Consider the following 279049-nt stretch of genomic DNA (forward strand, 5'->3'; position numbering starts at 1 on the left):
GGAAATCCCAGCCCTCCGACCAGCACCCCAGGCCTCCACGATTCCGTCAGGATGGTCCCTCCTCAGTCTCAGGAACAACCCACCCGTCGTGTGCCCCGCACCAGCCCTCCAGGGAGGGGCCCACAGGCGCCCTGCCTCGCCTCTGCAAGCCTTTGTCCCTCCAGGCCCACTGTTCATCCCCACCCTCACCTCTGGGCTCTGAGCACAGAGGAAGAAAGATGCTCCGAGGGAGGAAGCCTGTGTCGAATTATAACCCGACAGTCACATGCAGACACCCCGGAGAGAGGCCAATCGTTTCTAAAGGTTAAATATGACGGCGCTTAAAAAATAATTCTGCTGTTTAAATTTAGGGAGCTGAAAAAAGCTCATTCCAAGAAGATTCTCTGGCTCCAGGAGGGTAACGCTTTGCACCTCCTGCCTGGGGTGCCGGCATCAGGGAACTGGTTTCCCGCGAGCCGCACGGCCTCCCCTTTAACTGTCATGTTAGATGCCCCCGGTGGCCGGGCCAGGGCAGCCCCTGATCATGCACCCCCGCCAAGAACACTGGCCCCCTCTCTACCTCGTGGAGCTTCTCCTCTTCCTTGGGTGGGCAGCCCTTTCTCCTCCAGGGAGGGGTCCGCCCTGATTTGGGGGACTCCCCAGGGTGTATCTTACAAGCGATGGATCTCCATCTTCAGCGCATGACTGGAGAGGAGGGGGCCTCACACACACGTCCATATGAGCACCACCCGTGAAGCCACGGATGACCTGCAGCCATCTCACGGCCCGGCCAGCCTGGGCTGCCCTCAAAGTTACGTGAAGGGAATCGCACAGTATTTCTCGTCTGTGAGTGAGGTTTATCCTCGTGGCGCAAGTCCCCTGCTTTCGATTGCTGTGTGGTGTTCCTCACGCGACACACCACAACTCATCCTTTCCACTACTGCAAACATTTAGGTTGTTTCCAAATTTTGCTCTTATGAGCAATCTTGAGGCTATTTTTCTAGCTTCTTTAGATGGAAGATTAGATCATTGATTTCAACCTTGTTCCTTTTCTAACATTGCATTTAGAGCCGTAGGTTTCCATCTGAGCGCGTTAACTATATTTCCCAAACTCGATACATGTTATTTTCATTATTGTTTAATTCAAAATGGTCTCTCATGCTGTTTGAACTTCTTCTTTGTCCCACGTGTGTTTCTGAGTGTACAGCTCCATTTCCCAGCGTTTGGTGATTTTTCAATTCTTTCCCTGTTGGATTCTGTGCTAATTCCACTGTGGTCAGACACATGCTCAGGATGATTCCAGACTTTTGAAATGTGTGGGGACTTGCTTATGCTACAGTGTGTTCTCTGGTAAATATGCACGTGCATGTGAAAAGCGTGGGTTCTGTTGTGCGCAGTGCTCAAATGATGCCAGTTAGGTCAGCCCAGCTAATCCTGGTGTTCAAAGCTTCTACCTTCTCACCGATCTTCTTTATGTTCATTCTGTCATGTCCCCAGCCCCACTTCCCCTTCCAACCCTGTATCCCGTCACACCTGCACCCTCATTCATCAGCCTCAGTACCCACCCATGGGCTCACTGCTCCCTTGCTCTCATCACACTCAATTGCAGCTGTCTGTGTGTTTGTCAAATCCACAGAGGAGTAGGGAATCCTTAAAAAAGGTTAGACGGATGGATGGATGGATGGATGGATGATTGGATGGATGGATGAATGGATGGATGCATGGTTGGATGGATGGATGGACGGATGGATGGATGGATGGATGGATGGATGGATGGATGAGTGGATGGATGGTTGGGTGGATGGATGGATGGGTGGATGAGTGGATGGATGGATGGATGGACAGGTGAGTGGATGGATGAGTGGATGGATGGATGGATGGATGGATGGATGGATGGATGGATGGATGGATGGTTGGGTGGGTGGGTGGATGGATGGATGGATGGATGGACGGACGGATGGACGGATGGATGGTTGGATGGTTGGAAGGATGGATGGATGGATGGACAGTGAGCAGATGGATGAGTGGATGGATGGTTGGGTGGATGGATGGATGGATGGATGGTTGGATGGATGGATGGATGGACAGGTTGATGGATGAGTGGATGGGTGAGTGGGTGGAGGGATGGATAGGTGGATGGGTGGGTGGATGGACGGGTGGGTGGATGGATGTGTAGGTAGATGAATGGCAGGGATGGACAGGAGAGGGGAGGAAAGAAGAAACAGGTGGCTGGAGAGTGGACAAGGCACCAGATGGCCAGGAAGGTGCTTTCACCTTTCAAAAAAAGAGGAAGGTTTTCTCCAAGGAACAGCATTTTAGCACTAACAATTTATTTCCTCCTGGAACTCATTATAGCTTTGTGAATGTGGACAACACACAGGGAGGGCATTTATTGATCCACTGCACAAGGAAATTGTCCTTTAAAAATTCAAATATTGGATGAAATATAATGAAGCAAAATCACGTGTCAAACCCCCTAATGAGAAATAGTAGCTCATAAGCAATGATGAATTACAGGAGGTACAAGAGAATACTCTCTATACAGTCATCTTAGATTAGTGACTGAATCTGACTCTTGAGACAGATACTCTCCTAGGAGTCGTTGGAGCTCGTGAGGCAGCCCTGTGCGCCCATGGATGCTGTAACGATACATCCATGAGCGCTCATTTCACAGAGGCAACTGAGAGAGGGCTGATGCAATGCTCGGCTCAAGACCAATGCAGGAGCAAACAGTGTTTCGTCAGTACGTTCTTCTTAAACAAGGTTAAGTGTCATAAATATACAAATTAGTTTAACAAAAACAAATACGTTTGGGAATTCCTCAGCTACTGCGTGAAAATTATCCTGGATTTATGCAAAGAAATTACAGGTTTAGTGTTTTTACTCAAACTGGTCATTACTGAATGACTGAATATGTAAGCAGAAGGTGGCAAGTGAGCAGTTAGTACTTCATTGCCATTCGTGTAGCCACTGGAGCTGCTCAGTGTGTTTGAGAGACACCCACACAGACACATGGACACAGGGACACACGGACGCGTGTCCCGCCAGTGGGATGCAGCCCACACAGCATTGCACAGAGGTCAGAGCACTGCAGCTGGTCCTGGCAGCAGGGGGACACGCCACCTCTTCTTGTTTCAGTTGCTCGGGATTGTGGTGAACATGCCTCTCCAGACGATGAAGAGCTGAGAGGCGAGCCCTGCCCATGCAGGGCCATCTGCCTGCCTACACCTCCTGCCGGGGAATTGCCAGAGCTGTGTCCCCGTGGGTACATGTCACTAGGTCACTAGTGTGTGGAGCTTCCGGCCTCAGATCTCCCTGCTCCCGCCCTGTCCTGTTCTTCTCTGCCTTCAGGCTGGCCTAGACCCCGTGCTTTGGGAATGACCATTGGGTGGAGACCACTGAGTGCAGGTGGGAGAGCCCGGAGGGGCACACCTGGGACTCATGCCAGCCAGGCTTGCAGACTCTGGACCCTCTGGCCCTTAAACAAAGGCACGGTGGCCCTCTGCTCAGCCCCCCGACAGACTGCTGAGAGCATGGATTTGAGCTCCTTTGGGGTGGGAGAGGTGTCCAGCACTTTAGCCCATTGACTGGAAGCTGGAGGAGGTTCCAGAATGTTCTGTGCTGATGGGTGGGGCACCTGAACCTGGCCCAGCGTTCAGTCCAAGCTTCCGTGGTCACAGCCAACTGCAGGCTTGGGGCCCCCAGGCCCGACCCCCCCCCCCCCCACAGAAGTGGTCCAGAATGCTGCCCGGCCTGATTCCTACGCTCAGCCTCCTGCCTCCTGGCATTTTCTCCAGCTGTCCCCTGCCCAGCAAGACCCTCCTGCCTTGCCCACCATCCAACCCTCCCTGCTCTGGAGATGTCCCGAGCTCCCCCACCACCTGGGTTCATCTGTCCCACTGCCTCAGCTGGCCTGGGAGCTCCTGGCTGTGGGACGACCACAGTGCCTCGGTGGGCCATGTGCCTGCGATGCACTGCTGCCTGAGGCCCTGATAGCCTGTAATGGCCAGGCCACTGCATCCCCTCCAAGCCCCCAGCTGTCTGGCACAGCAGTGACGCCCTAGGCACAAGGAGGCAGTGCAGTGGGAGGTGGGAGGTCAGAAGGTGGCTACGACCCCAGCCTGCGACACATGGGCCCAGGAGTACGGTCTCCTCGGCATCACGTCAGACATTGAACTAGCGAGGAGACAGCGGGTCTGACCTCATTTGATGATTCTGTCAGGCGCTCCTGAGGGGTGGTCCCTCTGACAGGCACAGGCAGCCTGAGGGCCCGAAAGACCAAGAGGAGGCGGTGTGGGGGTGACCAGTCACTCCGGGTGGGGCCAACGGCCTGGTCAGAGATCAACGGATCCCGGGAGATAGGAGGCGAGGACAGTGGTTCTTGGACCTGAGCACTCGCCGTACACACCACCCAGCTCGGGGAGAGGTGTCTGTCACCAGATTTCAGAGGAAGGAGAGGAGCCCCGGGAGTGGCCAGTCCCTGCAAGGCGGGGCCCTGCCTGACCCCTGAGGCCTCACAGCCCCGACAGGGGCGTCACTGCTCCTGGGAGGACTCGGGTCTTTGTCACACAAAGCAGCCGCGTGACGGGTGCTGTCTGGCTGAGTTTGGCCTCCTCATCGAAAGGGATTGCCACCTGGGCCCCATGATGACAGGATTCGCTGAGGATTCTGCAGAAGCCCACGGGTAGGGAGCGCAGCTAGAAGACAGAGTGGGGTGGACTCAGATGGCGCCAGTCCTCACTCTGGCCTGGGCCTCCATCCCAGTGTGTGGCCTTGGGCCTCAGTGTCCCCCTGGGGACGGGGACAGTGGTGGGACAGGCCTCTTGCTGCTTGGAGTCTGCTGCTCCCTCCACATAGAGGGTGTGCAGCCTTTTCCAGGGTCACAGACAGGCCTGAGCCCCAAGAGAGTGGAAGGACTTAGCCTCAGCCTCCAGCCGTCGACCCAGCACTTGGCCCCAGAGCCACAGGGGCACCTGGTAGTCTTCAGGTCTGATCTGCACACAAGTGAGGACAGAAGGAAATGCAAGGGGACCCGAGAAGGTCGGCCTGGTGCGCGATGTGGGCCAGGAAGGGCGGCCAGGTGATGGAGGCTGGGGTCAGGGAGGGGGTGTGGCCAGGGTCACCAGCCTGGTCACAGCAGGAAGCCGAGTGAGGAGCAGGGGATCGGGACGTCCCGATGGGGAGCCCCCACGGCCCCAGGATGGGCTGTAAGTTCCTGGCACACATCAATAGTGGGTCTTGCAGCTGCCTGGGTGCACTGGAGGTGTGAAGACCTGGGTGTCTGGTCATGGGAAGGCCCAGCCCTCCCTCAGAATGCCGGAAGGGATGGTCAGCCCTGCAGTCAGTCCTCAAAGCTCCCCAGATCTCCTGCTCCTAACTGGCCGGCCTAAGCTGGACTCCAGGAGGCTCCGGCACAGCGGCCTCTTTGGGATCCTTACAGAGGATTCTGGGAGCAGGTGGTCGATGGCACTGGAGGGCGGGGACACTCCAGGCTGCCTCGCAGCTGACCCTGGAGGAGGACGGTTCACTTTCCCAAATTCCAAACAGCTTAACCAGCCTCCCAGGAGGCTGTTTTGGAAAACCACACGTGATTAACATCTTACTTTGACCATAAGGACGTTTCTTAATTTTAATGAAAGACACCACCCCCCCTCCGCGTGGGCACTGAGCAAACACTGAGGCAACAGTTGGACCATGACAGTGGGGAAGAGGCTGGAAGGTAGCTGCTCAGAGTCCCTCTGGCTCCCCCAGGGGCCAGGACTCCAGAACAGGCCAGCCAGCTCCTGAAGAAGGACAGACACCACTGACCTGGCCGAGATTCTGAGGGCCCAGGAGGCCCGCTCCCTAGTGCTCCTCTCCCGCCCTCTCCCCGTGTGGTCCCCTGGGGACACCTCAGGTGGCACCACTGTGAGATGCACCCCGGCCTAGGGAGCTTTCCCTTTGCTGAGTCTTTGGGTGCATGTGGCATTTTCATGGGGTCATTTACCCTGAAATTGATCACAGGAAACCCCAGACGAGGTGGAGGGACCTTCTCCAGACGACGCTGTGGATTGACAGTGATGTCCAAGTGCACGTTTTCCTGAATGTCGGGGTTCAGCCGGAGAAGCAGGGCCAGTAGGAGATGGATATTAAGAGGCTTATTGTAAGGAGTTGGCTCAGGTGGTGGTGGGGGCCGAGGACAGGTGGAGGAATCTCCGCTCCCCCAGCCAGTGTAGGCGCTGGGGTGGGGGCCCCTGCGGCGGGAGGCGGGTCCAGAACGCCCAAGTAAGTGAGAGCTGGGGCTCAAGGCCTCTCTGGAGGGTGTGCTCCTGACCCCAGAACAGGCAAGTTTCCCTTCTTGGTTGAGGGGCTCTGCTCGAAGTCCCAAAGGCATTGGCTCCCTCCCTCTGCTCCAGCCAAGGCCTCCTGGGAATTCGGCTCAGACACGAGCAGACGCTGGGGTGTGAGGAGGGCCCCCCAGCCCCAGAGGGAAGAGTAGCCCAACTTCCACCCCAGTATGAGGCTGTCAGCTTTCACTGTCTGCCGGGAACAGCCCAGTGGGGATTTTATTCCCGGTCACCTGAGGGTGGACACTGAGGCCTGACTTGTTAGGCCACAAAGGTCAGAGGTCGGGGCATGCTCCCCACAGGCCGCCACCTGCCCCTGCCCCAGGAAATGCAGGCGGCTTCAGGGAGAGAGCCACTGTCTGGGGTCTGGGACCACCCTGGGCCCCACTGTCCTGACTGTGGTGACCTCCTGGCGCTCCAGGCCACCCTTGACAGGCAGTGCCCAGGGAGGTCAGACACTCAGAGAAGCTTCCTCTTGGCATGTGGGAGCCGAATTCTGGCCCACGGGCTCCATCCGTGCAGCCCCGTCCACGCAGGCCGTGAGCCTGGGGCCGTTTCCCTGAGTTCTCAGAGGCTCCGGTTTCTGGATCCCGGGTGCTTTCTTCTTTTAGTTAACGCTCACTCATTATAGCCTTCCTGTCACTTTTCTGAAACCAAGTTGGGGCTCCGTCGGGAGAGAGAAAAGATTTTCTCGCTGTTGGAGCCGTCTCTCAGCGGCTACTATGACTGGTTTTTATTTACTTTTTTGTGTGTGTGTGTGAGGAAGATCAGCCCTGTGCTAACATCTGCCAATCCTCCTCTTTTCTTGCTGAGGAAGACTGGCCCTGGGCTAACATCTGTGCCCATCTTCCTCCACTTTATATGGGACGCTGCCACAGCATGGCTGGCCAAGCGGTACATCGGTGTGCGCCTGGGATCCAAACCGGCGAAGCCCAGGCTGGCGAAGCCCGGACCGCCACAGCGGAACACGCGCACTTAACCGCTTGCGCCACCGGGCTGGCCCCCATGATTGGTTTTTAATTATTGCGAAACCCTTCGGAGCCTTCTCATGGGCTTCAGACCAAAACCAACGAGCAGGTTTATCCATGTCTGAGCAGTGCCGCCCAAAGGGTCAGCGCGGTCCTGGGCAGGGAGATCTATGAGAAGGTTCTGACCATGTCCTTCACTGGCCTGACCCCAGCAGCGTCACCGTTCTTGTGCAGGGAAGGGGTCACCACCTTGGGCCTGGGACCCACTCCAGCTCCTGCAGGCTGCCCTCGAGGTCGGTCCTGGCCCCTCGGACCCACAGCCAGGAAGCGGGGTGGTGAGGCCAGCTGGTGGGCTGTCCTGGGAGATCTGAGGCGGGGATTCCGGGGTGTTCATGCTGACCCCGTGTCTAGCCCACCACCCGCCACATGCGCCCCGACCGAGATTTGCTGAATCATGAACGAAGGAAGAGAAAGCGTCTGACGTTTTTCTTGGAACAGTGAGAAATATCCTTGATGATTTCAATTGCATTTGCCAAAGAACATTTAAATCACCCCAGAGCAGTGTGAGAAAATCTGCCCCTGTCCGTTTAGGATCAAGCATTGGAAGGACGAGCAGCAGCAGTGGGTGCAGTCTCAGAGCAGAGGCAGAAAACCCATGTTCTAGACTCTTCCTACCCAACCCCGCTGTGCAGCCTGGGGCAGACCCTGGAACGTCCCTGTGCCTGGTCTCCTGGTGCCGGGCAGAGCCCCACACAGGAGCCCAGTGAACACAGAGGCAAGAGGGCTCTGCCCTGGATCCACTAGGGCACACTTTCTAGAAAGGTCCACAGCCCACATTCCGGCTTCACAGGATACACGGTCTCCATCTCGACTCTGCGTTGTGCTGCTGTCGCAGGAAGGGGCTGGCTCTGCTCCAGTAAGACCTTCTGTGCAGACAGGTGACGTGGCCGCTCGAGCTCCCACTGAAGCAGTATCAGCAGAGGGTTTTTGGGTTTTTGCTGCCAGCTGGAGAACATCGGGACTGGGGTCGGCCAATGTCGGGGCCCCCAGGAGGCCTGTGCAGCGGCCAAGGGTGGGTGGAAGTCTGGCCAGCGGAGGGAAGAAGGCGGGCGCTGAGGGGCGGCATGGAGCCCGTGTTATTCCTGGGAGGGGCAGGGGCTGCAGAATCTCAGAGGCCCCCACTTGGCCCAAGACCCAGTGGGGCTGAAGCCAGGCCTGTTTGCCACCCAGTCCCGCACCACTCTCACCCCAGGCCCGTCCAACCTCCCCGTGGCCTCTCCCTCCGGCTGGTCTCTGGCCTCACTCCCTCTCCAGCCAGCTCACTCTGACTGTCACTCCTCTGCCTGAGACGGTGGGCAGCTTCCCAGTGACCGTGAGGAAATTGCCCTCCCACTGGCCTTTGAGTGTCTGACAAGCTGGCCTGAGCCTCTCGGTGGGGTCATCGCTCATGGCCCCAACCAGACCAGGCCCCTCTGCAAACATACCTGCTCCCTGCCCTGTCCCTGCACAGTATCTCCTCACTCAGTGCAACAGCTCAAAGGCTGCCTCCACCAGGAAGCCCTGCCTGCTTGCTGCCCCGCATCAGAGTGGACGGCCCTTTGCCCCAGGCTCGCTCCCGTCCCACCATGCCTTAAACCATATTCATTTCTACCCGGTCTCATTTCCCCAGGGGATGGTACGCTCCTCACAAGTAGGACCTTCCCTACCAGCCCCTCATTCTTCCTGCTAGGGCTGCACGTGGAAGGTGCTGGATGAGCCTCCCGTCCTGTCATGAGGACGGTGCTGGCCTTAGAGAATATCGGTTCCTCCATTCACTCTGTGCTCCCGGGATCCAAGTAGAGGCCCCCCTTACCCAGTTTCTCGGGGAGACCCAGCCCTCTCCACAAAAGGAGGGACCGCCCGCTGGGGTGACTACATTGCCATGGAAACCACTTACGGTGAAATCCAGGTGTTTGTTTGGGTGACATCCATCACCGCTCAGTGACAAATCGCACAGGAGCCCGTGTTGCCAAGAGTGCGTTACTGGAAGGTCAGCTGGACGGCAGGGGGCCAGGTGGGCACGCACAGTGGGGGTGTCCAGGGACAGACAGACGGACCGCACTCCCCAGGGCCAATCAGCCAAGAGCAGCAACTTCAGCTCTCCCAGCAAATTTTTCTCCCAGCAAATTTTTCCGAACCAGAACACCCAGGACTCTGAGGTTAGCTGGACACCAGCTAAGCAGCCAAGGGGGCGGGAAGGGAATCAGTGCAGAGTCGGGGCTTCCTCGACCCTTCTTCCTACTGCCAGCATCCCCCCCACCCCCGCACCAGCCTCCTCCACCGCCCCGGGGGGGCCTCCTCCACCTGGCCCAGCAGTTGGTCCTTGTTTTCTCTCCCTCTCTCTGTCTCTGTCTCTCTCTCTGGATTGTGACAGGCCCTGCCTTTCCCTGTGAGTCTCCTGGCTGGGTCCGGTCTGGGCATCACAGTGGGAGTCACGGCCAGGAGTGAAAAGAGGGTGGAGGCCCAGGTCCTGACTCCCAAGGCACCCTGCATTTAGAGGTCAGAGAGGAGAGGGGTCGGCAACTGACAGGGGGCAGGACGGCCAGCGAAGCGAAAGAACCTGAGAGAGCCGACCCCAGGGCGGGGGACCAGGAGTGGGGGTCGGTGGTCACATGATTTGTGTGAGAACAAAAACCAGCTCCAAACCAGGCTTCTGCTGGGTTTTCCCCAGGGAGCACCGAGGCTCTGAGGAGGCCTCGTGGGAGGACAGGCGTGACCCAGAGGCAACAGTCGAGGATGGGTGGGAGTGGGCCAAGGAGAGAGCCCACCAGGCCATCGTCTTCAGAAGCGATGTGCTCCCTCAGGCAGGCTTCCTCCCGAATTTCCAAGCCTGGGTTAGTTCCTGCCACAGAGACACCTGGGGCAGCCGCCTCCCGAGAGGGTCAGGTCTCAGAGGGACGTCCAGGTGAGGTGGGTCAGGTCTCAGAAGGACCAAGCTTTGGGACCTGCAAAAGAGGCCCTTCTGGGGGCAGTCCAGGGGCGAATTCTTGGTGAGGAAGGGGGGAAGGGCTCCAGAGCGCTGCCCAAGGAGGACAGTGTGGCCTAGTGACGGAGGGCACACGAGGGCCTCCTCACTGGAGGAAGCTGGTCTCAGTGAGTCGGTTCAGGGAGAGGGGTGAAGGTGAGCTGGGCCATCATCCAGGGGATGGAGAATGCCTGGGGAGCCACAGCTGCGCCTCAGGCAGCAGGCTGAGGCCTGTGAACACCAGGCCGGGGAGCCGGCAATCCACGATGTGGACGTGCAGAGGAGGTCGAGGCGGGGGGCTCCAGGGAGGGACAGCGGGTCCGCCAGTTTGCTGTCATCACAGGAGCCTTGTTGTTGGCTTCGATGCAAAGGGTCAGATTTACGTGTGTTTATTATACCTCGAGGATTTAAGAACCATGAGTATCTCATTTACAGAATTCGTACATCAAGCTTTTCAATTTCATTTCCAATTTAGTATCATCTACCCAAAGTGTTTCTCCTCTAACACAGTCTTTAAAGTTCAGTGAGAATGTTCCGGGAACATCCAGCCTGGGCAGCACCCCCTCCAGAGCACACACGTGGGGTCGCAGGACTGGGGCTGGCTGACCGCTCAGGTGGCAGCCCAGCGCCGAGCAGACGGAGATGCAGCTGTTCAGAGAACAAGGCGTCTTTACTTTCCCCGACTTCCCTAGGCAACAAGTAACCGGGGGCTGCCGACTCACTTGGGGAAATTGGTTCTGGGAACAGTGTTATTTTTACCTCTGTCTCGTATCCATCTCACACCCTCCCCACCTCCGGGACCCAAGACACGCACATCACATGTTGGGGAGCAGCTGTGCACGTCTGTGAGAGCGGCCCGTAGCTGAGTCTGTGGGGCTGCCGGGAATCCAGCCATCGCCCAGGGGCAGGCCTTGAGCGTGGACCACCGTCAGGTCCTCTCCAGGCTGGTGAGGACCTTGGGCAGCAGGGACCCAGAGTGCGCTTATGGGACCAGGGCTGAGGCTGCAGAGCGGGGGCCAGTGCCCAGTGGCCAGTCCGGCTGTGGACTGCGGGGCCAGGACACATGCAGCCGGAGGCTTCGCCCAGCATTGGGGATGTTTCTGCTCATCCAAGCAGGTGGCAAATGCCCCGGTGACTTCAGCGAGAAGTGGGGTTGGAGCGTAGGTCTCACTGGGGTCCCAGTGACAGAGCAGGTGTCCAGACAGACGTCGGGGTGTTTATAAACACACGTGCACACGCATGCACACTCTACATGACATTTTCAGCCTCACACCGTGGCAGGAAGAGTGGCACAAGGAAGCGACATCGGCCCCCAGAACTGTCAACACAGCCACTCTGGTCTCCATAACCCTCCCTCTCCTGCACACAGACGATTCGGAAGCAAATCCCAGACGTTTTATCACCCTGGCTATAAGTGCATGGTATGCATGACCGAAAGGTAACCGCTATTTTGTAAATATAGCCATAACACCACCACAAAACTTTGTAAAATTAGCAAGAAAATTCCTTTATTTAATCAAATGTTTGGCCTAGGTCCACATTTTCCAGATTGTCTTATAATTTTTACAGTTTATTTTTAAAATCAGGATCAAAAAATTCCCCTGTGTAGTGACAGCTTGTGTGTCACTAAACCCTTGCACATTTTTGCTGGAGAAACCAGTCGCTTGTCTATTCCTACGTCTGGACTTTGTGGGTGGCGCCCAGGTGCTGATTCCAGGGTCTGTGGCCCCTGTGTGTCCTGTAGGCTGGCAGCCATGTCTCAAGGTGTCTGACTGTCCAGGCGTTTGGGGCATGACTGCTCACAGGCAAGATGCGTCCTCCCGGGAGGCCGTGGGCCTCTCTTCTCACAATGGCCCTGCCTACACCAACCAGCTCTCCAGGGCTTGCAAAAACCGAATTCCGTCGTTTCTCTTTCCTCTTAGCCAGAACACTCCTATAAAGGGAAACTTCCTCACATCACGTGTTTGATGACCCTCCAGTACACTTTCAGGGGAAAGGTAGGATGGACACCTGATTCTTTCCTTTATTGCCTCATTTTCAAATAACAACTTTCTTCCCCAGAATCCTCCCAAAGTGACCAGTGCGTCTTGTCCTGAATGCATGACGCCGAGTCAGAGAGAACCACTCTACTGATGCTGGGCCTCCTCACACTGGCTCCCCAGTCCTTCTGCAACGGCTAGTGGGCTCCACCTCCGACGGTGCCTGCCCCAGACCTGGCATCACCATGTCCCCAGGAGACCAGGCCCCTGTAGTGGGAAATGGTATCTAGAGACCACAGAGAGGGCACTCGGGGTGTTCGCTGGAACTGGGCTGATCATTGTGACTTGGCTTTTTTTACTGGGCAAGTTAGGAGACACCAAGACCATCGAGGCCTAGGGATTCCCCGGGTAGGCGGGGAGAGACTTGAGGACCGGGGAGGTGGATGAGCATGCTGGCGAGTGTGGCCGGCCCACGGAGAGCGTGGCAGTATGTGGGTGTGTAGAGGCGCTGCCCGGGCTCCTCCTGATGGTGCAGAGAGGTTGAAGAAGACGAGGCAGGTGCTGGCAGAGTGAATGTGTGGGAGCAGGACCCCCGGGGAGATCTGGCCAGACAATGCCCTGGAAGGGTGAGGCCAGGGCCCCAGGAGCAGGGCCTGAGCTGGTCCAGCCTTGTGTCCTTGGGCCAGCTCTGTGTGGGTGGGCACACCATGACAGCGGCTGGGGGCCCCACGGTGGGCACCCAGCGGGCACCCCACCAGGCTGCCGAGAGCCTGGGCTGTGGGGATGCTGTCAGTCCACACCAAATCCTCCTACGTAAAAGCCATTTCAGAACGTTTTCCCTGCAATAGACATTTGTAATGAACCGTCTGAAAACAGCCCCTGAGGAGAGGCCACAGGGGACTGCATTTTCTAGGGATCCATCATGGTTCAGAGTGAAAATGTGAGTCAATCTGTGGATGACAACTCATCCCCCAGGAGCTGGCCCATGTCCAGAGCAGGAGCCCCTTAGGTCTCGCCCCCCCAAGAGAGGGGACATGCCTTCAGAGAGGGAACGAGCTCAGCCGGAGGGGCGTGGCAGAGGCACTTGCTCTTCTCGGGGCTACAGGGACAAGACCTGCTGGCCCACTGCTGCCCTCTGTTCCCAAGATCTTACCGACAGTGTCAGATCCTGCTCTGCCAAGACTCCAGCCGGAGGGGTTTTCACCCATCTGTGCTCTCCAGATGGAAGCCAGTGCTTTGGGCGTAAACTTGCCTGGCTCTCTGAGAATGTTCGGCCCACTGGCACAACGAAGAAAACCAAGTCAGACCCCCCAGTCCACGGCCTCGGGGCCACGCCTCCATGAGCACAGGAACCTAAGGTGCTTTCCAGAGGAGCACGGCTGCAGGCCCCGAGGGATAGTGCAGCGTGCCATCACAGGACAGACCCATAGGCCTCATGAGCTGAGCGGGGGAGCCCAGGTGAGGCTCAGAAGAGGTGGTCCTTGCTCACAGCCCTCCCACTGCTTGCCGCCCATACAGGGCACAGCCGAGGTCCTGTAGGATCATGTCAGGAGCGCTTGGTCAGGAAATACCCCCAGCCAACCTGAGCCGAGCATCTTCCAAGCACAAAGCACCTTCCTCACAGTGACAACCTGGGAGGTGCCAGATAGGATCTGGTCCAGGAGAAGCACAGGCTCCGGTGGTCCCACACGGTCTGTGGGGCTGCCAGGTGAAGAGGTGGGCCCATCAGTCCTCCTCACATGCCACATACCCCAACCCCGGGTCCTGGGCCCTTCAGGGCGTGGGGAGCTGCCTCTGAGTTCACATGGGCATCAGAACCTGCTGACTCTTCCAGGAACAGAAAGGGCGGGTTCACATTTGAGGGAGAATTTTGAAAATCAACTTGAAATCCCGACTTGACAGATCTGGCTGTGCCCAAATTGCATTTGGAGAAAATTGCTTCATCAGGAATCTTTATTAAACCAAGGATTAAGAAGGCGTGTTTTATCAGTGGTTTAGAAGTGGCTAAGGATTAAAACATCATGACGGATGGATTCAAAGTAGGAAACAGAATCTCTGCAATGCTGTGCCCCTCACATTCCAGCAGGGACACTGGGGTCCCCGGGGTTCATGGGCCAAGGCAGGATTCCTTGTGAGGTGTTGTGCACAGAAAGACAGTCAAGTCTGGCCTTGGTGCCTGTGCAGCCCATTCTCCAAGCCTGTACCTGACGATCATTTCCCGTATCGCCAACTCAGGGGCGAGGCAAGGTGTGGTCAGGCTACCAGGGACACCATTCCTGACTGCTGGGTGGCCCTGGGCACGTCCCTCCCTCACTGCCACTTGTCCCTGAGCCAAGCCCTCCTCCCTTGCACTCCATCTCTGCAGTTGGCACCTCACAACCTCAAGGAGGAACGAGGCAGAGAGGATCCCTGAGCCCAGCCTGGGGTGGGGGCGGGGAGGGGAGGACAGCGGGGACGGGGTCGGAGCGCGGAGTCCCACAGAGGGAAGGGTGAGAGGGTGTCTGGGGAGAAGGGACGCCAGCTCTGAGGCAGGTGCTGGAAGGGGAGGGTGTGCCAGGGGCTCTTCTTCCTGCCCCCACCCATGACGGGCGCTGGGTGACAAGCTGGGCCAGGATGATGGTGGTGCTGGTGACACTGGCCGAGGCGCTGGCTGCCTGGGAAGAGCAGGGTCCTCCTGCCACGGATGTGGCCCCAGGGGCTCAGCTATGGGGGCTCGGCTCTGAGGGGCTCCCTGCGCCCTGCACGCCCGCACATGCCCTGAGAAGCACAGGGAGGGCTGCACGTTCCTTGTGCCTCCCCTGACCCCTCCATCCCCCAGATGCCTGCATTTTCCTCAAAGCTTGTGCTTCGCCTGCTGCTCTAGCTGAAAAAAAATTGTGGAACTTATGGACATACTGGTCAAGTATTTGGAGTTTGTGAACTGTCTTTTGAAATTGATGAGGATCTTAGCTTTTATAGACTTCTAAAGTAGATAAACGTGCCCAAGTGGGAGAAAAGGATTTGAAGTTCCATGTGAAGCCAACTCGTTGACGGAACTGCTCCGTGTGCAGAGTCGTCAGAGCTGAGGGGAACCTGGTTCTGGACGACAGGCTGACATGCACACACGAGTGCCCTGGCTCTGGGGGTTCCTTCTGTCACTTGTTCTTGGGAACAGCCTGGTTGACAACGTGGTTCCCAAGGGGACTCTGCATTTCCAGCGAGGCCCCTGCCCTCCTGGGACGGCGCCAGGGCCCGCCTGCTGTCCTCATGGCACATGCCCCTCAGACACCATGTTTGGGTGCTGGCTCATCACAAGAGGGACTCCGAGGTACAAGGCTCGTCATCACCGCGTCCCCGGCCCCAAGACACACGCCTTCAGACACGCGTGCAATCCAGGAACATCCCCCGACGCGTTTGATATGATCGTGCTGGGTAAGGGGGGTGTTGAAAATGTTCACTGATGTGCACGTGTTGTGATTCTTTCTCAGAATTCAGGGGTTTTTCTACTTTTGTTTCTGCTTGTAATCACGTTTGCTTTTTCTTCATTTCTTGGGTTTTCGTTTGTAATTAATTTTAGTCATTTTTCCTACCCTGCTTCATAACGTAGGCGAACAACAGAACGAACCAAATAACTGCAACTGAGGAATTAATTGACAAAAGACTAAATGTCACAATTATAAAATGTCATACTGTTTTTTATTGTTTAAAGTGATTTTATTGGGGTTTTTCTTTACCAAAAAAAAAAATACGTACTTAAAGTAATAGTGAAAATATGAATGCAAAAGAGTAAGGTGACCAACACTCACCATCCTACCTGCTGGATCCAACATCATCGCCCCTGGTTCCTCGGATCGTCTCAACGCACGTGCACACGCACACACACTCGCACTATCACACTATCGCACACTCACACTCTCACGAACACTCGCACTATCACACTATCGTGCACACGCACTATCGTGCACACACTCTTACACACTATCACACGCACTATCACACTATCGCACACACACACTGTCGTGCACACTCTTACACACTATCGCACACACACACACAATACCACACACACTATTACTATCACACACTATCACAGTATTACACTATTGCTCACTGTCACACACTATTTCACACTATTACATACTACTGCACACACTCACTCACACTCGTATCCATACATGGGGGCTTGCACAAACGGTCTGCTGGCTGCTCACCATGAAGTGTTGACCAGTCACCAGTTGACAGGTGTTTAGATTGTTCCAAACCTCTGCTAGTCCAACAGCTCAAAGCAAGACTAACTGACTGAAAAAGGATTAGAAATTTAAAAATAAAGATTATTTTTAGGCTTAAGGGTATTTTGTTTTGTTTTTATTTTTGGTTTATTTTGGTGAGGAAGATTAGCCCTGGGCTAACATCCGTGCCCATCTTCCTCTATTTTTTATATGTGGGGCGCCGGCACAACATGGCTTAATGAGCAGTGCATAGGTCTGCGCCCAGGATCCGAACCCAAGGACTCTGGGACGCCGAAGCGGAGCACACAAACTTAACCACTGCGCCACCAGGCTGACCCTTAAGGATATTTTGAAAGGAGAGAAAGAAACGTTTGAAGGCCTTAAGAACCGGAAGTCTGCCCTGTGGTGTGCTAAAATTGCTAATACTAGGAAAGCCAGTGACTCAGGAATATTAATTTTCAAACAAATCACTACTTTAACAAAATTGCCAGATGGAGCGACTTGCTTTCGACCACATTTAATTTGGTGAAATTGCTTTGACCCAAATGCCAGAAGCTTTGGCAGGAGGAACCAGGCAGGAAGCAGCCGGGCCGGCGGTGGCAAGGAGAACAGAGCCGGTGAGGAGGGTCTGGAGCTGGCCCTACCCAACAGGCCAGCCAGGCGGAGGCTGGTCAGATGCTGGAGCCAGAGGGCTCAAGCTGGGTCGAGGGCACGTCTGGCAAGTGGGCTGGGGCAGCAGAGACGGGCCCGGGCGCATTCTGGGCAGCACCAGCGACAGCACCCCAGCAGCTGGGTCTCCCCGGCCGGTCCCCAGGGAGGGGCTGTACCCCGAGCTGTCCAGAGCCTCCCAGGTCAGACGGCCCCGTGGACTGGCTCTGGGCCTGACCCTCACGATGCTGGGTGGGGGAAGGCATTACGTGAACATCAGGGGCAGTGAGGGGCATGAATGAGCGGGGCTGAGGAAGGGGTGCTGGCAGGGTGGGCGTGCGAGTGGCCCATCCTGTGGGATGGGAGCAGGCTTCTTGGGTCGCCTGCCTCCTCCTCCTTGTGTCTCCTCTGAGCAGGACACCCAGGGCCACAGTGTGGGCCGGGCCCAGTTCTCCCTGTGTCCACCGTCCAAGAATGTGGCTGTGGGGGTGGTGTCCAGCCCTGACAGAGCAGGGACGGACAGAGAAAGGCTCTCACGAAAGGAGAGTCCCCAGAGCCACTGCACTCCTGGGGGGCCCCAAAAGTGGACTCAGCCCCACAGAGAGGACCAGGCCCTCCAAGACATGAGCTCCAGTCCCAGGGGGCCCAATGTTCTCATGAAAGGCTAACATTTGGTTAATCATTCAGGTCTGGAAACTGGACCAGTCCCTCAAGTATAAACCATCTGACCACCGGGTGTTCTTGTTTCCGTCCCGATCCCGTGTTTGAGATCTCGGACCATCTCAGTGCCAATGGGGCAGGAAGCAGTGATTCGACGTAGAAAGTTCAAGCAGAAAACCCCGGTTATAAAAGCTCCATGTGCGCAGATGTCCGAGGACCCATGTTAACTTCCAAGTCCAGAAGAGATTATCTGCATGAAGCTGAAGACCTTCACGTGCTCCTCCTCCTTCCACAAACCCAGCGTCAGGGTGGTGTGCTCCACCCTCCGTGCCGTGGGGCTCCCCGGGAGACGGGCGTGTGTGCTGTCCTCCCTGCGTCCGGCCCGTTACCCTCTGCCCCTGGAAAGGTTTCCACAGCAGCGTCTACGAGCGGCTTCCTCACCCCGTGCCAGTCTGCTGAACCCCAACCCCGTGCAGAGGGGTCAGGCCCCCACAGGGCTGCCGTACGTGTCCAGTGCCCTCAGAGGTGACCGTGGGCAGAAGCTTGTTTAAGCTCGGGGTCAAGGGTCCCAGACAGCATCCGGAGGGCAGACGGCATGTTTGTGCCTAGAGACAGGCAACCGCAAGTGCTGTGTTACAGTCCACGCGGGAAGCTCACACGTGTCCTTCTCTGGCGGCCAGAGGGATGGAGCTGTGTGTTTCCACCGCGCGATGCCCGCGGTGGGCTGCAGGCAGTGCCATTGGGATGCACTACAGAGCACTGACCCTCGGAGCCCGGCTGCAGACCGTGCTCTGCTGTGGCCGTGCACAGCTTTTGCTCCCAAGCCCCACGCCCCTCACGAGTTGCAGACAGAGGTCAGCAGAGTCCCATTGATGGGCTAACCTTCTTCTAGGGGAGAACGGGGGAGGGGGCTGAGAGGGGGCTGGCTGGCTCAGGAGTCCGAGCAAAGTCCCGGCATGTCAAACATCACCTGCCCTCCTCGCTCTGCCCCCACATCCACCATGGCTCCTCATCGCCTACAGAAACAGCAAGAGTTCCTCATGCGCCCAGCCCTCCTACCTGGTCCCAAATAGCATCCTGCTCCTCTTCCTCTCCACGTGGCCCCCTTCCAGGCAAACCAGCGCCCTGGTGCCCCCAACAAGGCCAGAGCCTTTCCCGCACCCACTCTGCCTGAGCCCGTCCTCAGCCCCAGGTCAGAGCCCACCTGGAGCCCTGCGCCGGGCGGAGCCCCGTCCCAGGTACATGCGGCCCCAGACACTCCCCTGAAGGAGGGAAGAGCCCAGGCTTTGGGCTCCAGGAGGGTCTGAGGACTAAGAAGGAGAAAATAAAATGTGATTTGAAGAGAGGAAGGGAATGAAAAATTGAATAACAACTTGGAAATTGTCAGAAAGGAGAAAAGAGAAGCGGGTGGTCTGCTCTCAACGCTTGAGAGCTTTCTTCCCCGCGTGTCCCCCACTCTTCCTCTCCCGAAGGGTCTTCTCAGAGTGGCCCTTCTGATGGGCCCTGAAGATGCAGCAGAGCGAGGGGTGAGAGCCCCAGAAGGGAGGTGGGTCTGGGCCGGCACCGGGCACTCAGAGACAAAGGACAGAGTCCCCGTCGCGGCCTCCTGGGACTCCACTCACCGTGTGGTCACCGCCTCACCCCACGCCCAGCCTGACCCCATGGACAAGAGAGTTGTGTGCCCCTGACCCACGAGCCTGGACGTGCCGGGGAAGGCTGGCACAAACACACGTGGGTGCAGACCCCACACAACACCTTTTCAGAGGTGAAAACCTCTGAGACCCTGGTTCTGCGGGGGGACGCAAACGCCCTTAAGCTGCCTGTTTATTACAAATGGTCAATGAGAAGCTGCACAAAACACCTCAGCGCCCTCCCCTCGGCTTTGGACAGTGGCCTGGGTTCTCCCTGGCGCTCTGACGAGAGCTTTATGGAGGGAAGGGGCATCCTCGAGAATGTTTTAAGTTTGTTGATTTTATTATTTGGTTCTCAAACTAAGCTTCACCTCAGGGCAGAATGGATTTGTTGGCGTAAATCTTCGGTAGAAATCATCTGCACAAATTCAAACTGACGCTGTCGAGGGGAGACGGCTGGTTGTCATAGCAACGGAGAGCGGGTTTTAATTCCACTCCGTGAGCCAGGATGCAGAGTGCACACGAGGCTCGCAGCCCGCAGCCCCAGGGCCAGGCGGCCCACATGCCCGGAAGCACCACCTCTGTCTCCAGCATCTCGGGCTTCTCCTGAGTTCAGGTTATCAGAATTCTCACACGATAGCTGGAAAGCGAACAATGCCACAGGTCTCAAAAATGTTCAGAAAAGAGGCAAGCCCGGCCTGAGACGACAGCGGCTGACCTGAGGCCTCTCTCACCCCAGCGATGCTGTATCTTTAGCAAGCACTCTGTGCACGTCAGGGAGAGGGCCGCCCGCTCACCTCAGAGAGAGGGAAGCCGGCGCCTGCGATTCCCTGAGCTGACCCCCAGACCCTGGGTCTCTGCTCTGATTCCGTCCACGTGAGGCCGTCCTGAGGCAGCCCCCACGTCGGCATCGGGCTGTGTCCCGTCCTCCCACCAACGGCCTGCAGGTTCCTGAAGCCAGAGGTGCAGAGAGGAACTCGGTTTCCCTCGAGTGTGCCCTGGGCATGGGGACCCGGGACTCTGGCCCTCCAGCCACCTGCTCTTTCCGGGCATCATTGTGGGCTCAGCCCCCATGGCTGCCCCTCCCTGACGAGGCAGGGACCAGAGCTGCAAGCCTCACGCTGAGCCTGGCAGGACACCCCAGCCACCCCAGCAGAAAGCAGGCAGCCACCACCTCTGTGTCAGCAGTGACTTTCCCACGGAGGCTCTTGTAGGAGGTCAGAGTTGCTCACCCATCGCCTGTATTGTGAAGACCTTTGGCGGGAAGTCCTGGACTCAGAGTGTGCCAGAACACTGAATTTTCCGGAAGGGAAACAGAGACTCAGTGCAGTGAGGGGCTGAGGCCTGCAGTCCACCTGAGACGCTGTTTCACCAGATAAAGTGAGTCTCTCTTTTTTTTTTTTTTTTTTTGTGAGATCAGCCCTGTGCTAACATCTGCCAATCCTCCTCATTTTTTTTTTTTGCTGAGGAAGACAGGCCCTGGGCTAACATCCGTGCCCATCCTCCTCCACTTTATATGGGACGCCACCACAGCATGGCTTGCCAAGCAGTGCGGCGGTTCGTGGCCGGGATACGAACTGGCGAACCCTGGGCCGCCGCAGCGGAGTACGCGCACTTAACCGCTTGCACCACTGGGCCAGGCCCTAAAGTGAGTCTTTTATCTTTAAACTGCAGACACGCCACACACGTTTCAGGAGTGAGGTTCTCGGTGCCGTCGGAGGCCTGCGTCTGACGAATGTTTCCTTTGGAAAACGAGTCTTTGGTGCATCAGGAAGTTAGGAAGGGCGAGGAGTGTCCTAACACTCTAGTCGACTCCAGATTCCAGGAAGAAGAGGCTTTGATGATGAACCCAGAGAAGAGGCACAGGGGCCGTGCCCGCTATTTCCACAGCAGGGCCCAGCAGACAGCAGCCCAAGGGTTTCCAGCCAAGGTCGCCCTGAGGCCCCAGGAGCAACATGAGGGCGCATCTCCATCACAGAGCACCGAGCCCCTGCCTTCTGGGACACAGCCACATCCAGTGGGGTCCCCGAGTCCTCTGAGCTGAGGCCGTTGTCTTGTCAGGGGAGAGAAGACCTGAGGCTCCTGCAGTGGCCAGTAGCTCTGAGTGCACAGGGCTGGCCCACGGAGCTGTGGACCTACTGTCCCTGGCCTGCCAGACAGGACCAGGGCTCCACAGAGCGGCAGCAAAGGGCACGGTGGGCCCCCGCCCAGCTCTGCAGCTCTAACCAGGCTGCCAGCAAAGTGTCTGACCGCTCCGTGCCTCGATTTCCCCATCTCAGAGGTCTGCTGCTTCATGTTGAGTGCAGAGTGCCACCTGCCGTTTGGGGCTGTGTGTCCCATCCCCACCGCAAGCCCAAGACCCGAGTCTGGAGCAGACTCCCCTCCTCAGACAGCTCTGAGGCCTGGGCACTGGGAGGCGAGCCGGAGGAAGGGCTGGTGGGGCAGCTGTGAGTGAGCAGGGCCACCCCATCCAGTACTCCAACCCCTCACAATGCCAGAGACCTGCAGATGTGGCTCCCGAGATGGCCCCCAACGTGCGGCAGCACAGCCTAGGTCTTCCAGAGGGACACCCACCTTCACCTAGGTTGACGCTGGGACTCAGGCTTCCGGCCCCACTGGGCCCAGAACACAAGGTGCAGGGTCAAGACCCTAGCAGCCAGGCAGGCCTGTCTACCTGGAGTGCCCCCCAGAGGGCCCCGAAAGCACCAAGGGACCCTCCGTGCACCCCACCTGGACCCCAGAACCCACAAAGCACTCAGAGACCCTTCATGCATCCCACCTGGACCCCCAGGACCCCCTAAGCACCCAGGGACCCTCCGTGCACCCCACCTGGACCCCAGAACCCCCAAAGCACCCACGGACCCTCTGTGCACCCCACCTGGACCCCAGAACCCCTGACGCACCCAGGGACCCTCTGTGCACCCACTTGGACCCCAGGCAAGTCTGGGGCTTGGTTAGCCTTTCCCTTAGGAGCTTTGGGCCCCCCTGGGACACACAGAGTGGGGCTGAGGCCTGACTAGGAGAGGCTTCTCCAGGCCAGCCCCCACCGCACCGCCCTCTGCCTCCCTACAGCGTCTTCTGTAAGTTCTCTCAGAAGCCGCCTCTGCGGGATTCAGGAGGCCCCGGTTCTGGTCCTGGTCCCCGCTGCTCTGAGGCCAGGGCAGATCACTGACTCTCGGGGGGAAGGCACAGGGACAGCGCACGAGGCTGTGCACAGAGCAAAGGAGACAGCCGGCGACAGCGGAGAGGCTGGGAGGCCGCCTCTTCCGTCTGGCTGCCCTGGGCCCCAAGATGGGCTGTTCACACCTGTCTGTCTGTCGTCTCTGGGCTAGGAGGCCCCTGAAGGCAGTGGTGGGCTGAGCTGTGTTCACCTTGAGCTCAGAACCGGGACAGTCAGAGCTGCAGGTGGGAGGGAGGTCAGGGCACAAGCCCTGTGGGACCACCCCAGCCTGGGGTAGTCTGGGCAGAATCCCTCCCCTCAGGGCAGGTCTTCCCACCTCCCTCCCTGCCCCACTTGTCCAGGACCCCCAGCCTGGGCCCCCAGGGAGCTCCGTGGCTGCCCTGCAGCCCCTAGGGGAGCAGCTCTAGGAAGCCAGGCTGTGCTGGGCCTGGGAGCTGGAGGGTCTCGACCCAGCTCTGACACTCACTACCTGGGCAACTAGAAAATCATTCACCCCTCGGGGTCGCATGCCCCTTGTCTGAAGTTCAGGGCTCATCACAGCGTCCCACAGACAAGATGGGAATGCAAGAGGGATGGGGACAGGAGAGATGAGAAAACGCTGCTCAGAGGCAAGGTGCCGTGGGGCTGAGGAAGCTGGAGCTGAAGACCCTCCATCTAATTCTCTTCTTATCAATGGCCCACCCCCAACAGGACAGGCTCCGGCCCTTCAAAATCTGGGGACGGCAGGGACCTGGGAACTGCTGAGCAGGCACCAGTGTCACAACCTTGGAGACTGGAGGGAAGAGCAGGTAGGTGCCCCCAGGCTCACGCGTGCTAAATGTAGCCCCCAGGCCCCCAGCCGTACCGACCTGGAGAACTGAGCTGGAAGCCAGGGCAGGGGTCCACCCCATTGCAGGCAGGACACGTGTCCCCAGGTCCCACTCCTCCCTCCACCGCTGGCCTTCCTTCTCAGCACCCAGCTCTGTCACCCAAGCTGGGGGCCGGGACCCTGGATCGGGGCAGGCGGCTGACGGGCTCTTTCTGCATGGCCATGGCCCGTCTACACCGGCAGGATCACCCTGCTGACTCATGCTGAGGTGGACTCACTGTGGGTTCACCTGGGTATGGGAATATTCGGATTTGAGAATATTTTAATATGAAGACCATGAAAATTCCTCCAAAATCAATTTCCTTGTTCCTATTTCTGTTCTTGGCGCTCTCAATGGACAGGGATCTCAAACAAGATCCTCCAGTCCTCCTCCTGCCTCCTTTCAGGGAGACGTTTTAATGTGAATTGTCCGATTCTGTTGGAAGCGAAGGCAAAACCCGACCGGTTGTCTCTTTAAATCGACTCTGCAGTGTGACGGGCGACCGGCCGGCTGGCTGGGAAGAACCATTCCCTCCCTGCCGCAGGGAGCGGGCCACAGTGCCTGCCGCCATCAGCGCCTCCCCCATCCCCATGGTTACGGCTCCTGCTTCCCGGCCGGTCCCTCGCCCCGGCTGTCGCCCGCGGAAGCCGGCACAGAGGCGGCTGGCGTTCCTCTCGGAGTTCTGGAAGCCGCCTGCTGAGATCGCATTGAGTGTCTGCTCACCCGGCTCTGACTCATCCTCTGGGTGCAGAGCCCCGTCTCCGTCGCCGGGCTGCAGTCTTGCAATCTGTTGATAACTCCTCTTGCAAGCTCGAGTGTGTTGCCTCTCGGAATGGAAAGCTGCTCCCCGGCACGGAGAACTCGCCTCGTCGCGCTGGCAGCGGGAAGCACAGGACCGTTGCCCCTCTAGATCTTTTCACCAAAATAGGTGAGAAGTTGGGCTGTGATTCTCCAGGGTCTGTGTGGCAGTTGGGCCCCCGGGCGGGGAAGCAGCAGGACGTGGTGGGGAGGCGAGGTCAGAGCACGCTGGCCGCAGTGTCCACTGGCCCGGCCTTTTCTTGGGCATCGGCCCCAACCCCATGAGGCAATTCCTGCTGTTCCAAATGCAGATTATGAATAACTTTGAGTTAAGCTGATGGCATGGAGCTACAGCCGAGACCAGCATCCATGCAGGGGAAATGCCAGCCCGAGGTCCAGCCACATCCAGGCAGCAGAGGTTCTGCCTGCCAGGGTCTTGCCGTTTATGGGGAGATTAATTCAAGGTCTATTTGCTTCTCTTGACTTAGACTGACAGACATGTTATATGGCTTTGTGCAGCCTGAAACAGCTGACTTTAGTTTCTTGTGCTGGGGTGGCGAGCACAGGTTGATGTTAAATATGGTGAAGGAAGTGCCTCCCAGAGCAGCTTCTGGCTGCTGGCACAGTCCGTCCGATGCCCCTGAGGCTCAAGAGCCCCTGGTCTCCCCAGAACCTCTGCCTGCCCCGGAGGGACGGAGCCTGAGCCAGACACCGCAACAGGCTGGTGGGATGGAGAGGAGCCGAGATGGGGGCAAACTCGGGGCCGCCCTCTGTGGGGGCATGAGCATGGAGGGCGGCCAGCAGGACCCTCCACCCTGCCCTGACCGTGCCCTGTCTTCGCAGGTGGGTGCAGCCTCTCGACCCTCCCCCGCCCCATCACGGTCACCCTGAGGCACCTTGCCCAGGGCTCAACCTCGTGGCCACCGTGTGGGATCTTGACCTCCTGGACGGCCATGGAGGCTGGTGGGGAGCAGGGCGCGACATAATTGGCCCGGCCGGCGACCCCGTCTCCATCCCGCGCTCACACTTCGGTAACTTCGAGGTGCTCATGGTGAGTCCACTCACGCAGCGGCAGCGGGGCTGGGCTGCCACCCATGGTCCTCGGGCAGGACAAGCGAGCCGTCACGTGGGCAGTTAGCAGGCAGCGGGTCGTGTGCTAGTCCTCGCCGGGTACTTGTGTGGGGCAGGGGGTGGCCCTGATCTCAGGGCTGTCTGGGTGCTCTTCTTCGGGCTTGTTCAGCGTGGGTCATACTAATTAGTTGCAGGCATGCTGCAATGTTGAATCATTTAATCAATGGAGGAGGCGTCTGTCTTGCATCTCCTCCCAGGGGCTCAGGTCCATGACCTCTGAAAACCTTCTCTGGCCTGGGCTGGGGTCCCTCCCTCCCCGGTCCCAGCCCGTCACACGGCCTCCCGCTGCAGCCCTGCCAGCCCCCTGCCCATCAGAAAGTTGGCCAAACAGCAGAGGGACGTGGGTGGGTTTCCACAGCACAGACAGTAGACACGGGGGGGATGTTTCTCTCACCAGAAAAGGGGGTATGGCTGCTGTGAGCAGCCAGCAGGGCCACCACGGGGGCTCGTCCTGAAGGCTCGTGCATGCTTCATTGTGGTTGCCGCCAGCTGGATTCCGGGAAGGGTGATGGCCGAGGAAAGAATGCCCTGTGTGTGAGAGGGACAGCCACGGGCAGCGGAGGGCCCAGCGCGTGCCGAGAATGCCGATGACCGCAGAACAGTGCGTCCTAAAGGCAGAGCCACTTGTCTGCTTCGTGGGGAGTGGTCTAAGTCACTTGCTCGTTTTCTTCTTGTTCCATTCAAAACATCCAAACAAGAGAGGTGCTTTTTGCCAAAATTCAGCATCCTCTCGCCGTGCTCCATGCCCCGGGGCTGAGAGGACATTGGCAGCTTGCCTGTCAGACATTGGAGAGGTTATGTGTTCTCAGCACAGACCGCTCCACAGGGAGAACGGCTACCTGGCCGGGGCCACAGCCCCTGAACCAGGTCACCTGTTGCCCCACAGGTGCCACGCCCGACAAGCCGTGGCCTCCAGCACCATCCGGGGCTTTCCACCCTCAAATTTACATCCCCGTTTACAACATGGAAATCTGTCACTGGCAGACAAGGGGAGCTGAGAGAGGCTCTGGGAGGCAGGGGGGCCGGCGCCGCCCATTGGGGCCCCCGCGAGGGATCCAGCTGCCTGGGGTCAGCGGGTCTTTGCCCTCACCTCTGACCCCTTGGCCCTTCTGTGCAAAATTGTGCAGGGCTTCCCCGAGCGAGATGCACCTTCTCTGCCCAGTTGCCAGCCGCCCGGGAAGTTTCCACTACCGGGTCTGCTGGCCAGTCCAAGAGTGAAAGCCAGGCTGTTACATTTGCCCAGAGTTCGGAATTTCAGCTGTTCGTTGGAGTTTTATTCTTAACAAATAACATTTCCACTGGAGAGAGTTTCTGACAGGAGTAGAGAACATCCAGCCTGACATGTGGGTCGCAATTCTGGTGCGAGCACTTCTCTGCGTGTGTCTCTGGGTCTGTGGTGTAGACGGCTGGGGAGGTTCACCCCCTTGGCTCCCAGGGGTATGAGGAGGGAAGCCTGGAGGCCAAGGCGAGTAGGGGTGGCCCCCCCAGCCCATCCCCCACTGCTGCCCTCTGGCCCCCTGACGGCAGCTGCCCAGGCAGGTGGCCGCTCCCTGACCCCCATGGTTGGCCAGCAGCCTCCTGGGTCTTGCTCGTCAGGGCGTCAAGGTCTCCTGGAGGTGTCCCTACGACGCACACAGGCTTACACCTCACCGAGTTCCAAGCGTCCGCCGGCAGCTGGCTGGTGGCCCTGACGCCGCCCCCTGTCTGCCTTCAGCTGACGGGACCCGAATACCCAGCTGCTCCTCCCCCGGAGGCCCACGTCCTGCAGCCCCGAATGTGAATGTCTCCGGTATTTAAAGCCCAGGCCACTAGCTCATCACATTGATCCTCATCTCAGCCGCTGATGAACAAAAGCGGCCCTGAACCGGCTTGTTTCTGTGACGCTGCAGGTACCAAAACGCGCGCTGTTTCGTGTCCTGTGATCTCAGCGATCCGCAGAGAATGACTGCTGGTCAAAGGAGCAAAGTGACACTTTGAAATTAGAGAGAAAAATTGTCCAGGCCTCTGGGCTCCCTCTGTCTCTCCTCCTCTCCAAGTGTGGAGTCTGGTGGTCCGATTGGGGAGCCGGAGTTTTCCCCGTGACAGGGTCTGTCACTGCACGGGTTCCGCTTTCCCGGCCGCACCTTCCGTGGGGCCGGGGGTTGACTGGAATGACAGCACCCATGTGGCCTCCTCACACCACTTACCTCCCATCATGCAGTGCTGGTTGAGCTGAGAGGCTGTGCCCACTGCTCATGGACATTTCGGCGTGAGTGGCACAAAGACCCACCGTGGCCACTTCCCTTCCGTGTGGCCCAGGAGGTGCCGGCAGCAGGGCTGGGTTCTTACGGAGAACCCGGGAGAGTCCCCGCTCGCTCTGAGTTCGGGGCTGAACTTTGCATCATCAGTGGGTCCTTTGCCACGTCCTGCAGGGGCCCGAAGCCAGGACAGGGCAAGGGGCCCGGCCTGCCCAGCTGTGCTTGGAGCGGAAGATCCCAAGGACACAGCGTGCCCGGGATGCCCCTTCTCCACACAGAAGCACCCTACGTTCAAAAATGCTGCAAAAGGGCCAGCCCAGTGGTGCAGCAGTTAAGTGCGCGCCATCCGCTGCGGCAGCCCGGGGTTCGCTGGTTCAGATCCCGGGCACGCACCGACACACCACTTGTCAGGCCGTGCTGTGGCGGCGTCCCATGTAAAGTGGAGGAAGATGGGCACGCACGTTAGCCCAGGGCCAGTCTTCCTCAGCAAAAAGAGGAGGATTGGCAACAGATGTTAGCGCAGAGTTGATCTTCCTCACAAAAAAAAAAAAAAATGCCACAAAGGAATTAAAACCCCCAAAGAGACCAGGGTAGGTGCATGTGGAGACCTGGAAGCTGGTGCCGCGTGTGAGCAAGACAGTGTCGGGCAGCCACTGCGCCGGGCAAGGCGTCAGGGAGGCCACGAGGGAGGGATCTGCTGGTCGTCCATGAGGCCCCCGAGCCAGTCAGGACCCAGAGGAAACGCCGTGGGGACGCGCCCAACTCTGCTCCCTCTCCAAACCTACCCGCCAGGCCACACAGAGCCCCAGGGTGGCACCTGCGCCTCCAGCTGGGGCGGAAGATAGCCCGCGAGGCCCACAGACACTTCAGAACTTCCGCGAGCTCTGTCAGTTTGTTGCTTTTCATTCAGTCCAGCATTTAAATTTCTAAACTTATAAAGCCTACCTTCACCCCACAAGTGGACAGTTTGCTGCCCACCTGACGCTTCCCTGTGGCATCAACAGTCCTAAGCAAGTAACCCCATCGAGAAGGAAAGCCCCTAAGATATTTCTCAATGGATTTTTTCCCCAAAGCTCTTCTCAGTTCGACCAGCTCACCCGCCCCAAAGAAAACCATGGAAACTGTGTAAGTGCGTTGTCTGGTTAGGTAACCTGTGCTCCGAACGCAGGAATTATGTATCTTTGCCTCCGCTGTCCCCCGGGAACACTTTCCTGAGAGGCTGCAGGTCAATATGATGCAGTTGTTGTTAAAGGCAGACAAGGGACATCAGGCTGCGACGACTTCTGTCCTGGTCGGTACAGAACCGGGAGGAAGGACCCGTCCCGAGTAACCCAGCCACCGCGGGCCCGGTGTGTGGACGCCTCACTGCACAGGAGGGATGCCCACAGACACCTGCTCGCCCTACCCGGGAAGACGCCACTTTCCACGTCTCGCCGTTGGCGAAAAGGTGACATATTGCTCGGACAGGTGACACATGACTCGACTGACCTCTGTCCTCCCTTCCTCTTGTCTTCTTAGCATCCTGACTTATTTGATTTGCAGAACATACCAAAAAGGAACGTCCAGCTGAAATAATAGTAAAATGTCACAGGAAGTCATGCCCAAGGAAATGGCCAGCACACCGGGGCTGCGGCACACATGGACGGTGGGCGCCTGGCTCTGGCCCCACAGAGAACACAGCAGCCACGGGAAGATGGAGGCCCGGGCTCCAGGAGGAGGAGAGACATCTTCACGTGGCTCTAGAGCAATCCCCCCGGTGTCGCGCAGGCACAGAAGTGAGCTAGAGTCGTGGTTCCAGCCCCACAGCTGGGCAGGACCACGGCTCGCCTGGAGGCTGGGGCTGCCTACATCCCCCCTCCTTGCTCCAAGTTCTCTGGACTGTCCTCTAGCCCTTCCGCTGTGGAGTCTGTGCTCTGTCCACTGTCTCTGGTCCAAAGGGCACTGCTGGTTCCGTGGCCTCTGGGGACTTTCCTGGAGTTGTCGGTCCATCTCTGACCACACATGGGACAATCATAAGGACTTTGGCCACAAACCACTTGCAAAGTGGAGTCTTCCAAGAGGAACTTGCACATGTGCCAACTTTAAAGTATAAACTATGTCTCCATGTTGCATCACCCACTTTGGATTTTAAATGTCACCTATAAAAATGTAGATGGATCCCGGGCGCGCACTGACACACCACTTGGCAGGCCATGCTGTGGCGGCGTCCCATATAAAGTGGAAGAGGATGGGCACGGATGTTAGCCCAGGGCCAGTCTTCCTCAGCAAAAAAAAAATAAAGAGGAAGATTGGCAGATGTTAGCACAGGGCTGATCTTCCTCACAAAAAAAAAAAATGTAGAAAGGCACCATGGACAGCTCTAATTTGGAGAAAGAAAGAAAACTGGAGGCCAAGTGGAGTTGAATCTCTGTTTTTTATAAAAATACATTGTGGATGCCGCTGCTCCAGGGTCAGAGGTCCCCCGTGTGAAGCCTCAAAAGTGGGCCCCTGAAGGCAGAGTGACCTCCTGGCCGTGTGGACGCTGGCCTGGGCGTCTTCCTCATGAAGTGCCTCTGCATCTTGACCTGATGCTCTGAGATGTTTACCTCCTGCAGGAAAAGCATTCTGACTTCTTATTTGGCTTAAAATAAAGGGGCTTTGTGTATGTGAATAAAAACCGGCAGATAAGATGTGTTTGAACACAAGCTCTCTGACAAGGGTCCTGGGTGCCAGATAGGATTGCTTTTCCCACCCTGGAGGTGGATGTTCAGGGACACGGCACAGGCACAGGGCATCAGGTGTCACTGGGGGGGACACGTCTTTAGGACACCCACAGTTTCTTGGCTCCCCTCCCCGCCCTCCATCCCTGCCCTCCCCCCCAAGCCAGGAGTCAGAGGTCTCAAGGTCACCCTAGGCATTCACACCAGTGACGACGCCCCCGAGAAAGGCCGAGAAGGGACTTGTGAGTCCACAGAGAGGATGGACCCATGCCTGGGTCCTTCAGCACAAGGGAGTCATCGAGGACACTGGTCCAGATAGAATCAGCAAGAAAACTGGACACAGGATGGACCTTGCGTGGCAGCTCTCTCGTATGTGGACACAAAACCAGCAGTAGAGGTCAAGGTGGGCTTTGTGTGAAGAGTGGTCAGGGTTTTTCAGACCCTGGGTTGACGCCACTGGAGGGAAAACCATTGACTCCCGTGCCAAGAATCACACGACAGGCCGGGGATGTCGCTGGTGCCCAGGCAGGCCTGAATGCCCGCGACCTCCCGGGGCGTCCTCCAGCTGCCGGCAGCAGACAGCTCTTGGAAGAAACGGTGAGTGAAAAGATAATTTAACATCAGGATTCACCCACGAAAAGTGGCCTTTCCTCGACCTTCGCAGTGGTTTGCATCTGGCCGGAAGCTGGTGCCTGCTGAACCGTGACTAATGTAGGATAACCCCGGAGCTCTCTCGGGCCACAAGGGTCCCCTCCGGCCATCACTCAGTGGCAAATTCTCCCGAGGTTAGGGTGCCAAGGAAGGACGTGTGAGTGCCTCCGGCAGGCCAGGACTTCCCGGGGGAAATTAAAATGGTCTGCTGCAATCTCCCTGCTCTGCCCTCTCTTTCTTATGGAGCATCTATTCTTCACCAGCAGGTAGCTCTGTCCCTTGTCACAGGAGCCTGTCCTCACACGGGTGAAGGGTCCTTGTTGCTGGATGGAGAGCCCAGAGGCTGCTGCCCCCGGCTGCACAGCCCAGCGGCGTCTGCACCTTAGGGAGAGGACTCCGTCGGGCGTGGATGTAAGACGGAGGGACCTTCCTTCGGAAGCCAGAGCCAGGCTTGTGGGGATGTGGACTGCTGACCCTCCCTCAGGGCCTAGTGTGGGCTGAGCGGGCAGGACTCCAGTCTCCCATGGGAGCACGGCAGCCCAGCATCCCTGTCACCCTGAGGCTGGCCCGTCTTGGCCGTCTTTCCCCTGAGCTGATGATTTCGTGGGAATTTGGGCTGCGTGCACAGCGTGAGTCCTGCCGAAGCCCTGTCTTCCGGATGGGTGTCATCAGTGTTCCGGGCACATCCGCACCTGCCCTCAGACTTCCCAGTCCGTGGACGGTCAGGACTGAAGCGTGGGGGCCACCGTGTTGTCCCGCCTGCGGTCTGCCGAGTGACATGTGCCCCTCCCTCAGTCACATCTGATCATCTGCTTACTCTGCGCCAGGGGTGCCATTTCTGGCTTCAGTTGTCAGCCAGGTCCCTTGGCGGTCAGACAGTAAGGAGTCCCCTTGGCATCCAGGTCACTCAGCAGCTTTTCCTTGGTGACCGGATTCCATCAGCTAGTGCCATGACAGCAGAGAGACCTCCTCCTAAAAGTCCCTGGGCCAGGGTAAAGTGCAGAGACCGTGGCTAGACACGGGGTGGTCCTCAGCCCTCCCTGGAGCCCCCTCTGTGCACGTCTGACACTCCGCAGCCGGCCAGGCCCTTGTCTTAGCTGGACTGACGAGAAATCATGCGCCAGGACGGGAAGCAGCCGAGCTCACCGACACGTTGGCCTCCTGCTTCCCCGCCAGGGACAGGCCGAGTGCCCTTCAAGAACCGTTTTCTCTCCATTTCCCACATGACTCTGCCCGGGGACCTTCCTGGAGGAGTGGCAGGCTGCCTCCTGCTGCTCCGGCTGCCCAGGGAGGCACTGCGTGAATCCGTAGCCGCTCTCGGCCTGGAGCAGGTGCGTCAGTGGTGGGCACCACCGCCCTCCAGGGTAATGGAGTCAGCACAGCTGCAGACCCCCCAGCCCCAACCACCAGCCCTCTGTTCAAGCTGGGGCGGCCCAGGGTGGTCTCACAGGGGACACCCGGGCAGCCCTCTGCCTGCACGGCCTTGACCAGCAGGCACCAGCTCCCAGCCCACCCTCCTGGAGCAGAGCGAGTCCCTGGGGGCCGTGGGAGCAGAGCACGTGGTTCAGAATGTGGGCTGGGGGCGAGTGAGGACTCCGCCCTCTGGCCTGGGACGTGGGAAGCAGAGCTCCTCTTAATGGCATGTACCCATCTGCCAGGGCCCCATAACTAAGCAGCACAGACTGGGCGACTTAACCTACAGAAATCTTTCTCACGGTCCTGGAAGCTGGAAGTCCAAGATCAAGGCATCAGAAGGTCCATTTCTCCCCAGCGAGGCCTCTCTCCTTGGCGTGTGGACGGCCACCCTCTGGCTATGTCCTCACATGGCCTTTCCTCTGTGTGTGTGCCCTGGTGTCTCTCCTGCTATCGGATCAGGGCCCACCCTATGACCCCATCTAACCTGAGTCATCTCCCTGAAAGCCCATCTCCATACAGTCGCACTGGGTTTGGGCTTCAACCTGGGAACTGTGGGGACGCAGTTCAGTCCATAGCAGGGTTCTCGTGTGACTCAGCGAGTTACAGCACATGAAGCACCCAGAACAGGGCTTGGTGCAGGTAAGAGGGTCAGAAGTAAGGGGTCAGAGGTGGGTGTGGCTCAGCTCCTGACCCCCAGTTTCCCAGCCTCATGTGTTTTGAGCCCCAGGAGCCCTTGCGGCAGAGGCATCCCCGGGTCCTCCTCAGCATCTGTGAATCACCAGCTCCAGGTTTCTCACCCGGTGGGTCCGCCCGGCCTTGGTCCTCAATGTGCACTTTGTGCCGCATCTTCTATCCTCGTCTTGGGAAGGCAGCTCCCAGGGCAGGTAAATCTCAGGGCTGCATTTGGGGTGTCTTTTCCTCTGTGTCCAGGTACCCAACACGGTGGGAGCTCGCCTGATTCATCTTTTCCAGCCGGGGCGTTCTGCCCTCAGTTTTACACCCTTGTGGGAAAAATGCGTTCTCCTTTGAACTCTGACCTTCAACCCTTTACTTGGGCTGTGATACACAGTGGAACTAGTGATTGCCAGCGGTTCTCGGGCCTGCACCATCAGTTCATAACAACTTCTACTCCTTCTCCGTCGACTTGAGTCAACTCTACAGGACTTGCTGAAACTTGATACAAAATTCTCCTGGGAGATATTTAAAAGCAGAATTTCAGTGGGTGTGAGGCTCAGACGGGGGACTGGGGGCAATCTAGTGTGTGCTGGTGCCTCTCTGTGTCTCCATCCAGACCCTCAGGGGCAGATGTGGTGCCATCAGACAGGCACCTTCCACAGGAGTGGGGCACCCGCTCTACTGCACCAGCAACGCCAGGCTGGAAGGAGGCTAGAGGCAGACGGCTGGCACAGCAGAAAAGCTGCCCTTTGGGAGATGGAGCAGGACCTCATACAGATGCCTGCGGCTGAGTAGATGCGCTGGAGGGGATGCCAACCCCACATGGGTCGCCCACAAGGCCGTGGCTCCACCTGCAGAGAGCAATCACCTAAGCAGGTCTCCCCCTGCCCCAGGTAGACTGTTTCTGCCGAGACCCAGCAAATCTCCACTCGATGCAGAAAATGCCTCAAGGACCCTGCAGGGGAGAGGCTGGGCCGAGGGAGAATGCAGGTGGCTCTGCTGCGCACAGTCTCTCCGCCACGTTGCTCACGCAGGTCTGCACTGTGTCTTTCCAGGATCTGAAGACTGTCCTCTCCCTGCCCCAGGACCCGGGGGAGCTCCTGCACCCCGTGGTGTACGCCTGCACCGCCGTCATGCTGCTCTGCCTCCTGGCCTCCGTCATCACCTACGTCGTGCATCAGAGGTGAGGCCCACTGTGCCGGACGCTTCCCGCCTAAAGGAGCTCTGCCCCTCTCCCTGAGCCAGGCGTCCCTGGAAGGCCCTGCACAGGTCACTGGCCAGCTTGAGCCTGCTCAGCACCCAGGTGGCCCTGGCGGCCGAGGGTGGCTGAGTGCCCAGGACAGCCCTGCCCTCCCATTCCGGGCCCCCATCTCGGTCCTCACAGCAGCCTCCGTGTTCTAATGAAATCAAGGAAATAGGGTCTTCCTCCAACGGCACAGGGTCGTTCAGGCCCCGAGAGCCCACGTTCTTGGAAAGTTAGAGTAGCCAGCAGAATCCTCAAGCCCCTTCAAACTGAGCCTTTTATCTGGAAGGGGGAGTCTAGGCAGTTTTCTACTGATCTGGTTTCCTGCCACCTCTGCCTGGGGGTAGGGAGACGACCTGAGTGTGTCCGTATCACCTGAAGATGCAGTGAGACACTTGAGGACGGTCCCGCCACGGTCAGGGTCTAGCACGTAACCAAAGTCACAGGCAAAGCCTAGGCCATGGCCACAACCACGGTCAGGGGAAGAGGCCTGGGCGCATCCAAGGCCACAGAGAAGCTGTGGCCATAGCCACAGCTACAGGCATGGGCTACGCAATCTCAGTCATGGCCGTAGCCCGGGTGGGGCTGGTCATGGAGAGGGTCCAGCCACAGGCAGAGTCCTAGTCCAGGTATAAGTGTACTATGGGGCTCATGCTTGTAGTCAGTCAGTCGTGGCCTCTTCTTGAGGCATCAGACATCTGCTCAGAGGGAGGGACTCCGTCCTGGGAACCAGGAGGCCTGACTGGGAGTTTCCTCCCCACCCTCCATCTCCATGACCGGACAAGTCATCAAGTCTTAGGGCCAATGTCCTCATCTGTCCAGTAACCAGGTTCTTCAAGATTTCTCAAAAACCCTTCCAGTGGTAGCATTCCAGGGTGATTTAACACTGAATCATCCAACAGCAACACGCTAGGGGTGGACCCAGCACAGTCTGTCCATCTTTCTCTCGGTCTGGTCCTTCAGGCGTGTTATTCCAGCCCTGTCTCATTCACACTGTTGAGGTCTTCAGCCCAGTTCCACGTGGATGGACGTGAACTCTGGATGAGGGGCCTCACTTCCACGCTTTGCCCTGAGATGCTGATTCCTGACGTAAAATCTCCGTTTCCCGCAGCACCATCCGGATCAGCCGGAAAGGCCGGCACACACTCCTAAATTTCTGCTTCCACGCGGCTCTGACCTTCACGGTGTTCGCCGGAGGCATCAACCGCACCAAGTACCCGACTCTGTGCCAGGCGGTGAGTGCTGTCTGCGTCTTCATTCTGCTACAAAATTTAAAGTGTTTACCAGCTCTCCCACCAGAGGGGAAACTTGTGACAGTTGTCTAGTTTATGAAATAATGTTCGAGTCTTGTTCAGATGTGTCTCGGGAGGGGAATGGTTGAGCATCCAGTACGTCTGTATTACAGTTTCTCCCCATGTGAGTCTGATTATTTGGCTCAGCATTCGATCGCGTAAAATAATTTATTTTTCAATTAGACCAGCTTGCTCCGATGCCTATGGTGACATGTTAACTAGACACTCACTGTCCCGGGAATAGGGATGCGACCTGCCTCTCCCGCAGAGACTGGTGGGGCAGGAGCCTGGGGACAGGACCACCTGCTCCCCCGTCCAGGTAAGAGTCCACAGATGCTGGAGACCTCACTGTGGGAGGTTTTGTGCCCCTCTCAGGGAAGAGGGAAACTTTGAAGCATTGGAGCCTTGAGAGCAAGTCACAGGAGGGTCTTCTTCCCACCCCATGGCCCCATCTGAACTTTCTTTTAAAAGGGGGAAGATATAAACTACCGTTCAGTTCCCGATAGAGCTCAGGAGAGGCCCTTCCTCACCCTGTGGGCTGTGGCGCGGGCCCAGAGAGGGGCTGAGCAGCCCTGGCAGCCACACACCGAGGCCCCTCCCTGCTCTCCTCCCTCCAGCCCCTTGCCCAGCCACCTGCTCATGGTCCTGGCTCAGCCCAGGTGAATAGTCGCCTCCAGGTGGACAGTCCCCCCCAGAACCCCAGCAGGGGCCAGGCGAGGACTGCCCCATAGACCCAGAGCGTCTTACCAAGGACTTACCCCTTCAATGTCTCATTCTCTGCTGCACGGCTGCCTGCGCCCCGCGGAGGGCGCGCTCTCGGCTGGCCCCCCAGGAGGTCGTATCGCTCCCCTCACAGCCTAGGTTGCTGTGAATTCCACACGTGTTTATTGATGTGGGGGCTGCTGCTGACCACCCAGGACCTGCATGTTCCAGCACTGACCTGGATGGCCGTGTCCCCACGAGATGACCTGTCCACTGCACAGATGGCAGCGGGGATGGGTGGGCAAGAGGCTGTTGCTGCGGGGGTGCTGTGGACAAGAATCATCCTGCGAGCTCCCCACATCAGCTGCCCGCCCACAGGGAGGCGCCACGCCCGTGAGACGGCGCCGAGCTCCAGAACCCTGGCGCCCTGGGCTGGGCCTTCCCCCGGCTGCTCTCCCGGGGGAGATCTCACTTCCCTGCGAGTCCACGCCGGGGCCAACCATCCCCTCGGGGAGCCGGTTCTGCCACCTGTTCCTGGGTTTAGCAGTCAAGTTGCCAGCACAGACCTGAAAACCTGGCCAAGGGGCAGACATGCTTCTGCACGCCTTTCACAGGCGTGGAACAACTGCGGCGAGTGCTCGGGAAATCCCATTTATATTCCACCAGCGAATGCCTGCCGAGGAGCAGAGCCGCCCACAAGTGGTAAAATGGATGGTTATCTTCACGTCCGCACTTGGCCCCATGGGCGCTCCACGAGCCGAGAGCCGCTGGAGTCTGGGCAGTGCAGCCAGCCCCTCAGGCTCCCTCAGCACCTCTGGGAGTCGCAGCCCCTAGCCCCTCCCGAAAACCCAGGACATGTCCCCGAGTCGTCAACCCAGGCAGAGGCTCCTGGAGGCCAGGCGTCCCCGTGGCGTCCAAGGCCTGGCTGGTTCAGCCGAAGTGGACACCCAAGGGTCATGGTAGGTGGGGGGCCTGGAAGGGTCCGGAGGGACAAGATCTGTGTAGATGATGTTACTATGAGAAGTGTTCGATTCTCTCGTGGTGACAACCCCCAGGACCTCCCCCAGAGGAAGCCAGCCTCTGAGCTCTGGAGCACACGCTGCCCTGAGCTCTCGGCTACGTTTCCAGAAGGTAGCAGCAGCATCGTTCTTTCATTCACTCGCAAAAATGCCTCAGGAGCTCTGCAGCTGCTGTGGGTGCAGCCGAGAGCAAACCCCCAACGGTTCCCCTGTAGTGTGGAGCCTGCATTCCAGCGTGGAGGGGCAGACAGCAGAGACTGGAAGTCGCCATCCGGTCCAGTATTAGAAATGAGCCCAGAGAGAGAAGAATGAAGCTGGGGTGCAGGAGGGGAAGTGGTGTGCGGTGGAGACCTCAGCGAGCCTCAAGGTGACCTTCTCCCTGTGCCTGCCCCCACGTTCCTTTACCTCTGGCTGGCCGTGCTCCGGGCACTCTCCGAGGGTGGGCCAGGCTCACTCAGCAGCTTGGCTCCCTCCCCCCTCACTGGGGCAGAGAGGGACCCCAGGAAGCGCAGGTTGTAAACCAGACTATTGGAAGGCGTGATGGTTAACTAGAAGTGTCGACTGGACTGGGCCAAGGGTGCCCAGACATTTGGTCAAACGTGATTCTGGGCATGTCTGTGAGGGTGTTTCCAGAAGAGGTGAACATCTGAACCAGTGGACAGAGTCAAGCAGATGGCCCTCCCCAGTGTGGGTGGGCCTCATCCAATCCGTTGAGGGCCCACCTTGAGCAAAAGGCGGAGTAAGAAAGAATTCTCTCTGCCCGACTGTCTGCGGACTGGGACATCGGTCTCCCGCCTTTGGACTCAGACTCAGACTGGGATCTACTCCGTCGCCTCTCCTGGGTCTCTGGCTTGCCAGCTGCAGAATCGGGACTGCTCAGCCTCCGTAACCGCATGAGCCAATTCCTATAGTCAGTGTGGTTTTCCTCCGGTCGGCAGCCAGGCCTGCCCCCCCCCAGACAAGTGACACCTCGCCACCAGCTTGTGCCTGAACACAGGACTCCTCTGGCCAACCTTCCCCGACCAAGACTGGCTCCGTGTCACAGTGAAATGACGTACGAGAAGTGGTCCAAAGCTCGGATGGCAGAGAGAACAGACGGTTGTTATGGCAACTGAAAGATGACCGTGAGCCTCCTGAAAGTGAAAGTGCTCAGTGACATCACGAACACAGACAGACGGCCACCGTTGTTCCCACATAATAGATGTGCGTCAGCGCTGCCTCTGGGTCCGGAAACGTGGGTGGGGTGGCCTGCTGGCTGCCTCCTTCCGAGGATGGCGGTAGGGCGCTGTCTGGAAGCCAGGATGGCAACCCTGCGACCTCTCCATGTGTCCAGCCTAAGCCGGTGGGAGGCAGAGTTCTGCTGTTCACACCTTCTCGTAATCCACGAAGGTGCACAGCCGGCGGGGGCTCCTCCTTCGCTCTCACTCTCTCCCCTCCAGGCCCGGGGTGCTCCCTCCCCTCCTCGCCATGTCAGCCCCCAGGGCTGGGGGTCGGGATCCTTCTGAGACACATCTCTGACCCTTCCTGTTTACACATGAGGACAGCCACGCTGCTGTCCCCTGAAAAGAAGGTCAGACCGTCCTTCACTTGAAGGCCCGGCGGACGAGGACCCTTTTCTCCTCCTGCTTCAGGGGCAGCGTTCTTGCCCCCTGGTTCCCAGCGCCTCCCCCTCTTGGTCAGGCTGGGGCGAGGCCTGGATGGAGCTCGAGGCTGCCTTGAGAGGCGCAAGCCAGGCCAAGAAAAAGGCTGGACTCGCCCATGTGCAGGGAGCCCATCCGAAACTGGAAACGGAGCTCCGGGATTTTCCCAGCCACCCCGAAAAGTTCCATCAATTATCACAGGGTTTCTCATAAGTAACAACTGGACTCCGGATTCGATCAGTCATCACAACGGTGCAGTGTTAGCTTTATTCAGAGAGTCTCTGTATTCCTTAAACATTTATGTCCTTTCCAATTATCGCCATATTTTACTTGTCATTGCGAAATGTCAGGTTATTACTTCAAAGGTAACCTCAATTTATAGAATCAGATGGAGAGGAAGGAGTGTGGAATGCGTAATTAGCTAACGCGGTAAGTGCCGGGGTCGGGACACACTCTGCAGCTGTTTCCATAGCAATGAGCAACTCCGACTCACAGGGGGCGGCTTCAGCGCCTGATCCCGGAGGAGTGTTATCTCACATGTGATGTCACAAATACCGCGGCTGGGGAGACCCATGCTGGGGGAACCACACCTGCCCTTCCCTTGGCGGGCTGCTGTGAGGGGCTGGGCCCAGGGGAGTCTCCCTGAGCTCTGGGGGTCCCGCGCCCCTGCCACGCCAACCACAGGGACGTGTGCACAGATGGTGTGCACGCTGCTCAAGGCAGTGTGTAGCAGGACCCCACGTGGACCGAGCCCAGAGGTGTTGTGAGCACAGGCGCATGGGCTGGCCGCCCCGCCCCCCGCAGGAGAGCACAGGGAACCAGGTCTGGATCTTTGTGCCCACGCGTATCCCTTGAGTTCAGAGGCTGTGAGGCGTGGGGTCTGCCCTGAGCTGACAGCCCCGGCGCCCACCCTCGGTCTCACTTCCTGCCACTATTGAGCCATCTTCTGAGGATGCAGAGGGTGCCAAGGGCTTGGACCCAGGCTTCCGGGAATGCACAGCCTCGGGGGTCAGCATGCCAGCAGAGGGGGCGGCTGGGCTAACTAGCCTCTCCCTCCCCAGGTGGGCATCGTCCTGCACTACTCCACGCTCTCCACCATGCTGTGGATTGGAGTGACCGCCAGGAACATCTACAAGCAGGTGACCAAGAAGGCCCCGCAGTGCCCAAGAGCAGACCAGCCGCCGTACCGCAGGCAGCCCCTGCTCAGGTACCCAAGCCGCACGTGCCTGGCCCCTCTGCCACTGGGCTCCAAGAGCCCTGGCCCTGGACCTCCTTCCGGGGCACAGAAGGCCGGAGGGAGTGCAGGGTGCTGGGAGTAGGCGGGGAGGGCACGGCGTGGGGGGTGGAGCTGGTTGGTCTGGGGAGGCCTGCTGGGCATGTCTGCCCTGCTGTGAGTTGCTGCTGGGAGAGCCCCGCACCCAGCAAGGGTTGCCGTGCATGGAGACGGCTCTGTGGGCCTGAGCCGGGGCTGCAGTCTTGGCTTCGATTCAGTCACCGTCTCGGTGAGTGAGATGCCTGCTCCTCAGCTGGGGGAAACCAAGGCAGCTCAGCCGCTGATTTCAGGGTGACGGCACGGCCTGGGCCTTTCGTCTGGGGTGGCAGGCGGGTTTGGAAAGGGCCCCCTGCTCCAGCCAGTCATCCTGCTGCTTCCCGTGCAGGGAGGGTTCCCGGGGGACGTGCCTGGGGACGGGTAGGAACCCCAGACAGCCCTCCAGGGTAAGCGCAGGCGTGCGGTCCCCTCACTCCCTCCCTCCTGGAGTCCAGAGCCAGGGAACTCCTAGGGCATCAGCTTGTCTGGGCTCACTTCCCGTCAAGGAGCGATCACACGCCCTCTAGACAGGAACACGTCTGCCCCAGCACTGGGCAGCCGTCCTTGGCAGTCAGAGTTCTGCTGGCTCTGCTCTTCACTTTTCTGAACCAGGACCGAGTCTAGGCACTGCAGTCGCCAGAGCCAGGCTCAGATCGGCCTTCACGGCCTTGAGCCTGGGTACCAACCTGCCCGAAGCCCATCCGACCTACCCCCATCCTCTGGGAGGTCATCTGAGCCTCCACAAACGCAAGCCTTGAGCTGCTTGCGAAGTTTCCCCAGAGCAACGCCCCCATGATGGCACGCACCTCAGCCAGAGGCTGCCCTGGACAGTAGATAGGGGTTCCTTGGGGTTTCTGAAGACTGTTGCTGGGGATCCCTGTGACGGCCCCGCCCAGGTGGTCCCTGTGAGGGGCACTTGCTGCCACTGTGAGGTTGTGGCCGTATGAGGGGGCTGTGGACACCTAGCCCCTCCAACCGAGTTCTGCCTGGCTCCGAATTTGAAGGGCCATCACTGTGCCTAAAAATCGCCAGATGTGCTCATTTTGAGGCAGGTAAAACACTGCCCTATGTTGTTTAGGTAAATAAGGTGACCTCCACCAGACGCTCTCCAACTTTGTTTGATTTTGGATCAAGCAGACGCGTTGCCACGTAGCAACCAGGGCCGAGGCGCTTCTGCCGCCGACACAGACCAGGGCGGCAGATTTCATTATCTCCTTCCTTCTGCCAAGGAGGCCCCAGGTCCCCGGGGTTTAAAAATCACTCTCAAAATGCATTTCCGGGTCTGTAATTGATTGAAGAGTTGCCTGGTTTTTTGAAGAATGAGATGGAGGCCACAGAGCATTCTGGCGCTTTCGTCTCTGACGGCTTCAAAATGTGCATAACCGAGCCAGGCGCCCAGGTGCTGCTGGGCTCGGTGGGCCTGGGGCTGGATGGGCCGTGGGCTCTGTGACTGTGGGCTGGGTGGGCCGTGGGCTCTGTGACTGTGGGCTGGGTGGGCCGTGGGCTCTGTGGCCGTGGGCTCAGTGGCCATGGGCTGGGCTAGCAGTGTCCCACTCGCAGGTGGCTCTGGGAAACCTGCTGCTCCTCTCGCGCTGCCTGGAGACCACTGTCCCTTCTCCCTCCCTCTCTGCCTTCTTCCTTTGGTACAAAAGGCCGTGACATTGGGGTGACTCCACGTAGTGCTGAGACCACAGAGTCCCTCAGTTACCACGTTGCCCGGCTCACGTGCACACCCCTCCTTGCAGGTGCAGACTCGGGTGGGTGGGGGCGTCAGCATCAGGCCTGCTCCCCTCCGCTGCCCTCTCTGGCCCAGACTGGTCTGGGCCTTCCCCAGGGAGAACAGAGGCTGATCTCAAAGGACCTCAAAGGCTGGGGCAAGGGGGTCAGGGGCCAGAGCCCTTCCTCCCAGACCCCCGGGGCTCACAGTCTGTCCTCCACACTCCGGGCCCAGCGGCCTCCGCCCTCCGCCTCCAGCTCAACCCAGAGGCTTCCTTATCAGAGAGGCTCTTCCCGCCAGCGCCACTAGCAGCATCCTTTTATCTGCACCCTTGACCCCATTCCCAAGACTGGAAAGCAGCCTGTACAGCATCAGCAGGTATTTAGTTCCCGAGTCTTCCTGGGACGGAAGAGCCCCAAAAGGCTCGCGCTGTCAGGGCCGGGCAGTGGGTGGAGCGGAAGCACTCTGAGCAGGGCACCATGCCACGTCTCACTGGACCCTCGGCGAGGCCAGGGTGGCCCGGGCAGCGGCCAGAGCTCAGGACGTTGTCGGCGCAGGAAGGAGTTCCTGCGTCCTCCTGGCCCAGCTCTGCCATTTTCCGATGAGAAATAAAAAGAAAACAGTCGTGGGTGAGAAGCTTCTGCTTCTGAGTTCTGTGAACTCAGAGTGTCCACATTTTGAGAAATCAGCGGCCAGTGCATAATTTCTTACGTTGACCCTGGCTGCCAGTTGGTCACAGAGATGACACTCACTGCCTTCACAGCCACTGAGGGGTCTGCTCATGGAGGATCAGCCTGTGGGACTCCGAGAGCCATCGGTTTCCCTGAAGGCCCACACCGGTGTCTGCCCACTCCCTCAAGACCTGCCATCTGCTCAGCTTCAAGGAAAACAAGTCCATTTCAGAGACTCCAAGGAAACTCGGCCAGACAAAATTTTACAGGACTTTGGCATGGATGAACGGTTTAGGCATGACGCTCCTTTCTGCATGAGCGTTGGGGGTGATGTGGCCAGGCCAGCTTTGGGTGACTCCTCTCTCGGCAGAGGGGGCTGCCACCGCTGAGACCCCTCACTCCAGGCATCAGGCGCGATGCTTTCCAGTTAGGGACAGTTCCAGGAGCAGAGAGGACAGACGGATCTTCTTTTTCAAGATTGTTTTGGCCGTTCAGGGTCCCTGCAATTCCGCATGAGTGTCAGGATTGGTTTTCCCATTCCTACAAAGACAGCCATTAGAATTTTGACCGGGGTTGCATTGAATCTGTAGAGCATTTTAAGAAGTATTAACATTTTTTTTTATTTCTAGTTGTTTAATTCTGTTTATATAGTTCTTTATCGTTGACAACATGAATCGACGTGGGGGAACAAGTATAATCCTATATAATAATATAAATATAAAAAATCCTGTAAAACTTATAATCCTCACAGCCTCCTAGGAGAGCTGTCATCCCCGTGAGAGGACATGCTGAGGTCCACAAGGTGGGACAACTCGATGGAGATACAAGTACTAGACAACCAGGGTCATCAACCCCAGATCAAAGGGGACTCCAAGTCCAGCCTCTAAGAAGTATTACATTTTAACATTAACAGTGTCCAATCCATAAACACAGGGTGTCTTTCCATTTATATAGGTCTTCTTTGATTCCTTTCAGCAACGTTTTACAGTTTTTGGTGCACAAGTCTTGTGCCTCCTTGGTTAAAATTTTCCTAAGTATTTTATTTTTTTGATGCTATTGTACATGAGATTGTTTTCTTAATTTCTTTTTCAAATTATTCATTGCTTTTGTATAAAAATACAACTGATTTTGGGGTGTCGATCTTGTGTCCTGCAATTTTGCTGAATTCGTTTATTGTCTCTGGTAGCTTCGTTGGGGATTCTTTAGGATCATACATGTACAATCATGTCATCTGTACATAGGGAGTTTTACTTCTTCCTTTCCAGTTTGGATGGCTTTTATTTCTTTTTCTTGCCTAATTGCTCTGGCCAGGACTTCCACTACAATATTCATCTTCTCTCTTTTTTCTTAGTCTGTCTAGCTAAAGGTTGCCCAGTTGTCTCGACCTTTTCAAAGAACCGATTTTCAGTATCATCAGTTTTCTCTACTGTTTTTCTAACATCTATTTTGTCTGTCTCCACTCTAGTCTGTGGGTTCCTTCCTCCCAATAGCTTTGAGTTTGCTCTTTTTTCTACTACTTTATGGTGTAAAATTGGGTTATTGATTTGAGATCTTCCTGTTTTTATTGTCGACGTTCACAGCTATAAAGCACTGAGCACTATAAGCTGTATAAGCTCTGAGCACTGCTTGCCACAGCCCATGAGTTTTGGTACGTTGTGGGGTTTTTCTCATTCATCTCAACATATTCTCTAATTGTCCTTGTGATTTTTTCTTTGACCCATTGATTATTTAAGAGTGTGTTATTTAATTTCCACAGATCATTAGATTTTTTCAGGAGGAGAAAATCCTCTCTAGAATGTGATGAAGCTTTCGTGACAAGCTGAGTAAAGGAATTTCCAGCTCCATCAAAGCGGGCTGCGTGGTTTTCGTGGAGAAATCTTCCTTACAGCAATGAGAGACATGTATCATCTCCTTCCTTCCCTGTGTCTAGAAAGCTCTGTGGCTCTGTGGACAGGGCTCAGGTGCAGCGGAGGGTCCAGGGAGGGAGCGGGTTACTCTGGACGTCCTGCTGTGTGGCCCGCCAGAGCCAGGTTAGCGCTGTCTGCTTTCTCTGTGTGTGAGGAATCTCCACTGGGGCAATGGCCCCGTGGGGCCGCCACCTTTGGGGAGCGCCATGGGTTAGGCCCCAGACCAGGCCCAGCCATCACTGGGCAGAGCCACCAGCCTTTCTTGTGTGTCCACGAGCATGGCTGTGAGCTGGGTGTGCAATGGGTCCTTGTCCCTTCAGTGCAGCCTCAGGGCCTCCTGCTGGGGTGTCGCTGCCTGGAACAAAGGAGTGAGCTTTAGACAAAGGAAGTGCCACTCCTCGGCCTTGGAGGTGGGACAAGACAGACTCAGAGCCTCGGCCTGGGTTCTAGAGGGTCTCAGCAGGACTGGATGATGAGCACATGTCCAAGAGCCACCCCACCCCCCACCTCAGAGGAGACACTGCCCCAACCCCAGACCCCCACCACCAGGGTCTCTCTGATTTGAGGACACTGCACCTTCAACCTGTCACAGTGGCCTCTCTCACATCAAGATACCATGAAGGCCTCTGTTGCCAGGACCCAGCCCATTCCCACCAAGGCCATTCCAGTCTCCACAAGCTCTTGATTCCAGACTCTCGTGTCCATGGCTGCTGATGCCACTCCTTGGAGGTCCTGACACAACTAAGCAATGTGTGCACGATGGACCCAACACCACACCTAACACCCCTCAGTGTGTCCACAATGGTCTCTACACGACACCCAACACCCCTCAGTGTGTCCACGGTGGACCCAACACCACACCCAACACTCCCCAGTGTGTCCACAACGGACCCAACACCACACCCAACACCCCCCAGTATGTCCACAATGGACCCAACACCCCCCAGTGTGACCACAACAGACCCAACGCCACACACAACACCCCCCAGTGTGTCCACGATGGACGCAACACCACACACAACACCCCCCAGCGTGTCCACAATGGACCCAACATCACACACCCAACACCCCCCAGTGATGGACCCAATACCACCCCCACATACACCGGCTTCACAGCACAAGATCCCATCACCTTTATCAGGAAGCTGGCCATTGCTCCAAATTGTTCCTGTCCCCTCTCCCCACACATCAGGTCAGACCCCCGGTCCATGATTGTACCCCAATCTCTCTCCAGCCTGTCCCCCTTTCCTCACCCCACTACCTCCGCAGGCCACCACATTCCCTGCTCAGACAGCTCCTCAGTCCTCACAGGCGTCCGGGTCCGTGCTCAGCATCCTGCAGGCCAGCTGCCACTCCACCTCCAGAATGTCCTGTTACCGTGGAAGCCTGACTGTGCTCCACCCCTGAAAACAGGCAGGGCGACCCACTGCCGGGGGTGGGTCTGGCCCCCAGCCCCTCTGTCCCTCCCTCCTCCCTGGCATTCTCCTGCCGGGACCCCTGCCCGTCAACCTCTGAGTGACTTGCCTCTCTCCAGCATGAATCCCTGAGTCCCAGCCTGCTCTGAAGTACGGTCCACCAGCCTCTCAGGCACCAGCAGCGCCCCTCCCGTGACCCCACAAAGTGGTGTTGGCAACTATCCCAGTATCTCTCACTGAGGCTTTTTGCTGTGTCCTCCCCCCAGACTGAGGGAAAGGGCTGCATCTTCCTTTTTGGTATTCTCAGACCTTGGCGTAGAGCTCCTACCCGTTAAGTGTTGAAACTATGAATGGATAAATGAGAGCGATTCAGTAAATATTTTTTAATTTGCCTCGAATGAATAACCTCAGTGCCTAATCTGAGCTGGAGTTTGTTGGAAGAAAGCAATCTGATTAAATACTCCATTTTACTCACAGCACTGAGTCTGGAAGAATCTGGGCACAGGCTTCCAGAGTGCTCCCTCTGAGAGGGGGCGGGGGGAGGGGTCTTAGGAATGTAGATGTTGGGTGAGGTGCGGTGAAGTTGGGAGGAATCGAGAACGAGGTTTCGAAAAAAGAAGTTGATTGTATTGGTGGGGGGGGGGTCACCACATGCCCCGCAGGACACACGGGACCCAACCAGGGGGTTCTCGACCCAACAGGTGGGGGGCAGATGTCTCCATAGGGACACGGGCTGAGGGCGAGCGTCACTGGCACCAGGGAATTTCACTGAGTGTTTTCGGAGCAAACCACGCAGCAGGCACACGTGGACCTCGAGTCCAGGGGTTGGGTCCCCACCGGGGGTTTCACCTGCTTGGGGTGTGGTTCACAGTCAGGGCCGTGAGAAGGGTGTTGAAGCACCGAACATGAACTCCACCCGGGAGGACCCGGTCCTTCCTCCAGTAGCAACACCACACAGGGCTTCTGCACAGGGAAGCTGGCTTAGGACTCAGCCAGGGTTTTCACTGGGGACTGTCCGCACAGGCACTTCCTGCTTGTCTGACCACCACAGCCACTGACTCTCCAGACCCCAGAGGAAAACAGGCGTTCCCGAATCCTGCTGTTGGCACAAGCATCCAGGCAGGGGGGCTCACAGAACAACCGTGTCAGCAGCGTAGGGAACGCACCAAGACCCAGGTTCCCGGTCGCCAGCCCTGCAAACTGCCCTTCCAGGGAGCAGACCAGCCGGGCATTTCCCAGGATGAGCCTGCCGGCTCTCTGCTCACTCCTGGCTGAGCAAGTGAGAGAAGAGAGAGGAAAGCCTGAGAGCAAGTCGGTTAGGAAACGCTGCGAAAACAAGGCTGGTACCACGCACTCTGAGCCGACCCCTCCACAAACAGGAGCCACAGCTCCGCACCGCGTCTGGAACCGCTACCGCTACCGGGCTAGGACTCCTGCCCACACTTCTCAGCACCTCTGCTCTCCCCTGGATTCTCTACCCTCTCCTCAGGCCTCCTCTCCCCCATGTCCCGGGCTTGCCTGCCCATCTTGTTGCCGTGGAAGACACTGCCGTGTGATTCAGTGCTCGCGGTCCCCACGCACGACGCGTGGGTTCAAGCGCAGCCGCTCTCTGGGCGTTGTTTCAGCACTGCTCAGTCAGCGCTTGGGAACATGGCCAGAACAGCAGCACGCACGCACGGCAGCGGCTTCAAGCAGGCCGGGCCAGGCTGCGCACCGGGGGGCCTCCCCCACTAACCCTGCAGTCAGCCCCCTTCAGCGAGGATCTCTGAGTAGACAGATCTTTCCACCTCTCCCATTCCCTCCATTCAAGTCTTAGTCTGTTTAGGCGGCTAGAACAAAATACCACACAACAGGCGGCTTAAACAACAGACATTTATTTCTGGCAATTCTGGAGGCTAGACGTCTAAGACAAAGGTGCCTGCAGATTCATGTCTGGTGAGGACTTGCTTCCTGGTTCCCAGAGGAGCGTCTTCTTGCTGTGGCAGAAAGGGCAACGGAGCTCTCGGGGGTTCCTTTCATAAGGGCGCTGATCCCATTCACGAGGGCTCCACCTCCCAAAGGCCCCACCTCCTAACACCATCCACTTGGGGGTTTGGATTTCAACATGTGAATTTCAAGGGGGACGCAAACATTCAGTCCACAGCAGTCTGCCAAAGGGAAACTGCTTGAGAATCGCAGACCTTCTTGCTATGATTTTATAGATGCTCAGGGGCTAATTCCCAACTTAGCTACATGTAATTACATCCTAATTTTGCAGTCCGTTCTGCCCTTTCTGCTGAAGTGCATCTAAGTAGTGTCCTATTATTTAAGGTCAGATGGAGGGTTTTCTATTTGAAAACTGCAGTGGCACTGGCACTGAGGTGCTTACGTTCCGGATGACGCTAGCCCAGCAGTGGTGAAGGGCACTTCGCCGTCCATTCACCCTACGTGTGGTCAGTGCCAACTCTGGACGGCCTTGTTCAGTAGAAGGATGATTCCCTGGGGCTCTCTCTGCCAGGAACCCCTTCTCGGGCAGCAGTGCAAATCCTGAAGCCACCGCACAGCCCCTTCGGCATGAACACAGCAGCCCACAGGACACTCGTGTGGTACCCGGGTGCACAGCTGCCCGGCACAGGAGCAGAGGGCGCCAGGGCCGTCGGTGGACCAAGTAGCACGCACCAAGGCTGACGCCCACGTCCTCCAGCGGCCCTTCGAGGCCACACCTGGGAGCACACGTCCTGCTTCACAGACCGAGCTCCAGAACACAGGAGCTCTTTTTAGGCAAAAGTGATCACGAAGCCCCGCGTGCTGGCACCTGTCACTGAGTGAATCACGGCAAACGCTCCTGCGGTCTTTTAATGCATCCTGGTGGTCATAGAGTGTCCCAGTTACATCTGAAATGCTGGGGCCCACTTCTGGGCAGGGGACTTCTTGGAGCCGTCTGCACATCGTGGTCAGTGCTCAGAACAGAAGTCGCCCTCACTCTCCACGTGACCCCTGAGGTCTTTGTCAACCTGCTTTCCTCCAGCATCAGATCCCTGGTGGTAATCACCTTCCTCCATCCACCTTGGTCAGTGCCAGCTGGACAGGGCAGACCACAAAATTCGGATGAGCATGCTGTGCATTTCAGAGGCACACGGGTGACTTGACAAGCAGTGCACTCAGGCAAATGGATGTAAATAGCTCTTTTATCTTAGCTGAAATTTTCAACCTGATTTCTTGGAATTCAGAGGTCCTATCAACACAAAGAACACTAATCAGACCAGGAGGTGGACGTCTCTCAGAGGGGAGACTGTGTCTGCATGGCGGTGCCCGGGGCAGGTTCCTGCGCTCGCCCAGCCTCCCCATCTGCATGTAGAGCGTCCATGGTGCTTATGCTGACCTGAGCTGTGTCGGCCTCATGTCCCCACCTGGACTGGCCGGCGTCCTGTGACCAACGGGCCCAGCACACCGCAGACACTCTACTCTGTGAGTTGGGGCGGCTGGTGGGGCAGCACAGGGCCCGAGTCCTGGGGTCATCCTTCAAGAGAGGAGGTGCCTCTCAGATATGGGGTGGCTTAGTCGAGGGGTTCCGAAAGGCCCCAGTGGTCAGACGTCAGAAGCATGCCTGGGCCTCTTCTTATCGCCTGAGAGAAGCCGTGCCGTCCTCTGGGCAGTGGATCTTGTTCCCCCTGCAACTGTCCATGAGCCCCTCCCACCCCCTCACCTCCCCTGGCCTGGGTGAACGTCACCTCGGGCAGGGAGGCCACAGCAGGGTCTGCCTGGGTGGTCAGCACCAGGCAGCGGGGACAGACTCCAGAGCAGAGAGAAATGGCCGAGGGCTCTGAGTCTGCGGAAGCCAGACCCTGAATCTGGACTCAGCCTGGACTCCTCGGCCCCTTGTGGATGCTCCAAGAAGGGCGGCCATAGCTGGCCAGGCCCTGCCCGCGGGAGAGCCAAGACGGAAGAGCTGGGCCGGTGAAAGGACGTGGGGTGGCGGGCAGCTTCCTCCATGAAGACATCACAAGTCCAGCGAGGAAACGTCATTAAGAGCCATTGAGGAAAATTAAGGAGGGAGTGTGCAGGGACGGTGTCCCCGGAGCGAGACCATGGAGGTAGAACAGCTTCCGAGTCCAGCATGGAGGCTCGTCAAGGGGTCTACAGACTGGAGTGAGTGAACAGCGGTGTTGGCAGAGGGCTGAGAGCCATTTATGGCGCCCGTCACCCTCCCAACCACCTCGCAGGCCCCTCCAGGCCCCCCAGCCCCTGTCAGACAGGCTGTAGGCCATCCCCTCTCCATCCTCAGGAGAAGCCAGCCCACTCGCCCTCCCAGCCTCCGGGTCATCAGCCTCCGCAGCCGCTCCAGCCTCCCTGACCCTGCCCACACTCTCCAAGGGCACCGCTTCCCACCCAGCAGCTGCCCCCGCCTCGGAGCAACATCCCCACCCACCCTCTCCCTCAGAGGACATGGGGAGGGCCTGGCAGCAGTGACTCCGCTGAGAACCCCTCCTACTCGCTTGTTCACATCAATGTATTTCGCCCCCGGAGACCACGGCTCCACAAGGGCATGGACAGGCTGGTGTCCACATAGCCGATGGCAGTTCCTAGGCCAACCTGCAGAGCGAGGCAGACAGAACAGACTGGGAGGGCGAGGTCCCCAAGGTCGAGACCCTCCTCACAGCCTGACACGCCTCCTTCTCCCAGGTCCTTGCCTGGGGGGCAGGTTCACCTGCTGGTTCCTTCTGACCTCTAAAGCCGGCTGGCAGAGGGGGAGCTGGCCGGCTCTGCTTGCTCTCCATCCCTTCTCACGGCCCTTCGGATGCTCAGTCAAGCGCTGCTCACTGTCGACCTGGAAAGCTGCATCTGAGGCACAGTTAATGCATGAGAAACGGGGTGGTCGCCCGAAGGCGGTGGGAGGCAGACGCTTGGATTTCAAAGTCAGGTTTTCCAGCGGCTCTGGAGGGATTGCTAATCACTAGCTGTAAACACATAAAGAGAGAATTCTTAAACGCCCCATTTAAAATATTAAAGCTGATTTAGAGAAGATCTGCGGTTTGCAAGTTAGAAAACCCCAGCGGGCTGGAGTTCACATCTGCTGGATCATCATGGACACCAGATCGCAGCTCCGTGGGACCACGCTGCCTGGAGACCAGACGCTGAGAGCTGCTGTCTGGTGGAGCGGGATGCAGGCTGGCCCTTCAGTCTGTGGCTAAACCGCCTGCGTCTCCACTGCCATCTCCTCCTGGGGTCTTGTCGCTCATTCTGATGGACACGGCTGGGCGCAGTGAGGCCTCACTCTGCCCGCCGTCCACGGCTTCCCGTCCTCCAAGAAGCAGATGCCAAGGCGCGATGACACGTAGACAGACCCCGTCCGTCACCCTCCATCACCCCCTCGTCCCCTCCGCCCTCTGCTCCCTCTGTCCTGGGCTGGTGGGCCCGCGGCCGGCCGCTAACAACAGCTGTGTTGGGGGGACAGGGAGACCCCCCTCCCTGGGCTGCACAGGAATAAATCGACAGTGGTCTCAGCAGGTGTTGGTCTGCACCCCAAGCTGCACAACGCTGACCTTGGCCAGCCTTGACAGGCTTCCGGGTGATTCTCAGGTCTCTCCACCTCTGGGAACCAAGGCCACATGAGCTTCTTCCTGCCTCAGTTCCCCAGACTCCTGGGCTCACCTTTTCAATAAAGGGCAAGACCCTGCACCCACCGGCTGAGGGGAGTCTCCAAGCAGGCCCCGCTCTCACCCAGGACTGGCTTTCTCCAGGGTGATTGTGCTGCGTCTACGCTCCGACCTGTGTTACAGTTTAACACGGTGCTCTGTGCAGGACACTTTGTGGGTGTGCACAGGTGCATGTGTGTTCATGTGTGTGGGTGTGTGCACATGTGTGTGTGTTTGCGTGCATGTATGCATGAGGGATGAGAGGCGGGGAGCAGAAGCAGAGGGAGCACTGCTGCATGTCAGGCCCCCTCCCTGAGCTGAGCCCTGTGGGAGCAGGGCTGGTCTCAGAGGATCTGCTCCCCAGTGTGAAGGGTGGATGGGGGTATGGAGGGGTCCTCGGCCAGGGCTGTCCTCTACGATGGCGCCCTGACACCTCGTCAGTCTGTGACCGAGGAGCAGCCTGCGTGCTGGGAGGGTTAAGAAGGTGCGCCGTGTGGAAGCGGAAGCCGAGGTCTCCCACACATCAGGAGCCACGGCCAGGACAAGCCCCTCGACCTGGACCCTGCACCCACTGTCCAGGGTTTCTCTGCGTCCCAGGAGTTGGTTTATTCTGACCGGACCATGGGTTCTGATTGGCAGCCAGGCGAGTGTGCAAGGCAGGGGCCCTGAGTCTGGAGGCCTCCCCAGGCCTGGCACCAAGGCTGGAGGACGGACGGGCAGGAGTCGGGCAGGGGTCAGAGGTACCAGAGCCCCCAGCTCTGCGTGCACCACATGCTCCAGGAGAGGTCTGGTCCTTTCTCTTTCTTCCTTTTTTTTTTTTTAATTTAACCCTTTTTTTTGACAAACAGAACATTCACACAAAAAAATATCTAAAATGTCAATGCAGGCTTATGAAACTGTTGTCATGTGCCCCTTGGGTGAAGAAGTAGAAACCTCCCCTGCCAGAAACTTCTAGGGTCAAGCCTACACCCAGCACCCACCCGCATCCCGACTCCTAGGACTTTTATTGCCTTTTTTTATGGTTTTACCACCCAGGTGTGCATTCCTAAACACCGGTTTTGTTGGTACTGATTTTGAGCTATCTGTACGTGAAATGGTTTGTTTTATATTTTTAAAATCTGGTTTCTTTCACTGCACATTGCTTTTTTAAGGCTCATCCACATATGCAGCCATCTTGCCATACAAGATGGACCCTGGACCGCGGTGGGTTATCCCTGCTCCTGTGCGCGGGCGCGGTGCCGTGCATCTCCGGCTGTGCAGCCCTGGCCTTGCCACCAGAGCTCGCAGGGCCTGCAGGGCGGCACCACAGGAGCCGGGCTGTGTGCGCTGGTCTCCGTAGGGTCTTACTCGCCTCCGCCCGGCCATACGTCCTGGAGCTCTGTTCTCCTCTGTCTTGCCCGCCTCATCTTCCCATGAGGAGTGGACCTCAGCCGGGTTTATTCCCCCTCCCCCCTAGTTTATTATGCATTTCCGGTGAGTGCAGGGCACCACTGCTCCTTATGGGCGTTTGGGTTTTCTTTTCTGTGAGGTACCCTTTCAAGTCTCTTCTGCTCTTCTTTGAGGTGATCTGTCTTTTCTTGCTGGTCTGTAAGAGTTCCGTGTACATCCCCACATCACTTGTGTGGCTTCACGTGTTACAAACAGCTTTTCCTTCTCCCTCCAGCTGGAAGTTATCCTCTGAAACAGAGGTTTGTGGTAGGAATGTTGCGGTCAGAGCTTGTCATGTCTTATTTCACAAATCCACCCTCTCTTCAAAATGTCTTTCTCGGGGGCAGGGCCGGTGGCATAGCAGTTAACTTCCTGTGTTCTGCCTCAATGGCCCAGTTTGCCGGTTCAGATCCTGGGTGTGGACCTATGCACTGCTCAAGCCATGCCGCAGCAGCATCCCACATAGAAGAGCTACAACTCTACAACTATGATACACAACTATGTACTGGGGCTTTGGGGAGAAAAAAGAGGAAGCTTGGCAACAGATGTTAGCACAGAGCCAATCTTCCCCCCCCAAAAAAAACCTTTCTCATCCAGCTGTGTAATTCCACTTCCGAATCCCCCGGGACAGTGAATTTTTGAGAGTAGTGTACAGTTGGGTATATACCACGTTAGTTTTCTATACTGCTGTAACTAATTACCACAAACGTAGTGGCTTAAAACAACCCAAATTTATTATCTGACCGTTCTGGAGGTCAGAAGTCGAAAGGGGATCCCCTGGACAAAACCCAGGTGTGGGCAGGGCTGGTTCCTCCCGGAGGCCCCCAGGAGGATCGGTTCCAGTTTCCAGAGGCGCCCGAGTTCCTGGGCTCGTGGCCCCTCCCTCCATCTCCACAGCCAGCAGCGTTGCCCATGCTTGTCTCTCTGCCCCCTGGCTCCCCCTTATGAGAAGGCTTGTGACAACACCAGGCCACCTGGAGAATCCAGGACCACCTCCCCATCTCAGGGTCCATCACTGAGTCACGTGTGCACAGTTCCTTTTGCCGTGGAGAGCAGCAGACTCACAGGTTCCAGGATCATGACGTGCACATCTTGGGAGCCATCATTGTCCTACAACAGGGACCGAGTTCATGTTCTCGTGTGCGAATATCATCGATCACCGCCCCACCTCCCGATCAGACTACCCTCTGCTCTGCACGGCCCTTCTCCCTAGATCAGGATCCGTGAGCTCAGGGCCGTCCTGGCTCCCTGTCCTGTCCCCTCAGCGAGCTGTCTCTCTCGCACCCTGCAGCTCTTGTGGTTCTCCTCAGGGATCCCCGAGGCCAGCCGGGCAGGTCCCCCACCTCCCCCACCTTCAGAAATGCCTGCACATCCTCGCCCTGTGCGTGGCCGTGGACATCTGAGTGACTGGTTTGCAGCGGCCCTGGGCAGCAGCGGGGATTTCATTGAGATCCAGATTAACCAGTTCTTTCTAGAAACTTTCTCAAAAAGGAAGAGAATTATCTAAGTGGGAATTCAATGTCATGTAGATGTCACGAGAGCAACTGTAGCGTGGAAGAGGGTGCCGAGGGGAGGACAACCGGGAAGGCCCCCACGGCTGGGGAGCAGACCTCATTGGAGAGGGTATGCACAAAGCCCCCCCAGGAGCCGGGGCCGCTGGTGACGGTCCAAGAGAGTCCCCAGACCCTGGGCGAGCTGGGGCTGGTGCCGAGGGGTCCACGTCAGGGCTGGGGAAGGCGGTCACTGCCTGGGTGGGGCTCCCCAGACCATGTACGTCCACACAGTTGATGGCCAAGCCACAGCAGCAAGAATGGGCTCCCAGAGCGGGCGGAGCCTGCAGCGGCCTCTGGCGCCCTCTGCTGACCAAGCCTGCACAGCACTCGGGAAGCCGCGTTCGGCCGCCCTCCCGGCAGCCAGGGGTGACTGGGAGCTGGAACAGTTCAGGGAAAGGCAGGATTCACTCCCTGCAGAGGAAGAGGCATCGAGGGGGCCTGGCCAGAGGCAGTGGAGGGGCTGTGACCACCCTACCCTGTGGGACATGCGGCCCAGGAAGGCTCAGAAGACACGGTCTGGCTCAGGCTGCAGCCTCTACACCCCCCCAGGGGGAGGTGGACGGGGTGGGCCAGGGCTGCCCGGGGAAAGGGAGGTGAGGGGCGAGCCAGCCCAGCGGCTCCAGGGCCCCAACCACCTCACTGTTCCACTCGCTGGAGGACCCATCCATCCCCTAGAGATGGTCTGCAGCCACCAGGAAGGGAAGAGGAGTTGATGGCTCTGAATCAGCCCCAGGTGACACCCACAGTGGGGTCTCCAGGGCAAGTTGTCCTCAAGTGGCCATCGCTTAGCGATGTCACCCCGTTCTCCATCTACCCCAGGATGCCAGAGGGACCAGCACTGCAGGGGCTCCTACAGGCTCGCCTAGGCCACAGTGGGGGTGGGGGATTGTGCAGGCTTGAGCAGAGGGAGCCCCACGACACTCCCGGGCCGCCTACTGACATGCCTCATCCTTCATTAGAGAGACCTCGTGATAGAATCTTTCTCTCTGTGGCGGCTAGAGGCGCAGCTCGGGGGAAAGTGCCTTCCTGCAGGTTCAGAGGGGCTTCCCGAGCCCCGTCAACCCTGGGAGCAGAGCTGCCGCAGTGAAGCACCAGCGACGCCGTCACGTGTCACAGCTGGACGTGGATGGCCAGCCCAGGCAGCCCCCTTTGCTGGCATCACAGGGGTGTTTGCGGCATCCAGTAGGACAGCACCTCTCTCGAGGAGTGGTCGTGTCCACACTAGCCCCCTAGTCGCCCCCTCGGAGGCCGGCCATCACTCACTACCCATCACCACGTATGACCATCAGCATGCTCGGTGGCCGGTCACCCATGGCACATGCACATGGTGGTTCCTGGTCTTTTCATTCCCTGGATCCTGTATCAGTGGGTCGGGCACCAGAATGCCCTCGGATAGAGCTGTTGCCTGGGGCCCCTTGGATAGGAAAGTCAGTCTGTGCCCAGAGCAGGGCCAACGCCCATCTAGAGGAGTCACTGTCCTCCTGGGGAGGAGTCAAATGTCAGAATTTGCTCCAAGCAGCTGAGAAGCCAGGCTGCCAGGCAGTGCACAAAGGCTCGGGGGCCCGACAAGGAGCTGGGGCAGCCCCACTGAGTTTCTCACCCTGAGGTTATCAGGCAGGCTGGCCTAAAACACAAGCACTGCCTGCCAGAAGGGGTGTGACCTGGGCTCTGGCTGAGGGCCATTCCTAGAGGGGAACTCAGCTGACAGCCGCCTGCGCCTGGTGGGATGAGCACTTCCGCCTGACGGGAGACTAGGCGGCTGACCACAGCATCCACTAGGGTCCCATATGGTCCCCCATAGGAGCACGCAGTCCCCAGAGCCCTGCCCACTAGAGTCCCACTTCTGTCCAGGGGCTTCATATTGTTCTAGTTATTTCTGCTGCATGTTCCCAATGCCTTCCCCACCCGTGTGCTGGCACCTGCCCTTGGTCATCTCTGCACGGGCACAGCAGCCAGTGAACAGGAGGGGATGGGAGGGGGGAGAGGAGGGCAGAAGAGAGAAGGTGGGGGGAGGGGAGGGAGGAGTGAAGGGGTGGAGAGGAGGAGGGGGAGGGGGAAGGGGAGGAGGGAGGGAGGGGAGAAGGAGGGGACGGAAGGTGGGAGGAGGGAAGGGAGGTGTGAAGGAGTGGAGCGAGGGGGAGGGGAGGGGGAGGAGGGGGGGAAAAAGAGGGGAGGGTAAGAGGAGCGGAGAAAAGGCCGGGCTCTGGCAGCACCTACTAAGTCGGTCCCCAGGTTGGTGCTGCTTGGCCAGGATACCCGGCCGCGCCCCTCCTCTGGCCCAAGGAGAGTTAGAAAGACGGTGCTCTCCTTGGGGGGCCCTGGGTGGGCTTCAAGAGGCAGTGAGCGGGCCGTCTGCTCCCTCAGGTTCTACCTCATCAGCGGAGGGGTTCCCTTCATCATCTGTGGGGTCACGGCCGCCACAAACATCGGGAACTACGGGATGGAGGATGAGGACTCCGCATAGTGAGTACTGGCTGCCAAGGGGGTGAAGGGTGGCATTGGGGCCGAGGCTCCTGCCCAGGAGTGCCTCCTGACGCCCAGGCCACTTGCAGCAGCGGCTGTCCGATGGGGCCACCTCCGCCCCTCACGGCCACTCATAGACGACAGACTGAAACAGCCCCCGGGCACCGGCAATGACCGTCCCCAGGTGTCCGTGTGGTGACAACACAATAAGGCATGGTCGCCCCAAAGCTGACCTCCCCCAGCAGACTCAGTTTCCTGCCCGCCTCTTTCCCTGGGCACGTGGGCTGGTTCTCCTGAGACAGGAAGAGCCTGAGGGACAAATGACTATTGGGCAGCATGGCCAAGGCCAGGTCAGAGGACGGACCCCTGCCTGGCCCCCCAGCCCCCAGCATCCTCATTGGCTCCTTCTCCCCCTCAGTCGCCCCCAAAAGGCCGGCCCCATGGGACACCCCAGCCCTGGTCTCTCCGGGCACTAGGTGCCCAGCCTGGTCCTGCTGAGGAGGAAGAAGAGGCAGCGCCAGAGAGGGGCGGACAGATGGGCAGACAGCAGCGGCCTGGCTCTCGCCTGTGCCCCACCCCCACCCCAAACTTCCACCCAGGCTCTCATGACCCTAGCGCTGTGGGTGTGCAGCGGGTTCTGTCCCGCATCCCGCTGGGCCCATGTCTGTTTCCTTACCACACAGTTCACTCACCTGCAGCAGGGAACATCCTCGTCCCAATGAGCTCAGGAAGACAGTGACCCCTAGAGCAGCCCCTCGCTGACCGCTCTCCTCCCACAGCTGCTGGATGGCCTGGGAGCCCAGCCTGGGCGCGTTCTACGGGCCGGCAGCCTTCATTGCCCTGGTCACCTGTGTATACTTCCTCAGCACCTACGTCCAGCTGCGGCGCCACCCGGAGCGTAGGTACGAACTCAGGGAGCGGATGGAGGAGCAGCAGCGGCTGGCGGGGCCCGAGGACAGGCACAGCCCCAGGGCCCGGCGGGGAACCCCGCCCGCCTGTGCCGCCCTGGCCCCCTCACTGCTGCAGAACGAGCACTCGTTCAAGGCCCAGCTGCGGGCCGCCGCCTTCACGCTGTTCCTGTTCACGGCCACGTGGACCTTTGGGGCACTGGCCGTGTCTCAGGGCCACTTCCTGGACATGGTCTTCAGCTGCCTGTACGGCGCCTTCTGCGTGACGCTGGGGCTCTTCGTGCTCATCCATCACTGCGCCAAGCGGGACGACGTGTGGCACTGCTGGTGGTCCTGCTGCCCCTCCTGCCAGGACGCCCACGCTGCCAAGCTCGGCCCCCACCCCGCACTCGACGCCAACGGGGATGCACTGGGGCACGCAGCCTGCCTGCAAGACTCGCCGTGTCCTGGCAAGCCTCGAGGCTTCAGCCACCTGCCCACCGGCCACTGCAAGATGACCAACCTTCAGGCCGCCCAGAGCCACGTCAGCTGCCTGTCACCAGCCACACCCTGCTGTGCCAAGACGCACTGTGAGCAGCTGATGGAGGACGCAGCCCACATCCACGTGCATGAGGAGGGCGCCTGCGGGCCTGACCCGCACCTGCACAGGTGCCTCCAGGGCAGAACTAAGCCTCACTACTTCAGCCAGCACCGGGCAGCCGTGACCGAGCAGGAGTATGCCTACCACATCCCATCCAGCCTGGATGGCAGCCCCCACAGCTCGCACACAGACAGCCCCCCCAGCTCCCTAGAGGGCCCGGCAGGGGCGCGCACACTGGCCTGCTGCACCCAGGGCGACCCCTTCCCCTTGGTCAGCCAGCCTGAGGGTGGTGACGCCAGCCCCACGCTCTTCGGTGGCCCCCCACAGCCAGGCAGAGAGGCGGCCCGCGGCCCAGCCCACTTTGAGATGCTCCAGAGGACACAGTCCCTGCCCTTTGGCGGCCCTGGCCAGAACGGGCTGCTCAAGGGTAACATGCGCGAGGCCATGCCCTATAGCGCCGACGGCACAGGCAACATCCGGACGGGGCCCTGGAAGAACGAGACGACCGTGTAGCCAGGCCTCATGTCACCACGCCCATGCCCATGCCCATGCGGCCACTCGCCACCGTGCCCTGGATGAGTCAGAACAGAGTGGGGCCCTCTGCCATGTGAGGTCGGCAGGGTGTCACCGAGTGACCAAGCCTCTCAGAACGGGCTGGAACCCCCACTGACCCTTCATTGTGAAGGACCAAGCAGGAAGACACTGGGCCATGTCTGCCTCCACTAATCTGGAGGTCAGACGAGCCATCCACGTCCATAGTCCCATAGCACCCAGTTCTGAGTCAGCCCAGAAATGGAGCAGAGATTCTATCAGAGGAACCACCTCATCGCCTGCGTGGCCTGTGGGAGGCCCTGCCTGCCTGGCTGTGATGGGCGCCCCTGGTATTTCCTGGTTTAGTTCAATGTGTGTGTTTTCTTAAGTTTTGTTCCAAGGCGCCTGAAGCCTATGGTCAGTCCAGAGCACTCTGGACCTGAGCAATCACTGCAGCCCCTCCACTGTTCCCAAGTCTGAGTCACAGGGACCCGTGTCAGCACCTCTGCCCGGCGCCACCACCACCTTCAGCCCCAGCCTGGATGCAGCCCTGGCCCCCAACAGCCTGAGAGCATCACAGACGCTGGGTCACACAGCTGCACTCTGGGAGCTCGTGGGCAAAGGGAGCAGCCCGTGGCCGTTGGCCTTTGGAGGCCGACTGGGGTCTCCGAGGGGCCCTGTGCCTTTGGAAATGTCCAAATGTCCTTTAACGGAGATGCGACTTCCGCAGCCAGCAGCTATCAGGATTGGATCCTGCCCCAACACGGGCATTTGGGAACTATCAAGTTCCCTGCTCCAAAGAGAGATGGAGCTGGCATTTCCATGAGCATCTGGGTGCAAAGCCCCGACTCAGAGGACAGATGTTGATTCCAGTGTTGATTCTGTGAAAGCAAGTGGCCCATCCCACGGGGGCGTCTGTGAGTCCCCACAGAGGCAGAAGCCTGGATATGCAGAGGGACGTACGTGTGAGACCGTGCACGGCCATTCCTCCCTCCCTCCCTCCTCCCGGGTCTGTGGCACATGTGCAGATACATACACATGCACACACATGCACACACATGCACATGTGTGTGTGCACGCACCACACGTGTGTGCATGCCACCTATGTGCACAGGTACATCACGTGTACACACCCCACACACGCACAGTACACCATACACATGTGCATGCATGAACACACATGCAGTGCACACAGCAATACACCACACGCACACACATACAGTGCACACAGCACACACGTGTATGCGCGCACATATGCGTGCACAGCACATCGTGCACATGCGGGGTCCAGCTGCCCAACCACTAGGATTTCACTGCACTGCACAGCCAGCACCACCACGACTCGCCGATGTGCTCTGCCATCTAGGCAGGACCTGTGCCAGGGGCAGACCCTTCCTAACGCACACCTGGGAGGAGCAGGGAGCGTGTCCGGCCCTGGTGTCCCGGGGCCGACGCTCAGTATCTGAGCACACAGAGCCTCACTTCCCGGGATTCTTGTAAAGCTGACAGTGACGTTGTAACTTACCGGAGTGTCCCGTACCTGCCACCACCCCGTGTGTCCTCACAGGGCAACCGGATGACTGCCGGGAGGTTCCTGCCGCCGTCACTGTCCAGCCTGTTCGCCTGCTTCTGTAGCCAATGTGAACCCGAGACCCGACGCTGTGCTGTAGATGCTGTAGATGCAGAACCGCCAGACGAAATACAGTATTTTGCATTGGTCACCCTTTGTGAGGCTGGTTAATAGCATCCGTGTGCGTCTCTCACCCTTGAGGGGGGATGAGCCCACCTTAGGGCATAGCCCCCGCTGCTGTGCCCGGGGCCTGGGGCGGAGCCAGGGAGACCAGCAAGGTCGCTCTTCCCTGGACCCTCCAGGGGCGCCCACCACCCTCCCTGCCCTCGGCACCCTGTGGCAGAACAGAGAGTGCACCTCATCGTTCAAACCAAACAAATTCAACATTAAATATTAAACCCAGTGTGTTTCAATATTGATTCAGCCTCCCGAGTCCCCTTGGGACAGTGTTGTGACATATTCCATGTGTACGTAATGTTTTCGGAAGACAGAGCCACAGCATGATTACAGTGTAGGAGCAGCCACACAGAATAAGCTTCCAGAAGGATGTGGCACGGGAGGTCTGCCCGGGCAGGGGCGGTGGCCGGAGAGGTGCAGTGAGGGAGGAGGCCACTCCGGTGACAGCTCCTCCCCGTCCTCCATATGCCCTCCCTGCTGACCTCAGTCCCGCCTGCCTGGGCTGCTGCATGAAGCACAGGACCCGGGCTGGCGGGCGTCGGCTCTACAGTGTCCCGCTCTTGTGGGCCCCCACCAGCCCTGGCTCCGGGGCTTTCCCTCACCTGGGGATGTCCCAAGGAGCCACCTGGTGCTGTCCTCCCAGCCCTCCCCAGGACGGGTGCACTGACGGTAACATTGTTTTAAATTCACTCTGTTATTAATCACGCATAAATATTAATACTTCCACTGTTACTAGCAGCAGATTACTTCTCCACACTCACAGCTCTGGCAACACCCCCATGTGGCCCCGTGTAGGGGGCAGCCCTGCAGGTCAGGCCCACGTGGCCCAGGGCTCCCGGAGCACAAGTCCCGCATACGAGCAGGTGTCTGTGGTCCTCGAAGGCACATCTCACTCACTTAGACCCGGGAGGAAGAAACGTGTTTGTATTACAGCAAGCTTGCGGCCGTGGAACAGAAAATAGAGTGAAGTGAAAACCTCCCCGGGGGTGGACTGCACCCCTGACTGGCCAGAGAGGTTTCACTTCCTGTGGCCGGGGAGGGAAGGCCTGGAAGTTTGTGCCCTGGGAAAGGGAGAGCAGGTGGGCTGCACAGGAGGGTCCCAGGGCTGTGGAGGAAGGACAAGGGAAGAAGTAGGGATGGGGGCGGCAGTGGATTCAAGAAATGAGAAGATTCAGGAGGGAGGTCCCAGGTGGTGGGGATCAACTAGACGTGGAGCCAGGGTCTCCGGTGGGTGACCAGGAGGACGGGGTCCTGTCAGGCAGGGCGGGTCAGGCACAGGCCACAGAGGCGCTCACCTAGAGAAGCCTGTGCGCAGAACAGCCCAGGACCCTTGGGCGCACAGCACAGGGACCAGGTAACCAGCAGCCGCACGATGGTGCACAGGGCTCCCCACCACAGACCCACAACCCCAGGGAGGAGGGGCGGCGAGGCAGGCTGGCTGACACACACACACTCAAGTGCACACATGTACAAACACCTGCATAGGGACACTCCTGTGTAAGCACACGTGTCCACACACACACAAGCTCACAGAGGCACATGAGGGACATCCTCTGTGGCTGAGCCCAGCACATGCACACACATGCAAACACACACACAGGCACACGTGCATGCACACATGTATGCACATGCACACAGGCGCGCACACACTGGAGGCTTCCTTCCAGTCCGTCTTCTCCCAGAAGCGGGTCCTGCTGAGGCCCTGACCTCCCCTCCTCAGAGTCAGGCCCCAAGCCGCCCACACCTGCATTTGTCCTTGGCAGAAATTGTTCAAGAGCAGCACGAAGTGAGAACCGGAAAGCAAGCTGCGTGGGTTTCGGTCCTTCAACCTGCGCAGGCACGCTGGCGGCCCCACCTGGGAAACAGCCCAGATGCTCCAGAGCCCGGAGGATGGGGGGCTGGTGGGCCTGGGGGCTCTGCTCAACACCGGACCCGCTGTGTGAATCAGCCTGAACTAAACAGGAAGGTCTACCTGGCTGCCAGGGAAACACCATTTACAGTTATGAGACCAGCTGTGAGGACACTGTTGTGGATTGAATTGTGTCCCCCAGAAAGATGTGTTGAAGTCCTAACTCCAGGTACCTGTGAACGTGACCTTATTTGGAAATTGTACTACATTTTTGCAGATGTAATACAACATGACTGACGTCTTTATGGAAAGAGGGGAATTTGGACCCAGACACAGAGATGCAGAGACGACCAGGTAACAGTGGAGGCAGAGACTGGAGTGATGTGTCTATAAATCAATGAACGCCAAGGATTGCTGGCAGCCACCAGAAGCTAGGAGAAGGCATGGGACGATTCTCCCCCAGCGCTTCCAGAAGGAAACAATCCTGCCTCACAGTCCTGCTGACAACTTGATTTCAGACTCCTAGCCTCCAGAACTGTCAGAGAATCCATTTCTGTTGTTTTAAACCATCTAGTTTGTGATGGTTTCTCACTGAAGCCCTAGGAAATGCACACAGACACCATTTTACAGATAAGATGTCCAACATCAGCCAGCTTCTGTCACCATCTGATGACATCTTCTCTCATATCGACTCACTCTGGCCTCCGTGCTCTTTCCATGCCAGGACACACCTCCTCTGGCCTTTGCACTGGCTGTGCCTCTGCCAGTGCTCTTCCCCAAGTGTCTGCACGGTCACTCCTTCACTTCCCCCCAGAAACTGGCCAGAGTGACCTCTGGGAGCCCCTCCCTGACTGTCACGTGCACACCCTCACCCCTGGCATCCCTATCCCCTAATGTGCCTTATTTTTCTCCAATCTCTGTCAATTTCTCTATCAATATTTTTCTATCAATCTCTAATACACCTCATAATTTACTTTTTGTAGTTATGTCTGGAATTTACTTTAAAGTATTTAGCATAAACAGTGCCAAAGGAGCAAACTAAAATCCTCTCTGGGAGAAGACAAAGTTTCCATAGGCCTCAAGTTATTTCCAAGAATATTTTTGCAAACGTGGTAGTTGGCACATACTTTTAAATTGCCAGGCACCCGAAGAAAAATTACCACATGAATAAAAACCAGTGGAAGCAAAAGACAAAACAAAAAGACACACGGGGGCTGTAACTAGTGGAGTGATCAGACACACGCGTTAAAACACCCATGCTTAACTTGTTTACAATGCTCGAGGACATAAAAGGTAAGATTGAGAATTTCGACAGAGAATCAGAAACCATTAAGAAATTTAATATAAATAAATTCTAGATCATGAAAAAAAACTGAAAGAATGGACTCAATGAAGGGATTTAATGGTAGATTAGACACAACTAAAGAGGAAATTCATGAACTGGAAGACAGACCTTATGAAAATATCCAGAATAAAGCATAAAAAGAAAAAGCAGACAAGAGGGTAAAAGAGATGGAAGATAGTTTGAGCAGATCTGTCATACAGGTAATCAGAGGCCCAGAATGAAGAGAGAGAGGAGACTGAAGCAATATCTGAAGAAATAATGGCTGAGAACTTTCCAAAACTGACTTTAAAACCACAAGCCATGGATTCCAGAAGTTCTATAAACTTCCAAACTGATACAGAAGAAGATGAAATAATAAGAGAATAATTAATCAATACAAAATAAAACAGAAGAGAGAAATAGCACAAAGCAAGTGGAAAAATAGAAAGCACTAAACAAATGGTAGATTTAATGCAAATTTTTCAGTAACTGAACTAAATGTAAATGGTCTAAATACTCCAATTAAAACACAAAGATTAGGGCCGGCCCTGTGGCTTAGCGGTTAAGTGCGCGCCCTCCGATGCTGGCGGCCCGGGTTCAGATGCGGGCGCGCACCAAAAAAAAAACACAAAGATTGTTACACTGGATTTTATCTATATCTATATAATACCATTTACAAGAAATGCATATTAAATACATGGTTATAGGAAGATTAAAAATAAAACAGTGAAAAAGGCTTATGATTAAAACACTAAAAAAATAGGTGTGACCATATTAATATCAAATAATGTGGATTTTATGATGAATGGATGAAGAAATGTGGTATATATGTACAATGGAATATTACTCAGCCATAAAAAAGAAGGGAATCTTGCCATTTGCGACAACATGGATGGACCTCAAGGGCATTATGCTAAGTGAGATAAGTCAGACAGAGAAAGACAAGTACTGTATGATCTCGCTTTTACGTGGAATCTGAAAACAAAACAGAACTCGTACGTACAGCAAAGAGATTCGTGGTTGCCAGGAGTTGGCAGGGGTAGGGGGTGGCGGTGAGTGAAATGGATGAAGGGAGTCAGGCACAAACTTCCAGTTATAAGTAAATAAGTCCTGGGGACATAACATACAGCTAGTGACTGTAGTTAATAATACGGTATTGCATACTTGAAGGTTGCTAAGAAAGTAAATCTTAAAAGTTCTCATCACAAGAAAAAAAATTTTGTAACTATGTATGGTGATAAATGTTAACTAGACTTACTGTGGTGATCATTTCACAATACATACAAATATTGAATCACTATATTGTACACCTGAAATTAATATAATGTTCTATGTCAATTATATCTCAATTTTTAAAAAAAGAATTAAGATTCTCCAGGGCAGCGGGAAGAGGGACACGGGTTATTACTGCTTGCATACCTATGACCATTCACAGGAGAGACTTGGTTAAGCATCATGGCAAAGTGAGCTTCCCCCATTGAACTCTCCCCCTCTAAGATACAACAAAAAGGACATTCATATTCCAACAGAAGCTATTCACACAACACAGGACGTCTGAGGCACCCAGGCAGCCGTACGCCCAAGGAATGAGGCGCTGGAATCTCCAGAGCAGCGGCCCCCAGGCGCCCGGTCCGACCAGCAGTGGGGAGAGCCTGCACCCCTGCACCAGAGGCAGCGGCAGCTTAGTCCCCACCACGCCACAGCCCCAGCTGCTCCAGCTGGACCAAGCCATGGCCCCAGCTTCCCCAGCTCCACTGTTCCACGGCCGCAGCTGTTTCAGCGGGAACATGCCCCGCCCCAGCTCCTTCGGCTTGACCACTGCCCCTCCCCCCCAGCTCTAGCAGCTCCGGCTTGGCCTGTGCTCAGGCTCCAGCTGACTTGGTGTCAGCAACTTCAGCCCACCACACTCCAGTTCCAGCTTCTTTGGCCCAGCACACTCCAGTTCCTCCTTCTTTGGCCCAACACACTACAGTTCCAGCTTCTTTGGCCCAGGGCACTCCAGTTCCAGCGTCTTCAGCCCAGCGGCACTCCCACTCCTCCTTCTTCGGCCCAGCGCACTCCAGTTCCAGCTTCTTTGGCCCAGAGGTGCTCCAGCTCTTCCTTCTTCAGCCCAGTGCACTCCAGCTCCAGCTTCTTTGGCCCAGTGGCACTACAGCTGCAGCTGCTTCAACCCACCCACACCCGAGCCCCAGCTGCTTCAGCCTAGCTGTGCTCCAGCTCCAGCTGTTTCCATGCTTCCCCCCCAGCTGCCTCCACTCAGCCACATCACAGATCAGCCAGGGGCCAACAAGAGTGCCCAAGGATTGAGGTGGGCCAGAATACACAGCCCTTGACCCCCACCCAGCAGCAGCAAGAGGAAACTGCGACCATATATTTTCACTATGAGGAAAGGTAAGCCAACACCAACAGGCACCATGCAAAAATATATTAACTCTCCAGACCAAAAGGAAAATGACAAGCACCCAGAAGTCAACCCGGAAAACACAGAAATGTATAACCTTAACGATAGAGAATTCAAAATAGCCATCATAAAAAAGCTTAATGAAATACAAGAAAACACAGACAGACAATTCAATGAAATCAGGAGTTTCTTCACAAAAGAGATGGAAACTATTAAAAAAAATCAGAAATCTTAGAGATGAAAAACACAATAGAGGAGATAAAGACAAATCTGGAAGCCTTAAGCACCAGAACTGACAATATGGAGGAAAGAATTAGTAATATTGAGGACAGCAATGCAGAAGTGCTCCAGATGGAGGAGGAAAGAGAACTAAGACTAAAAAGAAATGAAGAAACTCTCCAAGAAATATCCAACTCAATTAGGAAATCCAACATAAGGATTATAGGTATTCCAGAGGGAGAAGAGAGGGAAAAAGGAGCAGAGGACTTGTTCAAAGAAATAATATCTGAGAACTTCCCAAACCTGGGGAAGGAGCTGGAAATACCAGTGAATGAAATCAATAGATCTCCTAAATATATCAACACGAAAAGACCCTCTCCAAGGCATATAGTAGTAAAGCTGGCTAAAGTCAATGACAAAGAAAAATATTAAGGGCAGCTAGACAAAAAAAAAATAACATACAAAGGATTTCCTATCAGGTTCTCAGCCGATTTCTCGACAGAAACTTTACAGGCTAGGAGACAGTGGAACAATATATTCAAAATTCTAAAGGACAAAAACTTTCAGCCAAGAATATTCTATCCATCAAAAATATCCTTCAGATATGATGGAGAAATAATAACTATCCCAAATAAACAAAAGCTAAGGGAGTTCATTGCCACAAGACCCCCACTACAAGAAGTGCTCAAGAAGGCCTTTATCCCTGAGGGAAAAAAGAGAAAGAGAATTCAAAGTTGTGAATGAGGAGGAAAATAGGTCGACAAAACCAGAAAAATTGCAGTCCTCTATCAAAATAGATTAGCAAACACTTAATTATAAAACCAAAGATCAAGGGAAGGTAAGCACAAAGCATAAATATAACCTCATCATGTTAAACACGAACTCACAACACAAGAAGGAATAAGATGTGACAACAGTAACATAGAAGGGGAAGAGGAAGGGGATCGAATCGACTTAGTCTAAGGGAATAAGAGGCCATCAAAAAATGGACTATCACATCCACAAGATTTTTTATACAAACTTCATGGTAACCACTAACCAAATAATCAGAACAGAATCACACATGATAAAGAAAGAGAAAACTAAGAGAACCCCCATACAGAACTACCAAACTAAATTGGTAATCTGAAACACATGGGAGGAGAAACAAAAGAAATGCAAAAGAACCGGAAAAAGAGTGATAAAATAACAACAACAAGCCCCCATATATCAATTATTACCCTAAATGTAAATGGACTAAAGTCTCCAATCAAAAGACACAGAGTGGTGGGATGGATTAAAAAACAAGACCCAACAATATGCTGCCTCCAGGAAACACATCTCAGCTCTCAAGACAAACACAGGCTCAGAGTGCAAGGATGGAAGACAATACTCCAAGCTAGTGGCAAAAAGAAAGCAGGTGTTGCCATACTTATATCAGACAAAGTTGACTTCAAGATAAAACAAGTAATGAGAGACAAAGAGGGGCATTATGTAATGGTAAAAGGGACACTCCACCAAGAAGACATATCACTTTTAAATATATATGCACCCAATACAGGAGCACCAAGGTACCTAAAGCAACTATTAACAAACCTAAAAGGAGATATTAACAACAACACAATAATAGTAGGGGATCTTAATACCCCACTTTCATCAATGGACAGATCATCCAGACAGAAAATAAATCATGAAATAATGGACCTAAATGAAAAACTAGATGAGATGGACTTAATAGGCATATACAGAGCACTCCATCAAAACACAGCAGATTACACATTCTTCTCAGCCACCAATGATCCACCAATGGATCATTGATGAAATTAAAGGAGAAATCAAAGCATATCTGGAGACAAGTGAAAATGAAAATACACCATACCAACTCATATGGGATGCAGCAAAAGCGGTCCTGAGAGGGAAACTCATAGCAATACAAGCCCACCTTAACAAACAAGAAAAGGCCCAAATAAACAACTTCAAACTATGCCTAACAGAATTAGAAAAAGAGGAACAAACAAAGCCTAAAGTCAGCAGAAGGAGGAAAATAATAAAAATCAGAGCAGAAATAAATGAAATTGAAATTTAAAAAAAAAACAGTAGAAAGGATCAATGAAACAAGAGCTGGTTCTTTGAGAAGATAAACAAAATTGACAAACCCTTAGCCAGACTCACCAAGAAAAAAAGAGAGAAGGCTCAAATAAATAAATTAGAAATGAAAAAGGAGAAATTACAACAGATACCACAGAAATACAAAAGATTATAAGAGAATACTATGAAAAACTATATGCCAACAAATTGGACAATCTAGAAGAAATGGATGAATTCCTAGACTCATACAACCTCCCAAAACTGAATCAAGAAGAAATAGAGAACCTGAATAGACCAATCACAAGTAAAGAGATTGAAACAGTAATCAAAAACCTCCCAAAAAATAAAAGTCCAGGACCATATGGCTTCTCTGGAGAATTTTACCAAACATTCAAAGAAGACTTAATACCTATCCTTCTCAAACTATTCCAAAAGACAGGAAGATGCAACACTTCCCAACACATTCTACGAGGCCAACATCACCCTGATACCAAAGCGAGGCAAAGACAATACTAAGAAGGAAAACTACAGACCAATATCCCTGATGAACATAGATGTAAAAATCCTCAACAAAATATTGGCAAACCAAATACAGCAATACATTAAAAAGATCATAGGCCATGATCAAGTGGGATTTATACCAGGGACACAGGGATGGTTCAACATCTGCAAATCAATCAATGTGATACACCACATTAACAAAACAAGGAATAAAACCCATATGATCATCTCAATAGATGCAGAGAAGGCTTTTGACAAGATCTAACATCCATTTATGATAAAAACTCTCAACAAAATGGGTACAGAAGGAAAGTACCTTAACACAATAAAGGCCATATATGACAAACCCACAGCCAACATCATACTCAATGGGGAAAAACTGAAAGCCATCCTTCTGAAAACAGGGACAAGACAAGGGTGCCCACTCTCGCCACTCTTATTCAACACAGTACTGGAGGTTCTGGCCAGAACAATTAGGCAAGGAAAAGGAATCCAAATAGGCAACGAAGAAGTAAAACTCTCGCTGTTTGCAGATGACATGATCTTATATATAGAAAACCCTAAAGAATCCATTGGAAAACTATTAGAAATAATCAACAACTACAGCCAAGTGGCAGGATACAAAATCAACTTACAGAAATCAGTTGCATTTCTATATACCAACAACGAACTGACAGAAAGAGAACTCAAGAAGACAATCCCATTTACAATTGCAACAAAAAGACTAAAATATCTAGGAGTAAATTTAACCAAGGAAGCGAAAGACCTATACAATGAAAACTATAAGACATTACTGAGTGAAATCAATGATGACATAAAGAAATGGAAAAAGATTCCATGCACTTGGATTGGAAGAATAAACATAGTTAAAATGTCCATACTACCTAAAGCAATCTACAGATTCAATGCAATCCCAATCAGAATCCTAAGGACATTCTTCACAGAAATAGAACAAAGAATACTAACATTCACATGGGGCAACAAAAGACCCAGTATAGCTAAAGCAATCCTGAAAAAGAAGTACAAGGCTGGAGACATCACAATCGCTGACTTCAAAACATACTACAAAGCGATAGGAATTAAAACAGCATGGTACTGGTACAAAAACAGACACACAGATCAATGGAACAGAATTGAAAGTCTAGAAATAAAACCTCATTTCTATGGGCAGCTAATCTTTGACAAAGGAGCTAAGGACATACAGTGGAGAAAGGAAAGTCTCTTCAATAAATGGTGCTGGGAAAACTGGACAGCCACATGCAAAAGAATGAAAGTAGACCACCTTCTTTCACCATACACAAAAATTAACTCAAAATGGATCAAAGACCTGAAGGTGAGACCTGAAACTATAAAACTCCTGGAGGAAAATATAGGTAGTACACTATTCGCCATCAGCCATAAAGGGATCTTCTTGTATTCCATGTCTACTCAGACAAAGGAAACAAAAGAAAAAATAAACAGGTGGGACTTCATCAGATTAAAAATCCTCTACAAGGCAAATGAAACCAGGATCAAAATGAATAGGGAACCCACAAGCTGGGAAAAAATATTTGCAAACCGTATATCTGACAAGGGATTAATCTCCATAATACATAAAGAACTCACACAACTGAATAACAAAAAAACAAACAGCCCAATCAAAAAATGGGCAGAGGAAATGAACAGACACTTCTCCAAGAGGAAATGAACAGACACTTCTCCAAACAAGATATACAGATGGCCAATAGGCACATGAAAAGATGCTCAACATCACTAGTCATCAGGGAAATGCAAATCAAAACCACACTAAGATATCACCTTACACCCATTAGAATGGCTATAATCACCAAGACAAAAAGCAACAAATGCTGGAAAGGCTGTGGAGAAATGGGAACCCTAATCCACTGCTGGTAGGAATGCAAACTGGTGCAGCCTCTGTGGAAAACAGTATGGAGATTCCTCAAAAAATTAAAAATAGAAATACCTTATGACCCAGCTATCCCACTACTGGGTATCTACCCAACGAACCTGAAATCAACAATCCAAAGAGGCTTACGCACCTCTATGTTCATCACAGCATTATTCACTATAGCCAAGACATGGAAGCAACCCAAGTGTCCCTCGACTGATGATTGGATAAAGAAGATGTGGTATATATATACCATGGAATACTCCTCAGCCATAAAGAAAGACAAAATCGTCCCATTTGCAACAACATGGATGGACCTGGAGGGTATTATGTTAAGTGAAATAAGCCAGAAAGAGAAAGACAAACAGGGCATGATTTCACTCATATGTGGAAGATAAACCAACACACTCACAGATAGAACTGTTTGGTGGTTACCAGGGGCTAGGGGGTTGGGGGGTGGGCATAAGGGGTGGAGGGATGCACTTATATGGTGACTGATACACAATAATGTTCAATAAAAATTTCACAATAAAAAAAAATCTGAAAATTTTTAAAAAATAAATTAAAAAAAAGGAATTGAATCTATAATTTAAAACTTTCCTACTAAAAACCAAAAAAACCTCAGGTCCAGATGGGCAAATGGCTTCACCAGAGAACTCTACCAAACATTCAAAGAAGAAATCATATGAATTTTACAAGAATTCTTCCAGAGAACAGAAAAAGAAGAAACACATCCCAATTGTTTCAGGAAGTGAGTATAACCTTGATACAAGGATATCATGAGAAAGACAAATTACCAGCCAATGAAAATAAATGCAAAAATCCTTACACAAAATATCGGCCTGGCAAATCGAGTGATATTTGCAAAAGATAATGTATCACAGTCAAGTGGATTTACTCTGAGAACACAAAATTAGTTTAACTTTAAAAATTCATCAATACAGTCTAACACATTAACAGAATAAAGAAGATCATATAGTCATCTTAGAGGCAGAAAAACACATTTGATAAAACTCAACATCTGCTTGTGATTTTAAAAGAACACTTGGCAAATTAGCAATAGAAGAGAATTTCATTAATCTACAAAAACCTATAGCAAAGTGACACTGGTGAAGTAGTGAAAGCGCGCCATCTCGCACTGGGAACTCAACGAAGAGGACTGTTGTTACCACTTCTGTTCGACACTGCCCTGGAGGTCCTGTCGGGGGCAGTGGAGAAAGAATCGTGATAGGTAACGTAGAAGTCCAGCTGCCTATTCTCAGGTAGTGTGACTGCTGACCAGGGAGACCCAGAACAATCTACAGATTAGATTGCTAAGTAGGCTTAGCAAAGTTGCTGGATACAAGTGTCATATACAAAAACCTATTTTATTCCTACAGGCCAGCACTAAACAGAAAACAACATTTTTACAAAGATACAATTTACAATAGCACTACGAAATATCAAATATTCGTGATAAATATAAGATACCTAAGACCTCCTCAAAGAAAACTGTAAAATATTATTAAAATATATATCTATCTCTGAAAGAGAACCTGAATATAGAGAAAGATATACACGTTCATGGATTAGAAGACTCGTCGTCATAAAGATTTGTGGATGTGTAGATTCGATGCAATGCCAATCAAATCCCGGCAAGACTTTTAAGGCCCACGGCAAGCTGAGTCTAAAATGCGTATGGAAATACAACGGGCCAAGAAGAGCAAAGGCGTTCTTGAAGAAGAAGGAGGGAGGGGGTGAGCTTCGAACACGGCGCCTTCTGCAGTTGACAGGCCGGTGCAAGACAGACAAGACCAATGGAAAAGGCACAGACTCACACGCGGGCACACCTCACCTGACAGAAACCAAAACGGCAAACAGACTCACACGTGGGCACACCTCACCTGACAGAAATCAAAATGGCAAAGCCAAGGGGAAAGACTGACTATCTTCCAACAAGTGGAGCCTGGTCAACTGGACATCTACATGGGGGAAGATACGACATTTAACATATGCCTATCATCCGACCCAGCAATTCCCCGTGTAAATATAGACCAGCACACGTGCAATGAGAAACTTAAACAAAATATGTCCCAGGTAACCTTGTTCATAACACCTTCATCTAGAAACAACCCAACCGTCCGTCCACAGTGGGAAGGGAGAGTAAACTGTGGTGAACTCATGTTACTCACTACAGTTCAGTAACAATAATGCACAAATTCCAACCACCCAGAACGATGTGGTTGAATCTTGCAAACTATGAGTGAGAAAAGCCAGACACAAAAGAGAATATACACAGTATGATTCCATTTATACAAATTGCCGAAAAAGGAAAAAATGAGCAAAACTAAGCTATGTATTGACCACCTATGCTCAGTGGTAAACCTATATAAAAAAAGGAAAAAGCACAGAAATACTTCTGTAAATGCAGGACAGTGACAGCCTTGGGACATGGGAGGGGTCGATGCCTGGAAGGCAGCTCCAGGAGGGACTGGGGTGCCCCCTGCCATTCACTCAGTGATAAATCTGAGGGTGCTCCCTGTCCCCTGCCCCTCTCCCTACAGATGTGATGACTGACAATTTACTGCACGTGTTCCAGCAGCCCTTCTCTGGTGACCCCGCATCTGCCCCCCAGGGGCTGTGACACCCTTTGCTGGGGCCGGGTCCCCCACGTGTTGACAGTTTGTCTGAGTCCCCCCAGAAGGCAGGCTCACTGCAGTCACCTGGTGCTGAACAGGCATCCACGCCCTAGCTCCTTGGTGGACCCTCAGCCTTCACGTCCAGCCCTGAGCTCCAGGGCCAAGAGCTCACCTGGATGATCACAGGGGCAGCAAAGACCACCAGAGGGGGGCGAGCTCCACCGTCAGGGTTAGAGAGACTGGTGCTCATGGTGATGGCATCAGAATCAGAGTGTTGGGGGGTCAGGCTTGCCCTCAGGGGCAAGAGGGACCATGGCCCCCTACTCACCTCTAAAAGGTACCCTGCCCAGCCTCCATCCGAGAACCCTGGTCTTTCTGAAGTTCCCCAAGTGTGAGGAGTGGCATTTGGGGTCTTTGAGTATTCCCAATCAGGCATGCTACAGGGTAGGGCAGCTGGACCAGGGACCCTTGTCCGTGGTGACCTCACCCCTTCCCCCCAAGCACGTAAAAAAGCACTGCATGGGGAGTGGGTGCCCAAGGATGGCAAGGTGAACGCAGGCGAGGAGCTCAGGCCCACTGCGCAGATCGTGTGGGCAACGTGTGCCAGGGTGTAAACCCCTCGTACTCCCTCTGCGTCTCACCCTCCTGGGAACCGCGAGTTCGCTCATGCCCCCAGCCTGTGACTCGGTTGTACATTTGTGTGACCGCAACAAGAAGGAGATGGCAGATTAATGGGCAGCTTTGAGTGAAAGGATGTACACTGGTCAGAACCGTGGGAAAGCGGAAGCCACGCCAGTTGCTCCAGCAGAGAGGACGTGCTCGCGGATTGAGTACTCAGACACGGAAGCTGGTCAGAGGGCTGGACGGAGGGCCGATCGGAGGAGGAGGGCTCCTCCAGCAGAAGCAGTCAGTGGTCTACCATCCTGTGTGTTTGTTCCCATCTGTAAGAGAAACGGTGTCATTTTCTTTGCCAAAAGACTTCGGTACTGTAAAATGAGCCTTATGGTCACTGGAAACAAAAAAAAAGTTTAAATTTTTTAATTTATTAAATATTTGATTTATTAAAACTTACATGCCCATTTGCTGCAAAGTGTAATGGTGGACCTATAGAAACTTTCAAGCACAGAAATATATCACCGTAGGATAAAATTCTGGCCAAAATTAGATGACCATAATGAGTTTAAGAAAAAAACATTAACACAAATATTCCTGACCGTTAACGAAGAACGTGTTCGTGTGGTTTTTTGCTCAATGATTGATGGTGGATATCAAAACCACTTTGGTTTTTAGCTCCTTGGATACGTTTACGAGTGACTAACAGCTTTATTTGAAAATGTCAATATTTGCACACACCAGAAATTACACTCCTTGCAATTATTTACATTTTTTTATTTTTAAAAAAATTTAGATATCAACTTCAAAATGGGCAAGTGGTTTGACAGCTTCTCAAAAATTTTTTAGGGAAAACAAGAGCTACAGCTTTCAAGATTCCTGCTCCATTCGCCTCAGCTGCATGCTGGTCACGCTGACCACCGACTTCGTGCCCTAAGACAGGAGCGAGCCCCCACCTGGCGGCGAAAGGGGGCTCAGAAGAACAAGACAAAGTCCTGACAGTGTCTGAATGTGTCAAGGGTCCAGAGACCAGCACGGAGCAGGCTGTGCAGGAGAAAGCATCCGTCAGGGGGCTCCTGTCCTGGGCACTGACCAGGAAGGAGGTCAGTGGGAGAGATGAGGGCTGAGGCGGGAGATCAGCTCAGCGGAGGCAGAAGGGAGGGTGTTGCAGGAAAAAGGGGATGGGGCTGAGCATAAGCAGACTGGTCAGGAAAGACCAGTGAGAAGACCAGGGCACCAAGTCACGGCCCTGGACTGTGCAGCTGACCATACAGCCAGGATGCCTCTGCAGGATTCAGACAGCACCTGAGCGTCCTCAGGAAGAAGGCGTGCTGGCTGGGCACGTGCTAGACACGCAGGGGTGGTGGGGAGAGGCAAGTGTGGAGGCCAGATGGGGCAGGCCATTCGGTAGTCTGTTCAGGAGGGCTCCCAGCCCTGTTTGGAACCGAGCTTGGAATTAACATCAGTTCTGCTTGGACGTCCTTGTACCCATCTGTGCTGTCTCACGAGCTCTGGGAAGATTTGGAGCGCCTGGTCTAGACTTGCTCTGAGCTCAAGAATCATGCCCTCATCCAACAATGTTAATTGAGTATCCACTATGTTCGAGGCACCAGGATACAGGGCCATACCATGTCCTTCCATGGAGCAAAGCTTGCCATAAATGCAAGCAAGTGTGCAAACTCTCAGTAAGACTAACAAAACTTCCAGCAGAAGAAGGTGCACTTGGCTCCAGTGAACAAGGAAGACCAATGACTACAAACCTGTAAAGGAAAGCAGGCAGGTAAGAGAAGGAATGGCAGCGTGACCCTGTCCCAGGCCACTCCCCTGGCGCACCCCCTGGTCCCTGTTCACCGAGTAGCGCTCTGCCTGACCCAGGAGACGGGAGGTGCCCAGTGAGTGCTTTCAGGCTGCAACAGCCAAAGCTGACTCAGCCGACATCAGCATCCTGTTTCCTCTACATTTCACCCAAACTGGATGCACCTTTTCCTGAAGTAGACGATGCGTCATTGGGCCCAGGTGCACTTGCGAAGTGACTGCTCCCTCAGGTACGGGGTTATCTTTGCCCCTTCCACTCAGTGTGTAAGTCCTCACCCCTGAACCCTGGGCCAGCTGCGCGGTGACCCGAGAACCAGGTGGCAAAGCTCACATCCTCTTCCATGGGGCCCCCTAGCCTTCCTTTAGTGCCCACATCAGCCAAGGCCCCCCACGGGTTTCACTAGCCTTTTGTCACAGTCTTAGACAAAGGGAAGTGGCAGCCCCCCAACCCTGCAGCAGAGGGACCCTGCAGCCAGGGCATTCAGCTCTGTGGACCCAGCGTCCCAAGACGGGGTGCAGCTGGAGCCCTGGGGTCCTGGAGCAGGGCCTGCCTGCTGCCGTCTCCTGCTTCTGAGACCCAGTGTGGTGCCCACAGAGAGAGCTCAGGGACAGCCTGTCCAAGCCACACATCTGTGGGTGCCTTTTCTCCAGCCACTGCTGCCTCCACCCCACTCACGACAGGGGGAGGCTGCACCCGACTTCCACATCAGTCATCTTGGGTGGGCCCAAGGAGCAGCATTTTGCACAAGGTGAGGCTGCCCAGCACCCACCCTGGCTGCCACCCTAAGGCCTCACTGCCCACCTGTCTCTCTGGTGTCACATCCTCGGGTGTCACAGTCTAGGGCAAGGGCCACAGTGACCCAACCCAAGGACAGAACGTTGGGAACTGGTGTCGCTGCCCACTGCACCCTTGGACTTTGCAGGGCCTGCCACCAGCTCTGCCTCATTCACAGGAGGAGCACTTATGGAGCCCCTGCTGTGTGCCTGGCCAGGCTAGGCTGTGGGGCTAGGGCTGGCCACGTGGGGGAGCCGACAGCCTGGCCAGCAGCGCCTGCTCTCCTGTGGGTGCTCTGACCCACAGCTCCGCTCTCTGAGGGGGCCACCCATGCCCACACAGGGCAGTGAGATGACCATTCACTCTCCTGTGGAAAAGGCGGGGTTGTGCTGTCCCGCCCTTTGCTGGGCTTCGGAGAGGGCATCCCAGCTCTTTGCTATGCTGGGGTAGGGGTGTCCTGCTCTTTGCCCAACCACAGCCCCCAGATTGGCACAAGGTTCACCCCACCACCAGCAAGTGGACTCTGATGGGCAGTAAGGGGTTAATCGTGAGCCAGCAGGACTGCCAAATGGGGGGGGGGGAGGGGTTGTCTGGTCTTTGGTTTCTGTTTTACACCCAGGATGCTGGTTGGCAAGGTGGGGATGAAGCTGTAATCCTTGGTCCCCACAAGGCATCGATGGGATCCTAACTCAAGAGTGGGGGCAGGCCAGACCCCAACAACTCAGCCAGATCCCCTCTCCGGTCTCCTGCCCTCCCCCCATTCCCCCACCTCCCGCCCGCCCCCCCTGCCCCGGCTGGGGCGCCTCTGCAGCCGCCACCCCCAGCGGGGACTGCGGCAGCCCCGCCCCTGGGCCGGTGAGGTGGAAGCAGGGGGGACCCGGTGCTCTCCTTGGGGTGGGCCGCGGCCCTCCACCCTCCGGGTGACCAGGTGGGCGCAAACCCCGGCAGCACCCTGAGGCGCCACTCAGGACACTGGCCACACAAATGGCCCCGCCCCAAACGGCGCCAGCCCCGCACAGGCCGCCCCCACCCCCATCCCGTGCATCCTCCCCAGAAAGCGGCTAACGTCTGGAGGGACAAAGTCCCCGAGAACGCCGGCACAGCCCCTAGCTGCCCCCAAGCGCCAGCAAAAGTGAGCTCTGCCTTTCGAGTGCCAGGCCCCCCAGTCCCGCCCCAGGTTCCCCCCAAACCCTATCCCCCACTGGGGCGACACTGCGGCAGGCGCGCGGGCGGGGCGCACGGGGGCGGGGCGGCGGGGGCCGCGGGGGGCGGGCGGGGCGCGTTGCCATGGCGATCGGGCGCGCGTAGCCAGACCGGCCCGGGCGCAGGGGCGGCGCGCGGAGTCCGACGCGACCCCGGGCGCAGGGCGCGGCCGGCGGCGGGAGGGGGAGGCGCGCGGGGAGGGGCGCGAGCGGCGCAGAACGCGGGCGGCGGTGCGTCCCGGCGCCGCGCTCGGCGGCCCCGGCGGTGGCCCAGTCGCAGGATGCAGGCCATGGAGCCGGCCGCGGCGGATCTTTACGAGGAGGACGGCAAGGACCTAGACTTCTATGACTTCGAGCCGCTCCCAACTCTGCCCGAGGACGAGGTGAGCCCTCGCCCCACGGCGGGACCCCCCACCTTCGGCCACCTTCCCAGCCGCGGAGAGTCCCCCCAGGCGCCCTGCCCCTGGGCCAGGTCCTGGCAGCAGGGCGACCCCGCAGCATTTCTCATTCCCCCACCCCATCTTTAACATTTTCGCCTGGAGGGGACGGGACCCCTGGAATGCGGCATGGGACAGCAGCGGGTGGGCTGTCCCTGCAGAAGTTGGTGCCATGCGGGGGGGGGGGGGGGGGTCCTGATTATCCATGTGAGGTGGGGGCTGTGGAGGAGGGCACGCGGGCGCTGTTTTCCTCCCTGCCAGCAGCCCTAGGAGGTTTGCAGGAGGCTCTGGGCGGCAGAGCCCAGTCAAGCCGGACCCATCAAGAGATGGTCAAGAGGTCCCCGTGACTGAGGGGTGCCTCCTGCTCACAGAGGACAACCGTGGCCCTCAGTAAGGAGCCGGAGTCCTGAGGTAGCCCCTTCCTGGAGGTGCAGAGGGATGGGCAGTGTCTGTCATGTGGGGCTTCTGGCCACTAACGGGGCCGAGTGCCCACGGAGCCAGTTTGCTGGACTCAGGCAGAGAAGCCAGTGCTCACTTGGCCAGGGTGTGTCCCTACAGCTCTGGCTTCCCCACAGCCCCCCACAGGCTTGGGGTCAAATCAGTGAATTCCATGGCCTGTGAACAAGCCAGGCCCCTCCACAGGAGAGGTGGCCCCCAGAGAATGCAGCTGCTCCCAGGAAGATCCTCCCAAGCCTCCAGCAGGCACATGCCCCAACCCCCGGGCTTCTGTGCTCACTGGTGAGGAAAGCTGGCATCACGTGGCCCACTAGCCGAATGCCCTGGAGGCCTCCCCGCAACCTGAGAGGTGCTGGTGAAGACCCTCCACATGCCCATCTGGGCAAGGCTGGCTGAGAGTCAGGCCTGGCCAGCGCCTTCCTGAAGTAGAAAAGGGGGGTTCAGAATGACCAAAGCCTTCTGCCCGCCCCCCAGCCCACTTTCCCAGGGGAACTGGCTCTGAGGACGGAGAAGCTCATGTCCTCCAGGGGGGAGAGTCGTCTCAGGAAGCTGGCCAGGAGGGGGCCGCTGAGGCAGCGCCTGTGGGGGCTGGTACGCCCCCCCCCCCCCCCCGTGGTGGCCTGGATTTGGCTGGGGAGAAGGCTGCAGGGAGGAGAGGCGAGGAATAAATAAACCTTTGGACATCCTCATGGCTTTGATGGAAAAAAAAAAAAGGGTGCTCCCAGCCCACAGCCTTCAAAACCTCTCCCAGAGGACACATTTCAATGAGTCTGTTAGAAGACTCACCTCCGAAATCACCATCCAAAGCAGGCACAGAACGTGGTCCTCACACAGAGCTTTCTGTGTCCTCCCGCCCACGCTCCGAGGGCCTCCTCTGTGCCTGGCGCACTGAGTCAGTGACTGGTGCCAAATAAACAGAACGAGCAGAGCCAGGGTTTGGGCCCAAAGCCTCAATCCTGAGCCCATGGTCTGTCCTCCACCGTGCCCTGGTGCCTTCTCCTGGTAGAAGTGTCCCTGGCACCCTTCTGGGTTGGAGCCCCCCCAGCTGTGCACAGTGCGTGGGGTCCGGGGGTCTCCGTCGTCCTGTGGCTGAGGTGAAGCTGGGCACCACTGCTGTGGTAGTGTCCATTAGGAAAGTTCGGGGGGCCTTTCAAGTTTCTCGCGTCCTCTCTGGAGAGAGAGGCCTTGCCTTTGGATAAGACAGGAGGTCTGTCCCCAGGGCTCGAGCCCTGGAGTGGGCTGATGCCCTGTACCTGAGGACACGCCTGGCACAGACTTTGTGCCTGCTGCACACATTCGGCTTGGTTGGTGTTGGAGACTTCATCTCCTTCAGGGACGCATGGCTCTGTGCCTGCCATGGCATTGTATAGCAGGGTGCGCCCGAAAAGCCATCCTGCGTAAGGCAAGGGGGGAGTGAGGCTATGGCCTCATCCCGGGTGGGCCTCACTGAAGGAGCCGCCAGAGAGAACCAGGATGGCCAGGACGCGGGGCAGCTCCCAGAGAGGGACGGTAGGCACCAGACCTGGCATTGTGCACACTACATGAGACAGAGGATTCACTAATATACAGCTAATTCTGACAACTCACTGCACAGGGAGGTCGAGAAAGAGAAGCCTACAGGCCCCCCAGGAGTCCCTGAATGTCCCTCCTCAGTTGTGACCCCAGAGAAAATCCAGATGGCTGGTGAACAGATGCCGAGATGTTTGGCTTCATTATAATCAGGGAATGCAAAATACACCCACCATGAATACCTTTCCACAAGCGCCAGGTTGGCCAGAACCAGAAAGCTGGACGGTGGCCCGAGCTGGCAGGGACAGGCGCGGCGATGGCCCTCCTGCGCTGCTGGTGGGAGTGCAAAGTGGAACAGCCACTTCGGAAAACAGCTTGGCATTCCCTGGTGAAGCGGAAGGTGCCCGTACTCTGTGACCCAGCAGTTTCACTCTGGGCACGAGCCCGGGAGACACGTGGCTGGTGGGCGACGACGGGTGTGTGAGCTCTCTTGGCAGAAACTACTGGGGCGTGTGGGGAGTGGGCCAGCACTGCCCAGCAGGGTCCTGGAGGTTGCAGCCCGGCCTGGTCCCTGGCCACCTGCAGGCAGCACCGCTGCATCGGTACAAGCAAAGGGCAGGGATGCGCGATCAGGCAGAGCAGCCGAGAGCAGGACGGTGGGTGCAGAAGAGGCAGATGCCAGGCCGTGGGGAGGCAGGTGGTGTCACCGGCCTTCAGGGGCCTTCAGGGGGTGAGGACAAGGGCAGGCTTGGAGATGAAGACGGCGCAGTGGTTTGGGCACCAGGCAGAGTGTCTCACAGTCCGCAGACTCCCCGGAGGAGTAAGGAGCGTTCTTATCCCTCCCGACTTCAACGAGCACCTCCCCAGCATCTGTGGGCCGGGCGCTGGGCTCGGCTCAGGGATTTGAAGGCACCTGGGGCCCTGTGGCTGCCAAGAGGAGCCCGCGGCTGGGGGTTACCCTGTGAAGAAGCACATATTCCCACTGTGCCCCACAGGGGTCCACACGGCATCTGTACCAAACAGCTCAGAGCAGCAGGCAGCTGGAGAACCAAAAAGAGCTTCATGGTGGGGTCACGGTTATGAGTGGGGGACACTTTAGGCAAGCAGGAAGACCCTTGACAGGGCAGTGTGCAGAGCCTCCCAAACCTGGGGTCTGGCCGCGTGAAGGGACCAGTCAGCGGGCCTGGGGATTGTCCACAAATGTTCTCAGCGGTGGTTTGAGTTTCGTGCTGGCAGGTCTTGTTAGCATGTTCCAAGGTTGAAGAAACTCGTTGGTTATGAGAGCGTGTTCAACATGCAGCATGGCCCGTGGCCCTCTTGTAAACCTGCCTCACGGTCTATCTCTGAGTGGGGCGGCTTCTTCAAGGCCCAGGAGGTCCTGAATGGGCACACTACTATAACCAGACAACGGCCCACAGCGGGGAAGCTGGCCCTGCCCGCTGGGACCCCAGGCGTGATCGACGACGGGCTGCTCTGGGGAACAGCCCGCCCCTGGGGGTCCTGTCAAGTTTGTGTCCACACAGTTGCAGGGTAGGGACCACTCTTTCCTGCCCTGCAAGGAGGTACTGTAGGTGGTCTCCGCCCTCAGGCCCACCCTGGCCCACCAGGCAGTGTCTTGCTGGGGAATGGAGGGGGGCTGGGTGTGAGGCCCCGTGGGCTCAGCTGGATTGTAAAGAACCTTCTGGGCCTGCCCAGAGGGCTGGGTCTGTACCCAGGAGATAGAGCCGCCGAAGGCTGGCCGGCAATGACGAGGTCAGACTGTCGGCAGTGGCAGGAGGTGGCTGCGGTGTAGGAAGTCGTGATGCCCGGGCCTGTCCCTGGGCCTGGTGGGCGCTGGGCTTGTGGGTGCCCTGGAGGTGGGCTGGCAGACAGGCGTCCGCGGGAGCCTTGGCCGGCTCGGCTATTCGTAGCACGTCACTTCCTCTGAAATGTCTGCCGCAGCCGGTGAAGCTCTTGGCGACCCTGCCCTGGACGCCCTGCAGCCCTCTGAGCATGTTCCCCTTAGGTGTGGAACTGGGCCTGCCTGGCCGTGAGGCTCAGAGCCCACGGGGCTCCCAAGCTGCCCCTTCCAGAGGGGAGTGCAGACGTGCAGGACGCCCACGTGGCTCCCATCTCTCAGGGTGGCCGTGGGGGGCATCCGCTGAAATTCTGGCAGGGCCTGTGGACTCAGGGTGCTGACACATGCTGTCCAGTCGCTCTCCTGCTTGTCCCTGGCCCGTTAGCCTAGGCCCGTCCAACATTCCTGCCTGCCCTACTTGGGCCGTGGCGTCAGGCAAGAGAGAGTCATTCCTCCCACCTGGGCCAGAGCAAGGTGGACCAGAGGGCCAGGCAGCAGGTCCCAGAGGACCGTGGTGCCCAGGGTTCAGGATCCCTCAGATGCACGAGATCTCCCCTTGACATGTCAGGGGAGCCAGCAGTGTCCCTCGGTCCTGTCCTGGAACAATGCGCCAGTTGAATCCCACCTTCCCGTTGCAACAGGGGGGTTTTAGAGGGGCTGCAACCATCCTGCCCATGAGTGGAGGGCTCAGCCACAGGGAAGCAGTGACTCAGGACCCGTGGAAGTCACCCTATAAAGTCATGCAGAGAATCCCCCCATTTAGATGCTCCCACCACGAATAGGCCCCGGGGCCACACGTCTCCAGCTTCCCTAAGGGGTGGAAGGGGCTTCCCCGCTCACCGGGGCATCTTCCCGTTGGGCAAGAGGGTGGGGAGGGGCCTGGACCTAAGCAGGAGTCGTGCTGTGGCCCGTGAGATGCCCCCGGGCCCACCTGACCTGGGCTCCCTTCTCTTGGCAGCACAGCCAGTCAGCAGCTGCGCGAGCAGGCAGGCCTGCCGGCCTGTGTGGGCCGCAACCAGTAGGATGTCAGCAAGGCCCCTGTGGTGGACTGGCTCAGACTCACAGCGTGGGCTGGCTTTACTCTCTTAAATAGCACAGAGCCACGGGGTCTTCAGGATTGTTCATCAGTGTGTGCCTCCGCGTGTGTTTACGTGTGTGTGTGTACATGTGTTTCTGTTCGTGCTGTATTATGTGTGTGGATGCACGTGCCCTGTGCATCTGTGTGCGTGCACATGAGCCTGCAGGTGTACCCGTGTGTGTGCCTGTGTGCATGCACGTGTGTGTTTGCACGCATGCGTGTGCTCACAGTGCCCAGGCGCCTCTTTAACTGGGCCCCTCTGGCATTGCAGGAGTGTCTGGCTCCCTGAGTCCTGAGGGGCCCCGGGCGGCATGGAGAGGCCCCAGGTTGAGCCAAATCAGAAAGACCTTTTATCAGTGAACCTCAGGCACCTGGGGAACATGGCAGAGAGATCTCTGGGTTCACCACCCTCCTCCACCGCCCACTCTAATTGGGCGCTCTGCTTTTACTCTGGTGTCTCCTTTTGAAACCCTGTCCACCTCCCTCGCAGGGGCGCACACGGTTCTGGCATCCAGCTAGGGTCTCTCTGCTCTCAGACTGCTTCACACGGGGGTCTGTGACCCCTTCTTCTTGAACCAGCTTCAGTGAGTTCCCCTCATCCATCTACCCCCATAGAATGAGCTGGAGGGACCTGGGGAGTGGCGTCATCGAGCCCCTCCCTGGGCTCAGAGGAGGAGGCAGATGGTGGGATGTGCCGTCACAGGGGCACGGAGCAGACCCAGCCCCGGTCCCCCTCCGTCACCCCCACTGCCGAATCCCTGAGACTCAGCAAGCCCACGAGGGAGCTGCCCCCTGGGTCTCAACCTTTCCTTCCTGGTTTAAACTCTTTATCCTTGTGCCTGTGCCTATGGGACCCCCCACAGTGCAGGTGGGGAAACTCGAGGACAGGAGGCAGGAGACATTCTTTAGGACCTGACACCTTGGTTGTACTTGAACCTCAGCTCAGCAGTCCTGTGTGCTGGGCAGCGCGGAGCAGCTGAGGCTGGAGGCAGAGGCTGGATGGAAAGGAGGGGCTCGGCCTCACTTCTGCACCACCACCACTCAGCCCTGCCCTCCCCCGGCTTGGCCCTATTCTCACCCCGACCCCCGACGCGGCCCTATTTCCTGCCCCCCCACTCGGCCCTGCTCTCCCCCAACTCAGCCCTGCTCTCTCCCCAAATTGGCCCTACTTTCCCCCAGCTTGGCCCTGCCCAACGGGGCCCTACCTGATGTCCAGGTGTCTCTGTAGCCATCATGTCATGTGGGTCTTTGTATGTCACGTGATCACGTCGTTGGAACACAACACATCAGCTCTGTTAACGGCTTCCCATGCACAGCTGTACATTTGTAGGCGTCACCTCCATCTCCACAGGTTTCTGCGTCTTGCTCATCTGCCCACAATGTAAAAGAGTGCAAGCCCTCTGCATGCCTGCTGAGCTGTGTGGTAAGCCTGTGGGGTCAGAGGTGTCTCAGCGAGTGGGTGACCGGCTGGGCAGGGGGCTGCACAGAGGCTGCACCTTCCAGAGCCCAGGTCCCGGCTCCAGGAGTGACACCTGCTCCCAGCAGCATGCTGGTCATTTCACTAGAGGCGCTGTGGCTTCTGACATCCAGGGAACAGTGGGACGACTTTCTGTTCTTGTTTTTAAAGACCTTGCCTAAAACCCCACTCCTGACGTAAAATGAAGCAGTGCCACACGTCATCTGCTCCCCTAGACTTCATCTCGACGTCGGGGTGCCGGGCCTTTCCCAGGGAGGAGGGCCTGTTGGTGATGTGGGCCTGTCCCCAGACCTGGCTCAGCGGAGGCCTGTCTTGGCAGGAGAACGTGTCCCTGGCCGACATCCTCTCGCTGCGGGACAGCGGCCTCAGCGAGCAGGAGGCCTGGGCCGTGTGCCTGGAGTGCAGCCTGTCCATGAGGAGCGTCGCCCACTCGGCCATCTTCCAGACCCTCTGCATCACGCCTGACACCCTGGCTTTCAACACCAGCGGGAACGTGTGCTTCATGGAGCAGCTCAGTGGTGAGGCCCGCGGGCGGGGCACATGGGGACACACGGGGGTCCCTCCCCTGGCTCGGCCGGGCGATAGCAATGGAGCCCAGGTTTCCATGGTAACCTGAGGGGATCTCCAGCCCGAGATACCACTGGGGGAGAGTGAGGTGGGGGCAGCTCTCATGGGGTGTGGACGTGCCCCAGCGCCGGCCCACACGCCCCCCTTCGGAGGAGCAGGGAGGGGCCCGCCGGCCCTGACAGCAGCGAGGACAGGGTCAGGGCTTCCTGGCCCTGCGGTGAGGGGACGCAGGGGCCTCGGAGCGGGGAACCAGCCCGGCCAGTGCCCGCCCCTGCTCCAGGGAGAGTGTGAGCGGAGGGGCCTGGTCTTTCCTAACAGGGGCCTTCAGCCCTCCTCCTCCAGGAAGCCAGACCAAATCCTTTTCTTCTTCCTCCTTGGAGCCCATTTCCCACACTTACAGGGAAGGAGGTGGTTTCCCTTTTTAACCGGTGTTTCCTCTAACACTTAAAACTGTCCTTGGGGACGCCAGGACAGAGGGGAGGAATGGGCACCTGCTGAGCCACCGGACGGGGTCCCCTCCTCCGCCTGGCCCTCCCGTGGCTCCTCACTGGTGGGTTTTCCCTTCACCATGAGCTCCGCAGGTGTGATAGAGCATCTTCTCTCTTGCTTCCCCAGATGACCCTGAGGGCGCCTTTGTCCCCCCGGAGTTCGACGTGACTGGGAACACCTTCGAGGTACGTGGCAGCTGGTGGGCCACCGCCAGCCTCTCTCTGACCTTTCCTGAGCGGCGAGCGTGATTAACATGGGAAAGGCACTGTGGCTGGGGTCTGCATGCGCTGGAGCAGAGGGCAGAGCTGCGGCTGCCCCGCACGTGGACTGTCCCAGCGGGCTTTGAGGTTCGCGCACCTGTGTCAGACACGGGGTCCCCGCGGGCACGAGGCTCCAGTGACAGCGTGATGTGTGGAGGCCTGTTTGCTGTAGTTGTGGAGTAGGCTGTCTAGAGTGTGAATTGACTATATTTAACTCGTTAAAAGTGCTGGCTGGCAGGGAATCGTCATTTCTCTGAGGGATGAGCAGCACTCCGACAGGACACGTGGCCTCTGGATGATCATTTACAAGCATGAGCAGCGGCCACACTGAGGCCACACTTGGGCTGAGGTCACTGAGGCCTCCCAGAGACCCCTGCTCAGCAGAGCGGACCCCTGGGCGCCCTCTAAGTCCACAGCCGACCCCAGGGCTCCCTGTGCATGAGACGTGCCAGAGCAATGGGCAGCACGGCTCCTCCAGCTTGGCCAGGGGACTAAAGAAGGAGATGGGGGACCTCTGCACATGCCCCCCTATCCATAGGTCCCCATCTGTCCATCCATCAGGCCCCGTCTGTCCATCGAGCCCCACCTGTCTATCCCACTGGGCCCTGTGTGTCTGTCGGGTACCGTGCTGGGCTCTGGCCGACAGTGGAGTCTGGTCATGTTCCTGTGTTCATGGCACCCACAGTCCCCTAAGATGGTTGGGTAAGAATAAGTCAGTCATTAACAAATAAATGAGTAATTACAAACTCAAAAATCTTCCCAATAAAAGCCCGTTAGCTTAGTGACATTAGATTAAATTTTTACCCTAAAATAAGTTTTAGGATTGGCTCCTCCTAAGCTTAATGTGACTTTAAGTAAGCTAGTCCTGAGGCCCTTGCCCGGCTCCGTGGATGGGCAGGACTGCAGGGCCGTCAGACCCTGGTGGATCCCACTGTCGGGTTTGCGGATTTTTTGGAAACTCAAGCCTCCAGAGTCAGAATCCTCATAGTCTTTGTTCTCGTCACTGGTCCACGCACAGACTTCTTCATTTTTTATTGCGTTTTTAGTAATGGGACCTAGCACCAACGTGAACGCTGAGGCCCTGAAACAACGTCTGTCCTTCTCAGGCTCCCTCCCCGTCCCGAGCCCTGCCCCCTGTCCACGGTGGCAGCGCCCAGCAGGACCCCTGTGTTCCTAAAGGCAATGTTGTTTCCTTTGTGCTGTTTGCAACTTTCTAAAGAGCTCACGCTGCGTGTAATCTTTGGGAACTTCCTTTCATGTTTTTGCCGAGACTCCTCTGCACAGCACCGGGCGTCACTGTCATCATGTGGGAGATGCCACCTGTCACCCGCCCGCCTTCGGGAGGGCCCTGAGTGGCCCAGGTTTCCAGTGGGGTTCGTGCCGCTCTGCATGTTCCTGGTGTGTCTGGGCTAGAGCTGCTCCCAGGTGTGCACCAGGGGTGGAATTGCTGCACGTGGGGCAGGGACCCTCCAACTGGTTTCTAAAGTGGTTGCCCCCGAGTGCACCCCGTGCCAGAGACCCTGCTTCCCCCCTGCCCTGTAGATTGCCCGGGGTGGGGGAGGAGCACCGCGCTCACTCCAGCCTCATGGCCTCGTGTGTTTACAGGGGATGGGATAGGAAGTCCCTCTCCAGTGAAAGCCCATTTTCTGGTCAGTTGATACGCTTTTCTTCATAAATTGTCAGGATTGCAAATGTCGTCTCCAGTCTGGAATGTGTGTTCTCACCCTCTTTAAGGCAGCGGTTCCCAAACTTTTTGGTTCTTGGGACCCCTTTATACTCCTAAGAATTATTGAATACCCAAAGAGCGTTTGTTTATGTGGGTTATATCTGTCAGTGTTTACTGTGTTACAGGTTAAAACTGTGATGTGTGTCAACTATTTGCCTATTAATTTGTTCAGAAATAACAATAATACCTCCGTTGCATGTTAACATGTATAATATATTTTTATGAAAAATATTTTTTCCCGCAAAATAGAGAAAAGGGTGGCATTGTTTTGCATGGTAAATCTGTGTGTCGCCAGGCTTGGGGCAAACCTGGGTCTTCACGGCCGCGTCTGCCTTCAGTCTGTTGCAGGACCACACGTCGTGCAGCCTCTGGACGCCTCCACCGTACGAGAGTGGATGAGACAAACAGCAGCTCAGTGTTACTATGAAAGTCGATTTACCCTCTCAAACCACACTTTGAGAAGAGCTGCTTGAAGGCGTCCTCTGAGGAAAAAAAGCTTCTCAATTCTGACATACAGTCCTGCATCGCCTCACGACGGGGATACGTTCTGAGAAATGCATCTTTAGGGGTTTCGTGGTTCTGTGAACGTCCTAGAGTGCGCTTACGCAGACTTAGATGGTACAGCCTCCTGCACATCTAGGCTGCGTGGTGCTGACCCTATGGGGCCACCGTCGTCTGTGATGTCCGTTGTTGACCGAAACGTCATTATACAGCGTATGACTGTAGTCAGATTTATTGATGTTTTCTTTCATTGTTAGTTTTTGTGCCTTAAGAAACCTTCCCAACCTCTAACAGAGATATTCCCCAGATCTAACAGATATTCATTATTTTCTACCAAGAGTTTTAAAGGTTTGTTCTTCACATTTAATCTGACTAAAGTTGATTTTTTTTTTTTTTGTAGTGTGAGGTAAGGATCCAATTTCATCTTTTTCCATATAGATTACTGTTTCTCCCAGCTCTGTTTATTGGCTGGCCTGGGTACAGGCCAACTGTGCCTTATACCACAATTCTAGACAAAAGTGGGTCTGCTTCTTGGGTCTCTGTTCTTGCCTGTGGGTCAGTCTGTCCATCCCTGCGCTACATCTGCGTTTATGAATTACCCCAGCTTCACAGTGAGCCCCGCGTCTCACAGGGAAAGTGCCCACTCCCTGTGCTCTTTCAGAAACGTCCTGACTGTTCTTAGCTCTTTCTTCTTCCGTGTGAGGTTTAGAATTAGTGTATCAAGTTCCATGAAAAGCTCTGTCAGTATTTTGGCTGGAACGGCATTGAATCTATAGATCAATCTGGGGAGAATTCCTGTCTTTATAATATATGGTCTTCTCCATAAACACTTAATAGCTCTTCATTTATTTGCATTTTATTTAGTATCTCAGCAACACTTTTAAATTTTTACTGTAGGAGTCTTGGATATCCTTTATTAGTTTATTCTCAGAGAGAGAGAGATTCTGATTCTATTCTAAATTGATGGCCATCTTTGTCATTACGTTTTTCTGCTTGCCTGTTGCTGGTCGACAGAAACGCAGTTCACTTTAATATCTTAATCTCATGTCCCGCCATCTTGCTGAATTCTTTTATTATTTTTATTAACTTAGTTTCTTTTAGTTTTTCTGTTCAAATCACCAGCAAAAGACGGCAGTGTTGTTCCTGCCTGTCCAAAGACTGCGTCAGTTCCCTTCCTCCTCTGGCTGTGTGGCAGCACAGAGCGGCAAGGAGACGCCCTGCAGAAAGACGCTGTGTGCGGGTGGCGCCCACCTCAGGAGACGTCGATTCCCGCCCCCGTTCTGAAAGAACTGCCTTCACCTCTCCGCGTCCTGGGCGACGTGTGCGTTGGCTGTGTGAGTTTCCCTCCTGCCAGACGGGTCAGGTTCTCTCGTGAGTGTATGTTGAGCTTTGTGAAGTATTTCTGCATCCTTTGAAACGATCATTAAGATTTCAGTATTTCCGTATTTGTTTTCAAATATGAAATCATCCTTTCCTACTTAGAAAAGACCTAAACTGGCGAGGGTCTGGTCTTTTTTGTACCGTGTTGCGTTCGATCTACCAACACCTGCCTTGGATTTTTGTGGTTCTTCCCGAGGGGACGGGTGGTTTCCATTCTGCCGATGTCAGGTGGTGTTGGCATTGGGGCTGTTCTAAATGAGCGCCCCCTCTCCCTCTGTCCTGTGAGAGTTCACGTAAGAACGGGGTGATCCATTCCTTGGAAGTTAGGTCAACTTACTCATGAAGCCATCTGTTCCCTTTGAGGAAAGATCTTCAATTGCTGCTCTATTTTTAATAGTTATAGCACTCGTCTGTTTTGTATTTGTTATTGAATCATTTTTGGTAAACTGTATATTTCTGAAGTGTATCCATTTTTACCTGTGTTTTTAAATTGTTGACATCGAGTTGCAAATGACACCCCTTCCCAGCCGCTGCGTTATCTGCAGAGACGTCCTCTTCCCGCTCCCTAGACAGTTCACTCTCCCTTTCCTTTCTCTTGTCAGTCTTTCGGGGCTCCTCACTTTGTTAGTTTGTTCAGAGCCCACTTTGTACCACGTGGTCTTTCCTGTGGTGTCTTTTTCTTTTTTGTTGATTCTGCTGTTATTTTCACTCTCTTTTTCTCTACTTGTTTTGAGTTTAGTAACTGTTCCTTTTCTAACTAAAGTTAGACACTCAGCTCATGAGTCTCCAGCCTTCCTTCCTTTCCAATATTAGCGCTAATACCTAAGGCTATGAATTTCCCTCAAAACGTGAGTTTCGCTGCATTCTGCGAGCTTTGCCGTGTAGCAATTGCAGTATCACTCACTTCTAGGTATTTTTTTGTTTCCATTGGCATTTCTTCTTTCACCCATGAGTTATTTAGCAATGTGAGTGGGTTGGGTTTTTTCTTACTTTTTATTGAGATGTACATACAGAAAAATGCATATATCACAAGCATACAGCTTGATGAGTTTTCACAAACTGAACATTGCTGTAACCAGCGTCCAGATCAAGAAGCAGAGCATGACAGCACCCCATAGCCCTGCCTGGCCCCCAGGAGAACCGCCATCTAGACTCGAGCGATGCTGATCTCTCTTGGTGGTTCCTTCTGCCCAGCATCACGTGTGTGAGATTCAGCACATGGCACGTGGTCAGCACAGAGCTTCCACTCTCAACAATCATTTGTCCATTTATAAACACACTAGGACTTTTTGTTTGTCTTTTTCTTCTTTTTTTTTTTTTGTGAGGAGGATCAGCCCTGAGCTAACATCTGCCAATCCTCCTCTTTTTACTGAGGAAGACTGGCCCTGGGCTAACATCCGTGCCCACCTTCCTCCACTTTATATGGGACGCCGCCACAGCATGGCTTGCCAAGCAGTGCATCAGTGAGCGCCCGGGATCCGAACCGGCGAACCCCGGGCCGCCGCAGCGGAGTGCGCACTTAACCGCTTGTTTCACCGGGCCGGCCCCTGTCTTTTTCTTCTTAACTTCCAACTGAACCAAGTTGTGGTCAAAGAACGTCCCTGTGCACCTACTGTTTGGAGTTGTTGAGGTGTGTTTTGAGAAGACGCGTGTTCTGCGGTCGGGACGTGCAGTTTCTCTGTGTGACCCAAGTACATGCGGTGGGTTGTTCCAACATCTGTAGCTTTTTATTGTTTGGCCAGCGGAGCTCCCTGGCGCCCAGGCTCCAGTGGAGAGAGGCTTTCCTGGAGGGACTGTAGGGTGCAGGGACAGGCAGGGCGGGCAGGCCCTTGATGGGGAGGGGGCATGTTCCGACCGTCCTTGGTGGGAATGGGTGGCTCTCAAGTGTTGAACGTTTCATGTCGCTGAATCTTCCTGTGATGAGGCGTCTTCTGTTCTCTGAGTTGCTTTAATTCCCGATGGGTAATGGTTGATTCTCCTTGTTCCACCCACACAGCAAGTCAGTCCTTCTACCTTACACCTGTGAAGGGCCCGCTGGTGTGGTGTGCATGGACGCCTTGGTCCCCTTGTCCGCACAGGCCCACACGTCCCTCCTTCGGGCCCATGAGTCCCGGGTCTCTGCTCTGCTCCCCGGTTAGCCTCGTTCTGGTGCCCATTCCTGGGGGCTGCCAGCACCCCCGAATGGTTCAAGCACTGCGTTGCGGGAGCCCAGGGGTAGCTGCACACGCCTCATGGGCCTGTCACACCGCTCAGGCACCCCTCAAGCCTGTAACCAGGGCGACAACACCCAGCTCACGGGGCCCACCGTGGCAGACGCACCTCTTAGTGTCACTCCCGTCGTTGAGCTCCCACAGGGTCAGCTGCTGCTGGTGACACCAAGACGCCTCCAGCCCGGCCCCCGGGTCTCTGGGCTCCTGAAGGACGCAGCAGGTGGGGCCATGGCTGCTGCTCACGTCCAGGCTGGACCCTCCCCCTCTGCCTGCCTGTGGTCCTCTTGACCAGTGGTTACCACAGTTCACGCTGCCACACACCAGCCCGTCCTGTGAGCTCCCCGCTGCCCTGGTCCTTTGTCCCTCTGAAAACGTCAGCCTAGCAGTTTCTGCCTTTCCCTGTGCCCCTGGTCTTTTTTTTTCAAGATTCACCCTGAGCTAACATCTGTTACCAATCTTCTTCTCTCTTTTTGTTTTTCCCTCCCGAAAGCCCCAGTACATAGTTGTGTATCTAGTTGTAAGTTCTTCTAGTTCTTCTATGTGAACTGCTGCCACAGCATGGCAGCTGACAGACGGGTGATGTGGTTCCATGCCCAGGAACCAAACCCAGGCTGCCGAAGCAGTGAGAGTGCCAAACTTTAACCGCTAGGCCATCAGGGCTGGCTTGTCATGGGCCTTGTCTTATCTCCGCATCCTCCCCACAGAGGCAACAACAGGAAGCCCTCCACATCCTCACGCTGAATTCTGCATGTTCCAGGCACCACAGTGCTGCCCCCTCCTGGGTCCAGTCCTTCCACTTGGCCCCACCCCACCCCCCGTCCTGCTGCTGAATCCCCCAACACTCTATGGCTGGTCCTCCTGTGACTATCCCCTGCGCACCTCACTCTTTGCTCAGGAAACCTCAGTGGCAGCCTAGTTTCCAAAAGCTTAAAATATGACCTGTGACCAGCATTCAAGGCCTGCCCCGGGCCAGGCCCTGGCTCCCACAGGGCTCTTCTCTGGACCTTGTCACCCTGAACAGGTGTGGGCTCCAGTGGGGCATGGCCAGGACAACCTCAGCACCTATCACCTGTCATTACTGAGTGCTTGTCGCCTATCACAAACATGGGTGCACTCAGTAAGTGTCAGGGCTCACAGTGAACAGAGCACATGGCATCCTGCTCGTGGGGGTCATGGTCTACACAGGGACGAACTTGATGTGGACAGTGGGCTGGGCCTGTGAGTCAAGAGTGGGCCTTGCAAGGAAATAACGGGGGTCTTCGTCTAGATTGAAAGGCCCTGGAGGACGCTTTGAGAAAGTGATGTTTAAGTTGGGACCTGAAGGATGAGTAGGGTTCATAGGATCAAGACTAGGGGAGCTTCCGAGATGGATGGAATGAAATGTGCAGAGGCCTTGAGTGGCAAAGATGCGATATTGGCCAGTGGACAGTGGACAGTGTCATCCCACAACTAACAAGAGGTTTATTTGCTGAGTTATTTTCAAACTAAAAGAGTTGGACGGATGGATGGAAATCAACAGAGACAGATAGATAGAGATACATACAAAAGAAGAGAGAAAGAAGGAAGGGAGGGAGGGAGAGAGGAGGGGGGAAGAAAAATAAATGTGGGTGGATGGATAGAGAGAGGGATGAACAGATGTGTAGACGGATGGGTGGATGGATAGGTGGGTGGGTGGATGGATGGATGGATGGATGGATGGATGGATGGATGGATGTGTGGATGTGTGGATGGATGTGTGGGTAAATAGATGGATGGATGACTGCATAGATGAATGGATGGATAGTCGTGTGGATGGATGGATGACTGCATAGATGGATGGATGGATGGATGGATGGATGTGTGGGTAGATAGATGGATGGATTGATGAGTGGATGCATGGATGGATGGCAGCATGGATGGAGGGAGAGATAGATGGATGGTTGCATGGATAGATGGATGTGAGGGTGGGTAGATAGATGGATAGACAGGTACCGGCGTGCCTGGAGGGAAATAAGAGGGGATAGAGGGCAGAAGTGGATATCCTGGCCTTGCCAGCTGTAGTACAGGGCCAGGTTTTATTCTCAGGGCTGTGATTTGCTGGGGTCCTCACTGTGGGACTCACAGCTCAGAGCCCTGGCTGGGGCCTGGACCTCTCAGGCTCTGCAGGTGGAGGCTTGGGGGGGTCTGCCTTTCCTTCCACACCAAGCATCAGCACTCAGCAGGGCCTCCAAAATAAGGCATCTGCCCTGAGTCTCTGCAGCAGATTGACTTAAGTTTGGCCCCTTCAAGAAGCACTGGATGCTGCCTACGTGGGGACTCAGGTATAACAGGCGTGGTCAGTGTGAGACAGGGCAACACGCTGCCCTCCGCGTGGGGACCAGGGCTTCTGTGAGAGGTGGGGCAGCGTCATAAGAGCCCAGCCTCGGACGTGGGGACAGTGAACGGATTCAGGAGCCGTCAGGGCAGCTCAGCCATGTTCCTGAGGGGCCTGAACGGGCAGCAGGATGCCAGCACTGAGCAGTGTGTGAGTGCGGGGCCAGGATCGCATTGTCTGTAGATGAAAAGTTTGTGGGCCTGAAATCTAAGAGCCTTCACCAGAAAATGATAGAATAAAAGACTTCGGAGGCCAACCGAAAACAAGATACATCCCAAAAAATAAATAGCTTTTCTTTGTGTCAATAATTACCAGTTAGAGATGAAAAGGAAAATTCTCCATTTATGAAGCAACAACTATAGAAAGCCCATGCATAAATATAGCAGAAAAGATTGGAAACTTAATGTGAACCACTTTCTAAAGATGAGGAAAGCAACACACAAGAAAACAAGGAGACAGCCCCTGTCTCTACACCTGATTTTTTTCCAAGCTTATTGAGATATAATTGACATATAATATTATGTAAGTGTAAGGAGTACAAAGTGTTGATTTGACACACTTATATATTGTGAAATGATTACCATGGTAGGGTTAGTTAACACCTCCATCTCATAATTACCATTTCTTTTTTGTTGTGATAACATTTGAGATCTACTGTCTTAGCAGCTTTGAAGTATACAATGTGGTCTTGTTAACTGTAGTCAGCATGCTGTATGTTAGATGCCAAGAACGTATTCATCTCATAACTGGAAGTTTGTCTCCTTTGACCAATATCTCCCCATTTCCTCCCCCTGCCCCCAGCCCTTGGTAACCACCACTCTACTCTCTGTTTCTATGAGTTCGACTTTTTTAGATTCCACATATAAGCAAGATCATGCAGTATCTGTCTTTCTCTGTCTGACTTGTTTCACCTGGTGTAATGCCCTCAAGGTCCATTTATGTTATCGTAAGAGGCAGGATTCCCTTCTTTCTCATGGCTGCATAATATCCCATTGTATCTCTATACCACATCTTCTTTATCCATTCATTGGAGGACGGACACTTAGGTTGTTTTCCTATCTTGGCTACTGTGAATAATGCTGCAATGAACATGAGGGTGCAGATATCTCTTTGAGATTCTGATTTCACTTCCTTTGGATATATTCTCAGAAGTGGGATTGCTGGATCATATAATAGTTCTATTTTTAATTTTTTGAGGAATCTCCATTCTGTTTTCCATAGTGGCTGCACCAATTTACATTCCCACCAACAAGTGCAAAAGGGTTCACTTTTCTCCACATCCTCGACAACACTTATCTCTTATCTTTTTGATAATAGTGATTCTGACAGGTGTGAGGTGATATCTCACTGTGGTTTTGATTTGCATTTCCCTGATGATTAGTGATGTCAAACATCTTTTCTTGTGCCTGTTGGTCATCTGTATGTCTTCTTTGGAAAAATGTCTATTCAGTTCCTCTGCCTGTGTTTTTAGTTGGATCGTTTGGTTTTTTGGTATTGAGTTGTGTGAATTCCTTATACATTTTGAATATTAACCCCTTATGAGGTATGTGATTTGCAAATATTTTCCCCCATTCGATAGCTTGCCTTTTCATTGTGTTGGTGGTTTCCTGTGCTCTGCAGAAGCTGTTAGCTTGATACAGTCCCGCTTGTTTATCTTTGCTCTTGTTGCTTGCACTTTTTGCAATTTTTTGTCACATCTGAAAAATCATTGTCAAGACCAGGATCAAGGAGATTTTTCTCTATGTTTTCTTCTAGTGGTTTTACACTTTGGGGTCTTACATGTAAGTCTTTAATCTATTTTGAGTTGATTTTTGTGTATGGTGTAAGATAGGGTCCAGTTTCATTCTTTTGCCTATGGCTGCCCAGTTTCCCAACACCATTTAGTGAAGAGAATATCCTTTCCCCATTGTATGTTCTTGGCACCTGTCAAATATTAATTGACCATATATGCATGGGTTTAGTTTGGGCTCTTAATTCTGTTACATTCATCTCTGTGTCTATTTTTGCACCAGTGCCAACTGTTTTGATTGCTATAGCTTTCTAGTGTAGTTTGAAATCAGGGAGTGTGGTGTCTCCAACTTGGTTCTTCTTGCTCAGGATTGCTTTGGCTGTTTGGGATCTTTTGTGGTTTGATACTAATTTTAGTATTGTTTTGAATTTTGATAGATTATTATGTTCAATTATAGATGGCTTTGGGGAGTGTGAACATTTTAACAATATTAATTCTTCTGATCCGTGAGCACGAGATATCTTTCCACTTATTTCCGTCTTCTTCAGTTTCTCTCATCAAAGTCTTATAGTTTTCAGTGTAGAGATCTTTCATCTCTTTGGTTGAATTTATTCCTAGTTATTTTATTGTTTTGGATGCTGTTGTGAATGAGATTGTTTTCTTTGATTCTTTTTCAGATATTTCATTGTTAGTGTATAGAAATGCAAATGGGAGCCAGCCCAGTGGTGTAGTGGTTAAGTTTGTGCACTCCACTTTGGTGGCCCGGGATTCGCAGGTTCAGATCCCGGGCATGGACCTATGCACTGCTCATCAAGCCACACTGTGGCAGTCCCATATATAAAAAAAAACTAGAGGAACACTGGCACAGATGTTAGCTCAGGGCCAAATCTTCCTCAGCAAAAGGAGGAAGATTAGCCACAGATGTTAGCTCAGGGCTAGTCTCCCTCACAAAAAAAAAAAAGAAATGCAAATGATTTCTGTATGCTGATTTTGTATCCTGGAGTTTTACTGGATTCATTGATTAGTTCTAACAGGTTTTTTGGTGAAGTCTAGGATTTTCTATAGCCAGTCCTGGTGGACCCGTGGTTAAGATCCGGCAGTCTTGCCGCCACAGCCCAGGTTTGTTTCCTGGTCAGGGAACCACACCACCCATCTGTCAGATGTCACAGTGTGGTGGCTGCATGTTGCTGTGATGCTGAAAGCTATGACACTGGTATTTCAAATACCAGCAACGTCACCCATGGTGGACGGGTTTCAGTGGAGCTTCCAGAATAAGACAGACTAAGAAGAAGAACCTGGCCACCCACTTCCAAAAAAATTGGCCATGAAACCCTGTGAATAGCAGCGGAGTGTTGTCTGATACAGCACCAGAGGGTGAGAGGATGGCGCAAAAAGACCGGGCAGGGTTCTGCTCTGCTGTCCACACAGTCACTAGGAGTCGGAAACCACTCAATGACACTCACAACAGGATTTTTCTATATATAAGATCATGTTGTCTGCAAATAGTGACAGTTTTACTTCTTCTTTTCTAATTTGCATAGCTTTTATTTCTTTTTCTTGCCTGATTGCCATAGCTAGGACTTCTGGTACCATGTTGAATAGGAGTGGTGAGAGTGGGTGCCCTCGTCTTGTTCCTGGTCTTAGAGGAAAAGCCCTCAACCTTTCACCACTGAGTATGATGTTAGCTGTGGGCTTCTCATATATGGCCTTTATTATGTGGAGATATGTTCCTAGTATGCTCAATTTGTTGAGAGTTTTTATCATGAAAGGATGTTGTAATTTGTCAAATGCTTTTTCTGCTTCTATTGAGATGTTCACATCATTTTTTTCTTTCAATTAATGTGATGTGTAACATTGATTGATTTGCGTATGTTGAACCATCCTTGCATCCTAGAGATAAATCCCACTTGACCATGGTGTATGATCCTTTTAATGTGCTGTTGAATTCCGTTTGCTGGTATTTTGTCGAGAATTTTTGCATCTATATCCATCGGGGATATGGGACTGTAGTTTTCTTTTTTTGTAGTGTCCTCATCTGGCTTTGGTATCGGGTAGTGTTGGCCTCATAAAATAAATTTGGAAGGGCTCCCTCCTCATCAATTTTTGAAAGAGTTTGAGAAGGACTGGCATTAATTCCTCTTTAAACATTTGGTGGAATTCAGTGAAACCATCTGGTGCTGGACGTATCTTTGTTGAGAGGTTTTTGATACTGATTCAATCTCCTTAGTAATTATTGATCTGTTCAGATTTTCTGTTTCTTCAGGGTTCAGTCTTGGTAGGTTGTCTGTTTCTAGGAATTTATCCATTTCTTCTGGATTATCCATTTTCTTGGCATATAATTGTCACAGTGGTCTCTTAACGATCCTTTGTATTTCTGCAGTATCAGTTGTAATGTCTCCTCTTTCATTTATAATTTCGTTTATTTGAGTCCTCTCTTTTTTTCCTAGTTAGTCTAGCTAAAGGGTCCACAGCCAGGGCAGAGGTCTGCCTGCCTATTATCTGACCACAGGTGGGCGAGACTCCTGCCAGGTCCCTTGGCGTGTGGTGCTGGATCCCAAAGGTACTTTTGTCCGTGCATAGATCCAAATTGTTGTTGAGGGAGACACCATATAGGGACGTCTTATGTGGCCATCTTGCTGATGTCTTAAGTATTTTATTTTGTAAGACATTGGTCCTTCCCAAATTCTGCAATGTCAATGGAGTTACAATAAAATCCCAATGATTTTTGGTTTGCTTTTTGAATGGGAATAGGGGAACTTACATTTGTTTTTCAAAACCTGACAAATGTCAAAATAAAGAAACTTCTTGAAAAAAAAAATGAAGGGCAGCTTGTCATCCAGATATGAAAATACCCTCTGAAGCTGTTATGACTAAAATAGCACAGTCTGCCCAGAGGGAGAGACGTGCAGAGCAGCTAAGAGGAGGAGAGGCCAGACAGCGCCCAGCCCTTGGGGAGCCAAGCGCAGTGGGGCAGCGGTCCTGGCCGGCAGAGGGGAATCTCCTCTAACGGCGCCAGGAGGCTGCTCTCCAGCAGGAGGGAAACAATCCCAGTCCCAACAGCGTTTCAGCACGCAGACAGATTCTACATGGATTAGAGCTAGATGTTTAAAAACTATAAAAATATTGGAGGAAATGGAAAAAAAGCTGTTTTTATCATCTTAGGGTAGGAATGGGCCTTCTAAAAAGCCACTAAAGAAAAAAATTATCCCATTTCACAAATTAAATGTAATTTTTGATGTCAAAGACACATGAACAGAGTTAAAAGGTAAGGACAGGTGGAAAGAACATATGGGTGACACACCAACCAGGGGTCGGCCCCCTAATGTGCCAAGAGTGCACCCAAAACAGGCACCAGCTCAGTGGAGAAATGAGCCAAGTCCGTGAGTGGGCGTAGAGAGGAAAATCAGAACGGCAAATAGGAACAGATGCTCGGTCTCATTCATAATTATAGCAATGCAAATTAACCTGAGACGCTACTTTCCCCTAAGAGACTGGCAAAGCCGCAGAGACCTCGGGGTTGGGGGCAGGTGCAAATCCTCCAGTTTGTCAGCAGCTATCCAAATGTAAATGGTTGTAACCCGGGACCTGGGTCCTGTTTGTGGGGATGGAGCCTCTGGAAGGTAACATGGATGCATAAAGACCCCACTGAAGCGTGGGTTAACCGGCAGAACATAGAAAACACTCTGAGTGGTGAGGGCCAGCACAGAGGGAGGGCATGGACCCCCACGTGCCCAGCTCCTCAGACAGAGACCCTGGCAGAGAGATGAATCCAGAGAGGGGGATCTCAGCCAGTGAAAACCAGATAGTCCTGCAGAGCCAGAGAGAGCTGGTCATCCTAGACCTCACAACAGACTGGGAAGGCCGGGTCTGAGGGTCATGGGATCAGGGGAGGTGGGACGTCACTGGCAGATCATGAGGCCACCCAGGAAGAGAGCCAGGACCGTCCAGGATCCCACCACTCAGTCATGCTGGGTCTGGCTGAGGATGGGGTGTTCACCTGGACCAGAGTGTGCACCAAAGACCAAGGTGTCCTGGGGAAGGGAGTGCCGGGGAAGGAAGACGGGGAGAGCCTGGCCTTCAGTCAGGGCCCAGGCCTCCACTGCGAGCTGTGTGACCTGACTCTCCGGAGCCATACGGCCCAGGGCCCTCGCTGGCTCCTCCTAGCCTGGCTGTGAGGCCCTGGGCCGGTTCCTGAACCTCTCTGGGCTCAGCTTCCTGTCAATGAAGGGGGGATGATAAAGCCCCACATGCACTGTCGTGGGATGAGGTGGGGAGGCGCCATGAGGGCAGGTGACGCCACCTGGCCCCGGGGAGTGACAGCAGCCACTGTCCGCCCCTCCGGGACCTGTGGCCGAGGCCTGCCCTGTGCCCCTGTCCCAGCGTGTGCAACCTGAAGAGCCCACACGCTCATGAACGCAGATAGGAAAACTCTAACTTCCAAACTAAAAGAAAATCGGTCTTTCCTCCTACTCAAATTCAGTTTTTGAAGAATACACCTGAAAAAGAAAAGGCTCTGCCCTTCAGAGTCACGGCAGCCGTCAGGACAGGAGTCTGTGCCCCGGGAGGCTGGGTGGGGCTGGGGCTCTGGGAGAGGCGCTGGTTGGTGCAGCCAGGCCAGCACGGACCCCAGACCAGGGAGCGCAGGGCGGTGTGCTTTAGCCTGGAGCGTCTCTGCGGTGGGGAGGCGCTGCCTTGGCCGTGCTTGCAGATGTGGTCCCTGAAAACGCATGTTCAGAGGAGCGGCAGCCATGTGGGGACAGGGGCTGCTGGTCGGAGACCACTCGGCGTGCTCCACAGCACTAACAGGCTCTCTGGTGCCGCAGGCTCACATCTACTCTCTGGGGGCCACACTGAAGGTGGCCCTCGAGTATGTGACAGAGCCAGAGCCGGAGCCCAGGCTGAGTCACGACCTGGAGGCGCTGCTGGGCCAGATGCAGGCGGAGGACCCCAGGGACCGGCCCGACCTCGAGGTACGCTCGCCGGCCATCTCCTTGCTTCACCCCAGAGGCTGAGACTGGAGACCCTCTATGCACCCCGATGCCCTTGTGCACACACACATAACACCCAGCATGTACACGGGGCTCTCCTGTTGCCCCCCCCAATCACGCGGGCTCCTAGCCTGGGATTTGGTGGCATTGCATTTTGTTTAAATAAGAACTTGATTTTTTTTATTAGACATGTTTGTTATGAAGAAGTTTGACTTATAATTCTTATGGGCTAAACAGAATGTCCTGGTTTTCTGTATCCAAGAGGCATTGCTTTCTTAGACCTGAAAATAGACATGGCAGGCGGGTGGGCTCTCAGAGGCCAGGGCTTCCTCCTCGGTGAGCGCCCCGTCTGAGCCACTCCCCTGCGTCTGCAGAGCATCATAGCACTGTGCAAAGAGAAGATGCAGTTCACGTCCTCCTGCCGCCTGTGCCGCAGCCTCTCGGCCATCGGGAGGAGGGTGCTCTCCATCGAGTCCTTTGGAGCGTTTCAAGGTAAGCACACTCGCACATGTATGTGCTTGCACACGCACAGACTCACAGGCATATACAGACACATATGTGCACCCTCACATGCACACATGTGTGCACATTTATACACATGCACACGCGAATGTGCACAAACAGTAACACAGACCATGTACACAGATTTCACACCAGTGGACTCACACACCATGTAAAACCCACACTCGCACACGTGTTCAAACAAATCACATGGGCCCCCACAAGAACTCACATATCACACTCGCTCGGTCACACACATAAACATACATGTATGTGCAAACTCATCCATACCTATTTATACTACACACACACAGGCATGCACATGCATGTACAAACGTAGCACACACCCACACTCTCATGCACACCGTGTACACCCTCTCCCACACATGCAAATATGTAGAAACATGAGCACAAATTGGCACTACACGCGTACACACACTCACATGTTCAGTCATACTGTACGTGTTTTGCAGACACCCACTCGATTAGAGGTGAGAGTCAAGGTCACGTTGAGAAATGACTGATGCAGCTGGTCATCTCCATCTTAGTCTGTGAGCATGTCAGAACAGACAGGGGAATGTTTCTCGGTTCATTTCCGTTTGCTGACACCACACGGTGTCTGTAGGCCTCTTTCCTTCTCCAACATACAAGCGGTTGCAGGAGCATCTGGGATTTCCATGACTCACGTGGGGCTCTGGCGGAGTCTCAGGTCGCATTTTGAACCAATGCCAAAGTCTGCTCTGTGCTGTGCCTGCAGCATGAGCCTGGAGGGGCCTCAGGGAGGCGCGGAGCCTCTAGGTGGCAGCAGGGCCCTCCCGCCGAGCGGGCATTTCCGACCTGACCGCGTCAGAGTTTGTGTCGCTACGGCACCAGGTGACGCCGCGTGGTGGTAACCACAGCGGAGGGTGTTGCACAACGGAGGGTGTTGGCACAGCGCAGAGCAGAGCTGCCGCGGGAGGGGCGAAGGCCACAAATGGGCTGTGCTCGGCTGGAGCGGTTCCCACGGAGACGTGTGTGTGGAAGGTTGTGCATGGGGACCGGGTGGGGCTGTAGCAAGATTTAATTTCTTCCTCTGGGGAATGTCCTTGTGTAATTATAATAGAACAACGATGAGCTTTTGGATGAGATAATTAGACAGGCCAAGGGCTCCCTTGGGGAACCGCTGTAGGAAGCTGTGTCTGGTGGGGGGAGGGAGGCCCAGGAGCCTTCTGAGGCTCGTTAATTAACTGGATTCCAAGTGACTAAGGATGAGGACGTTTCTGGGTACTGAGGGAAGGGGTGGGGGCCTGGAAGCGCAGGAGAGGAGCCCCATCCTGGAGGCCCTGTGCTCAGGGTCTTTGGTGATGGTGGGGTCCCGGGTTCCTACAGGAGCTGGTCAGAGGTGGCCGTGGGTGGGGGCAGGTTGCAGGGGTGCCCATCCTGGGCTCGGGTCCCTGGCCGCCGCCTCCACAGCAGCTGCATCTTGCTTTTGCCCAGATGTTGACGAGAGCACCTGGAGAGGGAGACTTGCTCCAAGAAGTGTGGGGCCCAAGCGGCAGCCCGGAGACCGAAGCGCTGACCCGCAGGCCCTGCCCGCCCCAGAGGGCCTGCCCCAGACCCCCGCCCGCACCGGCCCAGAGCACCCCGGGACTCCTCCCTCAAAGCCTCTCCTGTCAGCCCCTGTGAAAAACGGAGACAGCCACGGCCGGGAGGGGCTGGCCAGCCTCATCCTGGACGCCCAGTGCCCCCTGGGTAACCTGGACAGAGGCTTCCTGGAGAGTCGCCGCCTGAGGAAAGTGCAGACGTTCCCCAGGCTCCTGCCCGAGGGCCCCGAGGCCAGCTCCCTCTGCCTGTCGCTGACCAGCGTGAAAAACCAGCTGCCCATACCCGAATTCCTCCCTCCAGACCCCAGGAAGGCCTTTCCGGAGGCGAGAAATGGCCTTTCCAGCTTCAAGGCACAGCCCAAGTCCAGGCTGTGGCTGGAGCAGGAGCCTGAGCTCCAGTGGGAAGGGGCTCAAGGCGCAGGCCACGACGGGGACAGGGGGGCTGGGGCGCCCAGCCCTGCGGAGGAAAGCCCCCCACCCCATCCCGAGGACCCTCGAGAGGCAGGCCAAGACCCCGGGATTCCAGAGGCTGTTGAGGGGATTCTGGATGGGGCCGGGGAGCCCGGAAGTACAGCCACGGAGCAGGTGGGTGGCTTCGTGTTGGTGTTCCACGTGGCTGGGGAAGGGTTCTGCACGCACACCCCCTCGGCAGGCCAGAGCCTTGTTGAATGCTGGTCACTTACGCCAAGTGAAGGAGGGTCTCGGCCTTCACTCCTGCTTAATAATTCACAGGTTTTAGGAGAGTGGCCCTGGTTTTGAAGGAAGCTGTGAATTCAGCTTGGGGGGCTCACTGTCGCCCCAGGAGTGGCCCCCAGGCCAGATTCCCTCCCTGCGGCCTCCCTGGAGATGGACGGCTTCACCCCAGGTGGTGGTCGGTCGTCCTGAGAGCAGCCACCGCCCCCACCCTCCCCGTCGCCCATCACCCACCTGGCTTGCAGGGCCCCGCCTGCCTCACACGTTCATTGACCAAGGCACACCCCTGCTCTGGGGTTCATTTTCTGTCCAAACAACACACACAGAGAGCAGCTTCCCGGGAGGAGGCCCCAGCAGCCCCAGCTCTAGCGGGGTTAGCTCTGGGGCTCTGCTTCCCTGGTCCTGCCACTCAGGGCCTACAGCGGTCTCCTCTTCTGACTTTTAAGTCAGAAACTAAAACTATGGGTGGAGGCTGTTCACCTGTCAGGCTTGGTCTGCGAAAGACGCCAGGAAGCATTGGAGCCCGAGCAGCCCACTGAGTCCTCGAATGCTGGGATTTTGTGCAGCTGCCAGGATGAGGTCTCCCCAGGTCAGGACAGGGTCTCCCCCAGGTCAGGACGGGGTCTTCCCGGGTCAGATGGGGCCTGCCTCAGGTCAGGACGGGGAGTCCCCAAGGTCAGGATGGGGTCTCCCCAGGTCAGCATGGGGTCTGGCTCATGTCAGGACAGGGTGTCCCCAGGTCGGGATGGGCTCTACCTCAGGTCAGGGCCGGGTCTCTCAGACCTGGTGCAGTCCCCTTATCAGCACAAGGGACAGAGGAGTCTGTTAGAGCCAGTGTTCTGGGAGGTTTGGGGTGTTTTTGGCATGACCACAGGGGCTCTGAGGACAGCTCTGTGTCTCCGTGGGCTCCCAGGGGCTAAGCCACCTGCCAAGCACCTTGTTCCCAGCACACTGTTGAAACAAGGACAGAGGGGTGGACTCTGTGGTTTATATTTTTATTCGTATCCTGATAAGCACCTGAGGGTAACTTATGTGAAAAATGTTTACTTTAAAACAAAAAAGTCTGTCCCGGAGACCCCGGCTCGCTGGCACATGGTAGATGAGCACGTGTCATCTCACACCATCTCCACCGGCCACGCCGGCTCGCGTAAGGCAGGAAGACTTCATGCACCTGAGCCCTGGACCAGGCTCACCTTCCCATGACAGCCCCAAGGCAGCCCACCTTCTGGATGGGTAAACTGAGGCATGGAGCTCTTGTCCAGCCTGTCAGGTGATGGGTGGCCACTGAGGGGCCAGAGCTGACTGGAAGCCCAGCTGTTGTCCTAACCACCAGGCTTCCCTCTCTCAAAGGCCTCATGGGATCAGGGCCCATCCAGACCTTGGCCCCACACAGGGAGAGCCGGGGACCTGGGTCTCTGCTGCAGAGCCCATCCTGGGGTCAGAGCTGGCCACTCTGACCCCACATGGAGCAGGAGGCGTAGGGAGGGGGCACCGTGGCCCGGCACATGTGCCACCTGCCCTGCACAGAAGGGTGAGGCAGCAAGCTGGGAAGAGTTGCAGGACCGAGGCAGCCACACCATGGGCATGGAAGGGGTTGAGAGTGAAGACATAGCCTCTGGAACCTTCCTCTAAAGCATGCACTTCTGCCTGTCGAAGGAGCTGGCTGGCTGTGGTCCTCGCTCTTCCCATGGCCTCAAGTGGAGAACTACCTTCTGTCTGAATGCATTCCTCTGACCCCGGGACTTTTACATGTGTTGGGGGAGTAAAATACACGTAACATAAAATTTACCATCTTACTCGCTTTTCAGTGTACAGTTCAGTGGCATTAATAATGTATATTCACATTATGGTGCAGCCGTCACCACCATCCAGAGCTTTCTCATCTTCCCAAACTGAAACCCTGTCCCCAGGGTTAAACACTAACTCCCCATCCTCCTCCCCAGCCCCTGGCACTCACCGTTCTACTTTCTGTCTCTGTGAATTTGACGGCTCTACAGACCTTATATAAGTGGAATCACACAGTATTTGTCCTTTTGTGACTGGTTTATTTCACCTAGCATAATGTCCTCAGGGTTCATCTATGTTATGGCATGTGTTAGAATTTTTTTCCTTTTTAAGGCTGAATAATATTCCATTGTATGGATGGACCACATTTCATTTATCCATTCATCCCCTCTGTGGACACTTGGGTTGCTTCCATGTCTTAGCTGTTGTGAACAATGCTGCTGTGAACGTGGGTGCACATATCTCTTCGAAACTCTGCTTTCAATTCTTTGGGGTATATACCCAGAAGTAGAATTGCCAGATCGTAGGGTAATTCTATGTTTATCTTTTTGAGGAGCCTCCAGACTGTTTCCAGGCAGCTGCACCATTTTACATTCCCACCCACAGCGCACGAGGTTTTGACTTCTCCACATCCTCACCCACACATGCTTGGATGTGGGGACTTTTCCCAGCCCGTTTTGTCGGGAGTGGGCTGTGTCACAGCCCACCGTATTGAGAGCAGCTCTCGCCCTGTCTGTCACCTTCCGCTGTAAACCCTCCCCAGGGTGTCTGGGCGGAGCGACTCCCGGCCCTTTTCACTGAGGGGGACTTCTCCCCGCAGGACGTCTCCCTGCAGGACCTCTTGTCCAAGCTGGGCCGGCCCTTCAGGGAGTACGAGCTGTGGGCTCTGTCACACGCCTGCCTCAGCACGCTGCGAACGCACACCCGGCACCCAGGTGACGCTGCGTCCTGCGGTTCCTTGTTCAGCCCGCCCCAGCGTGTCCCCAGGCCGGGACCGAGGGGCAGCTTGCGGCCTGCATCAGCTGGTGTGGGCCGTGCGATGGCCTGGGGCCGGGCGGCACTGTCCGCGCTGTGAGCCGGGGCACCCTGGGGGGTGTCTGCTCCAGTCTTAGGACCAAAGGGGGTCAGGGGGCAGCAGAGGACACATGCTTAAACTGTGGCCTTAAAGTAGGTGACCCTGCTACAAGGAGAAGCCAGAGCCGGGGGGTGGCCCACACCCTCTCGGGGGCGACATTGTCCCCAGGGAGGTGAAAGGCAGCTGGGCGGGGTGGATCTTAGACGGAACACTGCTTTGTAGCCCCCAAAGCTCCAGCCTCCCGGCAGTGTGGCAGGCCGCAGCCCCTCTGTGGTGCTAGTCCTTCACTGCCATATGGCTGCCCTCCAGTCCCATGATCCGCAGACCTTTGGGGTACAGTCTGAGGGGGCCCCCAGCCTCCTCCGGGACCCCTCTGGGGGCAGCGCTCGGCGGGTGGGCCGGGCCCCTCCGTGCCCTCTCTTCCTTCAGCTCCTTGCATTCCAGCCCAGTATGTCCCATGCAGCCGCGAGGCAGCTCTGGGGGTGGGAGGGGCGCCTCGGAGGATCCTCCTGGTGCCCTGTCCACTCTGGGCGCTCTGCCCAGGGCCTCTGGGAAGGGGAGGAGGCTCCAGCCCCTGTGCTGAGTCCAGGGAGGCCCCTGGTGTCCTGGCATCCCCTGGGTGACCCGGGGGGTGTGGGGATGGGTGGGAGGAAGGGCTGCCCCACCCCGACCGCAGCTCTGCAGGCCCCCGGGAGAACAGGTCCCCGCAGTGAGTCCGGCCACCCTGATCCTCACCTCTGTTGCAGCCTGCCTGTGTCTGGACTCCGTGCTGGTGGCCGAGGACGGGGCTGTGCTCTTCGGGCCACCCCCAGCCAACGGTGGGTACACGGGTTCACCCTCGGGGCTGTGCTCTGGCATCGATTGCTGGGGCTGAGAGGAGAGCTCACCTGGGGTTTGGGGGTTTCTCTCTTAGGCGCTTACAACGCGTTCTTTCTGGCTCCCGAGGTTGCAGAGCAAAACCTGGTGACTGAAAAGGTACCTGGGCCCCCCCTTCCCGTGGGCTCCTGCCTGCGCCCTGCCGTCGGTGGTGCCCCTTCTTCACAGAGAGCCTGAGGGGGGCGGCATGGGCCCCGGATCAGGACTCGGGCGCCAGGGTGGCCCCCGAGTGCAGCACCCACGTCCAGAGCCCCGGCTCTGCCTGGTCTGGCCAGCCTCCGCCTGGCAGTGCCTCCCCCGGAGGGTGACAGGGATGTGGCTCTGGTGGTGACACCCTGAGATGGGAGTTCTGTGTGTACAGCGCTGGGCAGTGCGTGCTGGCTTGAGAGTGCCCACAGCTAAACTTTCAGCAAGGAATTTATTAAATTGTTCAAACCTACAATTAAATACGTTAAATTATATTCAAGACCAAGGTAGAACTTCCACTTCTGGGCAGGTGGAGGAGCTGTAACTTCCTACTCCCCCCACTGAGTTCACTGAGAAACCCACACCCCATTCCTAAAACAAGCATGAGAAGACTGAAAGGTGGAAAGCAGAAGGCAGCTGGCCGGGGGCCTCTGCCTGAGGAGCTCGTGGTAGTGAGGGCCCTGCGTTTTCTTTCTGCCTCATACATGGAGACTTGGTGCTGAAGAAGCCACAACTGAGAAACACCATCAGGCACAGACCAAAAAGCCCCAACAGAAGCCTGCACTCTTGAGCCAAAGGACCAGGGCAAAGGAAGAGGCAGGCCCACCCAGGCCCACGAAGGCCGAGTGGGAAGCTTGGACACCCATCCCACCCATCCATAATGAGGTGCCCCTCCCAGCAGGAGTGGTGTCAGAGGATGCCTTGCAGAGAGTTGGGACTTTCACCATCGCCCAGCAGTAACGTGGCCACCCACCCTGTGTGAGTGGAGGCAAGCGAGGAGCAGTAAGGACTCCTTCCCCTCCCAGTCAGAGAGGCGTCAGGGGAGGCCTAGTGGGGAGCTGGACTCCCACCCCTGTCCAGCAGCGACGGGAGCCCTTCCTCACCTGGATTTCTGCCCCACCTGTCAGTAACAAGATGGTGCCCCCTCTTCCTGCCAGAGTGGTGTCTGAGAAAGCTAGCTAAAACAGAAGTTTAAGTAAGATCCAGAGTCATAACCTGAAAATGTCAGGTTTCTATCAAAAATCACTTCCCCTACCAAGAACCAGGAAGATCTCAAACTGAATGAAAAAAGACCATCAGTAGATGCCCGTGTTGACACTGTGGGACACAGCTGTGCAGGACCAACAGGGAAATTCACAGCACTAAATGCGTGTGTTAGAGAAGAGGTCAAGTCAACTCAGTGATCTAACCTCCCACCTCAAGAACCTAGAAAAAGAAGAGAAAAATATACCCAAAGCAGAGGGAAGGAAACAATAAAGGTGAGAGCAGAAGTCAATGAGATGAAAACAGAGAAACAATAGAGAAAACTAATGAAATGAAGAGCTGGTTCTTGGAAAAGACCAGTAAAATCAACAAGCTTCCAGCAAAACTGACAAGGCAAAAAAAGAAGACACAAATTGCCAATATTAGGAATGACACAGGGGATATCCCTAGGGACCCCGCAGACATCAAAGAATAATAATGGAATACCATAGACAACTCCACACACATAAACTCAAAAACTTAAATGAAATGGACCGATTCTCCGAAAAACGTATACCATCACAACTCATCCAACGTGAAATAGACCTTTGAACAGCCCCATAACTATGAAGGAAATTGAATATATAATTTTAAAACTCTCAAAAAGTGAGCCTCTAGGCCCAGATGGTTTCACTAGAGAGTTCTACACAATGCTTAAAGAAAAATCGGCACCAATTCTATGCAGTCTTTTCCAGAAAACAGAAGATGAGAGAACACTTCCCAACCTATGTTATAAAGCTAAGATTCTCCTCATACAAAGACAGTACAATATACAAATATACGTATATATGCCAATATCTCTCATGAATATAAAGGCAAAAATCCTTAACAAAATAAATAACAATAGAATTCAGCAATATGTAAAAACAATGATACACCTTAACAAAGTGGGGGTTATTCCAGGGATACAAGGCTGGTTCAATATTTGAAAATCAATCAGTGTAGTTCAATATATTAACCAGCTAAAGAAGAAAAATCCCATGTCACATTCATTGGTGCAGAAAAATCATTTGACAAAATTCAACACCCATTCATGATTAAAAAAAAAAAAACTCAGAATAATAGGAATAGAAGAAACTTCCTCAACTTAATAAAGAGCATCTACAAAAAAACCAAAAACCTACAGCTAACATACTTAGTGGTAAAAGACTACATCCTTCCCCCTAAGATTGGAAACAAGGCAAGGATGTCCATTCTCACCACTCCCATTCAACGTTATACTGGAAGTGCTGGCTAAAGCAATAAGACAAGAAAAGGAAATAAAATGTATACAGATTGAGAAGGAAGAAATAAAACTTTGTTCACAGGTGACATGATTGTGTAGAAAATCCCACAGAATCAACAAAAAAAATCTGGAACTAATAAGCAGTTATAGCAAGATTGCAGGATAGAAGGTTAATATACAAAAGTGAATTGCTTTCCTGTTTCCTAGCAATGAACAATTGGAATTTGAAATTAAAAACACAATACCATTTACATTAGCACCAAAAAAAAATTACTTATGTATAAATCTAACAAAATATGTATAAGATCTGTATGAGGAAAACTACAAAACTCTGATGAAAGAAACCAAAAACGATCCAAGTAAATGGGGAAATAGTGCATGTTCGTCGATAGGAAGACTCAATATTGTCAACATCTCAGTTCTTCCAACTTGACCTACAGATTCACTGCAAGCCTATTCAAAATTTCAGCAAGTTATTTTGTGGATACCAACAAATGATCCTAGCATTTATACAGAGAGGCAAAAGACACAGAATGTCAACACAATATTGGAGGAGGAGAACAAAGTTGGAGGACTGACACCACCCGACATCAAGACTTACCATAAAGCTACAATAATCAAGACAATGTGGTATTGGTGAAAGGACAGACAAATTGGTCAGTGGAACAGAAGAGGGATCCCAGAAATAAACTCCTGTCAATATAGTCAGCCAGTCTCTGACAGAAGAGCAAAGGCAATTCAATGGAGAAAGGACAGTCTTTTCAACAAATGGTGCCAGAACAACTGAACAAACACATGCACACACACACAAAAAACAGAATCTTGACACAGACCTTGCACCTTTCACAAAAATTAACTCAAAATGGATCATAGACCCAAATGTAAAATGCAAAGCTATAAAACTCCTAGAAGACAACTTAGGAGAAAAACTAGGCAGTGGGTTTTTAGACCTGACCAAAAGCACGATCCATGAAAGAAAAACTGATGTTAAACTTCATTAGGATAAAAACTTCTGCTCTGCAAAAGATATGTTAAGAGAGTGAAAAGACAAGCCACAGACTCGGAGAAAATGTTTGCCAAACACGTATCTGATAAAGGACTGTTATCCACGTATACAAAGAACTCTTAAACATCAACAATAAGAAAGGAAACAACCCAATTAAAAAGTGGGCAAAAGACCAGAACAGACACCCCGCCAAAGAAGACGTCTTACGTTGAATAAGAATAAGAAAAATGCTCACCTCCATATGTCATCACGAAAAGCAAATTAAAACAATGGAAAACCACTACACACCTATTAGAATGGCCAAAATCTGGAAAACTGACAACACCAAATGCTGGCAAGGATGTGGGGCAACAGGCACTCTCAGGCATTGCTGTGGGAATGCAAAACAGTGCAGCCGCTTCAGAAGACAATCTGGCAGTTTCTTAAAATACTCAACATGCAGCTACCACACAGCCCAGAAGTTGCTCTCCAAGATGTTTGTCCTAGAGAAAAGTTCACACAGAATCCTGTACACGAACGTTTGTAGCAGCTTTATTCGTGATAGCCCCAAACTGGAAACAACCCAGGTGTCTTTCAGAGGGTGAGAGTTCAACAGGCCGTGGCACCTCCACACCATGGACTGCTGGTCCGCAGTCAAGGGAAGGGAATGTTGAAGCTGGTGGATCTGCAGGTGACTGTACTGGGAGGAAAAAGCCAATCCGGAAAGGTTAGCTATGGTGTGATTCCATCTACGTGAAATGACAAAATTATGGAAATGGAAGCCAGAGGAGCGGTCGCCAGGGATCAAGGAGGGCGGGAATAGACGTGGTCAGGGCCACAGGGGGTATCCTGACGATGCTCTGTGTCTCTGTTGTGTCACCGGCCACGTCCTGGCTGTGACGTGGTGCTATGGTTTTGCAAGACGTTACCATTGTGGGAAGCTGGTGAGGGCGCACAGGATCTCTGTACAGTGCTTCTTACGACTGTGTGTGAATCTACAATTGTCTCAAATAAAAAGTTAAACTTCTTAAAAGATTAAATACTCAAAACTAACAATTTCCTAGAGGTTTGACTGGAGTGTCCTGTTGGCCATGCTCCTGGCTGGGGGGGCGCTGCCTCAAGGGGGCCTCCGTCCTTCCTCTTCTCCGTCCACTGGCGCCACCTGGGCAGCTTGAAGTTGGCCGTGCGGAGTGTTTACACCGCGGCAGCCAGCAGGCGCTAACACCAGCGGTGGTGTGTTGTTCTGTCGATTGTCTGGACTTAGCGGAGCAAGGTGGGAAGTGTTACTACAACTGAACTTATGGGTGTGTCCTGTCTGTGGCTGCTGCATTTCGGGAGTCAAAAACGCTCAAAGGAATATTCTTCCGGTTCTCAACACTGTTCCGATGCAGCAAAGACGCCACCCAGACGAGTGCAGCACCAGCCTGTGTCTTTCTTGTTTCATGTTCATCTTATTGAGATAAACGAAAATACCGACCAACGTTCATGTCGGAACCGCTCACTCGTCATAGGCTGATTGCGGACGCAGCCGTTGGGTAAAAATCCAGGAAAACTCTCAGTGAGAGTCAGTCGCCTGGATGGGACTTAGAAAAAAGAGCTTTCATTATTTTAAACTGTGTGCTGCACATCCTATATCTCAGTCAATTCTAGAATATGCAGAGGCGTGCAGGTTTGTTCGGAGAGCCCGTTCTTAACCGTTTAGCAGCACACCACTGATTCTGGGGCTCCTGGCCTCAGACTCCCCAGGTCGCCACCTTCACCTTCGTGAGGAGAGTGACAGGCGGGAAACCCGGCTGAGACCTAAGTCGTGGCTGTTCACACTCGAGTGTTTCAGCCCTGTGGGTACCTGTTAAACATGCAGATTCCAAGGCTGTGCCCCTGGGTGCCGACGCAGGGTCTGGGGTGGGGCTCCAGGCTCTGAGGAGGTGCCTGGCGCCTGGCGGGAGTCCCGACAGGAGTGTGTCTGTGGGGACGGTGCCCCGGTGACCCTTTTGGGGAGCCCTGGGGCGGGGGCAGGCCTGCTGAGCAGGGCTGGCCCTCTCTCTCCTCCTCCACCCAGGCCTCAGTGTACTGTGTGGCCGCGGTCCTGTGGACAGCAGCCAAGTTCAGCGTCCCCCGAGACCACAAGCTGGCCCTGCCACGCAGGCTCAAGACCCTCCTCCTGGACATGGCCAGACGCAGCGCCCAGGAGCGGCCGTCCGCAGCCGAGGCCATCAAGGTAACAGAGCTGCAAGGGGACCAGCTCACCGTCCAGGGCCTGGGAGGTGGCCCACAGGGGAGGAGGGCTGGACACGGGGTCTGGATTCCCGGGAAGGCCAGTGCCGCTGGATGGGGAAGGGCAGCGGGGGTCTCAGCTGCTCACCACCCCGGCATTCCCTCCAGACCCCCTGTTGTCTCCAAGGTGTCCACAGGCCAGAGAGTAGGTAGGGGATGTCCTGGGGCCGAGGGCTGACCCCTGCCCTTAGGCCCTGCCAGAGGGGAGCAGAGCGTCCCCTAACACCTCCTCTGAGGGTCCTGTCAGCCTCCCCCTCCCCGGCTGGTCTCTCCAGGCTGGGCGGGGGCCCAGCGGGGCGGGTCCTGACCATCCTCCAAGAGTGGCCAGTGCCACGTCTGCCAGCTACCGCTGGATGAGTGCAGGGGGGCCCACCATTGCATTTTGGTGGTTAGGGGGCCGCAGAGCCTTCTGGAAGGAGAAGCTGTGTGTAGATAGGTGGAGGAGACAGCTCTGGGGCTAGGGGACCTGGGTGCCAGGCCTTCTCTGTGACCTCAGGCAGCCTGCATAACTTCTCTGGGCCTCTCTGGCCTGTTCTCTCCAGTGAGGACGAGATCCAGTGTCAAAGGTAAATACGGCCAGACATCAGTTGAAGTGGTGAGAGCGGATTTTAAGCAGTCAATGCTGCAGGAGGGGCAGAGCGAGCCTGCCCTCATTTGCACAGAGGCCACTGCCATTTAGAGGGAGAAGGAGGGGGCCAGGTGAGCGGGGGCTCAGGTGGCTCCGTGCAGGTGGCCATCCGCAAGGCCGGGTCGGGGGAGAGGCCGTGCCCATCTCTGTTCAGTTTTCATTTCCAGCTGGGGAGGGACGGCTGGTGGACGCGCAGACACTGAGTCTCATCACAGGCGGCCCAAGGCTGGGGCGCCTTCAGGGTCCTCCCGGCGAGAAGCCCCTGGCCCTCCTCGCTGCCACCACGTGCTCTGACAGGCTCCTCGTCCAGCTTGGCGGTTCCCTGGCACCGCCGGAGCAAAGTGGGGCGGTGCCTGAGCCACCGATCCCCAGGTGTGGCCGTGTGCTTGCTTTCAGACGTGCGGCACCCACCTCCTCCAGCGAGGCATGGACAGCAGGAAGATCTTGGCTCACCTGAGGGCATCGACTTGCCAGGTGAGACAGTGGTGTCCGGAGCCCGGTGCAGACCCCTATTCTGCCCGGGGCCCCAGGGAGATGGAGTCCAGTGTCCAGCTGTGTAGAGAGCTGAGAGAGAAGGTGTAGGTAGCTCGGTCGCTCTGGCTCTCTGTTGACCACCTGGCGTGTGTGGGTGCTGTTCACCCAGCGCTGGGGCAGGGCACACCCTGGGGTTCCTGCACAGTGACCCTCAGGTAGCTGGCATCGTCTACAAACGAGCCTGTCGGCACCCTAGGCGCCCTGACCGGGGCAGGGCCACATCAGGGGTGGGTGATGTGGGGGTGGGGTCACTCTGACAGCAGACAGGCACACCTCCCCCCTGCCACCTTTTGGGAGTCTGGGTTCTGGGTAACCCAGGGTCTCGGACCGGACGGCGCATAATCTTCCCATGTCCTAGAAACCTACCAAAACCTTGTTGAACTGGGAAGCAAAATGCCCAGAAAGCTCTTGTTCCAAAGAGAAACAAGCCCAGCTCTGCGAGCCAGCACGCTGCGAGCTCCTCGGGGCTGAGAGGGCGGGGATCACGTGCTGCAGGGTCCGCCCAGCATGTCGGGGCCGCTGTTGTCACCTCGACTCGGGGTGTCTGTGTGCCTCTGCCCAGGTTCACCAGGAGGAAGAGACCATCAGTCTCCAGAACGCTTTCTCGGTGGTTGAACTGAACGCCAGCACGGCACCCACTCCCGGGCCCGGCACAGGTGGGCCCCCCAGGCCCGGCCTCTCCTGCCCCCGGGCCCCTGCACCCCCGCCATGCTGCCCCTGCGGCCATCCCACCAGAGCTGCCTCTGGGAGTCCAGCCCTGAGTGGACACCCGGACGTCACCAGGACCCCCAACCTGCTCTTCCCTCTCTGCCTCTGTCTCTTCTAAACTCCTGGTCCCTTGGGCCTCGGCTCCAAGTTCTCTCTCCTGTCTCCCCAGGCTCCAGAGCAGGCGGCCTCCACACCCCCATGCCCCTTCCGCGTCCACATTGTACCAACCCCCAGTCCTGGTCCCACCCCGTCTCCCTCCACAGAGCCCACAGGGTCCCGTCCCCGTGGCACCCGCCCCATCCTGCAGCATGAAGAAGATCCCTCCTCTGCAGGCTGTGGGAGCCCCCTATCTGTGGCCCAGCTCTTCTGGCCTTTTCTGTCACTCCAGTGCTCCCCCGGCACCTGTGTCCCCCCTCCCAGCTCCCAGCCGCCCTGGGCTCAGGCCTCTCCCTCGGGCCTCTGTCCCTGAGGTCCCAGTGTCTCCTGGGCCCTTAGAGACGTGGGAGAGGGGACGCGGCACCAACAGTCAAAGCTGGGAGGAGCTGTGGCTTTTATGGGGAGGCGCACCAGGGCATCTGCATAGCCAGCCCCCTCCACCCTCTCACCTCGATTTTGTCCCCAGGCTTCATGCGCGTTGGCGACACCAGGCTTGTCGCCATGCAGGGGCCCATGCCCTGTCAACCCTCCTGCTGCAAAGGGGCCACGTTGCTGCCAGAGGCGTTCACCTCCATGGCCACCCACTTTAAGCCCATTGTCCTGGCACCAGACGCAGGTGTGGCCAGGTGAGCACCCCCCGCCCCCCAAGGAGCTGCAGGGTCCGGAGGCTCTCCTGAGTGCTCTCCCCTTCTCTCCCCACAGGGACGCACTTGCCCTCTCCTCAGGGCTGGCCGAGGAGCCCGAGGAGAGGAGAGGCCAGCTGGATGGGGAGGGCGATGGGAAGCAGGCTCCTGAGGCCCACGGAGTGGCCACCAGCCTGAAGGCGACTGACCAGCCAGCACCCGGTCCCAGACCACAAGGAGCACCACCAGAACCCCTCAGAGACTCAGCCCAGGGGTGCCCCTGCCCCCCACCCCCTTCCCCCGCCAGCCCGCAGGAGGGGCCTTTGTTGACAAGCCCTGAACCTTCTGCCGCCGTCCCACCCCTGAAGGCACAGGTGCCACCCCCGGACCAAGGGCTGGACGAACTAGTCCCTCCTGGAGCCTGTTCTGGAGGCCTTGGGCCCTGCCCCCCAGGGCCCACCACCCAGCATGGCCCGTGTCAGCCAGCCAAGCCGCCCAGGATCAAGGCCACTGAGGGCCCCGGCCAGGAGCCCGAGGGCCCCCCACCAGCCCCACGGGGCCCCTGCCTTGCCACGGCGAGTCCAGACAACCCCAGGGGCACCCCTGTCAGGGAGCAGGATGACCAGGCCCCACACGGTCACCCCGAGCAGCCCCAGCCAGCTGACTGCAAGCTCTGTGCATCTAATGTGGATGCCTCACCCCTCCCAAAGGGGACGGGCTGCCTGTCGCTGCAAGAGGCCACACGTCTCATCCAGGAGGAGTTCGCCTTTGACGGCTACCTGGACAATGGGCTGGAGGCTCTGATCATGGGTACCTGGGGGAACACAGAGGGCCCCAGAGAAGCCCCAGGACCAGGGAGAGGCCATGGGGGGATGCAGTGCACTGGGGGAAGCTCAGTGTGAAGGCGCCTTGGGGCCACCACCAGGAGGGATCCCCACTCATCTGTCTCTGCACAGAGAGCACGGAGGGCAGAGCTGAGCCCCCCAGGGGCCAGCTGGCAGCAAAGCCTCAGGATGGAAGAGGGTCTCAGAGCCCAGCTCCCCCCACCCGGTTCCCCTCCCCACCCCCCAGCTCCTGAGATCAGCCTGGCCCATTTGTAGCCCACATCGTAACCTGCCCTGTCATCCTGCAAACGTAGGGGAGTATATTTACGCCTTGAAAGATCTCACCTATGCCACGTTCTGCGGGGCCATTTCCGAGAAGTTTTGTGACCTCTACTGGGGGGAGAAGTTGCTGCAGAATCTTTTCAAAGTGGTGAATGGGAGGACGTCGCCCCCCGAGAAGTGAGTACCCCCCGCAGCCTAGGCTCCCCCACTCCGGATCACTGTGGCCGGGCCCCAGGACGGCCCTGCATTCCTGCCCGCTCCAGGCCCCCGATGTGCTCCCGCCACGTTCTCCTGGCCAACAGCTCAGCCTTCTCCTGCTGCACCCTGGCCTCCAGCTCATCGCCCTCCCCAGAGAGGTCACCCACTGGGGGCCCCTCTCGTTGGGCTAGAGGCCCACCCTGCCTCCAAAGCTTTACCTTTGGGCACTGGGCTCCTTTTGGCAGGAAGAGAGGGTTCATGGAGTCATGGGAGCAGCAGGCACATCTGCCTGCTCAAAGCCCAGCTCCAGGAGGCAGAGTGACCAGGAGCCTGGGGGTGTGGGGGATGTCCCCTCAGGGAACAGCGTACTGCCCTGCTGTCCAGGCCAGAGTCAGGTGACAGCTCTCTCCCAGTGTTAGAAGGTGGGGTGACTACAGCTTCCTTCTCCCTGTCCCCACCAGCCCCCGCAGCCCCCATCCCTTCACTGTCCATGCCCTGCTGCTCCCCGATGCCTCCTGGGGGCTGCAGAGGGTGATGTCGGGGGCGGCCAGGCCAGGCCCGTGCCTAGAGGGGCCCCGACACCCTCGTAACACTGAGAAGACTCTCTGGGGACCCCAAGACATCAATGCCCAGAGAGCCCTCTGCCTGGACAAAGGGGGGCTCCGCGGCAGCCAGGCTATCCCCAGGAAGTGGGAAGCTGGAGGGTCTCTGTGGCGTGTGCCCCAGAAGTGCTTGGGGGCGGGTCGCTGAGGGGTCCCCACTCCACACCCCAGGGTGTTTAGGTAGGGTAAGAGCTGGGGGTTCCTCAGGTGAGCCTGAAGGAGGCTGCTATGTAGTGAGGGGCCTAGGGAGCCAGAGGGGGTGCCTGCAGTGTCCTCTGTTCTGATGGCAGCACTTCGGAAGAGGCTGGGTCACAGCCCGAGGGCAGTGGCAGGACCAGAGCTCCGCGTGGCTGCTCACCGTCCAGCAAAAGGCCCTCCCTGCGTGGAGCAGGTGAGAGACGTGGGCTCTGGGGGGACCTTTCTATGCGGGTTCATCTCTACCCTCTCAGCTGCACAATTATAGGAAACGTGCCCCCCTGGGTCCCCAGGGCAGGGCCCGTCCTCCCCTGGGGGGTCTACACTGTCGGGGGGCATGTTTCCCCACGCCAGCAGAAGCCCAGGCAGCCTTGGGGCTGGGGGTTGTGGTGGACGGGGCGCCTCTGCCTCCCAGAGTCGCTGGCCAGCAGCTTGGCGATGCCAGCGTGGATCTCTGCATGTTTTCTGGAAACGTGTGCCACTGGAAGGCCCTGAGGCTTCTGTTCCTGGATTGTTAGCCCAGGGCGCCCAGATGACTGACATCTCTGTAATTTCCCAAAATCCGGTCTAAGAGGACACGGTTTTGGGGGTGAGGTTGTGTGGCCCTGGGAGCGGTGACAAGGACTGGTGACCGTGCCCCACCCTCTCTGCAGGCATGTGCGCTGCAGGAGATTTAAGCAAAGGGACGTGCTCAGGACAGCCACCACTTGCTCCCATCCTCTCCCCACGAAGGACCCTCTTGTATCCATGTATTTACAAACAGTTCAAATTCCCGCAAACCTCCACCCTCGACTCTGCTCGCGTGACAGCGGGGGATCCACGGGACCCCTCCTAGGAAGCAGGACCCCCCACCCCCACCCCTGGCCCTGAGGTCCCCTGGCAGCCCCTCTAGAGTGGCTGTCTAGGGGTCTCACGTTCCCGGCTCGGCACGGGCGGCCTCTCCGTAAACAGTGAGTGACGGACTCTACCCATTAACTTCCGTCCAGGAATGGAGAAGCCGTCCTCCAGGCGCCTGGGCCGAGTCCCCTGTCCGCCCGCGGCACTGTCCGACGTGGACTCAGAGGAGCTGTCCCAGGGGAACTTCGAGGTGGGATTCCGGCCTCAGAAGTCGGTGAGAGCCGAGAGGGAGCGGCAGCCAGAGGCCAGGGACCGGCAGCAGGGTGAGGGCCCAGAGCCGGCCGGCGGGGCCTCGGGCGTGGAGGCAGTGGCCCGGCTGGCCAGGCCCGAGGTGGGCGGCCCGGCCGAGTTCCAGAGCGGCAGCCCAGGCTGGGGTAGCGCCTTCTACGAGGCCGAGTGCTTTGGCCCCAACGTCTGCAGCTATGTGAAGGAGCTGGCGAGGCAGAAGGCCGGCGGGGCCCCCGACGCTGACGCCCAGAACCCGGTGAGTCCTGGTCCTCCGTCCACCACGGAAAGGAGGTGGGGGGTGCTGTGGCCTCGGGGTGCCATGCGCAGCGAGGCCCGTGTTCAGGCAGGAGCTCCAGTCACGTGGGGGAGAGAGATGAGGTGTGCTCGGAGCCCCTCCCCATGTCCCCTGGCGACCTCCCTGTGCGTCCTTCCCTGGGGGTGTTGTGCTCACCTGCATATGTTCTCCGTGTTTGGTATAGGAAATGGCTTTTCTCCCTTTGTTAGCTGGGCACCTGGTCACTAGGCGACAGATGGCGGGAGGTCACCTCGTCCTGTCGACCATAGTCAGGTTGGGCTGTGTCTCTGGCCGGGGCAGGCAGGTGCTGCACCCTCTTCCCGGTCAGCCCTCCAGGCTCCTGTCCCTCAGGCAGCATCACTTTGGGGTGAGAAAAAACACCAGAAGCGCCTGGCCCATGGCAGTCAGCTCAGGCCGGGCGCCAGGGTCAGTCTGGCCTGTCCCGGGCTTCTGTGGTGGGCAGTGCACGCCGTGTGCCATTCTGGGTCAGAGGCGGCCCAGGCTTCTCCCTGGTCAGAGAGCAAGGAAGCCATAGACTTGAGAGCAGCCAGGCCTGGCCAGCCGCTGCGTGCAGGTCAACCCCACAGAGATCTGGACCCAAGGTTGCTGCCCGTGCCATTGGGAGCCCACCCCACCCCAGCCACCCGACCAAGAGCTCCAATCTGCAGTCCCCACTCAGTGACCAGAAACTCTGACCTGGGCCTCAGCCCCACAGGCTGGGCCCCCAGTGAAGCGGACGAGAGGGAACCATCTGTGGTCAGGGGTCCTGCTCCTGGTGCCTCTACCTGCCCCCATTTCTCTCACCATTTCTGGCCTCCGAGGCACAGGAAAGCTGCATCTCCCCAGCCATTTCAGCACCATCTGAACCTTTCCCAGGTGTTTGTCTCTTGTTCGCCTCTTGCCACTGTCTGACTTTGCTTTATCACTCAGTCTCACGCTGGCAAGAGATGGGCACCGGACTAGGTCTGCACACTTGGGGCGAGGCTGTGTGCTGTGGATGCACACCATTGTCTCCGGGGCATCGTGCTGCCACCTCTGCGTCTGCTACCTCGGCACCCAGACCGCGGGGCCTGCCGTTGTCCCCTGGGGGCTGTGAGGACGCGGGCCTCCGTGGGGCCCTGGTGCAGGGGGGCTTGCGCCGCAGACGTCGCCAGACACCCGGCCACGTGTGCAGTGTCCAGCACGGGAGCACAGAGTCCTCCCACCTCTCAGGGAAGCCCCGTGTCCCTGCGTCAAGGTCTGGAGCTCTGCCGGGAGAGGGCGGCTTCCAGCTCCTGAGGCGGGCCCTGCGAGCTCCTTCCTTCCATGCTGGGGAGCCTGCAGTCCTCTATCAGCTGCCCTTTCCTTAATGTGCCTTTGTGCACAGTGAAGCTCCCCCGGTACTGCTAAACATTCTCGTCCCAGCAGCACTCGGCTCTCCACCTTGGTGGCCTTTCCCAGGAGTGGAAGACGAACCGAGGGGCAGAAAGTGCCAGCCGGGAAGTGTCCTCCTGCCGTCACGGGAAACTGAGGCTCGGGAGGGTGAGGGCTTGTGCAGCAGGCGAGGGGCCAGGGTGGGGCACCAGTGATGGGGCCACCGCTCATGACAACGCCAGACAAGTGCAGACCTTGTGACCAAGTGTGGAACAGGTCCCCCAGAACTGGGCTGTCGTGATGGTGGAGCACCCGGAGGCATCTGGGGTCTTTGTTGGCGTGAAAAGTGTCCTTGGGCAGCCAGTGTTTCTGTGAGGCAGTCACAGGGGGCAGACGAGGACACAATTTACCTAAATACGAGTCCACACATGTCCTAGTGCTGTCCCCTGACGGGGCCTGGAGGCGGGAGCACCTCTCAGGCCCAGGTCTCGGTTTCCAGCATGTTCTCTAGTCAAGGCTACCAGGGCTCCTCAGGGACGTCACTGGCCCTGGGACTGGGGCAAGGAATGCATCAGACGTGTAGTGCCAGAGAGTGTGGAGATGACCAAACACGTGCTGGGGGACGGAGGTCACAGGAACCAGCTGAAGAGCTCCCAAAGGCCCAAGTGGAACAATTTGAGCACCAAAGAGGTGGCTCAGAGCTGGATACTGACTCCAGGTGCGAGGAAGGACCCTCACGTCCACGCTGATGCAGATGGTGGACTTAAAAGGGAGTGATGGCCCAGTGCCGTTTTTTGCAGAAATAGAAAAACCCCTCCTGAAATTCATATGAAATCTCAAGAAAACCTGAATAGCCAAAACAATCCTCAAAAGGTAGGATAAAGTTGGAGAACTCACATTTCTGATTTCAAAACTTACTACAAAGCCACAGTAATCAAAACAGTGTGGCGCCGGCATAAAGACAGACGTGCAGACCACGGACGAGAAGAGAGAGCCCAGAGTCTACTCCTGTGCACGGGGAGATGATGCTGACAAGGCCGCCAAGGCCATTCGGTGGGCAAAGGACAGTCTTTATGACACAACCAGACATCTACACACAACACAATGAAGATGGACCCTTAACTCACACTATTTTCAGAGATTCACTAAGAGGTAAAAAAACTAAACATAAGAGCTAACACTATAAAACTCTTAGAAGAAAACACAGGGGAAAAGCTTCATGACATCAGATCTGGCAGTGATTTCTTGGATATGACACCAAAAGCACAGGCAGCAAAAGTGAAAATAGATAAATTGGACTTGATCAAAATCAAAACCTTTCGTGCCTCAAAAGACACTATCAACAGAGTGAAAAGGCAATCCACAAAACAGGAGAAAATAGTTGCAAATCACATATCTGAGAAGAGTTTATTATCCAAAATATATAGAGATTGCCTGAAACCCAACAACAAAAAAACAACCTGACTGAAAAATGGGTGAAGGACTTGAATAGACATTTCTCCAAAGAAGACAAACATATGGCCAAAAGCACATGAAGATGCTCATGAGGGAAAAGCAAGTCAAAACAATGAGATACTGCTTCACACCCTAAATTAGTATGGCAATTATAAAAAAAAAAAAAAAACAGAAAATAGCAAGTGTTGGTGAGGACGTGGAGAAATTGGAACCTTTGTGCACTGTTAGTGGGAATGTAAAATGTGCAGCCACTGTGAAAAATAGTATGACAGTTTCTCAAAAAATTAAATATAGAACTTCCACATAAGCCATCAATTCCACTTTTGGATATACACCCAAAAAAATTGACAGCAGGGACTCAAACAGATGTTTGCACACCCGTGTTCACAGCAGCATCATTCACAGTGGGCAAGAGGCAGGAGCAATCCCATTGTCTGTCAACAGATGAATGGATAAAGAAAATGTAGAATACACATACAAGAATATTATTCAGCTTTAAAAAAGAAGGAAATTCTGCTGCGTGCTATGACATGGATAGACCTTGAGGACATTATGCTGAGTGAAATGAGTCAAACACAGAAGGACAAATACTACGATTCCACTTACATGAGGTCCCTTGAGGAGTCAAATCCATAGGCAGAAAGTAGATGTTGGGTCCCAGGAGCTGTGGAAGGGGGATGGGGAGTTAGTAATTAGTGAGGACATAGTTTCAGTTTGAAAAGATGAAACGTTTCTGGAAATGGATGGTGGTGATGGCTGCACAACAACGTGAATGTGCTTAATGCTGCTGAACTACACAATGGAAAATGGTTAAAATTTTATGTTATGTGTATTTTGTCACAAAAATATTTAAAAATTAATTGAGAACAAAAGGAGGTAGGGATGAGCATTGGCCTTGGGGACTTCAGGGTTGAACTGAAGCTTGCCGATGTCATTTTACTTGAATCTAGTAGACGGAGAAGAGACGCTGGGGGCAGCGTCCGTGCCGGCTTTCCTTTGCCCCCTCCAACTCCAAGCCCAGGCGTCCACACTGTCCCGCCTGCAGCCCCGTTGTATTGCGCTGACCTCAGCTGGACTACGAGACTGGGGCCCTGCTGACCTGGCCCAGCGACTGGTGGGGACCAGGGGTGCCCGCATCCCCCAGTAACAGAGGGCATGACCTTTCAGAGGCAGGTCGCTGCGCCCGCACAGACTTTCTCAGTAGCTTCATCCCACTAATCGTGGGGAAGGTGGGATGCTGGGTGTCCAGGCCTGTCCTCCAATGTCACAGGTCACCCTCCAATGTCACAGGTCACTCTCTGATGTCACAGGCCACGTCCTCTGGTGTCACAGGCCACATTCTCTGATGTCACAGGCCACGTCCTCTGGTGTCACAGGTCACATCCTCTGGTATCACAGGCCATGTCCTCTGGTGTCACAGGCACATCCTCTGGTGTCACAGGCCATGTCCTCTGATGTCACAGATCATACCCCCTGATGTCAAAGATCACCCTCTGATGTCACAGGTCATGCTCGCTGGTGGCAGTCACGTCCTTATGGACAGGCAGCCGCGTTTCCGTGGAGGGTGGCCCGTCCCCAAAGGAAGCTCAGCGTGGTGTGTGCAGGTTCCTTGTGCGGTGCCAGGTGTGGGCTGATGGGGCCCTTTCCTCCATCCTGGGCTGTCTTCAGGGCAGTGGCCCCTTGGAGGGAGGCACGCCCACTGGTGGGCCCCAGGTCACCCCTGCAGCGCACTTAGAAAGTGGGCTTGGGGCCGGCCCCGCGGCTTAGCGGTTAAGTGCTCGTGCTCCGCTACTGGCGGCCCGGGTTCGGATCCCGGGCACACACCAACACACCGCTTCTCCAGCCATGCTGAGGCCATGTCCCATGTACAGCAACTAGAAGGATGTGCAGCTATGACATACAACTATCTACTGGGGCTTTGGGGGAAAAAAATAAATAAAAATTATTTAAAAAATTATTAAAAACAAAAAGTGGGCTCGGAGACCAGCTCCGACCGGAAGACTGGGGGCTGGCGTCTGTCCTTGTTTGGATGAGATCCTGTGCTTGGGACGAGGTTCCCATCTCTGAAGCGCCGGCGGGGCTCTGGACGAGCCAGCCCAGCGAGGGCCCTGGAGCCCACCTGGTCCCACCATCACTCTGCGGGCGACTCCTGTGGGGGTCAATCTGGTGGTTTGGGGGAAGCACTATGGGGCGGCTGACCGGGAGTGACCTTGTTTTTCCCTCTGTTCCTGCTCCCCTGGGGAAGACATGGCTCCTGGAGCCTGAGTGCAGGCAGGTGAGTGTCCTGTGCTCTGCATCCTGGGCGGGCTGGGAAGATCGGCCCCGGGGCCACAGTTTCACTCTTCTCCTTGAAAACCCACATGTCTGTTTCAAAACAGGAGCCTCATAAAAGCAGAAGGCATAAAATAACCAGTGAACACGTGTTCACATTCGTTGCCCAAAAAGAGAGAGCGTGGGTGACCGGCCCGGGAGCTGAGGGGCGGAGCAGCTGGAGGATGTGCGTGTTCTCCGGTCCTCACGGGCCCGAGAGCAGCGTCTGTCCACCCAGCACATGCTGACTGTGCGCCTGCCGTGGCTGTGGGCCGTGGCCGTGCTTTCGCGTGCCCGACACTGTGGACGTTGCTGAGGCTGAGAAGCCGGTGCTGAGCCGGCCTCTGACCTCCCAGTGCAGGTGCTTCCTTTCACTCACCCGCCATTAAAACAGGCTTTGCTTGTAGTGTTTGGGTGAACGGCACTGATTTCAGTTCATCCTTTTCTGTGAACAATTCCTGCTTTTTCCAACTTCCTTCTGACTACTGTTTTCTTTGCTCCCCAAAACTGGTCAGCCTTCGGGTCCGTGTATGTCCAGTAGCCACTGTGCATAAATTGTGCCCCAGATCATTCACACTGATTTCACTAACTAATGCTCTTTTAATTCTATGAAACAGCCATTGGTCCAGTTAGGCCAGGAGTCACCCCTAAACTCCAGCAATCCCGAGTATTTGGTTTGGATCTGGCGGGTCCGAGGCAGCCTGTGGTCCATGTTTTCTTGGGCTCCTGCCAGGGGGTGGCCGTGGGAGCGACGCCCAGCTCGCGTGTTTTATTCTCCATTGTCCTAGGTGCTGTGTGGATTTTAGTTCACACAGATTTATCTTTAAAATCAGTCAAAATAGTCCTTTTCTGAGAATTGGCCTGCAGTCCAATAACGTGAGAAGTGTTGCTGACGAGCTTCAGCCCTAATGTCATAAACTGAGGTTGTCGAGACACTGACCCGGAACGAGCACGTGAGCCGGGTTCAATTAGGCAGCAGGCGCGTTGAGATGGCCTCAGTGCCCCCAAAGCCTGCCCCGGGGGGTATTGTCAACGTTAGCATCTGGACACGTGGACAAGGGGGTAATGGGGCTGGACGCAGCCTTATGCAGGGTGGCATCCAAGGGTGCTCTCCCCACTGCTGTCCCAAGCCTCGAAGGAAGGAGGAGAGCCCGGGAGCGCAGGGCCCGGGCCATCCTGTCCCTCTCCAGGCTTTGGGGAACGTCAGCCAGAGTCACGGCCACTGTCCTCGGAAAGCCAGGATACAGACACATGCGTGGATGGGCTGCAGAGACCCTCAGGCCTCGCTAAAACAGACGTCCAGACAGCAGGGGATGAGTCCTGCTGTGGACACAGCTCTACGGGGCCACCTGCATTTACCGCCGGTCTCGACCTGCACCGTCCGACAGGACTGTCCTCCATGATGGAATGTTCCAGGTCTGTGCAGTCTGTGGGGGTCCCCCACCATGTGTGGCTACCAAGCACTAGAAGTGTGGCCCACGTGACAGAGGAATGGATTTCTCCATTTCATTTTAACACTCAAGATGCCACACGGGCCAGTGGCTCCCACGTTGGAGGCCCAGGTTCTGGCCCGCAGCCCCGGGGGCTCATTATTCTCCCCACTCCAGCCACTAGTGGCCGGGGTCTGGCAGCTGTCAAGTGGGGAAGCCAGATTTGGACCTAGGCTGTGTGACACCAGAGCCCGTGCTCTCCTCCAACACTGTCCCAGGGTAGTGGCGTCTTAGCAGCTTTGGGTGGCTGTAGTGGCTTCCTCTGGAAGCGTCCGCCTGATGTGGAAATCTCGACATGGTCTAGGTCAGCTGTCTCGTTTGTTTCCGTGGAGACAGCTGCCCCTGACCCCGCCCCGGGGTGTCTGGAGAACTCTAGAAGGGCAGGCTCCCCGGGGACGGAGTGACAGCCTCCCCTGCACTCTGCACGCGGCTGAACTGGAGGAGTATCCAGAAGTCTTGAGGGACATGGTTTAACCACCAAGATTTGGCAGAGGGATGTGGTTTTGTGCTCATTCTGCACCGACTTCCCCACCGCCGCCCTGGCCTGGAGGTGCCCACCGTCCACGGGCTGCAGACCTTCCACGGGGCTGCAGACCGTCCGTGGGGCTGCAGACCATCTGCAGGGCAGACCATCCTTGGGACTGCAGACAGTCCGTGAGGCTGCAGACCGTCTGCGGGGCAGACCATCCGTGGGGCTGCAGACCGTCTGTGGGGCAGACCATCCTTGGGGCTGCAGACAGTCCGTGAGGCTGCAGACCGTCTGTGGGGCAGACCGTCCGTGGGGCTGTAGACCGTCCACGGGGCTGTCTGAACACCAGTGCACGGAAGAAGACAGCGCCTGAACCACGTTTTCAGGAAAACCACCAAATAGAGGGATTCACATGTTTAAGTAAAAATACCACCTGCATTTTTTGTGTTGCAAAATTGTTCAGAAATAAGTGCTATCAACAAAGCACAGTCCTTGTCGTGGGACGACGAGGTGAGGGGAACACCTGTTTGATTTGAGCTGACTCAGTTCCCACAAGGAAAGCCAGGGCATCTGGCCTTCAGATGGACACTCCTGTCTGCGTGGCAGTTTCAGGGCCTTGGGGCCACCGTGAACCCCCTAAACAGGAAGTCCTTTCCCAAGAGCCTGAGCGGTCCCTGGGCCAGTGCCTGCCCCCTCCTCTGGCCCCCGGCCCCCAGCCCAGCCCCTCGCTGTGGCCCGCTCCACACCCCGTCCTCCTGCTGCAGGAAAAGCCAACCTCAGTCCCAGCTGAAGACCCACTCGACCTCGAGGCCCAGCTCCCAGGGACCTCAAGGCTTCCCAGACCCCCTCAGTGCCCCAGAATCACGTCCCTCCTCAGGTTGGGGGAGGGGCTAAGGTGGGGAGGCTGTCTGTCCTCTCCACCCTGAAGGGAGGGGCCGTGTCTGGGTTCTGGTTGTTTCTAACACTCGTTGCCCCGGGCAGGCGCTGACCTTGGAGCTTTCCTCCCCGCTCCGTGTGAGGGGAGAACCAGGACTGTCTCACAGGGCCGGGAGGAGACGGGGGGTGGTTACTGTCTGTGCCAGGCAGGCTTGTGATCCCTCCTGGGAGGCTGCGGCATCCTCTTCCTGGAGACACAAACAATTCCTGGGAAGAGCTGGTGCTCGGCACACGAAGCAGACCCCAGGGCCCTCGGCTCGCCTGCAGCCTAGGGGTCTGGGACCCCCTTCCCTGGAGCAGATGTGGCTCTGCTGAAGCCCCCGCTGTGTTCAGTTCTCTGGACAGAAGCCTCGCACAGGCTCCAGGGCTCGGACTCGGGTTCTGGCCAGCTGTGGGAAGCATCCGCGGGTCCAGCATCTCACTGAGCGCAGAGCAGCTGAGGGGCTGCACCTAGAAGGCCGCATGGTGCTCTCCGGAGCCAGGGCTGTCTGGGGTGCGTTCAAGCTTAATGATAATAGCAGGGCTGCCCAAAGGTGCACAGGGTGCGCCCTGGGAGGTCATCTGGCCGCGGCGTGGATGCTGCGCGAGGCTGCAGTGCTCAGGGATTCCCAGGGATGCTGGCAGGACGGTGACACTGGGCGGCCCCTGTGGAGGGTCCTCACCGGACCACCTGTGCCTGGGGAGGGGGTGCGCACAGGACTGATAGCCACTGCTTGCCGAGTGGACCCCACCCCGGGGTGTCTGGAGAACTCTCTAGAAGGGCAGGCTCCCCAAGGACGGGGATGGGACCCAGGGGACAGATCCGAGCCCCACTCCTCACCCGACTTCCCATCCTGGGGGACTGCTGGGGGCCTGGCATCCTTGGGGGGCGGTCAATAATGGTGATATTCCATCAGCTGTCTCACTCTTTTTGGCCTCATTTTTTTAAGCGGGTTTTCAAATCTACTTCCTTCCAAATACCAGTTTACTGAGATGTTTACTTACTTGTCTTTGTGCCTTGGTTCCTTGCTTCCTCCTGGGGTCAAGGAAAGCGGGGCTTCTGACCCCGTCTGCTCACACATGTATTCGTTCTGTCGCTGCAGAGGCTTTCCTCTGAAGAACTCCTATGAACCACACGTGTCCTCACGTGCTCACGTGTGTTCCGTGTTTTCATGTTGTGTGAGCCCTGGTGAAACACGCACTCTGGGACAAGGGGGAAGCGTGTTCCGAGTGGTCCTGCAGACGGAGGGCGCAGCCCTGGGCTCATGAGCTCTCTCCTCACCAGGAGCTGGAGCAGCAGCTCGTGATAGAGAAAAGAAACTACCGGAAGACTCTGAAGTTCTACCAGAAGCTCTCACAGAAGGAGAAGCGGAGTAAAGGTAGCGTCGGGGTCCGCGTGCCGGAGCACGGGGTCGGGGGCCACCCTGTGCTAACTCTGCCCTGCCCCCAGGCTCCGAGGTGAAGACCATGTTGTCCAAATTGAAAGGGCAGCTGGAAGAAATGAAGGCCAAGGTCCAGTTCCTGGGACTGGTCAAGAAGTACCTCCAGGCAAGTCTGCATTCTGCTCCCCTCCCTCCCGAGGCCTTAACGCTCCGTGGGTTTTCCTGCCGTTAGAACCTTGGAAATCAGCACACCTTAAAAGTTGTAAAAACATACCTGATTGTAGAAGGGCCACAAGCTGTGTCACCCCCTAGGTCAGTGGCAGGGTGGCGGGGCACACATGCCCCATACACTCCTGGTGGCAGCGGGTCAACTAGGCAGCGGCGACTCACTGCCCCCCCCAGGTCATGTACGCAGAGCGGTGGGGCCTTGAGCCCTGCGCCCTGCCCGTGATCGTGAACATCGCGGCGGCCCACTGTGACACGCTGGACTTCAGCCCCCTGGACGAGTCCTCGTCCCTCATCTTCTACAATGTCAGCAAGCACCCGCAGGGCAGCAGACGGAAGAAGGCCCGCGTCCTGCAGGCCGGCACGCCACTGGGGCTCATGGCGTACCTCTACTCCAGGTACGGCCGCACCCTGCGGGAGGGGCGGGCTGTGGCTCCCCTGTCCTCCTCAGGCCTTTTGAGAGCCAAAAGGAAAAGCAAAGAAAGAAATAGGCCCCGAGGAGGTGAAGGGGTGGGAAAAGTTTCCACCTTCCCTCATCTGAGGGGTTGCACATTTTTTTAACTGAGAAAAAATTTTCATCGGAGTTCTAAGTTGCCTTGTGTTAGGCGCCACGTGGCTCCCTCACGGAGCTCCTGGCCTGAGTAGCCGCAGGCTCCGCCAGATGCGCACCTGTGGTCCTGAGCGTCTGGGTCTCAGGTGTGCCCGCCCTGACCATCAACGTGGCCCCAGGTCGTGGTTCTCAGACACAGGACCCACAGGCTCCCTTGACCCAGTGGCCTGGCCCACTCCTGGGCATGGGGCCCGGTGGGCCAGGGTTGGGCACAGACCAACTTCCCAGGCAGTGGTGGAGGCCTCACCCCAATCTGGGCTTCTGGGGACTCGTGACACCATTTTGGAGCCTCTGGGGTCTTCTGTGAGCTGGAGGCTGTAGTGACCCCAGAACTAATGGCCAGGTATGAACAGGAGACACCGAGGAAGGCTGTCAGGGGACGAGGGCTCTCAGGGGCCGAGGGGAGCAGGGCGGTCCTCCCGGACAGCTGCCTCTTCCTACGCACCCCGTTCTCCCGAGGTGGGCTGCGCCTGGTCGTGCTGGGGGCCTCCTGCCGGCCAGGGACTCCATGCCAACCCTCAGACTCAGGCCTCAGCGTCCTCCTCTGTAAGATGTGTGCATCGCACACCCACCGGCGGCCCGCTGGGCTGTTACAGGACACGTGTGTGCATGTGGTATGTGTATGATGTGAGTGGTGTGTGTATTGGGGGGTATCACGTGGAGTGTTGTGTATGACGTGTGTGCACACACCATCTCCAACCAGGGGAGAGGCTCATCTCCACAGACCCTGTGGGCATCCCTTTGCAGGGCAGGCTGGGCTGGTGGCTGCTTAGTCCCTGGCCTGAGTCTGGCCACAGCGTCCCCAGCCCACAGAGGCCCCAGGCTGACCAGGTGACTGGTTCCCTCATTCTTAGGATGCGATGTCCCCACCCTAGAGCTCCTCCTCCCAGGGGTAGGGAGGGGGCCTTGCCAGGACCCCCCACTTTTCTTTCTCACTCCCAACCCTTGTGACTGAGGATGGGGGATGCTCGGCGAAGGAGAGGGCCCCCCCATCTCCCTGGTTTCACCCTAACAAAACCAAGAAGTTTGGGGCACAAATTGTCACTTCTCTTTCCAAATGCAGTGATTGCGGGCTCAGGGGCCGGGGTCACGGCCTGTGCACAGCAGTTTTCTTAATTAAAAGGTTCTGAAAGGAGATGCTCACAGTGAGGGGCCTTAAAACGTGATGTTAAGAAAAGGTCCTCACACTGGAAATAGTTGGGAAATTCTGATGTTTTCAGTGCCCACACACACCTTTCACTTCTCCAGTGGGTCTCCTGCCTGCCCCATCCCAGCAAGGGGCACCCACGTACACACACACACATTCACTCCTCACACTGATTCACGCTCACACACTCAGGATTCACACACACACTCGCACACACATTCACACCTCACACTCATTCATGCTCACGCGCTCAGGATTCACACACACACTCTCTCACATATCTGCCCCAGAACTGCTAACGAAGGCTGAGGGGAGCCAGGCCTCCCCCCTTACCTGAAGCACAGGTAGGGTCGGGTGGAGAGGAGAGGCCTCCCGGGACCCCGGGACTGGCCGCGAGGCCGGGCTGTGGTCTCACTGCCTCCCTTGCCCCAGCGACGCCTTCCTGGAGGGTTACGTGCAGCAGTTCCTGTACACCTTCCGCTACTTCTGCACGCCCCAGGACTTCCTGCACTTCCTCCTCGACCGCATCAGCAGCACCCTGTGCAGGTAGGCCGCAGCCTCTCAGCTCCACGTCCCAGGCCCTGCAGGGGGCGACACAGCCGCAGGGTGGACCCCGGGGCGCCTCCTTGTGCTGTGAAGGGCAAGGAGTCCCTATGACCCTGACAAGGACGATGGCGGAGCCCAGCTGAAGGTTGAGGCGAGGACAGGGTGGCGCAGAGAAAGGAGCCAGCAGGTGCAGGAGGGGACGGTGGCCTGGAGAGGTGGCTGATGCCCATGGAGGGGGCAGGGGTGGGGAAGGCAAACTGTGGGGGCAGGCACAGGTGGGAGTCAGAGGATGAGCACCAAGCCGCAAGGCGGGAGGAGGGTCCTGCCCGAGGGCTGGTGGGGGAAGGGGTAGTGGGCAGTGGCTGGACACACTCCGGCCTGTTCTCTGAGCTGGCTGTCCCACACCCCCATGCACCACTCTCACCAGGCCTGCCCTCACGCCCAGCCTGGGAGCCCCCGGCAGCCTCAGGCCATCAGCGTCAGCTCCCTCCTTGGGGGAGAGGGCCTCGCAGGAGACCCCATTCCCCTGCTCCCTCCACATATGGAGCCGGGCTCCCCTCCTGCCTCTCAGAGGCCCTGCACGCTGCTTCCTGGTCCCCCTTGCGCCGTGGGGTGGCAGGTGCTCCAGGACAGGGCACAGGTGGGGTAGAGGAGAGGCAGCAGGCCCCTGCCCCGAGATGCTGCCTCTCTCCTCTGTCCCCAGGCAAGCAGGGTGGGGGTGAAATACCCGCTCAAAGGAAGAGCAGCATTCAAATCCCACGCACGCTCCTTTGCTTGTCGGCGTGACCCCGGGCAAGACGCCTGCCTGTGCTGGGCCCTCCTGGCAGCAGACAGGCCTCTTGATGCTGGCAGGGGATCCTGCACAGTTCAGGCCTCTTCCCTTCTGCCTCCAGGGCCCACCAGGACCCCACCTCGACCTTCACCAAGATCTACAAGCGGAGCTTCTGCCTCCTGCAGGCCTGGGTGGAAGACTGCTACACAGTGGACTTCATGAGGAACACCGGGCTCCTGGGGAGGCTCGAGGACTTCATCTCCTCCAAGGTGACCACTGGGCAGAGCAGGCGGCCCCTGCACCCCCGAGGGCACACTGGGGGAGTAGGAGCCACCTCCCCTGTCCGGGAGGTGGCAGTGACCGCCCTGTGCTTCTGCCCAGATCCTGCCCCTGGATGGCTCTGCAGAGCACCTGTTGGGCCTCCTGGAAGTGGGCATGGACCGGAGGGCCGAGGGTGCCCCACGAGGCACAGACCTGGAGGACCCCAAGGAGGCTGAGGAGGACACCAGACCCCTCAATGCCCTCTGTAAGAGGCTCTCAGAAGATGGAATCTCCCGGAAGGTGGGGGCCTTTCCCAAGGGAGGGCCTCCCAGGGCAGGCAGGTGCCCATCCCTGAGCTCAGCCTTCAGGACCCAGCAAGCGAGTGCACACTCACACATGTACACGCACACTCAGGCACACACACGAACATGCACGCACATTCGCACGTGCTCACCCGTCATGCACATGCGTGAACATTTGTGTGCATGCACACGTGCAAGTGCACACGAGCACACACACGTGCTCCCCGTGTTGCCAGTCCTGGACACCAGCCCTCTGGGGCTGGCACTTCCTGTCTCCCCCTCGCCCTGGGCAAGGACAGCAGAGGGGTCCGGCCAGGCACTCAGATGACCTCACCTACCTGACCCTCCAGCCAGAGGTCTGCGTGGAAGAAACCACTGTCAGGAAATGGCCTGTGATGGGGGTGGAGTTTGAGGGGAACTTTCCATAATATATGGGGACAGCCCCCAATTTCAGCGGCTCTGTCCATGGGAGAGCTACTGAAATGACAGCAGGTGTCCTCAAGCCAACATGGCCGCGGGCAGGGGGGATTTGCCCTGTGGCTCTAGCTGAGTCAGTCTGAAGGGTCCTGGGCCTGGAGGGCTTGGGTCCTCTGCCACCCCTGTCCCCACCCCCAGCGCTGCCTGGCCTTGCCCTGCAGAGCTTCCCCTGGAGGCTGTCCCGCAGCAACGGGCTGGCACTGCCACACCACAAGGAGCGCCAGTACACCATTGCATCCGCCCTGCCCAAGCCCTGCTTCTTTGAGGACTTCTGCGGCCCCTATGCCAAGGCCGGTGAGAAAGGGCCCTACTTCCTGACGGAGTACAGCACCCACCAGCTCTTCAGCCAGCTGACACTGATGCAGCAGGTGAGAGGGGCCACTCGGCCCAGCTGGTCTAGTGGGCAGCAGGCCCCAGGCTGGAGGGCGAGGGGGCATCTAAGGGAGGGACACTGTGGCACTCACGGGCCCTGAACAGATGTTTGGTGGAAGGACACACGGACGGGCAGTGAATGGGGCCAGTTGCTGATGCTCAGGCCCAGGGGAGGCCCCAGGAGGGGCTTGGGCTCCCGTCCCACACAGGGCACAAAGAGCCTGCCGTCCACAGGACCCTGACACTCCCACTCGTGAGCATTAGAGGGCGCTCTGCAGGCCACCATGGGGCATGGGCCTCCTCCATCTTGGAGCTGGGCACCCACCAGGGCTCAGGCAGGCCCCTCTGGTCCCGTCCCAAGCGCAGCCCCCAGGCATCCCCTTCCCAGGCCCCCCGCCATCCTGAGGCCCCGTGTCACTTGGCAGGTGACAGCGACCCAGTGATCATGACTGGACAGACGTCAGGAGTCCCACAGGGGCCCAGCCCTGCAGCACCCTGGGCAGGCGTTGAACCTGTGACTTCAGAGATGCCCCCCCCATCACCCCCAGCCCCCAGGGACGCTGCCTTGACCAGGAGACCCCCTGGGGAAGGTGCCCTGAATGTCTGTCTCCTTGTCTCCTGCAGGAATTGTTTCAAAAGTGCCATCCTGTCCACTTCTTAAACTCACGAGCCCTGGGCGTCATGGACAAAAGTGTGGCCATTCCCAAGTGAGTGTCCGCTGCGGGGTGTCTGCCCCGGAGTTCTGGGATGGGTGGTTGGCAGGAGGGTCTTAGGGGCTTCGCCTAGGTGTCTCATGGACACTCTGGGCTGAAGGGAGATGCTGGTGTCATGAACGACTTTGGAGCCAGACCCTCCCCACTCTGCAGAGCCCGACCTGCTGGGCCACCTGGATCTGGAGAGCCCTCTGCAGCCTCAGGGCCTGGAGGGCCACCTGCGCCCGCCCTCACTGTGATGTGCACCTGTGTCTCTTCCAGAGCCAGCTCCTCCGAGTCTCTGTCGGCCAAAAGCTGCAGCTTATTTCTTCCCAACTACGTCCAGGACAAGTACCTATTACAGCTTTTAAGAAGTGCAGACGACGTCAGCACCTGGGTGGCTGCTGAAATTGTGACCAGCCACACCTCCAAGGTTGGTGCCTCAGCACCTCTGATCTCAGAGCAGGGTTTGGGGTACAACTGCATGGGGCGAGCGGCACCTCCTGTGGAATCCCAGTTGTTAGGTTCTCCAAGTGCATGGAATCCAAGGACCCAAGCAGGGCAAAGGGTAAAAGCAGCACCACAGCTTTAGTCAGCAGTAATATCAGACACGCCATCCAGCTCTGCAACACACACCGCCTGTCACACCCCCAGCCTGGCATGGCTCTTCACTCTATTGGGGAGTGCACATTGGCTCTGGACTACCATGAGAACCCTCTGTCATCGTGGAGTCTTTACACGTGTGTGTGCACACAGTCTCACACATGTGCATATGCTCTCATATGTACACACCATCACTCACACTCATTTTCACACACTCCCTCTCACAAATCCCTCACAGTCCCTCACACACACTTTGCTCTCACACACATAGTCCCTTTAACACACAGAGACCCTCATAAAAACTGTCCCTCACACACAGTCCCTTCTCAAACACACATCCTCACACACAGCCCCTGACACACCAAGTACCTCTCACACACAGTCCCTATCACACACAACACCTGACGCACACAGTCTCTCACACACACAGTCTCTCTCACACAGTCCCTATCACACACCCATTCCTTCTCACAGTCTTTCACACTCACAGTCACTCTCACATACACAGTCCCTCTTAAACACAGTCACTCACTCATACAGCCCCTCAAATGCGGTTTCTCTCTCACACACAGTCCCTCATGCAAAGTTCTTCTTACACACACACACATTCCCTCTCACACACAGTTCGTTACAAACAATCCCTGTCACAGTCCCTCAGTCAGTCCCTCAAAAATGCAGTCACTCACACACAGAGTGACCGTGAGTCCGTCACACACAGTCCCTCTTCATATGCAGACTCTCTCACACACACAGTCTCTGTCACACACACAGTCCCTCTCACAGTCACAGTCCCTTTCACAGTCTCTCTCACACAGTCTTTCTCTCACAATAGTCCCTCTCATAAACAGTCCTCACACATACAGTCCCTCACAAATGCTGTCCTTCTCACACACAGTCCCTCTAACACAGTCCTTCGTACATATAGTCCCTCACACACACACACACACACACACGCGTTGTCTCCTAAACACAAACCCTCTCACATACATTCCCTCAGAAACAGTCACACACAGTCCCTTGCACACACAGTCCCTCTCACACAGTCCTACACACACACACACAGTCCCTCTCAACAGTCCCTCCAATACAATCTCTCACACACACTCACTCACACAGTTCCTCTGTCGCACATATTACCTCATACATAGTCCGTCAGACACACAGTCGCTCACACACACATAGTTCCTCACACATTCATATCCCTCTCAAAACGTAGTCCCTCTCACACACAGTTTCTCACACACAGGCCCTCACATACACAGGCCCTCACAAACACAGTCCCTATCACAAAGAGTTCTTGTCACACACAGTCCTTCTAACACACACAGTCCCTCTCACAGTCCCTCACACACATATATCACACGTAGAGTTCCTCTCACACACAGTCCCTTTCTCAAATACAGCCCGTCTCGCTCACACTTCCTCTCATACACATACACTTCTCCTCACACACACACCTCACTTACATTCCCTGATACACATTCCCTCACACAAAGTCTCTCACACACAGTCCCTCATGCACATAGTTCCTCTCACACATGGTGCCTCTCACACACACTCCCTATCACACATTCCCTTTCACAGACACAGTGTCTCTCACAAACTGTCCTTCTCATTTACACTCCCTGACACACACAGTCCCTTTCACACACAGTCCCTCTCACACAATCCTTCTCAAGCGTAGTCAGTCTCATCCATAGTCTTTCACACACATACGCCCTCTCACAAACAGACATTCTCACACATAAAGTCCCTTTCACAGTAGTCCCTCAGACACATCCCTCACACACATAGTCCCTCACATATAGTCCCTCACATATAGTTCCTCGCACACACACATCCCTCACATACAGCCCCTGTCACACACAGTCCCTCTCACATAATTCCTATCACACACAGTCCTTCTCAAACACAGTCTCAGAGTCTTTCACACACACACACATTCCCTCTCACACATAAAGTCTCTCCCACACAGTCCCTGTTTCACTCACAGTTCTTCTCACAAAGTCCTTCACACACGCATCCCTCTCTCACATGCAATTCCCCACACAAACAGAATTTCTCAAACGCATAGGTTTTCTCTGACACAGTCCTTCTCACAAACACAGTCCCTTTAACACAGTCCCTCAAGCACACATAGTCCCTCTCACACACACATACCTTCTCCACACACATTCCCTGACATACTTTCCGTCTCATCAAGTCCCCATGCACACAGTCCCTCTTACACAGAGTCCCTGACACAAACAGTCCTCACAGTCCCTCAAATACAGTTTATGTCACACACGGTCCTCCTCACAACCACAGTCCCTTTTATACACACATTCTCTCTCACAGATTCTCTCACACACATTCCCTCCTCAGTCCCTCACACACACAGCCTTTCTCATACACTGTCCCTCTCACAACACAGTCCCTCACAGACATAGTCCATCTCCTACACATAGTTCCTCTCACACACAGTCCCTCACCACCACAGTCCCTCTCATACACAGTACCTTTTACACACACTGTCCCTCTCACACACAGAGTTTCCAACATACACAGTTTTTCTCTCATACATATTACCTCTCACACATAATCCATTACACACAGTCCCTTTCACACACACAGTCCGTCTCACACAGTCCTTCTCACTCATTCCCTTTAAAACACAGTCCCTCTCACAGTCCCTCCTACACAGTCTCTCACACATGCAGTTCTTTTTTTTTAAAGATTTATTTATTTATTTTCGCCCCAAAGCCCCAGTAGATAGCTGCATGCCATAGTTGCACAGTCTTCTAGTTGCCGTATGTGGGACACGGCCTCAGCGTGGCCGGAGAAGCGGCACGTCGGTGCGTGCCCGGGATCCGAACCCGGGCCACCAGCATCAGAGAGCACGCACTTAACCGCCAAGCCACAGGGCCGGCCCATGCAGTTCTTCACACAGTCCCTCACACACACAATCCTTCTCACACTCAGCCCCTCCCATACACGGTCCCTCACATACACAGATCCTCACACTCAGTCTCTCAAACATACATTCCTCACACCCACAGTCCCTCTCACACACAGACTCACAACAGTCCTTCTCATACACTCAGTCCCTCTCATATGCACAATGCCTCTCACACACAGTTCTCACAACCCCCCACACACAGACCTTCACATACACAGTCCCTCACACAGTCTCCCACACACATCACTCTCACACACACAATCCCTTTCATACACAATGTCTCTCACACATAGTCCCTCTCACACCAATTCCCTCATACACACACCATCCCTCTAACACAGTCACTCTCACCCACAGTCCTTTTAGACAGTCTCTCTCACAGACACATCCTTCACACACAGTCCCTCTCACACACAGTCTTTTGCACACTCAATCCTTCTCACACACATTTTTTCAATCAGTCCTTCACACAGAGTCCCTTTTATACACTGTCCCTCACACACAGTCACACACACAGACACATGCACAGTGTCCCTCTCTCACACACAGGCACCTCACACACACACTCACACCATTCTCCTCACACACACACAACTCCTAACAGACTCTCAGACACACGCTCAGGGTCCAATCAGAGTACACTCCCCCTAGGAGCTCCCTCCACACCCCTGCCTGAGCTGTGTCCCAGGGCTGGGAATTGTGACTCCCAACTGTTCCACTAACCTAAACTCTTTGAGGGTAGGGATCAGTTTGGTCACTGTCACATCCCCTGCAGGCAGCACATTTTGTGTCCTCAGCCAGTTTGTGGACTAAATGAAACACACGTCAGCAGTCCAGTCCAGGTCAAGCTCCCTATTCCCAGGCCAAGGCCCAGTCTCTTCTAGGTCCTGTGGGTCTAGGGCTGGACTGTGGGTATCTCAGCCTGAACTGACCCATCTGCTTCAGACAGTGCACTGGGCAGGCCAAGAGGGACAGTCACCTGCCTCAGGGCCAACACTTCCATTCAGGTTCCCACCCACTCAGGAGGGGTTGAGGAAGGACAGAGCCCCCTCAAGTCCCTGGGGCGTCTGTACCTCTGCCCAGGGAGCACCCTATTGCCAAGGCCTCTGATTTCCTCCCTACCTGAGGCCAGCAGCCGGGTGGGGGTCACCAGGGTCCTGCCCATATGAGGCGGCCACATTGACAAGCACAGAAGCGACTGTTGGGACCACAGGGCTCCTCCTGTGTCATGCAGCCCCGTCTTGCAGGTGGATGCCCACTGCCTCCCAGGCAGCAGCTCCCTTAAAGCAAACTCCAGCCCAAATAATAGGGCTCCCCAGGCACGAACCCCACCACCACTGCCCCTTGAGTGGGCTGAGTGCACTGAGGAGAGCTTGGGGGTTGGGGGAACATCATTGTTCTGCCCCAGGAGCTGCCTCAGAGCCCACTGAGGCCACCTCCTCCCCATCAGATGACGAAGCCAGGATATGTCCATTCCTGGTATTAACAGCCTCTAAAATTTGTTTTCCCTTTTCAAATATTCCTTTGTGTCCTCCCAAATCCCATGGGGCAAACCCAAGAGCTGTTAACAAATGCAGAGTTTTCTGCTGTTTCCCCCTCTGGGGAGAATTTTCGAGCTTTAGGAGTTTATTAGCCAACAAACCGCCCCATCCTCACTTCTGCCAAGACGTGGGAACAGGGAGGCTGGGCTTCTCCAGTTTGTTTTAATCCACAACGTTATGAATATCACAAGTGACATCAAAATGTAGCTCCCCCAGTCAGGGTCTTTGAATAGGGGCCTGTGTGGTTGGGCTTCGCAAGGACCTTCCAAGGGGACATGAACAAGGACGATCGACGCTCACTTCACAGACCTCTTCTTCCCGGGAACATTCCTAAATCTGAGCCCCCAAGGACAGGGAGTACAGGCCTGCTCCCAGCCTGAGAGAGGATGGGCTTCCCGTTCTGAGTCTGCAGGTGCCCTTCCTGACGGCTCAACACCAGGGGTGTGGCGCATTTCCAGGCCCGTGCGGTCAGCATGACGGAGCAGATCTGCAGACACAGCCAGCATGTCAGCACCCAGCCTGGAATGGTGGAAGGAACTGATGGCTTTGCTGTGGCAAAACTCCTTCCATTACCGTGAACAGGCTCCTACATCCCTGTAAGCAAAAGACAGAAATAGAATTGTTCAAACCAGCAATGCTCATCGTGACATGGAATCGACGAGAAAAAGAGCCGGGTGCATCTCATCAGGAGACACGTTTCTAATAAAACTGCATGTGTACCTTTAACAAATGTGCTTATCACATTCTGAAATATATGTTGTTTCATGTATTGTGTGTTACTTACTGTAATGTCTGAACAATCCAGAAGACTGACTTTTACATTTGTAAACTGTGGTCACAGAAAATTGTTAATGTTCAAAATTTGAGGCAGAGAATGTAAGGGGCAGACAATAAATGCCGTCGGGGATAAGAGTTCATTCCATTCGGGTGATAGCCTAGGGGTGGAAATACAAGGTCAAGAAGAAAAAGAAACAGTGCAAGCTTCCTCACCTTAAAGAAAAGTTTGTTGTCTTTTTTTAGATGAATAATGGTGGGTTAGAAAGCAAAACAGGATTTTGATTTCATCAGATAAGTTTAAAAGGGATGGAAAACAACAGCCAAGAGGAAGAGGCAACCCAAATATCCATCAATGGGTAAATGGAGAAACAAAATGTAGTGTACATGTAATGGAATATTATTCAGCCTTAAAAAGGAACAAAATCATGTCACATGCTACAACATGGATGAACCTGGAGGACATTATGCTGAGTGAAATAAGCCAGTCACAGAAGGACAAATCCTGTGTGATTCCACTCATGTGAGGTATACTTAACAGTGATGGAACAGTTTTCTCTGAAAGTGCTGGAAATTACATACTTTGCATCTATTTAAACTATGAAGAAAAAATTGAGATATCAACTTAAAAAGAGTGGGTAAATGTTTTCCAAGATTCTTTAAAAGGCACTCAAGCCAGAGAGCTGGGAAGGCACAATGGTGAACGACCTCCAGGGGCCCATCCGTGCAACCTTCAATTGCATCAGAATCACTGCAGACAAGGGTCAAGCCCAGCGGAAGGGCATCTGGTTGGAACCTACAGGTGCTGTTCTCACCTGAAGGATAGCCCTGGCCATGGTGACAGTCCTCAGGGTGAGGTCGCTCTGAAAGGAAGGATCAGCTGAATTCTCCGGAATCTTCTAGGAGTCTCTGGAATTGTGTGAAATTCAAGTGCTATCCGTGGGTTCATGAACTCTGCCCCTCAGGTCTGCTCTGAAGTGGCGTGGCCCGTTAGGAATGAGAATCTCACTGGATGCAGCACATGCTGCACAGGAGGTGTTCCCATCAAATCTGGTGACTCTGCTGCTGCTGACCAGCGAACCGTGGAGGAAGCCGTGGGCCCGCATGGGACCAAATCCCCAGTCAGGTGCTGAAACCCTGTCCTGAAGTAGGCTCTAGCCGAGTGGACAATGAGAAGCTGCCCGTTTGTTCCCTGTTTGCTTCTGGACACATCGGCTCCATCTTCCACACGGGGGTGCCCTTTCTGGTCCTGAAGATTTGCCCCTCCACCATTTGTCCCACTTCTGGCACAGAGGTTTGTCCCACAAATGCTTTGCTTTTGAGAAGCAAGGGCGACTTCTTTCTCTCTTTATGCTCGTGGTACTTGCCTTTTTGTTTTGTTTTTTCACGTAACACCCATCCTCCTGCCCAGCCCCCCACGGCCACCCCTCCGAGGCCTGAGCCCCCCTGCCAGCCTCCTCCATGCGCAGAAGGTGGGGCTCACGCTGTTCTGTGCCCCGACACTGGGTTATTTAACAGGTCCCAGAATGTTCTCTATTTGTTCGTCTTAAACTGGAAGACAATGAATGCGTTGTTTTCTCGTTTCAGTTGCAGGTGAATTTGCTGTCCAAATTTTTGCTGATTGCGAAATCCTGCTATGAGCAGAGGAACTTTGCGACGGCCATGCAGATCCTGGGTGGCCTGGAGCACCTGGCCGTGAGGCAGTCCCCTGTGAGTCCCCCGGAGGGCAGGGCCTGTGCACACATGTGGGCCCCGCACGGCCGCAGGGCCTTCACCTCTGCTTTTATTTTAGGCCTGGAGAATTTTACCCGCAAAGGTAGCGGAGGTCATGGAGGAGCTGAAAGCTGTGGAGGTACTCGTGCTTCGCAGGGGCTTCCAGCAACTTGTGTCCACCCGGGGCTTCTACCTCACAATGCACTCCGCACACCTCACGCAGCAGAGCCTGCCTCATGGCCCAGAGGCCACAAGGCGCCCTCACAGTTGTGCATGGCTGGGGTGGCCTTGCCTGTCTCCCCACAGGGCCTCTCTCCAGGAGCCCGGCCCGCTGGGCCAGGGGCACAGGCTACAGATGCCCAGAGGACCAGAAGGTCTGAGGCCGGCCTGAGCGTGGCTGCCTGGCAAAGTGCAGAGGGGGCCTCAAGTGATCACAAGTGAGGAAACACTGGAATGATGGGGCATCTTCCACGAATAAGGCACAGGAACGGACCGCAGCAGCCGCTCGGGCAGGCCCGCTGCTGGCCACCCCGGGTGTTGGTCTCATTCGGGCAGTTGGGTTACCGGGCTCTTCTCTGGAGGCCGGCGGAGAATAGCTTAGGAAAGGATTGCCATTTCAGGAGCAGGAAGTGTACAGCTTTCTGATGGTGTCAGTGCTCCTTTTGTGTCGTGTCTGCAAGCTTAGGATATCTGGACTTTCGGCCCCCAATCCAGTAATCCAAGGTGTAGCCCCCATGCAGCAGGAATACAGGCACCAACCGGGATTGGTCGGGCTGAGTGCCCTGGACTGAGCTCTCCCCTGTCTCCCCCCCCACCCCCGGCTGGGCCCCCAGGTCTTCCTGAAGAGCGACAGCCTGTGTCTGATGGAAGGGCGGCGCTTCCGGGCCCAGCCCACCCTGCCCTCAGCCCGCCTCCTGGCCATGCACATCCAGCAGCTGGAGACTGGTGGCTTCACCATGACCAACGGGGCCCACAGGTGGAGCAAGCTCAGGTGAGGGGCCTGCCCCATCCTCCTGCTCCTCTGAGGCCTGGGCCCCGCCCATCGCTGAGCCCTCACCCCAGCCCCGGGCCTCTGCACCCTCCATACCAGGTGACCTTCTGCCACCTCCTTTTCCAGAAACTTAGTGCAAGCGTTTCCCACACTTCTGGCATCCGTGGTCCCAAACGCTGTCCCAAGGTCACTGTGACCTTCCTGTTGGGAGATTCAGGCCCACTCTGAACCCTACCTCCGTGCAACCACCTTCCCTGACCCTGGATGTCACATTTTCCCTCTCTCCCTGCCTCCAGCGACCCCTTGGGCCCCTCTCCCTAGAGCCATCTGCAGAGGACTCATGGTCAGTCCTCAGCCTGCTCCTGCAGTCCCACCCTTCACCTACCCGGCCCACCTGGGCACCCACACACCTGGGGACCCACGCACCCGGGGACCCAGCCCACCCAGGGACCCGCACACCCGGGGACCCACCCAGAAGGCACAGACGGTGGGGGATGCTCGTGAAAACCACCACTGTGACCCCGGCCAGAGACTCACTGCTCATTCCCCCGGGAAGGCGCAGGCTGCCCTTTGAGCCCCACCTCCAGCCCCCCCCCACCTCCCATGGAGCTCCAGGTCCATGTTCCAGCCGCCCCTGGATTCTCTCAGGATCCAGGGCAGCCTGTCTGCAAGAGGACCCTCATCCCACCCGTTCTTTCCCGCCTCTCCTCTCCATTGTACACACGGGCAGTCGCGTGGAGCCTGGTCAAGCCACAGCCCAGCTACATATTCCTCGAGGTCAAGGGCAGACAGCAAACACAGCCCGGGGACCTGGAGCCCAGTGGTTCCAACCTGCTACGTGCAAGACCTTTCCAGTCACCAGTTTAAAAGCAGTATTTAAGAGACCCCGCAATGCACACTAATCCATGTCGGCAAAATGGAAACTAGATACCAAAGGGTGTCCACGCTCATTAGGAGCACGGGCTGAGCAGTGTTTGCTGCTCCTGCCTGTTTATTGTGCACGGACGTATGTGTTTGTTTTTAATTAACAGTGAAATCATGGGGTCGGCCACGTGGCGTAGTGGTTAAGTTCACATGCTCTGCTTTGGCAGCCCAGGGTTCGCAGGTTCGGATCCCGGGCTCCGGCCTACGGACCTCTCGTCAAGCCATGCTGTGGTGGTGTCCCACATACAATATAGAGGGAGATGGGCACAGATGTTAGCTCAGGGCCAATCTGCCTCACCGAAAAAAACAGTGAAATCATTCAGACTGGACATACTGCTTCTCATCCAAAATCAGGATGGGAATATCTGTCTATAGAGCCCCAGACAGAATGAAGGACTTTAGACTCTGAGCTCCCACTTTGCCCAGATGACACCCAGGGGCGTGTGGTTGCTGTTTAACTTCCGGCTCTCCGGCAAACAAACCCTAGGTCACAGCCCAGGCCAATTCCCGGGGTGTAAATACTCCCACAGTGGCCGCTCTGGAGCTGCTATTGTGACGTAACTGACCACGGCACTGGGGAGAAATGTGTGCCCAGCAGCCACAGAACGCGCCCCTTAAATGACCCCGCGTCCACCTCATTTTCCTCTCCCGTGTGCCCCAGCAACTGACGCTGGGTTTTATTCATGCTGGAGTCCTTACCACCAACCAGGGCCCAACATAGATTTTCAGTAAATATTTGTGGAATGAAAAGTGGACGGACAGACGGAGGAGTGGACAAACAGGCCTGGGTGATGAAAAGAGGTCTGGCCTTGTGCATAAATACAGAACTCTCACCCCTCAGCATCTGTACTTTGAAGAGGTTTGGTTTAGACAATTCCTGAGAGCACCTATGAATTCACTGGCCACAGGACACTGCTCTTTGTGACTTGTGCAAACTAACGTTTGATTTCTTTCCCTCCAACACAGAAACATAGCCAAGGTGGTGAGTCAGGTCCACGCATTCCAGGAGAACCCCTACACCTTCGCCCCCGACCCCAAGCTGCAGTCTCACCTCAAGCAAAGAATCGCCCGTTTCAGCGGAGCCGACATTTCCATTTTAGCAGCAGACAACAGGGCCAACTTCCACCAGATCACCAGCGAGAAGCATTCTCGGAAGATTCAGGACAAGTTACGGAGAATGAAAGCCACGTTCCAGTAGATGGTGGGGGACGTGGGTCTGGGCGTGAATTCCAAAGCAAGGACAGACCTGGGTAGAAAGGAGCCGCCTTCTTGCTGCTCCAGGCCCAAAAAGTCCGCACCAGGGCAGCAGCTGCTGCATTAGACTAGGGACCCCAAACCACAGGAGAAGAGCCGGGGCCTCAGCCTGGGGCCAGGCCACACCAGGAGTGGGCGCCCGAGATGGAGGCTCCCAGGGACTCACCGAGGGGGAGGGAGCGCTGGGCTCAGACCTGGACCTGAGAGGAGAGCACCAGTGGAGGTTGGGGTGTTTCTGCTAGAGTTTAAAAATTAAATTTAAAACCTTAAAATTTAAACGACAATAGAGTAAGGGAACTCCCCAGGAGCCGCATACCCATTTATACTTCTCAGAGATAAACGGCTCTCACCTAATTCTCCAGTGATCCAGCACACCACCCAAAACCCCACACCCACCCACCCAGCTCAGATTTTTAAACTCACTTGCCCACTGAGCAGTGTTTTCATGAGTCTGACCTATGTCTGCCTAGCAACGAAGGACCAAGACTGACCTCTGATCCCCCACCAACCCAAGTCCCAAGGGGTTCCAAAACCTTTCATGGGGCCCCTGAGACTTCCCAGTGGCCCGAGCCCCAACCTGGGTTCACACTCTCGCCCCCAGACCTCCCCCCCCCTTCCCCTGACCCCAACCAGATGACCCCGCCCCAGACCTCTCCCCACCCCCAGACCTTCCCCACCCTTCACTTCCCTGACCCCTTCCAGATGACCCCGCCCCCAGACCTCTCCCCAACCCCCAGACCTTCCCCTACCTGGCCACTTCCCCTGACCCCTTCCTGACCCCACCCCCCAGGCCTTCTCCCCCCACCCCCCACCCCCGTTCCCTGGCCCAGATCCCTAGGTGCCCAGCTCATCTCACCCTGTCCCAGCTCCAGACAAGTGGGGGTGCCCCAGCCTTGCAGCCTTTCCTGCCCACAGGCCTGGTGTTGCCTCAATCCCACCCCGGCATCCTGCTGGCGGTGATCGCCTGGCAGCTCTGCACTGGTAGCCCCCTCCACCAACCGTGTGGCCCTGCGTGCCCGCCGTCCCTGCAGCTTAGAACAGCTCCCGGTGGGGCAGGCACGCGAGGGCAGAGGCTCTGCTCCCTAGCAAAGCATGCAGGACACGGACAGCAGCTCCAAAGCAGAGACGTGGCCTCAGGGGCCCTGAGAGTATCCCTCTGCCCAGTCTGGGGTCTGCAGGGCTGTGGCCGGCGCCCGTCCACCTTCAGCAGCCACGCATGCGATGCGCACACCCGCACCCGGGCTCCCACAGCTTGCCATCACTACTAGCCCTCCACCAGAACCGATGAGGACATGAAGTTGGCCACCTCCATGGCACCACGCTCCTCCCAGGCTGTTTCCAAACAGCTGGTGCTGAGCGTTGCTCAGTGGGCGGAGGCTGCCCTCGCTGGGGGCCTGGGGACAAGGACGGGCTGTCCCATCCCCGACAACAGGGAGGACAGACCCCCCAGCGCCATCCCAGGCACCTGCGTTCTTATGTTGCAAATCGCTGCAAGACCCAAGATTGTTCTTTCAAGTTCTAGAATTAGCAATTATTTAGAGCAACTAGCTAGTGGTATTTCTAGGAAAACTGTTACTTATGATAAAATGCTGAATTTTTAATGTCAAGATGTGTTTTCCCACATAAATTCATTTGAGACATCCCAGTCCTGCCTAAATGGAATATAAGAGGAACTTGCACTCCTGGCCACGCAAAGGTGGGGGGTTTTTAGGCTTTTATATGAGGATTATGTTCTGCCAATCAACGCTCACATTTTCAGATTTTGAATTTAACAAAGATAGCGTCACAAAGCCTGGAATGAAGTTAGTGTCCGGCGCAAGTAAGCACTCCACTTGTAGCGACTTAGTCACAGAAGTGACCGGGCCTTCAGCTTCAGCACCGCCGTTTGCATAGCGCCCGAGTGTCCTGTGGTGCAGATTTCTAAATAAAATGGTTTCTACCAAGACAGCTTCCGGGTGGCTCATTTTCTGTGTCTACAAAGTGAGCCCTGCTTGTGGGTCAGGGTGACTCCCTCATGGTCAGATGAAGACAATTTGGAGGAGGCTCGAGGAGGTGAGAAGTGCTCCGGCCGCAGCAGTGTCCTGCGACGGCGCCGAGAAGGGCCACGACTGCCAACTCCTTTCTAATTCGGCCCCGCCACAACCGAAACCCCATAACTCTGGCCTGTGAACAAGCAGACCCACTCGGCTGCCACAGGAAACACCTGCCTCTGGAGAAGACTGCAAACCACCCAAAAAGCTGACCCACCGAGGCCTCACCACACCGCAACCCCAGGGCTGCTCTGCCACAAACCCTGCCCGTCCCACCTGGCCATCTGCTCCCGCTGGCAGGCCCCACGCTGCGCGCCAGCCACCCAGACGGACCCGGGGGGCAGGAGAGTGCTCGCTGCTCCCCGGGGCAGGACCTCGCCAGGGCAAGGCTGGGGTGCTGCCTGGGGCTTGGTCACCACTGGGAAGGGTCTTGATGGGAGAGTTTAAGATTGTGGACGCCGCAAAGGAAGGGGTGGAAGGCCAGGAATTCAAGGAGTTTTGGGGTAAACTGTTGACGTTTATGTGGAAGAGTCAGCGGGGAGGTTCCTGCAGCGGATGGTCAAGTCCTCTGCCTGGCAGGACAGTTCTGGGAGTCAAGTTGTGTAAGGAAGACAAGGACACAGCGAAGTGGTGCCCCTGTGGACAGCAGCTGCCATTGTTAGGTGGTTCTGGTGTCCCAGTCCTGGGGGGGCAGTAAGACCCTGATCTCTTCCCTCTTGAGACACAAGTAGGCGCCATGAAGACAGTGTCCCTTCACTGCACTGGCCTAATCAACAGGTTTTCTTTCAGAGAAGTTACAGCCAATGACCCCTTCAGGCCCCCATGAGCCATGCTTCCCAGGTGCCCACACATGCAGCCCCCCTCTGATGCTGAATGGAGCCTGGCCCAGCATACTCAAGCTTGGGGGAGCCCCAGCACATATGGGTTAACCAGCCCGAGCCCAGCATGCTGAGAGCAAGCCCAAGGTACCACTTGGAGATGGCCTTCGCAGCCCAAACAGCCAGGCCATCGACCAGGAAATAGTGCCCAGGCCGGCCGGGGAGAGGCCACCCACACCAGCCACAGTCACAAGGGAACGCAGAGGCGCCCACCCCCATCCTCACCCCAGCCCCAACCACAGAATCATGGCCTGATCAAATAGCCCTCACCCTGCCTGCATGGTTTGTGATGCCACAGCGAAGACTCAAGTGCTGGTTGTGCACTGGGACTCGGATCAGCCCCCTCGCTGAGACCTGGGTTCCTGTCCGTGAGCAGGACTCTGTCGGCAAGCCCGCTGGGTTCACTCCACAGACGGGTTTGCATTGTGCCCTGCTGCTGTTTAAAGCCAGCTGTGGAGACAGTGGGAATTCTCATGGCCGTGCTGGGCCTCGAGCTGCCACCTCCCCCCGGCCCCACCTCTTCAGTGGCCCCTCTCACCCCTCAGGGGCTGACCGAAGGAACCGTGGAAAATGATCTTTTGAAGGGAATCTGTTTGGCCATGGAAGAGCTGCGCGTGAAGAATGCACGCCAGCTGGTGAACCAGCTTCTCACAGGGATTCAGGTCAGCAATTCTCAGTGACTTTCTGTGCACTACAGGGCTGGACAACAAATAAGTTGTAGAGAAGGGAGCCAGGCCTCCCCATCAGAGAAAGAAGTTACAGAAGAGCCGGGGCGGGGGGTGAGAAAGACCCCGCAGTGCTGGGGACGGACGTGAATACAGGTGTGCACGGGTGTGGGTTAGTGTGCCCACGGGGCCCTGCTGGCTCGCCCCCTGCAGGGCTGGCACCAGGCTCCTCAGTGGCGGCACCAGCGACGTCTGGTGGGTGATTCTCTGTTGTGGGCACTGCAGGGTGTTTTGCAGCTTCTCTGGTTTCTACCCTCTAGAGGCCACAACACCCCCCCAAGTTGTGACAACCAACAGTGTCTCCAGACATCACCAAATATCCCCTAGGGGACAAAATCACCCCCCAAGAACCAGTGGCCTAGAAGCAGTGACACCCCAGTAGCAGTGGGTGCACCCTGTACCCAGATCTTGGTGTCCAGATACCATTCTCCTAGAAAAGGAACCACAGGTATTTTGGAGAAATAGCTGAATGGCTGACTTCAGGACTGGGTGGGGAAAGTGCTAGGAGAGCCAGAAGCAGCTTATAGTGCCAGAAAGCAAGCAAGTGCTTAAAAGGGGCAAGAGCAAAGGGACAGAGAACAGGAGAAGAGCTGGGAAGGACTCCCAATGCCCGAGCTGGGCATCACGACCCAGCAGTAAGACAAACGTCCACGAGTCCACACGGACAGGAATGGACGACTGGATAAACAAGTAAACAAGGAGAGTCCCACACAACACACGTAGGTGCCCCTGAAGGAGCAGCCTGGTTACCCGCCATGTGTGGAGAGGACTTGGGGACAGGCCCAGTGCCGGGGAGGGCGGGGAGGAGGGTGACCTCACAGTGGAGAGACAACAGGCGCCATCTTAACCGGAGGTCAGGTGAGCATCACGGTGCCAAGTCCTGCCGACGTCACACACCCAACATGATGTGGTAAGACGGCCACGTCACCTCCGTGGTCTTCTTCCCAGAAACCCATAACCCCAGGCTAATCACAAGAAGACGTCAGACAAACTCAAACTGAGAGACCTTCCACCAAATACCTGACCAGTCTCCCCAGCGTGTCAAGGCCGTGGAACCAGGCTGAGAAACCGCCCCGGCCCACAGGAGACCGAGGAGACGGGATGACTACATGCAGTGCTCACGGGACCCTGGACGGGATCCGGGACGGAGAAGGGACATGTGGAAAACCCGAGAGGACCCAGATAAAGTCTGTGGGTCAGTCGGCAGTGCTGTACGGATGTTCATTTCTCAGCTTTGACAAAGGCGCCATGGTCGTGTAAGACGTTCATCTGGGGAAGCACAAGGACACTGCGCTGTCCGCAACCTGGCTGCAAATCTAACTACCCCAAACTCAGAAGTTTTATGGAACTGTCGTAGCTAGCATACAGAAATACAGTTAATTTTTGTTTATTGTTTATTCAATGACCTTGCTAAATTCATTTTTTAATTCTAATAATGTGCTTGTAGATTATTTTCCATGTGAAAATCATGTCATCTGCAAATAATTACTATTTTACTTCTTCCTTTCCTATCTGTATGTGTCTTACTCCGTTTTCTTGTCTTATTGCTCTGGCTAGGACTTCTATAATGACCTTGAATAGAAGGGTGATGGTGGACCTCCGTGTCTTATTCCTAATCTCAGGGGGTAATGCTCAATACTCGCTGTTAACCATAATGTTAGCTGTAGGTTGTCTTTATCAGAATAAAGAAGTTTCTTTCTGTGAAGTGTGTGTGTGAATTATGACACTAATTCTGACCAAGGGCCATAGCTCTTTGTCAGATCCGGCCCTAAACTGGCCACACGCAGTGATTACCACACACTGAAACCTCACCAGAATGGGAGGAGGGCAGTGCAGAGCCAACACGTAACCATGTGTGTGAACAACACACTAGGGCGCACCAAAAGCAAAAAGGAGGGGGCGTGAGGGATCCTTCTGGAGCTGGAATGCTCCATGGCTTGATCTGCGCAGCGGTGAAAGGGCAGGGCACATGCGTAAAAACGAACTGAACTTGGCGCGCCTAATGCACATTGCCGTGTGCATTTGTATCTCAATTAAACAGTTGAAAAAGTACAACCACTATTGTTTGGCAGGTTCTTCCCGGTCGGGCGGCGGCAGAGCTCTGCTCTGTGTACTCACGGCCGAGGGGTCCAAAGGCTGACAGGGAAACCGAGAGACAAGAACAGCCCAAACTGAACTTGGCGCTCGGAGGGGGCGGGGCGGGGCGGGACAGTGGGAGGGTCGCGTAGACCCGGCTCCGGCTCCCGCTCCGGCTCCGACGCACGGCGGCGGACGCGCGCAGGGTTCTCAGAGCGCGTGTGGGCGGCCTCTCCCGGGCCTGGCCCCGACCCCAGCGCACCCGCCTGCCCCAGGATGCTGCTCCGGCCCCGGCGGCCGCCCCCGCCGGCGCCCCTGGCGCCGCCGTCGCCGGCCAGTAGGGACCCCGAGCCGCGGCCAGTCGGGGAAGCCCCGGGGACCCCGCCCGGGCGGCCCGCCTCGCCCGGCGCGCTGGCGGCGCCCGCGTCCCCCGGGTCGCCCGTGTCCCCGGGCTCGGCGCAGCGCACGCCCTGGAGCGCGCACGAGACGGAACTGCTGCTGGGCACGCTGCTGCAGCCGGCCGTGTGGCGCGCGCTGCTGCTCGACCGCCGCCGCGCGCTGCCCACCTACCGCCGCGTGTCGGCCGCGCTGGCCCGCCAGCAGGTGCGGCGCACGCCCGCGCAGTGCCGCCGCCGCTACAAGTTCCTCAAGGACAAGCTCCGCGACGCGCACGGCCAGCCGCCCGGGCCCTTCGACGCGCAGATCCGCCAGCTCATGGGGCTGCTGGGCGACGACGGGCGCAGACGCGGCCGCCGCCGCTCCCCCGGGCCCCGCCGCGGCCGCCGCCCGGCCCCCGGCGCGCTCCTCGCGCCCGCCGAGCCGGGTAGGTGGGGTGGGGGCTGGGGGGGGAAGAAGTTGGGGCTAGGGAGGAGAGAGGGGCGGGCGCGCCCCCGGTGCCTGGCCCGACCACCCGCTCCGCGTTCCAGACGCCCCGCCACTCCTCGCCGCCCGCGACCCCGACGCGGACCCCGCCTGGACGCTCAGGTTCAGCCGGTTCTCGCCCAAGTCTGGGGACGCCCCCCGCGCCCCCGGCTCCCCGACGGCGCTCTCCACCTTCCCCCCCGCGCCCGGCCGCCCCGAGGACCACGCGCCCTTCCGCGCCCCTGTCTCCCCGTCGCCGCCCCCAGACTCCGCCTGGGAAGACGCCGACTCGCCACCCGGCTGCCCCGAGGACCACACGCCCCCGCAGCCCGCGCCCCCGTCGCTGAACGCCGCCCTCCTGCAGACCTTGGGGCACCTGGGCGACATCGTGGCCGTCCTGGGCCCGCTTCGCGACCAGCTGCTGACCCTGAACCAGCACGTGGAACAGCTGCGCGGCTCCTTCGACCAGACCGTGTCCCTGGCCGTGGGCTTCATCTTAGGCAGTGCTGCCGCCGAGCGAGGCGTCCTGGCGGACCCGCGCGAATGAGGCCTGGCCTGTGGCCTGCTCCCTCCGTAGAGCCGCTCCCCCTCGCCCTGACCCGGTCCTGCGGTCCTCCCCCACCCCAGACCTGGGTACGTTCAATAAAAAGATTGCTTTTCCCGACTTGATCCTGTGAGTGTGTGCAGGTCCCGCGCTAGGTAGAATGGCCCCTGCGGTCCGGCCTGCAGAGGTCAGGGCGAGGTTAAAATGGCCTCAGGATCCGAGGGAGGGGCGGAGGCGGGGGCCCAGGGCTGCCTGTGCCCCGGGGTGAACTGGAGCCTGCTGGGATGCTGGCCAGGACCTTCCTTAGGAGCCCAGGTTCCAGTGGGAGGGGGCCTCTGGCAGGCCGAACCAGAGACTGGGAGCCTCCTTACAGGCCAGCGTCCTGGCGGTGTGACTAGATCCTGCCCACCAGGCCCTTCACCAGCACAGACCAGGGTGGCGGATGAAAGCTATCTCTGGGCGCCCTGCCGAGCAGAACAAGGGGAGGTTGGGCCCCACTGGGACGGTCTGGAGAGAAATGGCGCAGGCAGCCCTCTCTGAGCTTGTGGGGGGAGGTGTGATCCTTCTGGCCCCACTGTGGGCGCCCTGAGCTTGTCTGCCCAACAGAGAGAACCCCTGGGACATCCCCAAAGTGCGGCCTTTGCCCCAGCCAGGCCTGAGCCTCCTGGCTGTGCTTAGTCTGGTAACAGGATCCTCAGGAGCCTGGGAGCGCTCAGCAGGAGAGCTCACACCCAGGGAAGGGGCAGTTTTGTCCCCAGGGAAGTGACTGGTTTGGGTGGGCCCCAGGACCACTGGGACTGAGAGTGTCAGGCTTTCGACCTTGGCTGAGCCAGGGTCCCTGCAGTTTTGAGAGGACTTTATCAAAATCGCCTGGGAGCGTTTTCCAGATAGTAGTAGAGGGCCCCACCCTGGACCGATGGATCAGATGGGAGTGGGGCTGGGTGGGGCCTGACATGCTCCAGCCAGGGGGAGATAAGGAAGTAGCCAGAGGCACTCCCAGCATGACAATACCACTCACCTCCGTGAGTGCAGGGCTCCCAGTTCACCAACCCTGGCAGTTCAGAGACAGGGATTGCCCCCGGCCACAGCTCAGTGAGGCTGGAGCCCCGTTGGCCCTGGGGTTCCAGCGTCATGAGGGGCTCACAGTCCCTCCCTCAAGCCCTTTACAGCAGGTGTCAGAGAAGAGGCCCCAGTTGGGTCCCCGGCAGGCAGGGGACCAAGGGTGGTCTCCCTGACCCCACGCTGAGCCCACACGTCAGCTGTATTGATGGCAGGTCCTGGGGGTTCTGTGTGTGAAAGAGCAAATCCACAGAACTAAATGCAAGTGTCACCTCATTTCCAACACACTGGCCTCCACTCCACGGTGCTGTCTGTGCCGTGGTCCCTGAGAATCTCCAAGCTGCCAAAAACCTGTTGTGGGATGATTCACACTTGCAAACATGCCTTCGCCCCACACACACACCCCAGAAGTTCAGAGCCACAGGCTGGGGGTCTGAAACAGCCCTGGACCACATCGCAGCAAACTTGCCGACCCCCCCAGGGGCAGGGACCATGTCACTCTGGTCACCAGGGACGCTCTGCCCTAGAGAAGGGTTATTCTGGGGCTGAAAGAAATCTACCTAAGTCTCTAAGTTTGAGATATTTGGGAGCACCAAGGAAAATCCATTTTCCTCACTGCCCCCTTGGTCAGCAGATATGCACCTTTTTTATTTATTTTGGTAAAATACAAGTTAACATTAAATTTACCACCCTACCCACTTTTAAGTGAACAGTTCAGTGGCATTAAGCACATTCTCATTGTTGTGCAGCCATCACCAACATCCATCTCCAGAACTGTTTCATCTCCCCAGACTGAAACTCTGTCCCCATGAAACACGAACTCCCCATCCCCCACAAACCCCTGGCCCCCACCATCTTACTTTCTGTAACTATGGACTTGACTCCTCTAGGGATCTCCTATAAGTGAAGCCATACAGCATTTGTCCTTTTGTTACTGGTTTATTTCACCTAGCACAATGTTCTCAAGTTTCATCCATGTTGTAGCATGTGTCAGAATTTCTTTCCTTTTTAAGGCTGAATAATATTCCATTGTATGGATGGACCACATTTAGTTTATCTCTTCATCCATCAGTGGACACATGGGTTGTTTCTACCTCTTGGCCATTGTGAATGATGCTGCTGTGAACATGGGTGTGCAAAGATCTTTGAGTCCCTGCTTAATTCTTTGGGGTGGACACCCAGAAGTGGGACAGCTGGATCATGTTATAGTTCAATATTTGATGTTTTGAGGACCCTCCATACTGTTGTCCACAGTGGCTGCACCATTTTACATTCCCACCAACAGTGCACGAGCTTCCAGTTTCTCCACATCCTTGCCAGCACTTGTTCTCCGGGGTTTCTGATGTAGCCTTCCCAGTGGGCGTGATGCTCGCACCTCATGACGACTGTTCTTACAGCACGTGGTGTTCCTGCAGGGCTGTGCTGACCAGCTGAAGCCGTGTGCAATGGTCTGGTGGACCCATCGGCTAGTGTTCCTACCAGCTGGCTCTTCTGATGTTAATCCCTGGTGAACTTACCCGCGTGCTCATTCTATTCTGTGCTGCTCCACGGCCCACGAGGTGTGCTTGTCACCAGTGTCCCCCGCCAGCTCGATGACCTCCGGCAGTGACCATGGGTCCTCCCCTCCCAGCCGTGGGCCCTGCTCCCCCCCAACACAGCTTCAGGGACACAGGGCTGGCTTCAAGTGTTTGCTTTATCCCATGTCCTCCTAGTGCCACCCAGCTGTGTGTTCAGGACTGAGGCAGGCCCACAGTGGGACTGTATCTGGGTCCCCATCAACACTTGCCCCACGTGGGGACTGTAGCCGTGGCTTGCTCGCTGAGGGCCGGTTTATTTCTGCGGGCAGCCAGTGGGCTGGAATCCAGCTCCTGCTTCACCCAGTGCCCTCAACCCCCGGCCTCCCACCCAAATTCCATTCCCTTTGAGGTGGGTACTGGAATGAATTTGTTTTCACATCATGTCCCTCCATCAAGGATCAGGGCTGTCCCGGCCTCAGTAAAAGCAGCTTTTTCTAGCGATCGATACATCAGTTATATGGGAATACCTAGATTTTAAAGATTCTCTCCAAATAAGCAAATCACCCTATCAATTTGGGGGCTTCCTTTTTATCCCTGGATGGCGCTACCCTCTTTACCTCTAATAAGTTCTGCCACCTGTCTCCCTCTGATGTCCAGATTGCCCCTAAAAATTTAACTGAAGTAAATTTCCTTTATAACTTCATGCTGCAAAATTGCCCATATTCTCCATTCTCGTCATCTATCTGTCCAAATTATTGTTCCTTCTATACTTGTTCCTGTAATTGTGTCATCTCTATAATGCTCCACCGATAAACGTTTTGATATTTGGAACATTCTAAAACCCCACTGCAATCCGGGGAGTCTGTGGGGGCGTTTTGACTCTGTGGGGCAGACTCTGAAACCTGTATCCTTTTCCAAGTCAACGCAAACTGGGCTTGGTGAGCCTGACCTATTTTCTTTACAGAGAACATACCTCTAAGATTTTGGTAAATGTGTGTTCATCTTCATATGATTTATAATGACATAAGGAAGGCTCCCTTGATTTTCCCCAAGCTTTTACCAGAGGCCTGTGGTCTGCCTGATTGCTCCCTTCCGTTCCAATTCATCCACGGCGTCTGTGATCTCTTCCTCACGTTTCATGCCGTGAGGCCGACCACTTGGCCAACAGGGGCAATATCACTGGTTCCCACTTTGCCTCCCACACCAGTTCTGGTGCTAAATTTATTTGCCTGCCAGAAGCCATGCTGCTCTGTGTTGTGGACTGAATACTTGTGTCCCCCAAATTCCTGTGTTGAAATCCTAACCCCCAAAGTGATGGTATTAGGAGGTGGGGCCTTTGGCAGGTGATTAGGTCATGAGGGTGGAGCCCCCATAATTGAGATTAGTGCCCTTATAAGAAGAGAAATGAGGGAGCTTGCTTTCTCTCTGCTCTCCGCCACGTGAGGACAGGGCAAGAAAGTGGCCATCTGTTGACCAGGAAAAGAGCCCTCACCAGAACCTGACCACACGGGCACTGTGATCTTGGACCTCGGAGAGGTAAACGGCTGTTGTTTAAGCCTCCGTGTGTGGTGCTCTGTGACAGCAGCAGGAGGTGATGAGACACTCTTGTCAAATCTATCAGACGTGTGCCTTCAGAATCCAACACTTGGCCCACTCCAGCCTGAGGAAGTCTGCCCAGCCAGTCCCAGAATTGTTGTCATTGGGGATCTGCATCTAGAAAACCCCTCATGTTTCTTGTTCTTCCAATTTTTTAGCAGATAATGGCTACTCCCGTGTGGGGCTTATCTGCCCCTCACCAGGCCTGGATCCAAGCCCTGCTGAGTCCCTGGGTCTGACTCCGGCCTGATCCCCTTCCCAGGTCCCATGCTCGGATGCAGCCCCTTCCTGTCCTCGGGTTTTCTGCCCAGGCGCTGAGTCTAATCTGTTTCTTTCCCCTCAGGACACCCAGGGGGCCCTTCATGCCTCCCTATCTTCTGAGCCCTTGGTTCTGCTCTGTTCCTTCAAGGGCCCTCTGGACTCTAAGAAACGTCAGATCCCTGAGCGAGGGAGCAGTAGGTCTTCATCCTGACCGTTTCACGGGGACGGGATTAACCTGGCCTGTATTTCCTGGCTGTGTCTTCTGCCAGATGTTTTCCATGTTTGTCAGGGTCCCGGAGGCCTGCCTTTGTACAGACTGGAAGGTCCTGTGCCCCATGCCCTGTCACCGGCCTTGCTTCTCAGGGCACCTCTATGCCAGCCTCCTGTTCCTGGCAACTCTGCTTCCCCAGGGCCAGCGACCTGGGCCTTTAGGGCGCTGTGTTGATTCTCGCTCACTCTGTCTGCTCCCTGACCCTGGTGTGCCGCATGCTGGACACACTTGCAGATCTGGGGGTGAGCCTGTCCTGCTTTGCCGTCATCACAGATCTCTTTAGTCCCCATGGCTGCTGCCATCCACAATGCCTGTCATCTTTGTCACCAGAATCTCCCAGAAGGGGGTCCCTTCCTGAAGACCCCAGGGGTCATTGTCCTCATCATATTTATAAGGAAGTACCACTGCTGCTTCTGTTTTCTCTGACTTGTGTTGGTTCATTGCTGTTTCCAATAGCAGCAGCACATCCTGTATGTCTGGAGCAGCACTGTGCAGTAGAACTCTCTGGAAGGATGGGAATGTTCTAGAACTGTACTGTCCAATACCACAGCCACCAGCCACATGTGGTCACTGAGCTCTTGAAACATGGCCAGTGCGAATGAGGAACTGAATTTTTTAATCTAAATTAATGTAAACCTCCACGCATGCCTGGAGTTCCACATCCAGCCCTCACATAAATTCTACTTTATTTCAGTGTTAGGTGCCGTTGGTTTCAGGTTCCTATCTTCAGAATCCTGCCTTTACATTTGCATTTAATTCCATCGCTGAGTCGCCTTCCTTTCCCCCGTCTAAAGCCTGGAGCCTGAGGCCCTCCAGCAGAAGTTTCCTCTGCAGTGACCAGGGGGACTTACTGGCAACTCAAGAAGCGCAGCAAAGGGCACCGCGTGTAACTCTCAGCCCGTGCACCCGAGCCCTGCAGAGCCCTGCCTGCACCCTGTCTCCTTGGGTGCAGCAACAAGGCCACAGGGCCCGGCCGCCAGGTGGGGGCTCTGATCTGTCTGCTCTGCGTGGACTGCGCAGGGGCAGGGCTGCACTCCAGAGCGACCCAGAGGCTCCAGCCAGAGGCCTCTGCTGCGGAGGACAGAGGAGCCAGGCACCCGCCATGGGAGAAGCAGGTCAGCGGGGTCGAGCTGGTGGGAGGTCACCCTGGAGCTAGGACAGCCTCTCAGGATGCCGGTTCCCAGGTGCCAGCCATGCCACTGAGCAGAGCGAGGGAGATGAGGGCGGGGAGCGCAGACAGGGTGTGAGTGCAGAGGCCTCACTGGACCCGCGCCTGCTGAGCCCACTGTCTCTGTGTTTGGGACACAGAGCAGTGGCGACGAGGACCAGAGGTGAGGGTGCTCAGGGTTCCGGGGTGGGCCACGGCTCCCTGACATGCTGCCAAATGACCATGGTGTGGTCTGTGTGTCCGGGAGGGGCATGCGGGCCCTGATGTGTCAGCAGTGGGGGTGATTCAGGCCTGACGTCACTGTCGGCCACCATCGTACGGGACCACCTGGGTCTTCATCCCTCTGTCCCACCCTTTTTTAAAATCACGGATTCCACTGTTCTGTCTTTAACCAGGCGTTTTGCAGACCGCTGGCTGGTCCCTAACGCCCTTGTGTGTCCATCATCCACGCTCTTCTTCCTTTCGCGGGGGACGTGTTCTCGGGGAACGCCCACGCAGGTGAGGAGCCAGCGCTGGCCGAGCGGACGCCCACAGCCTGCGCCCACTCCCTCCCTCCGGGACCTTCTGCCCCGGCTCTTCACCCACTTGGATCCTGGATCCCGCTTCCCACCGTTTTGCAGAGCCCCGAACTGGGGGGCTTTTCAGGTTTGGCCTCCAGAGCCCCGCCTTCCCTGTGGGCTGGGTGGGCGCTGGGGCTTTGGGGTGGGTCATCGCCCACCTGCCCCTGTCTGTCCACCCTGCCTGCCCTGCTGCAACCTCTGGGGGCCGGAAGGACGAGAGGCGGGCAGGGGGCGTGGCTACGGGGAGGGGACGCGGTCGGGCTCGGGGAAGGGCGTGGAGGGGAGGGGCGGGGCCGGAGTGGGGGAGGGGCGTGGAGGGGAGGAGGGAGGGAGGCGAGGCGGCCCCTGGCCGTGGTTTCGGTTCCCCGATCGCGTCGGAGGCCCCGGAGGCTCCGGGGCTCGAGCGAGGGGGGACCAGACCAGCCTCCACCTCCCAGTGGGGCGGGCGTGGAGAGGGGGTCTTGGGGTGGCCGTGGAGATGGCCGGGACGAGGCGAGGCCGCGGCGGGAGGGGGAGCGAGGTGGGGAGGAGCCTGGCTCCGGACTACGTGGGGGCGGGGCAGTCAGAGCGCCCGAGGAGTGGGGGCACCCACTCACCGCCACCCCCACCACGCCCGTGCGGCCCGGGTACAGGTGGGAGGCGGCCCCCCCGGCGCGCAGGTGCCGCGACGTAGAGCCAGCGGCCGAGCGCCAAGGCCACGCCCGCGTGTAATCACCGGGTCTCGGGGAAGGCGGTGGAGGGACGGCGGAGGGGCAGCGAACCCGGGGGCGCGGGTCCCAGAGCCAGGGGAGGAGCAGGCCCGGGGAGCCCTAGACGCTGCTCCGAGGCCAAGTGAGGAAGCTGAGGCTAGGCACGGGTGACATTGGCCCGAGCAGCCGGCGGAGACAGAGGGGCCCACAGTGCAGGAGGGAGGGGTGGGGAGACCCCAGTGGACACGGCCGGCCGGGTGAGGGGAGAGGGGCCTGAGCCCGTGGCAGTGCTGAAGGGAATGACCGAGGGGCCGCTGGGAGGAGGGGACCGCACCAGGCAGCAGCCAGAGCTGGAGGGGAGGACACAGGAGGGAGAGGCTACTTGACCTGCTGAGGTGGGGTCACCTTGGACTCTGGAGTGGGACTCAGGTAGGGGAGGGTGTAGGCAAGGAAGCTGGGAAAGTGGAGGCCGGAGGGCGTTAGAGGAGGGTCCCTGATTACGGAGCAGATGGCTGGGCAGAGCTGAGGCGGGTGCTGAGGAACGTGCGGGTGTGGAGCCAAGAGGCCAGGGGACCCGGCGGGAAAGATCAGAGGTGAAGAGACGCTAAAGTAGACTTTCCAAAGACTGGAACCTGAATGGCTGACATTTCACGAATTAACGCTGCTGAGTGCACAATGCAGTAATTTCCAACAAATGCTCCTTTGTCTGGAGGAGGCCTCTCCGGCCTGTTCTGTGCGTACTGAGCAGCCATGGGGGGGCTACTTCCCTCTGCCCGGTTTGTGAGGTACCCTCCCACCCCCGTTTGTCCCGGAGGAGCTCTGCGCAGGCCTGCACCAGCTCGGCCTCTGTCCCCAGCTAGCAGGACGGCCCCTGTCGCAGTGGTGCTAGCAGCCTGCCCCAGGGCGTCCTTGGAGCAAGCCCTGGAGCCACGCGCACCCTAGGGGACCTCACTGTCCACCTCCAGGACACCCTGCAGTTCTCGTACAAGACACCTCACCGGACACTAGGCCAGTGATTCAGATCCCAGCCTCCCCCCGCCGGGTCCAGTGATCTAACTGGGCTGGTGCAGGGGCGGGAGGAAGGCCCGGGTCAGCGGCGTTGCGGCCCTTCACAAGCACGGGCGGTCAGCGCCGGCTGGTTCCCCGCTGTGCCCGCGGGGGTCCGGCTTCCACATCATCACGGGCCCCTCCCCTGCCCGAGAGGCTCAGGAGGCGGGGTCTGGGTGCTAATCCTGGGCGAGGCCGCCAGGCCTTTGATCTCCGCCGGGCCGCGTGGGCGCGGGCGGTCGTCCTTGCCCCTCCCAGCCTGGCGCCGGCGTCCCCGGGGGTCGAGGCTGCTGACTCGACCCGTTTGCACTGAAGCCCAGCCGCGCGCTCGGGTCCGGACTAGCGCTGCACCCGACTCCAGCCGCCGGCGCCGTAGCCTGGACTCCCCCCAGCCCGCGCCCCAAGGGGCGCCCAGGGCCCGCCGGGGTGGGTTTCCGCAGCACGTGTCCGTCTGCCGGGTCGCGTGCAGGAGACTGACGCTCTCCCGCGAAGGTTGTGGGGAGGCCCGGAGGAGGCACCGCCGGCCGTGGCTTGGGGCGGACGGCGTGGCGCACCTGGCTGCCTGCGCCTCCCCACGGACGCGGACGAGGCCAGTTCAGGGGTGAAGTTCAGGAGTGAAGCGGCCGCGGGGACAGGGTGACCGTCTCGAGGACACCCTCCTTAAGTTTTCGGCTCCACCGTCCCCCGGGGGCTCTGCAGTTGCCCAGCCCCAATGGGGGCAGCTGGGGCGTGGGAAGAGTGATGCCGCGTGGCTGCAGCTGAGTCCACGCCCTGAGCGAGCACACCCCCCTTCGTGTCACCCCAATCTGGAGGTAGCTCCTGGGGCACCGAGTGAAACCCAGCAGAGGGGCTGGGCGGGGGCGGTGGATGGTGAGAGAGAAGGGCCTGCAGAGCGGAGGGTCCTTCTCTGCACAGCCCCTCCCCGCCCTGTCTGGCTTGTGCAGTCTCCTTCCAGGAATGCCTGCCCTACATTCCTACCCAGCTGGACAGCCTGGACGCAGCAGACACCCGCCCTGGCCGGGCGCACCGTGTCCTGCGAGCAGCGATGCTGACGCCCCACTTGTAGCGAGCTCTCCCTCACCGCGGGCACTGCAGACACACGAGGCAGGTTGGAGGACCAACCTGGAGAGAGAAGATGACCTGGCACCCCATAGGACAAGCCCCCAGCGAGGGTGCTGGGGTGGGAGGGGCCATCCTCACCTTCCTGCAGCCTGGGCCAGCCGGGTGGGGGTGGGGGAGATGAAAGGATGTAACGAGTTCCCACCCTCCCCCAATCTCCCCTAACGCTGACCGAAGCCCCGCCCCTCCCCAGACATCTTGGAGCCGGGGGAGGTGCGAATGGCCTCCTTTGTGCCTCTGAATTGAAGGCAATTAGGTGCTACTTATCTGGGGGGGATTTGAGCCATCTATGCAGACCTGCCTCCCAACTCTCCTTCTCCTGAGCTTATAAATGTAGCCCGGCCCTGCCAAACTGAGGCGACCCTGTGCTCAGCCCAGGCCACCTGACCAACTCTCTGCTGACGCTGCGCCCAGCCCCCACCGTCCGCCCTGCAGAGGACCCTGTACCTGGGCCCACCACCATCTATCCCCAGGATCCTGAGCAGAGCACCACGTCCAGCCATGCCTCCCTTCCCCGCCCTGCCTTGTGGCCGCAAGCCAGCCTCCAGCTTTGGCTCCGTGGCCTGGCTATCCCAGAGCAGCCATGCAGAGCAGTCGCACACCTCCAGGCCCGCCGAGGTCTCTTGGGAGAGCTTCTCTGCCCCAGCCAGGGTGTCCGGCAATGGGGAGCCCCCTCAGACTGTGGGCATGGGGGAGGTGAAGTCCTCAGAATTGTCTGCGCCAGGGACGCCCACAGCTGGTAGGTCTGGAGATGGGGGGAGGTCCCTTCCTCCCCAGATGAGGATGGGAGTTGGGGAGGGTTCAGGAGGTTGGGGGCATTCTCACTAGGGCTGGGGTTTGGGGTTTCCTGACTTCTCTGGCAAGTGAACGCTTCCCCTTGGAAGCAAAAGCCACAATGGGGGGTTTCCCTCCTCAAGCCCCTTGGGGCTCCTCTTTCCCACCCACCTCCTACAGGGGCCAGCCCCCTGCCCTCTTGCCCAGGCCTGGGCCCACCAGTCGCCACCCCCCACGTCCTCACTGTGAGCCATAACGCTGATGTTAGTGCCTTTGTGCACGTGGATTTCAGATTCTGTAAAAGTCTTCGGGACCCATTTCCACCATGAGTCACAGGGTTGTGGATAAGTGTGTCATAAAGCTTATGAAACCTGCCCAGTCCAGAGGGCTCCTTGTGGCCCCACCCGAAAAGCCGGGCCCCTTAGTTTGGCACCTAGACTTGAGTTGGAATCCTGCCGGGTTAGTTCACGGGGAGCCACGACCTAGTGACGCCGCCCTTTGCATTTCCGCATGTGTGAATTTTGGTGCCTTCTGCGTGCTCGGCTCCCGGGAGGTCTGGTGGCTCCTCAGCTCTGTCTGACCTTTTGTTCACTGCCGAGAATCCTCAGTTTTGTCTCTGTGACGTAATCATCACTTTTAGGTTTAAAGTCCAACGTGGTCAAAAATGGGGTTCTTGTTATACATAAGTTTTCATTTTTAAAAAAGTTTAAGTAATCCTTACAGAATAATTTTATACTTCGATGAGGTGAAATTTTAAATTTATTCTCTACAACCAGTACTGCCCCCAAAAGGCTAGCCAATCATCCTGCATCAAAATCCTTGATGCTGACTGGTTACGCCCTCCAACCCCCACCCTTCCAAGCAAGCCTTTGCTCCTCTCGTCCACTGGACGCTTCTAGTTAAGTGTTTAAAACTAATTTTGTAAAATTTGGTTTCCCCGAAGCAGCTGATTGGCCTTTTTGTCAGATGAGTTGCATAGTGACCGAGTAGACGATCTTCACCATGCTGTCTTCCTTCACCCCCCCGGGGGGAGTGTTGGGGGGTTGCTTACTGCCATTCCTCATCTCCTAGTTTATTTATTTTTTTTTAAGATTTTATTTATTTATTTTTCCCCCCAAAGCCCCAGTAGGTTGTTGTATGTCATAGCTGCACATCCCTCCAGCTGCTGTACGTGGGACGCGGCCTCAGCATGGCCGGAGAAGCGGTGCGTCCGTGGGCGCCCGGGATCCGAACCCAGGCCGCCAGCAGCGGAGCGCGCGCACCTAACCGCTAAGCCACGGGGCCGGCCCCCTCATCTCCTAGTTTAGAAAGTAGGGGGGCCGGCCCGGTGGTGCAGTGGTTAAGTGCCTGTGCTCCGCTGTGGTGGCCTGGGGTTCGCAGGTTCGGATCCCAGGCGCGCACCGCTGCACTGCTTGTCAAGCCAAGCTGTGGCGGCGTCCCATATAAAGCAGAGGAAGACGGGCACAGATGTGAGCCGAGGGCCAATCTTGCTCAGCAAAAAGAGGAGGATTGGCAACAGATGTTAGCTCAGGGCTAGTCTTCCTCACACACACACACACACAAAAAACAAATTAGGAAACAAAGACTGGCCAAAGACACACGGTGAGTGGTGACAGCCTGGGTGCATGGTGAGGAGTACTGTGTGACTGAACCCTGTGACTGTGGAGAAGGCGGCGCCACCTCCGGGCTGTCCCCTTGCCCTGCAGTCCTTCAGGCCTTTGCATAGAATGGGCTCCACCGGCCCTCACTGCCACCACCCCCTCACCTAGTGAATTGGGTTCCTTACCTGCAGGCGAAAGAACGTGCTTTCTGGAAGGGTATGGGGGGGTGGAAGCCCTTCTGCAAGGGACCGAGTGGGCCAGGGCAGAGGTTGAGGGGCCTGCATCAGAACTGCTGTTCATTCCTCATCTTTCTCCAGTATCCACATCCTGAGCCACGTCTCTGGACCACATTCCACACTGGGCTGGGAGGCGAGAATGGGGGTGTCACCTTGACTGACAGTCAAGCCAGGAACAAGTGGGACAGCAGAACAGTGGAGAGGGCGGGTCTGCGCTTCCTGAGACCCCTCCCACCCCGCTCCCCACCAGCACCTGGTCGTATTTCTTAGCACTGTGTCTACCGTCTGGGACCACAGAGCTTGCGGCACCTTCCGAGCAAGGGGAGCATGTCTCTTGTGTGCAGCACTGTTGGCCAAATGGATTCAGTGCCCTTCCATCCTCCCTCAGGATTTAGCAAGGAGCCAGACATAACTCGGGCTCCCCGCGTCCGCACAGCCTTCACGTCGGAGCAGGTCAGCACCTTGGAGAGCTCCTTCCAGCACCACCGCTACCTGGGCCCCCTGGAGCGCAGGAGGCTGGCCCGGGAGATGCAGCTGTCCGAGGTGCAGGTGAGGCTAGGCACCTGGGCGGGCTGGCAGAGCCAGGCTAGGGTGGTGGCCCAGTGTCGCCCCTGCTCTGATCCTGTTTTCCCCACAGATCAAAACCTGGTTTCAGAATCGCCGGATGAAGCACAAACGCCAACTGCAGGACTCGCAGCTGAAGGTCCCCTTCTCTGGAGCTCTCTACACGCCCCTGGCTTTCTGCCCACCACCCTCTGCCCTGGGCGATGGCCTGCAGCTGCTGTACCCTTGGGCATCCCTGCCTGGGCCTCCGGCTCTGGTACCTCCCCCTGGCTCCTTTTGGGGTCCCTGTCAAGTGGAAGAAGCCTCCCTGGCCTCAGCATGGGCCTCATGCAGCAGACAGCCTCTGCTGTGCTGCCTCCCTGACCCTGGGGGCCAGGTGCACACACTGGGCCCCGCCTTGTCCTGGGGCCTGCATGCCCTGCCAGATGTCGGGGATGCCTTTTGAGGAAGCGTGGCAGCCCAGAGCCTTCAGCTGGGGTGCGTCCACACTGTGCTGTCCCACACACAGTAGGTGTGCGCGGAGCTGTGCCTGGCATCTCCCTGGAGAGACATTCACCATTTGTGTTTGCGTCACAGTGACGCCCTGGTGTGGGCCTCGTGCCCCTCCACAGGTGGGGCCTGGAACCCTGACCCACCTTAAGATTCCGGAGGGTTTAGAGTTGACGACGTTTTAAAGCCGCTCCTTCGCTGGAGACTACCAAAGTGTGAGTTCAGGAAGCAAGTAAAGTGTCAGTGAACAGAATCAAAAGCAGAAAATGGGCTCATTGTCCGTGGGCTTTTAGCAAATGATAAAAGGATAATTTATTCAATATATGGTATTGGAAAATCTGGTTTTCCAGTTGAAAAAAATAAAGGTGGGTCCGTTCTTGTGCTGTATGCTTTGTGTGTAAAAATGAAAAGATTAGGAGGAAGTGAAGGTGTTTGTCTTTATCACCTTGGGGTTTGCATTTCGCATTACCAATGACTCTGCAGCTGGGATCCAGAAAGGAACAGAGTTGATGGTTTTGCCCACTGAAGAACGGGAACCCAGCGGTGACGGCAGCCTCCACCAGGCTCTCTGGAGCGTGCACCAGTCCGGACAGTGTGCTCTATGCATCTCGCGGCTGTCCTGCTCCTTCTCTTGGGGAGGAGAAGCCTGGGGGGCTGGGATCCGAGCCAGTGTCTGATCTGGCTCCCGGGCTCAGCCCTGTGGGTTCCTTCCCCCCAAGCTGCCCTCCCCTGCAGGATGGAGCCCCTGTGCCTCCTCTGAAGCAGTCTGGGTGAAGGGCAGAAGGCTTCCTGCGGAAGGTCAGCCCAGGAGGAGGAAAGAACGGCCCCTCCCCAAGGCAAAGACAGTGGGTCTTCCCACTGCTGGAAGGAGGGGTCCTTGGCACAGACTTTCTGGAGGGCTTCTGACGGTGTGACCAAACTTCAAATGAACACACCGTTGTCCACGGCACAACGAAGGGGTCTGCACCATGTGGGTGAGTGCGGGCTGGCTGAGGTTTGGGGATGGGTGCCCAGGATGCCCGCAGTGAAGGGCCACTTCAGTCACGAGGGGACTCAGGTGTAGAGATCCGCATCATGCCAGGGTGACATGGGGTTTGGAGGAGAGAGCAGGCGGGATTGAGGAGCGAGGCAGGCGGTCAGGGCAGGCGTCTGTGACGGGGCAACCTCAGAGCAGGGCAGGGAGGACAAGGATGTACCCTGGGGCCTGCAGGAAGGGGGACAGCAAGGGGACACCATGAGACCAGCGCGGGTGGGGCACCCCGAGGGAGGGTTCTGAGCAGAAAGGAACCCCATCCAGTTCGAGAGGCAGACGTCTCCAGGTGTCTGAGAGTAGACCCGGGGGGTCCAGGGAGGGCACAGCCACCAAAGGCCAGTGTAAGGCCTTCAAAGTTTGGCCAAGTTCCCCAGAATCTTGACTCCACCGCAATTGCAGATCACTTCACGAGACGAGGTTTCCGCGGTTATGCTGAGCCCTTTGTTTAGGACTTCTCCTGGGGTCAGGATCTGATCAGACAGTGCTGTTCAGGTTTGTATGTTTTCATTTTTGGTTCAAAAACACTGACCTGAATTCTTTCTTTCTTTGCCCCTGAAAGCTTGAGCGAGTGTCTGGTTACCTTGTTACTTCCAGGTTGCTGGGTGGTTCTAGGGGAAACTGAGCGACTCACAGTGTGTCCTGTGGTGTGTGTCCTGTCATGTGTGTGGTGAGTGTCATGCGTGTCCCGTGTGTGTCCGAGTGTTGTCCGTGTGTCTGTGCTGCTGTACCCCGCACTCCCAGGAACCTCCCCCACACACCAACACACGCACACCCTCCCCTCCCCCCGTAGCCTTGGGCCTCACTCTCTGAAATGTCCGCTCACTTCTGGGCAGCGGGTGCCCCTTTGCCTGGTCCTCTGGGTGACCCAAGTGGCCGTCATGACCAGCAATGACCGTTGGGCTAAGGAGTGTAGACCGACCAGTGGGACCATGTACCCCAAGCCCCCCACAATGATGCAGCCTCAGACAGGCACTGGACACGGGGTCTGCCTGGGCCGGGATGGCGCCTCCGTGCTGGCCCAGACACAGAATCACCTGTGAAATAGTCTTGCCCAAAACCTAAGTCCAGTTTACAGGAAACGGGGACTTTGCAGGGGACACTGACTGGGGCTCCTCAAGAAGTCGCTATTGTCAGGGACGCGAGACCCAGCCGCCTGTGAAGCTCGAGGAGGAGCCGTGGGAAAAACAGCCATAAAGACTTGGGAGGCAGCCGGCAGCTCTGCCAGGTGGGGTGGGGGGGTCCCCCTCCCTGTGTTGTTAATAAGGCCAGGCGAGGAGCCGCCCCCCTCTCTGTAGGGTCTCATATCTTAAAGTTAGATTCAAAACGTTCAAAAACCATACAGTGAAGCACATACGGCGAAGTACTCAGTGCTGAACCCAGGTGGGTCGGGGGGACTTTTGACCTTTCTGTCAGGTCATCACAGGAGGTGGCTGGGCAGGGCTGCCCGGACGCTGGCCCAGAGGGAGGCGAGCCCAGACCCCGGGCACGTGGGCAGGCTGTCCCCGCTCCTCTCCCAGGGCCAAGCGCATGCCGGGTTCTGAGCCCCGAGGGTTTTTGGTGCTGGGGGTGGGGAATCAGGCCCCCCAACGAACCTCGCAAGTAGAGGGGAAGTGCTGGGCTGGCTGCACAAAGGCTGCGCCCGAGCCCTGAGTAGGGGTGTTTGGAGCGACCTGGACACCCTCCACAGTGACAAAAATGCAGCTCTTGGGGCTGCTGCACAGATCCTCCTGCACGTGCCACCTCATCGGTGCTGGTGGGAGAGGAACTGCCATCCCCAGGAGCCCATCATTGTCCCGGGGCCGCGGGTAGGGCTGGGGGCACGTGAGGCAGCATCCCTGAGGGCACCCAGGCCTCTGCAGCTGCAGGACGCAGCATCACCCCCTGCCCAGGCCAGTAAGACTCTTCGTCCCAGCCCTTCTGGTTATTTGCAAGTGGCAAAGTGACAGGTGAATGGAAACCCCTTCCCCGGGGCAGGATCATCTGCCTGGTGCCCCTGGGACCCCCCACCCCGCCCTTCACAGGATGAGGCCCCGGGACTGACTGTGCCACGTGGGTGAGTGCGGGCGGGCCAAGGTTTGGGGATGGGTGCCCAGGAAGTCCCAGCCTGAGTCCTGGCCCCGGTGCTGCCTCGGGGCCCCACAGCCGGGTTGGGGCTGCACAGGACACACTGGACTTCTCGGCCTGACCTCCTGGTAGGGACTCCATCACCTTTCCCCCTGCCCAGGGAGCTGCCCACCCAGCTCCAAGTGTGGACCAGGGACCCTACCTTGGGCCAGGGGCAAGGCAGCTGACCCAGAAGTCCAGTCAAGCACCCAGGGGAGGGCAGGCCCTGCTCCCAGCTGCGGTGACACTGAGGGGTCTCCTTCCCTGGCCCAGGAGCCATGCCCTACAGCTGATGTCAGGAGGAGAGTGGAGAGCCAGGCAGACTTTTGCTCCCTCCATCCAGCCATGCCTGCAACCCACCGCTCTCCCTATCCCAGGGAACAGGGGTGTCTGGATCAACACAGCAGCTGTTGCTTACACACTGAGGGTGTTTTGATACCTGCTTTCCTTCCGTATTCTCAAGAGTCCGTGGGAACCTCACCAGGGAGCCAGCCCCCAGCCCCTTCTTGAGGACGGATGAGAAGGGGCTCGGCCCTGGGCGGGGCGCGGGGTATGGGGGTGGTGGGGGGGCTGCCCTGCCCTGCAGCCCCTGCTGTGGGCCCATCCCCCACGGGAGGCTGTGGTCCTTTGAGGGAGGCACGAGTGAGCTGGTCTATCAAAGGAGATTAGGGGCGAGGCCCAGCCTGGGCGGGGCACTGATACAGGGGCGCCTGTTGTCAGCAAGTTAATAGCTCCATTTGCTCGGCCGATTAGCCTACAAAGGCCGTTGAAGCTCTCTGCGCAGGAGGGCTGTGTCCGTGTTCCTGCACCAGGAAGTGAAGACCACGCTCAGGGATGCGAGCTCCCACCCTGACCTGCGAGCGGTGCCCGGGGGTGCACTCATGGTCAGGCCCTGGCATTCCTGGCCCTCCCATCACTGCCGTCTGCTCCAGGCGCCCTGAGAGTGCCCCCTCAGTGACCCCAGTTGTCAGGTCATCAGAAGCCCCCGCCACTCTCCGGGCCGGAAGTCCCCCAGACCAGTCTTGCTAATGTGACCCCCGCCAGGCCGGAGGAGAGGAGACACCACACACAGGCAGCATTGTTTAAACTCTTGTTGATTGTCCAAACTTTTCCACACTACATTTACACAAAATTAGCTTTATTGACATTTCTGATCAGAAAATTAACTCTGGCTCATTATCACAAAAGTACAATGAAGGCATAAGAAGTAGCGACCACTGCAGACGCGGCCCCCACGATGACCCCCAGCTTCTCTGCAAGTCAGGCCAAGTCACCCTTGTGGCCTCAGACCCAGACCCCGGCAGCGGCCTCACACGGGCTGTGCCAGGTCCTGTTCCGGCACCTTCTCTAACTCCTTGGGGGCCCCCCAGTGAGACTCATCACAGAGTGGAGAATCCCTGCTGCTTCCGCCCAGGCTCCCGGGGACAAAGATGAGGCTGGGGGGCCTGGACCCGTCCTCCCCGACACCCCCAGTGCACACAGAGCAAAGGTTACCGAGGAGAAGGACAACGGAGCCCCCTCAGCCGGTCCGCGGGCAGGAGGGGCAGCTGGTCAGGGCGCAGGAGTGGTGGGAGGAGGAGGAGAACTCGTCGCCCCCTTTTCCCATGCCTACACCTCTTTAGGCCTGACCCTCAAAGAAGTATATGCATAGGAAGAAGGAACGACGAGTGAGCAGCTCCTCGGCACCTGGGGTGGCCATCCCGGCGAGGTCCATGCACGGCCGGCGGGATCGGCGGGAGAAGCTGCGGGCGAGGCCAGGCGGGCGGCAGCTCGGAGTCCTGGGCTGTGAGCAGGCGGCTGACGAGGGGAGCCTCGCCTTACCTGGTCCGGCCTCGGGGCCCCCGTGGCGGGTGCGGCGAGCGGAGCCTGGCGTGGAGGAGAGCCCGTCTGCTAACAGCGGAGCTCTGCTGCTGCCAGCCTCGAGCCCCATTTATGCGAGGCAGAGACCTTGGCGGCCGGGTGCACAGAGCAGCCGCTGTCACACGTGGTCACGGGCTGCGCCCTGCCAAGGCCCCCGTCCACCCCCGCACCTGCAAGATTGGGGCACAAAGACCTGCTCTGAGCAGAGCGCTGAGCGCGGCCGGGAGGCGGGTGGGCGGCGGCCCCACGGGGTCTAGGGGCTGCTGGCTCGGGACCTGGGACAGGGCCAGCCCTGGCCCGCTGCCCTCCTCCGGCGCTTATCTCCCTTGTGCGTCAGGGCCCGGAAAATGCACATGGGGAGAATCGCCACGGGGATGGGGGGGTCTCTCCCCCCTCCTCCCACCTGCTGTCCTTCCCGGAGTGCTGCCTGATGCCCCACTATGCCCCGCTGCCCTGGGCGCTGAGCCCTGGTGAGGCCGCCTGGGTCTGGGGCTGCCCAGGAGTCCAGGGGACCAGGTGAGACAGCACTCCCAGGGCCACACACATTGATGTGCGCTGAGCTCTGCTCCCAGAGCCCCTGGGCTGTCTGGAGAAGGGCAGGGTCTCCACAGCCTTGGGGGTGAGAATGCAGGGACGGACGAGTGACACACATAGCGCAGGGGGAACAGCTGATCAAAAGTCCAAGGCTGCCCACACAGAGAGAGACCACACAGACACCACCCCTCTCCCAGGCAGGTGACCCCAGGCTGAGGGACCACGGGCAGGGCGGCTCAGCTCCTGCTGTGCGTGGAAGTCAGTGCCCGCCAGAATTAGGGGACAGCGGGGTCCATGTGGACTCGTGTCCCCTACTCTGCTCACAGAGATTCCTGGCCTGTGGGGAGTGGCAGAGGCGGAGCCTGAGTCTGCAGCTGAGGAGCCTCCAGGTTCCCCCATCTTCTGGGTCCTGGGGGTCCCGTCCTCTAGCACCCACAGGCCTCTGCTCTCCCTTCCACCCCTGTGGTGGTCTGCGCCACCTGAGCCACGAGCCAGCAGAGCCACTGGAGCCAGGATGGCTGCACCCCCTCTGCCCTTCCTCCAAAGAGGCCCCCCAGCCCCACCTTCCTTTCCCTCTGCCCTGAGGCCGGCTCTGGTGTGGGTCTGAATCTGTGTGTGTAGCTGTGTGTGCCTGTGCATCTATGTGTGTGTATCTGTGTGCGTCTGTGTACCTGTGTGCGTCTGTGTGTGTATTTCTGTGTGTCTGTCTCTGTGCATGTCTGTGTGCCTGTGTGTCTGTGTGTGTTTGTGTCTGTGTGCATATGTATGTGTCTCTCTGTGTCTGTGCATCTGTGCGTGCATGTGTCTGTGTATCTGTGTGTGTGTGTGTGTACACCAGCCCTCATGCTCTCACCCCACCTGTGGGGTGGGGCAGGGGTTCGTTGGGCTCTTGCACCCAAATCTCTGACGGAGTGATGGGCCCCGGGTGGGCAAAGGCGGGTACAGGTGGACACTTGAGGGAAGCCAGTGAGAGAGCGTGACCACCCACGCCCCGGGGACATGCCCAGGCCACTGACGACCTGGCCCCGGCCCTCCTGACAAGCCCCATGGTGGCCTGGACCCCAGTTTGGGCCGAGGGGTGTGACTGAGGAACAGTAGACCCTGGGCTGGATGGGACGATGGGCGGCGACCCAGACTCTGCCAGGCGGCTTGCCAGACCCACCGCCTCTAGGAGGGGTCGCCCGCCCCCCCAAAAGCTGACCCGGACGTCAGGCCGTGCAGCCATGGCACCGGCACAGAGGAGTCACCACACTAGCGGTCAGTTGGTCAGGAGCTTCCTGGGCAGTGGGGGGCTCTGGCCTGACCTCTTGGCTGGACGCCCCCTGAGGCCCCCGGTGGGGGGAACAAAGGGGGTGTCAGACCCCGTCCACAGCTGGAGAGGGGGCGGGCGGGGCCCTGACAGAGGAGGAACCTCCAAGAGCTCAGACATGCTCTCTCTCGTCACACTCGCATGCACAAGTGCTCAGAGGGGTGCCTGCTGAGTTTTGAGCTGATGGGTGAAGCCCCCACACGAGCGGCAGCTCCGGGCCCTCTCCTTTGGCCACTGCTCTCTGTGAACCCCCAGGGTCCTCTCCCGCCCTGAGCTGCCCCCTCACATCCACCCTCCCCCTCAAAGCTGCCTCTAGTGCTTCTGGGAAACACACGATGCCTTTGACCTCGGGCTCGACCTCGGGCTCCTAGGGTCTGGTCTGTGGGAAGGAAGGAGGCAAGAGGCAGACGGAGAGAGAGTCAGAGAAAGAGAGACAGACAGAGACACAGACTGAGACAGAGAGAGATAGAAAAAGGGAGGTAGAGGGACAGGAGGGCGGCAGGGTGAGGGAGGCCCGGACTGTTCTAAAGCATCGCCGAGTTCTTCACTCTGTTTTCTTAAACTTATTTTCCTGATTATACAATCAGTGTCTGCTCATTACAAAGCACATTAGAAATCCAGGAAGGTGTAAAGACGGCGACAGGCAGGGACAGCCAGGGCTCCACCCAGAGGGACGCAATCCCAGTGTCTCCAGCCCTCCCCGGCCAGGGTCCCACTGCTGGGTGTCGCTGGGCCAGCTCGTCACCTCATTATCCCCCTGCCTCCGCCTTTCCCTTGAAGCTGGAGGAGCCAAAGGCCTTGTCCTGGGGGCGGGGTGGCCGGCCCCCCCAGCTGGAGCCTGGGGGGCTTGGGTGTGAGGCCAGCAGGGGGAGGGGCCCAACCCACCGTCTGTGTCTCCCCAAAGGGCTCGGGGAGCCAGGCAGTGACGCCATAGATTCTGTGTCCAGGAGTCACCTCAGGCTGCAGTGTGGAGCTGGTCAGAGGGAGGAGGCAGCTGAGGGACCAGGCGCTCAGTGGGGGGTTCCAATCCCAGCCAGCTGACCTGGCTGTGGCCCTGGAGAGCTCTGACCCTCAGGGTCTCAGCCCCTCTTGCACAGTTGTTTTACGGATCCGGGAGGTGGAAGAATGGACTCAGGGATAGCTTCAGCCTGGGAGAGCTGAGGTCAGGGGGCTCCAAGCAGGTAGATGCTGGGGCCACTCACGTGACAGGTGCACCCTGCTTGCCAACCCCGCTCTGAGCTGCTGCAGGGCCCCTCTGTGCTTTGAGAGAAACCCAAACCGCGGGGCAGCCCCTCCCTGCACACAGGGCCACACCGCCCGCCTATCCAGGGGACCCTCTGGTCAGACTGCCCAGGAGCAGAGTGGAGTGGGGCATGCCGGTGAGGGGCAAGGACGGTCCCCACTGGGCAGACACAGGCTGGATTCCAGGGGGCCGGACGAGGGCCAGGGCTCCAGGTCAGGTGGGTCTTTCCCACCACTCCTGGGGCCTCCAGCCAGACCCCTGCCCCCAGGAAGCCTTCCCGTCTGCCAGCCCCTTGGAGCCCGTGCAGGCTCCGGCACTGTGTCCTGGTCCCTGTCACCTGGGGCAGGGCTCCCAGCTGCGTCCAGCCAAACCTGGGCACTGTGGAACCCGAGTGTGGCCCCTGCAACAACAAACCGCAGGCCCAGCCCTCCCTTTGCCCACAAGACAGAGCGTACCCTTGTCGGCCCTGGGAGGGCGTCTTGGCACGGAGCTGACAGCGATAAGGGGTGGCCTTCAGGACTGCGCACTCCCTCCCTCCGCTCCATTCCTGGGGGACTCCCACAGCTGTCTGCTCAGCTTAGAGCGCAGGTCCCAGGCCCAGAAGGTAGCCGACCATTAACCCTTGGTGGATTCCCCTGCCCGTTCCCAGAGGGTGGCCTGTGGGTCTGTGGGACTCGGAGACCTCAGTGTCTGCCCTGCAGTCCTGGAGTCGCCGCAGTCCCCGGATTGTTATCCAGTGGCTCTCCACCCAAGGGCCGGGCCAGGCAGGGTCAGTGTCCACGGAGGAGTGGCTGAGGGCTTGGTCGCAGGTCCCCACGGCTGTGCCGTGCAGGCCGCCTCTGGCGGCCTCAGTTTCTCCTTCTGTCAAAGGAGCACTGAAAATGGCCAACCCCTTTGGAGCTATGAGGTTGAACACCCAGGTGTCTGCGCCAAAGAGACCAGAACAGGAACGTCCTCAGCCTGGAAACCTCTCCAAGGCCTCCACACGGAGGAGTGGGTGAAAATCCACTGGCCGATGGGTCCACGCACTGGAGTGCCACTCAGCAAGGAGGAGACCATACTCACAATAAAAAATTATTTGCTGTGTATCTGAAATTGGAACTTAACTGGGTGTCCTGAACTTTTATTTGCTAAATCTGGCATCCTTGCATCCTGTTTGTGGAGAGAACGTGGGCTGCGAGACGTGGGGCGACAGGAAACCAGGTCTGGGCCTTGGGCTGCAGCCGGCCAAGGGAACCTGGGGCCTGGGAGTAAGGAGACTCTGCTCTCTTGGGCTCGGGGCTTCCAGAGCGAGGGGGCTGGTCTGGCCGGTGTACAGCCAGCGTGACCGTGGGCAGAGGCCCCTGTGGCCCTGGGCACCCGTGGGAAGCCCCCATGGGGTCTGGTCCTCAGACCTGGGCTCCAGGCCGTGTGTGCAGGGTGTTATCCACGGGGCCTGTGCCTGGAGGTTCTGAGGATGGATGCAGAGGCCCTGGGAGGAGTGGGAGGGGGAGGCAAAGAGTTAAGCTTGGGCTCTGGCGGGCTGGGAGGCCATGGGAGGCCCCGGTCCCTGCGTCAGGGTTTCAAGGCTGCATCTGGGTGACTCCCTCTCAGGCAGATAATCGTGGCTTCTTGATATTTTCTTTCTCTTCTCCCAGCAGTATCAGGAACTCTGCCCGGCCATGGGAACTTGCCTCTGCGCCCCAAGGCCACCAGGCAGACAGCCCTTCCCAGGGCCCCCTCAGCCTTTCCAGGACCCCCACCCTGTGGAAGAACTGTGGCCACATTGTCTGGACTGCTGACCTGGCAGCCCCACCCCCAGCCCGTGGGTAGCCCAGGCCACTGGGCTTGCACACAGGCATGCACACAGCCACACATGTACACACACACGCACACGCGCCCGCACACACTCGGCCTGTCCCTCTCCTGCCCACTGCCCCTGGGTCCAGACAACAGGCTCAGCCCCGGCCCCCAGCCACCGGCCTTGGTCCCAGCACAGTCACTACCGTCCATGACCCAGGGCCGGGGGGGTCTCTTCCACTGGGGGGGGCTGGCCCCGGGTTTGGGGAGGGACATGTCACCTTCAGGCCTCCCCCCTTAGTGGCACTGCCTCCACAGCCCTGCTCATGGTCTCCCTGGGTCCTCGGCCAGCTGACCCACAAGGAGATGCCCTTCCTCAGGCCCCAGCTCAGGGTCCTTGCCCCCAGGACCCCCAGGATCCCCACAGGTACTGCAGGCCCCTCGGCAGAGGCCTGGGGGGTCAATTAGGAATTGGGAATGCTGCAAGGGGCACAGCCTGTCAGAGCCAGCCAGGCCCATGGGGCCCTGGTCCCAGACCCCCACTTTGCTGAGGGGAAACCAGTGCCCAGGTCAGCTGGGCGAGTCTGGCTTCCCAGGGACGAGGGCCGGGCAGGGTCAGAGCCAATGACCCTTCCCACTCTCCTGGCCGACGGAGAAACTACCTGGCCTGGCCGGGCTGGTGGGGCCTATGGGGCGCCATCTCCTCAGAAAGTCCCTGGCAGAGCAGCCACATAGCCTCACCGCCCTGACCTGGGTGAGGGCTGGGAAGGCGAGTGGACCCTGGATCTGGGGAAGGGGCTGCGCTGGGGCTGACCTGTCCTGGCTGCCAGGGCTGAGGACTACACGGAGGGAGTCCCCAGACCCTCCTGCTCCAGGCAGAGCTGGGTCACAGACAAGAGGACGGCGGGGACTCTGGAAGGACAGGGAGGGAGCCCTGCAGGGCTGAGTGTGCACACGCACACATGTGAGCACACGAGTGTGCACCTGTGGGTTGGGGGCTGTGGACTGGGAGCTGGGCCCTGAGTGGGTGGGATGGTGAAGGGCATGTGGGGTGGGCTCAGAGGCTGCTGGGCGGGGAAATGTGGGTGAGCAGAGCCCCCTCCTTCCTCCTCCACGGAGATCAGGGTGGGAGTCTTGCATGGCTGTGTTGACACACCTCAGGCAGGAGAGGGGGCTCGGGGGCCGAATGGAGCAGGAGGGAGGCCGCGGTGAAGGACCGTGAGGGCCTGGCCTGGCTAGGGACACCGGGGCTGTGGGGGCAGAGGGATGAGGGGGAATCAGAAAGTTTGGGGCAGGGGGTGGAACCCTCCCTGAGATCCTGGCCCCACATGGGCCAGAGTGGGAGGTAGGCGTGGCGGTTGTCTTTCAGGTGGGACCAGCTGACTCCCTACACCCGCTTGGTCTCTCCTGGGGCCCCCTGGAAGGGTGGGCTTCCCTCTGGGAGCCCAGAGTGGACTCAACACCCACCGGCCAGCTGCCTGGCATGGGCTGCATGTAGTGAGCAGGGTGCGCATGCTGGCACAGTGCTACCCAGGGCCAGGGGCCATGGGTGGGCCCAGCATGTCCAGGTAACTGCCACTGGGGGTGTCCAGGAATGCCACAGCCTCCACCCAGCCCTGCAGACCCACTCCGACCTGCAGCGCCCCCGCCCACCCTCCTCGACCCCGTGCCTGCTCTCTGCCTGGGGGGCCACTTGGCCCCAGCTTGAGGGACAGAGGCTGGCACAGAGAGTAGGTGTCACTACCCCACTGTGGGGCCTGCTTCACTGTGGGGGAGGGGAGGAGACCAAGACCCCTGAGAACATGCCGGGAGTCTGGGGGGCAGAAGAGTCTGGGCCTGGGTCCCCATGCTCCCCTGGGCAAGGCCAGGGCTGCTCCTGCCCCAGGACCCCATCAACCATCTCCTGGCCACAAGGTTCCGTTTGTCCTGGTGGGGAGAGGCCGGACTCGCTGGATGGCCGAGAGGTCATGGGTCCACCCTCAGCCACTTTGTTTGATGGGTCTTTGAGGGAGTTTCTTTTTTTCAACGAGTGTGGCTTTTTCAGAGTCTCTGAGAGGCGCCGGTACCCCTGGAACATACTCCAAACACACGACGGGAGCAGAGCACGCCCCTGTGCCCCAGACAAGCTTGGAAGAACCACCGTTCCCATTTTCCCAGTCGCAGAAGATTACGTTGCTATGAAGGAAATTGTGAACAACACAGAAACGTGAGGCCGTCCTGTCCCCAAGAGGCAATCACTGTTAATCACCTTGGTTTTCTGTCCAGCCTGTTTTCGGGGCATTTCACCCACTTCTATGGTGTGTACCAGCCGCCCCCTTTCCAGTGCTTTCCGGGCACCCACAGTGTGGGGTCCCCCAGAGCTTACCCAAGGGGACTGCAGCCCTGGGGCCGGTCTGCGGGCGGGGATGGGTTTAACACCCCCTTGGCGGCCGCAGCAGGAGAAACCTGGGGACCCGAAGGCCCCCCTCTGGGGGTGCTGAGCGTCCTGCACCCCCGGGGGGACAGTGGCCCCTGGACACGAGTCTGCACCGTGCTGGAGCTCGCTGTCTGGCCGCGCTCACGGCTCTTTCCTGCTCGCCCGCCTGTGCCTCCATCTCTGATTACTTCCAGTCAGTGGTGTCTGCTCTGCTAATTTACTACTTGCAGTGATTTAAAGCTTTGATCTAAACAAACTTTACACTTTAAGTAAATCTTTAAATTTTATGAAAGGAGATTGTTCAGCAATGAGTTTCCAACCATCAGTTCACATTTTTATACCTTTTGTGCATCCCACGGTGTTTTTTCCCACAAAAATGTTTTAGGTGTTACAAAATATGTAACACACGCAAAAAGAGACACCAAACGCCACGAGGAGCACCCAAGCACCTACCTTCCAGCTCACTCAACGTCTGAAACCCCCAGACGAGCCCAGATCTCGGGGTTTCATTCCACCCAAGGACGGCTTTATGACCCTTTGGCAAAAGCACCCACTTTCCCCGTTTTCTGGAATCTAACTGCGCTTCATCAGCCGTGTTGAGGACGCTCATGTGTCCTTCATACCAATCCTGCTGGCTCCACCTTCAAAGTGCACCCAGCACCCAGCGACTCCTCGCATCCTTGCTGCTCCTTCCCGGTCCTCTTCCACCGGGGTTATCAGGGTGTCTCCCTGCCTGCCGCCCAGGCCCCTACAGGGTGGCCACAAGGACCCCACCAGAACACTGAGCCTCTCGCCTGCTCAGCACCCTCCAACAGCGCCCACCTTTCTGAGGCAAAGTCCCCCACCGCAACGCGCTAGCTCGCATGCCGTGGGTGGGTGAGCCCTCTGACCCCTGGCTCTCTGCCCCAGGGCCTTTGCACCTGCTGCTCCTCTGTTTGAACCACCAGCCCCCTTGTTTTCTCCATGTCTTTACTCAAATGTCAGTCGTGGTGGGCTCCCCTGAACACCCACTCTAAAACATCGGCTCTTTTTTATTTCCCTCTTCCAAGCCCGATTTCTGGCTGGCACCCTGCACGCCCTGCCCTGCCTCCCATTTCACTAGTCCATCTCGCTCTTTGCCCTTTCTGCCACTGGAGGGCGCGTGCCATGTGCACGGGGAAGCTCTCATCTTGTTTTCCGGGAGCTGGAGTGGGAGCAGAGCCGCAGTGGGGCCGGCCTGGTGGCACAGCGGTTAAGTGCGCGCGCTCTGCTGCTGGCGGCCCGGGTTCGGATCACGGGCGCGCACCGATGCACCTCTTGTCAGGCCATGCTGTGGAGGCGTCCCATATAAAGTGGAGGAAGATGGGCACAGATGTTAGCTCAGGGCTAACCTTCCTCAGCAGAAAGAGGAGGATGGGCAGACGTTAGCTCAGCGCTGATCTTCCCTGGCAGCACACGGCCCGTGTGAAATGCCTTTCCTGCCGTAACTGGAGCCATCGGGAGCTCATGAGGCCCAGTGGGAGTCCCGGGCGGGCTTCAGCCTGGAGCCCCTTGAGGTGTGTCCACAGCAGCACTGTCCAACTCGGGTTAGAGCTTCCTCAGCCTCTGTCGCACTTACTCAAAAGCACATCTGGGAGGGGAAAGTTGGAAGCAAAAGTACTAAAAAGTTGGGTCAGTCATTTCAAAATTCATGAAAATGTGCAGAATCACGAGCCAGGGTGGGGCTGGGTGGGCCAGGGCTCCCCACGGAGCGCAGGGTCTCTGTCCACACAGGGCCTCCGCCGTCCTCCTTCAGGCCAAGGCGGCCTCGCAGGTTTCTGCTGAAGTGGGACTTTCCGGTCCTTTCCAGGCAGGAAGGTGGCGAGGAAGGCACACCTGCCTCGCACGTGCTGCCAAGGTTTGAGGGGTCGGGCAGTGTGATTCCCACACTGGCCACGTGGGGTCACCCTTGAGCCAGGCCCATAGGAGGGCACCTCGCTTCCCCATCTTACAAGTGAGGAAGCCCGGGCTGTCTCCAGATCTTGGCGATCCTGGGCGGGGGCTGGAGGGGAAGCTGCTTGGCACAGTGAGGGTGTGGTGACACCACTGTCACGCGCATGGGGGCCGGGGCACCAGGGGTTTCTGATCACAGTCACCTTTACACCTCTGTGCGTCTAAGGTTTCCCCCTGAAACAGTTTTTAAATCATCATGAAATGTTTAATGCAAAAAGACCTGCTGGTGATCTCCTGTGCACCCATGCGGCCCCTCCGGGCAGAGGAAACACCTGAGCCAGCGTCCGAGTCTGCGTTCTAGACCCAGAGGGGCAGGCGGCACCTTTCCTTTAACCTTCTCACTAACTCTTAGGCAGCTGTTTCTGCTCTGCCTGGTGTGTGGCTGGAGAGAGCTGCAGGGTCGATTTGACCCAGCAGCTGTGCAGGTCCGAGCGCAGGGCTACGTGGGGACAAGAGCGGCTCAGCGGGCTGACCCCGAGTCGGCTGCCTCACATTCTTCCAGAGCCTGGGGGACTTGTCTGTCTTCCCAAGGAAGGGCCCTGACACAGAGAGAGTAATCCGGTCACGACGAGAGAACGCTGGAGGTCCTGGAGGGGTTTTGCACTGGACCCATCGTAAGCCCCCTCTGCTCTGCCTAGAATAACTGCGTGAAGCGACCGGGCGGGGCAGAGGCGGAGGCCCGCCAGGTGTCAGAGCGGCATGCCGGCCCTCCCAGCGGCGCCCCCTGCGTCTGCTTCCACACAGCTCAAGTGAGACGCAGCGCCGGAGCACGGCTTCTGCTTCTGCTCCTGCCCTAAATTTAACCTCGAGGCTCAGTTCTCTCTGTGGTCACGTGGGCAGTGGAGCGTGGCCGCTGTGACTCGGGAGTGACGTTAACGCGGTGCCTGTTTCACGACTGCTTCCTCGCTGAGGAGTCACAGCCGGGATGTGACACAGCTTCTCAGGACTCCTGCTGAAACAGGATATCCCCTTGGGCAACTGAGCCCCTGCGGTGAGGCGGTGAGGCCAGGCTCAATCTCGGCCGCCCTCGGGCAGGGCTGGAGACCCAGGCCCGAGCCCACCCCCAATGTGCAGGAGAGACACAACTTCCATCTAATGTCTGAAGGAGCCTCTGCAGTGGGCATGGGAGGTGCTGGACCCTCAGCCCAGACCCCAGGCCGTCTGAGGACCCCTGTAATCTGGCCCAGAAGCCTGCAGACAGCGAGTGTTCCCAGAGGCCCTGGAGCACCGGCACCCGAAGAGACCAGGGTCAGGCCGTCCCCAGGGGACTGCCCGCAGCCCGGGTTAGGGGCCCCTAGAATGAGGATGAGGGTGCTCAGAGGGGGCTCATGAGGCTGTGGGGGGGGGTCCTCCTTGCCTCCTCAGAGAAGGGTCCAGAAGCCTCTTGGGCCTGAGACTGTGCTGGCCTGAGTGTGAGGTTGCTCCAGGGGCACAGGGAAATGGGGGTGGGGCGGAGACCCACAGCAGCGCCCACCGTTCACTTGTCATCAGCTCTGTACAGGCCCAAGGGAGCCCCCAACCCTGCAGCCTGTGGGACACACTGCCCCTCCGGCACCGACCCCTGACCCGGCCTCCTCCAGGTGGGGCCCCAAGACACAGGTAACGAGGGCCTGCGGAGGCACAGGAGGCCTGCTCTCAGCAGGCGTGGCCGTCCCGCGTGGAGTATCCTGGACAGCATTGGGCTTGGCTGTCAGCCCTCTCTCCACAGAGAACGCGTGGCCTGGGCTCTGGAGTCCTGTGACATCATGGCCGCCCAAGGTCTTGGGCAGAGGGGCAGAGAGCGGCCAGGAGCCACCAGGCCGGAGGAAGCTCCCAGGGGAGCCCTTGTCAAGGTGCCAGCCATGGGGTCTTTGCCAGCCAAGGGCAAGGCTGGGTGGGGTGGGGAGAAGCAGCCCCCTTCCCCTCCCACAGACCTGGAGAGGTGCTTCCCACACTGGTGGCCCAGGACCCAACACCACACGATGGGCACGGGCCGGCCTCCAGGTCCTGCCTCCTACTCGGGTGGTGGAGCAGCTCGTCCCCAGGGGCCCAGGCCTGAGTCGGCTCTGCCCACAGCCCAGCAGGACTCGGAACCTACTGCCCATCAGCCTGTCTAGGCTGGTCCACTGTCTGGGCGACGTCATCCCTCCAGGAGCTGGGCTGGGCCGGGCCAGGCCGGAGGGCGGCCTTGGCCCCTGAATCAGGCCCTCCCGAGAGCTAGCTTGCTCCACCCCACCCCAGGGACCCCCAGAGCCCCACTCCGCGCTGCTCCTCTTTGCTCCTGCCCCTACCGGTGGCACAGAGCAGAGCTGTCCCTTCCCTGCCTCATGCCCCTGGTCCCTGGTCAGCCCCTGGCCCCTGGTCAGCCCCTGGCCTACCCCCACCAGCCCTCCCCAACCCCACCCCCAGCCCCGGGCTGAGCTCCTAGAAGCTGGAGCAGAGCGGGGATGGGGCTCTGGCTGGGACCCCACAGAGGCCGCTGTGGGCTTGGGGCAGGGTTTGGGGTTGTTGGGGTGTGACGCTCCTCATCTGGGAGCAGCCCCCCGCCCCCAGGACCCTGGCGCTCAGCCCCCCGCCCCGAGGTCCCTGCAGGGAGCGAGTCCCTGCCAGGGCAGCACATTCCCCAAGCTCCATTCTCTGCCTCCACCCCACAGCCCAGCCCTCAGGGCCACCTCCTTGGCAAGCACACAGGCACGCGTGCACACACACGCAGGCTCACACAGTGGCCTCCTACCTCAACAAGGGACCAACCAGCCTCACATGTGCTGGTTGTGGACATGTGCACGCATGTCCACGCGTGTCTGGGCCCTAGAGCAGAGCGGCAGCCCCCTTGCTGCAGGACGAGGCAGCAGGGAGGGTGCAGGATGTACCCACCCCATCCTGGCTCCTGCGGGTCGGCCCCAGCATGCAGCAGATCTGGGGTCTGAAGTGAGCTCAGGCTCTGAGCCATGCCCTCCCCCAGCTGCCAAGCCACCATGAGCTCTGGGCTGTGGGAGCCCCCAACTCCGGGAGGATCTTTCCACTCTTGACACCAGGAATCAGCAGGTGCTGCTTGTAGCCCAGATTCCCACGACCGGGGGTCTGGACCCCCTGCAGACCCTGTGGCTCCTCATTCTCCAGGGGCAGCTATGCACAGGGGGGACCTCCGAGACAGCCCCTCCCAGGCCCACCTGGAAGGCAACTGAGGACTCCCCTCCTGGGAACGGCTCCCTCCCACACGCAGCCTCCCACGCCCTGGCCACAGGCTAAGCAGGCCATCGCCATCGGGGAGCCTTCCTGACCCATGAGTCTTAACGTGCTTCCCGGCTCGGGGAGCAAATCTTCTGCATCAGCCATGCTTCCACGGAGTTTACACCCCAACTCTCTCAATGAAGGCCTCGGACCCACCCTCCTAGCCTCGCAGCCCTGACCTGTGCTGTGGGGTCCTGCGAGGCCCTGGGCGGGGGCTATGGACCACCGTCTGACTCAGGGAGGACTTGGGCTGTCTGACTCAGGGCTGGAGGTGGCTCTGAGACCCTGATGGAGGTTTGGGCTCTGAGGCTGCTTCCTGAGACCCTCCAGAGGCCTGGCTCTGGGCCCAGGAGCCTGGGGGTGGGCAGTGAGGCAGCAGGAGAGGGAAGAGAACCAAGGTCTGGGGTGTTCCCAGCTCCCCACTCTGGGTGCAGAAGCAGGGAAGGCTAGATGTCAGGACACAGAAGCCAGCAGAACGCTCCCCCCTGCTGGTCCCCTCCAGCCAGCCTCAGCATCAGGGGCACCCTGGCCACATCCATGCACCTCCCTGGAGTCCCCATCCCAAGGCCCGGGACCCGTGTGGCCTGGGTGGGGCCCATCCCACAGTGAGAAGGCTGCAGCCACAGCGATCAAATCCCGGCTCCAGCCTGAGCCCCAAACTCTCCTGAGCAAAGTGGAGTGACCAGTCCGTCTCGGGGGGTTGCTGGGAGGCACCCAGAACCACCCAGCGAGGGCGGCCCTTCCCCCACTTCACATGTTCCTTCAGCGCAGAAAGCGGACAGACCCGGTGGCCACAACTTCCCAGTGAGCTGTTTCTATGGAATCGTCCGCAGGAATTCAGGGTGGCTGACACACGACGCTGGTGGCCAGCCTGGGGCCCTCTGACACAGTGAGCAACGCAACACCCCGCAGACTGGCACCTTCCGTGTTCACAGACACGATGATGACAAGACACCTCGGGGCTCAAGGGAACCAGACCAAGTCTTCGTGTCCAAACTGGGCTCCAGGCACAGGAACCGTGGGCGATGCCCGGCAGGAGCCTGGGCCCTGCAGCCTGGGGCCTGGCCTCCACACCCATGAATGCCCACATGCTGAGGGCCCCAGAGCACTTTGTTCACAAGTGTCCCTACTCTGAGCCTGCTGGACAGCAAGTGGCCACATCCGGAAGAACCCCTGGTCTACAGAGTCCCATGTGGATTCAAGTTCAGGGTCTAGTTGACTTGGGGAAGGAGCGTTCCTTCGCATCCCCTGGGGATCCCTCTCAGAGGAGTCTTTCTCTGCAGCCTCTCTGTCCCTGGGGCTTGTCCCCGGGTCTCATCAGCTCTCCAATCCACTGGTCCTTCAGCTTGACCAGGCTCTCCAGCCTGACCACCTTCATCGGCAAAATCTTCAGGAAAACACACATCTCTGAAGGACATCAGGCACAACCAACGCCACCCTGTCCATCTGCCAGAACCGGGCAGTTTTAGCCCCACTGCAAGGCCACACGGCCAGTGGTCAGACCCAAGGCCCTCGAGTGGAGCACCCTGGAGGGAGCCAGACGTGGAGCCCTGCAGGAAAAGTCCTGTTGGAAATGAGCCTGAGGTGATGATGGTGTCTGGGGTTCCTGGCAGCAGGAGCAGAGTCAGGGAGAGCAGGACATGAGAGGGAGGGGGATGTAGCAGGCAGGTCATGGGAGGGGCTGGCTTTTCTTCCCCCCATCCCTTCTGCCTACTCCTGGGTTCCGGCTGGCCAGAGCTGCTGAGATCTCCTAGAGCCTCCCAGTCGGTCCTCTCTGCAGCCCTGGAAGGGCCCAGCCAGGTCCCGGGCAGGTGCTCGGAGCATGACTGCCGAATCAATGATTGACTGAATGCCTGCATTGCAGTTGGACAGTCTGTGCAGTGTTTACTTCTCAAAGCTAATAGCCAAGAAAACATTCTCCCGAAGAACAACGGTGCAGGAGGGACCTCCGAGCTCCACACCTCCCCCAGACCGTCCTGCCTGCACGCAGCGGCTGCCTCCTCCTTCACAAACTTTCCCTTACTGGAAAGGCACAGACCCAGCCATGCTCCAGCAGGTGAGAAAGGTGGGCTAGCTGGATGTAGAAAAGCTTGCCTGCCCCTAAACACCAAAGTGAAGTCGATAGTGTGACGGCCCACAGTCCAGCTAAAGACAGACAGCTCCCACTGGCCGAAGCAGGGAGCGGGTGTCTTGAGGGACGGATCCCTCCGTGAACCCCTGGCGGCATGGGGTGACCCAGTGTGCCACCACCTTGGGTGCTCATTCACACCCTCCATGTCCTGGCCACACCCCTCCCCACTGAAGCTGCAAAGGAGAGGCGTCCCGAGGCTGCGCTGAGTGAGCGCTGTCCACTGTGATGGACTTCCCACTTCGGCCGACACAGAAGGCTCCCGCCCCTGCACACCTGCTGCTCTGCCAACAGGCAAGACCAAGGGTCCCCCACGGCCCCCAGGCGTCTATTTCATCCCATGGGGAGTATCTTACATCGGTGACAATCACGGGAACAGCACTCGATGTGTCACCATTTTAAATGGCAGGTGGACCTGTTTTCCCCTCGGAGTTTTGAACAATAAAGTAGTTAGGATTCGCTTTGTTAGCACCAGGGCCAGAGCTGGGCGCGGCCACCAGGGCTGGCGGCGACCTCGCTGAGACAGCAGCCTCATCTCGCCTATGGCTTCCTCTCTGCTGTCAGTCAGCAAACACAAACCACACGATGATATCACTTTCCTGCTTCCTCAACAGCACAGCTCATCAAGATCTGGGCACCCACTCAGGACCACACCGTCATCACAATTCCTAATGGCCCCTTCGACCCTGAGGCTTGCCTGGTGCAGCTGCACCCCCACCGTCTCAGGTCGGAAGCTGCCGCATGTACTCCCACAGGGCAGGGGGAGGGGGTGTGTGGTAGTCACTCTCCGGCAGAGACGGACCTGAGCACTTCCTGAACCAAGGAACATTGGAGACCCTCGGGGAAGAAGCAGAAGGACAGGTGTGCACCTGCAGAAGCAGGCGTGTGTTTTCAGAACTAGGTCTGTGGCCTCAGAACCAGGGGTGCACCTTGGGCGAGTATCTCCTGCTCCCTGACCCCATGGCCCCCACGGCCCCTGGGGCTGCTCTCCAGCACATCTGGGTGGTGAGGCCTTGACTGCCTGCAGCCCCTGGAACGTGGGCCCCAGGTTTGGTAACTGGTGAGGCTGGGGGGTGAGTTCGTGGGAGGGGTGAGGGTCCACTATACTCTTTTCCCTGCACATGGGTATGTGTGGAATATTCCATAATTAAATTGTTTTCTAGATAATCAAACTAAATGTGGGTTCTCCCTGGTCAGGGACCCTGCCTGCGCCACCCACCACCAGACCCCATGCTGGCTCCGAGCTGCATAGAAGGGAAGGCTTACAACCAGGGCCTCTCCCTCAGGGGTGTCTGGGCATTGAGGGGCCCAGGTCACCCTACCTTGACTGTCTCCTGCAGAACAGCCAGCGCCTGCTCCTTTTCCTCCAGCAGCTGCTGCACCCCGGGGTCCGGGTGCTCCCAGGGCCCGCTGGCTGGGTCCCGACTGAAAGGCAAACACCGGCCTTTAACCCAGCAGGCGGGGGGAGGGACGTGGGGCGGCAGAGAGTTTGAGAGACAGGGGCCCACCTCGTGCATGCACAGCGGCCTGTCTCCTCCAAAGCCCTCTGACTCCAAAGAGTCTTCGCGCCAGAGGGCACTGGGGGGCTCAGTAGGCCTGCGAGACAGGCGGATGTGTCAGCTCAGGGCCTGCGCCTGGAGAGGAGCCCAGCCGGCAGCAGCACACAGACGGTGCCACGCAGCACGGGCCTGGCCTAACGTTGTCCACGATGCAGCCCTGATGCCTGTGAACAGCTCCCTGCTTAGAGATGTGTCCACTGAACAATGGCCACTCTGCACAGCCCGTGGACTGGGGCCGTGGGCTCCCCACTCAGGGGGCTGTGCCCAGGAGGCAAGAGAGCCAGGGCTTCCCCTGCCGTCCCCTCGGAGCGAGAAGCTGCCCCCCTGGAGGCCCACGGGGCCCTGTGTGCACCTGAGCACACCTGCCCTCCCCTGCAGGTGAGTCAACTCGAGTACCTCACGCCGCGTCCCACGGGAGGCCCAGAGGGGCTCTGAGGGCCTCAGTCCCCACACCAGGGGTTTGGATACTACCAGCATGTGTGGGGGTGGCGAGCCCCACCCACAGCCCGTCAGCTTTGGCAATGGAGGATCCTGGGTCCTGCAAAGATTTCAGAGGTCGTACAGTGAATGTGGCCAAGGGGCTGAGACTTGTCTCACTGCCAACACACCTCCCTGCATTTCCCAGTCACAGACTGGGGGGAGGGTCAGGGGGCAAGCTGGAGGAGGGGACAGGGAATGGCCTGGCTGGCCTGGGAGTGAGTGATGCTGAAAAGGGAGTTTTTACTGCCCTGAGGCTGGCAGGTCAGGCTGGGAAGGGGCCAAGGGCTGGGCCCTGCCCTCCACCCCCCACCCCTGCCACTCCCAGTCAGCAGCACCGCCAGGGTCTTCACTGCAGTCTGGACCCCAGAGCCGTGGGGAGCAGGGACTTCATCATCACTTATTTCAGACGCAGCGGGTTCAAAGGCCATAGGATGGCACCGATAGGTACGTCTGTGCCGGGGGCGGGGGGGAAGGTCCTCTTGAGCAGTGCAGTCCTCCACCTTCTCCCTCAGTGCACACAATATGGCCTCGACGGCCCCAGGTGTGTTGGCCATCACCTTTCGGATATCCGCCTCCGAGACACAGAAACGCAGCTTGTGAACGACTTTCCTGCAAAGGAAGCAGGTGCAGCCTCAGAGCAGTGTGCCCTGCGGGCAGGCCGCGGGCCCACTTTCCTCAGAGGAGAGAGGGGAGAGAGAGGCTGGGACTGGCCCCTTCCTGCAGCTGCCCCTGCGGAGGCCCAGAGGCCAGCTCACTCCTAGCCACCCCATCAGGGGTCACGGAACACTCGGTGCCCTGTGCTTTCAGGCCAGGCGTGTCCCAGCCTGGGCCCCAATAGTCCCAGGGACTCTCTGCAGCAGGACCCATCTTCCCGCCCGTCACCCTTGGCTCTGTGAGGAAGTCCTCCTGGTTTACCTCCAACGCGCTCAGAATCTGACTTCTTACCACCACTACAGCCGACATCTGCCTGCAGCTGCCACCCTCTCGCTCCTGAAGGTTAGGGCAGCTGTCTCCCCCTGCCTCCACCTCCCCCAAAGCCTCCTCTCCCCTCGCAGCCCTCTGAAATAGGTCCTATCAGAACCTGCCCAGGCCTTGAAGCTGCAGGGCTCTCATCCTCCCAGGCTAGGAGTCAGGTCCTTGGCTTGGCCTCCAGGGACCCTTGGCAGCTCCGAGCTCCCCTCCTCACCCAACTTCAAGCCCTCAGGTCCCCCACAAGGACTCGGGGACTCTGCACCCGTCTCCCCACTGCAGCCTCCTTCGCCCTTCTCATTCTGCTCACTGTCACTCCCTCAGGGACCCAGCCTCATCCTTCAATTCACATCACTCATCAAACTCGACACTGGTTACATCTTATTTATCTGTCTTCCCACTAAACCCTCAGCCCCATGAAGGCAGGGACCCGTGCACTGCCGTATGTGCTGTGCCAGGAGCAGAGCCTGGCACCTAGAATTGCTGGTGAGTGAGTAGTGTGGTCAGCATGGGCTGGACACACAGTCAGAGAGCAGGACTGATGCCCTGGTGAGCAGGTCTCAAGCTGACGGTGCTGTCGTCTTGGTGGGCAGCCACCAGGAGCCCCAGGTTGATGGTGAGATTCCGGTGGACAGGCACACGGACACTGACAAGGGTGTCAGAGAAGCCCACAGCAAGAAAACAGTCTGAGAGCTTGTCCCAGAGGCCAGGGGGCTGGGGGGAGGCTGCGTACGCAGGCCAGCCTTGGAGGAAGGCCCTTAGAGAGTGAGGAGTGCGGGCTCCGGCCAGAAAAGGCAGAGACACAGAAAGCCCGCGCTGTCTGAGAGCAGCGCCCGCCGCATGCCCGCCTGTTGAGAAGGTTCCAGGTGCTGAGCTTGCCGTCCGTGTTGCAGGTGGGGATGTGGCTGTGCAAGTCCACGACCGGGGGGTGGGAGTGCTTCACAACCTCCGCCAGCATCGCTGGGGGCGGGGGTTCGCAGGTGAGCCTGGCCGGCCAGCTAGGAATCCCTGTCTCCTTACACGTCAGTGTCCCGTGTCTCTGAGGTCCGGGGGAGCCCCCCCGGGTGGGGGTGCGCCATGGGGGAGGGCTGAGCGCCGGGCCTGGGAACCGAGCCTGCCGTCCGCCCCACGTACCTCCTCCCGGGGTCGTCGGTGCCCGTGTCTCGGTTCCGCCGTGGCCCGTCCCGCCCGGCCCGTCGAGCCCGCGCCCCGCTCCGGGGTGTCCCGCACGTGCACGGAGCCGGAACCGGGCCTTTCCGAGGCGCCGGTCCTCGCCTGGCCGCCCCTCTGCCCGCCGCCTCCCCGCTCTGGCCGGAGCGGTGACCGCGGCCCCGACCCCCTGGGCCGCCCCCGCGGGGACGCCGGCGCGGCGCCCGCCCTCACCGCCGTCGCTGAAGTCCCGGTCCCAGCCGCGCTAGGGGCGGCTGAGCGGGAGCCCGTCCAGCCTGGCGCAGAGGCCGCGGAGGGCGCCGGGCGGCCGGGGCCGGAGGGGCGGGGAGCCGGCGCGCTGGGCCTGGGGGCGGGGCCGGAGGGGTCGCCGGGCAGCGGCGGGGCCAGCGGCGGGGCTGCGATGCCCGGCGCCCGGCCTAGCGTGTGGCCGGCCCTCCACGTTGTGCGCTGGGACTGTGTATTACAGGGGCTTATGACAAAGTCTAGGGAGAAAAGAAGGTAAGAAGTTTGACATTGTCCATTTACAATATACATTTTATTTTTACAAGCGTTGGACCCTTAAATCTTATAAATTGAGTTCCATTGTTTCACAAGCACCATTTTCCATCTATCTGATGAAAGTCTCCAGTCATCTAGAACTTCATTAATAATTTATTCATAAAATACAAAATTTTCATGAAGTTTTCAGCCCTGCAGAGCGTGCACGTGAGGCTCCCAGAGAACCAGACCGGACAGTGGCCACCTAGACCGCAGGCACAGGCACACACGGAGCCAAGCCTGGCCAACGTGGTGGAGGAGGGCATGGCTGTGAGGGGTGGACTGGCCCCTGCTGGACAGCGAGAGCCTCTCAGCTGGCGCACTCCTGAGGTGAGGACAGCAGCCGAAGGCCCAGCAGGGGAGTCCTGAGCCCAGAGGCCCTTGGCCATGACCCTTGGCCATGAGGAGTTGGCTCTTCTGTTAGGATGTCTCACACTGGACCCAGCCCCTTGAGGAGGGGCGCTGAGGGCCGGGGCGTGTCAGCCGCATCTGCTGGATGCGAGGCTCACACAGCTCCTTCAGCACAAACAACAGGCAACTTCCAGATGGGGCGAAGATGCCGACCCAGGGCGCTGGGCTCCATCACTACCTCTGGACCGGGGCTTTCAGAGCAACCTCTGGGCCAACAACTCCCTTGGAGGAGAAAAAAAGAACTGATGTTAAAAATTATCTGCTACAGAGAGCACAACCGGATCTGTTTCCTAAAACGTGGATCCCAGTCCATCCAACAGTGCGATGGCCTCGCATTTGGGGACAGCCAACAGTGACAGTCACGATGTCAGCAGCTAACACTTTACCAAGGACAGACTTTCTCACACTAGGAGGAGAAAAGGACAAAGAAATAGCCAGCAGAAGCGGCAGTCACTGAAAACTGCTGACAGCATACAGCAGATGCTCAGCCTCTCCGGGCAGGGCCAGTCAGCCTGCGGGGAAGACAGCTCACTCTGCTGCCTCGTGCCCTGTGTGTGAGGGGGCTCACCTGAGTGGGTCCAGGTTTGGCCCCTCCAGGCCCAGGCTTGACCGGTGGCATTGGGGGTGCTGAGGTCGGCTTGATGACCTGCAAGGAGGCAGACACAGCTGATGGTGGATGCCACCTAACCGGTCCAGGCCATGCCAGGGCACCATTTTCCCCAGCACCTTCCAGCAAAGCTCCCCAGGTGCTGTAACCGCAGGCCCTCCAGGACCAGAGCAGCTGACCCCATCTTATCAACAGAGTAATTAAGAGCTCTCTTTCAGGAACTGAGACCCCTTGTCCAGTTCAGGCCAGTTGAGACCACCAACCCATCAACTGGGCCTGTGCAAATGCTCGATAAGTGACCTTTTTGAGGTCAAGAAGCTAAAAACTCCACTCTCAGATCATGGTAAGGCCGCCATTTTGTGAACATGCGTCCTGTGAAGACCCATGAAGTCTGACTACGCTTGGGTCAGTTACCTCACTTCTCCTCACCTCCAATCATCTGTCTCCACATTTCAGACCACTTCATCCTGTAAATGCTGCCCCAAGCCCTGGATCGGGGAGACAGATCTGAGAGCAAATGCCCCCCCGTCTCCCTGCAGATGGATCTTGCAAAATAAAGCTGATTTCTTTTCCCAGCTTTTCCCAAAAGCTGATGCAGTAACTAATTGGCTTTTTTTATGCACATCAGGCAAGAGAACCCCAGTTTCATGCAGTAACAGTGCTCTGCTCTGCTCCAGACCGTCCTGCAGGCTTCTCTTTGCTGAGCTCTCTACAGAAAAGTCCCCCTAACAACCCCCCAAACACACACCCACGGCTGCCACCGAGGGCAGAATGAAACCCAAATGTGGCCAAGCCCCCATTCCCGGGATCAGCCCCAACCTATCTCACTGCCTCTCTCTCCTCAGAGCCCCCCCACATTACCCATGAAAAGCTCTTAAAGCCAGAATGTGGGTCTCTGGAAGTTCAAAAGCCAGGCAAGGCATGCATTAGTAAAATTTGCATTTGTTTGCATCTCAGCTTTCCTGGGATGGAGCCAGGTGCTTGCCTGGCCGCAGGTCCCCGCACCCTGGGACGCCTGGGTGGGGCAGCACTTGTAGTTTTAAGAACCTCAGAAGGATCCTTCTGAGCAGCGGGGGACTCGGTGCCGGCACAATTCCCTTGTAGCCTTTGCCTGGCTATCACCACGTCCTTGGCCAGAAATCTCCCTGCCTGCCCTGCGTTTGCCCTGTCAAAACCCCTCCTAAGATTATTTTTGCAACTTTTATATTTAGTTCAAAATAAAAAGTGCAAAAAGAAAGACAGAGAGAATCTCTAGTAAGCAAACACCACAGTAATGGTTGTTGCAGGCAAGAAGCCCCGACGGATGCAGATACTGTGGGTCATAGTTCAAGGAGTAATCAGATTCACATCTCCAAGTCCCTCAAAGAGATTAACTACAAAGGGAAGATGGGGACTTGACAGCAGAGAAACGGGCAGACACCACCCCAAGCGATGAGTCAACATCCCTGGTGACAGACGGGAGCCCCACAGGATGCCAGGAGGGGGCCGACCAGTTCCACTGCCCCATGCTGCCAGGCCCCTTCCAGTCGCCCCCAGTTTTCCAGAAGCAGCTGGGCCAGCAGCCTGCTGGGAGATAAGCGTGTCTGTCCAGGGCCGGGGGCTGTGTGCAGGACCCTCAGCAGGGCCCACGGGGCTCCCGGTGCTGGAGGAGACCCACCAGGGCCAGACCTCAGGATTGGCTGGAAGGGACTCCCAGGCGAGCCCAAAGGTGGGGAGCCCTGCTGGGGAACGAGACCCCCACTGCAGGAGGCGCCTGCAAATTGAGCTGCGACTCAACAAGTCTCCAGTGACTCACATTTGAGAGAGATCTTTCCAGAATCCTAAAGCCTCACACCAAGGCAGGTGCTGCAGTGGAGCCCCCTCATCCCCTGAGCCCCTCAGCCCCATAAGCCCCCCTCATCTTGTGGGGTTCAGGTTGTGGGATTGGCCGGGGCTCTGACCCAAGAGGGGCCCTGTGGCCGACGAAGGGCAGAGGTGCAGATGGGGAGTGGGGGTGGGTCTCACCTGCTTGGGCTTCAGCGCTGGGAGGGGCTTGGCAGGAGGAGCAGGTCGGAGCTGGCGGGAGGAAGGGGCAGTCAGGACCACCAGCCCATGGGTTCAGTGTTCTCCTGGGCCCGGGTGATCAGCCTTCCGAGAGGGCAGCAACCACTACCCTGGGGTCTGGGGCCCACGAAGTCCAGCCCCGGCCCTCCACCTCCCCAGACCCACCTGGCGCCCTCTAGAAGACCTGGCTGCCGACCCCACCACAGCTCACCTGGTCTGGTGCCTGCCGGGTGTACACGGGAACCTGGAAAGGTGGGCTGGACCTGGCGGCCGGGGGCTGCAAGGAACAGGGCTGTGAGCCTGGGTCTCACAGGGCGCTGACTCCAGGGACCCCCAGCTTCAGAGCTGCTCCCCGGCTCAGGACCCAGGTTCCTGCCTCTCCCAGAAGTGGGAGGATAAAGCTCTGTGTGTGCACATGGGGTCTCTGCCCCACCCCCCGCCCCGCAGGGCCCTGAGCACAGGATGTGACCCCCAAGTCCCTCGGCCGTGTGGATGCATGGAGGTGCTGGGCAGCAGCGGAGGGTGTCTGGGCCTCCAAACCATCCTCAGAGGGACCCTGCGGAGGCCAAGAGCCTCAGATTCAAGTTCAAACTCCAATTCCATCACTGGCTTACTGGGCTCCTCAGACCGCCCGTTCTAAAGCCCTGTTTCTGCCTCTTTTTTTTTTTTTTGAGGAAGATCGGCCCTGAGCTAACATCTGCCAATCCTTCTGTTTTTGCTGAGGAAGACTGGCCCTGGGCTAACATCCATGCCCATCTTCCTCCACTTTACATGGGATGCCACCACAGCATGGCTCAACAAGTGGTGCATTGGTGCACGCCCGGGATCCGAACCGGTGAACCCCGGGCCACCGCAGCGGAGCCCATGCACTCAACTGTTTGCGCCACCATGCCAGCCCCCGTTTCTGCCTCTAAACGGGTGATGGTGGCGGCCGCTCTAAGCCCCAAGGTGCTGCACACTGGCACGAGATTTGGGGGTGGCCTGGGGAGCCCGTCAAGGACGGCTGGTACTCACAGCAGGAGGCGGCCGCTTAGGGGTCACCACGGAAGCCTTGGGCCTGGAGGGCTGGCTGGGGTGGGTGGTAGGGATCGGCTCTGGGGAGCCCATGGCGGGGGCCGGAGCCCTGCCCTTTGCTGGCATGCCAGACCCCTCGTGGAACAGGGGGTTGGAGAGCCCCATGGTGGTCTTGGGCGCCACATTCCTGGGGAGAAAGTGAGAGAGGTTAGCATGTCCTGGCCTCAGGGTCCAGCCCAGGGACTCGAGGGCTCGTGGGTGTGGGGTCCCCTGGCCTGGCCAGGGTCCCTCTTAGCTGCGGCAGCCCTTGGGTGGTGTGCCAGTCACAGCCACACAAATAGGGAGAGGCAGCCTTATGTGTCCTGAGCCCCATTGGCTCTGGGGTCCAGTCAGGCTGGAGGTGCTTGGAGGCCAGTGGGCAAGTGTGTCCTCCTGTGGCTGGCCCGCGTGTCAAGGTCCCCACAGAGCGAGCACCAACGGTAGGCTCAGAGTGCAGCTGCCCACCGAGGGCAGCGGGCTATGGGGGCAGCTTCCCCGAACCCACGTCATCCCAAGTGTGTAGGCGCTGATTGGGGTCAGGTGTGTGTGGGGGTTGGGGGCCCTCTCTCCGGGGCTACCACATCTCCAACCTGTCACCAAAACTTGTCACCTGTTCCTGCCTCAGCAAGAGGCAGGGGACCCAGAGCGAAGGCTCCAGTGGCCCCTGGTTGAGGCCCCCGGGCCCTGCTGTAGGACCTGCTGGTTCTTCCTCAAACAGCAGCACGCTGTTTCCCAACAGTGTGATCACGGGAAGTGCTCCTTGCGCACCCTGGTGTTTTGCAACCCCACAGTGCCCTCACCTCCGTCGGACAGGCCTCCAGGCCTTGCGGTAGATGACCACGCCTGCCACGGTGAGCGCCAGAGCCACCAGGAGCAGCACGGGCACCAGCACCATTGGGAGGCTCCCGGACGCTGTGGGACACACGAGGCCAGGTGTCAGCGGCTGGACCCAGAGCGAGGCAGTGTTGGGGGAGAGCCCGCGGGGGCCGCAGCCCCTGCCTGGCTGGCTTGTGGCTGAGGGGGGCGCCTTTCTCGGGGCCTCCCTTGGCCGTGAGGAGAACGCAGAGCCCTGGGCCCCTCCCCACCACCAAGGCCGTCTGAGGACCCTCAGCACTGAGACCCAGTACTTTACACCAGCGCTCCAGGCTCTCAGGTGACGGGTCGGAGGACTTAGTGGCTGGTGGCCCCAGGCCCACAGTGACGTGGGCATGGCCCGGCCAGGCCCTGGAGGCCGTGCTGCTGTCAACAGCTGCATGCTCAGTGGCCACTGGGGAGGAAGACACCGGGGGTGGGTGGCTCTGAGGTTCCCGGGCCCAGGAGGGGCTGAAGACCCAGCAAAGGAGCTGGTGCTATCCTGTCACCGCTCCCCCGCCCCTCCCTCTAGGACGGCCACCCTGCTCCGGTAGGGCAGAGGTGGGGACACAGGCTCCTGGGCCCTGCCCTCCACCTGATGGGTCAGAATGCCCGAGGGGCTGCAAACCCACATTTCAACAACGCCCTTCATGGTTTGGGGGCACATGGCTTCCTTCTCAGCCCTGCCCAGGAAGTTTGAGAAAAAGCAGGACCTCCAGCCGGACCCCATCAGGCTGTGCAGGTGTGGAGGCCCCGGGGCGGTCCACGCCCTACCTGTGCGCCCGTTGGGCAGCAGCTCTGCGCAGTGGGGCGGGGCCCAGCCCGGGCGGCAGTGGCACTCGCTCCTGTGGTTGCACACCTGGAGGAGGAACAGGTGTCAGGCCAGGCTTCCAGGCCCTGCGTCCACCGCACTGCCAGGTGCCCGAGCAGGTGCCATCTGCTCCTCTGAGTCACCGGGCCCGGCCTCAGGCCTGCAAGGGGCTCTGCTATGACCCCATGACGAGCCCAGCTCCGTCGTCCAGGGCCTGCCACCCACCGCCAGGACCGCATGAGACATGCAGACAGCCACAGCCCCTCACCAGGGGCCTGCGAGGGGCTGACCAGACTCCCGAGGGCTCTGACCAAACACTGGAGCGCAGGCGCAGGGCAGCTTCACAGTGGGCTGTCCTCAGGCGCATCCCCCACCTCGCCCTTGTTTCAGGCTCTCAGTGGCTCTGACTTTCCTGACATCACAGCCAGGTCATTAAGAGCTGAACGCACTGGCTGCATCTCAAATAGAACATCTCAAACCTGACCAGCCCCAGCCCACGTGTCCACCAGCACCAGGACCGTGCTGGGCCTCAGTGTCCCCACAGGATGCCCAAGTCCTCGCCAGCTCCTGCCACAGCCCCCGGGTGCTGGCCTCTGCCCTTTGTCTACCTGGGCTCGTCCCAAGCACAGCCTACCCATCTCCTTCAACTCCAAAGGGCCAGTGGCAGGCTGTCCTCCCCGGCCCACGTACCCCGTGGTTGCTGCACTGCGCAGAGCAGTTTCTGGATCTGTAGACATGGAAGTCCTGGCAGAATCCTTTCCAGCAAACCTGGAGGGCAGCGGGCTCTCCTCAGGCAGCTGGTCTAGACCCCTGCTTGGTGTCCCCGCCCCCTACTCTCCCCCACCAGCCAAAGCTGACCCCAAACCCGCAGAGTGAGCTTCAAGGGGGGCAGTCTGTGGCCACCACATCCAGGATGGGCTCGTCTGCAGCCCATCGGCTGGCCAGCCTTGGCCAACCTGTCACTGCCACCAGGGCCACAGAGACCGGCTCCACCCGGCCCCTGGGGGGACTTACAGAACGGAAAGGTCTTCACACTGACTGAGAACGGGCTTCTCCAGTGCCTCCCTCTGCCCCCTCTGAGTTTCTACTGAGAACAGAAGAGCCCTCCCCTCGGCCCTCCTCCAGCCACCCTGCCTGCTCCAGACCACGTGAGCTCGCCCGTGTGGGACACGTCCAGGACCTGGGGGTCCAGCAGCCTGACCGCAGCATGAGGCACGTCGGGCTCACGTCTGGGTCACGGCCCTTGGAAGCCCTTGAAAGCTGCAGTCTGTGACACGCCTGCGAGTGGCCCCCTCGGTGCTCACCTTCTCCTCGCCGCACTGGGTGCCTTCGGGCACCGGCTCATATGCAGCACTGCCATCCAGGGCAAGAGCCTGGCAGGCAGATGAGTGGGAGGTTAGGGTGCAGGAAGTCCGCTCAGGGGGCTTCTGCCCACCCTCACAGTACAGGACACCACACCTGTTGACCCTGTGGACAGAGGAACATGCCATGGTGCCAGCTCTGCTGGGGCTCCTGCTGACTGCACTCAGGGGGACCCGTGGAATGCAGGAGATGAGGCCCAGGACCCTTGGACAGGCTGGGGGTCTGCTGACAGTTCGTCCACACCCCTAGGACCTGCAGATGGACATCCATACCCCAGCCACAGTAGCCCACCGTCCCTCCCATGAGGGCAGCATGCTTAGGCCTGGGGGTCCTGGAAGGCAGCGGACCCAGCTCTGATTCCTTTGTGCAGAGGACCCTCTCAGGTGGCCCCACCTGTGGGCACATCCTGTGCCCTGGACAAGGGAGAGTCAGGCCATGGCTAGACACTCACCTGCTGGAGCTGAGGGGGACGCTGCCCCTGCAGCCTAGGGAGATGCTATAGGCGTAGCACGTCTCCTCGGCAGCCCGTGACCCTGCGGGGCCAGGAGCAGGTGAGTCCACGGGCCTGGGACCTACAACCACCCCAGGAGGCCTGTGGGTCATAGGGCCAGGGCTCACGTGCGCCTCACCTGGCCCCCACAAGTCCTGGCACCTCTGAGCCAGCGTGGGACAGTTCCCGTCGTAGCAGTAACCCCCCGGGCAGGGCGTTCCGTTCTCCTGGAAGGCGTCCTCTGGGCACGCTGGCTGTTGGCCGTCGCAGTACTCCTCAAGGTCACAGCCGTCCTTCTGGGGGCGACACAGCTCGCCGGCCGGCTTCACCTGGCCCAGCAGAGCCAAGTTCACCGTGGGAACTGGGGCCCCAAACAGACCTGTGCCCCCTGCCTTGTCACCGGTGTTCCTGGGACCCTCCTCCCCAGCCGCCGACCGTGGGGTGCGGCTGGCTGGGCCCGTGCTCACCCTGCACGCGTGGCAGCAGGCGCCTTGGGCGCACTCGGCCCCCTGGGCCAGCTGGCAGGTGGTGGCGTTGCAGCAGCGGTTCTGGCAGTCCTGGGGGCGGGGTGACGGCCAAGGTCCGAGTGGGCTGCACACTGGGGCCAGCGCCAGGCCTCAGAGCAGACTCTGGGGACCCACCTCCCTCCACAACCTGCCCTGGCTGGGCCGGGCCTCCACGGGGAAGTCACTGTCACTCCCTCCCGTGGGTCCCTGTGGGTAGCTGTGGGTGTCACTGGAGAACAGGAGTGTGTTCTGACGTGTGGCCAGGAGCACGCAGGCACTGGTGGGGAGCAGAGGGTGGCGGCAGGCGTGCAGCCCCGTACCTGAGGGGCCCCGCAGTCGCACTGCTCCCCGCGCTCCACAAACCGGTTCCCACACACGGGGCCGCCCACCAGCCGGTCGGGGTCAGGGGCGTTCACCACGCAGGCTGTCTGGGGCTTTTCCACGAACGTCTCCAGGTCAGCCCGGCTGCAATGGCTGAACATTCTGGGGAACTTGAGGCTGAGAGGAGCGGGGTCCCCGTCAGGGGAGGACGGGCAGTGGGGCAGACCGCCTATACCCCCAGGATACCCCATTCTGCAGGTGGCCTTGGCCAGGGTGGAGCCGGGCAAGCCTCACCCGATGCTGGCTGCCATGACGCAGCCACCGCCGTCCCGCGGCACGGGGCAGTAGCAGCCCTGCACGTTCTCATCATGGTCCATGCCCAGGTTGTGGCCCATCTCGTGGGCCATGGTGCTCGCCACGCCAATGGGGTTCTCACTGTGGTCCTGCGGGGAGAGGCCGTGCTGGCTGATGTCGCCCACATGGCCCGTCCACTCTCCTGCCCATCCTCACTGCCCCAAGCAAGGCTGAGAGGTTTGGTGTCACTCCCTGCCAACAATAGTTCTTAAAACCTAGAAGCAGCAACAAACCCTCCAGAAGAGGCAGCCGGTGTTCACGGAGACAGCTTGGGGACAAGCATGTGAACCTGAGTCCTGAGGTCGCCCCTCACGAGTTTCAGCTCACGCTCCGAGCCCGCTCCCCACCCAGCAGCCAACAAATAGGCGGGGTTCCCTCCACACCTGGTTCACGGCCCCCGAGGAGGACTGCAAGCACATGGCAGACACCCTGGCCAGTCCCACGGTAGTCCCGGCGAAGTCGACCCCCCTGGGAACAAGAGCAGTGTCTGTACATGTGCCCTCCTTGTCCCCCCAAAGCCCTTCCCAGGGGCCCTCCGCCCGCCGGCCCCTCGACGGCGTTCTGCCCTCACGTGATGAGCTGCGCGTTGTCGTGCAGCTGCCGTCCCACCAGGTCCCTCGCGCGCCAGGACAGGAAGTTCTCCAGTGTGGTGTCGGCCTGAGGGCTGACCTGGATCTTATCCCCGCCGTTCCAGATCTCCAGGCCCACCAGGACCACGCGGAAACTGAGTTCCTGATAAAGCTGTGAGAGGACGGAGTCCCTTGGGTCAGGCTCCAGGACAGCGAGGCCAGGTGAGAGGGCCGGAGCCCACCCCAGAGAGGGCTGGGCTGGAGGCCAGCGGAGGCACTGTCCGCTGTGAGTGGGACAGGGGAAGGAGGCTAGGGCAGATCTCAGCGCCTTCCTCACCTGGCTGATGGTTCTCACTGCCACCCCACCCCACGGTCACTCACCCCCCACTCTCCCGGCTTCCCCTACAAATAGGGTTGCTATGGGGCGAGGTGATGCCTGGTCCAGAAGGGACCTGTGCGGCCGAGGGGTCCTGGAAGCCCCTGCTAGGAGGAACCCCCAGCAGTCCCTGGAGGGAACGTCCCCCCAGGGTGGACAGAACCCCACCTTGTCCACGTGGTTCACCACCTCCAGCACCCTCTTTCGCACAGCCGTTCTGCTGCCCAGCTTCTGGAACTGGAGGACAGCAGACCCTCAGGCTGCAGCCTGTTGGCAGCCCGGCCCGGCCCTACCTCGCCCCTACCTCGCCCCGCCCCCACCCCAGGTACCTCTGTGCTATCCGTGACCACAAACAGCTCCACGTAACGGGTCTCTCGGGATGGCGGCCAGTTCTGGGGAGCAGCGACAAGAAGCGGGTCAGCCTCCCGAGCCACAGCCCTCCTGGCCTCAGCCCTGTCTCCACACACTGACCATCTCCTGGGCTCTGGAGCTGGCGCCCAGCCCCTCTCAGTGTGGGGGACAGTCCAGGAGGCTCCAGTAGACCAAGGCGCCCAGTCTGCAGCTGCTGGGCAAAGCCAGGCCCAGCCCACCAGCCACGGGGACGGCTCAGAGACGCCCAGCCCACCCCACCACAGTGAGTCTGGGGGATGCACAGGCCCAAGTGGACCAGGGATGAAGCTGGCCGGGGCCTCCCCTCACCCTGGGCCTGAAGGCTGCCGAGACCCGAGGTCCCAAGATGCTCTCCAGGCTGCTGTCGCTGACCCCGCAGGTCCCAGCCTTCTGCTGTAGGTGCTGCACTTCATACAGCGCGTGCTGCCCCTCTTCACCGCCCCCACCCAGGGGCTCGATCAGGTGGATGGCAGAGCCGGCCCGGAAGAAGCCCCTGAGAGTAGACGGGAGCAGGTGCTTCTGAATTAGTGCTTCCTCCCACCTGCCCAACTGGAGCCCTGAAGGACAAGAGGATCCCTGAGGTGCCCGAGGACGTGGCTCCCCCTCTGCACTGACGTGCTGGGGACGGTGTCCAGGGACTTGAGGGAGCCTCGTGCTCGGGGAACCCGTAACTTCTACCGGTGCAGAAAAGTGTCCCCACCTCCAGCCCGGTTCTTGCCTCAGTCTATTCTCTGGACACTGAGGGGAGCGCTGGGGCCCTGACATTCTGACGCCCCAGCCCGGCCTGTGGCACTCACCTGAGGCCAGCACAGGTGCTGAGGCTGGCTGCGGAGTGCCGGTGCCCCTCCACGCGGCCCTGGTAGAAGCAGTGATCCTGCGGGAGAAGAGCGTGAGCATCCGCAGGCCCCGCTCCCAGTGCCCCCACTGCAGCGTGCAGAGGGCCACCCGGGCCATACCTGCCTCTGTAACTGCTCCGTCACCTGGGAGCCATTGGCGGCCATGTAGGTCTCCGTGTAGCCCGAGCCCACCAGGTCCCTGGAAGAGATCCACTGTGGCTTCCTGGGCCCCGCCTGCTTCCCCCTTGAAGCTGCCTCTGGCTGGAGGAGAGGCTGGGCAGGGAGCCCGAGGCCCAGGACACAGACACAGGTGTGCTGGGGGCAGGGGTGGGGCCCAGGCTCCCCTGCTCACCTGTTCTTCTGCAGATGCAGGGTGAAGTTGTGCTCTTGGGCCCCAAGAACATAGCTCACACTCTCTGGGTACAGGCCCTGAGTCGGGAAAAAAGGAGGGTCCAGGGTGACGGGCGTGGCCTGAAACCTGGGCACCCAACAGCCAAAAGCTCCTCAGAGGACCCTGGGGCTGGGCAGGGCTGGGTTGAGCTGGAGGGGTTCCTGGGCAGGCAGGAACTCCACCTAGAACCACACCAGGCTCCTCGGGCCTCAGTTTCCCCATCTGTCTATACAAGGATAATGATGATGCCCCCTCCCCAGGAAGCAAGTCCGGGACATGGCCCCTGACAGGCAGCCCTTAAAACCAAGGCACCAAAGCAGGTGGGCTGGCCTCTCCAGCACCAGCGCCCTCCCCCCCCCCCCCCCAGAGGCCCAACTCTCCCGGCCATGGGCCTGATTGGAGTGGAGCAGTTGGGGTGGGGTGGGTGCATGAGATTGAGGGGGGAGCACCCCTAGCCAGCAGAGCCCTCACTCAGGCCTGCTGAGCCCTCGGGACAGTGTGTGCCATGCCCGCAGGGTGGGGTGAGGCCCAGGCAGCGGACAGCCCTTACCCCCACCACCCCCACACCAAGGTCAGGTTGGGGCTGTCTGTCATACACACGCAGGCTCATCCACTCTCACACAGGCTCACGCCCCCCAAACGCGCACACTCACGGGTTTCAGGAATGCCCCCAGGCAGCCCCGGGAAATCCCAGCCCGGCCCAAAATGCCCCACAGAGGTGTGTCGCCGCAGACACGCAGCGCAACTCGCCTGGTGAGCCATCTCCTCCAGGCTAAGAGGAATCTGACTTAGTGAAACTGGGGAGTGGCCCGCGGGCGGGCGGGGAGTGGCCAGTAGCAGGTTCCTGGTAGGGAGGCGGGGCAGTCCCCCTTCCCCCTCAGCGGACACCTCTCCAGGGTGTGGCCCCGGCCAGAGTGAAGCAGGATGCAGGATGAAGGTGAGGCCGAGGGTGGGGGGAGACACAGCCCAAGTGGACTGGGAGCCCCGCCAGGGGCCCAGAGGCCCACCTGGCTCTCAGCCCCAAAGGCCGCTGGGCACACAGAGAGCTACTATCCCTTTCACAGACGGAAGCTGGCTCTGAAGGGCCAAGAAGGGACCCCCAGGCCAGCTCCCCCAACACTTACCAAGTGGGATGGCTGGGCTCGGCGGGCTCGGGGTCCTGGCAGGCGCCGTGGCCACACCACCTCATACTGCTTCACATGGGGCAGGGCGGTGCTGGGGGCGACCGCTGCGGGAGAGGCAGGGTCAGCAGGTGCGCAGGGCACCCTCCCACCCTGGGAGGCCCCTTCCCAGGCCCGTTGTGGGCCTGCCCCACCTCCTCTGGGGGGATCGCGGACAGCACCCTAGGGAAGCAAAGGCTCTGAGCTGGCTCCCTGACCCGAGTGGAGGTTCTGTGTTAAAAAGGCCACAGGATCCCTGCCCTGGGTGGGGCCAGGCAAACCTGTGCCCAGCAGCACCCAGAGACACTGCCCCGTGTGCCAGCCCTTCCAGGAGCCACCAGGCTGCCCCCAGACGGCTCCCCGCCATGGCCAAGGGCTGAGCTGGACACCTCCTCCCCGGAGTGAGGAGGCACAGGCCCTGGGGGAGAGTTTACACCTTTTCATCTCAACTAATCACACAATTGCCTCTAACTAGGGGACTGACGGACCTCCCCCACAGGTGGTTCACCCAGCCCAGATCTAGAAACCCCCTCCTATCCCACAGCAGACAGTGGGAGGCCCAGAGCTGGAGAGCTCGAGACCAGCCTCGGGGACTCTTTTCAGGTGTTAGTGAATGTGTCTGTTACAAACCTCCAGGAACGAAAGGCCGTGGGGTGGGCCAGCCCAGGCCGGCCTGCCTGAGAAGTTGCCCCCTCCCCTACGGCTCCTTTGGCAGCCTCCAGCCCAGGCGTCTCGGAGGAGCCAGGCTGGGACCAGGACCAGAGACAGGTGCCCATGTGGCTAGACCACCCCCTGGGGTGCCCCACCCTCAGCTCCAGACCACTGCTCCTCCGTTCTCCCATCCCTGGCTGGCTGGGGGTCCTCTGGAGTGGGCAATCACCCCAGGACCCCAGGCTACATCGGAGCAGCCGGTCCTCCACCCTGCTCTGCCCCAGCCCCAGTCCCCACACAGCTCAGGAAACGCCCCAGGCAGCGTTCTTCCTCTCAGTTCCCCTTTGAAGGTCCCGGCTGTCCACCGCTAGGGCCTCCCCGCTGTGACCACCTCTGCGCCCCCGACCCCCGGGGACCAGCCCAGAACCAGCAGCGCTGCAGAAGACCAGGTGGCCACCCCACACCCAGATGGTGGCCCCTCGGACCTGGGCCAGAGCCCAGGCCCAGCACTCACCCTGCAGCCACAGTGTGCCCAGCAGCCAGAGCCCAAGGCTGCACATGGCCAAGGCAGGGGGCGGGGGTCAGTCGTCTGGGGGTCTGGGGATCCGGGGATGGGGCGGGAGCGGGAACAGGGAGGCGGCTCTGTGCACTCTGGGACACGGTCTGGCCCGTGCTCCGCTGGGAGGCTCATCCTGTGCGCCACGCCCCGGCCACCAGCCCCTAGCCACTGCCAATCGGTCCCTCCGACGCCAGGAGGGGCGGGGCTGGGGCGGGGTATGCAGGCACCTGGGGGTGCATTCTTCCTCCCCGCTCATTCCCAGGTGTTCCTGTGTCTACTTCTGGTTCCCTACAGGCTGCTAGACAGTCTAGCGTCCAACACATGGAAAATGCTTCATAAATGTGGACCAATTAACCGAGGGGGGGAGGTGAATGCACTAACTTGGCCCCTCCCTGCAACTCCACATCCTGCTTGTGCTGAGGAGACCCAGGCTCCAGGGCTGGCTGGAGGCGGCGGGCCTGGGGGTCTTGGAGAGGAAGTGACTGTGAAAGGCTGGCTGGGGGATTCAGGGGGTACTGTGCCTGCCCATTCGCACTACTCTCTGCCCTGCGGGGCGGGGCCGTCCCCACGCTGGCGTGGCACTAAGGCCTCTCCTGGTGGGTCCCTGTCACCCCCGGGACCCAGGCCTCCTGTGGCTGAGTCAAGTGGGTTTGCCCTTTGCAGTTCTGGACATGCTCCCTGGGTTAGCGGGACAAGAGAGCATGTCAAGGCCTAAAGTGAGAAGGTACGGTGCCCACAGGCAGTTCCAGACCAGAGCTCAAAAGTTCAACGGACCATTACTTTCCCCAAGTGAATGGCTAAAAAGAAAGGCAGGAGAGACTAGCACAGACTCTAGGAGAATCCAGCACAGGTCACAGGAAGCTGGTGCTGGGGCCACTCAGACTTCTGACCCTGAGCTTACACACAACCTCGTATTGTAGAATGATGCCACATGAACCCCAAATCCTCCTGGCAACTTTCTCTCCCCTGGTCGTATGTTGCAAGTTATTTGAAACAGAAGTTCAAAGGCAATGTGTCCTTTAGCGGCAAAAACAAAAGCCGCTACGAACGCACAGGCTTCGCATGAGCTGACCAGATGGCCTGCGTGCGGCTAACTCAAAGGGACTCAGCGCTGGCAGGCAGGCAGGACAGTGAGGCCCGCGGAACCCCACTGAGGATGCAGGAACCCTTGCCTGGCCCGCAGGACGCACCTAACTCGTCCCCACCAGTGACCGGCAGGTGCCACTGGACGCTCTGCTCCGGCCATGACTACCTGCAACCTGGTATAGCGGGAAAGTCAGCTGCCCAGGAGAGGGACACAGGGACCTGGGCCTCAGGGCCAGCGGGCTCCTCTGCTCACGGCCTGGCGTTTGCACAACACCACGCCTCTGTGGCAACTCTGGCTGGCAGATAAGCTTGCTTGCTCACAGTCACGCCTGCACACACTGCAGATCAGAAGAGGAAGCCGTCTGCGGCTTGTGAGTCAAGCCCCCAGCTCTGCTGTGCCCCCTTTGCACACCAATGCCCTGCTAGGGGACCTGTCTGTGCAGCCAGGTTCTCATCCCTCCTCGCCTGCCGAGGCCCCTGGAGCAGGTGGTCGTGTATGAAAGTGACATACATGAAAATCAGCAGGAAGGGGCAGCTTGGTGGAGAAAACGGGCGCAGGGGCATGGAGGTGTTTGAGGCAGTGCACACCCAGGGCTGGCTGTGCCACCCACTGCTGAATCAGGAAGGCGGGCACAGGGAGGGCGGGTGACCGCCGAAGGGCCAGCCACAGGTCTATGGGGGGGGGCGGGGGGGCACACCACCTCTGCTCCTGCAGGAGAAGGCCAGGCCTCGTGACTCACTCTCCAGCCCCGGCCAAGCTACAAGACCAGGAGCTGTGCTTCCCCCTAGCGCCCGGAGCAAACCCCAGCCTCGGTTGGAGGGGTTCCCGCTGACTTCAGGGAGCCCAGTCCCGTTCACCTGGACCAGGTGTGGACACGTGGACACCAGGCCTGGACCTCGTCCCCAGCACAGCATCTTGGTAACTATCTTGGTGTTGCTCAGATGCCATGTTTTTTTCACTTTGTCTTTGAAACCAAAAAAAAAAACAAAACCCAAAGACAGTGTCCCTGCTCCATTTAAGAGAGCAGAGCAGCAAACCCGCAGACATCGCTCTGGTCTGGGAGGCGGTACAAAGCGAACCTCCAGCACCCTAAGAGACGGGACGGGCAGAACACAGACGACACCCAGACTTTATGTTTAAACGCTAACAACACACACAACACACGTGTTTCAAGAATATTTGATTAACAAGCCCTGAACTCATTTATCCGTAGCACCTGGCGGCACTTCCTTCAGTTGAGGCGGGTGCAGGGCCCCGAAGGCCTCACTGTGCGGCCACCACCACCCTGGGCGCTGGTGCCGGGGGCCCCCGCAGGACGGGCACTTGGGGGGCCGCCATCTGGCTTCGCTCTGCAGAGAGGCGCTCCAGGCGCTCTGTGTAGAAGCCGTTGAAGTCGAGCCTGCGAGGAGGAAAGGAAGGGTGCATGGCGGAGGTGAGAAAGCAGGGGTGGGGAGCAGTAAGGGAGGCCCAGGCCGCAGTCACACAGGGCTGGGGCCATGACAGGCAGCGGCGTGGTGGAGAGCCACTGCACCCACCTGGAGATGACACTGGCCATGCCCTGCTCGCAGTCGCTGGTGCTGTAGACGCTCAGTCGGGCCAGAAGGTCCAGCAGGTAGGCTGAGAAATTCTTATCAAACTTATTGATGGTGGCCTCGAAGCTGGAGGCCAGCTGAGGAGCATCCACGTGCTCGGCCAGGTACTGCAAGACACGTCAGCCCTGTGAGCTCACCTCGCCCCCGGGCCTTGGCACGACTCTCCAGCAGCTCAGCTTTCCTTCTCCCTCTTTTTTTTTTTAAATACAAAAATGCATTTCAGGAAGTTTTTGTGTCATAAATGTAAGAAGTTACGGCATCTTAAAATTCCTGAGACCACAGGACACAGAGACATAATTCGACGGCTGGCACCCTACTCCTACCACTGCTCAGAACCTCAGGTTTTCTTTATGGAGCTCAGGTTTTCAAGCTAACTCGTGTTTTCTCCTGGCCGCCTCTCAGCAAGGCGAACGGACTGGGGACACAGGAGTACCCACCTGGGCTCCTCCAGACCTGGCACTGGCACCACAGGGCCCATGCCACTCTGTCCACGCCCCATAAAAGACAGACGCCTGCATCTGCTGAGCCACCTAACCCTTCTAGGTAAGGACAGACCCTAATAATAGTGTAAACAGGGCCCAGGGCCCTGTGCCTGCTGAGCACCAGGCCCTCTGCTGGGCCTCCCTGCCCTGGCTCGCCCTCACCTGCCCTTCGAGGCCTCCCTGGCTCACCCTCACCTGCCCTAGGGGGCGTCCCCCGGCTCACCCTCACCTGCCCTAGGGGGTGTCCCCACAGCTCGCCCCTCACCTGCTCTAAGGTGCCTCCCTGCAGCTGGCCCTCACCTGCCCTTTGGGGCGTGCCCGCAGCTCGCCCTCACACCACCTGCTCTGGATAACTGCAACCTTGCCCTGGAGCACAGTGGGGCTGAGGCTGGGACAAGGGGGGAAGGGAGATTCTCTCTTGCTTGTGTTTGGAACCTAATTTTAAGACTGTGTTTTTTTAATCAAAGGGAAGATAGAAATGAACCAGTGGTGGTGGGTTTGGTTTTGAAGCGCTGCAATCCTAACATCGTGTCACGTCTGGTCAGGAAGGAGGGTCTTCTGGACTAACCCGCAAGGCCACGCACCTTCCTGGCCAGCTCCTTCCGGGTGCGCTCCTCGGCCCGCTCGGCCTCCGTGGGCGGCCCCAGCATGGTGCCGTGCTCCAGGGTCAGGCGGCCCAGCTCACTGTCTAATTTCATGCTCTGCGTAAACCTCTTGGGGTCAGGAAGAAACGCTTCTGTTAGTTACAACCCATTCGCTCCACGTGACAAGTTCCCCACTCCTGTCTGGGACACCCAGGAGGCTGCAGGTGGAAATGACCAGCTGCACCCACATGATTTCCAAGTCTGCCTGTCACAAGGCTCACGAGCCAATTTTTCTAAAAACAGTTTCTTTCCACTGTGTTTCCATCTGGGAATCCCACATGGCTCCTAAGTGTCTAGGGAATCGAGTTCACATGCTCCTGTCCCCTGCGTGATTAGCCACCATGTCATGGGCTCTGCCACCTCCCCACATGCTCCCACTGGCCCCTCTGACCCAGACCCCCCACCAGTACCCAGGAGCCCCATGAGCCCCCCCGTCGCCCCTTCTGCCTCCTAACACTCTCTATGCCATCGTCTTGGGGCAACTGCCTATAACAGGTGCCCCATAAACACTTAACTGAATCAAAGAACTCGAGTTCTGACAAAATGAGCACAAGGGGTGTCCAGAAAAACATCCTGGACAGAGACCCTGCAGCCAGCCATCCCTGCCACAGCACTGGGCAAGGCTCAAGGCAGGACACGCCCAGGGAGAGCGAGAAGCAGAGGCATGGCGGGGCTGGGGGCACCGCACCTGCATGCAGTTGGTGAACATGACGCACACGGACATGAGCTTGGAGAAGACCTTCAGTAGCTCGGGGTTGGTCAGCATGCAGTCCTTTAGGCAGTTGTCCAGGAAGCTCGTGTGGTGCCCCAGCACGTCGTCAATGTTGGAGGCCTGCAAAGAGGGCACCAGCCTCCTCTTGGAACAGCTTCACCAAGAGACAAACTCTACACCTTCCAGGCTTCAGTTCTGGCTACTTTATACACTTCTGTTTTGTTTCCATTTTTTAAACAACTCTGTGGTCTTTTGGGGGAAAACTTCAAAATACCACTAAAAGAAACTGATACTGAATGTGCCCCAAAAGGTCCACGGTTTTGTTCCTTAAAGACAGAAAGCAAGGAGGAAATACTGCTACTCGTCACTTTCTGCTTCTGGAATTTGGGGACGGTTGAGATCTCTGGCTGACAGGCCTAGAATGTGCTGTGGTGGGAGTGCGGGGCCCCTGGTGCTGAGGTTCTCAGAGCTCCCTCAGAGTGCAAGGCACCCATGCTGTTCAAACAGCTCCATTCTCAGGGACGTGGCATGCGGGAGCAGACAGCCACCGCCCACACACATGCGTGCGTGCACACACACTCACACTCACACTCCCTTTTCATGTTTGGAAGGACACCTGCTCTCTGCATGTGTGCAAAGGGCTTTGCCTTCTGACCAGGCACAGAGATACCACCAGCTCCCTGCTGGCCTCCCGGCCGCCGCTCTCTGACTGCTGCTCAGGAGTAGTGGAAGGCCACCCTGCAGCCCCCTCCACACGAGGAGGAAGAGGACAGCGAAGCTCTGGGATCCGTTCCCTGCAGTTCCCTCCCTGACACCTGACCCAATACTCTCTTCTCTGAAGACACTATTTCGTGAAACATATCTTCGTTGGTATAGAGCCTTCTAAGTGCTACAACTCACGGATTTCAGGTTTTTCTCAAGGATATGCCAGGTTGGTTCCATCACTTCAAACATCATATAGTACTGAATATTCTGGACAAAATTAAGCATTCGCTGCCGCAGAGTGAAAGCACCAGCAAACCTGAGGGAGCATACGGACGGTTTCAGAGGAGAAGCAGAGCCAGGACCTCCTCGGCACCTGAGAAGCACCAGCCGCTTCCGCCTCCGCCAGGCAGGGGCGGTCGTCAGGGGCACCACTCGCAACACCACGCCTGCAGCTCAACGACAGCTCACACACGGCACACCACACTTGGGGCCACAGACCGTCTGCAAAGTGCCTCTGGCTTAAGTGGAGTGGTCTGTCAACACCATGCAGCGCCAGGTGTGCCGGGAGGAGGAAACAAACACTCCCAACCCCCAGAGGAGCTTGAGGTCCTTGAAGGGCTCACGCTCAGACACACCTACCGTCTTGCAGGTCAGTGCAGAGGGCTGGGGACACAGCCAGTGTCCCTTATGGTCGACAATGGCCCTGTGCTGCTGCGCGACACAAAAACGCCATGGCTCTAAAAGCTACAAATGTGCATTCTCAAACCGCTTTTTTAAAGGTGTGAAGCACGAAGCCATCCTGCTTTGAGGGAAGCGTCACGAGCAGAGGGAGGACGTACCACTTGGCGGAGTGCAGTGAGTCCTGCTTGGCGGTCTTGTTGCTGATCCAAACGTTGCAGAGCTGCCGCTCCACGTGTTTGCAGTAGAACATGTGCCTGAAGAGCATCTGATAGCGGGTCAGGGCTTTCCTGCAAAGAAGGAAAAGGTACGTAGGATTGTGACTGACACCTCGTGCTTGTTGCAGGCATTAGACATCATAAACGAGGCTTGTGGCACAGAGCACGGCCCGGGCTCCCATGTCACCGACACACAGTTCTGCACCCTGGCCGTGAGGTGCCAGGTAATCGCTGGCCATAGACAGACGCAGAGAGCTGCCTCCAACGCTCTGCAAAAGTAGGCAGTTGCCAGGCGAGGACAATCCTTTCTTCCTGGCAAATCTGGATAAATATCTACTGAAGCTGGCGCCCAGAGGGACCAAGGCTCACCTGTTAATAATCAGTGACAGGGGCCACTTGACAACGTAGTCAAAAGAGAATGCCTCCAGGCCGCTCAGCGTGAGCTCAGTGGGGTCGGCATGGACCATCGCCTTCTCCTGCTTGGTCTCGATGGCCAGAACCCGCAGAAGCTGAGTGATGAGGTCATGAGGCATCAGGTCAATCTTGGGGAGAGAGAAAGAAAAGGCATCAGGTCCTGACCCTACACCCTACCCCTACATCATGAGCTGGAAGAGCGAGACCAGGATGAGGGTGGGCTCCTCGGAAGTCAGATCCTAAATCTTGGAGGCCGGCTTAAGAAACAAAACATCTACTGATAAATCCTAATTCAAAAATTAAACTTGGGCCAGCCCCATGGCTTAGCAGTTAAGTGAGCGTGCTCCGCTGCTGGCGACCGGGGTTCGGATCCCGGGTGCGCACCGACGCACTGCTTCTCCGGCCATGCTGAGGCCGTGTCCCACATACAGCAACTAGAAGGATGTGCAGCTATGACATACAACTATCTACTGGGGCTTTGGGGGAAAAAATAAATAAATAAAATTAAAAAAATAAAAATAAATAAAAAACAAAAATTAAACCACTTCCCATGAAAGCAGAAAAAGAAAACTACAGAGGAATTCCTTTAAAAATACCCCCTGATGGTATAAATGAGAAGCCACAAGGGCAAGTGAGGAAAATCTGAATCCTTCAGATTTAAACCTTGTACCACAATAAGCAGCAGGCCCAGGTCGAAAGATGAAACACGTCTGGCGGAAAATATGACAGTTACAATGGGCAGAGTCCTGTCCACAAATCGATTTATTCAAATATTTATTAAGGGCCAACGACATGCCACGGACAGTGTGACAGAGTTCTTATAAATCAGTAAGAAGAATGACATGATCGGAAACAAGAGAGAAGAACCACAATGAGGGACAAAGAATGAAGAAGAAACACAAATAGCCGATGGACAGACGGACACGCCGAGTGTGTGGATGACGGCCCCTCCTCAGCTGTGCGGCCCAGGGTCTGCAGAGACCAGATTCCAGTAAGATCAGTCTAGATGTACAATGGCTGTATCTTCTGATCCAATGATTTCACTTCTAGAAATTTATCCTATAAAAATACTCCCAGACCTAAAAACAGACCCAAAAATATACAAAGCAAGAACTGACAGAATTAGGAAGAGACACATTCTACAGTAACAGTTGATGACATCCACACCCCACTTTCAACAAGGGACAGACAACCAGACGGAAGGTCACTAAGAGAGGACTTGACCACAGTGGACCAACTGGACACCCACAGGGCCTTCCCACACACATTCTCAGCTGCACGCAGAACCTTCTCCAGGAGAGACCACTGTGCGGCCCCAAAACTGAGATCATATGAAGCGTTCTGTGACCACAACAGATGAAGTCAGAAATCAGTTAACAGAAGGAAAACTGGGAAACTCACAAATATGTGAACATTAAACACACTCTTAAAAACAAATGGCTCAAAGAAGAAACCACGAGGGAAATGAGAAAAAACCTGAGACAAACGGAAATGGACACACAACACACAACTTGGGATGTGGTGAGCATAGTGCTCGGAGGGAAACGCACGGCGATAAACGCCTGCGTTAAGAGAAGAAAGATCGGGGGCCGCCCGGGGGCGCAAGTGGTTAAGTGCACGTGCTCTGCTGTGGCGGCCCGGGGTTCGCTGATTGGGATCCCGGGCGCGCACTGACGCACGGCTTGTCAAGCCATGCTGTGGCGGCGTCCCATATAAAGTAGAGAGAGATGGGCACGGATGTTAGCCCAGGGCCAATATTCCTCAAGGGAAAAAAAGGTGAGGATTGGCATCGGATGCTGGCTCAGGGCTAGTCCTCCTCATAAAAAAATAAATAAATTAAAAAAAAAGAGAGAGAAGAAAGATCGATAACCTAACTTTAGAAACTAGAAAAAGAGCAAACTAACCCAAAGCTAGCAGAAAGAAGGAAATAAAAAAGACCAGAACAGAGATAAACAAAATGGAGAAAGAAAAACAACAGAGAAAAGCAAAGAAACTAAAAGCTGGTTCCTTGACATCAACAAAATTGACAAACTTTTAGCTCCACTGACTAAAAAAAAGCCTCAAGTTACCAACATCAGAAAGGAAGGCAGGGGGGCCTGCTTGGTGGTGTAGTGGTTAAATTCGCACGCTCCGCTTCAGGCAGCCTGGGGTTCACAGGTTCAGATCCTCGGCGCGGACTACTCACCGCTCATCAAGCCATGCTGTGGCAGGCGTCCCACATATAAAGTAGAGGAAGATGGGCATGGATGTTAGCCCAGGGCCAATCGTCCTCAGCAAAAAGAGGAGGATTGGCAGAAGATGTTAGCTCAGGGCTAATCTTCCTCACCAAAAAAAAAAAAAAAAAAAAGAAAAAGAAAAAGAAAGGAAGGCAAAGATGTTACTTTCAACCAAACAGAAATAAGGATCGTGAACACTAACACCTACCCAAATCCCGAGGGGCACACAAACCACCAAAACTGACTCAAGAAGAGGAAATCTGAGCTGACCCTAACCAGTGAGGAGATGGAAGAAATCATCAAAACCTTTCAAGAAAGACGAGGCCATGTCCAAATGACTTTACTGGTGAATTCTACCAAACATTTAAAGAACAATTAACGAATGAATCCTCCTGAAACTCTTCTAAAACACTGCAGAGGAGGGAACACTTCCAAGCTCAACCTACAAGGCCACCATCACCCGACACTAAAGCCAGACAGACACACGAAACTACAGACCAGCATCTCTGACAAACACAGATGCCAAAATCCTCATGGCTACGCTAGCACACCACATCCAGCAGCACGTTAAAAGGACCAAACACCGTGACAAAGTGGGATTTATTCCTGGGACACAAGGATGGTTCAACATATGAAAATCAATCGCATTAGCAGAATGAAAGAAAAAAACACTTTCAACTGAGGCAAAAAAAATATTTGTCAGAGTTGGTTTCTACTGTGTTTTTTTTGAGGACGATAGGCCCTGAGCTAACATCTGTTGCCAATGTTCCTCCCTTCTTTCCTTTTTTCTCCCCAAAGCCCCAGCACACAGTTGTATACCCTAGTTGTACATCCTTCTAGTTGCTCTATGTGGGACACCACCTCAGCATGGCTTGATGAGTGGTGCACAGGTCCGCACCCAGGATCCGAACTGGCAAACCCCAGGCTGCAGAAGTGGGGCGTGTGCACTTAACCACTAAGTAACCAGGCCAGCACCCTACCGTGTTTTTATGTCAACGTCTTTCTCAGGCAGCCGTCCCACGTCTTCAGGAGCAGGGTCAGAGGTAGGCCCTGGCCCCACCCACCTTAAGGTCGTCCTTGAAGGGGTCCGTGTTGGCGGTGCTCATGCGCAGGGCCAGCTCCAGCAGCGCCTCCAGGCGGGTGGGCGTGATGTCGTCCACCGGCTTCTTCAGCTCCTCCTCAGTGAGGTCCATGAAGTGCACGAAGAAGTCCCCCTGGTCCATCAGGAAGTAGCGCTTGATGGACCTACGAGAGCGGGCGAAGGCGAGAGCAGACATCAGTGAGCATGCCTGACACGCAGAACAGCCTGGACTCTTGGACAAACACGGGCAGGGGACTGACGAGGAAAAATCACAGCACACAAAGGGCTCCCACCAAAATGAGCACTCGGGGTGATGAGGTGGGAGTGCTGAGCACAGCACCCACACCCACCAGTGTCCAGAGCTTCCTACCAAGAATTACGTTTACACAAGGGTGGGGCTTGTGGTCAGCTTACAAGGAGCTGAAGTGAACAGCTCTCAGGACGGGGCACAGGACCACTGAGCCAGGCTGTGCAGCAGGAGATGCTGCCAGAAAAGAGCTGAGGAGGTCACTGTAGGGGGCTGAGGAGGGCGGGTGGCCCCTGGCAGGGAGCAGGGCTGGCGAGCTGGGCCACCTCAGACAAGGTGACACGGGCAGACGCTGCCCTCCGCTGGCCCCTGGGGAAGACCTCTGCAGATGTTGGGCAGGAAGCACCGAGGTGGGAGGTCACAGAGGTGCCAAGTTCTCAGGCTGGAGACAACCTGGAGGCATGCCCATTTTTAAAACGACAAAACAGAACGGCTGAAAGCAAATTTCCGATCTCGGGCAAACACTGCAGACAGTGTGCGCTGTGTGAGTGGCGAGCAGCCCATGCGCGGTGAAGAGCACACCTCAGGTGCGCCACGAGCTCCTTCTCCTCCATCAGGAAGCCCAGCAGGACCTTGCTGGCATAGTTAAAAGCCTTCTCGATTTGCTCCACGTACGCCCGCTCCTTCAACGTGTAGATGATCTCTTTGGCCACTGGGCAAGTGACATCGTGACCACACTCTCTGACCACGTTGAGATACTTTCCTGAAAAAGAGATGGAGGAAAGCAGACTAAAATGTTTATTACAGATACAGTAAATTGCAGGCCTGAAGCTCACATATCACAGCCCAAACACTAGCCAGAGGACTGGAAGCACAGGTAACGCAAGAGCAGTTCTAGAGCCCACCTTCCACAGAGGAACAACTGCCACCTCTCGAGGGCAGAGGCACCTCTGCTGTGACTTGCTAGGCTCTTTTTCCTGGATTTTTCTAATCAGAGCACAGAAATAATTTCAAAAAGCCTTATGAGAACCAGATTCTAAATCATCTCCCAACCCTGCCCCAGACAGCTCAGCTCTCAGAGCCAGGCCGGTGGCATGTCTTCGGGGGGTTGGGGGGAGCCAAACACATTTCTAAGCTGAGTTCCTGACCTACATGGTGGTGAGTAAAAACACTGCTGGCCCAGTGGGGTCTGTGTCCTTGGCTGCTTTCCTATAGTGACATGGTGATACAGTAAGAAATATATATTTGGTCTTGTCTCTAGTTCCTAGCACTGAGCTCCTAAAACCCTTGGGATTTCCTGAGTGACAGGGGGTGAGAAGAGCATTCTTCGTTATTCGTAAGCCTCTTCCAACCACTCCTGTGTTTCTGCTCAGGGGGAGAATCGTGGCAGCCCCTAGACAGCTCTAGGATGGGCTAGTGGCCCGAGGAACAAACCCTGTGATTAGAGGGCTGGACCTCTGGGGAGGGGAGCGGGGGCTGGGGATTGAATTAATCGCCAATGGCCAATCATTTCATCAACCATGCCTGTGTAATGGAACCTCCTTAAAAACCCTAAACAAAGGGGTTTGGAGAGCCTCCAGGTTAGTGGACACATCCACCTGCCAGGAAGGCGGCACACCCCAACTCCACGGGGACAGAAGCTCCTGTGCTCGGGACCCTTCCAGACCTCGTCCCTGGACCACTTCATCTGGCTGTTCACTGTGTCCTTTATAACAAACCAGCAATCAAGTAAGTAAACCGTTTCCCTGAGCTCTATGAGCGGTTACAGCAAATTATCTAACCTGAGGGGTCACGAGAACCCCTGACTTGTAGCCAGGTCAGACAGAAGTGCGGGTGGCCCAGGGACCCGATCCTTGTGACTGGCGTCTGAGGAGCGGGCAGTCTTGAGGGACTGAGCCCTAATCTGTGGGGCCCGTGCTAACTCCGGGTGGTTAGTGTCAGGACTGAGTTAATTTGTAGGACACCCAGCAGGTGTCCACAGAGAACTGGCTGTTGGTGGGGAAAAGCCACACACCTGGTGTCAGTGTTGTGAGTAAAGAAACAGTTTTCTTTTAAGCGGTAAGAGTTCTCGAAATGAAAGAGGAAGAAAAGCCACCTGTGAGACACTTCCTAGGGTAGGGAACAAAACGAAGCGCAGCAGAGCGCACAGGAGCCAGACGGATGACGCCCAGGCACAGGAAGGCGGCCTACATCCTCAGCGCTTGCTGCGTGCACAGCTGGGCGCCTGCCCTCTGGCAGGGACACAATGACCGAGCACACGCCCGGGAAGGTGGGGCCCCGGGTGCGAGGCCTGTTGTACCCCCAGCGCCCACCTCTGCCCCGCGGCGTCACCTGTGCTAAGGATCTTGCCCACCATCTTCTGCAGGAAGGACGGGATCTGCCGCTGGACCACGGTGTACCTCTGGTCCCAGTACTTGTCATTGTAATCCTCCTGGATCTTCTCTTTCCGCAGCTCGTGCTCCTCAACCATGAACTCGCTGGAAAAACAGAATGCTCTCGGGTAACGAGTAGATTCTGGAGGAGACATGCAGAAGGGAGGCCATGTGCTCCCTGCACGAGTGCTCCCCTCGTCAGCTGAGAGCACAAGAGGCCAACAGGCTCCATAGGGCTCCACGGAGGCCAAACAGTCTCACCACAGCCAATTCTCACTTGTGACTTAAAATAAACGCCCAACCTCACTTTGGAGCAGGGTTCAGAGAGCACTCGGTCCACAGAGCTGGATGGGAAGTTGATCACCTTTGTGTCCACCCCTTATTCCTGGAATCTAGCGTCTCCTTTTGTCATGAACGTGGCAAGAAGATGACACGCACGTCAGGGGCACGTGTGCCTGTCACCAACGGAGACCAGACGCCTTCACATGATGCTTCGAATCTCCCTGGCGCCTCAGGATTTGGGAGCTGCATTCTTTATTAGGCCCCTCACCACAGATTTTATTATTTTGGTCGTTATAGAGAAATACTATTTCTAGACCACAAATTTATTTTTAAAATACTTTGACAAATATATCTCAACATAATAGAATCATTTATGAGCCGACATATTTCATTTTGTGCATTTAAATACATCACACTGAGGAAGGAGCCCACAGAACTGAGACCGTGAAGGAAGCCCACAAAAGGAGGTGAAAAGCCCCTGATCTGAGGTGATTTTAACGTCTTCCACACAACAGGATAAAGCCGCCGAAGAGCAGCCAGTGGGACGCTGCCTCCCTGGCTGCGCAGCTGCACGCGGACGTCCACTCTCCTTCAGATCTTACCTGTACGGGTCATTAATGATCCCTCTGTAGATCCACTTCTCCAGGATCTCGAAGTAGGGCACGCTGGCGGCCTTGGTGAGGTACAGGCACAGCTCCTGCGCCTGGCTGTCGCCCGTGTAGTTGAAGCTACGGTCGTGGAGGAGGCTCAGGGTCGACCCTCCGACACACTCGCCTTTATCCACTGAGGTGGCTGCACAGAGAAGGCGGCACTCAGTGCCGAGAGGGGCTGCCCACGGCTCTCCTGGCTGTTCTGGCAGACAGACCAGAACCTCCTAGTTCACCTCCAACCTCCTCACAGGCACAGCCACTTCTTTTTTGGGATATACTCAAACTATAAAGTTGTAGTTGCTAACTAAAGTTCACCAATAAGAGCTTCCAGAGTTTTCCTCATGCAAATTAATAACACACGAAGCAACACATGCTTCAGCCTCACACCCTGGTGTCCAAAAGTAAGAAACAAATGACTAGCACCCTGGCCTGAGGTCCCTCCCGCGATACTACCCACATCTCATCTGCACACGCCAGGAACCGTTCCACCACGCAAACAACCTGTGTGCTGCCCAAGTGCCCACAGGCTCTCCTGGCCTGGCTGAGATGCCGGGTGGGCGCATACCGAGGGAGGCCAGGATGTCCACGGTACGCATGGCTGGCTGGATGTAGAACCAGAGCTTCTGCAGTGACAAGAGGCCTTGCCTCTGTAGCTGCTCCAGCTGCGTGACCAGGATCAGGTACTCCTTCACCAGGGTCCTCATGGCGGCCGCCAAGGCGTGGTTCACCTGCCCATATTCAAAGGAAGACTTCTCTTCAATGAACCTACGAGGAGATGAAGCACTGAGCACCCTTGAGAAGGTGAGAGCTACGTTTTCAGGTAAGAGATCAGATGTTCTGAGTCCCATCCACAAAGAGGAAGCAGATGACCCACTCAAGCTCTTCTCCCCAGAGGGAACCTGGGGACAGCGGGCTCCCTGCACTTGTCCCCAGGCCCTTCAAAATCATGCCAGGAGTGAAGCTGGGTCGCAACAAGATGGGGACTTTCCTAAGAAGAGGACTTGAATGATCTTTACAGGCACCAAGTGCGACTCTGGGGTCTGTGTGTATCTGAGACGGCCAGCATCGAGCACTGGGTCCCATCTGGTGCCTACCTGGTCACAGTGGAGTAACTGGCAGCCACTGGGAGGATCCTGTTCACCAGCTCCCTGATGGACAGGTCCAGGTTGGGGTCCACGAGAAAGGTCCGGCTCTGCCTGCCAGCGAGTGGCTGGGCAGTGATGTACCTGCCGTCCACACCCACCAGCACGTAGAGCAGGTCCTCCACGACAGCTGACTCCTGGGAGGCCAGGGGCAGCGTGCCTGTGGACACAGACACCGGCTGGGGGCGACTCGCCTCGCCTCCCCCTTCCCAGTGACCTCCTGACATGATCTACTCAGTACAAGTCACACTCGCACTCATCTCCCTCTGTGTAATTTCCTCAAACATTTATAACATAAAAATTAAGCCGTTCATTTGGCTCCGACTGATCCCACTGGCTTGAGATTCCAAAAGCACAGGAGAGGCGCTGACCGACAGGCAGTGAAGCCCTGGAGCCCTGCGCAAACGAGCACCTCTGCGCTCAGATGGACGCCTGGCCTCGAAAAAGTTCAGAGCTTAAAAAGCACTTCCAACATGAGCCGTCCTCACAGCGTTTATTACAACTTGGTAAGTCTGGGCTGCTCTGGGACAAAAACGAGGTTTTCTTTAAAAACTTTAAAACACTGACCATTTCTACCAAACACACACAGCACGAGGTGGTTGCCTTACGACACCCGACGGTCTCGAGGGCAGTCACGGGCCATCGACCAGGGGCGCCCGCCACACGCCTCACGGCCCAGGCGCTCCCTGCCTCTCAGTTCACAGCACTAGGATGCCCCTCAGGGCCCTCCCCGACACCCGCTGAGGCAGATACCACACTGGGGAGCCATGGGCAGCACCAGGAGAAAGGTGTCTCTGTCCAACTGCCCCTACCCTGGCTTCGCACAGCAGGCCCTATGGGGGCCTGTGGGTCAGGGCAGGACTTTTAAAGAGGAGAATCACTAAACCAACTGGCAGGGGATGGGACAGCCAGTTGAGAAGCCAGAGGACAGAAGGACTCACCAAAGGGACAGGACCCGAGGGGGCAGCCAGTGGCCTCAGCACGTGGAGGGATGGCCTGGCCTGCCACAAGGCTGCGCCCTGCCAAGGCAGAGGCAGAAGGAGAGGGACAAGACAGACCTCAGGGACGGTGGGTACATGCAAGCGTGGGCATCCACCCTGAGGGCCTGCCCTGGCTCCAGGAAGGGACTTGAGAATGGCACAAACGACCACTGAGAGGTGGGAGGGGCACCAGGCAGCCGCTGCACACCATGCTGAGAAGGCAGGTAGGTCCAGAGGGTGAGGTACTGCCAGGTGGAGGTGAAGGGAGGGCCAAGGACAACTGAACTGATGACACAGGGGTCTGAGCGTGGACAGGACACGGGACAGGAAAGGGGTGGACAGGAGACAAGGCCAGAGGGATGCATGGAGGATGCCTGTAGCAGGGGCCTGTGGTGCTGGGCCAGCGTGTGACAGAGGGCAGGAGGCAGAGTGGTGACACGGCGGGGCCCACCTCCGTTCTGAGCATTTGCACCACCAAGGCAGTGCTTTCCAGACGAAGATGCTGGCGCGAGGTCACACTGAGGTCCCATGCTGTGGAGCTGACACACGTACCAGGCAGAGTGAAATCATACAGTATTTGTCTTTCTCCATCTGACTTATTTCGCTTAGCACAACGCCCTCAAGGTCCATCCATGTTGTTGCAAATGGCACGGTTTCATCTTTTTTTATAACCAAGTAGTATTCCATCGTATATGTGTACCTCATCTTCTTTATCCATTCATCCACTGATGGGCACTTGGGTTGCTTCCAATTCTTGGCTATTGTAAATAATGCTGCAATGAACACAGGCGTGAAAATATCTTTACGCATTTGTGTTTTCATGTTCTTTGGATAAATTCCCAGCAGTGGAATAACTGGGTCATATGGTATTTCTATTCCTATGTTTTTGAGAAATCTCCATACTGTTTTCCACAGTGGCTGCACCAGTTTGCATTCCCACCAACGGCGCACGAGGGTTCCCTTTTCTCCACATCGTCGCCAACACTTATTTCCTCTTTTTGATAACGGACATTCTAACAGGTGTAAGGTGATATCTCCTCGTGGTTTTGAATTGCATTTCCCTAGTAATTAGTGCTGTTGAACATCTTTTCATGTGCCTGTTGGCCATCTGTATATCTTCTTTCAAAAGATGTCCCTTTGGGGCCGGCCCGGTGGCGCAAGTGGTTAAGTGCGCGCGCTCCGCTGCGGCGGCCCGGGGTTCGCTGGTTCGGATCCCGGGCGCGCACCGACGCACTGCTTGGCAAGCCATGCTGTGGTGGCGTCCCATATAAAGTGGAGGAAGATGGGCACAGATGTTAGCCCAGGGCCGTCTTCCTCAGCAAAAAAAGAGGAGGATTGGCGGATGTTAGCACAGGGCTGATCTCCTCACAAAAAAAAAAAAAAAAAAAAAAGATGTCCCTTTATATCCTCTGCCCATTTTTTTTTTTTGAGGAAGATTGGCCCTGAGCTAACATCTGTTGCCAATCTCCCTCTTTTTCTTTTTTCTCCCCAAAGCCCCAGCACATAGTTGTACACCCTAGTTGTAGGTCCTTCTAGCCCTTCTATGTGGGAGGCCGCCTCAGCGCAGCTTGATGAGCGGTGAGGAGGTCCGTGCCCAGGATCCGAACAGGCGAACCCCAGCCTGCAGAAGCAGAACGCACGAATGTAACCACTACACCACCAGGCTGGTCCCTCCTCTGCCCATTTCTTGATTGGGTTTTTTGTTGTTGAGTTGCATGACTTCTTTACATATTTTGGAAATTAACCCTTTGTCAGATATATGATTTGCAAATATTTTCTCCCAATTCACGGGTTGTGTTTTCATTTTTTTTTTCTTTTTTTTTTGCGAGGAAGATCAGCCCTGAACTAACATCCATGCCAATCCTCCTCTTTTTGCTGAGGAAGACTGGCCCTGGGCTAACATCTGTGCCCATCTTCCTCCACTTTATATGGGACGCTGCCACAGCATGGCCTGACAAGCAGTGCATCAGTGTGCGCCTGGGACCCGAACCCCGGTCACCAGCAGCGGAGCGCGTGCACTTAACCGCTACACGATGGTGCTGGGCCCCGTCTTTTCGTCTTGGTCATGGTTTCCTTTGCCTTGCAGAACCTTTTTAGTCTGATGTAGTCGCATTTGTTTATTTTTTCTTTTGTTTCCCTTGCCTGAGGAGACATGGTATTTGAAAAGATACTGCTAAGACCGATGTCGAAGAGCGTACTTCCTGTTTCCTTCTGGGAGTTTTACGGTTTCAGGTCTTACCTTTAGGTCTTTAATCCGTTTTCAGTTCATTTCTGTGTATGGTGCAAGATAACGGTCTACTTTCGTCCTGTGCACGTGGCTGTCCAGTTTTCCCAACATCATTTACTGAAGAGAGTTTCCTTTCCCCCTTATGTGTTCTTGGCTCCTTTGTCGAAGATTAGCTGTCCAGAGATGTGTTCTTATTTCTGGGCTCTCAATTCTGTTCCACCGATCTGTGTGTGTATTTTTCTGCCACTACATGCTGTTTTGATTACTATAGCTTTGTAATATATTTTGAAATCAGGGAGTGTGATGCATCCAGCTTTGTTCTTTCTTCTCAGGATTTCTTTGTCTATTTGGGGTTTTTGTTGTTCCATATAAGTTTCAGGACTCTGTTCCATTTCCGTGAAAAACGTTGTTCGGACTTTGACAGGACTGCATTGAATCTGTAGGCTGCTTTAGGTAATACGGACATTTTAACTATGTTTGCTCTTCCAATCCATGAGCATGGAATATCTTTGCCATATCTTTTTGTGTTCGATTTCTTTCAACAATGTCTTATAGTTTTCAGTGCGCAGGTCTTTTACCTCTTTGGTTAAATTTGTTCCTAGGTATTTAATTTTCTTTGTTGTGATTTTAAGTGTGATTGTATGTCTTTTTCTTTTCTAACTGATTCAAACAACACAAGCGCGACATCACCAGAGTCCACGACTAAAGGAATCAAATCGCCTCACCTGCTCAGGGGAGCCCTGCGGCCAAGGACCCCCAAAGTCTCATCTGCCATATCTGCCTGCCAGAGAGCCCCTGGGGACGCCCTGGCTTCCTGCCTCCAGCACCTGGGGCCTTCACCCCGCACGTGTCCCTGAACGCGACCACAGACCCTGGTGCTCCCAGGAAGCCCTGCTCTGCCCACCCTGCTTGCTGGCCCTTCAGCGCAGCTCCCGGCTCAACTTAGGCTCAATGAGTTTGACTCCCATTAAAACTTTAACAGTTTGGATCACTACTGAAAACGAGCCATGTGCCACATAATGTTTCGGTCAACAACGGGCTGCATACACAACGGTGGTTCCATAAGATAAGCACGACGCAGCCTAGGTGTGTAGAAGGCCGTACCACCTAGGTTTGTGTGAGTACACTCAGTGACGTTCGCACAACGACGCAATCACCTAATGACACATTTCTCAGAATGTACCCTGTCGTTAAGCAACACAGGACTGTACACAAAGTAGATGGTTTTCTACACCTTTTTGTTAACTTGAACACGGTTGTTTGCCCCTCTAACTAGTGCACACGGAGCCACGTGTGCTGCGGGAAAAGAAAGTGCACTGAGGCGTTTCCTCTCAGCTGTGGACCGTGGGCCAGGAGGGCAGGATGTGGCAGGCACTCTATGTCCTTAACTAGTGAGGTCTCGCTTTCAGTCTATGGAGGTACCTGAAGTGAGACGCAGCCCCGGTGTGCACATGCACAGTCCCCAGATGCCCCACAATCCACCTGAACTCGATGCACAAGGGCCTTTGTGGTCGGGACCTTGTTACCACCTCAGCAGACCCGCTGTGATCACAAGCTGCTGTCTGGAAGCGCCCAAGGGTCTGCACCAACAGGTCAGAAAGCCAGCTGCTGGGACGGCGGGAGCATGCAGGACAGTGGCCAGCAGGCACTGCGTGTCGCCACGTGACCAAGGGCAGCAGAGGGCCTGGGTGGCGGCCGGGATGCCCACTGTCTGCTGTGGGGCTTTGGCATGTCACGCATGGTCTGCCCTCCCTGCTGAGGCATCGCCACGCACAGACGTGCCAAGAAATCCCTGGGCGTTAGAAACAAACACATCACATACCTATAGGCGCAGCCGCGTCTGTGCTTAAGCCCGAGCCAGTGAGGAAATCCCCAACCAGCGTGGGTCTCTCATACACCCACGCTGGGAAGACAGGGAGGCAGTGGCCCGAATTTTTTTTGTTCTGCTTGTCTCGAAGCATCTTTCTCGTAAGTTCGAGAGACTGGTGAGGATATTTTTAAAAACAAAAACAGAAAAAAATACTTTTAGTACAAATACTTAAAACTAACACATCCACGGCACTGAACAAATCAATCGCTGAACGTGAGGGGTCAATAAATGTGGGAAGACATGAAACGAATGTCTCCAGGCCTGTCACAATGCAAGGGGCTGGGCACAAGAGGGGACCCAGTCCTTCATCAGGGCCCTGGCCGGTGCGGGGGCCCCCAGTTAAGCAGGAGCACCAGCAAAGGGCTGCACCCAGCCAGAGCAGGCCGATTCTCAGGAACACTTATGCATAGTCTCAATCGCTTTCTCCTGGTGGCTCCAAGTCTAGACATGACCTGCTAGGTGAAGACAAGGCCCCAGCGACAGACAGCTGGAGAAGGGGCACCCCCACCTGAGCCCCTCAGGGATGAGAGACAGATCAAGAAGGCCGCACCGGGAAAGCCCAGCTCCTGGTATGTGAACGGAGTAGTGGTCCTCCTGTAGGGCTGGCCACCAGAGGCTGACCAGGGTGCTGGGCAGCCTGGAAGCACCAACTCAAGGGTTGGTATGAGAGAAGGGAAGGTATAGACTCGGTTTGCTCCTGTCACAGGGGTAGTGGTGTGAGGGCTACGGGAGGTGCTGGACACACCCACTAGCGCCGGCTGCTGTCCTTGTCAGAGCCGCACGGTCACCAAGCACATGCCAAGCTCAGACTCGCACCGGGACACAGCTTTAAGGGGGCTTAAAGGCCACAGAAACAATGCCCTAAGAAAACAGACTTATATCGAGAGACAGGGCACGACATAAAACCAAAAGCAGTAAGTATAGGAGAAAAAAATGATCTAGAGAAAATTACCCTTAAAAATAATCTTAAAAAAACAAATTGTCAAAAATTAATGGAGGGAAGTGGGGATCACGGTTTGCACAAGCTAAGGTAAGACCCACAGAGGTGCCCATGTGGTTAGAGCCTCAGTGCACTGTTTTCCTGCTCCTGGGGCCGCGTTCTTATCCACAGAGCTACGTCCTGACCAGGAGTTAAGCCTCGGCGTCTCCACATGCAGCTCCATCTTTAACAGAGGACGCCGGCGCCCGCACTGCAGGAAGGAGGTACCTGCTGCCACGTGCAGCCCGTGGCCACGCTGCCGAGCTGCTTCCTCAGCTCCTCGAGCTCCTGCATGGAGATCTTGGAGGCCGTGGCGGGGGCGCTGAAGCTGGTGGTGCTGCTGGCAGCAGCAGTGGCTGCGAGCTCAGCTCTTTCTTTGGCATTCTGTTGTAAATACTGCAGAGTCTGGAAACACACAAAACCCTGAGTTACCCTGGGCCACCAGGTTCGTGCACTTCGCCAGGCACAGCCAACCCCACTGCCTTCTTTTCTAACTCCAATACCCACGTGGAGGCGAGAGCAGGAGGTCCCCCTTAGTCCCTGAGCTGCAGTCTGGTCTCCTGATGCTTCCTGTCACAAGGTGCCATGCCCCAAATCACGAGGGAAATCCTACAGCTGCTTTGACAGCCAATTCCCAAACTCCAATCCCAATGGTACGGCCTTTTCTCTACACTCGACCAGTCTCCCTTGCTGCAGGGAGACCACGTCCCTTTATGTGTCTCCAACACTGTGGTCAACGCAGGCCTGGTCACACCCTTCACCCCCGAACAGACTCTGGGCTTTGTAGAGCGAGAGAAAGGACCCAACATACCCCTGGAGGCTCCCAGGTGCCACGGCTCTCTCGGCCTCAACACTTTTCTTAGTACCACAGGGAACACAGGCTCAATTTAAAACTGACAAAAACATGGCATGAGACGATGAGAAATAAAGTCTCCCACCTCGGAGATAACGCCTCTTAATACTTCTCGTGCTTATCACCATCAGGAGCCATTTCACTCTGACGCACCATAACCCTACTCCTGCGTCACCTACTCGTAAGAAGCAGGGAGAGGATGAACGAGTGAAGTGCTACAGGCCAGCAGAAACGGGGCCCAATGGCGTGAGGCGGCACCAGAGACCCCAGACTTGTGAGGTGTTAGCTCAACTGAGCAAATCACAGGTGCTTAAAACACTCGCCAGAACCACTCTGCAGCACACACTCCATCAGGAGCACGAGTTATGTTCATCTTTCAGAGACAGAGAATGTTCTTTGCCGACACCCATGAGGAGCAGCGTGCACGAGCCCAGGTGGACGGTACCTCTTTGTCTTCTGTGAGCTTTGACAACAGGTACACCAGTGGGTCGAGGGTCCTTGTGTTTTTAGATTTCAGTTCATCATATTTCTTTAGAAAGTCTTCTGGAGTACGAGAAAATTCTGCTATTTTAACCTCAAAAGGATAAACACAAGTGATTTAGTAACAATAATTAAGCACTTTAAAAAACCTTCCAGAAAATTAAACACAAAACCAAAAATAAAATGAAATTAGGTAGGCTAAATAATCATATATCTCTGAAATAAAACTAAGAAAATGCATGAGAACATTTTGTTAGACCCGCCCACGTTTCCCTCTGTAGTTTCTCTCATGCTATGCTTCCTAAGCTGTAGATCCTATCACTTGTGTTTTTCCCAGTAGTTTGTGTGATCATTTACAGACTTAACTCTATTCTCTCTGGAATTTATTATTACGTACGGGCTCAGGGTTATGTGTTTTCCCACTGAGTGACAATGCTCCCCTTGCTGTAAGTTAAATATAACTGTGTGTTCCTCAACTCTCTCTTCTGCTCAGTGCATTTTTCTAATTCCTTGTTCCATTATTAAGCTGTTTAAATAACTGAAGCTTCATATTTTTTCTTTTTTTTCTTTTTTATGAGAAAGATCAGCCCTGAGCTAACATCTATGCTAATCCTCCTCTTTCTGCTGAGAAAGACCGGACCTGAGCTAACATCTATTGCCAATCCTCCTCTTTTTCCCCTTTTTCTCCCCAAAGCCCCAGTAGATAGTTGTTATGTCATAGCTGCACATCGTTCTAGTTGCTGTATGAGGGACGCCTCTTCAGCATGGCCGGACAAGCAGTGCATCGGTGCGCACCCGGGATCCGAACCCGGGCCACCAGTAATGGAGCGCATGCACTTAACCACTAAGCCATGGGGCCGGCCCCATTCATATGTTTTCAAAACTAGATTTCAAAATTATCTTTTACTGAAAACTTATAATTTTGAGTTACATATTATTGAATAAAGAAAAAAAATTCACTTTAAAGGGATTTCAATGCGGTTAGTACACATCCAGAGGAATATCTGGAGTCTCCTCCTCATGGGACACAGGGAGGGAGCGGTTAAGAGGCTGGGTTCTGAGGTCAGGCTGACCATCCTGCACTCTCCCCGAGCCTCCATTCCTCATCTGTATGATGAGGCGAGCGACAGGAACTGCTGTGAGGAGTCCACAGAAGCACTGAGTGAGCGGAACACGTGTTCCAGGAAAAGCATCAACAAGTGTGTCTGCCATCACCATTGGCACTGCTGTGGCTACCCAGTCAGGAAGGTGAACTCCGCAGAGACCCACAGCAGGGACGGGGCCCACCTTGCCCGGTGCACAGACCCACACCAGGGACAGGGTCCACCGTGCCCTGGGCACAGCACAGCACCAGGGACAGGGCCCACCTTGCCCGGTGCACAGACCTGCACCAGGGACGGGGCCCCCCTTGCCCGGTGCACAGAGTCGCACCAGGGACGGGGCCCACCTTGCCCCAGGCACAAAACTGCACCAGGGATGGGCACACACCTTGCCCGGGCACAGAGCTGCACCAGGGATGGGCACTCACCTTGCCAGGTGCACAGACCCACACCAGGGACGGGGCCCACCTTGCTCAGGGCACAGAGCTGCACCAGAGATGGGCACTGATGTTGCCCAGGCACAGAGTTGCACCAGAGACAGGGCACTCACCTTGCCCGGTGCACAGACCCACACTAGGGATGGGGCCCACCTTGCCCTGGGCACAGAGCTGCACCAGGGACCGGCACTCACCTTGCCCAGGCACAGAGCTTCACCAGGGACAGGGCCCACCTCGCCTTGGGCACAGAGCTGCACCAGGGACGGGCACTCACCTTGCCTGGGCACAGAGCTGTACCAGAGATAGGGCCCACCTAGCCCTGGGCACAGAGCTGCACCAGGGACGGGCAGTCACCTTGCCTGGGCACAGAGCTGCACCAGGGACTGGCACTCACCTTGCCCAGGCACAGAGCTTCACCAGGGACAGGGCCCACCTCGCCTTGGGCACAGAGTTGCACCAGGGACGGGCACTCACCTTGCCCGGGCACAGAGCTGCACCAGAGATAGGGCCCACCTTGCCCGGGCACAGAGCTGCACCAGGGACAGACACTCACCTTGGCACTGTGTGCAGACACGGTGGTTGTAACATACGGGGTTCTGTTCTTCTGCAGCAGGTCGATGTAGACCTCGGCCCCATCCCCTCCGTGGACACGCAGCAAGCTGAGCAGCTCATTGACATCGTGGTGAATCCGAAATTCACTCATGGTTTTGGCTCTGAGACAACATCACAATACGTTCTTCTAAAGGTAAAAGAAAAGTCATTTATAAAAACAAAAGCCTATAATGAAAAAAAGTTTAAAGCCATTGAATTTGGCCAACGTCAGGTCTTAGAGAAGCCAAATCATCACGCGGCCCAGCCCCCAGGCTCCCCGCTCGCAGACACTGCCACTACAGCCCCTTGCCAACTGTCTACCACCTGGGGCTTATTCCTGGCGTGTGAATCCTCTGTCCAAGAGGCATTCACTGGTGTGGTCTGTCATTTCTTGCTGGGAGCTCATCTTCAGGGAGCATGCTCCCTTTGGGAATCCACAGCTTTCAGTCTCCCTAGCTGCAGCCAGCCTCCAGGCTCACTCCTCAGCTCGGGGAGCCGGCACGTGCAGACCGTGTGGTCGTGGCCCCACAGGCCCAAGCCCTCCTTCCTCCTGGGTGACTCCAACCACACACGGCCCTGGGCCAGCAGGAAGCTGCCCCTCGTCAGCTGGCAACAGAGCTTTCCAGTTCTGGCTGTGCAGACACAGTGGTTCTGGCCCTTCAAGGGTCCTGAATCTACGCAAGGAGCTCTGTGCAGGCCTAAGCCATTGCCCCCCGTCCTGGCATGAATACTAAAACTCCAGCTCCCACCTGTGAGGCCCACACCTGGTTCTGAAACCCTATGCTGTCCAGCTGCACCTCCATTCACACCACCAGTTCTGCGTTTCTCTGCACTCTGGTGCCTAGGACGTTTCCTTTTCTTGCCCAAACCTGGCCGTATACCAAGATGCTTTCAGTAAGATTATTATACTTTTCCTACGCATTTGAGCTGGGTGGCACTCCACTTCAGCTCAGTCTGCCCTGCTGACCAGAGGTCCTAGGGTCTCACCATTAGACACACGACCCTCTGGGGTCAAAACCGTAACTGAGGGGCCGGCCCGGTGGCACAAGTGGTTAAGTGTGCGTGCTCTGCTGCGGCGGCCCGGCGTTCGCTGGTTAGGATCCCGGGCGCACACCAACGCACCACTTGGCAAGCCATGCTGTGGCGGCATCCCATATAAAGTGGAGAAAGATGGGCACGGATGTTAGCCCAGGGCCAGTCTTCCTCAGCAAAAAGAGGGGAGGATTGGCAGATGTTAGCACAGGGCTGATCTTCCTCACAAAAAAATAAACAACCCGCAACTGAGATCCCACCAGGCAGACAGTAGCGGATTGCATGTGTTCTCCCACTGATAACCAGTTAGCCATTATCATCACAAGTAGTGACAAAAGGGAAGAAGAGAGATGCACACAGGCAACCCGTCATACCTTCAAAAAACGAACACCAGCACACTTCACGTAAACATCTCAATATACCTACGCAAGGGTTCTTGATCTAGGGTCCACAAACAACAAAACAACTCTTGGAAATCATAAGTAAAATCATTTTTGTCTGTGAATTTTCTGAAGAGAGGGTCTTTCAACACACGCTCAAAGGCTCTGTGACCCAAAAAACGGTTAAGAACCACTGTGCCAACAGCTCAGTGAAGATGAGCCATGAGTTAAAGAAAACATCAAGTGGAGAAGACTCAGCACACACCCTCACAACATGCTAACAATGCACATTAATTTGTAATTCTACACTGAGAAAGTGAGAGTCTAACCTCGTGTGATGGAGAACTAGTTCTCCACACATAAACGTCACAGTGTCACAGTATACAAACAGCAAATACTGGCCAGATGCAGGGTGTCTCCAAAGAGGAAAGCACAGCAGTAAGGACCAGCTGGTGTATTAAGTCACTAGCGCACGTCCTTTGTGAATCAGGAAGTGTTCCTAGTAACTACAGTTACAGGCGCAGGCGCAGCAGGGCACAGGCTGTGGAACCCCAGCCAGACTGAACCCTGACTTGGCCACTTCCAGGCCAGAGGGCCCTGGGCAAGGAGCTTGCCCTCTCAAAGCTTCCTCTGAAAGGGGTGAGTAGTAAACGCCAGCCACAGAGCTGCTGTGGAGACTGATCGTCTTATAAAGCACCACAGGGCCTGCGTGTACTGAGTTCTTGCACTAGTGTTATTAGAAAAGCAGGGGGGCCGGCCCAGTGGCGCAAGTGGTTAAGTGCATGCGCCCCGCTGCGGCGGCCCGGGATTTGCCGGTTCAATCCCAGGCGTGCACCGACGCACCGCTTGTTAAGCTATGCTGTGGTGGTGTCCCATATATAGTAGAGGAACGTGGGCACGGATGTTAGCCCAGGGCCGGTCTTCCTCAGCAAAAAAAAAAGGAGGATTGGCAGATGTTAGCTCAGGGCTGGTCCTCCACACACACACACACACACACACAGAAGAAAAGCAGGAACAAGTGCTGCTGATATTACCACGTAAGGCCAACCACTGCAAGTGTTCATTGTTGCCTGACAAATGGTTGGTTTTACAAAAGGAAAACTGGATCTGAATCACTGAGAGCATCGGAAACCATCGGTTATCCTACTAGTCACCCAGGGCCCTGAATGAGGCCCTACAAACCACAGAAAACAGAAAAGAAAACACGAACTCTCCCACTGCCAGCCTCTTCATACCTAAGAGCAACCAGATTGACCCACATTCCAAAAGGCTTCCCAAGGACTGCGGGTTGTCCTGTAAGGGCTGGCCTGAGGACCACCTTGGCAAGGATGCTGCTGCGTTTACCATGGACACAAAACACCCCTCCACCAGATACAAGCAGGCGGAGAGAGCTCTTCTGAAGAGAGATCACCTAAGTGAATATTTACTTAAAAACTATCTTCATGAATCTTCACAGCTGTAGTAGAAATAAAACCACAGATACCCTACATCACAAGTATTAATCCTCGGAGGAGTCCACTGTTCTCTGTGGATTTGGGGAACAATTCCTGCAAGATTTCTGGCTCTCCCCTGCAGGGAGCACCTCCCCTCAGGGGACCTCTGGAAACGCATAGGGGTAACTTTTGGTTGTCACAGTGACTGGAAGGGTGCTCTTGGTATTTAGTGGGCAGGAGCCCAGGGAAGTTAAACAGCAACAGACACGTCCCACCAAAAATGCCAACAGCGTCCCCACTAAAAACAGCTGTGAGGAACATTTAATTGCAGCGGCTCACGTCATCTTTTTGATGCTCTTGACTTGTGTTAGTCACCACAAGTGGACAAACGCAGACTTCGGCGACTGAGCAGAACCCATCTCCTCCTCACACGAGTGTGAGGCAGCGCAGGGGCAAGGAGGCAGCGACACCTATGCACGAGTCAGGCACACACACCTGTGAACATCTGACTGAAACACAGAGGGAGGTGACAAGCACTCTTTGTTGAAGAGCTCAAAGCTAATTGGACAAACTGGCTTGAAGAACATTACTTTAAAACGTGTGAAAAATGTCAGGAGCCTAATGCTGTCTCAGAGACAGAAAATCAATGCATAAGAGATAAAAAACAGTCTGCGTCTGTCTAGAGCTCTTCTTAGGCACGAAAATGACCGGTGGAGGACGTAGCCACAAACCTTTACTTCCAAAATGAAGTGAGTGCAAGTTTCTAATTATATTTTTAAATTACATTTTTAACTTCTTAGAGAAACAGCAACCCATTTCCCTTGCCACTGCACGTACGCGCGCCCGGCGTCTGCTCGGTGCGGAACCACTCCGGAACCACTCGGCGTGAGGAGCGGCGAGCGGGCCTGCGGCCGTCCTCCGCAATAGGGCTCAAGCATCCTTGCGTCCCTTCCGCGTCACCCGTCACCATTTAACTCGGTAACTGTGTCACCAGTTAGACGTCCGCCTCTCCTGCCGGGCCGCAGGCTCCGGAGCGGCGGGACCACCTTACTTCTACACGCCGCGCCCTGTCCGCGCCGGGAGAGGATGGGGTGGGATGGGGGACAATGGGCAGGCGGGAAACAGCAGGGCCTGGCGGGCCCTGGACCGGGGCAGTGGGAAGCCACCGAAGGATTACGAGAAAACTCAGGTCTCCACAGAGACCTGGCCCAGAGGCGGCCGCAGCCCGTCAGCCGGGAAAGAAGGGGTGCGGACGGGGGACGGCACCGGGGACGGGGGGAGGGCGCCAGCCGCGCACAGGGGCGGACGGCGAACAGAGACCCGCTCCGGATCCGAGCCGGCGGCGCCACAGCGCGGAGGCCAGCTCTCCCCGCGCCGGCCGGGTGTCCGTTGGGCAGAGGGCTCATGCCACCCCCCGGCCCCTACCCTCCAGACTCGGGCCCCGCCACCCCTAGTCCCCCGGGCTCAGGCCCCGCCGACCCCGGCTCCGACTCACCGCAGGACCCGCGCGCGCACAGCCCGCACCCCCGGCGGAAGTGGCGCGACGTCACGTCCGGCCCCGCCCCGGCCGGCCCACAGACCTTGGCTGACAGGCTGTGGCGCCGCCGCCGCGCAGGGCGATGCAGCTGCCGCCCGCGCTGCACGCCCGCCTCGCCGGGGCACCTGGGGCGGCCGAGCCGCTGCCCGTGGAGCGGAACCCCAAGGCCGGGGCCGCGCCCTTCCGCTTCATGGCGCGCCTGGTGCGCTTCCCGCGCGAGCATGAGTTCTTCGAGGTGCGTGAGCCGACGCCGAGGGCCGTTGTCCGGCGGCGGGGCCTGAGGCTCGGGGGTGGGGCCTGGGTCGTGGGCGGAGTCTGGTGGGGCGGAGCCTCCGGCTGAGGGGCGGGGCCTGGGCCGTGGGGCGGGCCCTGAGGCTCGGGGGCTGGGCTTGGTGGAGTGGGGCTTCTGGCTGAGGGGCGAGGCCTTGGTCGTGGGCGGAGCCTGGTGGAGCGGCGCCTTCGGGTGAGGGGCGGGGCCTGGGTGGGGGGTGGGGCCTGGTGGAGCGGGGCCTCTCGCTGAGGGGCGGGGCTGCGGCTGGGCGGGGCTGCGAGGTGCCGGTTCAGCCCACGGCGCGTGTTCTGCAGGAAGGGGACGTCCAGCGGCACCTGTATCTCCAGGACGTGCTCACGCAGGTTGCCGGGGAGCCCGAGAAGCCCAGGTGAGCGAGGCCCTTCTCGCCCCCCAACCCCACCCTGCCTCCTTCCCGTGGCTCCCATCCTCCCCTTCCCGACCACCCCTCGGGGTGGAGGTGGGGAGGACCTGCCGCCGCGCCCCCTGCCTGCACGGTCCGCGCCGGAGAGGCTGGCCTCCCCACCGTCTAGCTGGTGTGAAAATATAGTTCTTAACAGGGTAGGATTTGGGATTGTAAAAGAAACACTCAAAGCTCTATCGCGTCACTTAAAATGAAGTTGTCGACAGGGAGCTTGATGTTCTTTGTCAGCAGCGGAATGGTGTCCCCACGAGGCCGTTTCTTTTGCCAGGGTGCCCGAGTTCACCTGTCAGGTGGCGGGCTGCTGCCAGGTGTTTGACGCCCTGGAGGACTATGAGCACCACTACCACACTCTGCACAGAAATGTCTGCTCCTTTTGCAAACGGGCTTTCCCCTCGGGACACTTGCTGGATGTCCACATCCTGGAGTGGCATGACTCGTTGTTCCAGATCCTGTCCGAGAGGCAGGACATGGTGGGTGACTGAGGCCAAGTGCAGTTGCTGAGGGGGTTTGTTTCCGAGCTGTCTGCCCAGCGGGTACCAGGGCCGACGGGGTCAGAGCACTGCTCCCAGCTCTCAGGGCCAGGGGCAAGGCCAGGGGGCACCTTCCCCGCCCTTGGCCCCGGCCCTGTGCCCATCAAGGTGTGAGGGGAGGGCTGGGGGGTCAGGATGGAGGTGACGCCGTTTCTGCTTCAGTATCAGTGCTTGGTGGAAGGCTGCACAGAGAAGTTCAAGACCAGCAAAGACAGGAAGGATCACTTGGTGAACCGTCACCTCTACCCTGCGGACTTTCGGTTTGATAAACCAAAGAAAACCAGAAGGTACGTGAGGCGACACACGTGTCCACGCTGCAGGATGCGGCCACCTCTTGAATTTAGACAAGGTTTTGAGTGTGTAGACTTTAAGGATGAAGATGGTGTAGTCCAGCATCTGTGTCGCTTAACCTCTTATTTAGCTGCAGGTGACGGAAACCCTGACAAGTCGAGAGTCACCAAAAGAGGTAGACAAGTGGGGGTGGTTTTGTGTGGGGTCCCCTGCTAGAGGACAGGAAGGGGAGCACCGGGCCTCCCGGGCTCTGTGCTGGGGTGACTGGGGGACCCTCGAGTGTCTGCCGGGGCGTGTAGGAACACCACCACGTTGCTCTGCACTCCCACCTCACGAGGCTGCACCTCTCCTCCGCCCTGTGCATCAGCTCTGCTTGCGTGGAGCAGCTGTGGGCCTTGGGATTTGTCCCAGGCCCTGAGCCCTCCCCTGACATGGGCCTTCTCGTGTTTCCTTTGTCCCATCAGTGCACATTTATGAACTCAACAACAAAGCGGTTTGTTACACGTCACTGTGCAGAGCGCACTGTGGGGAAATGCCTGTGGGGATAGTTCTTAAATCTGTGTTACGTTTCTTGCCTGTTCCTGTAACTGATTCTTTCAGGTAAACTTTCATAACCATCTGAAAGTTGCATTGATTGAAGTCTACTCAGACTAATTTGTTTTCCTCTAACAGAACTTTGCTGTTTAAAATAATTCTGAGAACCCACTGCGACGTGGGAGATTTTTGTAAGGCCTTGAGTATACGGTAACTCTCTCCTTTCCAAGGGATCATTTTAAGAAGAAAACCCTGCAATGGTTGATGGAAACATTGGTGTTAGGGAGGAGACTCTCAATATCGTACAGTCAACTTTAGTAAATTTCTCACTGATTGTCTGGAAAAGACACTAGGCACCCTTGGTAGGCATTTACCACGTGGCACCATAAAAATACTATTTTCAAAAGACAAAGTATAGGGGCCGGCCCCGTGGTGTAGTGGTTAAGTTCCGTGCACTCTGCTTCAACGGCCCGAGTTCACAGTTTCGGATCCCAGCCGTGGACCTACACCACTCATCAGCCATGCTGTGGTGGCAACCCACATACAGGATCGAGGAAAGATTGGCACAGATGTTAGCTCAGGGCCACTCTTCCTCAGCAAAAACAAAAAAAGAAAGACAGTGTAATTGTTATACCTAAATTTATAAAACGTGGTATTTATCATATAAGCATTCACTTATGACCTTCTGTAATTCTTCTCCTGGAAGCCTGGAAACTGCACTATGCCATCATTGTTTTAAAATACCTTTGCCAGAAAAAATAACATCTCCCTCACGAGTTCATTTCTAGGGGAAAACTGGGGCTGCAGGAGTAGACGCTCACCCCACTGTTCTCCACAGCCTAGCCACACCCCAGGTCACCGTGCAAGTGTCGGCAGAAGCCCTGGGGGCTGACTGGGAGCAGTCAGAAGGGGACGCCATGGAAGGCTGCTCAGAACCCGCGAGTGAGAGGCGCACGTGTGGCCACAGGTCAGTACCTGGCCTCTTTCTGGAGCAGGTTCTGCACTTGTGTCTTACGGGGAGAATCGCGGGGTTGAGCCTGGGCCGGCACCGTTACTGAGAGAAGCTGGCGCCGGGTCGGAGTGTGCGCTTCAGCAGGAATTAAAGCGTGACTCTCCCGTCTCCGAGTAACTTAGTTTCTCTCGTGCACTCTGTGTTTGGAACCCTTGCAGCACAGAGACGCAGAGCACCCCCCTCCTTGTCATCGTGGCCTAAACTGGGATAGAAAGAACCTTGGTTGTAATTGCATAAGTTACAACCTGTGAGTCTGTCTTTCTAGCATGAACTGTGCTTTTATTGGGTTAAAGTTGATTTGAAATCCGATTTTGGGAAAAATGGAAAAAAATCGCCAACGAATCCAAGTTGACAAGAAGATAGACTCATGTCCCTCAGTTGCCTTTGAGCAGCTGCCCGGACTTTGGCCTGCGAGTGAGTCCCGGGTGCCAGTGGGTGGTTAGGTTTCACCCGATTGGGGGGTAACAGGAAGTTGGAGCCCTGGAGAGTTTGGCAGGAGCCAGCCTTCCTGGCCAAGTTCTCAGCAGCAAGCGTGTGTTGGTGGCTGGGAGGGTCTCCCATAGGAGGTGGGTCTGAGGCAGGCTGGCCAGCTGCAGTCAGGGAGCTGCCCTGGGCTGCACGAAGGGAGAGCCGACGTCCTGAGTGCTCCCCAGGGTGAGAGGGAGTGTCCTGGAACGAGAGGAACACACCCGAGACCGGTTATGAATTGGGTCATTTGTTGGTGAAAGGTGTAACAGTTTAGTGTGAAGGTTGTTTTCCATTTCAGAATACCTCCTACCATCTGTTTTGGTCAAGGTGTATCACGAGGATTTAAAAGCACCAAGAAAAGAAATAAACACCAGTGACGACTGAGATGGAGAGAAAGAATCACAGGCCTGCGAGCAGACCCTGAGGCAGGACCCTTGCCTTTTGCAGGACATGGTGTCAGTGGTGGGCTTTTCTTTCGCCTGCTGGTGTGGCCCCTAGGACCCAGGCCTTTGCCACCCTCAATGTCTGGGTCCCTGGGCTAATGATGGAATGATGTCAGTAGCCATCATCAGAAGCAGTGAGAGTCCCACAGGTTCCGGAAATGAGCCCGACAGGTGCTCCAATGAGTGAGATGTGGAGACTGGCCCACCTCCCTCTGCAGGGCCATCCTGAGAATGTCCTTTTTAAACACAAAAAGTAAATGTATTTCATCAAGGGTCTCGGTCATCCTTCCTGTACTGTTGAACTAGACAGAGAAACAAGAGTAATCCCCCGTGAGTGCCTTGTTTTTAACATTCGGTTTTCAGAAAGACTGATGAAGTCCTAGAGCCTCGGGAGGACTGGGCAGGACGTCTCGCTCATGCGAGTCGTCGATGGTTCACAGCTCCGAGAGAGATGCCCGGGTCAGAGATGCCTGACATGGAAACCAGAGAAGACTCCCAGGGGCCTGGGGCAGGGTGGTCAGTGCTGGGAAAGAGGAGGGCCAGCCGGGCGGCGTCCCCGAGGAGGGACAGCGACGAAAGACGGTGATGGGTGGAGGAAAGGGCCTCGCAGCGAGGGAGGGGCTGCGCAGACCCCGAGTGCCTGCCTGGTGTCTTCCGGCGGGAACAGAGCAGAGTCATGCAGTTCTCCTCGATGACCAGTGATGGTAACATGGCTAGAGAGGGCACGCCAGCAGGGACCCACAGAGCCACAGTGGGGAAAAGCAGCCGGGGCGGGGGCGTGGAGCACAGATCTATGCCACCGGAGCCACGTGTCGACAGAGAAACAGCTGCATCAGCTCTGTTTGGATAAAATCAGGGCTAGGCCTGGCACAGCCTACCCCCAGAGGCCTCGTCCCCTCCAGCAGGCAGCTGGGGTGCAGCTGCGCTGGCCATGCAGCCTGAGGGCTCCGGCTCGGCCAGCAGCAGGAAGATGGGCCTCCCCCTCCCCATCTCACTTCCAACCTGCTCCTGTTCTGGGCTCTGGGTTTGGCTGGAGGCAGCTGGTGGTCATCTGAGACCCAAGCTCTCCAGAGACCTGGAGCAGAGGGGGTTTCCAGGATGGCGTCACATCATACCAGCGGCTCCACGCACAAAATTCTAAAGGTGGGTTACTGGGTCACAAGGGAAAGTAAAACCTTAAGTACAGTCTGTCCTAGTATGTTGGTGAAGAGAGGCCTAATGTTCCCTTCTGGGTGGGCAGTGAGCAGCTTGGCTGAGGGGCTACTGCAGGGCTGCCCAGGGGCCTGTCTTGGGTTCTTGAAAAAAAAAAGAAAAATGCTGATGTGCAAAAATGCTGCTCCTTCTGTCCCTCTCCCTTCGGAGACCTCATTCCTTCTGACTGCTGTGCGTCCTCTGTACGCCACCCGGCATGAGCATGTGGGCCTTTGCATAACAGCACGTTCTGCTAAGATTCTCTCGTCCACAGCATCAGCCGCCACGTAGGAGTGTGTGTTTTATAGTCTTTGGGGACTGTAGTCCTGGGTTCCAATCCTAGCTTCATCCCTACCTAGAAAGCTACTTGTTTAATCTGTCTTGGTTTTTCTTCTAAAAAACAGGGAATATAAAACTTCAGTGTGAGGAATGTTATTGAAGGGAAAAAACAAAAAAACGACCACCAGCATCATTAATTCTGAGGAGACGCTTCTATTTCTGCGGCAAGACCCGGCCTGCTTTCCGTCACGTGTCAGGAAGGCTCCGAGGCGGAAGCGCCTGCAGGAGGAGGAGCTCGGCTGCAGAGCTCGGAGTCCCGCTTCAGGGCCGCTGTCCACACCAGCAGCGTCACGTCACTCAGTTGCGTTGGCCTGTTTCTGGTGGGAGCGGGATCTCGTGCTCGGGTGTACATGCCACAGTCAGCATTCTGTTGTCTGGGGGACCAGGGCGGCCGGGCGAGCCTGCTTTTCCAGCTGGGGTGGGAGGCGCTCACGCTCGTGAGGAGCCGGCACGCCGTCGTGTCCGCTTCGCGCCACGAAACGCCTGGTCCCGCCAGCCGAGTGCAGGCCCATCGCAAGGGGAGTGCTGCTCCAGCGCGGGGTCCGAAGTCCGCGTGGGGGGTGTCCTCCCCGCCCCTCGGGTCCCCCCGGCTGCCGCGTTCTCCCCTGGATGCAGTGAGCTTCTTTTCTCACTCCGTCATCTGGAAAGCTGGGCACCCTCTAGTTATTATTTTAGCAGTTATCCCCCCAATTTTGGTATAAATACGTAGCTGGTTCGGGTCTAAGAGTAGTCAGCATCTCTTCCCTTCCACCAAACAGTGCAGAGACCATGTACGCGCGAGCCCCGGCTCACGCATGCGCGCTGTCAGCATCGTGCCTGGCTGTCAGCATCGTGCCTGGCAGTCAGGCTTCCGCGTGTGATCTCGCGAGACGTCGTCGCTGTGGTCCCGGACGGTCAGGGTCGCAAATCCTCCCTCAGCGAGCGCTCTCTTTGCGGGGCGTTTCTTCCGGCCTCTCGGACTCTGTCTGTGGGAATACTTTCCCTTTGCCTGGCGAGGACCTGTATCATTCCTTTGGTGAGAGGCAGGAGTAACAGATGTGCTCAGTTCTGTTTTTGTTATGAATACAGTATCGGTTGGCAATTGTTCCTGAAGCGTGTTGAACACGTTGTTCCACTGCCTTCCTGTGTCCTTGTCGCTGCTGGGAAGCCAGAGGTCAGCCACTCGCTGTTCCTTAGAAGACACTGGGCCAGTTCTAACTCTGGGGGTCTGTGGTCGTGCACAAGGTGTGAAGACTCTCAGCTGGTTCTGAGTCTGGTGGTCTGTGGTCGCACTCAAGGTGTGAAGACACTCTGTTGGTTCTCTGACTCTGTGGGTCTGTGGTTGTGCTCAGAGGTGTGAAGACAATTGGTCGGTTCTGACCCTGGTGGTCTGTGGTCGCACTCAGAGGTGTGAAGATACTCGGCTGGTTCCGACTCTGGTGGTCTGTGGTCGCGCTCAAGGTGTGAAGACACTTGGGTTCTCTGACTCTGTCGGTCTGTGGTCGTGCTCTAGGTGTGAAGACACTCAGTCGGTTCTTACTCTGGGGTCTGTGGTTGCACTCAAGGTGTGAAGACACTCAGTCGGTTCTGACTCTTGTGGTCTGTGGTCATGCTCAAGGTGCGAAGACAGTCAGTTGGTTCCCTGACTTTGTGGATCTGTGGTCACGCTGAAGGTGTGAAGACAGTCAGTTGGTTATGACTCTGGTGGTCTGTGGTCATGCACAGAGGTGTGAAGACACTTGGTCAGTTCTCTGACTCTGTGGTCACGCTCAAGGTGTGAAGACACTCAGTCGGTTCTGACCCTGGTGGTCTGTGGTCACGCTCAGAGGTGTGAAGACACTCGGTCGGTTCTGACTCTGGGGGTCTGTGGTCACGCTCAAGGGGTGAAGACACTTGGTCAGTTCTGACTCTGGGGGCCTGTGGTCGTGCTCAGGGGTGTGAAGACACTTGGTCGGTTCTGACTCTGGTGGTCTGTGGTCGCGCTCAGGGGTGTGAAGACACTTGGTCGGTTCTGACTCTGGTGGTCTGTGGTCGCGCTCAGGTGTAAAGACACTCGGTTGGTTCTGACTCTGGTGGTCTGTGGTCGTGCTCAGAGGTGTGAAGACACTTGATCGGTTCTGACTGGTGGTCTGTGGTCGTGCTCAAGGTGCTGGGGGATGATACCGCCTGCCCTGCCCCCCTCCACGGAGTGCTTGCACCTCAGTTTTCTCTCTTCACATATCCCTCTGCCCCACTCTCTCTTCTGATAAAATGTATGGTAGGCATCCTCACCCTTTCCTCCATGTTTTTAACAGCACTTTCATATTTCCCATTCCTTATCTGTCTTGCTGACATTCTGGATAATTTCTTCAGATCCACCTTTCAGTTCACTAATTTTCTCATCAGCTGATCAAATGTGCTTTTAAATGAATTCAATTTTCCATTTCAATAATGATCATTTTCAATTCTATAAGTTCCATGTTTTTCTTTTTTTTGTGTGTGAGGCAGATCAGCCCTGAGCTAACATCTGATGCTAATCCTCCTCTTTTTTTGCCGAGGAAGATCAGCCCTGGGCTAACACCCGTGCCCATCTTCCTCTACTTTATATGGGACACCGCCACAGTGTGGCTTAACAAGCCATGTGTCAGTGTGCACCCGGGATCCGAACCCGCAAGCCCTTGGGCTGCCAAAGCGGAGCGTGCACACTTAACCACTACGCCACCGGGCCAGCCCCCATATTGTTTTTCTAATTTGCTGGATTTTTATAGTGTTTTGTTCATCACATTTTCAATCCATTCTTTTATTTTGTAAACATATTAAACTTATTTTATATTCTCTGATTGATGATATCACTATCTGAAGACTTGCGGGTCTGATTCTTCTGTCCTTTTTTTCTGCCGACTCACTCATGGTGCCTTGTTTCCTGGTGAATTTTGTGATTTTTGGCTGTGAGTTTCTATTTTTTGGAACTTTACCTCTGGAATTTCTCTGATATCTGTGAGCTCTTCCAGAAAAAATTAGTATTTGCTTCTGCCATGTGACTGGGGGTGCTACCAATCTAGAACCATTTAAAAAAAATTATGAAGTATGAGTTTTCACTCCCAATTCACTTTTTCATGCATGTCCTTCCTGTGTTGCCTTTACACAACCCTTAGCCAAAGTGGAACATCTGGTGATAGAAACAGACCCTTCATTTCACTCACAGCAAGAGAAATAAAAGTAAAGATACACCGAGAGACACTTTCTTACACATACAACTGACAAAAATGCAGAGGTTTGATGGCACACTCTGTTGTCGGGCTGTGGGCAGACAGGCATCTCACACGTCGGCAGTGGGGATGCTGAATGCTGCCACCCCCGAAGAAGGAGAATTTAGCAATAGCTAACAAAATTACTTCTGCATTTACCCTTTGACCCAGCAATCCTACTTCTAGGGATGTATCCTGAACACACATTGGCAAAAATTCAAAAGAGCTTCTCAAAGGGCAACTTATTCAGTAAAATTTTTAACAGCCAAAGACTGAAAACAACTCAAATGTCCCAAGTCCCAAATGACCCAAGGAGTGTTGAGAACTGAAATTTTTTGGGAAAAAGAAGATACAGATTTAAGATCAATGATGTTAATAAAAACCCTGTAGTCCTGAATTTAAAGTAAAAGCACTGCTATAAGTTGATAATGTATATTCCATAGTTGTTAAATCAGTAGCTCTGCTGAAAACCCTGGAGTAGTTTTTAGAAATCAAGGAGGTTATTGAGGAACACTAAGGTTGGACTCAGGAGCCAACTTAAATAAAGTCCCACCGACCAAGGATAGGACAGCAGGAGCGTCATTAAGAGTAACAGCTACAGTTCAATGAAACATATCAAACATATTTAAATCCACAAGCTCATAATGATTCTTTAAAAATGAAAACCTCATTGACTACCTTTGGGAAGATATCAGGAACTGACGACACCTTGAAAACTGGTAAATCAAGGAAAAATCAAGAATTTGTCCTACCTTTCCTGCAAGAACTATACTTCAGGGTGACTAAGTTGGTGTCAGTGACGACTAACATCACAGAGAGAGTGGACCAGACGTTGGGTTCTTCCTGATGGAAGTTCACCACACTCCTATTAGTAGTCTTGCCAAGACATTAAGACGCTGATTGTCTTAGCCTGTTCCCTCCAAAAGCAGAGCCTGAGACAAGGGCTTGCATGAAGGTAGTTTATATTGAGAAATGATCCTAAGGAACAGGTGTGGGGACTGGAGAGGGTGAGACAAGGAAGGCAGGAAAGCCCACCCACTGGGGACGTCATTGGAGTGGTCCTCACTGTGGGCAATTGAGGCTCCATCCCACTGGAGACCTGTGAGGACCCTTGTAGGATGTGCCTCAGAAGTGTCCACCCAAGACAGAGAGAGGAGAGGGTTCATCTAAAGGTTGCCCCATGGGGCATTAACTCCCTCACACTTCCAGGTTTGGGGGCATGAATGGTCAGAATGGTCCAGCACCCCACACCTCAGCAGAGAAGCTGCAGAGTAGAGAGGGAGCTTTGGAGTTGCCGAGGGGAGATGCCATCGGGTTGCCCCGTGAGCAGCTTGTTGCTGCAGCAAAAATGAGTCCACAGGTGGACTGAGGAGACGTGAGGTGGGCATGGAGGTGCCAGGGGCATTGGTCAAGCTTCCAGATGAGGGAACACGTTACATGACGCCCAGGGATGCAGAAAGCAAAATCCAGATTCTGGAAAATGACCTGGTTTCTTCAATAAAGAACAGAGAAGGAAAACCTACAGACACGAAACCTAAGCCGCGCATCAGCCAGCTGCAGTGTGGGGACCTTCTTGGGATCCAGAGTCAAATGAACAAACTGAAAAAAAGTTAACAAAACTAAACCAAGACTACTTGAGGATCACCTTCCAGAATGACGTGAGGCACTCCACTGACCCATTCCCAATGAAACTGGTGAAAATTAGGAAAAATAATAAAAACAAAAAAAAACAATACAGTAGACCCCCTTTTCCACGGGGAATACATTCCAAGATCCCCAGAGGATACCTGAAACCGTGGATAGGACCACACCCTATCTAGACTGCATTTTTTCATATACATACATACCTATGATAAAGTTTAATTTATAAATAAGGCACAGTAAAAAATTAACAATAATAAAATAGAACAATTACAATATACCATAATAAAAGTTATGTGAATGTGGTCTCTCTCTCTAAATACCCTATTGTACTGTACTCACCCTTCTTGTGATGATGTGAGATGATACAATGCCTGCGTGATGAGATGAAGTGAGAGGAATGACATAGGCACTGTGACCTAGCACTAGGCTACTATTGACCTTCTGATGGAGGATCATAAGATCCATGGAGAAGGAGGGTCATCGAGCCATGAGGATGCCAATGGTTGGATGTCAGGAGCAGACAATGTTGATGGCTGGGGATCCAACAAAGGGACGGGCAAGATGGAGCGAAACAGGGTTGAGATTTCATCACGCTACTCAGAATGGTGTGCAATTTAAAACTTATGAATTGTTTGTTTCTGGAATTTTCCATTTAATATTTTCAGACTGTGGTTGACTACAGGTAACTGAAACCACAGAAAGCGAAACTGCAGATAAAGGGGGACTACTGTACTTAAAGCTTCTGAGAATGGTCCTAAGGGCAAACAGCAAAAAAAGAAACACCTAACCAAGAAAATCTATGAAAATTCGGCAAGAAAGGAAAGAGTCGGTGGCATCTGAGCCAAGACCACCCTCTTCTTCCCCTCTCCCGGCTCAGTGAGCCAGAGACTCCACTTCAGAGTGCCGCAGCCAAGAGCACAGGGCTTCCTCTCCCCTCAGCTCCCAGTGGAGGGCCTCCTTCCAGAAGGAGCAGTGGCCCAGTGCCTGTTGCTGAGGCTAAGTTCAGGTAAGTCTGGTTGAGAGGAGGGGCTCCCTTCTGCCCAGCCCTCATCCGTGGAGCGGAGGCTCCACAGTGGGGGAGGCACCACTGAACATGCTGGGGCCCTGATCCCCCTGCCAGGGCTGTGAGGCACTGGTTCCATGCCAGAAGAGGTAAGCTGAGAGGACATCAGGCGGCTGCCCCTCCCACTGCGCTCGGAGAGCACAGGTGTTGCTCAGAGAAGGTTGCCGTTGTCTTCGCCCCCAGCTCCAGAGCCAGGCTCAGAGGTTTTGCCAGGAGGGAAAGCAAGTCAGAAAAGTAGGTTGCTCCTAATTTCTTCCCAAAGGAACTGACTTGATTTGCAACAGACAGTGGAGAACTTGAAGCCCAAGGGCATCTTCAAGAACGGCCAAGTAGTGGAGAAAGGTAATTGGGAGGAGTTTCAAGGTACAGGCTAAACTGGAGGCTGGTTTGCAAGAGAGAACCAGGAAAAAGGAACACTGGGAGGAGCCCTTTTGGGGTCAAAACAAATACAGGCACACCTTGGCGATATTGCATGTTCAGTTCTAGACCACCACAATAAAGCGAATATCACAATAAAGCGAGTCACATGAATTTGTTGGTTTCCCAGTGCATATAAAAGTTATGTTTACAGTATAGTGTAGTCTCTTAAGTGTGCAATAGCATTATGTCTAAAAACACAATGTACATACCTTAATTTAAAAATACTTTATTGCTAAAAAGTGCTAACGATCATCTGAGCCTTCAGAGCATTGTAATCTTTTTGCTGGTGGAGGGTCTTGTAAAAATGAAGTATCTTTGAAGCACAATGAAACAAGGTATGTTTGTATCAAACACTGACCTCAGAAAAGAAGCCAGAACTTGATTGGATTCATTTGTAGACGAATTTATGCTCGGGGAATTGTTGAAAACAATAGAGCAATCAGCTGGCAATTATTTTAACAGCTGGGTTTGGTCAGGGAAGGAGTTGTGTTGGGGGCTGTAGCTGGTGTATTTAATCAAGAATATGCAGATTATGACCTGCTGAATGAGGAGGCACAAGCCACCCACATGGGGTCGGCAGGTAGCTCCCTCAGCATCTGAGCTACCACTTTGGGGAAGTGAAAACCCTGGGGGCGTTTTGATTGGAGGTGCAGTTTCAATACACTCGCACAAAAGAAATAGAGTCACAAGATTTATTACTTACAGATCCCAGAAGCAGGGGGGGTAATGAGCCAGGGAAGGGCAGTTCTCCATCCCAGGTCACCAGTGAGCAGGAGCTCGAGAGCAGAATAGCAAGCACCTGTTACTTATAAGGTGCTTAGAGTGGAGATCACTAACTTTTTCAGGGCTCAACTCTGAGTGGTCATTTTAAAAGGTGCTTCAGGAGAAGCAAAGGGGAACTTGAGGCAGGGAACCTAAGCTCAGGTCCTTCTGTAAATGTCTAAACTCGGTGTGAGCAGGGTTGTCACATTGTGAAGTGCCAACGTAGCAACTCAGAATAGCTGTTTTCATTACAAGAGTCCTATGACAGCACTGTCATTCCAGGGTGACTGTGGGCGTACCCAAAGCTGCACCTCCCTCAGGAACAACATCAGAGGCTTAACACTGTGGGGGTGGGGAGGTGGAAAGGAATAGTCATCACTAAAATAATCCAGCCCATCACTAAACTAAACAAATAACAATAATAAGCCCCAGAGGAGGGGGACCAGTACCCAGAGTTACTATAATATGTTATCTATAATGTCCAATTTCCAACAAGCAATTATGAGGCATGCAAAGAAACAGGAATGTATAAATCATACACCTGAAAAGCAAGCAACAGAAACTGCCCCAAGCATGACAGGATGGATTTATCACAAAAGACTTCAAAGTAGCCATTAGAAACATGTTCACAGAACTGAAGGAAACTGTGAGTAAAGAATTAAAGGAAAGGATCAAGACAGTGTCTCATCCAACAGAGACTATCCATAAAGAGAAATATTAAAAAAAGAACCAAGTGGGAAATTCTGGAGTTGAAAGTACAATAACTGAAAAATTTTTAAAAACTCACTAGAGGGGCTCAACAGTAGAGCTGAACTAGAAGAAGAAAGAATAAATGAACTTGAATATAGATTGACTGAGATTATGTAAGCCAAAGAACAGAGAGAGAAAAATAAGACACATGAAGAGAGCTTTAGGGAAATTTGGAATACCACTAAGAACACCAACATACATGCAATGGGAGTACCAGAAGGGAAGAGAGAGAAAGGAGCAACAAAAAAAATTTTTGAAGAAATAATGGCTGAAAACTTCCCAAATTTATTGAAAAACAAATAACCTACACATCTAGGAATTTCAATGAATTCCAAGTAGGATAAATACAAAGAGAGTCCAGATACATCATCATAAAAATGCTGAAAGTTAATGAGAAGGAAAAAATCTTGAAAGCAACAGGAGCAAAATGACTCGTTACTTACAAGGGACCCCAATAACTAACAGCTGACTTCCCATCAGAAATAATGGAGGCCAGAAAGTAGTAGGATAAAATATTTAAACTTCTCAAAGAAAAAAGGTGTAAAGAATTCTATATCTCGGGCCGGCCCCATGGCTTAGCGGTTAAGTGCGCGTGCTCCGCTACTGGCGGCCCGGGTTCGGATCCTGGGCGTGCACCAACGCACCGCTTGTCCGGCCATGCTGAGGCCACGTCCCACATACAGCAACTAGAAGGATGTGCAGCTATGACATACAACTATCTAGTGGGGCTTTGGGGAAAAAAGAGGAGGATTGGCAGTATATGTTAGCTCAGAGCTGGTCTTCCTCAGCGAAAAGAGGAGGATTAGCATGGATGTTAGCTCAGGGCTGATCTTCCTCACAAAAAAAATAAAATAAAATAAAATAAGAATTCTATATCTAGCGATCAGAATGAAAGTGGGAACTTTACTACCTACCTTACAGAAATGGGAAGGACTATAAAGGAATATTATGAACAATTGTATAACAACCAATTAGATAGCTTAGATGAAATGGGCACATTCTTAACAAGACACAGAATGCTCAAGCTGACTCAAGAAGAAATAGACAATCGGAACAGACCTATCACAGGTGAGGAGATTAAAATAGTAAAACAACAACAAAAACCTACCCATAAAGGAAAGTTTAGGACCAGATAGTTTCACCAGTTCTACTAAATATTTAAAGAAAAATTAATATCAATTTTTAAAAAACTCTTCCAAAAAACAGAAGAGGAGGGAACACTTCCCAACTCCTTTTATAAGTCTAGTAATACTGGGTTACCAAAACCAGACAAAGACATCACAAGAAAAGAAAAGCATAGTCCATTATCTCTTGTGAATACAGATGCAAAAATCCTCAACAAACATTAGCAAACCAAATCCAACAACATATAAAAAGAATTATAAACCATGACCAAGTGGGATTTATCCCAGGAACGCTAGGTTGGTTCGACATCAATCAATTCGTGTAATACATCATATCAATAGAATTTTTAAAAACCTACATGATCATCTCAATTGATGCATAAAAATCATTTGACAAAATCCAACACCCTTTCATGATAAAAAACACTTAACAAACTAGGGATAGAAGGGAACATCCTTAATCTGATAAAGGGCATCTATGAAAACCCCACAGTTCATGTCATACTTAATGGTGAAAGACTGGGTGCTTTCAGGACCAAGACAAGGATATCTGTTTTTGCCACTTCTATCCAGCACTGTACTGGAGTTTCTAGACAGGGCAATTAGGCAAGAAAAAGAGAAAATATCCAGATTGGAAAAGAAGAAGTAAAATTATTTCTATTCACAGATGACATAATCTTGTATGGAGAAAATCCTAAGGAACCCACTGAAAAATTATTAGAACTAATAAATGAGCTCAGCAAGGTTGCAGGATAAAAGACCAAAATACAAAATCAATTCTATTTCTATACACTTGCAACGAACAATCCAAAAATGGAGTTAAAAAAACAATCCCATTTGCAATAGCATCAAAAAAAATAAATACTTAGGAATAAATTCAACAAAAAAAGTGCACAACTTATAACCTGAAAACTATAAAACATTGTTCACAGAAATTAAAGGTGATCTGAATAATTGGAAAAATATCTTATGCTTATGATTGGAAGACTTAACATTGTTAAAATGGTAATATTCCCTAATCCACAGATCCAATGCAGTCTCTATCAGAATCCCAGTGGACTTCTTTGTAGAAATTGACAAGTTGATTATAAAATTCATATGAATTGCGAGGGACCCAGAATAACCAAAACAATCTTGAAAAGGAACAATATAAGAGGACTCACATTTCCTGGTTTCAAAACTTGCTACAAAGCAACAGTAATCAAGACAGTGTGGTACTGGCAGAAGGACAGACATACAGACGAATGGAGGGGCCAGCCCAGTGGCCTAGTGGTTAAGTTCAGCATGCTCTGCTTAGGTGGCCCAGGTTTGGTTCCCAGACATGGACCTACACCACTCATCGGTGGCTGTGCTGTGGCAGCAACCCACATAAAAAATAGAGGGAGACTGGCACAGATGTTAGCTCAAAGCAAATCTTCCTCAGCAAAAAAAAAAAAAAAAAAAAAGACCAATGGAATAGAATTGATGGTCCAGAAATAAACCCATACACCTACAGTCAACTGATATTTGATAGGGTGCCAAGACCGTCCAATGGGGAAAGAACAGTCTTTTCAACAAATGGTGCTGATAACTGGATAACCACATGCAAAAGAAGGAAGTTGGACCCTTACCTCACACCATATAGAAAAATTAACTCAAAATGAATCAAAGACCTAAACATAAGAGAGAAAACCATAAAACACTTAGGATAAAATATAGAGTAAATCTTCATGACCTTGGATTTGGCAAAGGATTCTTAGATGTGACACCAAAAGCACAAGCAACAAAAGAAAGAATAGACACATTGGACTTCATCAAAACTAAAATCTTTCATGCTTCAAAAGACACTATCAAGAATGTGAAAAGACAACCCATGTAATGGAAGAAAATATTTGCAAACCATGTATCTGCTCAGGATTTAATATCCAGAATGTATAAAGAACTTCTACAACTCAACTCAAAAGACAACTCAATTTAAAAATGGGCAAAGGACTTAAACAGATGTTTCTCTGAAGAAGAAACCAATAAGCACATGAGAGGATGGTCAGTACCACTCGTCATCAGGGAAATACAAAGTCAAACCATGAGACTTTACACCACTAGGTTGGCTAGCATCAAAAGTCAGGTAACAACAGGTGTTGGAGAGGACATGGAGAAATCGGAACCCTCCTTCACTGCTGGTAAGAACGTAAAATGGTGCAGCCACTGTGGAAAACAGTATTGCAGTCCTTCAGAGCCTAGACTGACCATATACCCAGCAATTCCACTCCTATCGTGGTAAATACCCAAGAGAAATGAAAATATACATCCACACAAAAACTTGTACACGAATGTTCATAGCAGCATTATTCATAACAGCCAAAAGATGGAAACAAACCAAATGTCCCTCAACTGACAAATGGATAGACAAAATCTGGTCTATCCATAAAATGAAATATTCTTTGGCCGTAAAAAGGAACGAAGCGCCGATATGTGCTACAACGTGGATGAACCTTGAAAAGTTACGCCCAAGTGAACGAAGCTAGACACATACACACACACAAAGCCCATATTATATGTTCCATTTCTAGAAATGTTCCGAACATAGAAATCTACAGAGACAGAAAGTGGGTTGATGGTTACTTAGGACTGGGGGGCCATGGGAACGTGGGGATGATGACTAAATGGCACGGGGTTTCTTTCTGAGGTGATGAAAATGTGCTAACGCTGACTGTGGTGATAGTTGCACATATCTGTGAATATACTAAAAAGCATTGATTTATACACTTTAAATGAGTGAATTATATGGTATGTGAGTTATATCTCAATAAAGCTGTTTAAAAGAACAAACCAACCAAAAAATCATGAGACAATCTGGGAAGCTTGAATGCTGCTGAGTATTTGATGATTATTATTAATATTCTGTGATGATCATACTGTGGTTATGTTTTCTAAAATAATCTTGAACAAAATACATCCTGAAATATTTGTGAAGGGAAATAATACATCTGGGATTTGCTTCCGAATAATCCAGGAGAGAGGACTGTTGAGGTTTAGATGAAACCAGGTTGACCCTGAGTTGATGACTGCTGAAACTGGGAGAGGGGGACACGAAGGTCCCCATTCTGTGTGCGCGCGCTTGGCGTTTTCCATAATAAAAGTAAAAAGGAAGAGAAGAAAGCTGAGGCAGGTGCAGTGGACTGGACCAGCCTCAGGAATCAGAGCTCTGGGATGAAGGAAGGGTCATCATGTTTTTAGGGCAGCCCCTCCCCGTCTGTGCAAAACAGGGCGACCCTAGGCAGCCATCTATGAGCTCACGGCTGCCGAGAGGCTCACACTCAACCAAACCTTGTCACCAGGCTGCACAGAAGGAGCAGATGGCAAACAGCATTCTGTCTTTCCGGGCCATCATCTGCTCTAGGCAGGGCATGGTAAGAACTGACAGTGGAAGGGCAAACTGAGCCCAGGCAGGTAGGAGGGAGCCGGCACTACACCTGGAGGGATGGGGCAACCTCTCTGCAAAGTGATCCAGCTAGACCTTAGTGGGCGAGCAGGCGGGGAATGGGTCCCCAGACGCTTTCTACAGCCTTAGAAAACAGGCAAGCTTTCACCAGCAAACTGAACCCTCCCCTCTCCTAGAGGTCCAGGTACACTGCAAGCCGTGTTCCACACTGGGCGCGCACGTGCGGGCCACACTCGAGCTGCTCTTTTGCAGATGGGCCATCGATTCAGGACACTCTCTAACGCGACCTCTCTCTGCTCAGCATGTCTCCTGTGACTGCTGCGAGTCCTTCACTCTTTCACCAAATAGAGGATGTTACATGTGTCCACTGATTTGCTCCTGACTTAATGTTGTTATGTTTTGTTGTACTGGAGTTTTAAACAATTATGTAGTCAATCCATCATTTGTTATCTTTGCAATTTTTTTTTTTTTTTTTGCTTTTATGTGCCAAAAGCTCTGCCCCCACCACCACCACAGGGTTTATTCTAGGAATTCACAGTTGGCTTAACATTGGAAAATATATTATTATAATTTACCACATTAACAGACTGAAGGGAAAAAAGCATTTGATCATCTCAATATATGCAGAAAAAGCATTTGGTAAGATACAACATTCATTGATGATAAAACTTGGTATTAACTAGTTGCAGAAGGGAAACTTAGTCCCCTGGAAAAGGTATTTTGAAAAACCCACCACACACATCATGCTTACGGTGAAATGTTAAAAGTATTTCCTTTAAAAATAAAAAAGACAAAGATGCCCCTTCTGGCAACTTCTATCCACACTCCCACTGGAGGCTCTGGCCAGCCCAGGAAGACAAGAAAAAGAGAGAAGGGGTGTGTGCCCCTGGGTTTAGGTTCAGCTCCATTTAACAGAAAGCCCAGAGGTAAGCAATTGTCTTAACTGTCTCTGGCCCCGGGGCCTCCCCAGCCTCCTGCAGGGTCCTGGGGCCCTGCCTCTGGGTGCAGCTTTCACCACCCCAAGTTGTAAAAACGGGGGCTCGCTGAGGGTAAGGCTGAGTACACGGTTCCTCATTCTACAAATTTTCAAAGTACAACCTGGAAAAAAAATACCACCACTGGAAAGTTTAAAGGAATAATGTAGCCATTTGGTGTGATTTTTATTTTTTATTTATTTTTTTTTTTAAAGATTTTATTTATTTATTTTTTCCCCCCAAAGCCCCAGTAGATAGTTGTATGTCATAGCTGCACATCCTTCCAGTTGCTGTATGTGGGACTCGGCCCCAGGATGAACGGAGAAGTGGTGCCTCGGTGCGCACCCGGGATCCGAACCCCGGGCCGCCAGCATCAGAGTGCGTGCACTTAACCACCAAGCCACGGGGCCGGCCCTGGTGTGATTTTTAAAAACACCTGCTTCATACAAGCTAAGACACTTCCTTTCTGCATTCTACCACCTCCAAAGTTTTGTGTCTTACCATCGCTGGCCATGTCAGTGCAATTTGCTACATGATTATTTTCCTTAAAGGTCAAATGGATGGAAATACAGCATATAATACAGAATGTCAGAAATAGCAAAACCTGTATATTCAGGTAAATAAGACAACACTTTTTTTTTTGTGAGGAGGACTAGCCCTGAGCTAACATCCGATGCCAATCCTCCCCTTTTTTCTTGAGGAAGACTGGCCCTGGGCTAACATCTGTGCCCATCTTCCTCTACTTTATATGGGATGCCACCACAACATGGCTCAACAAGCGGTGCTCGCCCAGGATCCGAACCTGCAGACCCAGGGCTGCCGTAGCGGAGCACATGCACTTAACCACTGCGCCACCGGGCCGGCCCTGAGACAACACTTTTTTAAACATGAAAATGAAAGCACCAGAGAACTTCACACCATCTGGAGAGCGTGATGCATCATCATGCCAGGAAACACACAGTGCGGCCCGTTTGTTCAGAGACACTTCCTGAGGGCACGCACGGGCAGGGAGGCACAGGGGTCTCAAAGAAGGCCAGGAGGGAGCCCGTGCCCTCTGCCCAGCCCCGGGCTGCACGGCGTTTCAGGCGATACAGAAACAGTATTGCTCTTTACCGGCCGATCGTCTACCTTTATAGTCCGCTGGGATCAAGTTCTGCCCAAAAGGCGCTTTCTTGTCATGACATATTTCATACGTACAAAGGCACACGTAAACGCACATGTCCTGGCAGAGACAGCAGGCATCACAGTCCTGCCTCCCAGCTTCAGGAGCACCCAGTGCTGCACTTGTAGAAGTCCCACGAGGAGGCCTCTGCCCTCCAGACAACTGCTTCTTCACGGTCATTCAAGGTCTACGGTCAGATTGCAGGAGTCCCCGCCCCAGAAACACTGAAACAGGACTGACACGGCCCCCCCCGGCCCCACCCTCCGAGTGGTCCACAGGCACAGGACCTATGGCTTGGGGTCCATGCCTGGGGTGGGCCGATAGCAACACCTCCAGGCACAGACTAGGCAAGGCTGGTGCGGGGGCATCTGTACCTGGGGGCGGGGTCAGGGGCTCTGAGAACTGACTGTGTGCCAGGAAGGGACCCTGGGGGCCCAGCCCAATCCTCGCCCAGGAACAGAGAGAATGAGCACTGACATAGGGGCCTCAGGGCGGTCTCCCAGGGCTCGGGTGGTCTTCTGGTCACCCAGAGCAGCCAGGCCTATTTGTTACATCACTCACTTAATGAGACCCACGGGACACCCAGGCTTGGTGTGTGGGTCACTGTCTGGGGTCCTCCATAGTCCCGCCCTCCCACTTTCGCCGTACCAGGGGTCACCGAAAGTCCACGCCATTGCACAACTCAGCCCACTCCTTGTCCCCAGACCAAGTGGCCTCTGCACCCCCAAAGAGGCACAGTGTGCCCTGAACTGCTCTCCTGACCCCCTTATCCAGGTGGCTCTCAAGGCTGGGGCTGGGGTCTCTGAATCCACCAGCAGCAGCCAGATGTGAAGCAGATGCAAGGTCACGGATGGAGGGCCAGGATCCTAGAGCATGCGGTGTCCTACGATGAAGGGCAGCAGAGGTCCCAGGCTTCCGTGCAGGGTCACGAGGGGAGAATCATTCCATGATGGCTCTGGCCAGCTTGGGGCAGCCTCAGGGTCTCGGGGCCCTCCCACTCGGAGACAGACTGGCTGAAGGCGGTGGCCGGCAGGGCATTCAGGAACCTGAGAAGGCTGACAGGCTGGAGCCTTCTCCTGTGCCTGAGGAGAACAGCAGAAAAGTCTCAGTCTTGACAAGTTTGCTTCAGCCTTGCCCAGCATCAAGTGCACCAGCTGCTGGGCTCTCAGGTCCTCTGGGCCCCCAGAGCCTGGTTGACCCTCGGGTGGTCTGGATGGCAGACTGGCTCAGAGGGAGGAGCTGGGCCGGGAGCCTCCCCAGGCAGGTGTCTCGGGTCAGAAATGGTTACGGAGACACATCAGCAAATTCCTCTGGCAGCCCTGCACTGCCCAGTGCTCTAGGACCGTAGGGGCAGCTGGCACCACGTGGACCGCAACAGCGTGTTCCAAGTGGCAGAGCTGTGTGTGTGCAGACCCTTGCTCCATGGGGAGGCCACTGCTGGAATGGAGACCAGGGGAGCCAGGGGGACGCTGGGCAGCAGGCCCTGGATGCTCGTTTTCCTCGTGCGTTGGTTTCATTGCCACCTCAAACTGCAAAGTGAGCGTTGGTATCTCGGCCATAAAACTTGGTGCTGTTCTTCCCGGCAGGAGTCTCTCAGGGACCTCAGATTTGAGAAGAGGATTAAAGTGCTGACTGGCCTTAAAAAGGGCAGATGTGCTCTGTGAGGGGCATGGGGGTACACGGAGCACGGGTGGTGGCTCTCAGGTCCCTCAGCCCCTCGCCGAGCACCCTCTGTGCAGCGGCCCCCACCCACCTTCCCTGGTGTATTTACAGACCACGGGCAGATCTGCTCTCTTGAAAATCGTGACTGGTGTTGTGTTCCGAGTTTGAAGAGCACAGTTCAGAATGCGCTGGGACACGCCTGAGGAAGGAGGGCAGCCTCGGCCTCCTTCCCCCTCATCACCACAGCTTCACCCTCAGCAGCTTGCACTTGCAGAACTGGGTTAGTTTCCTTTAAAATCTGTTATGAATTTTCCTTTTTCCGGAAAACATATGGAGAGTGATGGCTACTGGTAGGCAAGTTAATGCAATATTATCAACACTTCTGGATGGTTCTGTGGTTCTTTCCTCTGGAGCAGCACCTCAGCTGCCTGCTGAGTAAAACCCTGTCCTCCCCTCCTCCGAGGGTCAGCAGGACCCCGGCCAGCGCCGGTCATTCTATGGAAAGAACAGCTTGGTCATGTCTGCAGCCCACTTGTCTGTCTCCAGCTCGCACACCGGGTCAGGAGCCAACACGGAACCAGCCTCTGTGGGTTTTCCCGCCCGTTCCCGCCCGCTCCGAGCCTTACACAGCCCCAGTCCCTGGAGAGGCCGGGACCATCATCCTCCTTCCTGTGGGTGAGGGCGGCCACCAGGAGACTCCTAAACTAATCAGCATGTTGTCCAGCAGCAGGATGACCAGCAGGTCCCTGGTCTTTTTTTTTTTTAATTTCTTGTTTACTGCAGTAACATTGGTTTATAACATTGTATAAATTTCAGGTGTACATCCTTGTACTTCTATTTCTGCATGGATTACATCATGTTCTCATGTTCACCACCCAAATACCAATTACAATCCATCACTACACACATGGGCCTAATTATCCCTTTGGCCCTCCTCCCTCCCCCCTTCCCCTCCGGTAACCACCACTCCAGTCTCTGTCTCTATGTGTTTGTTTGTTGTTGTTATTATCTACTACTTAATGAGTGAGATCATATGGTATTTAGCAGGTCCCTGGTCTTCCTGGCAGAGTTAGGGCAAAGCCGGGGGACCAACTCGGACACCTGGCGCCAGCGGTCGTACTGCTGGAGCCCCGCAATTCCCCCTCGTCCTTCCCGGCACCTGGGGGCGGAGGGCGCGGCTCCTCTGGGTCGCGCTGCCCCGACCCCGACCAGCGCCTCTCCCACCGGCTGCGTCCCCGCGGAAGCCAAGCGGGTGCGCCCGGATTGCGGTGCCCTGTTCGCGCCTCAGCGGCCGCCGGCCTCCCTGCGCAGACACCCCACACACTCACACCACACTCACCCACGCGCACACACTCCCATAGAGATAGCATTTGGCCTCAGGCTCCAGGAAGTTGTCTAGTAAAAAATACGGGAAAAGTTCCCTAAAATACGCATGCAAGTTTCCATTTGGTCACGACGGGAACAAACCTAGTTAGTGAAAGTAATTAGTAAGTTTTATGTCAGCAGTCCTGGCACCAAACTCTTACTTTCATTTCTTTGTTGGGGAATCCGTTTCTCGCCGAAGCCCGAGACCGGCCAGCAAGTTCCGAGTCGACGCGAGTACAGGAGGAAAGGGCGTCGGAATAAACCGCAAAATATTTGACTGTCTGCTTTGGACAAAAGAAGCCCTACTGGTCCACTTCAAGGACGCTGTGGGAAACAATGTTATTTCTGCAAAGTTTGTCTGGTACGAATATGAGTTTTAAAAGGTTTTGAATATCTGCAAAACACTCACGAATAGGCTTGAGGCGTCCATTCTAACACTGTATTAACAACAACAAAAACAAAACAACACGGAGCCGCCGGGAGGTCACCAGGGACAGCAGATCCCCGTGCGGACCAGCACGCGGCCGGCCCCACCTCGCAGGCCCCGCGCCTTCCGTCCGCGGCCGCCCCCCCGCCCCCCGGCTCGCCGCGCGCGCGCCCAGGCCGCCCTAGGACAGGTAATACACGCCGTAGGCGGCGACGGGCGCGGAGACAAGTCCCGGCACCTGCGGCAGGGTGCCCGCCGCGCCGCCGAACACGGCCGGGGAGCCGGGCAGGTGGGCGCGCAGGGGGAAGGGCAGGGCGAACGCGGGCAGCAGCGGCTTGGCCGCCAGCTTCAGCTTCTCCAGCTCGGCCTCCTGCAGCCGCTTGGCCTTGGCCCGGCGGTTCTGAAACCAGATCTTGACCTGCGTCTCGGTGAGGCTCAGGCTACTGGAGAACGCGGCGCGCTCGGCGATGGACAAGTACTGCTTCTGGAGGAACTTGCGCTCCAGCGCCAGCAGCTGCGCCGTGGTGAAGGGCGTCCTCGGCTTGCGGTTGTTCTTGTGTTTTCGGAGGGTGCAGGGTGGAGGACTGGGGGCGCCTGGGAGGAAAGATAAGCACAAAGCGGGCCCTCAGACGTCGGCGGTGCGCGCCCCTTGCCGACACTCCCGGATTCCCACAAAGGCCGGCTCCAGAGGCGAGTGCCGTGTCTGTGACCGCGGGCCTCACAGGAGACGAGACCCCAAAAGCCACCGGAGTGAGAGAGGCAGGGCACCCGGAGCCGGCACGGGGAGAGGGCGCTGTGGACTCGGGCTCTGCTCCCCAAATGGGCAGCCCCGCACCCCAGGGAAGAGGGGACTCTGCCCACTTGCAGAAGCGACAAGCTTGGGCGGGAGGCCGCTGCAGGAACTGCGCTGTGAGCGCAGAGGCAAGGACTCGGCGAAGCAGGTTAGCCATCGCGGGGACGGACGGGGCCAGGGGGGTGCTCGGGCCGGAGAGGGTGGAGCCAAGAAGACGTGGGGTCGTGGGTTTCGGACTCCGCCCTGGAGTAGGCCGGAAGCCTGGTTGGCGTGGGACGCGGGAGCCGCTGCGGGGCTTGTGCGCCAGAGGCCTCGGGTGGGTTTCTTTCTTTCTTTGCACTCAGGCGGGCGCGTGAGAGGCTAGTTACTTTCCGAAGTTAGGAGCGACAGCACCGTTCCCGCCCTGGTCCTCCGAGGCTGGGTCGGGAGCGCTCCTCTCCGGGCCCCGACCGGGCGACAGGGCACTTACGTGGGCAGGACGGGCGGGTGGCCGGCGGGAACCAGGCCCCGGGCTCCGCGGCGCCCCGCGGCCTCTCCTCCCGGGGCTCCGCGGGCTCCTGGCCCAGCCCGCTCTCTGCCTCCAGCAGCGACTCGACGCTGAAGGGCAGCGGGCCGGGCCCCGCCCGGACCCCGCCGCACGTCCTGAGCCCAGCGGGGTTCATGCCGAGCGACGCCGGGGCCATGCGCCGGCCGGCGGGCGCGGAGCTGGCGGGGCCCCGCAGGCGCGACGTAACGGCAGCGCGAACCGACTGCCCGGGGCTTGGCGGCGCCCCCGCCCGCGGTGCCCTATAAAAAGGCGGCGCCCCTTTCATGCGCCGCTGTCCAATCGCCGCGGCCGGGGCCGCGCGGGCCTAGGCGTCCATTGGCCTCGCTGACCCGGGAGGGCGGAACGGACAGGGAGGGGCGGGGCCACCGCCTGGGTCCGGCGCCTCCCGCCCGGTCGGCTCCCAGCGCCCGCCGTCCGCTCCCCGAGCGCTGGAGGCCCGGCCCCGCGTCCTCCTGCCCAGGAGGCGGGTGGGGCACCCGGGGAGCCTGCGGAGTGGCCCCAGCCTCCCCAAGCGCAGGAGCTGACGGCGGGCGCGGCCTGACGGAGCCGCGGTCGTAGCAGCGGCCCCTGACCGCGCGCGGATCCTGCGACACCCAGAGCTCAGCGCGCCCCGCAGTGTCGTCCCTCCGTCGGTCGCCGGCTGCTCTTCCCGCTGCGCCCCCGCCCGGAGCCGGAGCCCTCGGCGCGCGCCTGCCGTGGCCCAGGCGCGCTCCCTGAGCCCTGGGGGCCACAAGTGACGGATCCCGCGCCCCAACTGGCGACTCCGCATTCGTCGCCTTGAAGTCGGACTGCGGGGTCCTTGGCCTCGGGTGGCTTTTCAGGCACCTGTAGCGGCCAAGCGCTCTCCCGGACAGGGGCTGCCCCTCGCGCTGCCCGGGCGTCCCACGGCCCGGCCCTGGGAGCAGCCGGCGGGGCGCGTCAAAGGTCCCGGGGCCGGGGCCCGGGGAAGGCGGCTGTGGCTGCCCTCTCATCCGCCTCCGACGCAGGGCTTGGGACACAGGTGGGCGCCTTTGGCCGCTCTTGGCGGGGAGCACGGAGTCCGTCGCTGCGTGTTCGTTTCACCGTCAGCCTCTCCCGCTCCGCACTTGCTCGGCCGAATCGTCCCGGGACCCGGGACAATTCCCGCTGAGAGGGGCGTTGGGCGGCCCGGGATTCCGACCGACCGCAGCCCAAGGGTCTGCTCCCGGGAGGCGCCTGCGGACCCAGGCGGAGACAGGGCCCCACCCCAGGCTCGCCAGAGGAGGAGCCGAGGCCCGACAGAGATCTTCTTTGGTTGGACCAATCTTTGGTTTAAAAACCTTGGGTGCTGCAGACGAGGCCCCGCTGCGCAGGCTCTCCCGGAAGGGAAGCACCTCGCTGAGTTTTAGAATAAATCCTGAGAGTGGTTTGCGGGTAACGACTTTATGTCCAATTAATTTCCCAGAGCACAGAAACAGCAACCTAAATCAATATATATTTATTTATGAAGAACCAAAGTTGCTTTAATGAAATCCAGCTTTTGGGGACAGTTGAACTGTCCAGCTCAGCCAGAGACATTCACTGGAAAGGTTTTTCTCCATGCAAATTTAGAAGCATTGCTGAAAGGGGCCCTCAGGCAGGCTCTGGGGCCAGGCCTGGTGTCTGTGGCTGGATCAGCTCTTTCTATATTCTGAGATGGATTGTCCCTTTCTAATGTAATAAAGATGTGCTGAGTTGATGGTGTGGGGAGAGAGGGAGAATCCCCCTCTGCCCTTTTCCTTAAGGTTCTAATGGCTGGCCAAATAATCAACAAGACAGGTTGGCAGGAGAAAATAATACCAAGTTTAGTAACATGTATACATGGGAGATACTCAGAAATGAGCAACTCGTCTGTCTGTCTAAGCTGCTTGCTTAAGTATTGTAGCTAAAGGCGAGGGAGGTGTTGGGGGTGGGTAGTGGTCTGGGACTTCAGAGGGCAAGAAGACAATTTTTTTTAGGGTCATCTATAGATAATGTGGTCAGGGAGAGATAGAGTTTTTTGATAAAAGGGGCTTGGTGCCCCTCCCATTGTAACATCTATTTTGCATTATCACAGCCATCATGATAGAAGATCTGTTCCAGGAGGGAGCCACCATGTCAAATTCTTTAGGCAGTTAGTAGGGGAGGTCAAATGTCCCTCAGAGAAAACAAGGTAAAGAGATATATTTCAGGGTGGCCAAATCTTGATCTCCCACAATGGAAAATAATTGCATCATTAAAGCACGTACTTTGAAGGACTCTCTCCCAGTAGTTTATCTTCAGCAGGCCCCTCCCGGGAGCGTTTGAAGAAGAATTTTAATAAAGATGACCAGCCAGCCGCCCCAGCCTGCCCCATGTCCACTCAGGACGCTCCAAAGGTGGCATCTGGATGAAGTGGGAGCCTGCGCTGTCGCCTGGCTGGCCTGGGGGAAGGACGGGGTCACAGGGTCAGGCATCAGTGCTGACCTTCAGGACATCTTGCCCTTCCCTGTGGGTGTCAGCACTGCTGTTTGTCCCTCCCGGCAGGGCACAGCTGGGCCAGCACTGACCAGGCCCCCGCCTGGCACTGGCTTCAGCAGGGGGGCAGAGGAGGGAAGGAGGATGGGGGAGAGTTGGGGAGCCCCCAGTGTTGGATGTGCAAACCCAGACCCCAACGCTGAGCACAAGCAGGTCTCCAGCACAGCAGTATCTCCAGCCCCTACTTGGGCCTGGCCAGCAGAGGCTCTGGGAGGAGGTGGGCAGGGAGTAGTGGGGGTGAGAAGGGACCCACTTCTGTCAACATGGTGGCTTTGGGCACAGAAACTCGCATCCCATATGTAAAGGGAGCCTGGACACTGTCTCTGGCCACCAGGAGGGACGAGGGTGCCTGCAAGCACTTGGCTTCCCAGCAGCCCAGGAGCAGGCCAGCTAGGCGTGTTGTGTGGACAGGACGCCAGGCAGATCCTCTGGTAACGGGCCCTTCTTGAGGCTGGTAGGTGCTGACGTCAATGCCCCCGCCCCGTCCCAGGTGTGCCCCTGAAATGATGGCAAAACCCCGAAGACTGCTCTGCTCACCCCACACTTTGGCAGATACTGTCCCCAGTTTGAGTGGCATTGTTGCCCACAATGACCCGCTGTTTGCTCTGAGCCAGGAGGGGACCGAAGGTCCAGCAAAGCTCTTCTGTCCTGTGTTTTGGTGCCTACTTTTGGTGCTGACTCCACAGGGAGTGAACATACTCTTAGCTTTCAGAAATGAGTGCCAGGAACTTCCTCAGTGGAGTCAGTGTAACGGGGTGAGTTTTGAGAATGGATTTTGTTTTGCAGGATTTATACGGCCAAGTTTGGAACTGGACAGAATTGAAACAGAAATCCTCTCCCTCTTCTTAAAACTTGGTGGAGGGGAGCGTTTGATGCTGTGGAGCTAAGGTCATGTAAAGCCTGTTCCAGACCGTGATGTGGGATTAAAGGTGACACCACGTTACTGAAGAAAGTAATTGTCCCCTTTTGGATATCGATGACGCATATTGAGTCTTTGATGGGAAAAAACCGAGCAGACTTTTCCCTGCTGCCTCGCAGCCAGTGGTAATCATCAGTTTGCGCACAATGGGACCATTGCTGGCCTGTTTCGTGCAGGCAGCTGACTCCCAGGGTCTCACTCCAGGGCAGGACCACCGGCTCTGGGCCTCCTCCAAAGGCTGTGCTTCCCAGATAGTGTAATCTCCAAGGAAAAGCTGGGTTGGAAACCACCAATTTATGCCTCATCCTCTTACATCATTGCTGTCAGCCTTGGCCCAGACAGCCTCCCATTCATCCTGAAAGGCCAGGGCCACTCCCCATCCCAAAGGCATTTGTGTTGGAGTCTTTGACTTTTTCCTTCTCAACTTGTTGGATAATAGTCCAAACACAAGTGGCTCTTTACGCACGACTCTAGCCAGAGGGGGACCAGTTGATGAGAGCTCCAGCAGCTGGCAGCTGTGATAAAGGGGGGCAGATGGGACATGAGGTCTTCCAGGTGTGACATGAGCAGCACCAGGTGGGACATGAGGTCCTCCAGGTGGGACATGAGATCTTCCAGGTGGGACATGAGGAGCACCAGGTGGGACATGGGTCCTCCAGGTGTGACATGAGGAGCACCAGGTGCGACATGAGATCTTCCAGGGTGGGACACGTGGGGCACCAGGTGCGACATGAGGTCTTCCAGGTGGGACATGAGGAGCACCAGGTGCGACATGAGATCTTCCAGATGGGACATGAGGGGCACCAGGTGCGACATGAAGGGCACCAGGTAGACCAGGAGGTCCTCCAGTAGGCATATGAGGTCCACCTGGGGATGCTTTGGCAATACTCAGGAGAGGAGCTGCTCTCAGTCAGACGAGGCCTGTGAGATGGGAAAGGCTCAGATGAACTTGGGGGCTCATCCTGTGGCCCCCGTCCCTTCATGGCATCCCCTCCCTTCTTTCCGTCTCCTGTTCACCTTCCGTCTTTTCTGCCAGTTCACTTTCACACTTACTCTTTACCAAACCTCCCAAAGGGGGAAATCAGAGGAGTGGCCCATCTTTATTGAGCAACCCCCTATCCAGAGTGAAATGTGCATATAACTGTGTCCAGTACAGAATGACCCCCAGGACATTCACAGCCTAATCCCCAGGACCTGGGAAGATGTCAGGGTCCATGGCAAAAGTGGGATTAAGATTGTTCATCAGCTGACCTCAAGATGGGGAGGTCATCCTGGCTCTTCCAATCTAATCAGAGGGTCCTTGAAGGGGAGGGAGAGCCAGAGAGAAGAGCGTGAGAAGGGCTCGGCCAGCCAGTGCTGGCTCTTCTGGGCAGCCTCTCGGAGCGAGGAGTGCTAGCTCTTGTGGGCAGTCTCTAGGAGCAAGGAACCAGGCCTCTCCTGGAGCCTCCAGCAGGAACCAGCTGCCGACACCTTGACTTTAGCCCAGGGAGGCCCTTGGACTTCTGAGCTCCAGAACTATGCAATGATAAACTTGTGCTGTTTTAAGTCACTCAGTCGTCATAACTTGTTACAGCTGCAACGGGAAGCCGACCCACCCTCTGAGGTACCTATCCTCACCCCTGCTTTTGTGGGAGAGGAACTTGCGGCTCAGAGACAGGGGCGACTTGGTGGGGGTCAGGCAGGATGGGCCCAGCCCTGTGTGACTCTGAAGTCTGCGCTCTTTCCTCTATACGCTGCCCAAGGGGCAGGTGGACCTGGTGTTGTCTCTGGGGCTCAGCCCCACTCCCAGCTTCTCCTCCACGGCTCAGCCACGAGTCAGAGGCAGCAGGGAGCCCGGGCCCTGGGGCATGCTGGGACCTTTGCTCCAGCACCAGCTCTCCCAGAAGCCCATGCCTCCCTGGCGCATCCTGGAGCCTCCCTCGTAGCCTCCCTCCCTCTGCCTGCCCAGCCCCATCGCCACAGCGCCTTAGGTGGGATGTGCTCTCAGGTGCCTCCACTCTGCTAAACCAAGCCCAAGGTGCTGACTGGCCCAACCACAGTGACAGAAGGCAGGTGGGGGGTGGTCTGCGTCTTTGTGAGGGCCTGGCACACCTGCTACTGTCCACTCCAAGACTGGCTAGGCTGCCCTCTGTGAGTGCCTCCTGGACGTAAATGCCCTGGGCCCAAGCCTCAGGACCCCAGGGCTGGGGCAGGGGCATGGTCCCCTGAGGATGGATGAGGGCTTCCTCTGGGGCCAGAAAAGCAGACTTCTCAGAGGGGCAGAGTGGGGCTCCCTCCCGGTTCGCCAGCCCCAGAAGCTGCTTCTGTGCACCTCTGTCTGATCATCTCTCTCTCTCTCCCTGTTTCTGTCTCTTTCGATCTCTCTATCTCTCTGTCTCTGTCTCTGTCTCTCTGTCTCTGTCTCTTTCTCTCTCTCTCGTTGCCTCAGTCCAGGGCCTGGCACTGGCTGAGCTGATGAACCAGGCGTGACCTGATGCACACGTGGGGCCTGGGCACAGGGTCAGGGCCTAGGGCCTGCTGAGCACACACCTTGCCCCCCTCCTGCCCCCCGTTTCTCTGGAGTCCTTGCTCCTGTCCCTCTCAGAACCCCAGGTCCTGGCCCCTGGCCAGAGGCTCCCTGGAATGCTGCTGAGTCCTTCCAGGAGTGGGAAGCACTACCACAAATTCTCAGTTGCCAAGCAGTTGGCCCCTTAAACTCGGATTCCTAGGCTCTGACGCCTTGCTGGGTCAGACTTCTGCAAGGCCAGGGGGCCATGGCTTTGGGTGCCTGGTGGGCAGCAGCCCTGCAGCCGGCTCACCACACACACGATGGTCACTGTGGTCAGGCCAGAGAGAAGTGGGGAGTGTGACAGATCCAGGGGAGGGGCAGCTCTGTGGTCCCTGGGCGTCCGGGGATGTGGGATCCCCTCCAGGTCCGAGGGACGTCTGCCCGGTGCTCACTTCACCACCCATGCTCAAGAAGCTGCTCTCTGGCCCCTCAGCCCAGCCACAGCTCAGCCCTCCCAGCCTCCCTCCTGCCCTGGACATGCCAGGAGACTGAAAAACAGACTCACTTTCTGGAAGGATGAGGGTCTGGGGCTTGAACCCCGATTGCTCTCCTCATATACTACTCTTTTCTTCATGTCCTGAGGGGGCTTGGGCCTGCCCTGACCCTGACTGGGGCAGCTCAGTGCTGCGCCCCCAGCCACCTCTTTATCTGTGGGGTGACTGGCCCTGCCCTGCTTGGGGTGCAGGTAACCCAGCCTCCTGAGCTGGCATCGAGGTTAGAGGTCCGTCTGCTCCGCCTCGGCCTCCTGTCTGGCAGAGCTGAGAGGCGGCCACCAGGCTGACTGCCTATGTCCAGCAGGGGTGGGGCACTGCCTCCTGGGGGAACTGGCTGTTGGGGGTCCTATTGCAGAGACCAGGCAGGGCTGGGGGGGCCTTGAGTGGGCACAAGGACAGCAGCGGGCCAGCCGAAGCCCCCCTGTGCAGAAACAGCGTCTGTCCTGTGTCCCACCCAAGGACAGGCTCGCGGTACAGTCCCAGGTGTGGGCCAGGGCTCCACAGATATTTATAGGATGCTATTTTGGGATTACGAAATTTTGAATATTTGTTTTATTTTGAGGATTAACAACTTTTCTTTGGAGATGCTTGAAAACAAGGCTGGGGGGTGGGGGGACAACACCATTCAGGAGGGGACAAGACTGAGTGCAGGATGGCTCGGAAGCAGGCACAGCCACACTGCCGCTCCAGTCCTGGTACTTCGGCTCTGAGGCCCCAGGGGGACAGTAGTTAGACCCAGGGCTTTGGGCCACGGGCACCTGCTCTGGGGCAGGCTGGACAGGCAGGACTGTGGCACGAAGGTGCACTGAGAACCCGCGGAGCCCGCTGGCCCAGCTCTGAGTAGCCCAAGGCCTGTCGACGCTCCTGGTCCCAAGGGCCCAGCTCTCGGGTCACTGACTCTATTGGTACCTTTCTTCTGCTTAGTTTGGGTTCTGTTTGCTCTTCGTTTCCAGGTTTCTAAATGTGGAAGCTGGTGATTGATCTTTTTGTTAAAGATTTTATTTATTTATTTTTTCCCCCAAAGCCCCAGTAGATAGTCGTATGTCATAGCTGCACATCCTTCTAGTTGCTGTATGTGGGACTCAGCCTCAGGATGGACGGAGAAGTGGTGCCTCGGTGTGCGCCCGGGATCCGAACCCGGGCCGCCAGCATCGGAGCGCGCGCACTTAACCACCAAGCCACGGGGCCGGCCCTGGTGATTGATCTTTAAACCTTTCTTTTTTCTAGCACTGCATTTGGTGCTATGAATTTTCCTGCTTCAGTGGCATCCCACAATTTTGATACGTCTTCATTTTCACTCAGTTCAAAATACTAATTTCCCTTTTGATTTCTTATTTGACCCAGGTTCACATAGAAGTGTGTTATTTAGTTTCCAAGTATTTGGGGGATTTTCCAGGGATGTTTCTGTACTGATTTTCAGTCTACTTCCATTGTGGGCAGAGAACACACATTGTTTGACATGAGTCCTTTTGCATTTATTGAGACTTGTGTTATGGCCCAGAATATGGTCTATCTTGGTCAATGTTCTGTGGTCCTTGAAAAGAATATAGATTCTTCTCTTGCTGGGTAGGGTGGTCAATAAACATCCATTGGGTCAAGTTGGTTGATAGTCACCTGTCTATTGTATCCTTGCTGATTTTCTGCCTACTTGTTCAATCAATTATTGAGGGAGTGGTATTGAAATCTTCAACAGGAATTGTGAGTTTGCCTATTTCTGTTTGTGGTTCTACCAATTTTTACTTCATGTATTTTGAAACTGTCTTATTAGGTTGATAAGTGTTTAAGATTGCTATGTCCTCTTGACAAATTGACTCCTTTAGCAATACAAAATGCTTCTGCATTTTCTTAGCTCTAAAGTCAATTTTGTGTAATATTAGTAGAGAGACTCCAGCTTTATTTTGACCAGTGCTGGCGTGGAATATCTTTTCCATGCTTTCACTTTTAGCAAAGTTTGTCTTTATCTTTAAAGAGTGCTTTGTGTAGGCCGCATGTAGTTGGGTCTAGGTCCTTTATTCATTCTGACAGCCTCTGCCTCTTAATAGGGTATTTAGACCATTTACATTTGGTGTACTTATTGATATGGTTAGGTTTAAATCTATTTTCTTACTAATTATTTTATAAATTCCCATCTGTTCTTTCTTCTGTTTTTCTCTTTCTTTTGGATCAATTGAATATTTTTTATTATCCAATATATCTCCTTTGTTGGCTTCTTAGCTATAAGTGTTATTATCATTTTAGTGGCTGCTTTCAGGTTGCCAGTATACACCTTCAGTTGACCACAGTCTACCTGCTAGCCATATCATCAGACATTGTGTGCAGTGTAGGAATTCACAAGCGTGTCTGGGGTCTCCATTTCCCCCTCCAGACCCAGGTGCTGTTGTCATCATACCCTTTACTTCTATGTGCTATAAACCCCACACTGCACTGATATCATTTCTGTTTAAATGGTGAATTATCTTTTAAAGAGATTTAAATAATAACAAGAAATCTTTTCTATTCCTCCATGTAGTTACAATTTTTGGTGCTCTTCATTTTTTTGTACACTCATATTTCCATCTGGTATCACTTACCTTCTGTGTAAGGACTTTCTTTAATATTTCTTGTAGTGCAAGTCTGCTCATAAATTCTTTCAGGTTTTGTATGCCTGGAAAAGTGTTTATTTCCCCTTCAATTTTGAAAGATAATTCCCGGGTATAGCATTATAAGTTGACAGGATTTGGTATTTTAAAGATGTTGCTCCACTGTCTTCTCATTGGCACTCTTCCCAACAAGAAATCTGCTATGGTCTTTATCTTTGTTCCTGTGTACATAATGTGTCTTTTCTCTCTCGCTACTTTTAAGATTATCTTTATTACTGGTTTTGAGCAATTTGCTTATGACAGGCCTTGGTGTAATTTTACTCGTGTTTCTCATGCTTAGTTTTTGTTGAACTTCTTGGATCTGTGGATTTAGAGTTTTCATCCAATTTGGAAAATTATCAGCCATTATTCAAACATTTTTTCTGACTTCCTCCTCCTCTGGGGACACCAATCACATGTATCTTGATCCTCTTGAAGTGGTTCCACTGATGCTCTTTTCACTTTTTAAAAAAGTGTCTTCTCTTTCTGAGTTTTATTTTGGGTAATTCCTACCACTCTGTCTTCGAGTTCACTAATCTTTTGTTTTGTGTGTGATGTCTATTCTGCCATTAATCTTCCTCAGTGTGCTTCTGGCTTCAGACATTGTAGTTTTCATCTCTAGAAGTTCTATTTGGGTCTTTTTTATATCTTCCATGTCTCACTTAACTTTTTTAACAATGGAGTATTGTTATAATAACTTTTTTGCTAAGCCTATCATCCGTATCAGTTCTTGGTCAATTTTGACTGATTTTTTCCTTTCATTAAGGGTCATAGCTCTACTTATTTGCTTCTTGGTATTTTTGATTGGATGATACACTTTATGAATTCAGCTTGTTGGCTCCTGGACGGTTTCACATTCCTATGGATGTCCTTGAGTTTTGTTCTGGGACATGGGTGAGTTCTTTGGAAATGCTTGGTCCTCTGAGACTTCCTTTTAAGAGATCTCAGGCAGGTCTGCAGCAGTGCTCATCCAGGGCTAATTATTCCCCAACTGAGGCAGGGCCCTCTGTCCCCTCCCCAAGCCCCATGGATCAAGGAGCTTTCCATCGGCTGGTGGGAACAGGCGCGCGCTGTTCCCAGGCCTGAGTGAGCGCGGCGCAAGACTCTCTAACACATTTGGATATTGTGATCTACAACTTGGTTAGTCTCCTCACGTGCACATGCTGGTCAGTTCTCAGCCGAGCTGCAGAGGGGCCCTCTGAGGAACTCGAGTTCTCATTCTGTGCAGCTCTGCCCTCTCTGGTCTTCTGTCCTGCTGACCTCAGGCTCCTTTGTCTCCCCAGACTCTCTCAGCTCCATCTCCTCACCCAGGGAGCCCATCAGACTCCAGCTGGTTCCCTGCCTGCACCCTGGCCGTGAGCCGGGCTGATCGTAGGGTCACCTTCTTTGTTTCCTGTCTCTGAGTAACCGCTGTCCTTCATGGCCTGATGTACAGTCTCTTGAAAACTATTGCATATATCGTGTTTGCTTCTTGGTTGTTTCAGGCAGGAGAGTAAATCCTGTCCCTGTTCCTCCATCTCAGCCAGAAGTGGGGTCACCCCTAAGTTCTGGGTTGGCACCCACATGGGTGAGTCAAAGACCAGGCGGCCAGAGCTGGTAGGGGTGACACCCCAGCATGGCACAGCCATACCTGCCCAGCTTAACACAGTGACACCTGGCAGGCACCTCCCACGTGTCACGTAAGAGCTTCCCGCTTTCGAGGCTCAGACAGGTGCTCTGCAAACTGGAGTGGAGAGACCAGCTTAGCAACTGGTGACGAGTCCCTGAGGGCTGGATCTCTGCAGATCTCCCCAGACACACCCAGTGGTGTGGAGCCAGCCAGGGGCGCCAGCCCAGGCACTCTCCTTTCCTGCCCTGTGGCCAGGCCTGTGCATCCACCTGTACCGGCTCCTCCCCAGCTCATCACAGGCCACCCAGGCGTCTTCAGATTATGTCACTCTTGCTGACCAGCCTCTGCCACACTGGAGGTTTCAGAAAATTATCAGTGCCATTCCTGGGTCTGTGTAGTTTAAGCTCAAAAAGCAGCCATTTTTTTGAGGTGTTGCAAAAGAAAACAATTATGATTGGGACTTGAAATGTGGAAGCGAGAACTGAGGTTAGGCCGTAGGTGCCTTGGCCAGTGAGGAGACAGAGCAGGAGGTCCAGGGGACCGCTCACCAGGGAGAGGGCAATGGCACAACCTCTGAGTGCTGGGGACCCTGGACAGGCAGCAGAGCACCCCACCGTGGAACCCCCACCTTCCTGCATCAAGCAGTCCCTGTGGGACCCTGAGGTGCCGGCTGGTCTTGGGCCCCGCCCCGCGCCCTCCTGTTTCCTCTCATCTTAGCAGAGAGCTGGCCTGAGAACCGGGTCTGCCTCCCGTCTCAGTGGGTCCCACAAGAGCAAGGAAGGCCTCGTAAAGGGCAGGAATGCTGCACGAGTGTCACGTTTTTGGCACAAGTATTTATTACAAACATCTCTGCCTCGCAGAGTCACCGGAGGTTGTGGGAAACTCCTTACTGGGGTACGTGTGCCGAGTTCCTCCCCTGGGACCCCGTCCTGCCCTCTCACCTGCACAGCTCAGAGCAGAAACCGCAGGGAGGCCAGCAAGGCGGGCACTCACTCCCACCTGTGCCCAGGCTGAGGGTCCATCCTAGGGGGCAAGCCATGCAGGGCAACCTTTGTACAGGCCTTGGCTTGGGAGGAGAGGGGAGGCTGGAGCAGAGAGAGACGTTGATGGCAGAGACCAGGGTCACGGTGCTCAGAGAGGAGGGGCCACGGGACCCACAGAAGAGCAGCCATGGGATCCACGCAGGAGGGGGGCCACAGCGCTCGGAGAGAGTGAGCCGGCGGAAGCCGCAGAAGCCGCAGCCTCTCTCCATCAGTGTTCTTCTGGGAGTTAAAACGGCCCACCCAGAGTGTAGGGGACAGAAGAGCACGTGTTGTCGTGGCCATTTCTGGACAATGCAGTCCACAACGGACAGTCTGTCTGGGGAAGAGCCCTTCATCAGGACTCTTGGCTAAGAAGGGGCTGGTGGGAGCGGCCTGGAAAGGCGAAGATGCCGGAGCAGCAGGAGGCGCTGTAGCCAGATCGTAGGGAGTGAGGGGAAAGTGGACACTGAGGGCAGGGCGGGTCCTGGGGCTGCCGGCGTGGCCGGTCAGGGCTCTATTCTGGAAGCACGTGGAGGGACGCTGCGGGCTTACCTTGAGGACTCTGGGCAGTCTAGGGAAATGTGCGTGGCATCGGGGCAGAGGGCTGGTGCTGCCCTGGGCTAGGGTAGAGGAAGTGACAGCCTTGAGCTTGGGGTCCCCGCCAGGAGTCCCGAGGCAGCCCCTGCCCCGGGAAGGCAAGAGGAGATGGTCGGAGGCCTCACTGCTTTTCTCGGAGCCGCGGGAAAAAGCGGCAGGGTCACCCCCCTGCTGCCCAAACCAGGGCGCACCCCGCCCTTGGAACCCACCCAGTGCGTGAGCGCGTGAGGGGTGGTCCCAGGTCTGCGTGGGGACGGGTGGCTGCCTCTCTGGAGAGGGGAAGGGGAGCGATGTGGGCGGGAGCCTTTCGGGGGCCCCCGGCCGTCTCACCATTGAAGGGATGTTCATGAGCCCTCCGGACCGCGGGCGGATGCACCCTGGAGGGGGCCAGCTCGGGGTCGTGGGTGGGGAAGGGAGAGACGGAGGGGTCCTCCTGGGCCTGCTCCCCCGGACCCCCCGGGAAGTTAGAAGGTCGGTTCGTGCTCCCCGCCCCGCCCCCAGCTGTGCGGAGAGCGCCCCTGACCCGGACACCGCGGCCAGGGTCCCAGTGGTCGGGCACCATGCTAAAGAAGTTTGCATCCGACCTTCTGCCCATGGCGTCCAGCCCCTTAATCGTGGCCGGGGCGTCGTCCGGCCGGCCGAGGCAGGACACCCCGGGCGTGCCCACAATGCGGAGGAGTGCTCAAAGGGCCTGGGTAAATGGGCGGCATATTCCGGACAATGGCGGCCTGGGCTCGAGGCGGGGAGGGGCCTGTGGTTAATGAGCTGGAAACCCGCGATTGCGCTTCCTCGGCTGTGAAGATCGCTTCAGGGGCCGCGGAGCCACTTAGCTGCATGGAGACGGCGGAACTGATTTCCTTTGTTGTCCGAGGGCCCAGCGCTTTCTTGTGGAGGCCGTGGGCCAGGGCTGAGCCCCCTCCCGGGAAGACCCCAAGCAGCCCGGCTTCGGAGGGACTCTGAACATAGCCAGGAACCCCAGAATGAGAAGGCGTTAAAAATAAACCGAACAGCAGACGCCTTTCCCCTGCCTCCCCCATTTTCCAGAGCCCCGCCAACTTTTGGACCGGAGTAACATACGCCTCCCTTGTCTGGAGGCTTCCAGTGGCCGGCGGCAGGGGAGGGCGGCAGTGGGGCCCTGGACCAGGCTCCCGGCACTGCTCCTGCTCCGCGGCCCCTGGGTGTGGACACTGTGGGAGGCGCCCGGGGGGCCTGGCCCGTCCAAGGAGAGCAGCTGGGCCAGCCCCACCAAGAGGCCCTGGAGAACATGGTCACTCACAACCTTGCCCCTTGCTTGGTCCGACACCATGTGCTCTGCAGTGAACGTGCCAGGCCCACAGGGCACGTCGTTTGCAGGAAAGTTTCTTAACCATCTCGGAGATACAGGGTCGTGAACAATCGGTGGATTTCTGAGCAGTGGGGAAGGTGCCTGACACTTTTGTGATGGCATTCTCCCACCTTTCAGGCTGACCCACATTCAGCTTTAGGTGTTTATGGAGTGTCTGAGTTATGAGAACCTGTTCAGGAAGGAGGCCTGTCCTCATGACGTGGACAGGGCCAGTGAGCCTCGGAATTCTCCTCTGGCTTGGTGGGGGTCTGTGGAGACTCAGCCAGGCTGAGCCCTGGTGTGGGGGGCCGTGCTCGGGGGGTGGGGGAGGCGGTCCACAGGGGCTTCACGTCTCTCTCAGCAGAGCGGCTGCACCCCGGGCCACACCACAGAGGGACCACCAAAAGCAATCGACTCTGATCTTCACGTGGAGTCCAGCGGGTGAGTTGGTCATTTTTCTGCTTGGGCCTGGAATTCAGAGCTGAGACACCGATTCCAGAGCCTCGGTCCTGTGGTTTCCAGAAGCTCAGAGAGGCTAGAAGGGGTTTGACGCCTGCGAGGGCCAGGGGAGGGGTCGGGACAACGAGGGGTGTCAAGGGGCCTCAGCAGGGCGGGCCATCGGACGGACTCGGGGATGGGTGTGCAATCCATCACAATTCCCTGACTACAGGAAGAGAAGAGGAGACCCCACAGCCCCAGGGACCTCGTTCCCTTGTTAACATTCAAAACCAGGTAGTTTCAGACAATCGCAGCCATAACTTTGGTGTTTTCATTTCCTTCCAAGGTTTTCTGTGTCCCTCTGCCTCCGCCCCAGAGGAAGATCTCTCTTTCCCGAGTAATCAGCAACATCAGACTGTTAGAAAAGCGGCAAGAAGCCTGAGTTGGGGAGGTGCTGGGAGCCCCCGCGGAGCTGCCCATCCACCCAGCTGCTCAGGCCTCGGGGCAAGACACCTGAGGGCCAAGCCCCTCACACTTGGGACAGGTGGAAGGTTGTAGCTGCCGAGGCCTGTGGGCATGAGTCGAGTTGGAGAGGGTGCCCGCATCTCAGACCCCCACCCACTCTCCTGCATTGCCCAGCGCTGCGCTGCCTCTGGTCACCCCCACCTCCTGGAGCTCAGAGCCGAGCCAGGCAGAGGCCAAGCGCTGGTTACAGATGGGACTTAGAGGAGGTGGGAAGAGGGTGAGGGGAAGCGCATGAGGCCTCCAGGCTGCAAGTCACATACTTGGTTCTAGTCCTCTAGGCTCTGCTGAGGGGCTGTGCCACCTGACGTGGCATCTTAACCTCTCTGGGCCTCAGTTTCCTGTTTGGTCTTCCCCAGACAAGCTGAAGCAAACTTAAAAAGAATTCCATTTGTTGTGGTCATCAAGGCCCCTGCCCACTTCACTCCTGTCTGCTCCTATCAGCCAGGCCCAGAGGCGCTGGGGAGGGCGGGTAGCCAGCAACAGATGGCAGCAGGTGGCCTCAGGGAGAAGAAGCAGGGGCTACTCGGTCCTGCTGCTCAGAGGGAGGGAAGAGTGTGGCCATTCCTGACCTGGGCCCTTGCCCATTCCGGCTGCCCGGGCCTTGAGTGGGGAAGGCACAGATGGCCGGTCTCTGGGTCAGCAGGCCAAGTCTCCCTCTGTAGACAGAGGCCCTCCACCCACCAAGAAGTGGGGGTCCCGCAAAGGTGCCCTCTGCCCTCCCTGACCCGCCTTGCAACAGGGACCACTCCAGCCAGGACGGGTGGGCCACTCACACTTTCGAGCCACTGCGGGGGCAGGCTTCTGGGGCTTGTAATCCGGCCTAATCCTTTCAGGCCTCAGATCCCTGCAGGCGTGGAGGAAGGCCACACACAGGAGCCTCAGGCCAATCCCAGCCTGGCCCTGGTGACAGGCCAGAGGAGCAGCCCCCTCGTGGCCCTGGGGGTCTGGGTTCAGGACCAGCACACAGGCACTGGGCACATGTGCCGGCCCCACCGCCTGTCTGTGGTGGACCCTCAGCTTGGCACCGTCACGCTTCTACAAAGGGCAACACCAGCCAGCCGGGCTGAGTTCCAGGGCCTAAATAAACCAAAGCTGGGGCCTCCCCGCTGCCTGGTGTTGGGCGGGTCAGGACCAGCTGGGAGACACGGGACGTTCTGGCGTGTTCCTGCACACTGAACACCATCCGCTTCAGGGAGAACGTGAAGAGGAGTGTGGACTCCGTTCCTGAAAATGGCCAAGTTGGGGGTGCTAACGTGGTGTGAGAGCCAAACAGGCCAGCCCAGAAAGGGGCAGCCCACCCTGCACTGCCCCAGCCCGCGCCCAGTCAAGGGGAAGGAGGGGCTCGGGCCCCTTGGCCCCTGTCCACCCTCCACAGTGGCCACTGGGCAAGTGCCTCAACCTCTCCGGGGATGCAGTTAATCAGGGGCTCCCCACACACAGGGAACCATTAGGGTGGGAACGTGGCCCCCAGCAGCCCTCAAGCCTTGATGGCAAAGAAACAGGAGAGGGACGTTTGGGTGGTGTGGTCAGGGAGACTGGAAGAGGGACATCTGAGCAGAGACTAATGCAGGAGTGCTGTGGGGACAGAGGCAAGGCCGACGGGGCTAGGGGGACAGGATGGGATCATGCAAACCGTGGACTTTGAGTTTCCTCCCAGTGAGGGGCTGCAGGGTCAGGCATGAAGATTCAGAAGCTCCCTCCGGCCTCAGATCAGAGGCTCTAGCAGCCGTCTACTCCTCCAGTGGGTGGGAGGCGGTGGGGGCTGCACTCAGGAGCTCTGCTGAGACTAGGGGCCAATTAGGGCCTGACAGGGCCTGCGGAATTCCTCTTCTTGATCAAAGAGGACAGGCTGTGAGTTGTGTGCATCTGTGGACAACTCACGGCCTGAGGCTTGTTATGGTTGAAAACAATCTTCTAAGATACAGGGTAATTAACCATCAAGTACCTAATTCAATTCTGGTCTAAAAGACCGTTAAAGACCTACGGGCTTGGCTTAGCGAACATTTCCGAAAATTTGCCACCACCCACGATTCTTCCCCAGTCCTGAGGGAGGGAGTCTGGGCCCTGGGCTCAGTCAGGAGGGAGCCGAGTGGGGCACACTGTGGTGTTACCAGACCCCAGATGGGACCAGGTGACAGGCACACAGCAGGGGAGCTCACTGCCAGGCCCACATGGAGGGCAGCACCTGCCTGCTGGAGTTTAGTTCCCGGATGGCACCCCATGTCCCAGACCTGGACCCACACATGGCCTCTGTGTCAGGCCAACCTGGACAGGGCCTTGTCTGGAACCCGGGATCTGGATTGTTCTTCCCTCCCTTGATGACCAAGCCTGAGTGGGGGTCCCATTTTGTGCACCCTTGTTAAGCTGTCACCCTCAACCCAGCACCAAGTCCCTGGACCATCTCTGAGGCACACATGAAATCCTGGAGGTGCTCGTCCATCCAAAAGTCAGCAGCAAGGGGCCCAGGATGCCAGGGAGCCATGCAGGTGGAGGCTGAGGGCTCCCTGTGCTCTGAGGGGTGGCCTGACTTGCTGAGGGTTGGGCAGGGCAGCACTCTCAGCCAAGGTCCACAAAGGGGCTGAGGCAAAAGCTGAAGGAAGACCAGGCTTGAAGGCTCCAAGGGCCCAGGCCCTTGCTGCCATGTGACCCTCTGTCACCCATGACGAGCAAGCACATCCCCTTCACCCTGCCAGGGCAGGGCTGGGTGGTCTCCAGCCACGCATGACCCAAAGAAGAACAATGCTTCCTGGGTTCTTGCCTGTGAGGTGTGCTGAGCCCCAGGAGGCAGGCAGCCACCCCTCTACTCCTCCTCATCCACAGGGTTCTGAAGGGCACCCCACCTGACCAGGATGGGGTGGGCATGGGGATGCAGAGAGCCCAGCTCAGACCACAAGCTGAGGCTGGGTCCCAGATCTGTGGGCGGTGAGCACACCCTCAGATGTCCCTCCCCAGGGGTCTCTCCCGTGTCCCCAGTGAGGACACTTTGATGAGGACCATTTCCACTGCCCTGCCTCTCCCCAGAGGGCCTCCCAGGCCAGACCTGCTCCTCCTCCAATGGGTGTGGGGTTAGGAAGCAGCTGGTGCTAAGCTGTGGGCCGACAGGGGGGCTGGCACCTCTGAGTCTATTAAGGGTGCTGGGGGAGGGTGGCTGTGAATGATGCTTTCGCCTCCCCCAGGCTCAGACCTCGGGCTTGCGGAAGAGTGTTCAGCCCTTTGGGCCTCAGGGCTTGGGGTGGGGAGGCCGCTGTTTCTTCGGTGCTCCCACGGGCAGTTTCAGGGGACAGCGAAGGAAAGCTAGGCTCCCTGCTTCAGGGACGCTGTGGCACAAGGGCTCCCCAGCCTCAAACTCTCCTTTGTGGTTCCTGTACAGGCAGCTCTGGTTTCAGCAAACACTGGGATGGTTACAGTTCTGGCCCAGGGCAGGCACTCGGGGAGGGGGCTGCTCCGGAGGGCTGGCACCCTTGACCCTCTGCTTCCCTGCAGGAGCGCCTGGAGTGTGGGACCAGGAGATGCGGCGGAGAGGCCCGGGCTCCACCGCGGGATGCACAGGCCACACTCGAGTGCGCTGGCCGCCCTGTGCACGCCCTGCCGGGCCTGTTGGCCTGGCAGCCCAAGCCCGGCGAGCCCTTTGTCATGCACATGAGGGCGCCTAGGCTGAGAAAGGGTCCCCTTCAAACAGTGAGTCACCAATGAAGCACACTTTTCTTTCCCCGTCTGCAGGCTTGGCACATGCCTGCTGTTTCCAAGTGGCCTCTCATTCAAAGGGCCGGGTCCCCCATTCTTTGTCCCCCTAGGTGCCCGGCCGACAGCCCCTGGCAGCTGCTGCGATTTCAAAGGCTCTATAGAGCGTCTCTGCAGGTGAGCCCTCCTGCCAGGGGGTCCCGTCAAAGGCTCTTTGAGACGGCGCCAGGGAGCGGGCTCTGAGCGGGTCGCTGCTCACAGCGCGGGCACAATGGCCGCGACACTCAACGGGCGCCCCGCGGCGCCCTCCCCGCGCTTCCGCGGGGAGGCCCGGTCCAGGGTGGAGCGCGCCGCCGCCCCGGCCTCCCGCCGGCCTCTCAGGCCTCCCCTCCCTCCTCCTCGGCCCCCTCCTCCTCCCCTCCCCCACCCCGTGCCCTCGCCACCCCCGCCTCTCCCCCCTCCTCGCTTAGCCTGCCCTCCCCCTCAGTGCCCCGCTCCTCCCCGGCCTCCCGCCGCCCGCCCCGGTAATTGCTCCTTTGAAGCCCCGGCTGGCGTCGCGGGCCCTGAGCGCTCCCACCCCGCGCGCGGGGACGCCGTCCGGCCGCTCGTTTCAGCTCCTTTTCATCCTTCCCTTGTCAACTTGATTAAAACCAGCCCCGGGCTCCGGCCCGCGAAGCCCACGGGGGGGCGGGGCGGCCGGCGGGGGGGCGGGGCCTGACCTCCCCGCCCCAGGCACAGGCCCACGCCTCCCAGCCATCGGCCTCGCAGCCAGCCCAGGAATGCGCGGGCGTTTTCCTGCTTCGGGGTGTTGGTTTGGGGTGTCAGTCCTCAGGGGGTCTGCGGGGTCAAGCAGCACTGTCCAGAGACTGGGTCGTGTGGTGAAGACCGCGGTGGGCATCTCCTGGCCGGGGCAGGGCCTGAGTGGGCACTCCAGACCGCGGCGTTGCCAGCCCAGTGGCCTCTTGTCAGAAGTGTGTCCACTGAGCTTCCCCAGGAGCGCTGGTTGCAGGGACGCGGTGAAGTTTGATGCTTCTAAGGAACCGTTTATTTTTAGAGTAGTTTTAGACTGCAAGATGTTGCAGAGGTGGACCAGAGGGTCCCATGGATTCTGGACACCCCGCACCCGCCAGGTGTGCTTTTAAAAGTGGGTTTACTTGTTCAAACCTCCCTGGAGGGAGGAGGAGGGCCAGGATGGAGGTGACCTGAGGCCTCGGAGAGCAAGAGTCCTGCTTGTCACAGGAGCCTGCTGGTGGCCCAAGGTGGGGGAGGGGCGGGGAACCATGCAGGGTCCAGAGATGCAGGCTTGGTCTGGCTGTCCTCTGGAGGGGCCCAGGCGTGTGGCTGCTTGAAGAGCCGCGTGAGGACGGTCAAGAGTTGGCTGCTCAGACCCGTGCCTTGCACTAGTGAGGTCCCATACTCGCCTGCCCCTGGGCAGGCAGCCACGGGCAGGTACAAGGGGACGCTGTCCTTGCTGGCCAGGCCCCTTGCCTGGGAGCACGTCCAGGCTGTGAGGTCTGGCGGGGGGAGAGCACGCAGGACCAGGTGTGCAGGCGGCACTGGTGGGGTCTGGTCCCTCAGCCTTTAGCCCACTGGAATTCCCCGAGGCCTTCCCACAGCGCCCGCTCCAGAAGCTTCTGCACAAGTGTGGGTAGCTCTCAGCACCTCTGCTCCCTGGCCCGGGACACAGCCGCCTGTGTTAGCTCAGAGAATGAGGGTTCCCCAGGCCCATCCTGGATCCCTGCCCTTACTGTCCTCTGAGCATCACGTGCCCCACCCTCTCTCCCATGCCCTACTCTCCTCCCTACAGCCTCTAACCCTGGTCACATCCCCCACAGGCCACCGTTCTCCCCTTGCCCCTTATGCTGGGCTCGGGCTCCAGTGACCTCCTGGGCAAGCACCGGATCCCAGGCCTGGCTCAGCTGCCCTCTCAGACCACTCAGAACAGCCTAGTGTGGCCAAGTGACTCCCACCTGCCTGGTCAGGGCCAGCCCCTCTCCCTTCATGGACACCCTCTGGACACTGAGCCCCGGGGTGGGCTTGAGTGCTGGGGTGCGTACCCGGTGTGGGGTGAGCAGCCCAGTTATGCCCCCACTTTCCCATGTCCAACCCTGTGAAGACTGACCAGGACATGGCTCGTCTGTGCTCTGCCGTGTGGTCATCACCCCAGACCTGGGATTGCTCTTCCCAGCCACCGGCCTTGAAGGGCAGGTCTGTACCCGTTGGACGAGTGCAGCCAGCTGGTGGAGCAGAAGCCCCTTGGGCCCAGATGTGTTTGCTGGCAACTGGCTCTCGTTTCCCGTGTCCAGCAGGCTGGGCAGAGCAGGTCCTGAGGGAGGCGAGGCAGGAACAAGGCCAGTTTGTGTGTCTCTCGGTCCTGGCGTGCTTCTCATTTAGAGGCCTTAGCCGTGGGCGCATCGCTCCCATTTCAAGTTCCGAGAGGCTAACGCAGAGCCTCTAGCTCTGCATCAGGGCTATCAGATGCCTCTCTCGAGTTTCCTAAGCTCACTCCTATTTGTCTTGGCCTGAGGGCTGGGCCTGTGGAACAGATGGCGCCCACTAGGCTGACGGGCCGAGGCAATGTCCATCACTGGCAGCTCACACCTGACTGGCCTCATGGGAACAACAACCAGAAGCTGGTCCCTGATTGCTCCTTCTGTCCCTGAGCTGTGGGGGCCTTCCAAGAGGCCCCGGAGAGAGGAGCCCCCTCCCCGGCCTGACCCCTCAGTGTCCCTCCTGCAGGAGTGTTTTGCTTCTGTTTTCCCTGGGCCTTGTTCGCTGGCCAGTGGTTGGTGTGCTCCTTTCTCTCCCTTTTTCCTTCAGCTGAGCATCACAGAACTTCATTTCAGGTCCCTGGGAAGGCCTCTCAGGCAGTGGCTTTCCCCCTCTGCACACATAGCACACACCTCTGTGCACACTCAGACACGTGCACACACACACCTGCACTCCTGGGAGCCTGAGGACCCAGTGCAGTGACCCCCGCACAGGGCTCCCAGGGGGTGGTTTTGGGGATGTGGCCCTTGGGTCTAGCGCTGGCCTCCACCTGTGATGGGACCAAGGCACCGGGCCAGCAGGGGCCACTTAGCCACAGGCATTTCTTCTAAATCTGGGACCATGGATGCAAAGACCTCCCCTGACCAGGGGCACGCCTCCATCGGTGAACCTCAGGCTGTCCAGATGAAGGCGCAGGACAGACGCGGTCACACCGAGCACTGACCTCCCGTGGGGCCTCCCATGGGGCCTCAGCTGGGACTGTGGCAGCACCCGGGGGGCAGGCCCACGACTAGAGCCTGGAGCTCCCCTTAGCCCCCACAGTCCCCCCTCGGCCTCTTCATGTGCATAGTCCTGCTCCGGGTCACCTTCCCAGGGAGGTCTCCCCTGACCACCAGCCCCGGCGGCACACTCCCCTGTCCTTCCCACCCCTTAGGACCACTGTAGGATTACCCCTCTCCTTTTTCTCTGTCCCCCGACTAGAGTGGACGCTCGAGTGCTTGTTGGGTGTCCCTTGCCAGGAGCCGGAAGGTGCTCAGCAAATATATTGATCAATGACGTTGTTGTAGACAGTGGGCACTCAGAACATGCTGCACTTGGGCACCTGCTCCCTGTCCACACCCTTGGGAACCAGCTGGGCAGTGGGAAGCGCAGCCCACTGATGAGCTCCGAGGATGCCCAAATGCCCGTCACCAGGGCTCCCCGTCCTCAGGGACACCCCACCCCAGGGTCTGGTGGAGCCTCTCTTGGAGGCAGCCGTGACTGGGAGCGAATGCCCCGTGTGTGAGTCCGGTAACAGGAGCTGCTCCCACACTGCTGCCCCTGTGCACCTCAGCCCCTCCCAGCCCGCTGAGGCCATTACCCGGCTGGTGGCTTGCCGACCAGCTGTCTCCGTGGGTGCAGGGGTGTGGGGGGGCAAACCCCGCCACCCCTCCTCTGTCCCGTCTGGGGTCTGCTGTGCCCCTCAGGGGCGACATGGCAGCTGCCTAGCCATCCCTGGTTCCTTGTCACCATGCTCCTGACCCTGACTGTGTCACTGAACCTGAAGTGGGTTCGCCCACCCGTAGCGCAACAAGCCCATCTGACACGGGTGTAGTGGAAGAAAGTAGGAATTTTATTGCAAAGTGCTATAATCCCGAACTCCCTGAAAAGTTACCAGCAGGTGTTTTTATCTGGGGTTTTAGGTGGGGGAGGGGGAGCACGTGGCCTTGGGGCTGAAGTTCTAAGAGTCCTCGGCGCAGGCGCCACTGTCTTTCGTATTCCTTCCTGGACCGCCTGTGCAAATTTCAGGGGGCTCTATGTGCTGCATGCAGTGAGTTTTTAGTCTGTGACATTTGCGCCATGCTTAGTCATGTTGTGAGCAAGCTGCTCTCTTATCAGCAGTGCTCCTGCTGTTCTGCAAGGCAAACTCAGAAACTTTGGTTACTTTGTTTCCCATGTCAACCTCGTGGGTACAGGCACAGTGTCACCCTAATCCAGGGAGA

The 279049-nt window shown here is 56.5% G+C and overlaps 8 protein-coding genes and 3 long non-coding RNA genes across 17 annotated transcripts; 6 read left to right on the forward strand and 5 right to left on the reverse strand.

Moving 5' to 3' along the window:
* The first annotated feature begins 40005 nt into the window (after nucleotides 1–40005).
* Nucleotides 40006–59014, forward strand: ADGRA1 (adhesion G protein-coupled receptor A1). Its single transcript, XM_014794101.2, has 3 exons — nucleotides 40006–40142; nucleotides 56915–57013; nucleotides 57793–59014. Exons 1-3 carry the CDS (start codon nucleotides 40033–40035, stop codon nucleotides 59012–59014), a joined length of 1431 nt encoding a protein of 476 aa, XP_014649587.2. The 5' UTR covers nucleotides 40006–40032.
* Nucleotides 59015–78301: 19287 nt separating this feature from the next.
* Nucleotides 78302–145568, forward strand: KNDC1 (kinase non-catalytic C-lobe domain containing 1). Its single transcript, XM_087432897.1, has 30 exons — nucleotides 78302–78433; nucleotides 85164–85362; nucleotides 86027–86085; nucleotides 100883–101029; nucleotides 101422–101539; nucleotides 103025–103716; nucleotides 106430–106544; nucleotides 107431–107502; nucleotides 107598–107659; nucleotides 113039–113197; nucleotides 114278–114355; nucleotides 114978–115071; nucleotides 115746–115905; nucleotides 115982–116712; nucleotides 117041–117185; nucleotides 118099–118199; nucleotides 118990–119384; nucleotides 128701–128794; nucleotides 128866–128963; nucleotides 129200–129420; nucleotides 131212–131325; nucleotides 132219–132366; nucleotides 132479–132658; nucleotides 133299–133505; nucleotides 134134–134216; nucleotides 134484–134634; nucleotides 141645–141767; nucleotides 141850–141909; nucleotides 142604–142761; nucleotides 144652–145568. Exons 1-30 carry the CDS (start codon nucleotides 78332–78334, stop codon nucleotides 144881–144883), a joined length of 5298 nt encoding a protein of 1765 aa, XP_087289023.1. The 5' UTR covers nucleotides 78302–78331; the 3' UTR covers nucleotides 144884–145568.
* LOC147916934 (uncharacterized) lies at nucleotides 139432–141686 on the reverse strand. The gene is made up of 2 exons (XR_015552541.1): nucleotides 140873–141686; nucleotides 139432–139877 (listed from the first exon to the last, which is right to left on the reverse strand). It is a non-coding gene; the product is annotated as an uncharacterized LOC147916934 (long non-coding RNA).
* A 5259-nt stretch (nucleotides 145569–150827) lies between the features above and the next one.
* Nucleotides 150828–152173, forward strand: UTF1 (undifferentiated embryonic cell transcription factor 1). Its single transcript, XM_087432895.1, has 2 exons — nucleotides 150828–151471; nucleotides 151575–152173. Exons 1-2 carry the CDS (start codon nucleotides 150925–150927, stop codon nucleotides 152054–152056), a joined length of 1029 nt encoding a protein of 342 aa, XP_087289021.1. The 5' UTR covers nucleotides 150828–150924; the 3' UTR covers nucleotides 152057–152173.
* Nucleotides 152174–157667: 5494 nt separating this feature from the next.
* Nucleotides 157668–158714, forward strand: LOC147916936 (uncharacterized). Its single transcript, XR_015552591.1, has 3 exons — nucleotides 157668–157872; nucleotides 157942–158088; nucleotides 158321–158714. It is a non-coding gene; the product is annotated as an uncharacterized LOC147916936 (long non-coding RNA).
* An 845-nt stretch (nucleotides 158715–159559) lies between these two features.
* Nucleotides 159560–165683, forward strand: VENTX (VENT homeobox). The gene is made up of 5 exons (XM_004438855.2): nucleotides 159560–161033; nucleotides 161166–161329; nucleotides 161714–162079; nucleotides 164340–164500; nucleotides 164589–165683. Exons 3-5 carry the CDS (start codon nucleotides 161842–161844, stop codon nucleotides 164958–164960), a joined length of 771 nt encoding a protein of 256 aa, XP_004438912.1. The 5' UTR covers nucleotides 159560–161033; nucleotides 161166–161329; nucleotides 161714–161841; the 3' UTR covers nucleotides 164961–165683.
* Nucleotides 165684–184051: 18368 nt separating this feature from the next.
* On the reverse strand, nucleotides 184052–188866 carry LOC147916937 (uncharacterized). Its single transcript, XR_015552542.1, has 3 exons — nucleotides 188733–188866; nucleotides 186099–187238; nucleotides 184052–186015 (listed from the first exon to the last, which is right to left on the reverse strand). It is a non-coding gene; the product is annotated as an uncharacterized LOC147916937 (long non-coding RNA).
* A 415-nt stretch (nucleotides 188867–189281) lies between these two features.
* ADAM8 (ADAM metallopeptidase domain 8) lies at nucleotides 189282–204810 on the reverse strand. Of its 6 annotated transcripts, XM_087432900.1 has the most exons (25): nucleotides 203003–204803; nucleotides 201802–201905; nucleotides 200639–200715; nucleotides 200407–200485; nucleotides 200248–200324; nucleotides 199760–199943; nucleotides 199390–199452; nucleotides 199229–199297; nucleotides 198687–198856; nucleotides 198499–198583; nucleotides 198056–198204; nucleotides 197761–197938; nucleotides 197402–197491; nucleotides 197074–197263; nucleotides 196896–196977; nucleotides 196387–196549; nucleotides 195773–195850; nucleotides 195046–195130; nucleotides 194552–194686; nucleotides 194220–194331; nucleotides 193381–193567; nucleotides 192578–192643; nucleotides 192328–192378; nucleotides 190285–190362; nucleotides 189282–189938 (listed from the first exon to the last, which is right to left on the reverse strand). In XM_087432900.1, the coding sequence occupies exons 1-25, from the start codon at nucleotides 203046–203048 to the stop codon at nucleotides 189891–189893; spliced, it is 2646 nt and encodes an 881-aa protein (XP_087289026.1). In that variant the 5' UTR covers nucleotides 203049–204803; the 3' UTR covers nucleotides 189282–189890. The 6 variants fall into 6 exon arrangements, with proteins under 6 accessions (XP_087289026.1, XP_087289029.1, XP_087289024.1 ...); XM_087432903.1 differs by lacking the exon at nucleotides 194552–194686 and having other exon boundaries at nucleotides 203003–204799; XM_087432898.1 differs by lacking the exons at nucleotides 189282–189938; nucleotides 190285–190362 and adding an exon at nucleotides 190369–191886 and having other exon boundaries at nucleotides 203003–204809.
* Nucleotides 204811–205245: 435 nt separating this feature from the next.
* TUBGCP2 (tubulin gamma complex component 2) lies at nucleotides 205246–231552 on the reverse strand. Of its 2 annotated transcripts, none has more exons than XM_004438854.3 (18): nucleotides 231427–231552; nucleotides 227049–227234; nucleotides 224924–225052; nucleotides 223854–224030; nucleotides 222599–222758; nucleotides 217522–217729; nucleotides 216993–217192; nucleotides 216380–216569; nucleotides 215455–215600; nucleotides 213706–213886; nucleotides 212860–213040; nucleotides 209535–209707; nucleotides 209109–209237; nucleotides 208465–208585; nucleotides 207541–207684; nucleotides 206793–206921; nucleotides 205670–205833; nucleotides 205246–205533 (listed from the first exon to the last, which is right to left on the reverse strand). In XM_004438854.3, the coding sequence occupies exons 2-18, from the start codon at nucleotides 227196–227198 to the stop codon at nucleotides 205398–205400; spliced, it is 2718 nt and encodes a 905-aa protein (XP_004438911.1). In that variant the 5' UTR covers nucleotides 227199–227234; nucleotides 231427–231552; the 3' UTR covers nucleotides 205246–205397. The 2 variants fall into 2 exon arrangements, with proteins under 2 accessions (XP_004438911.1, XP_087289030.1); XM_087432904.1 differs by lacking the exon at nucleotides 231427–231552 and adding an exon at nucleotides 230769–231115.
* ZNF511 (zinc finger protein 511) lies at nucleotides 231527–235731 on the forward strand. The gene is made up of 6 exons (XM_014794068.2): nucleotides 231527–231703; nucleotides 232054–232127; nucleotides 232450–232651; nucleotides 232874–232998; nucleotides 234375–234503; nucleotides 235315–235731. The coding sequence occupies exons 1-6, from the start codon at nucleotides 231551–231553 to the stop codon at nucleotides 235391–235393; spliced, it is 762 nt and encodes a 253-aa protein (XP_014649554.1). The 5' UTR covers nucleotides 231527–231550; the 3' UTR covers nucleotides 235394–235731.
* Nucleotides 235732–254967: 19236 nt separating this feature from the next.
* On the reverse strand, nucleotides 254968–256483 carry LOC101394423 (homeobox protein MSX-3-like). Its single transcript, XM_004438853.3, has 2 exons — nucleotides 256232–256483; nucleotides 254968–255563 (listed from the first exon to the last, which is right to left on the reverse strand). Exons 1-2 carry the CDS (start codon nucleotides 256443–256445, stop codon nucleotides 255151–255153), a joined length of 627 nt encoding a protein of 208 aa, XP_004438910.3. The 5' UTR covers nucleotides 256446–256483; the 3' UTR covers nucleotides 254968–255150.
* Nucleotides 256484–279049: the final 22566 nt, after the last annotated feature.

Source organism: Ceratotherium simum, chromosome 6 (genome assembly GCF_057802395.1).
Source record: "Ceratotherium simum simum isolate JZ-2026a chromosome 6, ASM5780239v1, whole genome shotgun sequence".
In the NCBI taxonomy this organism is placed as follows: domain Eukaryota; kingdom Metazoa; phylum Chordata; class Mammalia; order Perissodactyla; family Rhinocerotidae; genus Ceratotherium; species Ceratotherium simum.

Coding starts and splice junctions, on each gene's coding strand:
- ADGRA1 (XM_014794101.2), top strand. CDS start 40,033: ATGCTGTGGATTGGAGTGACCGCCAGGAACATCTACAAGCAGGTGACC. Junction 40,143..56,914: donor CGCAGGCAGCCCCTGCTCAG/GTACCCAAGCCG, acceptor CTGCTCCCTCAG/GTTCTACCTCATCAGCGGAG. Junction 57,014..57,792: donor GAGGATGAGGACTCCGCATA/GTGAGTACTGGC, acceptor CTCCTCCCACAG/CTGCTGGATGGCCTGGGAGC.
- KNDC1 (XM_087432897.1), top strand. CDS start 78,332: ATGCAGGCCATGGAGCCGGCCGCGGCGGATCTTTACGAGGAGGACGGC. Junction 85,363..86,026: donor CTTCATGGAGCAGCTCAGTG/GTGAGGCCCGCG, acceptor TTGCTTCCCCAG/ATGACCCTGAGGGCGCCTTT. Junction 86,086..100,882: donor TGACTGGGAACACCTTCGAG/GTACGTGGCAGC, acceptor CTGGTGCCGCAG/GCTCACATCTACTCTCTGGG.
- UTF1 (XM_087432895.1), top strand. CDS start 150,925: ATGCTGCTCCGGCCCCGGCGGCCGCCCCCGCCGGCGCCCCTGGCGCCG. Junction 151,472..151,574: donor CCTCGCGCCCGCCGAGCCGG/GTAGGTGGGGTG, acceptor TCCGCGTTCCAG/ACGCCCCGCCACTCCTCGCC.
- VENTX (XM_004438855.2), top strand. CDS start 161,842: ATGCCTCCCTTCCCCGCCCTGCCTTGTGGCCGCAAGCCAGCCTCCAGC. Junction 162,080..164,339: donor GCCAGGGACGCCCACAGCTG/GTAGGTCTGGAG, acceptor ATCCTCCCTCAG/GATTTAGCAAGGAGCCAGAC. Junction 164,501..164,588: donor TGCAGCTGTCCGAGGTGCAG/GTGAGGCTAGGC, acceptor TTTTCCCCACAG/ATCAAAACCTGGTTTCAGAA.
- ADAM8 (XM_087432898.1), bottom strand. CDS start 203,048: ATGTGCAGCCTTGGGCTCTGGCTGCTGGGCACACTGTGGCTGCAGG. Junction 200,486..200,638: donor CTGCATCTGCAGAAGAACAG/GTGAGCAGGGGA, acceptor GATCTCTTCCAG/GGACCTGGTGGGCTCGGGCT. Junction 196,978..197,073: donor CCAGGACTTGTGGGGGCCAG/GTGAGGCGCACG, acceptor CTGGCCCCGCAG/GGTCACGGGCTGCCGAGGAG.
- TUBGCP2 (XM_004438854.3), bottom strand. CDS start 227,198: ATGAGTGAATTTCGGATTCACCACGATGTCAATGAGCTGCTCAGCTTG. Junction 209,708..212,859: donor CCTTCAAGGACGACCTTAAG/GTGGGTGGGGCC, acceptor TCTCTCCCCAAG/ATTGACCTGATGCCTCATGA. Junction 207,685..208,464: donor TTGAGAAAAACCTGAAATCC/GTGAGTTGTAGC, acceptor CCCTCTTTGCAG/GCCTCCAACATTGACGACGT.
- ZNF511 (XM_014794068.2), top strand. CDS start 231,551: ATGCAGCTGCCGCCCGCGCTGCACGCCCGCCTCGCCGGGGCACCTGGG. Junction 231,704..232,053: donor GCGAGCATGAGTTCTTCGAG/GTGCGTGAGCCG, acceptor CGTGTTCTGCAG/GAAGGGGACGTCCAGCGGCA. Junction 232,999..234,374: donor AAACCAAAGAAAACCAGAAG/GTACGTGAGGCG, acceptor TGTTCTCCACAG/CCTAGCCACACCCCAGGTCA.
- LOC101394423 (XM_004438853.3), bottom strand. CDS start 256,445: ATGGCCCCGGCGTCGCTCGGCATGAACCCCGCTGGGCTCAGGACGTGC. Junction 255,564..256,231: donor CACCCGCCCGTCCTGCCCAC/GTAAGTGCCCTG, acceptor CTTTCCTCCCAG/GCGCCCCCAGTCCTCCACCC.